The 208,217-nt window shown below is 42.3% G+C and overlaps 15 protein-coding genes and 1 pseudogene across 18 annotated transcripts; 8 read left to right on the plus strand and 8 right to left on the minus strand.

The window, feature by feature from the left end:
• Positions 1-4,356: 4,356 nt before the first annotated feature.
• eml5 (EMAP like 5) lies at positions 4,357-56,281 on the minus strand. Its single transcript, XM_085342493.1, has 42 exons — positions 55,787-56,281; positions 45,980-46,139; positions 43,326-43,424; positions 42,874-42,942; positions 38,302-38,487; positions 37,604-37,739; positions 35,953-36,154; positions 35,555-35,692; positions 35,179-35,435; positions 34,676-34,888; positions 34,423-34,590; positions 31,954-32,060; positions 31,751-31,869; positions 31,439-31,625; positions 31,181-31,286; positions 30,703-30,796; positions 27,833-27,933; positions 27,536-27,729; positions 26,886-26,997; positions 26,574-26,701; positions 23,475-23,616; positions 23,243-23,395; positions 20,466-20,597; positions 20,250-20,338; positions 17,999-18,175; positions 17,667-17,868; positions 17,452-17,578; positions 12,563-12,641; positions 11,379-11,508; positions 11,192-11,290; positions 9,709-9,729; positions 9,305-9,478; positions 9,020-9,228; positions 8,666-8,823; positions 8,320-8,434; positions 7,583-7,771; positions 7,307-7,479; positions 6,437-6,599; positions 6,250-6,353; positions 6,013-6,166; positions 4,486-4,586; positions 4,357-4,393 (listed from the first exon to the last, which is right to left on the minus strand). The coding sequence occupies exons 1-42, from the start codon at positions 55,981-55,983 to the stop codon at positions 4,357-4,359; spliced, it is 5,901 nt and encodes a 1,966-aa protein (XP_085198619.1). The 5' UTR covers positions 55,984-56,281.
• A 685-nt stretch (positions 56,282-56,966) lies between these two features.
• On the plus strand, positions 56,967-62,576 carry ttc8 (tetratricopeptide repeat domain 8). Of its 2 annotated transcripts, XM_085342720.1 has the most exons (15): positions 56,967-57,100; positions 57,390-57,413; positions 57,585-57,705; positions 57,808-57,871; positions 57,966-58,125; positions 58,311-58,400; positions 58,489-58,533; positions 58,625-58,710; positions 58,811-58,898; positions 58,995-59,105; positions 60,970-61,109; positions 61,212-61,386; positions 61,517-61,639; positions 62,194-62,277; positions 62,368-62,576. In XM_085342720.1, exons 1-15 carry the CDS (start codon positions 56,987-56,989, stop codon positions 62,482-62,484), a joined length of 1,542 nt encoding a protein of 513 aa, XP_085198846.1. In that variant the 5' UTR covers positions 56,967-56,986; the 3' UTR covers positions 62,485-62,576. The 2 variants fall into 2 exon arrangements, with proteins under 2 accessions (XP_085198846.1, XP_085198847.1); XM_085342721.1 differs by lacking the exon at positions 57,390-57,413.
• A 67-nt stretch (positions 62,577-62,643) lies between these two features.
• On the minus strand, positions 62,644-66,979 carry LOC146612551 (uncharacterized). Its single transcript, XM_085342722.1, has 6 exons — positions 66,805-66,979; positions 66,491-66,607; positions 64,974-65,225; positions 64,725-64,888; positions 64,455-64,591; positions 62,644-63,388 (listed from the first exon to the last, which is right to left on the minus strand). The coding sequence occupies exons 1-6, from the start codon at positions 66,920-66,922 to the stop codon at positions 63,223-63,225; spliced, it is 954 nt and encodes a 317-aa protein (XP_085198848.1). The 5' UTR covers positions 66,923-66,979; the 3' UTR covers positions 62,644-63,222.
• A 197-nt stretch (positions 66,980-67,176) lies between these two features.
• On the minus strand, positions 67,177-70,341 carry LOC146612552 (uncharacterized). Its single transcript, XM_085342723.1, has 6 exons — positions 70,178-70,341; positions 69,773-69,886; positions 68,560-68,817; positions 68,293-68,456; positions 67,638-67,774; positions 67,177-67,551 (listed from the first exon to the last, which is right to left on the minus strand). The coding sequence occupies exons 1-6, from the start codon at positions 70,251-70,253 to the stop codon at positions 67,380-67,382; spliced, it is 921 nt and encodes a 306-aa protein (XP_085198849.1). The 5' UTR covers positions 70,254-70,341; the 3' UTR covers positions 67,177-67,379.
• Positions 70,342-84,032: 13,691 nt separating this feature from the next.
• On the plus strand, positions 84,033-85,086 carry LOC146612553 (putative C-type lectin domain family 20 member A). The gene is made up of 3 exons (XM_085342494.1): positions 84,033-84,225; positions 84,526-84,806; positions 84,898-85,086. Exons 1-3 carry the CDS (start codon positions 84,033-84,035, stop codon positions 85,084-85,086), a joined length of 663 nt encoding a protein of 220 aa, XP_085198620.1.
• A 7,680-nt stretch (positions 85,087-92,766) lies between these two features.
• LOC146612554 (hepatic lectin-like) lies at positions 92,767-97,016 on the minus strand. Its single transcript, XM_085343335.1, has 6 exons — positions 96,950-97,016; positions 96,439-96,528; positions 95,905-96,171; positions 95,660-95,826; positions 94,405-94,541; positions 92,767-92,911 (listed from the first exon to the last, which is right to left on the minus strand). Exons 1-6 carry the CDS (start codon positions 97,014-97,016, stop codon positions 92,767-92,769), a joined length of 873 nt encoding a protein of 290 aa, XP_085199461.1.
• A 10,284-nt stretch (positions 97,017-107,300) lies between these two features.
• On the minus strand, positions 107,301-124,945 carry LOC146612555 (uncharacterized). The gene is made up of 6 exons (XM_085343265.1): positions 124,849-124,945; positions 124,425-124,532; positions 108,950-109,210; positions 108,689-108,849; positions 108,356-108,609; positions 107,301-107,451 (listed from the first exon to the last, which is right to left on the minus strand). Exons 1-6 carry the CDS (start codon positions 124,943-124,945, stop codon positions 107,301-107,303), a joined length of 1,032 nt encoding a protein of 343 aa, XP_085199391.1.
• Positions 124,946-133,371: 8,426 nt separating this feature from the next.
• On the minus strand, positions 133,372-135,653 carry LOC146612556 (uncharacterized). Its single transcript, XM_085343268.1, has 6 exons — positions 135,530-135,653; positions 134,636-134,743; positions 134,126-134,386; positions 133,878-134,038; positions 133,674-133,804; positions 133,372-133,522 (listed from the first exon to the last, which is right to left on the minus strand). Exons 1-6 carry the CDS (start codon positions 135,648-135,650, stop codon positions 133,372-133,374), a joined length of 933 nt encoding a protein of 310 aa, XP_085199394.1. The 5' UTR covers positions 135,651-135,653.
• Positions 135,654-141,435: 5,782 nt separating this feature from the next.
• LOC146612557 (C-type lectin domain family 4 member E-like) lies at positions 141,436-145,257 on the minus strand. Of its 2 annotated transcripts, XM_085343348.1 has the most exons (8): positions 145,192-145,257; positions 144,981-145,095; positions 144,020-144,142; positions 143,470-143,559; positions 143,006-143,272; positions 142,759-142,925; positions 141,657-141,793; positions 141,436-141,580 (listed from the first exon to the last, which is right to left on the minus strand). In XM_085343348.1, the coding sequence occupies exons 1-8, from the start codon at positions 145,255-145,257 to the stop codon at positions 141,436-141,438; spliced, it is 1,110 nt and encodes a 369-aa protein (XP_085199474.1). The 2 variants fall into 2 exon arrangements, with proteins under 2 accessions (XP_085199474.1, XP_085199475.1); XM_085343349.1 differs by lacking the exons at positions 144,020-144,142; positions 144,981-145,095; positions 145,192-145,257 and adding an exon at positions 144,231-144,243.
• A 4,877-nt stretch (positions 145,258-150,134) lies between these two features.
• On the plus strand, positions 150,135-157,760 carry nek9 (NIMA related kinase 9). Its single transcript, XM_085379181.1, has 23 exons — positions 150,135-150,918; positions 151,259-151,436; positions 151,533-151,588; positions 151,679-151,749; positions 151,840-151,945; positions 152,393-152,524; positions 152,614-152,724; positions 152,845-152,909; positions 152,988-153,038; positions 153,137-153,329; positions 153,411-153,555; positions 154,347-154,547; positions 154,716-154,762; positions 154,861-155,022; positions 155,139-155,247; positions 155,335-155,496; positions 155,619-155,786; positions 155,872-155,931; positions 156,014-156,204; positions 156,298-156,456; positions 156,552-156,656; positions 156,749-156,802; positions 156,902-157,760. Exons 1-23 carry the CDS (start codon positions 150,733-150,735, stop codon positions 157,079-157,081), a joined length of 2,892 nt encoding a protein of 963 aa, XP_085235307.1. The 5' UTR covers positions 150,135-150,732; the 3' UTR covers positions 157,082-157,760.
• On the minus strand, positions 157,348-161,213 carry LOC146612559 (uncharacterized; annotated as a pseudogene).
• Positions 161,214-162,819: 1,606 nt separating this feature from the next.
• Positions 162,820-163,639, plus strand: acyp1 (acylphosphatase 1, erythrocyte (common) type). The gene is made up of 3 exons (XM_085342791.1): positions 162,820-162,898; positions 163,055-163,142; positions 163,269-163,639. The coding sequence occupies exons 2-3, from the start codon at positions 163,062-163,064 to the stop codon at positions 163,482-163,484; spliced, it is 297 nt and encodes a 98-aa protein (XP_085198917.1). The 5' UTR covers positions 162,820-162,898; positions 163,055-163,061; the 3' UTR covers positions 163,485-163,639.
• A 1,143-nt stretch (positions 163,640-164,782) lies between these two features.
• On the plus strand, positions 164,783-172,424 carry mlh3 (mutL homolog 3 (E. coli)). Its single transcript, XM_085343704.1, has 13 exons — positions 164,783-167,474; positions 167,561-167,662; positions 167,767-167,846; positions 167,979-168,083; positions 168,179-168,263; positions 168,353-168,421; positions 168,537-168,645; positions 169,305-169,464; positions 169,554-169,577; positions 169,695-169,773; positions 169,877-170,028; positions 170,132-170,205; positions 172,363-172,424. The coding sequence occupies exons 1-12, from the start codon at positions 164,981-164,983 to the stop codon at positions 170,201-170,203; spliced, it is 3,531 nt and encodes a 1,176-aa protein (XP_085199830.1). The 5' UTR covers positions 164,783-164,980; the 3' UTR covers positions 170,204-170,205; positions 172,363-172,424.
• On the plus strand, positions 172,326-174,588 carry fosaa (Fos proto-oncogene, AP-1 transcription factor subunit a). Of its 2 annotated transcripts, none has more exons than XM_085343701.1 (4): positions 172,326-172,463; positions 173,136-173,363; positions 173,692-173,799; positions 173,920-174,588. In XM_085343701.1, the coding sequence occupies exons 1-4, from the start codon at positions 172,326-172,328 to the stop codon at positions 174,586-174,588; spliced, it is 1,143 nt and encodes a 380-aa protein (XP_085199827.1). The 2 variants fall into 2 exon arrangements, with proteins under 2 accessions (XP_085199827.1, XP_085199828.1); XM_085343702.1 differs by lacking the exon at positions 172,326-172,463 and adding an exon at positions 172,835-172,921.
• Positions 174,589-175,627: 1,039 nt separating this feature from the next.
• Positions 175,628-179,267, plus strand: LOC146612563 (jun dimerization protein 2-like). Its single transcript, XM_085343151.1, has 4 exons — positions 175,628-175,757; positions 177,611-177,828; positions 178,677-178,781; positions 178,894-179,267. The coding sequence occupies exons 1-4, from the start codon at positions 175,670-175,672 to the stop codon at positions 179,077-179,079; spliced, it is 597 nt and encodes a 198-aa protein (XP_085199277.1). The 5' UTR covers positions 175,628-175,669; the 3' UTR covers positions 179,080-179,267.
• Positions 179,268-196,032: 16,765 nt separating this feature from the next.
• Positions 196,033-207,070, plus strand: flvcr2a (FLVCR choline and putative heme transporter 2a). The gene is made up of 10 exons (XM_085342384.1): positions 196,033-196,662; positions 199,105-199,246; positions 201,050-201,190; positions 201,958-202,025; positions 202,297-202,400; positions 203,651-203,761; positions 204,803-204,908; positions 205,012-205,123; positions 206,044-206,108; positions 206,923-207,070. Exons 1-10 carry the CDS (start codon positions 196,033-196,035, stop codon positions 206,995-206,997), a joined length of 1,554 nt encoding a protein of 517 aa, XP_085198510.1. The 3' UTR covers positions 206,998-207,070.
• Positions 207,071-208,217: the final 1,147 nt, after the last annotated feature.

The raw sequence follows: 208,217 nt of genomic DNA on the forward strand, positions 1-208,217 counted from the left end.
GAGGTAGGAGCCAAAAAGGGTGTAGTTTGTGGGTGTGATCACCCGTGTGTACACCTGTGAGCATGGACGCGCTTGTTTTTTGTTTTTTTAAAAGGTTCCTTCATGTAATAATCTGCTAGAGGGTGTGGGGGGGCCACAGCCCCGTCCTCCAGGGCGTGAAGCAGGTGTGGAGGAGATCAAAACTCCAGACATCCAGAGGCCCCCAGAACACAAGAGACCAAGGAAGACCCACAGAGGGGCAGCTGCGCCACTGTCCCAGAAAGAGCTGAGGAGAGTCCCAGATGAGGGCTCACTCAGCAGCCGCGGAGCAGAAGTCAGGGGGAGTTGCAGTGACGCGCCCGTGAGCTCCGCCGGCAGCCAGCTGCGCCTGAGTGACCGAGCCCCAGGCCGAGAGGCCGGGGGCACCCCACCTCCGAAGTGGCCCGAGCGAGCCCCAGGCTCCAGGCCCCGATAAGCGACCCCCAAGGAGTGAGCCGGTGTGTACCTGGACGCCCATCCCCGGACACAAAGAACCACCAACGCACCGATGTCTGAGGGGGTCCGCCACTGGCAGGGGAAGTGGTGGTAGGGGGAGATAGGCCTCCAAACCTTGGAGGGCCTGAGATGTCCCCAGAGAGGTGGCGTCTGATACCCAACCTGACATATAGACACAGACATACAGGCACACACAGACACAAACATCCATTCCCACCCTCATGCTCTCATATGCACTCACTCCACACTCAACCAACGTGGAGACAGACATAAAGAGACGCTGTACACACAATCACACTCCCCAAGCGTACTCTACAAACCGGGTCTAGGTGCCCCCGCCCCTGGAGGGGGGAACTGCACCCAGACCCAGGTGGTGTTTCCCTTTTCCCTGCGGTGGGGGGAGGCAGACCGCCCCGACTCCGCAGCAGCAGGAAGGCTCCACACTCCAGACCGCAGTCGGACGGCCAACTCCTCCTCCTAGTCCTAGCCCCCCTGCTCCAGCAGGTCGCAGAGAACGGGGGTGAGAGAAGACTCCGAACCTCCCTCCACCCGCTCATTGTAATGTTGATGCATGTGTGTTCTAAGGTGCATTTAAAACCCAGGAGGGCATGGAGCTACCTGCCAGAGAGCAGCAGGTAAGCGCATGGTCCCTCCTGCTAGCCCTCAATGTCTACGTGTATTTAAAATTGAGAGGTGGGCAACGATGCCAGGGGTGGGGTGTACACCCTGATGGTACTTTGGACTCCGTGTATCGTGCCCACCCCCAAGATCCTATATGTATGTGTAATGAGAGTGTGAGTAATGTGAATGTCTAAGTTGTGGGATAAAATTGAGGCAGAGGCAGCCAGAAGGGGACAGAGGGGGGGGTTAGCCTCCTCTGCACCCTGGTGACATACCCCTACTCCAAGGCCCTGCATGTGTGGGTGGTTGTGGTGGAGCGGGAAGAGGGAGGCAGCTGGAGATGGGGAGGGAAGGAAGGGAGGGGCAGGTGACCCCTCCCTGGGGCCAGCTCCCCCGCTGACCCCAGTAGGCACCCCCATACTCCGCGACCCGCCAGGGAAAGGGGGCCCAGGCCCATCCAGACCGGGCCCAGTGCAGCAGCGCCGCAGTACTTTAAAAAAGGTTGACATGAAGTATGTGAGTATTCAGTTCTTGTAAAATATGTAAATAGGCGATAAATATAAAGTTCTAAAGTATATTTGTTTTATATGTAATAAATTAAGCACATTTAAGATTTTCACCTGTTCTGTTGTTTTTAATTTGTTACTTTCACAATCTCGTGAAACACAACAGCTCCATGAAAAGCCTCCTTTGCTTAGCAGAGGTGTTTCAAGTGTTTCAGTGATCCCAGGAAATCTGTTATGTTGGGCCACTCGTAGGTATCAACCATGGTAGGCTTAAGTACAAAGACGATGGCCCCCTTTCTTCTTTCTTTTGTCAATTTGTATATTCCAGTTAGGATTCACCTGGTTATCCTCCTTTAACCTCCTAAGACCCGAACTCTTTCATGGCATGCATTTTGAATTTTTCTTTGCTATTTGGGTTGATTGGGACCTAAAGAATGTAGAAACAAAGAATTACCAGATTATTTTTTTCAACCTAATTTTTGTTTTTGAGAAAAATGAGATCCACATATGAGGACATTTGTTTCAAATTTTGATAGAACTGTGGCAGTATAATGTCCTCGTAAGTGGCTATCAGGCCCTTGTAGAAAATAATTAAGTATTTTGGTCTAGACGTCCCAAAATGTGATGGCCACATATGTGGATGCCAGGTCCTAGGAGGTTAAAGTCTCCTTCTGTCTCCTCTTCTGCAGTCCCATATTATGAACTGAGATCTCATTTAACATGGTAAGCTAAATTGATTTCCAGGTCACAGGCAGTAGAATGAAGGACAACTGAGAGATACCCTTGTATATAGTACAATCACAACACAAATAAAGGAATCTTTAAGCTTCCTGCTAATCTAACTTTTTTTTACTGCCATGGTGTCAGTGCAGTCAGTTTTTCCTATTTGTCTTTTGGGAACCAACCTTCACATGGACAGGTTTGAGACCAAGAAAGTTCAGTAGAGTTTCACAGTGCAAATTCAACAAGACGCACTAATTCTCAAACCTGGTTCTCACAAAGTGCCAAGCACATTTTAAGTTCCTACATGATGCTGGTGTGGAGCCAGTTCTTGCTTTGGCTACTGTAAAACAACCTACTGTGCAACAAAACTAAACTTTATAACTCATAATGTGGCAAAAGCTGTGGTCCCGAATAAATCTGAGCAAACGTGTACCTGGGGAGGAGATCATGGGGCAGAATCTGCAAGCCGAGCTTCTTGTGGTCGCCCTTCTTAAATCGATGAACATTGTGGTTCAAATTTTTTGCTGTCACTAATTTTTTTGATGGCAACACGTGGAGCTGGATCACCGGCACTTGGGAGGTGATCTAGGATACTTCATCTTGGAAAGGAAAACCTGAACCAGGGATGGGTTTGTCAGAATTCACCCAACTGCAAAACAACTGTAGCAATATAATTTTTCTAAAAATAAGTGCATTAGGGAATATTTGAGCAATTCTCAAGCATCATCAGTCTCAATAAACACGGATGAGTCCAAGTTTCAAAGATCATGGTTGTGTTTTATTTTAATTATTTTTTAATAAAGTGGAATTTAAGAAACATCTCACAAAAATATACAAAAAGAATATCTACAAATGGTATATACACTGATGAAATGTAAATCAAAATATGCAGCAACTTTTTTTTAGTAGTTAGTCTTAATGCAAGGAGGAAATCTTTTGCACTTTTTTTAATATTCTCTGATAAACATTCCATTTAAGCAATATCTTATTTCACGAAACATCAACGCACTGTTGAAAAAACATCACACCGCTCATAATCATGAAAATGCAACAACAACATATCGTAGCAGCACACTAAAAAGTGACCACTGGAACTGCAACGAGTGCAACGAGATCTCAATTTACAGCTGTTCTTTTTGTTTTCTGAGGAATTTGGTTCAGACAGATTGTCTTCCCGTAAGCCATGCACACACCCTTTAATAAATCACAAACGAATCCTCAAACACGGACGTTAATATGACATGAGGGGAACACTGCAGAGGGCGGGTGGGGTAGGTTGGGTGGGGGTTGAGGTCAATCAGTCAACAGCACGACCACGTTATCACGTCTTAAATGAACCACCAGGGCGACACAGTGAGCAGGTCAGGTGTACAGTGCATAGTATGCTTTGGCATGCTGACATCCAGAACATAACAGTGGATGTTACATTCAGGAGGAAGGCCACAGGATTTGGAATTACCAGTTAAAAACAGAATAAATGGATGAAAAAAATAAATTAAAAAAAGGTAATAAATAAATAAAATGAAACAATACAAAAAGAATCCAAACCCTTCTAAACGCTCAGATTAAGGCTAATTCAGTTTGCTACATGTTTGTTTCCTTTTTTGAAAAATGGCATTGTCAGTAACACAATTTCAGAGGCCTGCCACATGGCAAAACTGCTATTTGGGACACGTACACAGATAAGCTTGTTTTTCAAAAAAAGAAATAATGCATCACTGAAATGATATGCACATATTAGGTGTTTTATTCTTTTCTTCCTCAGTGACGATGTGATGTTAGGAGAGCAGGGCTGTATGCCCTCTGCCTGTTTTCACAATCAAGGACTGTGATGAAGATGAGCCTTGCACATATGCATGCACCTAGTTTTGAGGCAGTAAGTCGAATCACCGGTTTATCTCATTTACAAGCTGCCAGGTCCCTCCTCCTCCTCCTCCTCCTCCTCCTCGTTGTTTAAATGTCTCCTTTAGTTTTCTTTTCTGTTTTTTTCTGACCCCTGACTTTCTGATGTTGGATGATCCCAGTGTGATCCTCAATGCGGGGCATGGACACACCTCCACACAAAGAGGCTGGAAGGGACATAAAAGAAAAGGCTTGCATCACTTAACACTGAGACTGAAACACTTGTAAGCGATGGTGTAATTTGGATTCTCGGTCATACCTTCTGTCGTCCCCGCCGGCGCTGACAACGAAGCGATCTCCGTTTGTGAAGCGTACGTTTGTCAGATGAGCAGAATGGCCCAGGAATCGTTTGTGTTTGGCCTGAAACAGAACACAGAAAGTATTTATATAAACTGCTACTGATAGTTTTTAAAGTGCAGTAACACATTTATATATTATCTACACGTGGATCACATGCATAAGCTTATAGCAAAGCAATGGGTGTGCCATTGTGTTTTACCGAAATCTGCATTTTTCTGTTATTTCTGCTCACTTGATAAACAAAATTGTCTATTAGGCTTGAATAAATTATATTATATATTACAATTATATAAAGTTAATTTTTCTAGGTGATCAATTTGTCAGTTAACTGACAAATGATTATAAAAAGAAATTCTATGGCCACTTTATTAGGTATACCTGTTCAGCTGCTTCATATTACAAATATGTCATAAAATCACATGTTGACAGGAGTATATATATATATATGTCTAGTTCTCTGGGATTTTTTCACAGATCCATCTCTAGGGATTACAGAATGGTCGGAAAAGAAGAAAATATCCAGTTCTCTGGGTGGAAATGTCTTGTTGATGTGAGAGGAGAATGGCCAGACTGCTTCAAACTGATTGAAAGCTAACAGTAACTCACTAACATGCATAAAAGCATCTCTGAAAACACACTGAACCTTCACACTGAACCAGCACATCAACAGAAAAACAAACTTGGTGGTAGCTTCTATCGCCAAAATAGGACAATGGGAGATTGTAAAACTGTTGCCTGGTCTGATGAGTCCTGATTTCTGCTCCAACAGTCAGATGGTAGGGTCAGAATTTAGTATAGACAACATAAAAGCATGGATCTGCCCTGCCTGTATCAACAGTTCAGGCTGCTGCTGCTGTAATGGTGTGGGGGATATTTTCTTGGCACGTTTTGGGCTGCTTAGCACCAAATGGGAATCTTTTAAACTCCACAGCCTGCCGCAGTATTGCTGCTGACCACGTCCATCCCTTTATGACCACAGTGTCTTTATCTTCTGATGGCTGTTTCCAGCAGGATAACACACGATGCCACAGAGCTCATATCATATCTGGTTTGTTTAACATTACAATTAGTTCACTGTACTCAAGTGACCTCCACAGGAACTGAGGCAGCTCTGAAGGCTACTAGCAAAGTGTCACTTTTACATGGATTTGTGGCATCAAATAAAAAGTTTTTATTGTTGAAAAATGTTCTGACAAGTTCTGACAAGTATTAGTAGAGTCTGTGCACTTCTTTCAGACCATTTATCTCACTGATCCCCTCAGACCTAAGGTTTGCATGTATTACTATTTTTTTGTTTGTTATTGGCACTAGGGGGCGGTGGAGACACAGACTGGAATTAAGATGAGCAGCACAGACCGCCAAAAAAATACCTAAAAATGTCCAAAGGGTTACTAAAACTGCCAGAAAAATGCCGGTAGTAGAAAACAGGTGCTGCCCTAATACATCAAACACAATCGCAATCATAAAATTATGCAATCATACTTACAAATTTCTCTGGACAGAGAAAGTCAAACAGCTTTACCATCCCAAAATCATCGCCCGTGACGATGTTAAGGCCCGAGTGGGACACGCAGGCACAGGTGACGTCTGCTTTGTCAGTGTTACGGGACCAGATCCCTACGACCTCGTCCCCAAGGACACTGGGTACACACACAGTGACATTTTCCTTAGTTTCCAAATAAATAAGGATGCCTTCTGTTACTCTTATTAGTGTGACCCTCACCTTGTCCAGGTGGCCCAGGTGATCCTGTCAATATAAGACTGTTCTGTGACCTGCTTCCCAGATGGCACCTCGTACACGAGTCGTTTATAAGCACCCGTGGATATCTGTTTAAAGACATGGCAGGTTAGAGAAGTATCAGCTCGCCAGCGTCTCACTCTCTCCTGCAACAAGTTAATGAGCCCTCCACCTGGACGTAGTTGCTGTCGGCAGAAAAGTCCATCTGCATCACGAAGCTGGGGATGTCCCTGCAGCTGTTGATTCGGTTCAGCTGCGGGCCGAGCGTCAGGTCGTAGAAGTCAACGGCGCACTCATTGGAGCCCACAGCCAGGTAGCGAGAATTCGGACTGAACCTGCGAAGGAGGAGATGAAATCACAATTCTCCTCAGATTTGTTTAACAGTACGCCAAGTACAGTTGGAGTATACTTCAGTTTAGATGGTTCATTAAACATATCACAGTGACAAATCACATCAAAAAAATATTAAATGTCAATAAATATAAAAAATAAAATAAAAATAGAATCTATTCACATAGTGTGGCGATTGTAGACATCCAGAGTCTCAATAAATGTGTCTTTCAGTGACTCATGAGGCAAGTTGTAAGAAAATATTTGACAGATACTAAAACTAAGGCTTATATTTGATTTTAGTTTTCTAATTCACAAGGTTTCAGTTTTTGGTTAACTAAAATGTCTTTTTTCACATCTAATTATAGTTTTTGGTTTAGTTTTAGTTAACTTTGCTCTGGACAGTGCAAATCATAATGTGTCCCAGACAAATGTCTTACTCTTAATCCATATCCAGCTGGCACTCGCTGACTTCAGCCCTAATCCTTTGAGATCCACACAAACATTTTGTCGGGAGCTTGAAACCAAAAATTGATTGTTTTTTGGCAGTGGCTGCTGAAGGGTGTAAATAATGACAAAACTGGCAAGACGGTCCACCTCACTAACGTCCTTCCTCATTACAAAAATGTTCTTTTATAAATAAGAAAAGACTTTTAGACACACCAGAAAGTTTTTACTGAAGGAAAGTTTGACTGTGCTTTGTGTGCATTACCTAATATCCTGAATAGGTGAACGCCGGTCCCTTTTCTTCCCCCAGATTTTGAGTGAGGCGACCAGCAGGATGATGAATTCTCCATTCTTCATGCCGATGGCCACCATGTCTCCCTCAGGACTGTAGCTGATGGTGTGCGCCGGGTGGCCCAGGTTCACCTTATTCAGCATCTTCTGTTCCCCCCACATAGCGATGAAAAACCAGCACAGAGTTTCTGTTAACTTCTTCACAAACTGATGTAAATCTGAGGCTGCTCTGTTCAACGTAAGACCTGACCTTTTCTGGGATGTCCCACAGACGAACAGTGCCATCCTCTGCGGCTGACAGAAACACGTCTCTAGAAGGATGCGTGCCCAAACCCCATATCGGTCCGTCCATGTGTCCGTTCACCAGGATGTTGCACGCTGCATTCTTCTCTCCTACTTCAATGATCTCTGCATTCCTGGTCCCCACCAGGATTTTACCCTGGCACATCAAAAGAGATAACACTGGTCAGCATTTTGCTCCTGGGATTCTTTCACCTGCACTTAGTAAAGTTTCACCTGCCGACTCCAAATCTGAAAACCGTTGTCATCTTTTTTTTAGTTATGATGTATCAGATAACTATTACCACGGTAACAGCGGTAACTTCAGCATTTATGAAACAAGTTCGGTCCTGAGAAAAGTGAAGGCATAATTAAGGAGGGTTTTATTTTTTTGGTCTTGAAAGCTGTGATTGTCTTGATGATGATTTAAAAAGAAAGTCATCTGAATCAGCAGCATGGGAAGTATTCTCTTGGCTATCACAGAGCAGAGAGTTATACTGAGCTTGTAGAGAACAGCTGAAAGCATATCAGCTAATGAGCACCAGAATATCTCAGACTCATATCTGAAATCCCTGTAATAGACTAGATTAAGAGCTGGCCTAAAGGTCCCAGTGGCAAACCACAAACATTATTTGTAGACTGGTCTAGCGTACTCTAAAAAAATTGGACAATTTTTTTAAATCAAGCACCGTGTGATTTGTGACCTACCTTTCCCCGGCATACAGAGCGAACACAGTCTATGATTTGTCCGGTTTCTAACCGAAAGGCTCTGCAGCGTTTCAGCTCCTGATCCCAGAGCTTCAGAGCACCGCCCTCCTTTGACCTGTGGAAAATAACCATGGGAATCTCTTTCATTCATATCTTAAATAAATACATGTATTTAATCCTGTTAATATGCATTTTTCAACATTAGGTTTAATATTATTTCCTGCAAGGTGTTTCCTCAAGCTATATTTTGCCTGGGCACAGTGTTTATACATGCCTATAATAAACTGACACCTGACATCTTACTAATATGGAATTTAACATATGAATGTAACAGAGAAGAACTTACGGTCTTTCTTTGCCTCCGGTGACGATGAGGCCGTCCCTCAGTGTGGTGTACATAGTGAACACGGGGCCCGTATGAGCTTTGGCCACTATTCTTACTAGAATGTGTTCCTTCCACACACACACATCCCCACTTATGGTACCTGTAAATGTCAAGTTATTCTGAAAAGAAAACAAATCTGCACTAATCTAGTGGCCTAAGAGAGCAGAGCAAGCAGCACAAAAACAGTTCACAGCACATTCAAGCATACAGTGTGGCATCTGTCGAGCTGTAAATATTATTAGACTTGATTCACGAGGTAAAAACAAACAGCGTGTTAAAATTGGAGGCAGAACAGGCATCACGGGATTGACTTACAGCTCCAAATGCTACAGAAAGCATGGTCTGCATCCGAGCGTCCTCCAGGGTACTGAGCACGCCTTTCTTGCTGAGCAAAGCTCGGCCAGCTAATGTCCAGAAACGCACGTGCTTGATGCCCACAGACACAAAGTGTGTGTCTGAGTCCGGCCGAAACTCGGCCACAAAGATCCTCTGGGTGTGACCTATCCGGCTGGCCACTTTGGCACCTGAAAGCAAGCGTGTTTGTTCTGTCAGTGAAAATCCCAGCAGCAAAATCAGGGAAGTGCTTTTTTGTTTTCCTACCTTCTTGCCACTTCCAGATGGTGACAGTGTGTTCGGGATCCAGGCCCACAGACAGCAGGAGTTTTCCTGTGGCACTGAAACTAACAGAACAAACTCCACCCGCGTGGAAACAGCGTAGCACCGACAGCGTCTGCTTGGTCATGGCATCCCACACATGGATAGATGGAGACGTGGCTAAGGGAAAGCAAACAGACATTTTATCACAGTTATTCTTAATTCTTAATTACGCCTTTAGATATGATTTTCTATTCCTCAAAGTTCTGTTTTATTTTATACACTGCTCTCTACAAATTTTATATTCTTATTTGGCAGCTTTTTGAAGGTAGATATTGCCACTAGATGGCAGTGACTTCACATACTTAGTGGTCAGATCCTTAACAGTTGTTGAATGTTTAAACTCTTACCTGACATGTCACCGATATCACCTGTAAACCAAAATAAAAAAACACTTTTATTGACAAAAACATGGCTTTTGAGCAGCAGTGGTAACCAAAACTTCAACAAAACCATTAGCCTTTAAACTAGCTAACAAAAGTGATCTGCAAATTAAAAAGAGATCAGTTGTCCTGTCACAACTCCTTTGTCACTTCTCTTTTACAATGTGAGAAAAATATACTTTTAATAAATTCCTACAGGTACAGATGAGGACAGAATTAGTAGCCTTACTTTGAAAATGTCATTTTTTTAAGCATTTCCCTAAGTGTTAAGTTTTTAACACAGCTTTTTCAAACTTACTTTTACAAAAGCTAAAAACTACAAGGGTCAGAATTATTACCCCTCTGATGCTAATATCAATTTGTGAATCATTTTTGCTGGATTTTGCTGCCTGCGGTCGTTTGCTGCAGTTTTCATCAAGTCTCACATGTCTCCTGAAATCGGAGCGCATTCTTCTTCTGGAAATCAGCTTATCTCGCTTTTATTATCCGCTGACGTCAACAGTAGTTTCCAGTTCACCCCACAGATTTTCAGTGGGATTCAAGTCAGGGCTTTGTGCAGGCCAGTAAATAACATCTTGTCCTTCCGGAGATAGTTCATCACCAGGAGTGATGGATGTTTTGGGTTGTTGTCGTATTGGAAGACAATGCAACGACCCAGACACGCTTTTGCTGTTTGCTTCCCAAATCTTTACTTTCCTTCTTTCGTCATGACTTTCTTCCACCTTGACCCGATTCCCAGTTCCTGACACACTGCAGCGTCCGCACAGCTTCGGTGGGGATGGCGTTCTTTGTGTTGTAGGCCTCTCCCTTCTTTCTCCAAACATAAGCAGCTTCTGTGTCCAAAGAGCTCCAGTTTCATCTCATATGCTCAAAGGACACACTTCCAGTATCCATAATCTTTCTGCAGGTTGTCCTTAGGATACTTCAGTTTGACTTGAAGGTGTCTCTTCTGCAGAAGTGCAGTTTTCTTGCTTTCCAACCTCGCAGTCCCTTCCTCTGCAGAGCTCTAGTGATTGTCCTCTGGAGAATGACTCGGCTACGTCAAGTCTTGGCAGTTGTTCTGGGGTCTTTAGGCACATCTCCCACGAGTCTTTGAAATCTGTCTCTTCCTTACTCTGCCAGGCTTGTTACGTACAACGTGGCTTCCTTTGAATTTCTTGATGACACTTCTCACTCCACTTCTTGACATGTTTTCTCAAGTCTAAACTGATTTCTTTTATATTTTGGCATCAAGTGGCATTGGAAAAACTTCAACAAAAATGTAAAATTTCATAGCAGTGCTAATAATGTTGTCCTCATCTGTATTCATGTTTTAAAAATGGTGATCTGGAGATTTGGTTGATTGTGCTGATAAGCCTATAAGAGGGAGATGTATGGTAATCCAACACAGGACAGAGACTAGAGAAAGAAGCAGCTGCTGACACAGGAGGGCGACTTTTCACAAACATACCTACTTGGCCAGTTGCCACCACGTTGGGGAATTTGGGGTGTTGATTGATGGTCAGGCACAAAATGTCATCACTGTGTTCCACATAGAAACTTTGGCAGGCTGTGTGAATACACACATACACACATTACATTAAATACGTGATTTTTTTTTTTGCTTTGATGGTTTAGTCGATCTTCTGCCGACTTACAAGTCGTCAAGTTGAGGACAATACCGACGGAGGCCGTGTGGTAGATTATGTCAGTCCCCTCATTCAGGTAGTGCACGTTGTTGCGGCAGTCGTTGCCACGGTAACCAAACACCAGCTCTAACACCAGGTCCTGTGGGAGAGTCAGGGGGAAAAAAAAGGCGATCTGAAAGTCAGAAAGGTTAACGCCATGACAACCAAGATCTTCAGGGCCAGCTTGCTCGCTGAAGATCGCCATCATTCGATTAGAGCATCATCATCATCCTCATCCACAGAGAGGCTATGTGGACTGAGGACGAGCATGCAGTGTCTTAGGCTAAAATGATCACATTAGAAAACAGCATTCTCAATCATCTGCTAATCTAAGACAGACAAGCCTTCTTGGGTCTACATAAATACATCATTTGTGTATCTGTATTAATGTGTTCAGGTGAGAATATGAGGCATGAGTGTAGATTTCAGCAGATGCAGGGGACATGTGTCCTTCAATATTTACAATGCATGCATTTGTCTCCTCTGATAAAACAGTTAAGAGTGGTTGTGGCACCTCTCTGAATCTGTGGGCACACAGACTGTTAACCACGAAGGTCACAGGAGATCATGTGACAATAAAGCCTTTTTTCTCAAAATATCTGAATTACGTTGTACTGTTTGCTTTAAAGCGTTTTCCAAGCTTTAAAGTGTTGCTGCCAGTTTGATGAAAATCTTAACGTATTGTTCCCTGACCTTGTTTTCAGCCTGCATGCTAGTTGAGGTGCACACATTTCCTAAAAACATCCCAGAACAGAGAGCACGAGCCGAAATCTCGCAGAAACACATAACGGCTGTGACATTTCATCAAAATAAACGTACTTATCAAAATCCCCAAGCAAAAGGAAAATATCTGGCACAACTGGAAACTCATTAATCTTTTACCCTCCAATCTAAAACCAGGCAAAAATAAAACACAAAAGAGTGCATCACACCTACACATGTGTTACATTACATAAGATTAATTGTATGAAAGTCCAGAAGGCTGGAGTGCCCATTTTTTAATTTAATAAATTCATTTTCACAATGAATCCATGCAGGAAAAGAACTGCAATACGAGAAAAGAAGTGACTGACACTCAAAATCTTCCACGTGACGATCACAGCACCCCTGCCAGGGTTCAAATGAAACCAGCACTCATGACATTAGGTCCTTACCTCGATGGGTCTCTTCTTTTTGCCGACATTGTTGGTCTGCAGCTTCTCTGGCTGTGGCAGCGCTCTGCTGACAGGAGGCCTGAAACAGACAGCTGTGATAAGAGAATTGGCGTAGAGCTGCTTTTCATGCTGACAGCAATAATGATGATGACGAACATAATAAGGATCATTGCACTACCGTTGTTACATGAATATAACACTGCTTACTCTTCACAGCACTCTGCGTCTCCTGTATTTGGCTGTGTGAGCTCTTCTTTATCACTTTCAGTTACTTCCTGTTTAATTTTCAGGGTAAGTTTCCTGCTTATGTTTCCAATCGTGCCTTCATTATTGTCTGATTTAATTTACTGCTGTCTTATTAGCCTCCTCCCTGGTGCGTACTCAGTCAGATCGACGAGTCATCTTCCTCAAGCATTTTTTTAAATTATTAACTTGTGTCAGCAACTGGTTCCACCTAAGAACTTCACTACACTTCTTATAGTATATTTTAGTAAGTAATTAGTGGTTAATATCAATAGCAAGCTGCCTCTCTACTGTTTTCGAGCTGAAACACAAAATAAACTGGAATATCAATGACGTAGTAGCTCAACTGGCTCAATATCCATCACAATTCAAAAGTTATTGTAGTGTGTGAAGAAGAAGAAGAGAATGAAAGCTATAAATTAAGTTAAAGAGGATCACGACAGGTTTAGTATCCAGGACAAATGAACGTCTTGAACACCACCAAATAAAGCAGAGACTTCAGGAGTAATAAACATGTGCGGTCAGTAGTAACTACTGCCATAAAAACCATGAATATATATGAACGCAGTGGCATGACATCAATTCAGTGCACTGGTCATATTACTGATGTTACTTTAACAGTCATAGGAATGCCACCACTATGCTTCCATAATGTGGGACTAAACCAACAGTTAGACCTGTTCATTTTCATTATTTTGTGCATACAAAAGTTAGCACAAGGAAGAATTGTTAAACCTTGCCTCGTTTGCCTCGAGCACACTTAGGTGACAGAATCATTTTTTAATGTAAGCGTTTGACAAAACAGAAATCGTTTCCTGGTTTAAATTTGGATGATTTCCCCTTCAGGATCATCTCTTCAGGCTTCTCTTGACAGCTTTCAGCTTGGCTGCTATTTTTAGATCTCTCTGAGGTCCTGTTCTGTCCCTCTTTTGTTCCCATGCGAAGTGTGCTGGATCTCCTCCAGTGTGCACAAAAGTTGCTTTGGAATCTGGGAAATGGGGCTGACGAGGCGAAAAGTTGTGTTGGCGTGACCAAAGCACAGTTCAGGTCAGGATGTCACCGCAACGATAGCCTCACCCTGGCAGACAAATTCATGTTGCACAACCCTGTGGGCGATGAAAACAACCAAACAAAACTCCAATAGAAAACTACTCATTTACAATTCAGCTCTTGTGTTTCTTTAAATCAGGGCTGTCAAACTCAATTCAGTCTCAATCTCAATGTCGCACCAAATTTTCTGTTTTTAATAAGTAACAGAATTCTAATAATGTTCACAGCAAAGAGTTTAAAAAAGCTGAAACACAAACCCAAATGAAAGACACAATTTACCCCACTCGGGCAAAATTTATAAATTTTTTTGCAAACTTTAACCCTGGAAAACCCATGGGATCAAATTTAACCCCATGGTTTCCCTAGTAAACCAATGGGGTCGGATCTGACCCCATGGGTTCTCCAGGGTTAAAGACTCCTGTTTAAACTAGATTAATGTCTGAAATGTGGCAATTAAAATAAAAGCTATTTTAAAAATTTATCTTAGAATAGTGCCCTTTTTGAGGTTTAGTGACTAAACAATAGCAGTATTTATTCACAGTTCAAACTATGGAAAAGTAAAGCTAGCATCCCACACAGGGAGCAGTGGTGTAATTAATGATGTTACTGCAGTTTTCACACTTTGCAAAGCCATCCAATAGGCTGAATTAGACTTGTTGGTGAGCCAATATTGAAATATTTGAAACCCCTGCTGTGTATTAAAAGTTAGGCTTCTCTTGAAATTCTGTGCAAGTTTGAGGTCAAGGGTAAGAGGCAAGAGGTCAGAGCAGGACCACCAACAATCCAAAAATAGCAGATTTCTACAAGCCAACTCCTGTAACTTTATATGAACAAACCGTAGTTAATGCAGGTCAGAAAAAGACCACAAAAGTGATAGCGAGGAGAAAATGAAGAGTAGAAAAACACAGTGAGGAACTTACCTCGATCCTCTTCATGGCAGCAATGACAAAGAAAAAACAAGAGTTAGAAAAAAAGGTTTCCCACAGCGCTCACTGCTGCCAGGCGGACACGTGCAAAGCAACACCTCAGCCACTGAGGATATAAAGTACAAGAGTCAGTGCCGCCGTGTAACCATGACAACCAAAGTCCATTTCTATGACAACCGCTACCCAGAAGATGCTGCGTGGTTGGTTGCGTCGATGTCAAAAAAATAAATGAATCAATCAATCTGTGAAAGAACAAATCTGAAGCACCGACAGTCGGTGATGTATTCGAGATGTTTTATAATTGTGGGAAAGTTCATAATGCATGATCTGGAACAATAAGAAACTGATCGTCTAAAAGACTTTTAAAGGGATGATCATGTTTAATGTTAATATTTCTTATCGCTTGATATCACTATAATCCTCCCATTTCTCCCCGAGTCGCTGACTGTTGAAAAGATTTAGTACTTGTTCAGATTCTGTTGCGATGACTACGAACGAGGACAGGACACTGCAGCAAAATAATTCAATGTCTTATTGAACTTTAAGCCCCATTTTTTCCTGGTAGTGAGAACGCCCAAAACAGGGATTTAATTTGTCCAGCTTTTTTCAAACATGAACTCCAGACAAGAACGAAAAATGAACACAATCATCCGTCGATGTGTTGTTTTTAATGTGATTCTTTCTAATTCTCGTGTTTCTCTGTCTTGCTCATGTCCCTTCTCTCGCACTCTTCTGTATTCCCTCATCTTTTTCTTTTTTTTACCATGTTTGGTGTTCATGTTTAAGGAGCTCTACAAGGGACACTGGAGAAGGAAAAATTGAAGATATATTTTTGCAAGATCGCGCAAAAGTTTTTCATTTAAGTCCATGCACTTTCAAATCAGTACTGAAACCTGTCACACACCTGCGAGAGAGATTCAGAGATTTTTCTTTGAGCTTGGCATCAACTACAAAGACATTAACTCAGTGCTTTGCAGTTTTTTTCTCCAATGTCCCCTGCAGGGCTCTGTACATGTTCATGTCTCAGCAATACTTATAGCTGTTTTTTTCACATGTCCTGCTTCAGTGTCCTTGGGAAAGATACCCAACCCAAGTTGGCTTCACTTCATCTGTATGAGTGTGCGTGTGTGTGTTAGTGCATAAATCCATAGAAGAAAGCGCTGTAAGTACTGTGGCTTGTACTTAAAAGTGCTCAAGTGTTCAATTAGAGTAAAAGAGCACTTTATAAGTCCAAGTCATTGATCATTTTTGCTTTTAATTCCTGTTTTTTCCCTCTTTTATGACTGTGTGCCACACCTTATCATCTTTACCTGTGTCTGTCAATCACCTGTGCATATAGTCCTACTTCATCCATCTTTGTCAAGCTTCTCTCTTTGTGCTTCTGATCCGTGTTTTGATCCCTGCTTGCATTAACATATTACCATATGAAGCCTGTTTCTTGTTCTTATCACCTTCTACTTTTGGGTCTTCTCACTAAGATTTTACAACTTCAGTTTCCAGCGGAAACTGGAAACTGTTACTGGAGTGTGTCAAAGACAAGACAGATCTGCACTTTTTTTCACATTAAAGCGTTGCACTCAATCTGTACTCAGGAGCTTGTAGGTAAGATTGTTTCACATCCTTTCCTACTGATTTTGTCATTTGTTTTCTTACATTAATTCTGACTTGGGGAAAGTTATTTATTTTGCACTTTATTTTCTTAAGGCTTCACTGTAGTGACTCCCTCCTCACTCACCTGCCTACAACCAGTTCAGAATCAGCATCAAATCAATCTTTTGACTAGTTTTAGCACATTACCCCTACTCTGGCTTCTTTCCATTTTTAACATTTGTACATTTAACACATGTCTGTGTCGTACCCCAGGCTGCACAGCAGAAATGTTGAGATTCTCAGATTCACAAGAGGAGCCACTCTAGATTCAAAGCTTAACTCTAAAGGTGATAATGCTTTGCTTGGATATAGCATGACCTGACTTGAAAGATAAGGTTTGCAGATTTTCCTCGAATCACTTCTTAAATCATATTTTTGTAGCACAGCTTTTATGTAATCCTATCTTTTCTTGTGTTTTTGTTTTTTAACTGTTGGTGTTTTTTATAATGAAAATTTGATTTGTGCATTTTGCCATCCCCTTTTCCTTATATTAACCTTTTAATTTGACCATTTTGTGGGCTTAACGATTGACTTCCTGTTTGAATGTGGTGTTCTGCTTTTTGCTTGTCTGTCAAAGTGAGTTTCAAAGAGTTTATAATCTTTATTTCAGAGCTGCTATATGAGCAAAGTTAATATTGTGCATCTCAGTTGGGTAATGTCTACAAAAACTAAGGGTTATGGTGCATGTGTGAAAACATGTAATGGGATCAAGGCCACACTTTCTTTCTTTTTTTTGCTGTTACATACAGTTTGCCTATGTGCCTATGCTTATTGCTTTAGCAGAATCGCTCTATATAATTACAAGAACTTACCTGACTACCCCTTGTCTTCAAGTGGAATAAAATAATGGAGCAGGATAGTGACAGATGGACAGCCATTAAAGGAAAGAAGAGCAGAAAAGGCAGAGTTATTTCAAAAGGAAAGGGACAGGACAGGGCTGTGTGAAGAAGTCAGGTTTGGCTTTAGCTTGACACAAAAGCCTCGTTATTATTATTGCGTCACTGCTTCAGTGAGGAATACCTTTCATCCACAGAGGGCTCTTTCAGCTGCAAGTGGGGTTTCACGCCTGTCATTGGTCGCATGTTGGTGGATAAGGCCTTGATGGTGTAGTTGATTTCGTTCTCCCTCGTCACATCGCTGTCATAACCTGGTGGGGCAAAAGGAAACTCGATTTTTCATTCGACAAGAGGATCACGTCTGACAAATAAAAATCTTAGAAGAACTCAATTTCTTGCCTCCATCGTCCTCGCTCTCAATATCCGACTCCTCGCTGTCACACTGTCTGATTTCGCGGTGGCCCTCGGGCTCGTGGGCCCAAATCATGAGGCACGTGTCACCCCCACCGACAGTCACCAAGAGGCTGTCGTCGTGGGTCCATCGCACATTAGTAACATGTGTGCTGTGGGCCACGTAGCGTTTGAACTTTGCATACTTCCCCTGGGGGAGAAGGACGCTATTTAACATTTGTGACATTAACACATAATTAACATAAAATTTGCACAACTTATAACTCGAGTCATGCGATGTTTAAACAAGATAATACAGAGAATTATGCACTGTGTCGAACCTTGACAGGATATCTGAAGAGCTTGATGTATCCTAGATCATCTCCTGTTGCTAGCACCTTCCTGTCATTACTAAGGCAGGCAGCGGTCACCTCAGTGACCTCGCTTATCACAGGCCAGATGCCCTCAACAAATGTTCCCAGGACACACGTCCATGTGCTCCAATCGATCTTCTCCAACTGAATAAAGCCAGGAAATAAGAAAACAAATGTCAAACTGGAAGGACATTAACATAGGTTAGAAATACAGTCTGAGGGTTTTACTCCAAGAAGCCTCACAGGTAAAACTAAAATATTATATTGAATTCTAAACCCTACAGAACCCCACACCATGCCTTTATTAGAAGATTCAACGTTTGGAACCATCTGTAATCTTCAGTGGCTGGAGGAAGATAATTTATAATACACCAGCTGCCAAAGGAAATGATTTAAAATATAAGAATATATCTTTTGGATGAATAATTATGTGCTGCTTGGAAAAGCTTTTGCACAAATTTCTTAATGTAAAAAGAAAAATCCAGAGTCAGATGTGACAGACTTTTAGTGCACAGCTTAAAGTGGACCTATTATGGTCATTTATAGCTTTATATTTTTATTCCAGGACTCAAGCAGAGAAGCTTTGTTGCAGCACATTAGTTTACCCATGTAAAAACTCAAGCTGTGATATACTGCCCGCTGCAAATAAAAGGTTTAAACAGCAGGCAGGTGGGGCTTCTTAAGCCTTATTAGGAAAATCAGCACTGACTGATGTCATAAATTGTTAATAGTGGAAAAAAGTGTCTGAAACTGAGCATTTAGGGCAGTCTGAAGGTTGAGTTTTAGACTCACAGTAAGTTTCACTTAGAGACACGATTACCTAATTATTTGAAACTAGGGTCATATTTAATACGAACATTCATCACTGCAGGATCGTCAAAGGATCACCATGTTGCCTTTAAACTACACATTGACATTGTCCTTTTTTTGCTAAAAGTTTTATCAGACGATGGGTTTCCTACCATCATCATTGTTTGGTCAGAGAGTATCGTATGGTTGGTGGAATTCACTCCCTATTATTTTGTGCTTCTGCCACTATGTAAATAACACTGGATGTCTGTTAAATGTCAGGCTACAGCTGTAAGATGGTCAGCTTGCCTTAAAGGAAGAACTGGAAAAGTGGAAAATAGTTTAACAGACCTGGCTCAACTAGTTAGCTGCTTACACATGCTCCCAGTATATTTGCTAAGCTAAGCTATGCTAACTTCTGCTGGCTCCAGTATGGAGGAGGTGGTTGGTGACAGAATGCTGGCAAGAGTCCTGGCAATCACGGACAATGACTCCCACCCCCTTCATAACACACTGGACACACTGACTGTTTCAGCAACACATTCCTTCAACCCGCTTTGTGAAGGAACAACACACGAGGTCGTTCCTTCCTGCTGCTATCAGACTCTTTAATTCTTCTAACTGGGTCAGACCTACCCATACTGAACAGGACTAAACACCCCTCACTGCACTCCATTACTTATTGTAAGCCACGATGTGTATTTACACACCTGTGCACCTATAATATCCCAGACACATTTAATATTTGTATTCTTTTATATTTATATTCATAGTTATAGTTGCCTGTTGTATGTATTTCCCGTTTATTACGTTTCTCTGATCTGATTTTGCACAAATTAATGTGATCATAACATCGGATTTTGGCATAAAGATGGCATGCTGTATTAAAATGACAAATTTAAATATTTAGTGAATAAACAGGAAATAAAATAGGACCACGAACAGAGCCTTGAGGCTCTCCACAGCACAAACTATCTCATCAATAGAAACAAAGAAAAAGGCAAAAAAAAACACCAAAACACAAGCCAGGCAAGAGCAGACCTAACCTTTCAATTACAATCCTATAACTACTGCGGACTAACACTAGGAATGTTAGGGAATAATAGACAAATGGATCACAATGAGGTAAAATGAGAAGGGAGGACGTCTAATGCTCCACTGAGACGTGACCTAGTGACATCTCTCATCTCTGACCTTTATTTTCTTAACGCTCCCTGTTTCTGTGTGCCTCACAAGCAGTGTGAATGTCACAATGTTTTAAAGTGACCCTAAACACTATCCCACTTCCACTGCCAAAATTAGAATGATACTGGTGAAAACTGGGCCGTCTTAATGCTTCACTGCCCTTCCCCAAGCCTCCTGTGATCCCGAGGGGAAAATGTGTGCCAACAGCACCTTAACCATGTTGTGCCTTTTCTTCACTGCTTACCTCTGTAGCTGGGATGGTCTGCCTTTTGCCTCGAGGAGCCTCGAAAAAAAACTGCTCCTTAGTACTCGTGTTGACTTGAAGTAGTTTTCCTGTTAATTAAAGAGCCCAGTGGGTATATTGGTTGATATTTTTTTTAACAGCGAGATTTTGAATCTATAACTGGTTCCTAAACAGTCATTTGTAGAGATTTAGTGAGCATTTTAAGAACCTGCTTACCCCTCCGATCCCAATCCAGATGGGTAATGTAGTTGAGGCATCCTTTGCACACTCCTACCCTTTTGCTGCTCATTACATTGTAAATATCCACAAAGCTGTCTCCTGATGCCACTGCAAGGTACTTCCCAGCTCCTGAGCCAATAAGAAAGGAGGATAAAAGGGCAAGTTCGTTTCAGTCCAGACTGAATTATCGCAAAAGTTGTCCCCTTGTGATCAAATCACTCTAACTTAGGTGATCACCTGACTTTTCATATAGCATCACAAGCAGGTGAATAATGTACATATGGCATATAAATAAACAATAACACGGCCCCTTAGTCTCCCTACCTTGTCTTCTCTTCTAGTCCCACAAAGAAAATATTGGATTACCTCAAAGTCTAGATTTCCATAATTCTTCTTTACTTGAGCAGAAGTACAGATACTTATGTTAAAAAATACTATCTAAAAGAAGTAGTGATTCAACTTCTTTAACTCAAGTAAAAGTGAAAAAGTACAGGCCCTGTAGTAGAAGTAAGAAAGTAAGACGTAGCTCTTTGGAGAACATTTCTACCAGTTATTTTTGTGCATTTCTAGATTCTAATTCTAAATTCTAATGAACCCTAAGATTGTTCGAAGTGACTCAGTGTGGGGAATTAAAATCACTCACAATCATTTCTATTGACAGCTCCAGCAGATTTTCTGTGTGCACAGGCTATGATCAGCTGACCTGCTGCAGCAGCTGCTACTGTGAGGTTTACTGCTCTTTGTGGATTTACACAACTGAATTTAACAAGAAGTAATCAGATGTTTCATTATTCATCTTGCTGTTTAGAAAGGTCTACATACTTGAAAAAATAATAGCATAATTAAGGACTACAAACTTTTGTTACGCCAATATTAAAAGGAGGCGACCCGGCCATTTTGACTAATTACAGGCCAATATCAAACTTGTGTGTTTTGGCAAAAGTCCTTGAGTCTCTCGTCAGTGAGCAATTAAAAGAGTTCTTGTACTCTAATGAAGTTCTTTCAAAACTACAATCTGGGTTCAGAAAACAGCATAGTGCTGTCACGGCTGCCACAAAAGTGATAAATGACATACTTGTTGCTCTTGATAAAAAACAGCACTGTGCTTCTCTCTTTATTGACCTGTCAAAAGCTTTCGACACTGTGGATCACGCCATTTTAAAGCATAGGCTTCTTTCTTTGGGGCTGTCTAGACATGTTGTCTCCTGGTTTACTAATTATTTGAGTGACAGGACTCAATGCATTAAATGTGAAAATCTGTGCTCAGAACTTTTGAATATTCACACTGGGGTGCCACAGGGTTCAATTTTAGGACCTCTGCTGTTCATCATGTATATAAATGATTTGGGACAAAATGTGTCCAATGCTAGTATGCATTTTTATGCTGATGACACAGTTATTTATTCCTTTGGCTCAAACTTTGAAAAGGCAATAGAATCGTTGCAGAAAGCTTTTGACGTGGTTCAGCACACACTTCTGGAGCTGAAATTGGTTCTCAATGCTGAAAAGACAAAGCTAATGTTGTTTTCAAACATGAAGAGATTTCCTCAAACTGTCCCCTTGGTGTCCACTCTTGAGGGAAACCTCATAGAAGTGGTGCATACGTATAAATATCTTGGCTTTTTAATTGATGATTCTCTGACCTTTAAACCTCACATAGACAATCTTGTGAAAAAACTCAAACTAAAATTGGGATTTTTCTTTCGAAACAAATTTTGCTTTTCTTTTGAGACAAAAAAGCGTCTTGTAAATGCTACATTTTTATCTGTTTTAGATTATGGTGATCTGCTGTACATGAATGCTTCCGCCCAGTGTCTTCATAAGATTGACTCAGTTTATCATGCCTCCTTACGGTTTATTACAAACTGTAGGGCCTTGACCCATTGTTGTGATCTGTACGCTCGAGTGGGATGGCCTTCGTTGTCCTCCAGGAGGTTTGCTCACTGGTGCATCTTTATTTATAAGGCCCTGCTTGGACAAATGCCCACCTACATTTGCGATCTGCTCACACGGAGAAGTACTGTTTCTTACAGCCTGCGTTCAAGCGATCTTTTATTGCTCAATGTTCCATTTGCCAGAACTGAACTGGGAAAGAGGGCTTTTACTTATGCTGCCCCTTTCACATGGAACATGATGCAAAAAGACTGGAAGATAGCAGATCTTATTTCATTAAATGCTTTTAAGTCCAGATTGAGAGAGCCAGAGAAAAATGTTTTTAAAATGTAATTGTTATTTATAATATGTATGTAACTTTGTAATTTCAACGTGTTGTCGCCTCTTGGCCAGGACTCCCTTGCAAAAGAGGTTTTTAATCTCAATGGGACTTTTCCTGGTTAAATAAAGGTTAATAATAATAATAATAAATATTACTACACAACTTTGTATAATGCCTTCTAATCTAAGGAAGGCACTCTCAGTAAAGAATGGGTGTTGGGTAGAGAAACAGGATCCCTTGCATTGTAGATTAAGGTTAAGTGTCCAAGAGAAAGAGAGTTTAGTTTCTTGCTCTCACTTTGTCCACCCCCACTGTTTCTCATTCCTCTCTTGCTGTTTCTCTGTCTGGCCTTATTACAGAAAGCCATTAATTTGGGTCATGCCTGCAGCAATATCTCTCCGACTCACAGCGGGAGGAAAATATATACACCAGCTGAAATACTGCACAGCATCCTACGTACTGTAAACTCAGATGCTTTGGAGGGCACATGGCTTTTAGAAGTCTATTTTATTCTCAGAGTTTTGTATCGGTGAGGAAATGCGGAGGTGAGCAGACAGACCTGGAGAGAATCTGATATCTGAGATGATGTCCTTGCGGTGGTGGAAGGACACCAGGTCCTCCAGGGTGTCTGCGTTCACAATAATGAAACTGCCGTCGTTCAGGCCCACTGCTAAAGCTTTGCCATCAGGGGAGAAGCAGCAGCAACGGCCGCCTGCGGCGGACAAGGTGTCTGTTAAATGCCTGGGACGATCCACTTCCTGTTATCAGTTAGCTTTTCAACAGTGACTCACCTTTCCTGAGTTTGCGTACAGCCAACATGCAGTGGCTCGGGGACAGGTCCCATATGCGCAGGGTTTTGTCATCGCTGACGGTAGCACAGAGAGGGAGATGGGGATGAGTGGCCAGGCCCCACACTTCACCCTCCATGTGACCCTGCCAATACACAAAAGCAGAAATATTTGATTTAAGTGATCAACACACTTTTACAACAGGTGATGGAGGAAAAAAAAGTTGAAAAATGATTCAACATGAATATATATGCATATTGTTTGTGTCTGATTTTGTGTTTTTTATTCCCTGTTTCTGTGTTGACTTAATTTATTTTTCTCTTTGCGTTTTCTTAATTCTGAAGGCTCACCTCATACATCTTTTTTGCCTTACCTCCCTCTTGCGTATTCCTTCTGAGCTCTTTAGCACTGATTTGATCAAACTTGATTTTTCTTAAGGGAGCACTTTTCCTTTATCGTATTCTGTGAATCAGTAAATATAATTTCACTTAATATTGGTCCACTCTGTCTCATTTTGTGTCTGCTTATGGGTACACTGGCTATACAATTAAACAAGGGGTCCTCATGAACTATTTTAGTCATTTATGACTAAATACTACACACAAAAAAACTTTTTATAATGGCTTTACAGTTTCCATTATGTGCGATAAATATTCTATTGTAATTCATCATATCCCTGTGGGAATCAATATCTACATTAGGACTTGATGTTGATATTCTAAGCCTGCACCATGCTTCACTACAAAACACTACAATGCAGTGATTAGAAGTGAAAAATCAAAGCCTATGATGTTAAAAGAGACACTTAAACATAGAGAAATAAAGAGACACTTTTTATTTAGAGCATCGAGTCAGTTAAACTGCTGGGATATTGATCTGGTCAGTTAAATAACAGAGTGGGTTATTGTTCACTATCAGCTGCTTTGGTGTTAATGAAATTAACAACCCTCCAAACAGGAATGGTTTTACAGGTGGAGGCCACGGATATTTTCCCCCTCCTCATCTTTTCTGTCTGTTTTTTTTTCTTACTAGTCTTGCATTTGGCCAAGGTCAGTGTCACTACTGGTAGCATGAGACAATACCTGGACTCTACAGAGGTCGCACAAGTAATCCAGCTCCTCCAGGATGGCACATCAATTCGTGCCCTTGCCCAAAGGTTTGCTGTGTCACCCAGCAGAGTCTCAAGTGTACTGAGTAGACTCCAGGAGACAGGCAGTCACTTTAGGAGAGCCGGGCAAGTATTTAACATACCTATTAGCAGGACCAGTATCTGCTCCTTTGAAGGTACATGATGAAAACTGCCAGAGCCCTGCTGACCACCAGCAGGCAACTGGTGTGAATGTCTCTGACCGAATAATCAGAAACAGACTTCATCAGGGTGGCCTAAGTGGGGCCTATGTCCACTGCACGGCACAATGGAGCCCGACTGGCATTTACCATAAAATACCAGAATAAGCAGGTCCACCACTGATACAGTATGCTTTTCACAGAAGAGAGCAGGTTCACGCTGAACACATTTGACAGACGTGAAAGAGCCTGGAGGAGCCATGGAGAATGTTATGCTGCCTGTAACATCATTCAACACGACCAGTTTGGTGGTGGGTCAGTCTGGAATGGTCTGCACCTCAGACTGTTCAGGGGCTCTGTGAGGGACTGGTCCATGCCCCAACATTGTCAGGCATGCATTAAAGCATGCGGCGGCCATACAAACAACTGATTATTTTGAGTTGCTGCAATTAAATTTTGATAAAATGGACTAGCCTGGTGCAACATTTTTTTGCTTTGATTTTCGGGGTATCTTTCCATTCAGCACTCTGTAGGTTTAAAATTGTCATTGCAGTAAATTGATGTGGCTTCCTTTAAATCCCAACATCCACACTATATCAGTATAGACATCCAGGATGATTTTTTTCCAGAGATCTGATGTGTTTTTGAAGTGTTCCTTTAATTTTTTTGAGCAGTGTTTATTTGATGTCAGCAATAAACAAGAATACCACTTGCACACACATAAATCGTTGTATTCTTTCTTTACTGCCTATACCAGGGGTGGGCAACTCCAGGCCACGAGGGCCGGTGTCCCTGCAGGTTTTAGATGTGTCCTTGAACCAACACAGCGGATTTAAATGGCTAAATTAGCTCCTCAACATGTCCTGAAGTTCTCCAGAGGCCTGGTAACGAACTAATCATGTGATTCAGGGTGAGATCTAAAACCTGCAGGACACCGGCCCTCGAGGCCTGGAATTGCCCACCCCTGGCCTATACATACCAGTATTCATGGAGTTTCTGCTCATCTAACACAGTTAACCTCATTAGCTTGTAGAATAAACCGTCCCCGTTCGTTCTCGTCAATTGATCGCTTCTTGTGCGATCTAAAGGGCAATCAATAGCATTTGCTCCATCTGCCTAAAATCAAGGCAGATGAGGAGAAATTGTAGGAGCACTTAACCAAATTAACAACCTCCCACTGAGTGCCAGTAATTCATCAGCATTTACAACTATTTCCTCTGTGAATCGGCATTGGTAAGTTTGCATGTTTTAGACTATTAACCATACTATAATATGCATCTATTACTGCAGACTAGTTTACAAAGTGTAACATATTGTGACGATCTTTATTTAGATTTTTGCACCCATAAAGAGGCACTTTCACATCAACCTTAATGCCTGTTAAGATAGAGTGAAACATGCCATCGGTTCTCACACACATTACCTTAGACTAATCCTTCCACCACCTTCCTAAAAGACCCTTCATTTTTGGTCCAGTAATTCAATTTAGGCGCCATGCTGAAAATTAACCTGCACAGATGAGTAATCTATGGCACCAGTATTATGTTGTTAAGAACGCTTCAACAATAAGGAAAATGTATTACATCACAATCCTCATCATGCATCCGCTTTCTATCTGTGAAATAAAGCACATATTCCACCTTTGAAATCTTTACTGGCTCAGAAGACGTTCGACTCCACTACTTGTGTCAAGTTAAAGACTTCCAGCTCATCATATTGCAGAGAAAATAGCATCCTCCTGAATATCTTGACTGGGCTGGTACAGGCTGAAGCTGATGACTGCGTATGTTATTCGCTATGTGATTTTTTTCTTACCTGGACGAGCAGAGTGATGGGACCACTCTTGTCCACCTCCAAGATCTCGCCGTTCTTGGTTCCCACTAGGATGTGGCCATGGCCAAGAGATATGGCACGTATGGAGGGATTGTCCTCCAAGAGCAACCCTGCAGAGTCAGTGAAATAAAGAATGAAGTCACAAAGACCTTAGCAGGGACCAGGCTACAGGATGCAATCTTCATTTCAGTTAAACGCACTGAATGTTTTAAATGGATTTGCATTACATAATGGCTAGACAAACATGATCCAAGGGCAGCAGCAGACAGTTGAGAACAGGGTGACCTTTTTTACCTTTGGAGCCTGGAGCTAGGACTGCTCTCTTGATGGCATAGGTTTTGAGGCATCTCTCGAAAGTGTCATCCCACAGCGCTACAATACCATCCTTTCCACCAGTCACAAATCCCTACGGGGCCAAAATATTGTAACATGTAAAGGTGCAATGATCTCTAAAATGAGATCTAAACAGATGTAACTGGGAACTCTAATATCATATTTCAAAGGGGATCTATTGTGCTTGCTTCCAACTGCATGATTTTATTCTTGGACACTGAGTAACTCCTAATTTACCTTGGTGTCTTGGCCCAGGCCTTAAATCCATTCAATTGTATGAAAGCATATCTTTTAACTCCCTCCCTCACCATTGAAGGCGACTTTCTTCTAATCTACAGCACATACTCAGAGCCAGAGCTGTGTGCCTGAGATGAGCATATTAAAAATATCTGCTCTCACTGACATCTCAACAAATATCAGCAGACTGAAGCTTGAGGTTTGAGCTGAGGGATTACTTTCACATAAAATGGACATTCACCATAAAATAAGAAAAAGCACAACAGGATCCCTTTAAAATGACGACAGAAGAACAATATCTAATGATCTGCAAGTTAAAGACAAAACTTCGCCTGATAAGGGGAAGAGCCTTTCCTCCTGGATTTGTGTTATACCTTTTCTAGAGCGTGCATACTGAAAACAGGTCCGTCGTGGGCTTTGACAGTCTTCATCAGGAACATGTCCCTCCAGATACAAATGTCCCCTGTGCATGTGCCTGAAAACACCATCTCCTCTGACCAGCCATACACAGCACACATCATAGTCTCCGTCTTCCCCATGTTTCCCTTGCGCCCAATTAGACCACCACCTGAAAGAGACCCAGACAGTCACGATGAGATGTGTCACGGCTGAGCCACAGTTCTACTTTTTAGAGGCTGTTCTGCTAGTCAACAGTGAAATGCAGGTCTTACCAGCTTTATGCCAAAACTTCATATGTTTCACACCAGCTGTGATGAGCTTGTCAGGAAGGTAGGGATTTATTTTGACAACAAATATCTTGTCCTTGCTTCCCCTGAAAAACAACATTTTAAAATGTCAACACAAACTTTTAATTTGCACGTTTTTTTTACACTGCTGCAAAATTAAAATGCTTATATCTAGATCACAAGATAAATAATATTTAATTTGTGTAGTTACGTGTAATGTGTGTTACATCATTATGCACTATGTGGACAAACATTTTAGGCTGCATACATATTCCACTTACAGGAGCTGCTCAGTCATTGAAAGCATGCCATGAAGCTCCTAACACACAGTTTCTGTGCTGATGTTAATACAACAGGAGATTTGGAGCTCTGTAGTTACTGACGTCGGCTACTTCTATGCAGTATGCCCCTCAGCACTCGGTGAACCCGCTCTGTAACTTTACAAGGTCTGCCAGTTAGTGGATGAGATGCTGTGGCTCTTAAACGCTTACACTTCTCAATAACACCACTTACAGTGGAAGAAACGAAAAACATTCACAAACTGACTCGTTGCAGTGAGCAGTGACATACATCAATGTCGGGCATGGATTCACTTCTTTAGAGCGATCCATTCTCTCACAAGTCAAGGCAGACTGCATGGCTAGGTGGTTTATTTTATTCACTTGAATTCAAAGATTAAAAGGTGGTTTTGTCTAGTGTAATTCAAGAGGCTCTGCAGGAGACTGGGGACCTATCCAGGGTGTATCCCACCTTTTGTCTTGTGACAGCTGAAGGAGGTTGCAGCCCCCCTATGATCCTAAATTTGGATAAGTGGTTAAAAAATTGGATGGATGCAGTATTCCTCTATTGGATCCATTAAAAAAATATGTTCTGAAAAAGATGTTATGATTTTTATGAGGAAACATCAACTACTTTAAAAATATGAGCAAAATAAGACACCATAATGTTACCGATCTAAGAAACAAAGCTCTCTTTATCTTTAATTAAAAGTAAAAATGAAAACCAAGAGTGACAAAATATGTTTAACAGAGATAATTTAGAAAAAAGAAAAACTAACTGAAAAGTGTTGTGTACTTACAAATCTCACTAAAACAAAAACACACAGAAAATGTATTTAATTTTAGTCTTGATCAAATTTAGTCAACACAGCTACCCTGAGGAAGCTGTGATGCATGTTTTTTGACAGAGATGATTACATAAGGGTGTGCCAACTGTTTCCATTGTTGCATCTTATTATTGTGCTGCTCTGAACTTCTTAAATCTCGCTGCTGACAAACATCGCCCATACAGTTACACTGTAATAAAGAAAAGCTAAATCCAACAGTGAAACTAATAAAAGCACCCTCTTTAGGCTCTCCATCCCATACCCCCTCTGCCAGCGGTGCTGTACAAGCCAGGCTCTGTCAAGCCCCATTTCTCTTTGTCCACCTCACTGTATTTCCCACCAGTGTCTATAAAAGAGATTAGGCTGCTCTAGCTGTCCCTAAGCTCCAGTGAGAGCCTGGCAAGCAGCACGCAGGAGAGCAACCCGCAATGCACCGCTCCCAAGTAGCCACAGGGTATTTCACTGGAGTAAATACTAAATACGAACATCAAGTAGGATGAGCAACAAAACAAAAGCAGAGATATTTCGGGATGCGGATGCTTTCCTGTTAGTTATTTCTGGTGCCTTCGGCTTTTTAGAACTGGAAATCTTGCCATATCTTTTTGGAGAAAGTGACACCTTTAATGCTCTAAATAAACCCATAATTCAGGTCTGGTAATCTAATTCATTTGTATCAAGCCTGGCGAGTGAATAATTATGTGTTGTTCACATACATCGTGGGCGACCGTGGCTCAGGGGGTTGGGAATCGCATCTGTAACCGGAAGGTCGCCGGTTCGATCCCTCTGTCCTGGTCGTTGTGTCCCTGGGCAAGACACTTTACCCTACTTGACTACTGGTGTTGGCCAGAGGGGCCGATGGCGCGATATGGCAGCCTCGCTTCTGTCAGTCTGCCCCAGGGCAGCTGTGGCTACAACTGTAGCTGCCTCCACCAGTGTATGAATGTGAGAGTGAATGAATAGTGGCATTGTAAAGCGCTTTGGGTGCCTTGAAAAGCGCTATATAAATGCAATCTATTATTATTATTATTATTATCATATATAGGGATTAGTTGTACCACGGTAATGATGAAAACCAGAGTATCATGCTTGTCTTGGATACTCAAGTCTTCAGTTATCGGATGCATTTTTAAAATGCAGACTTCAGTCTGTCGACTGTAGTCTTTATTGTTCAGTTTGTTTCAGGCATCGTAAGACATATGATTGTTTTCGCTGCTTGCTTGTTACCACTTTTCCTTTTCATTGCTTGATTGTTTTAGCAATCCATTTGCTTTTATGTACGTTTTGCACCTTGGGAAACAGGGTACATCTCAAAAGACTGTCTTCTAATTCATTTTCCAAACACGTTTCCTTGTGCAAATAGCGTCTGACATATCAAGCAGCTCAAACTCACCAGGATCTCATCTACGCAGCTCCTGGTATACGAGTTAAAAGTAATTCTCTTTGATTATGGATCTACAGCCAAGGCCCTGGGGCATACTCATGCTCTAGCCATTCAGAGTCAGGCAGGCTTTACGTCTACAGAGGAGCCGCCATGTAATCTAAAAGGTAATTCCCTTTTTCTCCTCTGTTCTATCAATCACATTGTCAGCCTTGCAAAGCAAAGTGGCTTCAATTTAGCTCTCATCTATAAATGTCCATATTTAAAGCAAAAGTGCTCAAACAATCTGTAGAATTAACAGGGAGGTTTGTCAAAGCTCTCCTGAAAGACCACCCTGCAGATGTGCAAATGCTGTAATAAAACTGTACTAACCGCATGGCAGAGAGCTTCTCCCCTTTTCTCCAGTCCCATAGCACAATGGTGTGATTGTCATCCAGGCCCACAGAGGCCAGCCGTTTGCCATCCGCTGTGGATGGAAAAGTCAGTCTGTGAGTGAAGTTTGGCTCTTATTAGCAACATGAAAGCACCATAGCGGGTTTGATCTACAGCAGGTGATTCACTGACTATGACATACAGATCACCACCATGCCTCTATCTGTGGCCAATTAGGGATAGTCAGATGCACAGTTCCCCCTTGATGCTGTCAGACTGCTGCGACTAAAAGACAGCAGAATAAGGTTCTTCACTGCTGCCTGAAAAACTGGTGACTTGCGAATTTACCTATTTCTTTTATGTGTGAAATTACTTTTTTGTTTCCCTGTTAAAACAGGATGTCTAAAATAATTTGTTAGTATTAAAAGCATGTCTAGGTTACATACGTGTAGTTTGACAAAGCAAGACTGTGTGTTACCTGAAAAGTCCAAAGCACACACTCCAAGCTGGTGGAACCCCTTCAAAACAGACATGGGTTTTAACATTTCTGTGTCCCATATGTGGATCGAGGAATCTCTGCCAACCTGGGTAAACAAAAAACATACAAATATCACAAATCTACCAAGTGAACCCCTTTGGATCAGATATAGCTCAACTGAAAGGTTTTTAAAGGCTTTGAAGGGGTCCATAAACCCCCAAAACCTTGAATATTTTATGTTAGGAGTCTAACGGCTACCTGGCCTGTAGCTACAAAATCCTTTAGGGGGTGCAGAGCCAGACAGAGGATGTCATCATCATGGCCCATGTAGAAACGCTGCGTATTCTGTTGTCTGTTGTACACAACCCCTACAGCAGCAACATGGTACACTATCTCCCCAGTCTGGGTATAGAACAGGTTGCTCCTGCAATCATACCCCCTGTAGCTGCAAACAAAAAAAGGGGTAGGGGGTGAGGGGGCTTTATTTAATCACTATGCATGAAGAGACTTCTCTAGCTGAAATTCTTCTAATGCTGGGATGGTGTGGGATTATGCAATTTCTGAGCCTACCCATGAATGAAGTGCAGCTTTACTCCACTCCCTGGTGCTCTTTCTCTCTTCTTCATAGCTGTTGCTCGATGTTTCTCCTTGCACTGCTCTTTGAGCTGAGGTAGATCTTCTTTATAAACCTGAATGCATGTGGAAAAGTGTTCACATACTGCTTGTTTCACAGTAATATTTTCCCAGGAGATGCTTTTGATTTTAACACAAACCTGTCGTCTATATGTGAGCTGCGTCTCCTGCTCAATTTCCGAGTCCATCTCAGGTACGTCTGACTGATCAGAGTCTGACTCTTCGCTGTTAGAGTCTGCCAGTATCTCTGTAGGTAGAAACAAGGTTACATTACAGCTTGCCAGAAAATTCCCCCCGCTTCTAAATCAGAAAAATATCCTACTACAAACCATCCTGTTTCAGTGGGAGTCAGGGTCAGTCATGTAATAACACTACGACATCTCCTATTTATTAGACTGTCCTGCTTCACAGTGACAACAGTGAAGAAAAATGTACAATAATGCTGATGCAGCACAGTAAAGCCGTGCCAAGACATGGCAATAAGCAGAACTGGCAGCTAAGGGCGGCTACTCACAAGATCCATTAGGAAAATTAAAAGGAAAGGCAGTTAGTATGTGGTTTAATTTCAGAGAGCACAAGGCAGTCTGTCTCTGGAAAAAATATGACTTGGGAACGACAATGCAATTATACTTTCCAAGGTTCATTCACTTTTATTGGATTTGTCTTAATTAATGTGATAGCCGTTCCTTTGCAGAGCTTTATAGAAATGACGGTTTGCTAAAAAAAAAAAAAGTTCAAGAAGAAAGAAATCTAGCACATTGCTCTCTCGTGGGTTAGCACAACAAGTTCATGAGGTTAGAGTGAGGAGTATATTAATTGTGTGACAAAAAACTACATTCATAAAACCCATTATTGGTAGGAATGACATATATGGTGATAAATCTCTGAATTTAGCAAAGGCAATGTTTAAGTCAGACAAACAGTCGTAGCTTCACACTTTTTTCCGAAGCATTTAGGAAAATCAGATGAGAAAATGGATACCACTTCCATGTACTGTATGTGCATATGGAGCCACAGCCAAGAGGGTCAATAGTTCACATAAAGACAACATAAAGACTGGAAGATCAAAGAAAGTTAACCTGGCTCTTGCGTAGGCACTAGACAAACTACGTGCCCAACGATGTCCACAACAACTCCAAAATCTAGTTCAGTTGATTAGTGTGAGCACTAGGTACTGTATCCTAGCATGATTAGGTGAACCTTAAGCCCAGTCGGCTTACAAAGGTGGCCCCAAGCATGGCTCAGTTAGACTTGCGCACTATCAGCACAGTCAACAACAGCTGGATCCCTAAATATCCCTATAATCAGTAATTAATGGCTCTATAACGCATTTGAGAGAACAAAATAACAATGCTTCCAAAATCTCCCCAATTAAGCCACAAAATGCATAAACTCATGGACCATGGTGCTTGTCAAGAGTGTTTTTCAAAAGCTTGTGTGAATAAAAGAGAGAGAGAGAGAGAACTGAAGATGCTAGGTCAAAATGAAGTGTGCTTAGCCCCGATTAATAAATCCAGTGTGAGTGAGGCTAGCCAGAGAGTAAAGGCAATTATGTTACAATTAAGTGTAGCATGACCACATTGTGAGACAAAAACTCCCCAACTAAGCTGTTTCCTTTTGCTGTCTGCAAGCAAAAAAAGATCCTGGACAAGCCCCCAATTTTTCCACAAACTGGCGAAAAGCAAATGACAAGTAGTCTACGCAATACATTCACTTAAATAAGATGGAAAATCAGAAAATTAAACAAATGTTGTTCGAAGCTAGTAATATCAGCACATGTGCCATGGAGTTGTTAGGCATAAACGCAAACGGAATCAAATGAATTCATTGGCCAGTTGTAATGGGTCGAAACACTCAGGTGAGCTGCATTAGCTGAACACCTTGGGAAGTTAACCTATTGACCTCCAAGACAGGCTAGGACCACAGGAAGACAGTGGGAGGAGTGTTACAGCAGTATTTTTTGACAGAGCCAAGCCAAATAATCTCTCTTTTCCCAGCGTTTTTTTGAAAGCAAAGTAATGACCTCCTGACTCCATTTTTTTAAATTATACCACAAAGACAAGAAAGTGGTATCACAGACCGTTATCACAGCAGACATTTGGAGTAGGACAAGCACAGGCAGAATTAATGATGGCACAGGTCCATTAAGTATCCTAGTAAGCCATTACTGTAAACCAGCATGTACAAGAGCAGGAACTCCCATAAGTGGAATTCAGCCATCAATAATATATTCGTGCTTTCCCTTCGATAACTTTTAAAAATGTCTGTCATGAGACTAAGGGCTTTTGTGTAACTCTCCGTAAAATGAAAATGAACAGTACGTAAGACAGAATTTGCTGTACACAGTATTCCTCCTGTTTGAAGAGGAGATTGAGTAGACATCCGGCTTCCACACTCAGACTAATTTGATGTCTTGTTGGCAGGAGCCACTGATTTTATGAAATAAGTAATAGCCGTAATGCAAGTCATCACCTACATTAAAATGTAACGCTGCAATATTCCTTAATGGATTGATCAGAAGTAAAACCTACAGTTCTGAAGGACATAAAGCGCCACATTACAGTAAGTACAGTGATGCAAATAAAGCCAGAGTGAGGGCAATACTGTACCTTGAGGTGCTATATGCAGAGCTTCTTTAGACTTTCTTTCGGGAACAAACTTCCACTGGAACACTGAGTGATCAGCACCCCCGATAGTTACTACCCACTGGTAGTCATGTGACCATCTAGCATTAGTTATGTGAGCCGAGTGGCCTAAATACTTTTTAAATTTTGCACCTGAAATCAAGAGACAATGCATTAGAAAAAGAGTATAAAGTTTTACCTAAATGCCATTTTTGTGATAAAATGAGATAGTCTTTACCTTTTTTTACACATGGATATCGCAAAAGTTTGACTAATCCATAGTCATCAGCAGTTACTAAGACTTGGTTGTTAAAGTTGGCGTCCACAGAGTTGATGTCATTGATGTCCGAGTATTTGGGCCATATTCCATTAACCTCAGGGCCCAAAACACATGTCCACGTAGCCCACTGTACCAACTTCAGCTCTTCCCTATTGGTGACCTCCTTCCCACCTCAACAAAAGAGAGCAACATTTTATCTCACAAAGCAGCATCTTTAATAAATAACCTGGTAGTTCTGTAGGATTTTTCTATATTTTGTTTGACCGATCAACATCATACAGAAATTTATTTAATGCACTTTATTCTTTGTGTTTTATTGATCACACACATGCACTCTCAATTTGAAATCTTGTTCAAGGATGCTTCAAAATGCCGATTGGAGACCAACTTGCCAGTAAGCAGACGAGCTACTCTATCTCCTAAGTCACAGTGTATACTGCAGTCTATATTCCTGTACTTACTTGGCATCCTGTAGAAGAGCCTCCTGCCGCTGCCATCATTTGTCTGCAGATACTTGCTATCTGTGGACCAGTCCATATGGGTGATGAAGCTGGTGGAGCCAATGCACTCACCCACTTTCTTGTACCTCTGCACCACACCATAGATATCCACCGAGTTATCATTTGAGCCTACAGCCAAGTGGGCCCCATCGGGGGAGTACTTCAGCTCATGGATGGCCTCCTTCCTGTCCTTGATGTGCACCACCTCAGTCATGTCTCTGGAGGGAAGCAGAGGAATGTATTAGCTAATGGACACCAAATAATGCAACCTCTTCATTTAGAGGAGATTTATAGCTAGATCTAAATTTTCCATCCAACTTTCGAATTGTATACCCACCTGACTCTTAGAACAGTGAATGAGCCATCCTTCATCCCCAGTGCCAGGTGAATACCATCAGTACTTACAGCCGCGCAGCGGATAGGCTCCTCCATGTTACAGCGAGCTATCAGCGCATGATCTATAAGGCTCCATATCCTGTACAGACATAACAGCAGGAAAAATGCAGAGGTAAAAACAACCGGAGAAGAATGAAAAAGTGCAAATTGAAGAGTCAATGATATTTGGCCTTTTTCCTGTGATACATTAACTTTACAACCGGACCCAGGCAGTTCCAATTACTCCAAAAGATCAACATCATTACAAATCTAACTTGTATTGGAGTGGAGGGGACTAACTTTTTACACACAAATTGCATGCACGAGTTAATACTGCACGAACGGAAGCTGAGGCTTTACCTGACTGAGCGGTCGTCACTTCCAGTCATAGCTAGAGGCTTCGTTGGGTGCACAGCCAGCGCCCAAAGCTCTCCCTCACAGTGACCCTGCATTATGAGGAAGGGCTTGTTGCGATCGTGGACCACAATCTCAAAGATCTCACTGTCCTGTGTGCCCACTAGGATGTGATCTCCTCGCCAGCACACACTACGCACTGACAGCCCTGTCAGAAACACAAATGGTAAACATAACCAAAAATGAAACGAAATAACACGCAAACATGAAAGCAGACAGACATTTGCCACTTATAAAAGGCAGCCGTTATTAAAGACGCAACAGGGATAATAAAAACAGGAGGTGATAATACCCATCTGCAAGCTAGGACGGATTTTTTAACAATACAAGGATGGCACATGTTTTCAAGCCGATTTGCAACTGACTTTTGGTAATACAGCAAGTATAGGATGGAGGATGCAAATGCTCTTTACATACAGTACTGTACAAAAGTTTCAGCCACTTTTGATGTTTGGTGTCTTAGTCATCAGAGAGGCAGTCCTTGAGTCATTTTGCAGCATCACAATGGCCTCAAACAAACAGGCAGAATCATCAAGAACTATCTTCAGCAACACAAAGGTGAGGCCCACACAGAGCCCTGACCTTAACATACTGAAGTCAGTCTGGGATTACATAACTAGACAGAAGACACTGAGACATGAATGAATGAATGAATGGAAAAAATGTGACGACTTCTCCACGATGCTCGGAACAGCTCACTGAAGATGACTTTAAGATAAAGATTGATCCTATTTAGTCTTTTATTTGTTTGCTTCATTTTGCATGAATTAATTGCTTTTTTCAAATAAACCTTCTGTGCTTTGTTAAACACATTAATTAAATCTTGCGCTTTCTTCTCAGTTCTGCTTTTTTTTATGACAGAACAGCTGATGTACTGCTGCATTATTAGCTGGTGATTGTGTTTCTGTATCATCAAGCAAGAGAAAAACATGAATTATAAATTATAACATATTCCTTTAAACGGCATTTCAGCCTAAATTTGGAAATAAATTCAGTTGAGTGAGAAAGTTTAATTGATGGCGTCTGAGTTTGTAAAACACATATTTAAAATCTGCAAAATCAGCAGGTTGAGAGCAGGTGTTGAGTTCTCCACATGGTGACATTTGAATGTTATTCAGTTGTTTTTGGACACTTTGGGAACTAAACTGAATAAAAACACTCACTAGGTTATTATTGGTAGCATCACCGATTTACTGTACGAGCTTAAAACGTTTGCACAGAACTGTAGAAGACGTCTGTATACAGAGCAAAAATTGCAACAGTGCTTGAACTTACTAACAACAAGAGGAACAGTAGAACAAATGTGGAGACTGCTACAAACAGACTGACATGGTTGTTAACTCCGCCCTCAGTGACATTACCCACCTCGGCTATTTTCACCTCTAGCTACTGTTAGGTCCAAGATTAAAAGTATAGGAAATGGGGAAAAATAGAGAGCAAGAAGAAAATGTTAGAAAATTAATTAAAAATATATAATATAAAGAATGCCTTTTAAAAAAATCCAGATGTATTTGTTCATTCACAATGTTGTTTAAATTTTAACCTGGATTATTTCTGTACCCAAATTAATGGGAAGAAAGAGCAAATTTGACATCACCTTTATATCCTTGGTCTGTTTCCCTGAGATCAATGACAGTAATTGGTTTGAAGTTGAGATCCCACAGCCGGACGCAGCCGTCTCGGCCCCCGGTGGCAAAGCCCTCTTCACAGGCATTCATGCTGAAAATCCCTGACTGGAGGAAATGACAGGCTGTCAGTGAGGATCTGCACAGTAAATGAGCAACGACAGAACCAGCCTCAGCTACAAACTCCATAGTGCTGCTCCTCAGCCAGGCATTTGTTGAACAAGGCTTTTGCAATTACAAACTGGCTACAGCGGCCTCGAGATAAAACCAAACTGAGAAAAGGAAGTTGTCATGTTTGCTTTTATTATAGCTTAAGTGGAAAGCTCTACTGATGCCCTTGTTTGTCTGGTCTGGCCCTGTTCAACCCCTAGTAAGATATTTGGTCATCCAAAAAGCAGGAATGGACATGTACTGTAGTTATTATCCCCTCCCCCATTCGCCTATCCCCCCTCACCCAGCTGTTGATCCCATAGATATCATTTAATCCTGTGGAGGAAAAGGCTGATCCTTTTCTACAGAGCAGAATCAAATAAATCCAGCGAGCATAGCTATGAACCCCGTTAAGTTTACTAGCTGCTTTTACTTTAGTTCTGCTCTGTATGTACCTGCAGGTGTGCAGGCAAAACCCGCCTGAGCGAAAGACCACACTGCACCCTGATTACACACTTACCCCATGAGCACCCTGCACCGTCCTCATCAGGTTAATCCCTTTCCACACGTAGATGTCACCGTTCAAGGCACCTGAATAGGTGACTTCGTCCTTAGCGCAAGCAAGGCAGAGGATTGTTTGGAGATCCCCCGTTTTGCCAAAAACACCACGTTTGGGCGTGAGAGCATTACCGCATAAGCTCCAGAACTGCAAACACAAACAGAAAGAGTGGAAGAGTATGGTGGCTAATAATCCCCTGTGTAATCCTGTCCTGAAACGGCAAAGGCACAATTACGCAGTATTTGGGACCAAATACGTGTGTTTTGGCACGCACGTACAACCACCATTAAAAAACACACACACGCACACAGACCTTGAAAGAAAAGTCAAACTCAAAATACCTAATCCCACACCTCACCCCAAGTCTCTGTATGCCATACTGGGTACTCTCGCTGGGGGGTGGGGGCTGTGTTGTAATCACCTGATCAGCATCCACAGACACACGCACATACACGCATGCTCATGATTTATGAACAAGGTCATTGGGATGCACAGGCATGGCCTCGTCTGAGGGCGAAATCCATCAAACGGAGGGGGAGAGAGTGAAAATGAGACGCTCTGTCTGCATGGAGATGAGATCACAGGGACAAAGCTCAGGAAAGGCGTCTCGAATACTGAGACACAGCCATCCTCACGTGAAACCGAGACACTCATCACCGGCAGGCGGCAGAAAAATGACACGCTGACAGCCCATTTTCTGCTTCACCTGATCATGTGTTTGACAGCTGCTTCGTATTCAAACCTATAGCTTGACTCAAAATGGATATTTGTGTTTCGGACAATGCACGAATGATTGCACAGCAGCTTGATAGGGACTAACAGGATAAACAAATGAGCTCTTTGAAAGTGACAGCTTGTCACACCCTCGCTAACACCCATTGCCCTGACTGATAGAGCTGTTGCGCTCTAAGAGGAGGGACTGATTATCATAGACAAGCATCGCAGATGCCATCAGTCATTTAAGGCTTGCACACACCGTACCAGAACAGGACTTTTCTGGTCTTGAGCTCTTCACTGAGATTTCAGGGAGCATTTGCGAGTTAGGGAGCTTTTGTGGTTTCGGTGAAGGTTAAATAGTGGAAATCATAAATGTGTGATGAATACTGGGACACACAGGTGAAAGTGTGTCAAGTGCTGGGTTTGGTAAGGGTTCGTGGGAGGGGGCTTTGTCGCACAGCCTGTTGCCGAAGCAGTGGGGATGGATGCGGCGTGACTGCACAGACCTCCCTGCCCGCAACTGATAAGGCTGCGAGACACAGGCGCTGGCTAATCCCTTCGCTGCAGAATTACTGAGAGAGCACTGGATGCTGGAGAGGTTTATGATGAGGCCATGAGCAGTAGAGGAAGGCACACAGGGGTAGGGACAACATGGAGGAAAGGTCCCTGAAAATGAGACTCTAACCCTAACCCTCTGAGTCAAAATCAAGTCTTGGCAATGACACTTTTGAGCGAGCTCGTCCTCTTAGCACAGGATTAGTAGTATGTCGTTAGCTCGGTTACCTCCACCATCACCCCAAGGGAAAGCTTTTAAGTGTAATTAACATAGAAAGGTCAGTCATTCATTATCTACTGCACTGCACGTCCCTGTACGCCCTGCATCCCACTCACAATTCCCCCTCTTGCCCAAATACAGTGACCCTAAATGTTGCTGCTGCACTAACAGAGGTCAACTATTTGGCAGCCTGCTGTAAGGACAGCTAACTGACCTGAACTCAAGCCGACCTCTGTGGCTTTGTGGCTTTCAGATGACCAAAACACAAAAACAACACCTCTCTCGCTAGCTGTTTTCATCATGTACCCATGACATTTTACTAACCGTGAGTTGTGGATATATTTTATGCTGTTCTAGGCACGTGAGTCTGCTTCTATTTATATCTGAGTGGTGTGATAATGTGTTGAGATTATTATATGCTATGAACACCATGTGAGTGAGATCACCATGTGGGTTTAAAATACACAAGTGAGTTGGTAGTTAACTCCAGACAAATAAAAACTTTGAAATTATGAAATTCTCATGTTATGTACACAGGTTTAAGGTTGGTGGCCAACCTGTGGTTCTGATTCCCAACCAGGGGCTTTTGTTATATGATTTGGTGGAAATGATCTGAAAAAATTAGGTAACTTTTTCTGAGTTTCTTTTAATTTTGGATCGTCTGGCTGAGTGGTGCGACAGAAACAACCTGCTGCTTAACACCGAGAAGACCAAGGAGCTCATCGTGGGACGGCTGTGGAGCGTGTGAGCAGCTTCAAGTTCCTGGCAGTCCACATCTCCGAGGATCTCACCTGGACGACCAACTGCTCCAAGCTGGTCAAGAAGGCTCACCAGCGCCTCTTCTTCTTGAGGACTCTGAGGAAGAACCACCTGTCCTCAGACATCCTGGTGAACTTCTATCGTTGCACCATCGAGAGCATCCTGACCAACTGTACAACAGTCTGGTACGGGAACTGCTCTGCCTCGGACCGGAAGGCGTTGCAGAGGGTCGTGAAAACTGCCCAGCGCATCGCCGGAGCACCACTTCCTGCCATAAAAGACATCTACAGGAAGCGGTGTCTGAAAAGGGCTGGGAAAATCATCAAAGACCCCAGTCACCCATCACATGGACTCTTCACCCTCCTGCCCTCTGGGAGGCGCCACAGGAGCCTCCGGACTAAGACCACCAGGTACCGGAACAGCTTCTTCCCCACAGCTGTCAGACTCCTGAACTCTGCCTGCTGACATCTGACCCACGTTAACTCACGGACTGAACATACACACACCCACAATGGACAACTGTACCCTCAAACACAATAATAACATGGACTGAACCACCACTCACAACCACTAGCACTTTATATAGCCTCTGTAGAAACTATCTACACCCTCACTTATCTTAACTGCACTACTGTATAGCTCTGTGTAAATAATCATTCTGCACATACGATAATTTTTAATCCTACAACTGTTTACAACTTGCATAGTTCCCATTTCTGTATAGCTGTATATCTCAGATTCTGTAAAGTTATTTATTTCATATTCTGTATAGTTTTTCATATTTATATCCTGTTCATAGCCTGTACATAGCTTGTACTCACTACAGCCTTTACATACTTATAGTTATAGAATATTCACAACATACTTCATACCGTGTACATTATAACATACCATAATAGACCCATTTCTGTAATATACTCACATATCTATATTATTGCTAATATATATTGTAATATATCTATATCACTAAAGCACTTCTGGATGGATGCAAACTGCATTTCGTTGCCCTGTACCTGTGCATGTGCAATGACAATAAAGTTGAATTCTAATTCTAATTCTAATTCTAAGATGTTTTTCCTCATAAATGACCCAGTCATTTGGCGTCACAGGAAGTTAATGCTTTGTTGTGAGAAGTCAAACAGCTGGGAGAAACTGGGTGACAACACACAAAACATAAATGTACAACAGTCTTCGAAAAAGCTGGATAAGTGGGGTATATGTTTGTGAATTCAAAACACAAAGTGATGAGTAGCTGCATGTGGAGGAAAGCGTCCCCACCACAGAGGTGGTGTTTTCCTCCTCCCTGCTAGTGAGTGGATTACTGGGGCTAAATCTCCTGTATGCTCTGAGTGCTATAATCACAGAGCGAAAACAGGCCAGGGGAGCAGATGTCACATGGTCTGCAGGGTGAAGGGCTGGGGAATTATGTGGGACAATTGCTGGATTGCCTTGGCATCAGACAACCCGAAGGGGTGAAAGGAGATGAGGAGGACGGAGAAGGACCAAAGGATTCTGCAAAGACTGGGGGGGTTGGGCGCAGCAGTTTCTGCATCGAGGCAGTTGAGAAAGAGTCCAGGGGGTAATTACTACGAGAGAACATTACACACCGAGAAAAACGTACAGTAGGTTAACCCCCCGACCTCACACCCCCTCTCGACTGCATTGCCCACTTAAGCGTGCCTCAATACTTAGCCTTGCAGAGCCAGAGGGTACATTTCCTATCTGAGCGTGATTCATTCTTTTCCCAATGTTTTGGAAATGAGCCTCCTCTGAACACTACAACTACACATCCCAAGGGACGGCTTGGCGAAGACAGACACCCTGCATCAACTCATTGAAGATTTATGAGCGCCACTCTTGAAAAGAGTGATAGAGATAGGCCTGAAAAGGGAAGTGAGCACAGCTGCAGTTTGTAGAGCAGAGTGCTTTTATAGAGTTGAATGGGGATTTTGAAAGGGGGAGCTGAGTAGCAGAGTCACGGTCTTCAACAAAAAAAAGAAAGAAAAAGAAACATTTTACTCTCTGCAGTGCAGATTACTACAAATTTGAGAGAAGAGAGAGAGTGAGTCTTTGCCTGTCCTACTTATGTTAAGTGCCTTATAGCCATGAAATAAAACGAATTTGCATAGATCTATTTTAAGGCTTTGATGTGGCCATGACGATAAAGCGGGGAGAACCGAGGCGCCATGAAAACTTCTAAAAATCATAATCTGTTTTCATATATTGTGCAAGCCTGAGCCATCTATAGTACACTGCATAAAACGACCAGGAAATGGCTGTACCTTGATATGTTTGACACCGCAGCTTACGAGCTTGCTCGGCTGGTACAAATCCCACGATATGTCAAATATCTGCAGGGAGAAAACACACAATGCATTAAATACCACAACATCCACCTTCAAGTCTGGACTTTTAATAATCACATTCGCTGCAGGAGGAGGAAATTAAAAGGGAAAAAAAAGTGTGTGGTGTGTCTGTGTGTGTTTACCCTGCCTGTGTTATAACGTGTGTGGGCTGAATTAGAAAACAACAGCTGCCTGTGTTTCATCTTTTTAAAATTCCTTTTCATTAGACGTATACTCCTCTCCGATGGGCTCTGGAAGGCTTACAATCAATCAGGCCTAACTTGTTTATGTCCCTGTTGGGCAGGTGCTCCATCCTGCATTTATAGCTAATTGAGGCGGTCAATACAGAGCTTGTGACAGAGGAGCAAGGGGAGGAGGAAAGTGTTTACCCTGTCTGTATGACCGGGAGCGGCTGCCAGAACCTTCCCTCTCCTCCAGTCCCACACACAGATTGTGTTTTTCGAGTCCAAACCCACAGACACCAAACACTGTAAAGAGAGCAAAGAAAAACAGAGACATCACAGACTCTCACTAATCACTGCAAAACAAACTTAGCTAGCTCCACTGCAGCATGGTAGGTCACAGTGAAAGGGCTAATAATGGCTACAGAGCAGAAGAGAACAGTTGTCCAGCCTCTGGCGCTTCCAGTGAGCACATTTGAGTGCTGTTGCTGGAGGAGCCACCTATAGCCGACTGAGTGAGTAGGCAGCGGCAGCAGTGGAGCAGAAGAGAAGAGAGCAACTCTCATGGAAATCCTTCACTACTCTGCTGCTTGGTTTACATCTTCGATGCAGTGCTGAATCAGTGTTTGGCTATGGACAGAAGTCTCTGGTGAGGCATTTGCACAGTTTTAACTGAATTTGAAAAGCCAGTGTTTTAATGATGAGGAAAGAGGCCCCGAGTGTTGAAACCCAGTGGAACCGTGCAGATGAAGGCGGCTGAGATGTGCATTCAAACTCAAGTAATGTTTTAGCAGCGGTAGTGGCGTAGCTCTAGGGATGTTCTGTCGACGGGTCTCGCTCAGCAGTTATTAGATGAATCTCTGTGAATAGTTGTACAGATATTCATTCATAACAATAAAAACCTAGAATGATTTTGGGTTTTTTTGATCATCAAAGCAAAGCAAAAGTTTTGGTGCTATTGGAGCCTTTTTGGCAAGGATCCCTTCACAACACTAACACAGATTTTGCTGGTTTGGGGTTAATGAGACTTAACAACATGGACTGAGGCAAACATTTTATCATTTTAAAATAGTTCTTATTGGTATGGACGGTAATTAAATTAGTTTTTTTTAAATACTGTAACTCAATCCCTTTTTTGGGACATAGTTCAAAATCCTTTATGCCCAAATATCTGGTATTAATGATATTTTAAAGAATCTGTAAGTTCATAAATGTTATAGCATGCTAGCATGCTAAGGTAAGACGGCTAAGATGATTAACATTATACCAGCTATATTTCCCCATATTGATACTGAAAGGATGTCAGCATACAAAGATTGCTGGTTGTTGCTAGGTAAAACTGGTAGCAAGGAGGTATACAGTGCTGTCCCAAACAACTTTATGGTTGCTGCAAGAACGCTGTGATCACACGTAGATTGCATAAAAAGACACAGACTTGTCTTGTGGAGAATTTTTAATCAAATAATTTGACACTCCTACTAATATTAATAATGATACTGTTATTCAGTGAGTGTCTTTGTGTTAGATTGTATGGCTCCAGCTTGCTAACTTGTTTGCTGAACTTTCTACTCCACCCTCTTCCTTAAATATAGTGATTTCTGGCTCCAAAAAACATTCCAACATGCCAAAATGCTAATAGTGTGACTGTGAGACAAAATCACTATTTTAGTTGAGCAACTAAAACTGGCTCACAGTTACATCTTAGTCTCTCAGGCATGTCAGATGTTATGACATAATCATAAAGTCTAGCAACCACTAACCCAGGCCTAAAATCTATAGCATTTATACATTTATGTATAAAACCTTAAAAACTAATTGTGTGATTTTTTTTTCATCAAAAAAGTATCTAATTTATATCCACAAAATGATGTGTTATATATTATGAAATCATCACATCCCCTGGCAACCACCTAAAATCTCAAATCACGGATGAAACCACATAATAATTGTTCGCAAAAACCCTTGATCACTGCATAATCTGGCATGCAGAAATTGTCTAAAACAGAATAAAAGAGTCAGTAATATCAGTAATGCTGTAATATCTCGGAGAGAAGGAAGTGTCAAATATCAGTGTACTTTTTTTATATTGCTATAATAGATGGACAGGGTAATGGCACCAGGGATTTATTCTAGATTGCTCTGAGTTCAGCTCTCACTTCCTCTGATCCAGGAAGGGGGAGCGATGGAGGGTAAATAGAGCTGCTAAACTAATAAGCGATGGATTTTTCTCTGACTTTAAAAACTGTCACCTTTCATCTAAGTCCCCAGCTCATGACCCGAGCAGGAAAGTAACACAGGGTCATATTCCTTCCCTGAAAAATATAGGATGTTAAAGTCCACTTTGAAAGGCGTGTAAATACAAAACCTGTTCTGTATTGATTTTCACAGTTCACATCAATATGATATCTGAAGGTTGCAGTGTGTAAACGTTAACTGGTGACAAGTCCGAGAAAGATTGAGACGATGACAAAAAAAAAGATAAAAAGGAGGTTGCTGGAAAGTTGGTTGTGTCAGAGAATAAAAACTAAATTGTCTGGATGCAAGCCTGTTACGTACGGAAAGTTTATCTCACTTTAACACTGCAAACTGACAAGTTCTGTGATGCAATACGACTGTAGCTCAGTAATCTCAGTTGGAGTAATAGGAAATATGGCATTCACAGCTGCAAAATGCTCATACAGTTCTGCAGATCTGCTATCTGGTGACACTTCCAGCTCTCTTTGGCTCCCTAGAAACATCCCCAAATTTTATGGCACTGGACAAAGACTGCAAAGATTAAAACTACAGCAGCGCTGTTCATCTTTTAATGTGACAGATTCTTACTGTCTTTTAACATTTGCATTATTCTGCAAGAACAGTACCTGTCCCTCGAGGTCAAAGGCCAGGCAAGCAATGCCATGTGTGTGCACATCCTTGAGGATGGACACGGTTTGCACAGTGTAGGAGTCCCACACACAGATGTAAGGCTCCTTGCCCACCTGTCCCGTGGCCACCAACACTCGTTCCGGATGGAGAGCTAAGCTGCGCAGAGAGAAAACGGGCAGAGAAAACACCTGGTTAGCATAGCTATTTTGCGTGATTGCATGTACATGTGTGAGTGTGTAGTTGTGTGTGCAGACAAGGGATTCACCCTCCCAGCAAATGAACACATTAAGTCTCCAATGGAAACAGAGTGGCAGCTTGATGAAGTGACATGGTTCAGTTAACTCAGTCATGCTCAGTGCACACACACACACACACACACTTAGCCTGGCTTCATGTGTGGTATCAAAGTATAAAAAGCAACACTGGCAAATCTGTGAATTTCATCTTTCTCAGCTTTTATTCATAACCTCCCTTGAATTATTTTTTGCCCTTTTCACCTTTTTTAATTCATATGGGGTTTCCTCGCATCACTGGGCATATGTTTGTAACACTGTTACATAATCCCCACCCCCTTCGCTCCACTCGTACCTCCCCCACCTACAAGCTATCCCACTCTACAGCTGAGCAACAGCCTGCTGTATAAAGCTGTCACTCTCTTCTCCCGCTCCACCCATCCTTTCACCAGACCCCAGTCACTAGGGTTGCCAACCGTCCCTTAAAAAACGGAATCGTCCCGTATTTCGAAACAAAAGTACACGTCCCGTATTGAGCTAATAAGGGACGCACTTTGTCCCGTAATACAGTGAGAATCAAAAGTAGTCTATAACTTTTAATGGAATTAACGCTTTGTTTGAAAACATAATTCCCAGCCCCTCTCCTGCTTTGTGACCAATGAGCTGACAGCACACTTATGACAATTCGAGTATGACAAGTCAGATTACCGCTCATCTCATTGGTTGAGGAAAGGTCGCTTACGGAGAAAATACCGGAAGACAACCGATGACCACAACAACAAGCATGGCCAACAGGGGAACAAACGCCGACACTGCGGTGCAAGTCTCGGACGGCACACTGTGCGTCCATAAAATGAAGGTTATAACAGAAAATCTGTCGCTCGCTCTCTCTGTCTTTCACTCACACAGACACACCACCACCATCAACTTTGCTAAATTGCTAATGAAAAACATGATCAGGCAGCTGTGATTGAGCAGCAGTGTAAATCCAACTATTTTCACGGTTGTTGTGGTCGTGATAATTTTGTGATGCCACATGGAAAAGGCTCGGATGAGCTTTCCAAAGTTCTACAAGTTGTGCCTCCATCGCTTGTGTCCAGATCACACGCTGCACAGCTGTGCTGCTCCGTCTTTTTCACCGACGTTTACGTGTTTGCGCGTGAGCAGCTGCGGTGACACCCTCACGAGCGATTGATGATCGGGAGCTGGTCGTGAGGTGTTAATCGCTTCTCGTTACCCCACGTATACTACACGACGCACGATGAAGGCCAAAATCGGGCTGATCACCAAATCGGTCGCACGACTCAAAAATCGGCTCAAAATGGGCCAAAAATCGCACAGTGTGAGCCCAGCATTAGAGCAGCAATGTTTGTTCGCTCAGAGAAAGAAAAAAAAAAGGCTGCAAAAGTACAGGGAGGAATGGGAAAAGGAAAACACCTGGCTGGAAAAGTGCACTATAAAGCGCACTGCACTGTGTGCCGGCGCACTTTTTCCATAGGCATGCTTCTATTGGTGGGCACATGAAGAACACGAGGGGCATGAAAGCTCGGGGAACCCTTAACCAATTTCTTGTCCACCAGGCCACGGCAGAAGCAGATATGGTATGTAAACACTGGTTTGTTTTTTTTAAACCCTCTGGTTAAGGTTAATATGGGCATGTGCGGTGAATATCAGGGCTATGTGGCCAGAAGTGTGATAATATAATTTATTTTGTGTAATAAACAACTGCAAGGATAGATGATTACAACAAATAGATCACTAATACATAAAAGTAATACATAGATGAATAATGATGATGAGTTATGATGCGTAATCATGGGAACAAGTGGGTTTACAAACAGGAGCAGCTGATTAGCATTAGAAAAGCTGAAATAATACCTCAACTGAAGCCAACTGTACTAAATGCACTAAATGTGCACAGTTACAAGAATGATTTTGTTCTATTGTTTTCTATTAATTTATATAATTTTAAGTTAAGCAGGACAGAGTTCTTTTAAAGAAAGATTTACTTATATTCTCAAAAGTTAAGCATGACAGGCTTCTGTTTAAGAAGGAGACCTGTTTTATTGTGTTAATGTTGTCATTGTGAGCTAAAAATAAACGGCTAAATGATCATTTGTTTCCCATATGGTCATATCACAAAGAATATGCATCTGCTTAAATCAAGTTCAAGTCAAATGGTTAAAAAATAATTTCACACACAAAAAAAGAGCTACCACACTGGGAAGGGTGAAGACAACTGGGTTGCCCGGCCCGGCCACGAGGTGTCCCTTATTTATTTTTCAGGGAGTTGGCAACCCTACCAGTCACGTTCCAGGCAGGCCTGAGTGATTTACTGGGCAAGGCTTCCTCTCACCTTGTCCTGGCCTATATAGTTCACGCTGCGATGGAGCTCCCTCCATTATAATCAGACTGCCTGTTTTGCCAACTGCTCTCCAGCATTTGTAATCCTGGCGTGTATTCAGACAGCAGGGCCAGCGAGGCTTCACGAACCGAGCAGCATCAACCTGCTGAGTGAAAGCGGCTCCCAACAAATAGCCCACTTTGACTCTCTAAACTACTTTGTCTCATCTTTCTCCTTCAAAGTTTTCAGTGTGGATCTTTCTGCCTGACTGCTGACACTTTATCTGCATCCGTAATGCGCTGTCATCACAGAGCAGATAAAGCTTGGTGGTGTAACGTCTCTGAAAGCTGAGGTGGGTCTGATGTGACAAGCCTGATCTTTGTCATCCTTCAGCCCTCTCTGCTTTTTCTCTCCCTTTGCCCCGGCTACGCCACCGACTTCGTTGAACCTCTTTCCAACTTGGCACAATTTCTCATCTTACTTTTTATGAATTATATAATCTGAGCAAAGCGGCTAAAAATAGCATTCAGAGGAAGAGAGAAATACTGAGATGCAGACAGACAGCAGAGAAAACTGCTTTGGCATGACCAGGTACTTTGCGGTAAATCTGTCTGGTGTGTTGACGTAAAACATGATTAATGAAGATGAAAACTTCCAACATCTTTGGAGTCACCAAAAAAAGGAAGTGCTGATACTTATAACTCCTATCCTGTAGTTAAAATGTGGTAGGTCCCCTTTACAGCGTGAAAATCAAATGCAGTCTTCGAACCAGCTACAACCAGACTGTTTCCCTTACATTCCTGTCAGCTGAAGAGCTTGTTAAATGCCATCACTAATGACTCTGCCTGCAGTGCATTTCCACGGTTCTCCTGTTTCATATAGGCTACGGCTGTTTGATGCATCTGTCCTCCATCTGCATAATGCTGTAGTACAAAACGAGCTATACGGCAAACAGAGCAGCGATTTAACTCCCTGTTTTTTTATAGATATAGCTGATTTCTGACAGTGAGGATGCAAAAATAGAGCACAGGAACGACACGCTTGGTTTGCAAGAAAGATAGGAAACCCCATGAACAGAGCTCATTAAAGTACAGGAGGCCACAATTGATCCTCATTTTAAAGTAAGCTCCCGAGACACATGCAACAGTAGTTTTCTTTGTCTGATTTTCCCTACACTGGATTAAAAAGAAGCAGCGGATTAGGACATTTCAGAAGGTCTATATAGTAGAGGATATTTCCCAGGATACTGCAAAGTGTTTTTAATCCATCAGCTTGCTCCAAAAACTAAAAATAGAAAAGATAAAGTAAGCAGCAGGTATGTAGAGTAGTGCTCTTCTTGATTAGATAGATGATGATCGGGGCAAAGATTCTCTTACAGAAATTTAGTGACGTTACAAAAATAGAACCAAAATTGTCATTTTATTTTTTTCCTCAAATGATTAGTTAAGGAACAGAAATTAATTGGTTTAATTATCAAGAAACCACTAATCATTTGTAAATGATATTTTTTTGAATGTGAGGATTCACAGAAGCAATATATGCTTCATATATCAATTAAACAATACTTAAAGTAGTATAATAGTCAAAAAGGCATCACTGACATCTAGGCTGTTTATGGTAAGGGTGAAGTATAATATAAGGGTATCTGAGCATGTGTAGCCGCTTCCACCTCATCAGTGTAAAACATTCATAATGCCACTTAAAACAGTCAGTTGTATATATTTTTAACCCCAGTGACAACACTGCTGAATCATACCATTGTGCTAAGTAACTGTATGAAACTCTGGAGGATCTTAATTGGGTACGACAGATGAGCTCTTTAGAGAACAAGCTTCCTTTTACAGAGTAGCCCTGGCAGCTACTAACAGTGAGTGCATTTGTGATTGTGCTGGGACTTTTTAAGAGTATCCTGGCTATGTGTTGCACACGCACCCATCTGGATAAAGTCTTTTCCTGGTTTTAAGAAACTTAGATATCCTACCTGGAATACTTCAATAGAATTAGGGACAAAAAATAAATATAAAAATACACTGTGACAACAATTATTGATACTCTGAAACCAAAGAAATATTTTTATTACTAAATGCAGAAACTTTTACCTGCTTCGTGACTCAGTGGGATGAACTGATAAATGATTCTGTATATATGTGTGAGGGAGACACATATATACAAAATAAATGCAACACTGGGACAACACAAGGACTGAAACAACACATGTATTTAAAACCTTGTTATTATTACCACCCCATGATAATAGCTATGTAAATGCAAGGTGCTTGCTGTGATAGTGAAAAATATAGACCATAACTGAACACAATTAACAAAATTAACCCAAAACCTGGGAAGAATAATAATACTTAGGCATGCAAATACACTCATTGGCAATATGGAAATGCATGTAAAGATATGAAGCAGGCAGTCTTATTGGTAACAGATTAGTCTAGTGTTCCAATAAGGCTTTTTCCTTGTGGATATGGTGGCTGAACATTTCCAGCATGCGATCTAGAAAAAGCAAAATGAACAATTACCATAGAGAATGATATTATACTGAGGCTGGCGCCTGCATATAAAATAAGCTAAAGATAACGTCTTAGGAAGTAGATCATCACAAACCATCCATATTAATCAACACTAAGACAATGGAAGATGGACGCAAAGATGGATATGTAAATCATATCAGCTCTCATAGCTGCTGTCAGCAGTAAAACTATCTGAAAGCACATTCTCACACACTGCTCTAGTGTATCACAGTGATTTGTTTCACATGCACAGCTCTAACTTGTTCAATAGTAGTCAAAATACTGTATTTATTATTTTTTAAAATGCTTTTTTTTGTTCATATCATTAGTTTGTGGACAGACAGACTCTTCTCTGCAAGCCAGACACGTTGTTATTGTACAAACCCTGCAGCAGTATTAATGGAAATGTATTCACAGCATCTCTCCAAGCTCACCGAGACAAGACCAGCCTCACTCTGGCATCTATAATCCATAATTCTGGCCGTGATCCATCATAGAGGTAACATGATATTCTGAGTAACAGGAGATGGCCTTTTATTTCTGTGTTCATGAAACCCTCTCGTTAACTCATTAACTCTCAGGATCAAAACAAGAAAACATGCAGAAAAGATCACAGTGCAGAAACAAAAAATGACTTATCAGCCTGTTATTGTCCAGCCAGAGAGTAATTGTGCTTTCTCTCATTGCTCGATTTACATTCAGTTTGAAACATGAGGTCACATGTACATATGTTCAGCATGAATACAGAGCTTGTGTAAGTTACAGGCCTATTTTATTGCTTGCATTTTAAGGCAGCTTCTTGTATTCTGTTTATTGCGTTTGCTGTTCATGTCACAGTGATGATGAAACTCGCGTTCAAGGCTAGACCATCAAATAATGACTACACGGAGAAGGCCGCCATGCCTCTATCTTCCCACGCTTTTGTGAATTTACATCCACAAATGAAATAAAATGTAACAAAAGAGGGATGTTTCTGCCTCAAATTGGCCATTGGAGTTGACTTTGCAAGCACGTCTGGTCTGCAAGAATCTGCGTAGATCTCTCTTATTTCTGGCCAACCCCACTTAAAAATTATTGATTTTAAATTATTTTATTAAAACCCTTGTGAATTTCCTTGGTAGAGGAGGCTAAAACCTCTTTGGTGGAGGCCAAGGTTTTTAAGTACAGGAAAAACCCTGCAAATACGTGCTTTCCTAGCAATCTCTTTATCCCTGAATTGAGTGTGCAGTTAGGTTTGGGTCATGGGTAACTCAACTGGAAAACCACTGTGAAATTCTAGAACAATACCAGCACACGTGCTTTAAAACTAGAAATTTAGCTTGTTTCAGTACCATTGTATTTTTTGTTTGTTTATTTTTTATTATTTATCTCCCCCCACCCCCTTCCCGGTCAGCTACTGACTGAACTACCATTGAACACGGCAGATAAAGATCAGCCTCTTTTTTCCCATAAGGCTGATGGAGTGAGTAAGACTCCTATGAGTTAAAAGTGTAGCCAGCTGTTCCTTTTGCTTTGAATGTATTCGTGTGAATCGGTCTTTGCGTGGACAGTATGTGCTCTGAGTGTCGGGGTTTAAGCTTTGTAGTATAGACCAGTGGGTCTCAAACTGTGGCTCAGACAACCAGGTGAAAAATATGAGGTGAGACTAAAGTCAAAAAGAGTTTCCACAAACTTTATTTTTCCGTTAATGGTGCTTTCAGCTGCTGCTTTATTTTCCTAAGGTTCACCACGGTGGATGGATCAGCATATTTGATTTGGCACCGATTTTATGCCGACTGGCTCTTCCTGATGCAACTCTCCTTTTTATCAGGGCTTGGCACCGACACTTGGAGTGCATTAGCTTGCGACCCTGAGGCAGGGTTTGTGATCTCCCAGGGATCTTTCACATGTAAGGTGAATGTGTTAACCATGTTAATGATTGGTAGGAAAAAACTAAGGGTTTTCTAAAGTGGTGCATTCCAGCAGTATAGCCAACCTTCCCAGGGTGTTTCCTCTCTTCAGGGTTTGCTTACCAATCTGACCAATCATGCCTCCTACACACATAAGCATGATTGGTCTGTATACAGTTAGCCAAACTTAACTGTATTAAGTTTCCTGATAGAATTCTGTTCATTTTTCTCATGTTTCTGGACATTTGATAAAGAAAAAAAGTATTTATGTGTAACTTCAACCCAGGTTATTAAAGATATTAAGAAGAGTGAAGAGTATTTTTAATCATAGTCCTAATGATTTTTCTTGAGTGGGAGCCAAGACTGTTTATATGCAGGAAAAACTCTGTTTCTGCTGAGGTTTAGCAGGAGCCTCGGGCTCTTAGAGTTTCTGACTTGAATAAAAGCCATTTGGAACAACGGCAGATATGAGGAAAGAATAGCAAAAAACAGTTTTAACAAGGCTACCGACTCTAATGATGTGCCTCACAGTACTCTGCTCTAACTGGAGGTCGTTAACTGTCTCCCAGGTCTATTCTGTTATCGCCCAGTAACATGTTTATTTACATTTCTAACAAAGCATTAAAACCGCCTAAAAGGCCAACCAAAAGAAGGCTAGACTACTGCATCATTGTCTGCTCAGTCTTTCATTCATGTGTAAACCTGCCAATTAGCTCTTCCACATTACTCAGAGACCAGTTAAAACAGACTTCAGGGTGAATAAAAAAGTGGGAGAAATGGGTAAAATCAGTTTAATCTGACAAATGTTCCCATGTGACCCCGTCAAAGTGAGCTGTGAAAAATTTAACCTGTGAAAATACTCAGAGTTATAAATGTCCTAGGTATATATGGATAGGTTGAAATTTTGCACTTTTTAATTCACATTATTATATTTTAGCATTTTGACACAACATACCTTCATGAATCCATTTTTGTCTGGATAAAACTTCTTGTATAATCTTTCAATGTCTGATTCCTGCTGTGCCAAAAATGTATTTGTAATACAGTAATTTTAAACAGTTGAGAAATATTAAATTAGAGATTCTATTTAAAATCATGAAATTAAAACCATGATGAAGTTGAGTGGGTGAGCACATGTATACAACATGTATACAAAGCTACTACAGGATTTTATTTAAATTCATATATATTTTTTTTTTACCTTGATATGAGCAGCACGCCCAGTCTTGATAATAATAATGCCATTAAATTTTCCATGGCGCCATGGTGGGTTTGATGGCGCCATTGTACAAAAAAATCAGGTGATGATGAGTGGGTCAGGTGAGAGGCATTCATTGACTTTTTACGGGATTACCCAAAACGAGTGCTGCAATGACCCTGTAAAGTACAAATTAATGTAAAAATTGCTTACGAATCTACAGCAACAGTGCATCAAGAAAATGAAGAGAAGCAGTATTTGAATTTTAAGTCCCTCTAAAGAAGCCACTTCTCTTCCACATGAGTTTGTGCAACGTGATAATTCAGATCTGAATGTGGCGAGCACTGCTCCTGGTTGTGCCGCAGAAGTCATATTCAAAGGCAGTATTTAAAAGAGCTTCATAAGCACTCCTTTGAGGCCTTTAAAATGGCTATTACTTGGCATTTAATAAATGACAGCTTAAGGGACCTATTTAGCTTGCACTGTAAGTACATAGAGCTAGTTCAAACCACCTGGCTGCACAAAAAGCACATGGTCACGCTATGAGAGGTTTCTGCATTTCACACTGAAATACTCTGATCAAATTTGCAGATTTTACACCAATTTACCACTTTTGTACTTTCAACAGTTTTGCAGATCATATATCAGATTATTGTTTAGTCTGTGACTCCTCCTGCTCACCATTTGAACTCAGGCACTTTACTCACAGGGCAGCGGAGGGTTAGTATCTCTACTGTCCGATTAATAATGGAGCAGGAGTCCAGCTGACGACCGACACAGTATAAAGCTAGTCATCTCCAGGCCAACCCACACACAGACGCACATATGTCAACACAAGCACTAAACCACTGGTCACAGGTCATTGTTGTGCAGCATGCTGAGAAAGATGAGTGATATAATGATTAATGATAACTTTTTATTAAAAAAAAGGTTTCAACATTTTCCCTGAGATGCAGAGGTCGAGCTACTAATTCCCTTATTACCTCAATTTTCCAATTCAAGGATTCCTTCAAGGACAGCTTTGTTCAAGTGCATTTTTCAGATACTGCACATTAGTATTGGACTGCACAAAGGTAAATATGCCCACTTTACTGTCTACACTGTCAACCTTTCTTTTAAAAATGACTAAATGTTGAGCATCAATGTCAAATATTTTACATTAAACCACATTTTATATTAAAGCAGCAACCCATTCGTCCTTTTTGTACGAATGGGTTGCTGCTTTTCCCAGGATGACATTGTTTAAAAGTAGATTGTCAGTGACAAATAATTTTAAAGCATAAACATGAACTCAACAAAATAATTTTTAAAATATTAGTTTCTGTTTAGTAATTAATGTTAGTGTAGTGGTTCCTTCCAACATGGGAGCAAGAGCAGTCTTCAAAGGACCCCTTGCTTTGCTGGAGTGCCCTTGAGCAAAATATTGAACCCACAGCAAACTAGGGATGCTGCTAAGTAGGGGTGCACTCCCCGTGGAGCTGAAAAATATCGCATTACATTGCACAAGGTGACACCAGCTCCAATAATGACAACTCTACACTTTCAGTACACGTTTCAAGTCTGGTGCTGTCCACGGTGCTGAAATGCATTTATATGTTTATATAAACATGTCATTACTACCTGATTATGTCATCGTTGTGCCCCAGGTAAAATTTCTGCTTGTGTTCCCGGGTGTTATACACAACTCCCACACCGGCGACGAAATAGACAATTTCCTTGGCGGCGGTGTAGTACAGGTTGTTGCGGCACTGATGTCCCCGGTATCCGTACACCCACTCCAGTCTCAGGTGGCAGTTGGGAGCAGTCCTGTCAGCCATGTCCGCACTTCCGTGTGTGTCTCTCTGTCGCTATCACGCAGGCTTTCGGATATAGTGTCATTCACCAAAAAGGATTTATTTGAAGCCCGCGTGTCCCATTAGGCTAGTTCCATTGGAAACAACCAGAGTCAAGAGCAAGCGTTGAAATCGGGCATCTTTGCGGGTTATGTGAATTAAAAGACTCGCTGCCTGGTAATATGAAAGCCCTCTGCCTCTGTTTAAGAAACTGATTTCTACGCTTGTGTTTTCATTCAGTCTACTTGTACTTCAGCCCCGGGCTCGCGGTCCTCTTCGAGTTGGGTCAAAGCTCCTGTCAAATCCTACAAAGATGGAGCTGTACTGTTATTCCACAAGCACCGCCTACAAAGATGACGGAGGAGTCCGTTACCCAATCAGATGCTTTGACTTACTCAGGAGGAAAAAGCAGGAGAGGACAACTCCGTCATGACCAAGAAGCAAGCAGTCCGGGTGCTAGACCCTATTTCTGAATATTTTTTATTTAATGTCAGCATTTGTGCTTTTAATGTGTTCTTTTCAACCATATAATTAAAAAAATACCAAAAGCAGGTAATTGAAATTTTAATTGTTTTAAAATTATGTATTACTTAGTCCATTCAAGTATTCAAAGTGTTTATTTAAGTGTGGCGTGTTTCATGACTTATATAAAGAGTTATGAGTAAGAAAGTTCTTTACTCACCTAAATTAACTGCTTCCACAGATTTATATTTTTATTTATTTTATTTGATCTATATTTCTTGTAAATCAAATTTGAATTAATGCATTCATTTTAAAAAGAACAGTGATGTCCCATGAATTTAATTTAATTTAACTTTATTTTATTTTATTCAGTTCTTTTGAGGAAATTGCGGCAGTGAAGGACCGCCCTCCTAGGCTGTTGCCGAGCGACAGAGGAAGCCTCGGTCTCGCCTTCAAGTCATCTTCTCTTAGCAGCTTGCTAACTGACTTTTAGATCTACGCTATTTCTCCCTGATTAGCAAAAGCAATGGAAGTGACGATGGACCCATTGTTTCTGGCGTGGAGCTATTTCAGGAGGCGGAAACTCCAACAATGTTCTGATATTTGTACGAAAATATTACAAGACAACCCATACGACCAGGTACTGTGGTGAAGTTAGCAGGGTTAGCCTAGCTTGCTAACGATGGACAGCTGGACAACCTGCTGCATAATCCCGATTAGTCGAGTCTGTGTTGTTTATATCTCACTAACGTAGCATTTCATCATACTTATTCAGTTTATTATAAACTTAGTAGCTGTTGCTATACGCTACTTTTCTTTTCAAGTCTCATTTCTATCGTGTCTTATGTTCGTTCTGCTTCCTTCCCATTTATTCACATTTTTCTTAAATCTCTTTACTCTCTCGCTAACTGTCTGCACTCTATCTTAAGGACTCATCTTTGCTAATCTCAGAGGTAACCATGACTGCACATGTCTCTGTTTTCCATCTCATTTTGTTCTTTTTTATGGATAATTTGTGTTGTAGCTCCAGACTGTTTTATGCCTTCTTCTACATAAATGTGAAATATTTCACATGACTAAAACTTGCTTGTGTGTGTGTGTGCGCGCGCGTACTTGCGTCATAGGCTGCATGGAGCTTGAAAACCCGTGCTCTTACAGAGATGGTTTACATAGATGAAATCGAGGTTGACCAGGAGGGGATTGCTGAGATGATGCTGGATGAAAACTCTATTGCTCAAGTTGCACGTAAGTTTAAGCATTTGCTCCAAATTCCACAATTCATTAAATTAATAATTTGAACATTTTCTTAATTAGTATTTTTTTTTTATAACACTTGATCTCTGCAAGGACCTGGTACATCACTAAGACTTCCTGGAACATGTCATGGTGGAGGTCCCACACCAGCTGTCAGGTAGGTTTTTCAAGACAACGAAAACAAAAAACCAAACTGATGAAGCTTTCGTGATTAATCTCTAATCAGATATATTTTATTTCCTGAAATCTAGGCCCATGACACAATCAGGACGCCCTATAACAGGATTTGTGAGACCCAGCACACAGTCCGGGCGCCCTGGGACAATGGAGCAGGCCATCAAAACCCCACGTACTGCAAGCACAGCTCGTCCTGTCACCGCTTCTTCTGGTAGATTCATTCGTCTGGGGACAGTGAGTATTCCTACTAAAGGCCATGTTTGACACATGCCTGTTTCTATTGCATTTTCTCAAGTTAATTTATGCAGCAGACAATATATTAATGTAAGACTGATAGCAACAGTCATTTTATTATTTATTATGTTACACTGAAAGCCTGAAATTCTTAGCATGACCTATTTCTTTTATTGTTTTTCTAGGCTTCAATGCTAACAAATCCCGAAGGACCATTTATAAACTTGTCTAGACTAAATCTGGCCAAGTATTCCCAAAAACCCAATTTATCCAGGGTAAGACTCAAACTGTGACTTCCAGACATTTATCAGTTGTTTTCTATTGTGTTTTTCCTGCATGTGAAGCAATCTTCTTTCTCCACAGACATTATTTGAGTACATCTTCCATCATGAAAATGATGTGAAAAATGTAAGCGATACACAAATCTGCAGTGTAAAGAAAACTACCACACATTAGATGACAGGACTGTATGTAAAGAAATATTATATTCCTTGTACAGGCTTTGGATTTAGCTGCTCAAGCTACTGAACATGCACAGTTCAAAGACTGGTGGTGGAAAGTTCAGCTGGGAAAATGCTACTACAGGCAAGTAACACACCATCCTTCATATTATTCAACTGCAATGTTTGATTAAATTAACATTTATGTATATGAAATTATGTAATGTCTGTTTCTCTCCTCTTAGGCTTGGTTTATATAGAGAAGCAGAAAAACAGTTTCGATCAGCTCTCAACCACCAAGAGATGGTAGATACGTATCTCTATCTCGCAAAGGTAGTGATTATTGCCAAGGGTTTGTACATTTTAAGGTTCTCTCTCTAAAGCAATGTTTTTCTTGAAATCACTATTCTTGTTTTCATTTTCCTTTAGGTTTATCAGCGTATGGATCAGCCAATAACGGCTCTCAGTCTTTTCAAGCAAGGCCTGGATCACTTCCCTGGAGAGGTTACCCTTCTAACAGGAATAGCTCGTATCCATGAGGTACAGTATGCCATCATCATCTCGAATATAGTCAGTTTTTTATTTAATTGCATTGTCGAATATCACATAACCACTCCTTATCAGGCACTTTAACACAATTCAGACAAGTTCTAGCTGCCTGTGGTTCATTTCAAAAGCTCTTTTCCAGTAGACAGAGTGTCTCTTAGAAGTGTTTTCGGGTTTCAGAGTGGCTCTTTAGCTTGTTTGGCACTCTCAGCTGGATCCAAAAGATGTAGTTTCTTCACAGTTATTTTCCTTTTAGATGGTTTTGTGTGGTTTTCCTTTCAGAAGAAATTGTTCAGTTTTACATCATCACAAATTTTATCCTCCTCAGTCAGGGACGCTGATGTGTTCTGGTATATTAAAATTAAATTAAATTTGTTGTTTTTTGTGCCGTTAAGTCAAGTGGAATGTTTTTATGATGTATCCCAAAGTGCTTAACAGCTAAAAGAATAAATGTCATAAAATAATAAGACAATAAAACTGCTTAAATAAAGAAAACAAAATGCCATCCATCCATCCATCTTCATCCGCTTTGTCCGGGGCCGGGTCGCGGGGGCAGCAGCCTAAGCAAAGAGGCCCAGACCTCCCTCTCCCCAGCCACCTCCTCCAGCTTATCCGGGGGAATACCAAGGCGTTCCCAGGCCAGCCGAGATATATAATCTCTCCAGCGTGTCCTGGGTCTGCCCCGGGGCCTCCTCCCGGTGGGACATGCCTGGAACACCTCGCCCAGGAGGCGCCCAGGGGGCATCCTTGTCAGATGCCCGAACCACCTCAGCTGGCTCCTTTCGATGTGGAGCAGCAGCTGCTCTACTCTGAGCCCCTCCCGGATGGCCGAACTTCTCACCCTATCTCTAAAGGAGAGGCCAGCCACCCTTCGGAGGAAGCTCATTTCTGCCGCTTGTATCTGCGATCTCATTCTTTCGGTCACTACCCACAGCTCGTGGCCATAGGTGAGGGTAGGGACGTAGATCGACCGGTAAATTGAGAGCTTCGCTTTTACACTCAGCTCCCTCTTCACCACGACGGACCGGTGCAGCGTCCGCATTACTGCAGCTGCAGCCCCAATCAAAACAAACAAAAAACAAAATGAAAAAACAAAAACAGTAAAAGCACAATTCAAAGTAATCAGGACTTAGTCTGGTGTAATAACCAAAGACCGTTTTCAAAAATGTCTAATGCCCCTGATGTAAATAGGCAGTTTGCTCCACAATGTAGGAGAAGGTACATTTAAGTTTCTGATTTCCTCTTTGTTTTAATCTGGACCACAGGACAGTCAAAAGCCTCTGCTCAGCAGACCTGCTCAATGAGAGAGCTAAGGAGGTGCCAACCCCTGCAATCACTTAAAATCAAAGAAAAAAAAAATTAAAACTTACTGACAACCAATAAAGGAAGCTAATATGAGTGATGTGTGGTCTTGCTTACACTTGCCAGTTAAGAGCTGGCCAGCTTTAGTTGGCCAAGCAGTGACAGGCTGACACCTGAAAGCAGACTGTTAATGGTCAAGTCTGGACGAAATTAAGGAATGAGTAACATTTTCAAAGTCACTGAAGTGGAGAAATGCAAGCAGTCATAGTTAAAGGAAGCCAGCTTTAACAACAGCTTCACTCCTAGCTTCTTTGCAATATTAACCTTAGTACTTGAATTGCTGAGGTTAAAGACAAAAGGGCTTTCAGTTACACTAATAGTGTTTGGTTGACACAAAATCTTAACGACTTGCCTCCAAGCTATTTGGGAACCACTGGACTAATGTAAACTTTCCACCATAGCTGCATGGAGTATAACCTTAACAGTTGCATGAATCATTAAAGATATCCATCCATCCGTCCATTCATTAATTGTCTCTAAAATGGTATTTTGACAGGAGATGAACAACATTTCATCAGCGACAGAGTACTATAAAGACGTCCTGAAGCAGGACAACACTCACGTGGAGGCCATAGCCTGCATAGGCAGCAATCACTTCTATACAGATCAGCCTGAGATTGCTCTGCGCTTCTATAGGTCAGACAAACTTTCTGTACAATTTGTGTAATGTGTTGTTACAATTTATCTGATGAGATTTTATTTACCATCTGTGATTTAATATGTTTCACCCATTGCTAGACGGCTGCTCCAGATGGGAGTGTATAATTGCCAACTGTACAACAACCTGGGCCTGTGCTGTTTCTACGCCCAGCAGTACGATATGACTCTGTCCTCGTTTGAGAGGGCTCTGGCCCTGGTGGCCAATGATGAAGAGCAGGCTGATGTCTGGTACAACATAGGACACGTGGCTGTTGTGAGTTAACAGAAAATTACTTAATATGTTTCACTTCCATATATGGTTCACAGTTAACATAATTTGACACTTAGTTAATTGAAATGACAACCTTACATTGTATAATTTAGAATATGCTCTGTGTTTACAGGGAATAGGGGACTTGACTCTGGCCTATCAGTGCTTTAAACTGACTTTGGCATTTAATAATGACCATGCTGAAGCTTATAACAACCTGGCTGTGCTGGAGCTGCGAAAAGGTCACATTGAACAGGTAAAGACATAGTTTTGAATCATTGTCTTTGTTAAGCTGCTAAAATATGAGTAATGAAATCATAATGGTGATCCTTTCGACCTCTAATGTGATATAACACAGCCCATTATAAGAAAATCACTAAAATGTAGTTATTAGCGTCATATAAACTGTAATCCAGCTCATATTATCAAAAGATATCTCTCAAATTATACTTGCGTAATATTAATCCAATATTCAGTAAGCCCCTGTTACTCCAACAAAGAGCTAGGCAATAAAGCAATTTAGCAATAATAGCTTGATATGAGACAAAGCGTCATGAGATATATGGGATTTTATTTTTCCAGTAGCAGGAGGAGCATGAGCAATCCACCTGCTTAACACTTCTGCTGCCAACATGATTTAAAAGGTTAAATTTTCAGGGTTTTCCAGCTTTTTTCATAGTGATAATGATGATGGCAACGTGATGTAAGGATTGCTCCAATTAAAGAAAATAAAACTTTAAATCTGTAAACACTGCATTTTCATATACATTTTCATGACAGGTGTTAATTGTTTCCCTGCCTTTAATCCAGTCTAAAGGCTTCCTTCAGACTGCTGCATCACTGGCCCCCCATATGTACGAGCCACACTTCAATCTCTCCATTCTCTCTGAAAAGGTAATTTATCGCTATCAAGGTCCAACCAAATCATGCAGTGCAATTAAAAGTGACAAAGTGTGATCTTTACATCTTCTTGCCTGTGTCCAGCTTGGGGACCTTCAGAGCAGCTACAGTGCAGCCCAAAAATCTGAGGACGCTTTCCCAGAACACGTCGACACTCAGCAGCTTCTCAAGCAACTTCGACAGCACTTTGCAGTGCTGTGAGGGACCACAGCACTGCAAACGACCGGGTTTTCTTTTAACCCAGTCTTTAAAAAAGTCATAATTTGGTAGGTTAGTCTTGGAAATGGACAAAGTGGGATTAGTTTTGGCTTGTGTTTATTTATTAACTGCCAGTTTATTAGATACATCTACAATTGAAGCTCTTTAGCAAAATGAGTGGTGACCCTTTGAAGTGTTAATTGTTAACTGTAATTCTACACTTCAGTGTTGAAAAGTGATGTGATTGTCCTTATTTGATTCCAGCTTGAGCTGTTGTAGACTTATTGTTGTGTACAGAATAAGCTCATTGGTTTCTTTGATTTTTTCACTGTTCTCTGTAAAACTCTATTTCAGTAGAGTTTCAAAAGGCTGTAGTTGATGCAACGCTAGGTCTAAAATGTCTAGGTCAAGTGTTTCAGTCATAGCCCATTAAATGGTAAATGTTTGGGCTCTAACTAACATGACCTTTAGAGGGCATGTAAAGGTTTTCCTGAAACACTGGCATGTTAGTGTACAAATGTGTACAGTGGTAAAATATGTGTACATAGTAAAGGTAAAGGTTTTATTTGTAACAGTTACAGAATTTGCATACATTTTGTAGATGCCTTTATAACTCAGATGTATTTTTCTTATTTTAATCTTCTTGGACATTTTGTAGTCTCTTGCAAAAGACATGACAATAAAGAAAAAAAAAAGTTCAGAAGACACGTCCATGCCTTAAAGCCAGACTTGACTCTCTGTTTAAACATTTAAGCTAGAGCTAAAAGGTCTTGGTGTCCTCTCACAAATCCATTTCAGGTTCCAGTTGCATGGAGCATCGTTCCATGAATGAAAGGGGTTTTCTCTGGGATACATAGCAGCACAGTCTTCATTGTTTTGGTTGTTAGGCTCTCCATTATCCCAGTACCTGAAACAAGAGATGGGTAACTTTGCTTAGTTTTTTTATGTGTGCTCTGACAGAGATATATGGGAAATTACCATATACTTAAATTAATAAACTGACATATACTTAAATTACGTTATCACAAGTGGATAATGGTTACAGGGCATTCAGAAAGAATTTATATCGCTTGTCTTGTTCCACATTTTGTCACATTACATTACTTTATTCCAAACTGGATTTGATTCATTTTTCACTTCAAAGTTTTACACAACAGCCTATAATTACAAAGTCAGAAAGATTTGCTTGAAATTCTTGCAAACGCATTAAAAGCAAAAAACAAAAATACAACATGTACATAAGTATTCGGAGCCCTTGCTCAGTACTCAATACTTTGTTGAAGCACCTTTTGCCACCTTTAGGGTTGTTGTCCTGTTGGAAGATGGACCCTCACCCCAGTCCCAGGTCCATAGTGCTCTGGAGCAAGTTATCATCAACTCGACCATGAGTAGTCTTGAGTAGTTCCTGCTGCTGAAAAACATCCCCACAGCATGATGCTGCTACCACCATGTTTCACTGTAGGAATAGAATTAGCTAGGTGCTGATCCTTGGCATTCAGCCCAAAGAGTTCAATCTTTGTTTCATCAGTCCAGAGCATTTTGCACATGACCTGAACAACTTTGAGAGTCGTTCTATTAGAGTGACCATCGAGTTCTCGCTGACTAAGGCACTTACACCCTGATTGCTCAGACTGGCTGGGCGTCCAGCTCCAGGAAAATTCCCGGTGATTTCAAACTTCTTACATCTACTGATGATGGAGCCATTATCGGGACTTTCAGGGGTGCAGAAATGTTTCTGTACCCTTTCCCAGATCTGTGCATTGATACAATCCTTACCACAATGAACTCCAATCAAAAACTAATAGAAACCTCTGACAAGTGATCAGTGGAAACACGATGCATCTGAGCTCAATTTTGAGTGCTATGGCAAAGGCTGTGAGTACTTATGTAAATGTTGATTTGGAAAAAAAAAATAGCAAGAAAACTTCTTTCACTTTGTCATTATGGATTAAGATTTTTAGGAGAATTTATACCCCTCTTCCACCCTTGTCCCATCCAACCATGTCCAACTTCCTTCCACATCTGCATCTCTCAGTCCAATCCAGAATCCACTGTGGGCAAGCGATCTCGAGGGGTCTCGAGACATTTTTACAATTTCAGCAAGGGCCATCTGACAATATAGGAAATACACATGTACGTGAAAACACACACAAACATTCATATATGCTAGTGCTGTTCATGAGAAGTGGAACTTGTAAGTTTGTCAGTAAGTTTCATTGTGTTGTTTAAATGTTGAGTCTTACATGTTCCTCTCTGCTGTTGATGACCAATAAGTCGCTTCCTTGCCTCTTGCAGAAATGTCTGGCATCCATCCACGATCTCCGTGAGAGTTCCTCAGATAAAGCGAAGAAGTAACACATGGAATTGATGACAGTCCAGCCTGGCAAACACTGTCTGCAGCCCTCTTCTGTCGACAAAAACCAAAAAAAAAGGAATGACATAACAATTATAGAGCATTTATTAACATGATAAATAAAGAAAAAGCCTCTCACTGAGCATTGGCATGTGGGATTCCAACATCGCTATTTCCGTTTCAGTTCTGTCTATTAGTTTTTCGGTATCTTTTTTCCTTCTGTTCAGATGATCAAGCTCCCACTTGGTAATTTGCTGTGACTTGATCTCTTTCGCCACCTCCTGTTTGGCTTCAGTCTTGCTTTGGAGTGCAGCGTTGTAAGTAGCCTGCAATTTGGCAATCTCAGTGCTGATGTCTGTTACTAAATGGTTCCCATAAGTAAGTCTGTAGTCTGAAAGTAGAGAAAAGGAAGACTTTAAAAACTGTACAATTTTTACGGTGTTGGTACAGCTGAAGAAAGAACTCTAACGGAAATAACAAAAGAGCAGTAGCAGACAAACCTCACTTAAAAATATTTATTTATTATCTAGAACACAGGCAGTTTTTAGGTCACAGCTAAGACAGTTTACACATTTTCCTTTTTTTAAATTGTCCCATAATTAAATAACATAGTGAATAGCTCTTTAGTATAGTTGTTAATACATTTGCCTAACAACTAAAAGATCCCAGTTCAAGATTGGAAACAAAAATCCTGGTTAAATATGCCACGTTTGCTGATCCACCTGCTCTGGTGACCCTTTCTAAACAAAGAAGTAACAGGTATTTACAACTGAGTCATCAGCTTGTTGGTCCTCTTATATGGATAAATTATGTAACAGAAATACTGCAATTAAATTAAAACTCAAATTAGTCTGGCATTTGGCATGAGTGATCTGTAGTAATCTAATATTAGCCAATAAAGTGGGCAAAACCTGATATAATAGTCACTGATGCAAAAGCATATAACCATTTTTATAAATTAACATATTTATTAATCAAATAATCAAGCGCTCCTCATATTTTGTAGCTTAAATCATGTATAGAAAGTTTTCTGTGTTTGCAACCAGGTGAAAAAAACGCGTCAACTAATATGTTTTTCTAAGGGAATACAAACTCTGAATTTCCCTGATGCTACTTTAGTGACCGTTATTTAAGGTACATTTGTAATGTTAGTAATTAAACCTGCATTTTCTGTTTTGTTCTTTTTTGATCACTTGGGGGCAGCAGAAACAAACGTTTTAGAAAGCTGACACAAAACAACCTTATACAGTTTATGAAAAAAAGACTGGGCTTTATTATTTTGGTTTCCATGAATTTGAGGGGATAACATCCGGTTTCATAGATGCTAATGTTTCTTCTGTATTCACCTGCTAACTTTAGCTACTCTTTAGTGGCAGGCAGGTAGTGAAACAGTATTTATTGGAGACTTTTCAGTAAAATTAGCGGCCTATTGAGGACACAAACACAGGTGAATAAGCAGTGAAGCTACAGGGTGGAAAACCAAACCAGGGAGTTAAAACTAGATAAAAAGAGTCAGGTGAGAATAAATCAAATCCCTTTTTGTTGACCTCGATTTTCCCACAAGAGATGATTATTTTCCCTCCTGTTGAACCTTTTTTTTAAGATTTAAAAAATTTCTCAATATAACAAAAACTGCAGCTTGCAGTAATCACTTACAATAGACTCCCAGGCCAATATCAACTGCCAGCAGAAAGGCAGCGAGCACTGCCAGGCTCACTGCAAGCACTTTGTAACGATTTAAACAGGATCCAGGCCCCATTGTGGACAGGGACACTACACAGATAAGTGGTGGATAAATATCAGAGCCATGCACAATACAGCAACATCAAAATAACACCCAAGTGGTGGGCGAAAATGTGGATGTGTAATCACAAGTTATAAAAAGTGCTGTGAAGAGCAAAGCTAGTTTCTGGCAGAGAAGAAACATTAAACATATTTCCTTAATCATCATTCATCTTCTTGTCATTTACCTTGTTGCCTCTCCTGGTTCAAGTTGAAAGATTGGTCATCTTCACTAATGTCCTCAGGATAAGTCAGTTTGTTATAAGTACTCTCAAAAAAGCCAGCATTATTTCCGTTGTCCTCCATTTTAATCGACGAGATGAGAAGAGTGCAGCAAGATCACCCGAGAAAGAGAGAGTATTTGTTAGGACATTGCCCTGCGGGTGTTTGCGCATGTGTGTGTGTGTAACATTGCAAACAGAAAATCAAGTTTACTTGTTAACCATTTACAGGAGGTAAAGGAACAGCAGAGTTTTCAGATCATCTAAACAAGATTAGGATCAGAAATATTCTTTAAGGATGAATTTTTATTTTATCAAGTTAAGCATTAAACATCTTAAAATCATTACAGACCAGATACTGCAGACATTTTTCCCCCATATACAACTGAATATGCTGAGTTTTGTCAAAATACTTTAAAAACAAAAAAACCGAAAACGTGTCACTTACAGTAGTGTATAACACGATTTTTCACATGTCAAGTTACAGCTAATTTATTTGAGAGATTTTATGACATTATTGCTATTATTATTTTGAAACATCATCATTGAGGTCCCCTTGTGGTTTGCTTTGGCTCCATCTCGCAGATCCAGTTCAGCTGTTTGCTGCTACATTCTACATTGTACCACGTCTTCACATTATCGGTAAAGAAAAGAAAAGCAGCACAGTTCTTCTTCTCCTCACCAGAGCTGTCGGGCTGCCCACTTCTCCAGTACCTTGAGTAAAGCACAATCGCTTAGAGAGGAACTTGTTTTCAGTACATTTGTCAGTAATGAATCATAGCGCTTCACGAGTCGCTTACATTGAATCCACCTCGGTCACATTGTTAACCCAGACCCACGTTCCCTCTGTCACCACATCAGTGAGGCCGACCCAGTATCCATTCTGCCACCATACGCCAGAGCTGCTCACTTTTTGAAAGTTGTCGGTTATGAGGAGCTATGAGAAAGCAGACATTCAATTTGATTTTTAAATGATGACTAATAAGTATGGTGTGATCAAACAGAATTTAAAAGCCCTTTCGTTTAGGCATAGCTGAGCAATGCTATCATGAATATAAAACATTTGCTCCCCGTGGTTAGCCTTTATCAAGATGTCACATATTTGCTCTAAGAAGTTAGACGAGTACTATTTTTCTTACTTTGCCAGTTTAAAGTAAGTTCAGTCTAATTAAATCCCACCCACACAGACCCACACACGAGCAGAGATGGTAAAGTTTTTGAGTGTAAAGCTCTTAATAACGTACAAGTTAATGAGTAATTGCCAAAATTAAACGTATATTATTGTGACTTTACTTTTTTATGCACCAAGATTATGAAATTGAAATGAATCTTAATCATTAACAGAAGATAACTTTCTCACACATGGTGGGCTCGAATTTCTTGGCATTTTAAAACCAGACACAGAGGCCTACAAAATAAACTATTTAAGCAGAAAAGACTTCGTTTCTGACCAACCTGCTCCTCCAAGTTATTGATGACAAGCAAGTCACCGCCCTGATTAATGCAGTATTGTCTGCTCTCCGTCCAGTTCTTTCTGGAGTTTATTTCATGGTGAGAAAAATAATAACAGGATGTTTTAAGAAGGAGCCATCCTGTTGGGCATCTGCCGCAGGTTTCCTCTGTTCCAAGAGAGATCGAACAACCATTTACTATCTCACAATAAGCCGTGCAGATTCACAGCATGCTGCATGTTCACAAAGACGGGTTGGAGGCTGAACTTACCTAAGAGAGTTTTATTTGTCTGGAGATTTGATTTCGCTGCATTTAGTGTCTCAATTTGTCGCTGAAGCAAATCATTTTCGACCTTCAACTGCTTCACCTGGAGCTTTAGCTGCACGTGGTTGGTGCGCTCTTTCACCAGTTTTGCCTGGGCCTCCAGCCTCTCTTTGATGATACCACTGTGGTTGCGGAGATGGTTCATTTCAATCAACAAGGGTGAAACAGATGAATCTGAAACCTGAAAGTCTTTGGCTTTGACACCTGAAAGATAAGAAACGAGAAAGGAAAAGAGGGTCAATATAAAAGATTGCTCTAATCACAGTGATGTCAGCCATTGGTTTGTGATCTTCAGTTTTCCAGATGTCATGTTGGCTCCACATATTTGTTTCAAAGTAGATTTGTTAGCGTATTGCATCTATAGACAGTATGAGTGCTTGTCACAGACACAGATACCAGCTAATATATACAAATAACTATACAAAGAACTACATTCACCGAAAGGTCCAGTGACTGGAATTGAGCTCAGGTTGTTGACTATGGCTGAGTGAAAAACCTTGCCAGCAGATTGCTTTGATTACCTCTAATTTGTATGAAAGACACTATTGTACACACAAACAGTAACCATTTACTCTTCTAGGTGCAGTGTGCCAAAACGCAGAAACAGACGACATTTGCTTTCAAAGTAAAAGTTGTGCGGCAACTAACACATTTCTCCAGGCAGAAGTTTTGATTTGAAGGCAAACGATTTTCATTTAGTTGCACTTTTCACAGTTTAATACTGCTCGGTAAGTAATTAGTGAGGGTTAGCAGACAAGTTAGCATCTTCCATGCATACTACTAGCAAAACTTGCAACCATCTAGCGACCAAAGCAACTGCAAAGCAACACATACCTGTTTCATGATAGTGAAAATGGCATATACCAACATAAACCGCAAATGCTGTGCTTGTAATGTGTCCAAAATGAAACATTACAAATACAGTATTATTCTTGAGTGTGGCTCTGTGTCATTTGGCACACTGAAAACATTAAGAAACTCTGGTCTAGAAATAAACTCTAATCAATCAGATATTCATATATGTAAAAGTAAATTATATGAATTTCTGCAGTTTCATACCATCGTTCGTACTTGGTTCTACTACTTTGTGCGATTAATATCATACAGAACAAGGATTATACTTCAGATTAAGGAGTTTCTTATTGACTCTCATACTTACAATAGATCCCAGTGACAACAGCAGCTATCAGCAGAACAGCATTCAGCAGGCTCAGACTCAGTATAACCAGTCGGTGGTGTGGAAACGCAGGTCTGCTTCCATCTGCAAACAGACCTTGAAAATGTTCCTCTCAGTTAAAAATCCTAATAAAATATTTTGTCTTCAGTAAATCAAATAAATTTATAATGGGGACTTTCCTAATAGGTGACAGAGCAATCTGCTATGTGGTTTAGTTTTAAACAATGTAACACACTTATTACAAATGTTTTACATGTATCTGAAACCAAAATGAGTAAACGAGTGAAAGCTCCACGAGGTCAGATTTCACAAGGAGGGAGTAAAGCGGTGGTATAAAAAAAAGCAGAAAAGAAACTGCTCGGAATTTGATTGTAAAGTGAGCTGTACCTTGTCGAAATCTTTGACGGTGAGAGACTGAATGGCCATCTGTGCTGAAATCTTGAGAAATCTTTTCAAATGTCATCTTCTCCTCAGGCACCGACGGTAATTGTGAGTTCTTGACTGGTGCAGGTAGCGCTTATTGATCTGTTTGTCTCTCCTGGTTGTACCAGCGATAAGGTGTGTGTGTCTATGTGTGTGTGCGTTTGAACCCTGGTCTGCATGTTGAGGTAATGCCTTTTACAAGAATGAGATAATATCGCTCTAACGTTTGAAAAACATTAGCATACTGTGTAATAATACTGTGACTGATGCTGCACATGTAAACTTGTTTTCAGACTGCTGGGTAATTGATTGATTGAATCTGTTGCAGCTTTAAGGCAGGGATGACTCCTGGAGTTGCTTTCTCACTGTATCTGCTTTATTTCACAATCCGATCATAACAAAAACATACAGCAGCTCCTCTCCGACTCCTAGCCCTTTGCTGCGGTGGAAAAAGAACCACTCCAAAACCCCTTCAAGGAACATATGTACAAAAGAGTTTTCCTAACACACCAATGGGGCGTTCAATGCCATCTGGTTAATATGAGTACTCTGGCAGAATAACAGTTCAAATGAAAAATATACCAGAACAAACAAGCAACCAAAAAAGAAGTGTGGGGTACCTTTGAACCAATGAACAAAGTATAACCATTTATACTTTTTAACATAACCCGGCCCCGTCGATATGTGTATCTCTCACACTCTCCCCCACTCGAGAAATGTCGTCCCGACATAAATGTACCTTATAATCGACAATCCATAGAGAACAATAGAATGGCATGGACTATGTACCAGGTTACATTACACCCTTTTTTTTTTTTTTAAGTTACCCAAACTACCGTGCACTGTAGTTGTGTATACTCCTGATATAATCAGTTCAGCTTTTTTTTTTTTTTGTCCACAATTCAATCTATCAAATTACCATGCTATTTGTACTCTCCTGTAAAGGCATTAACTTTGTCCACATCTCATCTGAACACTAAGCATCTTCCCTTTACTCATACACATGTTCGGCCTGCAATCCATGTGTCACAATATTTCAATCAACATAGGTACATTTGTTACAATCTGAAATAGTGGTACCAAGTGTAAACATTATATCTTCCCCTTTTACCAAGGTCGCCAGTAACCTTGAATATTCACACATTTGGTGGCCACTATTCTTTCTTCAAGACTTGGTTGTCCAAGTTTACTATAGGTCAAAGTCTGTGGTCTCCTCCTTTCTCTCTTTGGGTATGGACTTGGCTGGTCTGTTTCCAAAGCCTCTTCGACATCAGAGCTGCTGTCCACCTCCCCTGCCCCCACAATAGCCACATCCTCTGGTTCCCTATTGTCCATTTTCTCCTCATCAGCTTGGCTGGGGTCCCCCTGGCCATCTCCTGACATGTGAGGAAGCTCATCTGGCTCACCCCCGTCCCTTAGTGGCATAAACTCTGCCGCTGTGGGGTCCAATGTAGGTGAACACTGAGGCTCAGGATAAGGCCAGGTGAAAACCGCATCAGAAAACTCATCTGTGTCCTCCTCCTCCTCACTCCCCACTTGTGTCGGAGTCATGCATGTTTGTTTCCGTTTGTTATAATGTCTTTTCCTTGTTTTAGTACTAGTTACAGTTGCCTCCTTATCTGCTGGGAGCGGAAGAAAATCGCAAGGCAACAACATATTCCTGTGCAAAATCCTTGTCCTGCCTTTACCATTCTCTGGCTCTAACTCAAACACAGGACTGTCCTCTCCCTTTTGTCTTTTAATGATGTAGATGTTGTCTTCCCAATAGGAGCGGATTTTACCTGGCCCACCCCTCTCCACAACATTTCTAACAAGGACACGACTCCCTATTTGAAGTGGTGGACCATGCACACTTTTGTTGTACTGCCTTTTACCTCGGTCAGCTGACTTAGCTGCATTTTTGGAGGCGACAGTGTAAGCTTCAGCCATTCTCCTTCTCCATCTGTCCACATAGTCCTGGTAGGAGCCTGAACTGTCCTCCTGCTCAATGCCAAAGAGAAGGTCAACTGGTAACCGTGGTGACCTACCAAACATTAGGAGAAAAGGAGGGTAGCCAGTGGCCTCATTAACAGTACAATTGTAGGCATGTACAACTTTATGGAGGTGGCTTTTCCAGTCTCTTTTCTGTTCCTCTGTTAGTGTTCTTAACATCGAGAGCAAGGTCCTGTTGAATCTTTCGGTCTGCCCATTTCCTTGTGGGTGATAAGGAGTAGTGTGTGACCCTTTAACACCAGCCAGTTCTTTTAAATGGTGCAATAGTCTATTCTCAAACTCTCGCCCCAAATCGTGGTGTAGTTTTTCTGGAAAACCAAACCTGAGACAATAATCATTGAATAGTTTTTCTGCTACAGTCTTAGCTGTCTTATTTGTAGTTGCGTAGGCCTGAGCGAAGCGGGTGTAGTGGTCCATAACTACAAGTATGTATTCACACCCCCCCCTTGCATTGCTCCAGGTGCAAAAAGTCAACTGAAACCAACTGAAATGGATGAGTGGTCTCTATGCTCAACATAGGTGCCCGTGCCTGTCTGTTTGGCTTCCTCTGTTTGAGACACGCACAAACATTACTGACGAAGTGTTCAATGTCTCTTTGCATCTTAGGCCAGAAGAAACGATCCCTAATTAAATTTAGGGTCCTTTCTGATCCCAAGTGGCCCATCTGTTGGTGTAGTTCTTTGAGCACTAGTGGGTGGTAAACTGAGGGGAGAACTAGTTGTTTTTTGTGTCGAGTCTCTCTGAACATAGTTCCATCCTCTCTGATTTTCAGTTTGCTCCACTCTCTAGCCAATGCTTTAAACTCAGTGCTCTCAGTCTTAATTTCCTGTGTGGTGGGCCTTTTGTTTTGCACTACAGACTCGTACATTTTACCTATCACGGGGTCTTGCCGCTGTGCTGCACAGATTTCCTCTCTCGGTATTGGCTGAATCATGTCCAGCAGTTCCTCTGCTTGTGTTTGATGCTGAAGGGTGTGGAAGGAGACAGCGTTAAACATTAGAGCTTCTGTTTGCTGCACTAATATGCCCTGCTGTGAGGCTACAACCACGTCCTGGCTAACCGTCTGTGTACAGCAGTTCATATAGTCCTCAAAATCGAGGGGCATCCTGGATAAAAAATCTGCATCTGCATTTGTTTTTCCTGGCCTGTATTTTATCGTAAAGTTGAAATCTGCGAGCTCAGCCACCCAACGCTGACCTGATGCATTCAACTTTGCTGTCGTTAACACATAGGTGAGTGGATTATTATCTGTATAAACCACAAACGATGGCGCATGCAGCAAATAATCTCTGAAGCGCTCACAGACAGCCCATTTGAGAGCTAAAAACTCCAGTTTGCCAGCATGCATATGGTAATTTTTTTCTGGCGGCGTTAACGTTCTAGATCCATAAGCTATGACTCTTAACTTGCCATTACTGCGCTGGTAGAGCACTGCTCCTAACCCTGCTTGAGAAGCATCAGTATGAAGCACAAATGGTTGGTCTAGATCAGGGTAGCCTAGGATCGGAGGACTGGCCAGTTTATTGACTAAGTAAGACAAAACCTGATGGTGTGACTCTGTCCATTTCACAGGGGCTGATGAAGGCAACTGTCCTTTAGCCTGTTTGTTTTTCTCCTTCCTTCTCTTGTTCTGTGTTTTTAAGTCCTGTGGGCTACTTTTAGCATTTGTTTGGGCTGCTAGCAGTTCATACAAAGGTTTGGCGATACGTGAAAAGTCCTGTATATAGGCTCTATAATAAGATAGGAAGCCCAAAATCTGTCTCACTTCCCCCACTGTACTAGGGTGTTTCTCTTTAAGTGACATCACGGAGGCGACTTCTGCTGGATCCATACTATGGCCATCTTTTGACACCACTCTACCCAAAAACCTGACCTTAGGCTTGAACAGTTCACATTTCTTAGCAGTAAGTTTGACCCCATGTCTCTGATACCTTTGTAGCACGGCTCTTACATGCTCAACATGGTCCTCAAAAGATTTACTGTGGACCAAATTGTCATCAAGGTACGGTAGACAGATATCATCACGCAGACCCCAAAGACACTCCTCCATGCTCCTCTGGAACTCTGCTGGGGCGGAGCTGAGTCCAAATGGGATTCTAACCCACTGGTATAAACCCCAGGGGGTGATGAATGCAGTGAGTGGCTGACTGTCTTCGTCTAGGAATCCTTGATGATAAGCCTTTCCCTGGTCTAGTACTGTAAACCAGGAGCTACCAGTGAGGCTGTCCAACATGTCCTGTATCCTGGGAATAGGATGTCTGTCAGGCACCGATTTGCGATTAAGTTCTCGATAATCCACACAAAGTCTGAGGTCACCGGACTTTTTCCTAACACAGACTATCGGTGACGAATAAGGCGACTTGGATTTTGTAACCCACCCCCTATTGATCAAGTCTTGCAGGTAAGCTTTTACTTCCTGATGCAGAGGTTTAGGCACACTGTTGTAAGTCTTTTGAACTGGTGTTTGGTCGTTGAGGGTGATGTGCATCCGAAGGCTAGGAATGCAGCCTACATCATTTTCGTCTTTTGCAAAAGCTTTGCATTCCTCCCTAAGCATCATCCTCACCGCCGACTGTTGGCCACTCGTTAGATGGTCTAGAACTACAGGGGGATCCCAAACACCACTTGTCTCACCTGTGGGGGCTAATGGGACTTCGACACCTGCATCGTCTGCTGTTTTAGTTGTTGGAGTTTCTACAGGTTTTAGGGCAGCTGGGTATATTGCTTTTACGCCCTCAATGTGCCCCAGGACCACACGCGGATCTACAGTAATATTATGGCATGTGGTATTTGTGACAGATACTGGGACCATGGCTGAGTTGCCCCTTTTTACTTTAAACAATACTTCCTGCAAATGAAGCCCCTCAGGCAGGCTGGGGTTCAGAACAGGACAAAATAACATTACAGTGTCCTCGTCAGCCTGTATGCGTGTGCGACAGCGAATGGTAGTAGCTTCACTAGGGCCTAAAACAACTTTACTCCGCCCTGTCTTGACTTGGATCTCTTCCGCAGCTGTTCGATGTGTCTCTATCAACTGGATAAAAGTCTTAGCAGATCCGACGTCAATACCAAAAGCACTACTCACAATATTTGCAGCACAGTCACTGTTTTTAACACCCTGTTGTTTAAGTTGCTCGTTGATGATTTCTTCTATAACATTGTATCCAATAATGGGATCCTGAGCTACATTTGGGTCACTAGAGACCAATACGGGCACTAGGAGACTCGAGCTGGTCGTCTCCACCCCCGTCAGTCTAAACTCTACAGGGACCCACCCCATAAATGGTATCTCTGTCTGATTAGCTGCGAGCCCATTTAATGGTTCTGAACCTAAGAGTTCATCTATCCCCCTGATAGTGGTGTGAGGTAAGTGCTCGACTCTCCAGTTCTCATTTATTACGGTAGCCTGTGCACCCGTGTCCCACAATGCGGTGACTGGTACATTGTCAAAGGTGCATCTCACCATTTTTCGTCTACCAATCAGCTTCACTAATTTTTGTCCTTGCTTATCTGATAGAAGGTCAGAATATCCCATGTATGACAACCACCCCTTTTTCTCTCTTTCCCTCAAATGTTGTTCAACTAGCCTCACCGCTTTACATACATGTTTGTGATGGTGCCAGTGTTGTCCCTGACAGGCTTTAGAACAGTAACTGACAGATGAGCAGCCTGCACACCTCTGGAGTGGGGTGCTGACCGACTCTCTCTGGTGGCAGCAACCACAGCGGCGGGACTCCTGATGTGGCGGTGGGGTCACTGCTGGTCCCGTGGCAGTGGCCCTCTGGCGTTTCCCTGCAGCTGAAGTGGAGCTCGGCATCCTCTGGAGATGTGGCCAGGCTGGCCACACTTAAAGCAGTGGGTGCAGTTGTCTCCCTCTCCGTTGCTCTGGCAGGTCCTGCAGCCTTTCTTCCTCCAGGTACCCGCGGCAGCATCTGATGTCCTCTTTGTAGTCTGCGACTTGCCAGCGTTCAGGGAAGCAAGAACCATCTGCCTCACCTCTGCAACCTCGTTCCTCAGCTCTTTCACCAGGTCGTGCATTTCGGGTGGAGGATGATTTTTCTTGTCTTCCTTGGTGGCGGGGATCTGTGAGCTGCTGCGTGGTTCATCCCTAGTATGTAGCTCATTGATTCTTGGTGGTTTTGTATTGTTCCTCTTTAACTTGTTCAGTCTTTCTGTCTCGAGATTGGCAGCTTCATTTAGTTTCTCAATCAGCATTTCATCAGTCACATCTGGGTTGTCAAGAAGGGCTTTAATCTGGAACTTTATGTTGTCATTTTGCAGCCCAGTACCCACTGATCTCAAAAACTTCCTTTTTACCAGGTCCCGACTGTAGTGTTCTGCTTCTTTGTCCTTGGATGCGTACAGGAGGCGATCTTTAAGCTCAATGGCTCTGAATAAAAAGTCTTGAGCTGACTCTTTTGGATCTTGGGAAATATTTATCAGTTTTTGGTACAAATCAGATGTGTCATCTTCTCGGTAATGTCCTTTTAATATTGTCTTTAACTGTGTGAGTGTCAAATCAGTCTTTATTTCAAGCATATCACGCAGTTTGAGACCTGGATTGATGGCTCTTATCACTGCTTCAATAACTTCTGACTCACTGTGGCCTTTGCGGAGTCCATTTTCCATCTGATGCAGCAGGTTGGTATAGGACAGCCGATCGCGCTGCCCTCCCTCACCTATTTGGCCACAGATGCGAAACTCCCTGCGAATTGTCACCTCTGGTACTTTAGAAGACAGCAGGTTCGGGGCAGCGTCCGCCATCTTGAGTTTCTGCCCTATCGCTCTAATTTCTTCCTGCAGCTCGTCATACTTGTCTCTTGCGTCTGAAGGGCGGGAAAAATCACTCTCGGCCGTATTGTCTTTAGCTTTATATTCGCCCAAAAACGATAAAAGTTCTTTCACAAACTGTACAGCATCGTCTGGTGTATAACTGTTTTCCACCTCGTCCAGTTTATGTTCTATAACTTTCATCAGTTGGCGTCTGGAAGTGTCTTTTGTAGGCTCATTTAGCGGTGTAGCAAAGCCTTTCACCTTATAACCCACTTCTATGAGCTGATCACGACTTAGCTGGCAGAGTGTGGCGGTGATCTTATCTCGTCGGGCTTCTATCTCCATTGTGGGTACTCACAAGCTTGTCTTTAGTCCGTCAGATTTCAGGTCCGGTGCTTGGAGAAAGGTTTTTCTTCAGCCGTGCGGTAGCGCTAACGTTAGCCGCTAATGGCGCTAACCAGGCTTCTGCTTCACTCTCGTGCGGGAAGTTCTTCAAACCTTCCTCCTGGCTGGCTCGCCATGATATGTTGCAGCTTTAAGGCAGGGATGACTCCTGGAGTTGCTTTCTCACTGTATCTGCTTTATTTCACAATCCGATCATAACAAAAACATACAGCAGCTCCTCTCCGACTCCTAGCCCTTTGCTGCGGTGGAAAAAGAACCACTCCAAAACCCCTTCAAGGAACATATGTACAAAAGAGTTTTCCTAACACACCAATGGGGCGTTCAATGCCATCTGGTTAATATGAGTACTCTGGCAGAATAACAGTTCAAATGAAAAATATACCAGAACAAACAAGCAACCAAAAAAGAAGTGTGGGGTACCTTTGAACCAATGAACAAAGTATAACCATTTATACTTTTTAACATAACCCGGCCCCGTCGATATGTGTATCTCTCACAAATCTTTATTTTGAACATGTTGAAAAAGTATAAAAAAATAGAATTAAAAGAGACAAATGAACAAAGCAAACAAAAGGAAAACGAGCAACCACAACTCCAAATAACGTCCATGTTCAAAAAGGAGCAGGAAGAAGCATAAGCTGCTGGGTAATTACATTTTTGTTCAAAATCTTCCTAGATTATTAAATATACAATTAATTAAAATTTTGCTAATATTCTTTTGTTCTTTTGAGGAAGCACATTTATAATATTATATGTCACATTTATGGACAGCAGCTAGTTAGCCTAGCTTATCACAAAAACAGGAAACACCCAGCCTAGCTTTCTGTGACTAAACAAAATCCACTTAATGCTCATTCAGAAATGATTCATTAGCTCAGTCAGTTTCTTACAATCCCAATAATGCTGTGAGGAACATTTGGGAGGAACATCTGGTTATCAATCAATCCAAAATACTATATGATTCCTACATACTTTCTACAGCTAGAAATCACGACTAAAATATAATGAATGGCTTTGCTGTAATTTCCTTGGGCTTTTTATCATGCTCTGTAAATCCTCTCATTTCCCTCTAGACAGAGGCTGCTAAGCATTCAGATTATAAAATTTAGAAACAAAGCAATTTCTTTCAAAGTGCAGATTTTATAAAGCACTCATAAATCATTTTAACAATAGACAAACTTTTTAAAACACTGCAGATTTAATTGTAAGCAGATATTTGCCCAGGGCCATTAAGATCAAACCACAGCCAATTAAATCTTAAAACAAAGACGTAACTTTCGGCTGTGGAGCTTCAGAAGTGCCTCAAAGCACAGAAAGTAGAAATAGTCCACTCAACACTGCTAACACGTTGATTACACTTTACACACATAATGATGTTAACTGCATTAAAATTAAAGTTGGGCAGATAATAAGAGTATGTTTCTTGTGAACCAAACTCTAATTTTATTTAACTTTCCATTTTCCTGGTGGCTCAGGATGCTTTAACAATAAATAAGGGAAATAGACACTGTAGTGTTGTGTGATGGTAATAAAGTCTACTTACCAGTGCAACTAATTAACTCAATCATTAATCCAGTCCAGAGGAAGTCCATGTAATCCCAATAACATTATGACATTTTGCTACACTTTTGTATTTTTTGTGAGTTACAAAATGTGAAGAACAGCTTATTATCAGTCATTCCAAGATGTCTTCTACAGCTAGTAATACAAAGTAAAATTTGATGTGTTTGTTAGTATTTTCATCTTAACCTGTATAAACTAACCTTTCCATCTGTACCAGGGATGGTAAATAATCAGGTCATTAAAACCAAGAATTCCTTTGATACCGCTAATTATACGATTCTTAAAACATTAATAAATCATTTTTAACAAGTGGACTGTTCCAGATACACAGCAGTGTAGATGGTAAACAGATATAACTCCTCATTAGTGTATTTGTCAAAATATATTACTGAAGCTGGGGTATAAAAAACACAGTAAAACATTATGTTAATGTCAAACACTTTAAATTTGTGTATATGACATATCAAAAAACACACTACAGCATCGTCCTGTAGATGAACTGGGTTTAACTGTGTAACACAATATCTGTCAGGGTTGGTTGAAAGAGAACCCAAATGCAGGACTTCTAGATGAAGATGGTGCGTTTATTTACAGTGAAGAGAGCAGAAAGCAGTGCCAACGATCACAGTGTGTGTGTTCTTCCTGCGCCTGTGTTTGTGTTTGTCCTCCTCGGTGTCCTCCACATGTTTCCGCAATCCTCCTGGAAACAAGAGACGCAACAGTGAGTACATTTTAGACCAATATCTAAGCTGCCCTTTTTTATCTAAAGTCTTGGAAAAATTGTATATGACCAATTGATCACATACTTGAATGCACAAAATGTTCAGGAGATTTTTCAATCTGGTTTTAAAGCAATGCATAACACTGAATCAGCACTTTTAAGAATTTTTAATGATATATTTTTATCATGTGATTCTGGTGAAAGTGTCATTCTTATTTTACTCGATTTAACTGCTGCATTTGACACTGTAGACCATGAAATTTTAATCTCGCATTTGGAGCAGTGTGTCGGTATAACAGGTTCTGAAATGGTTCAGGTCTTACTTAACAAACCGAACCTTTTCAGTTCGCTTAGGAAATTGTGAGTCCTCCCGTGCTCCGTTGTCTCATGGAGTACCACAGGGTTCCATTCTGGGCCCTATCCTGTTTTCACTTTATTTACTTCCATTGGGCTCAATTTTTAGAAAGCACAGACTCTCGTTTCACTATTATGCAGATGACTGTCAGATTTATGTTCCTCTTAAAAAGAAAGATGGGTCGTCTGTAAATCGTTTACAAACATGTCTGGAGGACGTCAAGTCGTGGTTGGCGCTAAACTTTCTTTGTTTTAATGATTCTAAAACTGAAGTAATGGTGTTCAGACCTGCCTCCACTGCTGTTCCGTGTGTTGATTTGCAATCCCTGAAATCATTCTGTAAACCAGAGATTGTTAATCTGGGTTTTAAAATGGATCCTGAGTTTAAGCTTGAAAGCCAGATCGGGTTGGTTGTAAGGTCTAGTTTCTTTCATCTGAGGCAACTGGCAAAAATTAAGCACTTTCTTACGAGACAGCAATTTGAAACAGTAATCCACGCTTTTGTAACCGTTCGGCTGGATTACTGTAATTCTCTTTATTTTGGGGTGAGTCGATCTTCTGTTTTTCGACTGCAGTTAGTCCAGAATGCTGCTGCACGCCTTTTAACTGGCACTCGTAGATACGAGCATATCACCCCAGTTTTATATTCACTTCATTGGCTGCCCGTGCATTTTAGGATCCATTTTAAGCTGCTTTTATTTGTTTTTAAATGTTTGTCCAATGCTGCCCCTGTGTACCTCTCTGAGCTTCTTCATCCATACATACCTTCCCGGTCCCTCAGGTCGGCAGACCAGCTCCTCCTGAGCGTGCCCAGGACTAATCGTGAGCTCAGAGGGGATCGGGCGTTTGCTGTGGCAGCACCAAAACTGTGGAATGAGTTGCCTTTACATGTTAGACAGGCACCTTCCTTATCTGTTTTTAAATCACGTCTTAAAACATATTTATTTACCTTGGCTTTTAGCACAGCAGGACTTGTTGATGTCTCTTAATACGTTTCTTATTAATTATATTATTTTTAATTTTAAGATATTTTATATGTAATTTAAACTGTTTCCTCTCTGTTTTATATTTGTAGCACTTTGGTCAACATTGTTGGATGTAAAGTGCGTTATAAATAAAGATGCTATGCTATGCTATGCTACATTCCCATCCACCAGCCGACAAATATGCCTTCACCATTCAAACAGGAGAATAACTGAGAACGCAGTAACACAAGCATGAGCACTAACTGTGTTCCTAGTTTAACAATATCGCGCCACTACTCTCTTATGTAGGGCTTCTTGATTATTCAGATCGGCAACAGTTGAGTGATTAATCCCAGGTGTGGCTGGCTCAAAGACGGGAGACTCTCCAGGCCTGGTGTGGCAGCAAAACTAACACACCACAGCACACACACTCAAATGCGTACACAGGAAGACGAGGGACCGGGGGCATATCACATCAACAAACAACCATAAACGATCCACAACGACCAATAGAACTCATAATATTCATTAAACCCCAAAATAACACCCGATACTATAGACAAATTTATTCTCCACTAAGTAATATAATTTTATGTGAGATGAAGTTCACACAGGTTTTATTCATAGAATAAAAATTGTTGTTTATTTGATATATGAATACAAAAACTCTCCAAATTATGGTGTAACACATTTGCATTTCTTCTAATTCCAGTTTTTAAAGACTACATATTTAATGCTTTTTCAGTTTTTATGGCCAAAAAACGATAACAAAAAGTTAATACTTCCAGACAAGCATCACAGCACCCAGTCAGTTTTTTCAAAATGACCTAACCCCATTACCTATCATAAGCCATGGCAGTAATATGAAAACATTATTTTCTATTTAAATATTTATTTAACTACCAGCTTAAAAACGGAGCACAACAGAGGAACAGCACATTAAAAGGTTTGATCCCCCTGGAAACTCTTAGAATTGTCCCTGTAGGGTTGCATTGAATTAAGCAGTATTAACACTACTGCCCTTTCTGCAGAAGGGCAATTGGCTACGTTGCATGTTTTGCAAATCTGCCTTTTGAGTCAGGTGAAATACCACCAAGACAAAAGAACTAGTAGCTGACTTCAGAAGGAGGAAGTCTGAGCTGCAGCCTGTCAGCATCAACGGGGAGTGCGCGGAAAGGGTCTCCAGTTTCAAGTTTCTGGGTGTGCACATAGACACAGACCTCCAATGGAGACACCTCGGCGGTTTTAAAGAAGGCCCAACAGCGTCTGCACTTTCTGAGAATCCTCAGAAAAATGGACCTGAAGAAGGAGCTGCTGACCGTCTTCTACCGCTGCTCCATTGAAAGTGTGCTGACATATTGTATCGGTGTGTGGTTCTCCAGCTGCACCACAGCATACAGAAAGGCACTCCAGAGGGTCATCAATATGGCCCAAAAAATCATTGGACATCCTCTTCCCTCCCTGAAGGACCTGTACAGCACTCGCTGTCTCAAGAGGGCACACAGCATCCTACAGGACTGCACACACCCAGGACACCGGGTGTTTAAGCTGCTGCCGTCGGGCAGGAGGTTCAGGCTGCTGAGGTCCTGGACAAACAGACTCAATGACAGCTTTTACAACAGGGCAACAGCCCTGATCAATGCAAATAGCTGACCTGACTGGCTACCTCCCTGGACTTTTTTTTTGGGGGGGGAGTAACAATGTTTAAAACAATAACAATAATAATATTTATATTTATAACAAGGTGCAATAATAATTAATGTGCAATAATGACAGTGTGCAATACACTTATTCTTCTTCTTTTTATTACTAAGTTAATATACTGTGTTGTGTTGTTTGTGTTGCGTTGTGATGTGTCATATCATGTCGTGTTGTGTTACATGTAGTGCCGACATAGGACAGTTTTCCAATCTCATTGAACTATTGTACTATGTATGACTGTGCAATGACAATAAAGAGTTATCTATCTATCTATCTGAAATATGCAAAATGTAATAGACTGTAGTTAGCTGTGCCCAGTTAGGCCTGTTTGTATTGCTGTGTTAAAATGTTGTGCGTAATAGTGTCTCAGCTGTGTGGAACGGTTAACCGTTTCTTCTTGTCTGCTGTGTGCAGCCGCAGTCTGGTAGTTTCGAATATTACAAGACAAATAACAACACAAAAAGGCTGTATTTATAACGGTAAATGGACTGGTTCTTATCTAGTGCTTTTCTACTCAAAGTGCTTTATACAACATGCCTCATTCTAGACCAAAATACTAAATTTTGCTCTACAAGGGCCTGATATTACGAGGACATTATTCTGCCACTGTTCTATGGAAATTGAAAACGAATGTCCTCAGAAAAAAAATCAGGTAAAATTGTTTTTTTGGTTTTTTTAATCACGTAATTCTTTGTTTTTACATACATCAGGTCCCAATCAGCCACACATAAACACACAAGTTCATACATAGCATGCCTGGACACATAAACGTAAACATAAAAAACATCCACTTTGATAGTTTGCTGCTTGCAAGTGGTGAGAACTTGCAGAAAGTGGGAACTGAAGGCAATAAAAAGAAATGGAGTAAACGTGTGCGACACATTTGATTTATCATAAAGCATTTGAATGTTGCTGCTTTGCTTCCTGTTGAAAAGTAGTTAGACTTTTCAACAGGGACAATTTACTAGTAAAATGTCTTAGTAAAATGAGTAATTCCCAGACTTGACAAAGAAATGTCATCATCAGACTAAGTTTCAGAGCTTCCCTCCTAACACATGCAAGGTAAGTTCTCTTACTTTAAGTTAGGTAGAGTGCATGAATGCAGGTTTATAATCAGCTTTTCACATCATATGTATATATGAGTAAAACTACATAGTGAATAAAGCAGAGCTTCACTATAGATTTCTCTCAATTTCTTTCCTGTCTGTGGATGCTTTTCTTGCTCTAGTGTCATCCTCCTGTGGAAAACATGATGACAAAGACATGCATTTTCATTCAACTGCTGCTCTTCCTTTCTCCTGTTTGTGGGGAATTGAAAGTTGCATATGACTCCCCTTCTATCATCATGACATGGAGAGATGCACAGGCATACTGCAGGCACAAGTACACTGATTTGGTCACTGTCAGAAACGAGCAAGAAAATGAACGTTTTATTCAGCACGGCTGGATTGGATTATACCGAGAAGATGCAGCAAGTCCATGGAAATGGTCCCAAGATGATGAGATAGCCACCTTCACCATGTGGGAACATATAACTGGTAAGGAACATGTAACTGAATTATATTTGTATAACTGTATTACAGTATTTCTGTTAGGCTAACATTTATTTGTTTTAAAGTTCAAATCTATTATATCTATTGTATCTATTATATCTTGCCTATACTATTATCTACAGTACATTTATGAAACATGCTGAGGCCTTTTTGATGCAAACAATAAAAGATGAATATTTGAGCGCATACAGATGCAACATCTCAGATGCAATTTGGTCTTCAAACCTTCTCTGAAAACTTCTCAGTGCATTCTCACTACTTTACTTCTCCTTGTTCTTGCAGAAGCAAATGCACAGGGAAACTGTGTTTTTAAGAGAAATGGAAAATGGGTAGCCAGCGATTGTGGATTGGAGCGACATTTCACATGTTATACTGGCCCTTTGGTTCTGGTGAAGGAGAATAAGACGTGGGAGGAGGCATTGGATCACTGCAGGTCTCTGGATAGAGTCAACACAAATAATCCAACCTTTTCAGACTGGAACCACCGCTACGACCTGGTCACGCTGATCTCTCCATTTGAACATACTTATGCACGAGAGAGAGCACAAGAGGCTACCACTGATGAGGTTGGCCAGTTTCCTACATTGTATTTGTATTGAGAAACTCTTTATTTGTTACAAGTTTTTGTATGTGGACCTCTCTGTTTAATGTTGGCAGGTGTGGACAGGCCTGTGTAACCTGGCTGGTAAGTGGTTGTGGGTGAGTGGAGAGCAGATGCAATATGAAAATATTCCAAGCTGCCCATCTCACAGCTTTTGTGGCGTCCTTGAGAAGAACGGTACTGCATCCTTCAGCATGAGAAACTGCCAGCTGAGAAGGAACTTCTTCTGCTACAAGAAGCCCTAAATGCACTCAAGGCTACACTTACTTAAGTACTGTACTTCAGTATAAACGTGAAGCAATTTTATTTAAATTGCACTTATGTACATGAAAATACGCTATTGCTCAAAATATGAAATGTGGTCAAGAAGGTGAAACAATGTTTATAATAGTTTATAAGTAATAGTTTATAATACAAGAACCAGAATGTAAACTATGGTTTGAATAGATGTTTCATTGATTTAAGATATTCCAGGACTCTAGTCTACTGGGGATTAAGAAATTTGCAAACCGATGTATCCCAACCTTTCTAGTTAGTTTCATTTTACTTTAAATAAAAGCGTTTATTTCTTTAAAAAAAACAAAAAAAAACGCAGGGCTTTTTTTTTTTTTTAGCTCATTCACAATTTGGTCATGAAAACATACTTGTACAAAAACTTGTACAAAAAAACAATAGGGCGTTTTGTTGTTGTTTTCTTTAAGTACAGTCTCAACTTTATGGAAACCCATCCAACTAAAACTGGAAATCACACCAAAAGTATTCACTCATGTGATGCTGTGCAGAGTTTGCATTCTGTTATCTGCATATGGAAATGTTAAGGTCACTAAAGGAAAGAAACAGATGTTTACCAGATATAGTCTTGTGTCTGCCAGTAAGGCATAGCGATATTTGAATAAGGGGATTTACATTCAAAATGTGTTTGAATGTTTGTTCTATAGCAAACCATAAAGTGATCATGAAGTGTTATACCTGTGCTCAGCACTTTCCACACATTTATGTCAATGTGAACTCAAATTAAACAGAACTATTACTGAAACATGATTTCAAATGGTGTCACTATAGACATTAAGCTGATGGCAGCCTAAGGATTACTCACAATTTACCCCGAGTACAGTCACAGGGAAATTTTACTGGTATTTTGTGTTACCTACATTAGAACAGCTAACAACAGTCTGCTCTGCTGTCCCCTCACCGTCTGCCTTTTTTCTCCATTGGCTTATCTCTTCATGTTTTATTTGTTTGTCCTTTCTTAGCTTTCATGCCCCCACAGAGGATGATGAGTTAAGTTTTTGTGTGAGTGTTACTCGTTGTCAGTATTACTCTTTTCTTGATGCAACACACCTCAAATTCCGGCCCTGTGTATCTTGTCAGTATTGGCAGATCTCCTGTCCACCCAAAACAGAAGAGGTGGAAAAACTGGATAGCCAGTGAAAAGCTGAAATGATAAGTGAGTAATTGAATCTGCCCGTATTACAGTATAAATCCATATGTCAGTTTTAAGTGTAACTGAAAACCCATTTGTTTTGTTTCGATCCCAAGATATTGCTGCCCCTCACTGAGGAGCATCCAAAGATCCTGTCAGACAAGCAGGCAGAGACGATTTTTGTTTTTAATCTTGTTCCTTTTTCTCCTCTGTCTCCGGGATAGTTGATATATGGAGGGAGTTTCACCCCTCTAAAAAAGACTATACACACTATTCTCCCCCCCCCCCCCCCCCCCCCACAATAGTTATGCTAGAATCGATTACTTCTTCATGAATAATAATGATTTAAATAGGGTAAAAGAGTGTGAAATTCAACAAGCAGATGTATCTGACCACTGTGCAATCCACCTTATAGTTAATTTGAAAGGACAGGAGAAAAATACATTATGGAGGCTAAATGTGGGAATATTAAATAATAAAAACTGAAAAAGCATTAAATATGTAGTCTTTAAAAACTGGAATTAGAAGAAATGTAGAGTGGGATTTTCACGGCACATTCCGCACCACATCTCTGTGCGTTCATCATTTGTTTGAAGCCAGCTCACCTCCTGCAACCACTTTTCCGAGAATACGTGCTTCTTTTGTGGTTCGGACTCCTTCTGACATTTCTTTGGAGGTGGAGGAACACCAAAGTAATTGCTTAAAGGAGCTTCTTCGACATCTTTAAGAGTTCTAAACTTTAAGAGTCTGTCCTCCTCCAGAAAATCTTATGTATGCAAACACGCGTTGCAACTTCATATCTTGTGCGCGTTTTTTGTTTTTTTTTTGGACAGCGAATGCGCACCTGCGGACCACTTATGTGCAGCCCCGGTTATATAGCTCGTCATATTGCAGCCACAGAAATTCTTTTGTCCATGAAACCGTAAAGCTGCACTTTCTTTTTGCCTCATAGTCTGATTTCTCATAACTTTTCCGTTTTGTGGTAAGCTTTTCTTTGGCTGTCACTTCTTCACCCTGACCTGTCTTATTTGGCTCAGCAGAACTGAAATGCTTTTACACACACACACACATAACGGTCAGCGATTCTCTGCGCGATCAACCTCTCACATGTTTAAGCTGCGGGAGATTTCACTTGTCATGTTTGCATAGTAAGCTAACGATTAATAAGACGATGTCAGAGGAATTGGTGCACAAATTATCATCACTCACCAATCAGTGCTGTCGCTCTCTAGCGATTTTGCAAGCCCTGTATCTGATTGAGGAATCACTCATCTTTGGAAAAGAGAGTTTATTACAGAGAAATGGCTCTTTCCAAAATAAAAGCTATACTATATGCTTCTTCTGGGCTATATTCTCAGCAGCATATTGTAGCGGGTCAGGGCTGTTCGGGGTTCTGTTTGTACAGTTATGTTTTGTTTATGTTGCCATAGTGATGGGTGATGCCTTCTCGCTGAGACGGTGTGTCCTTCCGGGGTCAGAGGGCGCTCTGTGTGTTGTTGTTGTTGCTGTGCGGTTGGCGCGCTGAGCAGTTAGCTAGCGGCAGTGTTCTTCTGCAGATGTCAATAAACGGCTGTGCTCCCTGGCTAGCTCACGGGAAGCAAGACCAAACGACACCTCCGTCTCCTCCTTGTCTGAGCTCGCCACATTGGTGTCAGAAGTGGGATGATGGTGGCACCCCATGTTCTGACCCGAGTGACCCCGGCCGGTGCGCCAAAAGAAGGCACCTGGACATTTGCAGGACTTTGTGTGGGGTAATGGGGTCGTCGGGGACGACTGACCCCTTAGGTGGGGGCTATGTAGCGGGTCAAGGCTGTTCGGGGTTCTGTTTGTACAGTTATGTTTTGTTTATGTTGCCATAGTGACAGGTGACGCCTTCTCGCTGAGACGGTGTGTCCTTCCGGGGTCAGAGGGCGCTCTGTGTGTTGTTGTTGTTGCTGTGCGGTTGCCGCGCTGAGCAGTTAGCTAGCGGCAGTGTTCTTCTGCAGATGTCAATAAACGGCTGTGCTCCCTGGCTAGCTCACGGGAAGCAAGACCAAACGACACCTCCGTCTCCTCGTTGTCTGAGCTCGCCACATTGGTGTCAGAAGTGGGATGATGGTGGCACCCCATGTTCTGACCCGAGTGACTTTTCCCCCGCCGGTCGTGCCCGGCCGGTGCGCCAAAAGAAGGCACCTGGACATTTGCAAAGTGGAAGCAAAAAACAAGCGCAAATTCAAACGCGATTTCAATATGTCACATATTGACAGTGGCTCACCGATGCCAATGACATAATTACCCAGCTACATTTCTGAAAGAATGCAAAAGCATTGACATATATTTTTCCTTCCTACAATAGCCCGACGGGCAGGGCAGAGATAGATTTTGGTAGTACGACTGGAAAAATCGCTAGCCCCGGGACGTCGGGCTAGCGATTTTGCAAGCCCTGTGTTACAGGCATGGCCCTTTAAGGATGAAGCCTGATGGGAAATGTATTCGGGATGTGTGTAGCGGGACTGCCTGGTGTGTGTGTGAAGAGAGAGAGCGGAGAAGGGGAAAAAGTAACGGTTAGCTACAGAAGAGACGAAAAGAAAATAAATAAAAGGAATATAATAACTCCCTCGACAGCCAGAGTTGTGTCGGCGATGCTCGCTGTGAGTAAACTGTTTCAGCCCACTGTACGCGGTGTTCGTGCCTTAGAGAAGAAATAAAGTTCGGTGAAGCAGTTTCCTATGCCTCCTTCGATCTTTTTGCTAGCGGAGTTGACCTGTATAGTAAGCTGTTGCCGGCTACGAGTCAGTTACGGAACCTTCAAGTAACTGCCAGAGGTTTTCTTACTACGGTTCGGGCCCGCGGATCTGGCGCGGTAACACCTGTATCTGATTGAGGAATCACTCATCTTTGGAAAAGAGAGTTTATTACAGAGAAATGGCTCTTTCCAAAATAAAAGCTCTACTATACGCTTCTCCTGGGCTATATTCTCAGCAGCATATTGTAGCGGGTCAGGGCTGTTCGGGGTTCTGTTTGTACAGTTATGTTTTGTTTATGTTGCCATAGTGACGGGTGACGCCCTCTCGCTGCGACGGTGTGTCCTTCCGGGGTCAGAGGGCGCCTTGTGTGTTGTTGTTGTTGCTGTGCGGTTGGCGCGCTGAGCAGTTAGCTAGCGGCAGTGTTCTTCTGCAGATGTCAATAAACGGCTGTGCTCCCTGGCTAGCTCACGGGAAGCAAGACCAAATGACACCTCCGTCTCCTCCTTGTCTGAGCTCGCCACATTGGTGTCAGAAGTGGGATGATGGTGGCACCCCATGTTCTGACCCGAGTGACCCCGGCCGGTGCGCCAAAAGAAGGCACCTGGACATTTGCAGGACTTTGTGTGGGGTAATGGGGTCGTCGGGGACGACTGACCCCTTAGGTGGGGGCTATGTAGCGGGTCAAGGCTGTTCGGGGTTCTGTTTGTACAGTTATGTTTTGTTTATGTTGCCATAGTGACAGGTGACGCCTTCTCGCTGAGACGGTGTGTCCTTCCGGGGTCAGAGGGCGCTCTGTGTGTTGTTGTTGCTGTGCGGTTGCCGCGCTGAGCAGTTAGCTAGCGGCAGTGTTCTTCTGCAGATGTCAATAAACGGCTGTGCTCCCTGGCTAGCTCACGGGAAGCAAGACCAAACGATACCTCCGTCTCCTCCTTGTCTGAGCTCGCCACAATATTAAACATATCAGGTCCCCATAAGGAGAATCATGTGCTAACGGCTGTCTAAATGACTCGGGTAAAGTTTGTAGCATGCTTGTTGTTTTTGTCTGCTTCCACTTGTCTTTGCACTAGGATGATGTAGGTGTAAATGTGCAGTCATATTCGTTGTGTTCCCACTAGTGCTGTCAGCGTTAATCTCGTTGAAATGACGTTAACGCCACAACACGGCAAATGTCAATGTCAATACATTTTTCAAAAAATACCTCTCTGTGAAAAATGGGCTTAAAAACATAAACAACAACATAAACAACTGTGGGATACTGTTTGTCCGTGATTTCATTCCCCCCCTGCAATGGCTCTGCGCCCCACACTTTGGGAAGATCTGCATTAAAGCATCATAGTCAAGGGAACAGAGAAAAGAGGCACATAAACTCTGACTGTCTTGCACTGCCCTCTGCTGGGAACAAGTGAAAACACTTTTACTGACGGTTGGATCAACATCCTGAGTTTGGTGCCAAACGCATCATTAAATACAGAACAAGATCATCGAGTGAGGGCACACTGGCAACAACCACCTAGCATTACATTTTCTGCTTTCAATCGGTTGCACAGCACAGCTCTCTTCATGATGCTAATATGTATTCATATAGAGATAATAGCTTTATTTTATAGTATAAAAAATAAAATCATTACTGTTTAAGACAATATTAACATTTTATTGAGCAGAATGAAGTATAGGGTGAAGAAAAGCCAGAGTGTAATATCTCCATATAAAATGTTTAATTTGAAACAGGACAGAACAATTATATTAAAAATTAAAAATAACAGCTGCTGTTGTGAAGCAGAGGCTCCGCTGGTGGGCTTTGGAGGTGACGAGGATCTTTGACTTGTTCCTGACCAGGAGTGGGCATTCCACCCTTTTCCTGCTGAGGACCGCTCCGGGTTACACCTCAGACCGTCAAATATATGAATGTTATTAGATGGATTTTAATTGTGTTCTTATGTAACTGCCATAAATTTTTAACAATGGCTTTAAAAAGAGGTAAGGAGGATGGCACACACATCTTCTTGATAAAAGAGTGAATCAAATCCACCATTAAAATTACAACCAGTAGTTGATATCAGTCACATGCATATCTGGCAAGACACTTTGCTGTGTCGACACAACTCACTGCTGATTAATTCTTAATCACTGAATTCCAGTTCAAACTTTTATCAGTGACAAAAGTGAATCAAAAATAAAAGTAAAGTAATCTCTGGTGTAACCTTTAATTTGATGATACACAAGATCGTAATATGCTGACTTTCTATAAGAAATCAAGGAATGTGCTGAAAGTCTAGTCAATTCTATAGTGCTGCATAATCAATGATCAGTCATTTAAAATAATTATCATACATGATTAGATTTAAAGGCTATTTGTGTGCCTTGAAACTTCTTCTGTAAACTCAGTGCTCTGCGCTTTTTAAGATTTAACAGTCAGCTGCACTTGAAAGATTTTAAGTGTGACATACAGAAAATGGGATGAATCTTCATGGAAACAGGACGTTTATGGTGAGATAGTGCAAGAGTTCTAGTGACCTTGACAAAGTTCCCTGAGTTAAAATAAGGCACTACTGCTGAGCTGAATGATAAATTCCTTGTTAGTTAAATTTTAGTTAGAATTTTTTAAAGGAAGAAGTCAAAATATCTTTGCATAAACGAAATGTACTTTCTACAGATAAGATGTAGTAAGTCCAAAAGAAATGAAGCCCACGTTCAGCACTGGTTAGTACATTATGTTCATGTAAAAATGAATTGTTGGCATGTGCCATGAATTCAAACGTGCGCTAAGTTTTCTCTCCTCCCTGAGCAACATCTGCAGTTTGGTTGCTGTTTGGTTTGCTCTTGTGCACCTAACACTGCATCCACCAACTCTTCATGCACCACTGACAGTTACATTGTGAGTTTGAGTTTCTTCTTCATGTTTCTTTAATAAACTTTTTCTTAATTAGCATTTCTATCTGCACCTGTCTTGCTGCCATGGCTGGGTGGCCTAGTTTTGATAAAATCCTAGGCCATTTTCATGGTGCAAGGATCCTTCTTCTGTGCTGTATAATTATAATAAAATACAATGATCATACATAGTCCACTTTGGGTACAGCACAGTGCAGCGGTCCCTGTTCTGCAGGTACTCTGGTTTAGATCAGCAGAGTGTGAAGGGTTGTTTCTCTCTTTATGTCAGTTATGGACTGGAAACTTGTGAAGGGTGTACATTGATTGTATCAAATTCATTTAATAACAGTCTCTCTTTTTTGCCTTTGCCATGACTTCAGAGCAACTTTCCAAGTTTTTTAGCAAAATCAGATTTAGTTCACAGATGTTTTCTGTGCTGCCTACAAATTCCAATGAACCTAACCATCCATATTTATGTTTCCACATTTGTCCTTATTTATTTAGAAAAATAACAGAAATACACGATTAAAAGACACAAGAACAAGCATATCAAACAATTACCATAGCAAAAAAAGTAGATCCACATAAAAAACATATGGTATACGTGTTACAGTTTAATGTCAACTTGTCTATTGCATAGCATTTACTCTATATGCTTTAATTTCCAAAATAATGTTAATTATTATTATTATAATAGTTTTTTTCTTGATACTAACCAGGCTGGCTTTAGGTTTAGTGGAATTTCTTTTAATAACAAATAATTTTCACACAGACCTCTAAAGTAATTAGAATGTTAACTGCACTGTTGTAGACTCTGAATATGAAAAATAACCCAAAAACTGATAAAATATTTCTTGTTAAAAATGCTTTTTTAGCATCATATCAGGAGTGAAAAGAGTTTTTCTTATTTACATTTCACACATCCAGTGCAACTGCTTCAAGTCACAATTTCCATCATAGCGGGTCTTCCAGGGATTAAAGGCGGAGTGAATTGCAACCCCACAATGTTCTCCAAAAGCTCCGCCGTTGTTTGGTTCTCCATCCATCCAGTACCTAAGAAAATTGCATCATGTATTGTTAACTTCAAACCACACACTACCGGTCAAAAGTTTTAAAACACCCAATATTTTCAGTTATTTATTGCAATTCAAGTCATTCAAGTCCAATGAATAGCTTGGATTGGTACAAAGGTTCACATCAGGTGACCTGTCGGAGGTAAAAAAAAGAAAAAAAGGTTACCCAATGTACATTTTAGAATTATACAGAAAGGCCTTTATCAGGGAACCCAAAACAGAGGTTGATGAAGCCTTGGAAGCTGGTGCTACTAATTCCTACAGGTGTTCCAACTTTTCTGGATTACTTACAACCACCTCTGTCTGCATAAAAGCAGTGTTGGATCACATTGTGGTATCATTACCTCGTGAGCATCAGTTGAACAGTACTGTATTGGAGAAATTAGTGTGTTGCTCCAAAAATGGTGAGAAAAGGGCAATTAACAATGGAAGAGAAACAGATCATCATAACATTTAAAAATGTAGGTCTTTCCCAACGAGAAACTGCAAAGAAAGTCAAGGTGTCAGTGAGTACAGTTTGCTTCACCATCAAAAGGCAAGAAACTGAGGAAAACTCTGACAGGAAGAGGTCTGGCAGACTCAAAGCCACAACTGAATCAGAGGACATGTTTCTCAGAGTTAACAGCTTGTGTGATAGGCTTATTTATACTATGCTTTCATTTCAGAGTGCAATGACACATGAAACTGTATAATTTTCAATAAAAAAAATGGCTGCTACGGCAGTCATGTGGTGTTTGTGAAGGAAGGACCCAAAATGCAGGCAAAGGCTGTGATGCGAGTGATCGTTTATTTACAGTGATGGCAAAGTGACAAAAACAGGAAAAATGGAACGGGGGGCTCCAAAACCTAAACTGGGAAAACTAACCTCATACAAACCCAAACTGAAACACAAAACGTTAAACACTGGGATACCTGGAAGCATGAGGAGACAAAAGGCACGGGAACATGGGGCGAGACAGGCAGGGATGACAAGGAGAATGTTGAGCAGAGACATGCTGAGAAACAGCAACTAACGCAGACGGACCGACAACGAGCAAAGGCAACCTCACACTATAAGTACACACACAGAGGAACAACAAGGAATGGCAAACAGGAGGCACAGCTGATCCTAATTAACATGAGGAGACAAGAGACACAGACCCTAAAAGTAAAACTGGAACCCACAGGCTGGACTACAGACACAGACATAGGGACATGACACAGACTCAGGGAAATGAAACAGAGCACAGATGGAGCACACTGACAGATAACTAGGCACACAGCAAAGGAAGCACAGGAAGAAAACCTCTCAACTAGAATACATAAAAAACATCAAATCGTCAGATAATAACCACAACAAGAAGAATAACAACATGGTGCTGGGTCACCAACCCAGTACCATGACATGGTCTAAAGCTTTTGATTGATAATATATATAATATAATTAATTTATTTAACATAAAAGTATGAAGAAATGATTGGTGCTGTTCTCACCTTTGTTGCACCTCTGTGACATTATTAATCCATGTCCAGTTCCCCTCGTTCTCCATGTCAGTGAGTCCAATCCAGAATCCATTCTCCCACTTACTATTACTGGTTTTCATATTTTGGATTATGTGACTCACATATTTCTAAAGAAAAAAAAGAAAAAAAGAATCAGTTAACACCTAAAATAAAGTTTTCAAATGACCTAATTATAACAACCAATATAGAAATTAACTCATTTTCAGGGCACGACCTTGACTTGTACAGTGCCAGTTTGTGGCTACATTACATTCACCTGCTCTACTGTTTTTGAGCAGTTCGAGCCTGTGTGATTTGATCAGGTGGAAAAACTTTGTAATGACATAAAGACATCATCTTGTCCAAATGATGTTGTTCCAACACATTTCTTAAAAAAGATTCTCAAGGTGGTCAGTTTTAATAGCAGTCTTAACTCAGGTGTTGTGCAGCCTGTGATTAAAGAAACTAATCTCGATTCCTCTGTTCTTGCAAGCTTCAGGCCTCTTTCAAAGCTTCCCTTTCTGTCAATAATTTTAGAAAATAATGTATTTTTTCAGCTGCAATTTCTATACAGTCACCCTGTTCTCGGGAGGTTTCAGTGCCTAAATTGCCTAAATTTGCCTCTCCACATCAGACAGGCTCCTACCCTCAATCTTTTTAAATGCTATCTTAAAACACAGCTCTACTCATTGGCTTTTAATGCTGCATGAGAGTTATTTACTTATTTATTTGTTATTTGGCATTGATGTTAATTGATATTCATTATTTTATTGTGTAATTTGTATGTTTGTACAGCACTTTGGTCAACACCACTGTTGTAATTAAATGTGCTATATAAATAAATAAACTAAACTACATAACATTTTTTAATTTTTCCATCACCTGTACCTTATGTTTATTAACAGGAAGCAGATTATAGCATGTTGACATGACTGTTTGCTGTTTTTTGCTAATTGTTTACTTGATTTTTTAATAACATATATTTCTCTTTAAATTTATTTGTTGACTGCATGTAGTTTGAGTTTTGGATGTCTATTCTGTTAAAAGGTGACCCAGAAAGAACAGCTGGTTCTTGGGTAATAACATCTAAATGAAGATAAACATACTCGATATGAACTTTATAATCAGCTCTACGATTAGCAGAATTTAAATCCATGTTAATCACTCTCTGTGGTCTCTTAGGCATGTAGACTTTCTGTCTATCTCACCTATTTTTTACAGTCATCCTTGTTTGTTTTAAACCCACCTGCTCTTCCTGGTTATCGATCACAACCAGGTCAGAGCCACGACTAACACAGTCCTCTCTGCTCTCATGCCAGTTCTTTTTGACAGTAGAGGACTCGGTGTAGGAGAAGAAATAGCAGGACGAGTTGAAAAGAGCCCAACCAGGGAGGCATCCGCCACAAGATCCCTCTGAGAGAAACAAAGAGTTATCGTCTTTTCCAGTTAACACATTTCAGGAAAACATAAATAAGGATAAAAGTTTCTCACCTAAAGCTGATACATTGGACTTTAGGTTTGCCTTCTCCACTTGCAGTGCTTGCATCTGTTTCTGATAACCATCATTGACGGTCTTCAGCTGCTCAATTTTCACCTTTACTTCTTTGTGGTTGTTGATCGCGCTCTCTAACGCCTTCTTGGCCTCCTCTTCAGCTTCGATCACATCGCTGTGGTTGCTTCGGAGATAGTCGAGCTCATTGAAGAGCTGTGTTACAGCTGGGTTGGAAATGTGCAAGGAGCCCTCTTTGACTTTGGCACCTGAAAATGTTTGTGTCAAAATATCAATAGTTGAATCACATTTCAAAGTACTGGAAAATAATCTTGACACAGTTTTGTTTAGAAGGAACTAAAATAGTTTTTTAATCAACAAACTAGAACATTTTCTATTTAAAAGATGTGTTACTGCTTGTGTTAACATGATTACTCTAAAATCTTATAGTGAAAGTGTGTTATCAGCAGTTTATCAGTAAGTTTCCAAATTAAAAAAAGTGGGAAACGAAACTTAATGTGAATTTTCACACTCACAGTTAACTCCAATAACAACAGCCGTTATCAACAGCACAGCGTTCAGCAATCCAAGGAACGGTATAATCGGTGGGTACTTTGTTGATCCACCTTTAGTAAATAAACATAAAAATATTGTAATGTTTCAATGTTTGGCAGAAAACACAATTGACTTACATTTTCCTTCTTAGCTTCTTCTGCTTTGTAGGCATGCTTGAACAAGTGAACTGTATTTCCTCACAGCTGCAATGAGTTTGCGGTCAAGCCACAAACCAGCTACATTAGAAAACACATCTTATTTACTGTAGCTATATTTAGGTTTATCTGACCTCATACAAATACAACTTCATATGCAAGCATCCTACAAAAGCACACAGGTTTAGCAAATATTTAAGAATGATTTCAACTAATGTTCTTCCACTAAAATAGGCAACACTGACTTCAGGAAACTACCTGGAAAAAAAAGATGAAATGGAAAGAAAAGAGGAGAAAAAGTGATGGCTAAACGAGTCATTGTGGAAGAAACTCGTACCTTGCCTAAATATATCATTGGACGGTGTGTCATTGTTCTCGTTTGGCCTTCTCTGTGGATTATCCATGACTGCAGTGTTGGTTGTAATGCCTACTGATCTGTCTGACTTCTCTTTTATAGCCTCAAAAAACTGACTTTGAATACGTAATGCTTGCTGTGGGTGTATCAGTTCTGCCTTGAATTCTGGGCCATTGACATCTGTTCGTGTTTCTGTGAAAACCAGTAATTTGATTTAGGATGGAGGTCGGCAGCCACATGTGGCTCTTTCGTCCTCAGCTGTGGCTCCCTCAAGTTTTGGGCGGAAAAAATAAAAGTAAGAAAAATTTGCATGTTACAGGGATAGCCTGCTTTAAGAAAACAGTCTGATGGTAATGTATTCCGTGCCACAGGTTGAATGTTGTGGGGAAAACAGAGACGGCCTCTCTGTGCACAAGTGAGTGCGAGTTACATCTGCAGCACGAAGTTTAAAGAGTGAGAAAAGTATGTTTATAGTTGGAGCTACTGCAGCCAAAAGAGTCTAACCGGCCCAGTTGTGAGCGAAATGTTAGCAATAATCTGCAAACTGTGTTTAGCGCATCCAGGAATAAAGTTCTGCTGGTGCAACCCTCCGATGCCTCTCTCCATCTATCCACTTTGCAATAAGTTGACCCAGACCAGACAGCTAGTTACCACCTACGAGCCAAACTCAGAGCACATTTCCCAGAGTTCTCTGCACTAAATCTGCCATTACGATATGACCCACAAGCAAAGATTTGCACATACTTGTTTCATACTAGGACTTTTGTGGATCGGTGCGAAGCTGGCAGCCTTAAATGTGCATCGAAACATCACGTGGGCATGCAACGCAAGCTGTGTGTATCCGGTGATTCGTCCACATGTATTTAAGGTTTTGTGAGCTGGATTGTTACAGAATATTCTGGTGTTTTTCAATAACTATCTATGTATATTTTCCACCATCAGCTTTTGTATTTTTTTTACGCCCAGGGCTGGACGGTTGATTGCTGCCTGCGGCTTGATGAAAAACAGAAGATGACAGCACATTAAAATGAACTGAAGTGATAATTACAGACAAATAGTTATCACGATTATTCTTTTTACTTTAAAACTATTCGGCCACTGCTGCGTTTTATTTATTTGAAAGTGGACTATTTTCTATTTGATGAATTTTCCAATTTCCAATTTTTTTCCCTCCTCTTCATAGCATCTATAAAACAGTTCTTGAAAGTAAAAAGCTCTTCATCTTATTAAGAAATCTTATTATTCTTGTATTAGGTATAAACGGACTATTCACCCCCCCCGGCTGCACTACAGACACATAAGCACGAGTGCGCATGTGGCTGTTTTTGTCCCAGAATACGGTCGGAGGGGCTAAAATGTCCCTGTTGATGTTGAAGGTTGGTGAACCCTGGTCTAGGGACTTGCTTGAAATGACATTTTCTCATAAATCAGTTATCCTGATGCTTCTAAAAGTTTAAACCAGTGCCAGTTTTTTGTCATGACTATTGTACAGATGTAGTTAACCACATACTGTATATGTCTGTGAAGGTTCTCAGTCATCCAGGTCATCGTAGTCAAAGGAGCTTGCAAAGAAAAGCGTCTGGACTTCTTTAAGTTGCTTGAAGACGTTTCACCTCTCATCCGAGAAGCTTCTTCAGTTCTAAGGTCAAATGGTGGAGTTTCCCACCTTGGCTCAGGCGATTAGAGGATCATCAGGGGTCCTTTTGTCCCTCTGTGGGGGGTCACTCCCACTAGGTTTCTATCTGGGACTCTCCACCATTTGACCTTAGAACTGAAGAAGCTTCTCGGATGAGAGGTGAAACGTCTTCAAGCAACTTAAAGAAGTCCAGACGCTTTTCTTTGCAAGCTCCTTTGACCACATACTGTATAGATTGTAGATTACTGTAGACATACTGTATACTGTAGACTGTAGATTTCACTATATTTTTCAAATCGCACTGTTTTAGTAGAATAATAAAAATACAAGCTATTACACAAATTCAAATTTTCATTCCTTCTGCAAATGTGCTCTTATGTTTTTTTTGTTTTATTTTGTTTTTCTAGATCTGACTTCTGAAAACTTGTCTAAGAAACTACTAACAGATACTATGATGCAATTTTTTCGAAGAAACACATATCCTCTTTTTTTTGAAGAAGTAAATTGACAGCACATCTTACAATAAATTACTCTACCTTAGCTATAAAGCAGGAAACAGACAGTGCAGCTTTATATGATAACAACAAAATCCACTTATACATGCAATTAATTAACATCTAATTTATAAATTAACTATTAATCCACAATTATCACCCCTATAATCCCAGTTACATTATGACATGTTGTTTAGTACTTTGTTTTTATGAGTTGCAAAATTTTTTTTTTGCTAATTATGCATTTAATAAAACATCCATACATCGTTTTTACCTGTTTAACTGATAAAACTACAGTTCTGCAGTAATTGGCTGTAACTGTTGATTAATGTAATTGTCGAAAGCTATAACCAGAGGTAGAATGTAACAGACAATACGTAAAAAGTATTCATATAAGAGAAGAGCTTGAGAAAATGTGGAGAGTGAAGGTAACAGTGGTCTCAGTAGTAATTGGAGCACACGGTGTAGTGACTCCCAAGCTAGGCGAGTGGCTCCAGCAGATCCCAGGAATGACATCCGAGATCTCTGTCCAGAAGAGCGCAGAAGACCTGCTGATCAGGCACATTGATTGGTGCCTGATCAGCAGTACCTGTGAGCATAGACCCTGCTACAGTGGTCAGTTGAGGACTTCACATAGCACGCCATGGCTGACTGATCTGGGTTGGGACAATGTCATAGGGCAACTTCAAGGTGGTGTCCCAAAAAAACAAGTTGTAGCATTATTTGGAGTGAGCATTTGAAGTCATATATTGACTCCTGTGAAACTTTAGTTTCATATATGAAATATTTTTAGGATTCATTTTTTGAACACTGCCTCTATCCACCAATTTTAACCCCGAGGCAACAATGGGTGGCCAGAGACAATGTTTGAAAGTGAATGCAATGACTAAAACAGTGTCTGAGAATATTTAGTGAATCGTATATTTCACATTCAAAAAATAATTTCTGAGTGTGTTAGGGCAGCATAATTGTGACAAAGGTGAGGGATGTATGAAATATTCTCTTCACCAAAATAGATGTTAATAATTTAATAGTTCAAACTCATAGCTCCTGTAGTCTTCAGTAATGAGTTAATGTTATTTTATAGTTTCTTACTAGAAAATTTAAGTTCTTTAAATTTGTTACTTATAAGCCTGATGATAGTTTTAAAGTAAGATTTATGATAATTATCATATTTTAGCGTGTAAAAAGTGTAAATCAACGCTTTCCATTTATTTGATGAATGGTATTCTGCTGGTAGTCGTTGGAGTTCTTGGGATAACTGTGTCCATGACAGTCTACGTGACAAAAATACAACTTCAGTTTCCCTTTTCTGTAGAATTTCACAATGTCCGACCACCAAGAAAATGAACGCTGAGCAACTATATTAGGGGACAAGGGGATTTTACATGTTGGAAATTTATTTTGAGCCTTTCATGGAAACATGCTAATGTGGTGAGTTTTGATCAGAACTGCTGTTTGTTCCAAAGTTTAGTTTGATGTTGGATATTTTACATTAAAGACACAAACACACAGATGTGATGTGATCGAAGCTGAAGAGGAGGACAAGAAGTTACTAGAGCATGTGAACAAAAACCATGAACAATGAAAGGTGGATATTGAGCAGCTAAAGACCATCAGTGATGGAATATTACAATTCTTGCAGCATTCATTCACACAGTCAGCTTACTGATTGCATGATCACTGCAGCCTCCAGGCTTATGAATTTAAGGTCAGCATCTTGTATCAGACTACCTCTTGTGAAATGATCACTTTTTTATTACTCTTAATTGTTTTACTGTGTTTATTTTTGCATAGAAAACTTTTTGTCTGTAATTGTTGAGTTTGCATCTTAGTATCATGTTTACCTGAGTTATCAGACTGCTTCAGATTGAGTAGATCTCAAATCGGTTGGCAGAATAGGTTTTAAACCACAAAATACGGACATATTTAATTAAATATGTCCAAGGTAGTTCCCTCTGCAGATGTGCTCTCTCTTTATTTAGATTGTTTCTGACATTTACATTTGTCTTAGAAACTGTTTTTCAAAAGTTATGATTTTTAGAGGAACATATTCTAACTCTTTTAAAGAAGTAAACTGATAATATCATGCGCTGTACACGTGATGGACAGCAGCTACTCTGTCAGGCCTAAAATGAATAACAGGAAGCAGCCACAAAATTCACTTATTATCCCTTCAGATGCTCACCAACATGCTTGATCTCGTTTCTAAATTATCCAGTAACCCAGTTAAGTTGAAGTCTTATATAATTTAAATAAATATTCCAGAAATATGTTATTAGCCTTCCAAGAATATTTTCTACAGTTAAAAATACTGACTAAAGTATAAATAATGACTTTGACTCTCTATTTATCATCTTTCCTTTTGTACACAGGCTGCTAAAAGAAACAGGTTATTAAAGCTGCAGTTTTAATTGTTACCAGGCACAAGTGTTTCTTAATGTGTTCATCAGCAGATGAGGTGTAAACAGACATACTGGTATAATATTGTGTTAATAATGTAAAACACTGTAAGTCTGTATGCAATGTAAATTAACAATTTACTGTAGCATTGCTGTAGATAAATACAGCGTGCACACATGGGCAAAACTTGTTTTAAACAGCAGTTTATATAAATGTGCTGAATAATGCTTTTTCATGTTAGCTGGAAGATTTACTAATATGCTAAAAAAAATTCTTAAATGCTTACAGAGAATTTCTTCTGATAGCAACTTGTGTTCATGTAAGATTGTGATGCATTATTGCAGATATTTTAGCTCAGTGGTTTTGTTGCTATTTCGCATTTAATTTGGGTAACACACAGAACAACGTTCCAGGTCTTGTAGAAGTTTGCTTTGCGATACAACGCTGCACAGTCCCCAATATCCTAATCAAACAAATAAAATAAAAGTTATTAGGGTCATTCTATCTCCAATCAGCAACGTTTTTGAACATTCTCTTGTTGACCATCTCTGATTTGCATAAAATTATTATGGTCCAAAGTCTGAATATATATAATGATTGTTGCAGATTTCAGTTTTATATAAGAAATAGTTTTGAACATTGCCTCTTTCCACCCTGTTTTACTTGAGTGGACAGAGGCAAAGTCTGAACGTGAATGGAATGACTGATAACCGGATGAGGCAATTATTTTTAACATGAATATCTGAAAAACCAAGATCGATAAAGGCCTGGAATGATCACTACCTGGTCTTAGCATGAAAATGAATCTTTTCTGTAATTTGGGACATTTATATGAAAAACTGTCTGAGTTTTGGCTAATTAAAATATTTGTAAAAATTCAAGCTGTCCTGTAAAGTCTTATATTAAAAGTGATGATTTCACATAAGGTAAGATGCTGACCTTAAACCCATAATCCTAACACCTAACCAACCATAAGCGTAATGCCACGAATGCTGGAGGCTGCAGTGATCATGCAACTAGTATGCTGACTTTGTCAGTGAATGCTGCAAAAATTTTAATATTCCATCATTGATGGTCAATATCCACTTTTCATTGTTTATGGTTTTTGTTCACATGCAGTGGTTCTCAAACTGTGGTATGCATACCACTGGTGGTACTTGGGCTCCCTGTAGTGGTATGCGGGAAATCTCCCCCCCAAAATTTAAGATTAAATAATATACCATTGCGGAGGTATGCAAAGGTGCCAAAACGCTGATGGAAAAAACACAGCTTTTTCCCACCGTACCAAAATCTCAGGCACCATCGATGAGTTGGTGGTCCTCGGGAGTATCGGTGGGGATGAAGAAGATGCCGTCAGTGAGTCGTGAACTATTGCCTGGATGCCAAAGCTTCTGGTAGCCAGGTGAATGCGATCTGCTTCTTCTGCGAGTTAGCGGTAATCCTTCGCGGCCAGCAGCAACTGTCAGAGGAAGAGGTGAGTGAAGACAAATCCGCTGTCATCCGATCCTAGCAATCACAGCATGCTCTCCATGAGCTCGAGAGCGATACCATCACCCAGGCCTGAGAAAGAGGAGTTTCTCGGCCCACTCTGCATTGGAGAGGGAGTAGCGCCACAGCAGCAGTGCCTTGAGAACGGTGTATTTCCCTTGGGAGGGGGGATTTGGGAGGAGGGTCATCACACAGCGGGTGGACAGCGGATCCAGCGAGGCCACCACATGATGGTATTTCGACACGACGACACGTCGGCTGAAACACCACGAAGAACAAACTGGGCTTTGACATGCACAAACCACGAAGGAGGGTCGTGAAGCCAAAAATCCAGCAGCTTAATCGCCGCAGCAAAAATTAAAACGTACAGCTCTGTTAGCACTTCTGACATAAATGAAGAGAGAAAACTCAACAGCAGTGGTGTTTGTAGGGCTACTGAATTTGGGCTAGCTAGTATATAATAATGTGCTACACGGTGGCTAGCTACACAGCTATGGTTAGCACCCCTTTTTGGGGGGCTTGTTCAGATGAAATAGAACAAGATAGAAGCATCAAAGCATGTTGAAAACACAACAGCCCTGATAAACGCAGAGTAGTTTGTTCATATGTCATCACATAAGACCGGATGTTTTATTGCAGTACAGTTGTTATTATTATCACTTGTTCCATCCTGTTTATGACAGTTAAAATAAATAACATTCATATAATAAATAAAATTGTCTCGTGTAAACTGTATGTGGTGCTAAATAGGCCTATACTACTGTACTTTAATGCCGGTCACAAGGGTGGTGCTTCAAGAGCCATATATTCTATGAGGTGGTACTCATTGTGAAAAGTTTGAGAATCACATGCTCTAGTACCTTCTTGGCCTCCTCTTCATTTTCGATCACATCACATCTGTGTGTGTGTCTTTAATGTAAAATATCTAATATCAAACTAAACTTTGGAACAAACACCAATGCTGATCAAAAATCACCACATTTGTATGTTTCCATGAATACCCTCAAAATACATTTCCAACATGTAAAATCCCCTTGTCCCCTAATATAGTTGCTCAGCGTTCATTTTTTTGGTGATCGGACTGTGAAATTCTACAGAAAAGGGAAACTGAAGTTGTATTTTTGTCACGTAGACTGTCATAGTAACAGTTAATCCCAAGAACTCCAACGACTACCAGCAGAATACCATTCATAAAGTGTTGATTTACACTTTTTACATGCCAATATATGATAATTATCTTAAATCTTACTTTAAAACTATCATCATCAAGGCTTATAAGTAATAAAATGATTTAGAACACACCATTTTATAACCTCAAAATATTTTGCAGTTGTTGGAGATGACAGGAAAAACACTTTCAGTTTGAGTCCTTGTTCAGTCCTCTGTGGGATTTCCATTATAATATTGTTAGTTCTGCTAGAGCCACTCGCCGAGCTGGGGAACCACTGCATCTAGTGCTCCGATTACCACTGGGACCACTGTTACCTTCACCCTCCACATCCACTCAAGCTCTTCTCTGAGCCCTTGGTACTCCTCAAGCTTCTTGTGTTCCTTCTTCCTGATGTTGCTGTCTTTTGGTATCACTACGTGTATCACTATGGCCATGCTTGTGATACTACTCTGTCTGGTTGTTAGCTATCGCCATTCGGTCCATCTGTATCTGGAAGTCCCACAGGATCTTAGCTTTGTCATTCTCGACCACCATAGGGGGCGTCTAAAATTTTGACCTTGGGACTTCCAGGACGTACTGGGCACAGATGTTTCAGATTACTACGCCGGCCACCTTGATATGGCTTTCCATGTATGCCCTTCCTGCTAGCACCCTGCTGTTTGTGTGCTGGATTGTCTCAGGGGCATCTTTACTGGGGCTACTGCGGTCAGTTGGGTCTTCACCTAGCACGCCATGGCTGACTGATCTGGATAGGGACAGTGTCATAGGGCAACTCCAAGGTGGTGTCCCAAAAAAACAACTTGCAGCAGTATTGGGAGTGAGCTCTTTTGTACCATCTCCAAATTAAAGACCGAGTTAAATGACATGTGAGAGACAGCTTGAGAAGTTTCAGTCCACACATTAGTTTTTTCATAGCTGAATGAAATTATTTCAAGTGGATGTTTGTGTCGAGCATGATCATCCCCATAAAGAATTTAAATTGTCTAGTAAGAAACTGTAAAGTAACATTGACTCATCACTGAAGACTACAGGAGCTATGAATAGAAAAATATTATTTTAATTTCAAAGGTTTACAGTTGTATACAAGATGTTTCCTGTTGGGTCTGTGTTTCCACAAGCCCCGCTGGTTTAGAAACTTATTCTCGTTAACAACAAAAACAAGACGAACATCTTTTACTTGCTAAGCAAGGGAGACCCAGCCGGTGTCTCAGAAAGCACTCTGAATCCTACCGTAGACTGACCCCAACGACGGCCTCCGCTTGCTGCCTTTTATTGGGAAAACAGTTCACACAATACACATCACAGCAAAAGCACCTCCCACCGTGAACCCCCAAATGGTTCTAAGACAAGGCACTATGTGTGTGTATGTATAAACATCGGTATGCATGTGCAAGAACGTGTGTGTGTGTGTCATGTGAGAATATGTGTTTCTGTGTGCGTGACTTCCAACTGTTTCTAACAACATCCTTAGTCATAAAATGGTAATCTCCCCCACACCCAATATATGGTTCAATTCCTGTATTGGTTCACCATGCACAACACAGTGAAGCCACAAAAGGGCAGGAAGCTTACCACACAAGAAACAGAATCTTCACAAGGGATGTGTCTACAATAATCCTCCCCCAGCACAGAGTAGCTGGAGAGGTGGTCAGAGACAAAGGAATGTCTTGATCCTATAGACTGAACTAACACCTTACAGATTTAAGAAACACAATGACAACATTCAATAATTAGACTTAACATTTCCAACCAGCTCATTTAAGATTCTGAAAATCTGAACTGCAGTACGATCACATTAGCCACATCAAACTCCTCTTTTGTTGTGCTTTTTATCCTGTGACTCATTTGTTCAGTCGTAACCATCTTCTGGCTTTTTTATCTCAACCAAAGAGATGTAAATGCCACAAAAGTGCACATAACTTTTGTAAGCTGAAGCAGAATTTCATAATGATTTGTGCACATTATTGATTGGTACATGTGGGTGGTCTCCTCATTACCACCATTCATTTGCCCATTCATGTCTCACTGTGTCTTGTGCTAAACTTGTCGTGGACCTACCTAGAGATGGAAAGCTTAGCACCATAACTAGAAAGAATGTTCAAACGAGCCACTACTGGTGCTGAAAATTTGGTAAAAAGCATCCCTGTGATGACAGTTAATGACTGAAATGCAGACTTCATTCATGGAACTGAAGAAGTTTAAATAAACATGAGTTTGAACTATTTTGGTAAAGAGAATATTTCATACATCCCTCACCTTTGTCACAATTATGCTGCCTTAGCACACTCAGAAATTAGTTTTTGAATGTGAAATATACGATTCATTAAATATTCTCAGACACTGTTTTCCCTCTGCAGATGTGCTCTCTCTTTATTTAGATTGTTTCTGACATTTACATTTGTCTTAGAAACTGTTTTTCAAAAGTTATGATTTTTAGAGGAACATATTCTAACTCTTTTAAAGAAGTAAACTGATAATATCATGCGCTGTACACGTGATGGACAGCAGCTACTCTGTCAGGCCTAAAATGAATAACAGGAAGCAGCCACAAAATTCACTTATTATCCCTTCAGATGCTCACCAACATGCTTGATCTCGTTTCTAAATTATCCAGTAACCCAGTTAAGTTGAAGTCTTATATAATTCAAATATTCCAGAAATATGTTATTAGCCTTCCAAAATATTTTCTACAGTTAAAAATACTGACTAAAGTATAAATAATGACTTTGACTCTCTATTTATCATCTTTCCTTTTGTACACAGGCTGCTAAAAGAAACAGGTTATTAAAGCTGCAGTTTTAATTGTTACCAGGCACAAGTGTTTCTTAATGTGTTCATCAGCAGATGAGGTGTAAACAGACATACTGGTATAATATTGTGTTAATAATGTAAAACACTGTAAGTCTGTATATATTTTAGATGAACAATTTACTGTAGCATTGCTGTAGATAAATACAGGGTACACATATGGGCATAACAGTTTTAAACAGCAGTTTACTTTATATAAATGTGCTGAATAATGCTTTTTCATGTTAGCTGTAAGATTTGCTAATATGCTAAAAGGTTTATTAAATGCTTACAGAGATTTGTCTGATAGCAACTTGTGTTTATGTAAGATTGTGATGCATTATTGCAGATATTTTAGCTCAGTGGTTTTGGTGCTTTTTCACAAATCCATTTCATTTGGGCATCACATTTAACGTCGTTCCAGCTCTTGTAGAAGTTTGCTTTGGGATACAACGCTGCACAGTCCTCATTGTTGATATCATTTGGCTCTCCATCATTCCAGTACCTGAAGCAAACGACAAGTTACACTGCTGAGACAGGATTTCCTTTCACGCGATTCACATTAATTGTTATTCACCTTTTATCTTATTCGTGTAATTTATCCTTCAGGAGGACAAACACAACTGACCGCTGATTTACACAAGTTTCACCGTGTGTATACGTTTAATCAGGCCTCCTCCTGACATTCTTTTGTTATTTCAAAAAATGATTACCTTGATATTAATTGTGTTTTAACTTTTGTACAGTTCTTTGTTGCTTTTATGTCTTCAAAAAGAACTATATAAACTTTACTTTACGTACTTTTCATTCTTAATGTGAAATTTCCAGCAAATCTTACATTACATGCTACATTAAATGAAAAGATGCACAGTATTCAAAGACCAAGAAGAAGTTTTTGTATATCTGTATGTGGAGAATGGACTAAGTGTATAATTAAAACAAAATGAAAACATAAAAAAGTAGAAGTACGAATGTATATGTTCATCTGTTGTATTCTATTTAACCAATTTAGCGTAGCAGGGGGACTGGAGCCTATCCCAGCCACCGTAGGCGGAAAAGGCCGGGTACACCCTTTTGGCTGTAGTAATGTAGATTGTTGTTTTGCATTGTGCATTGCATATTGCATTACATATGTATGTGCATATAGAGATGTGTATTTGTATGTATGCATATATGTGCATATATGTCATTGCTGTACATATAGATGATATTGAGCTGATAATTTTAATTGCATCAAAGGGATTGGATTAAATAAGTTTATAATGCCTCCTAACTCATGCTAGCAGGTAAAATAAGCTGTGTAGTGTTGTTGGAGACAACTCAATGTACAGTACACTTTTGTTGTTTATGTTTATATTTCTTCATGTTTGAAATGAAAGCAGTCATTTTAAATGACACTGAACTCTTACCCTTCAGCAAGTAATGTTCCATCCCACCATTTCCAAGTCCCTTCCTCATGGACGTCTCTCAGTCCGATCCAGAAGCCCATTGGGGGATGAGGCGTATCTTGATGATTTATTCTTCTGCTTATCCAATCCAGAAACTCAGGGTCTCTGTGAGGCATCCAAGGTCTCACACGGCGAGGAACGTCAGACTCCCAGACCAGGTCATGAGTTTGTCTCGGGGCAGCTTGATGATTTCTCAAATAATTGACTGTTGAGTTCTAACGAAAAAAGAAACAAAACCAAAGATAAATTTTCAGAAATCTGCATGAACACCGCTCCACAGAAATACTAACAAACCTCTTCATCTTGGCTGTCTATGATTATAAGATCTCCTCCCTGCAGCTGACAGAAATCTCTGGATTCCTTCCATGTTTTGAATTCATTTGACTTCAAGGGGAAGTAGTAACATACAGAGTTCATTAAAATCCATCCTGCAGGACAGTGTTTGCAGCCATCGCCTGTTTCCAAAAGAAAATACCACCATTATAGAAAATTATGAAACAAATCATTATGCTTTTACAATTGTATCATATACAGAAACAATGAAACCGGTCTTACTAAGCATTGATAAGCGTGTTCTCATGGCTTCAATTTCCTTTGTAACTTTTTCCATCTGACTTTTATAGTCATTGCTTCGTTTTGTCTGGTGTTCAAGCTCCCAGTTGGTTTGTGTCTGACGGCTCATCTCACTGTCCAGCTGCTTCCTGGCATCCTTCATGGTTTCCACTGCAGTCTTGTAAGTATCCTGGAGGTTGATGAGCTCTTTGCTGATGCGTTTGGTATCATCGAGGGTGAGGTGAGTGTCTGTGAGTTTGTTATCTGCAATTGTTGAATACGGTTACTGTTAGATTTGTATTGTTGATTGTCATTTATGCTTAGAAATATTTACTTATATATGCTTAGAGTTTTGTAATTAGTTGTAGATTGGTAGAGGTTTTGATCCTTGATAGTCTGCAAACTTTGTGTGTATTAGACAGCACTTTGGGAGCATGAGAGGTCATACCGTGTCTTATTGTTTTATGGTAGGATTAACGTAGTTGCGTCTGTTCTAGTCTAAGTGCTCTTTGTTTAGATGAACTGCAGGACTTCCTCACCGTGTTATCTAGGATGAACCATCTAGGGTGAGGGGGAGGCTACCCTCTTCCTGACCAAGGATGTTTGACCCTTTGATCAGCAGGCCACACACACACACACACACACACACACACACACACACACACACACACACACACACACACACACAGGCAAGGTACTCTTTGTGTGTATGTAGACGTCATATGTTAATGAACTTATGCATATTCATGTAACCTCAATAAAAGAACAGTGGTACGGGAGAACGGACGAGAGCAACTGGGGTCAAGCGAAGGAACGGCGTCTGTCCGGTTCTCTCCCGTGCACGAGAAACATGAAGAAGCTTGCCTACTTGTGTCTTGCTTTGCAGTGTAATTATATTGTCTTCAACGTTCCAGCGGATGGGTTCAAGCTACAAACCTATCAGTTACTTTTCTTATTCTTAAGTAACAATATTATAAATCAGGTGGTTTGACAACATTGTACATCATCAGTTTTATTTAGAAATGTTATTGTAGATTTCCAAGATTTGTACAAATCATTGTAGCATCAGTACAATGAATCAATAAGCAGGCTGATAGCAAATTACTCACCTCAGTACATTTAGTCACAGACAGACACATTTTCCCTGTAACTGTGCCTTCGCTCTAACTTTTGTTGAAAATGTGATTTATGTGATGATTTTGCCTAATAGTAAACAGAAATATTTGTCTTTTTCAACATCCTTAGAAATGTTGTTCAACAGCTATCACCAAATGGAGCACTCTAAACTCTGCACTGGAAAAATATCCCTTACTTCACCTGTGATCACACATTTTGGTTTTCCAGTGCAAAGGCAGCTGGCAGAGGAATGGCCAAGGAAAGGAAAGACCTCACTGAGCGAAAAAGATGAGGACAAAAGCTTCAGTGCAGCTGGTCTCAGGGGATGAAGCAAAAAGCCTGATCAACTTAGCAAGGTGAGTTTAATGTTATGATTTATTTTACTTTTTGATGGTATGTTCAATGTATGTTACTTGAATTATACAATGCTCAAGTCATTTTCCACCTCAAGTTTCTCAATATTAAACCTTGTAGCTTTATTCATTTTATTTTTGGCTTAAAAGTAAACAAGAGCAACAAAAAAAACCTAACTTTTTAAAATTCTTTCTGTTCCTCTTTTTTCCTCTGAACACATCCTGACCAGGCTCAATGAGACGGGGGAAGTAAACAGCGATACATTCACCCAGACTGCTGATGTTCCTGTATGAACTGAAAAACTTTGAACATCCAAGAAAAAGCTGAGGTTATTTTCTTTACAGCTCATATGGATCTTGATTGACTGAACATTCAGACTTTATTCAGGACTTTGCTACGGGGAGAGAGGTACCAACATGTGTGAGCACATGTGTACACACACACACACAGCATCTCACTTCATGCTTGCCCTTCCCCTAGGCTCTTGTGTCACTCAGCAGTTTGTCGTATTAATGTCTTATTTGTTGAAATTTACAGTCCATGAGCACAAGCAGGGATTTTTGCTTGACCTCATTCTCAGAGGCCTCGCTAATATTTAATGGTCATGAAATATGTCAAACTTGCCCTCCAGTCAGGGGAGGTTTCCCCCTGTCTATGGGATATACGTGCCAGGGTCTGTTAGGACTGACCCCAACCTTGGAATCACATATTATTTTTGTTTTTTTGTCTTGTTTTGTTTTTTCTTTGTCCGATTCTGGACGATTGTGGTTGTTTATTATTTGGGTTGTTAAAGGGAGTTTACCAGTTGATAAATTAATTAAGTCTGGATATTTTATTTCGGATAAATGACTACTAGAGGAATTAAGGTTATATCTTTTAATGTGAATGGGCTCACGAATCCCATTAAACGAAGTCGAATCTTGAATAAAATGAAGAAAGATCGAGCGCAGATAGTATATTTACAAGAGACACACTTGAATAATAATGAACATGAAAAACTCAGGAGGATGGGTTTTACAAATATGTTCTCCTCAGCGTATGAATCAGGCCGCAGACGGGGCGTGGTAATCTTGATTTCCAGGGCACTGAACTTTGAAAAGTCATTTGAACTTAAAGATAAGGATGGGAGATTTATACTGGTACGGGGAACAGTTGATGGTAATCAGGTTACTCTAATGAATGTGTACGCCCCACCAGGAAGTGACCTAAGTTTTTTTAAGTACATTGTTAACATAATGGTGACAGAAACTCAAGGCCCTTTAATTTGCGGCGGTGATCTGAATATACGCCTACAACCGGACCTAGATAGCTCTAAAAGAAAGAAGCCGGGATCGAGTACATTATATAAAAGAATCTCAGCACTGTTCGATGAGGTGGGTTTAATTGATGTATGGAGAAATCGCTTTCCTACAAGGAGGGATTACTCTCATTTTTCAGCCCCACACTCACTTTACACGAGGATAGATTATTTTTTAATGTTTGGAAGAGATAGGGATAAAATCTTAACATGCGAGATGGGCTTGATAGATATAAGTGATCACGCACCGCTGTACCTAACGATTGATATGAATGTACACCCAAAAGTTTCAATTTGGAGATTGAATTCATCCCTGCTTAAAGATGTAGAATTTAGGAAAGTAATAAAGGCAGAGCTCAAAGATTACCTTGAAATTAATGATAATGGGGAGGTTTTACCCCCGATACTATGGGACGCATTAAAAGCTGTTATGAGGGGGAAGATTATAGCATTTGCCTCCTTCCAAAAAAAAGCAAGAGAGAAAAAAATGGAAGATTTACAAGCGATTCAAAAACAATTAGAAAGTGAGCACAAACATAAGCCTTCAGCGGGCACCTTGCAGAAACTAACAATGATTAGAAATGAAATAAATACGCAGAGTATACAGACGATAAAGAGAAAATTGTTATATTTGAAACAGAAACATTATGATGGAGGATCGCAATCAATGAAAATTTTAGCATGGAAACTTAAGAAGAAGATAGCGGAGAATACTGTAACTAAAATCAAACACCCAGAGACGGGGAATATAATGACTCATCCTTGCAAGATACAAAACGCCTTTGAGTCATTTTATAAAACATTATATGCGGGAGTCCCAGGGGGGGCTGAACACGAAATGGACAACTTCCTGAACTCTTTATGCCTACCAAGCTTTAACGAGGAACAAAATAAAACGATGATAGCGGAGGTGACGGAAGCTGAACTTATGAATGCCATCAATAGGCTGAAATCAAATAAGTCACCAGGCTCCGATGGTTACACCGCGGAGTGGTATCGGGAATTCAAACAGGACTTGATCCCTACACTACTTACTACTTTTAACTGTGTGTTAAAAACAGCGCAAATTCCACCGAGTTGGAAGGAGGCAATTATTTCGGCTATTCCGAAAGAAGGGAAAGACAAAATGGAGTGTGGCTCATATAGACCTATTTCTGTCCTTAACATAGATTATAGATTGTTTACTTCGATAATGGCCAGGAGAATGGAAGAATTTTTACCTGACTTAATTAGCAATGATCAAACGGGGTTTATAAGACGACGACAGACCCAGGATAATATACGTAGAACTCTTCATGTAATACATCAGATACAGACATCTAAGAGTACAGCCATGCTTATGAGTATTGATGCAGAAAAAGCCTTTGATTCTGTAAATTGGGACTTTCTATATAAAGTCCTGGATAAATTCGGCTTACATAAGGGAATTGTTGATACGGTGAGGGCACTATACACTAACCCCACCGCAAGAATTAAAGTTAATGGTTCTCTCTCAAATAGCTTCGTTCTGCAGAGAGGAAATAAACAAGGCTGTGCTTGGTCCCCGCTCCTGTTTGCATTGTACTTAGAACCCTTGGCACAATCAATTAGACGAAATAAAGACATTAAGGGGATCACTATTGCAGGACAGGAACACAAGCTCGCTTGTTATGCGGATGACATATTGATCTATTTAGATCAGCCCACTAACTCCTTGCCTTCGCTGATGAATCTGTGTCAAAAATTTGGGAAACTCTCTGGATATAAAATTAATATGTCTAAAACTCAAATTCTCAGCTATAACTACAACCCCCCAGCTCACATGGTTGTTCAATATCCAATGAATTGGCAAGCACAATCATTGAAATATCTAGGAGTTGTTATTCCCAAGGATTTAACTAAACTATCTGAGGAGAATTTTGGTTCTCTACAAAGGAGAATAGTGGGTGATATTAGGCGATGGAACATGATCCCCTTTCTTTCTTTACACTCACGAGTTGAATCTATTAAAATGAACATCTTGCCAAGAATATTATATTTATTCCAAACACTACCAATATCCATTGATCCAAGTCGTTTCAATGAATGGGATAAAATAATATCGCGGTTTATATGGGGGGGGGGGAAGCGGCCGAGGGTTTGTTTTAAAACTTTACAATTACATAAGAAGGTGGGAGGATGGGGGTTGCCATCACTAAAAAATTATTATCGGGCTGCTCAGTTGAAAACGGTGGTTAATTGGTGTGATACAAGCTACCAAGCACACTGGAAGACTATAGAGGAGAATATGTTTTCCTCCCCAATACAAGCTGTCCTGATGGACTCGAATATTCGAAAATATATTGACAAGATTCATAACCCCTGGGTGTCGTGCACACTTAATATATGGAGAAAAGTCGTGAAAGAATTCAAACTTGAACAGGATTTGGCTTTATTCAAATGGTATGCATATGATTCTGACTTTGCCCCGAATAAATTGGACTCACGTTTTAAAAGCTGGCCTGCTAAAGGGTTATCTACATATGATAGTTTGATAAAGGATGGGAACCTTATTAGTTTTGACACGCTGAAACAGAGACACAATCTAGAAAAACAGGATTTTTTTCGATACTTGCAAATAAGACACTATATAAAGACAACAATCGGTCAGATGTCAAATACTAACGTGGAATTGGTAACTTTATTTAGACAGGCGTACAGTGGGGATGTTGACACAAGACTCATTTTTTTTTGGTACAATTTTTTTATGAATAAGCTTCCACACTCAACTGATTATGTGAAGATGTTATGGGAAAAGGAGGGAGGGATGTGTATTTCTAGGGAAGAATGGACTCAGATGTGGGAATGGCAATGGAGGAGTACTTCCTCCAAAAGCTGGAGGGAGTTCGGATGGAAAACTCTGATAAGGTTCTTTATCACTCCATGTCAAAAGGCTCACTATGATGGGAATCCTCCCGTGTGCTGGCGAAACTGTGGATACCAAGGAGCCCATCACACCCATATTATGTGGGACTGTCCTGTGCTACGGACTTACTGGAAAGACATTCATGGTATATTACAAGGCATTTTTAACTGTACATTCCCTCAGGATATGAAGACAATTTTTTTTGGCTGTATACCGCAGAACTGGTCCAAAAATGACATATGTCTGTTAAGAGCTTTATTGGTTGCAAGTAAGAAATGTATAACAAAGAAATGGTCCTCGCAAGACATACCGACTTTGTCATTATGGTGGGAAATTACGTTAGAGATATATAGGATGGAGGAAGTAACAGCTCATGTTAATGACAGGATGGCCTGGTTCCATCTGTGCTGGGATAAGTGGGTCCAATACGTTAATACCTATAAACCGAATTTTCTCTTTAAAGCTTGAAACCACCAATTTAGTTAATTGTTTACTCCCGACAGAGCTTTCTCCTTTTATTTTATATATATATAATTTTTTTTCCTTTTTTTTTTCTTTCTCTTTCTCTTTATCTGTCTTACTGTCATGGTCCTGAGTCTGAGGACTCAGTGTTTTGTGTTCCTTATGCTTTTGTTCATTCAGAGTGTCATGGTCCTGAGTCTGAGGACTCAGTGTTTTGTGTTCCTTATGCTTTTGTTCATTCAGAGTGTGTATTCTGTTGTGATTTTGCCATTTGTTAGGTTTCTGTTCTTTGCCTGCCTGCTTCCACTTCTCTGTGTTCCCTCTGTCTGTCCATGGTGTTATTGTGTCTGCTCATGAGTCTGCCTGTCAAGTTCAGTGCCCGGTCTGGTTCTCTGTGTCTGTTAGTTTCCTGTTTTATTCTGAAAGTTCATGTCTCATGTCAGTGTGTTCAGTTTTACCTCTCCCCTGTCTCGTTAGCCTTATTTCTCCCAGCTGTGTTGCCCTCCTGTCTCGCATCCCCTGATTACTGGTGTGTGTATTTAAGCCCTGTGTGTTCTCCTGCCTGTTGCCGGTTCGTCTGTGTAACTCCGCATCAGTCTGTGTTCCTCGGTGTCCTGCGCGGCTCTCTGCCTCTCACCCCTTTCTGGTACCCTCTCAGGTTTGTCATTTAGCTTTCCCAGTTTAGGTCTTTTGTTTTGTCTTCTCTCTTGCCTGTTTTGCCCTCTCACTATTGTGTAAATAAACATCACCAGCATTATTATCTACTGCCTGCGTTTTGGGTCCTTTCTCCCTCCTTTCCCACACGGCTCGCCTCGGCAGCCGTGACAGTACGAACCGGCCACTATGGACCCAGCGGCAGTCAACCCGCCCAAGGAGCTCCGGGAGGACATTTTGTACTCAGTGGACAAATTAATTAACCTATGGCTGGAGCATGAGGGGAGAGAATTCCGCCAAAGCATAGCGGTTCGGCTTCAGCGTTTACTTTTTGGTCTCCCCTGGTTGCTCAGCTCACTTCACCCGCTCATACAGGATTTCGTTCTGAACGAGCTTCATCTTCTTCCCCCTGCTACCACCCACCCAGCAACACATGCTTCACTCCCCGACCCGACGGAGAGCGTCCTGCCCGGCCCGTCGGTCCAGCCTTCAAATGGGGATCAGCACTCACGCCGTCGACACCCCTCGCCACAGTCGGACCCCAGGATATCAGAGCAGCCGACTGTGGTGAGTAGGAAGGATAACAGTTCCAATTCGTACCTTGAGACTTTTTCTTCCGGGATTGTTCGGGGTGTGTCAGTGGGAGCTAATTCGCGAAGCCTACCTACCTTCGTGGTAACCGATCTCTCCCAGGTTGGCATTTTTAAGACTTCAGTAAAAGCAAAGGGCTGTTGTTCTTCTGAAACTGTTAAACCCGTGTCAGCCAACCCAGGGTCTGCTAAAACTGTGACATATAACCCAGAGACCATTAACACTAGCTCTGATAATACTAGGTCCGCTTATTCATTTGAACCGCGGCCTCAAGCTCAGTTAGCCGCACGGCCTCAGGCTCAGTTAGCCGCACGGCCTCAGGCTCAGGTAGCCGCACGGCCTCAAGCTCAGTCTCCAACTCCACCACCGTTGTCATCACAACCCCTATGTCAGTCACCCTCAGTTCTGCCTCCTGTTCAGCAGCCACCAGCCCTGCATCCTGTATCAGTTGTTCCACCTGTAAAACAATATAAGTCTATTCTACCCGAAAGACACAGCTCCTCGCCCATCCACTCCAAGCAGAGAGACACATTTAACAATACTGTTTTCGTTCCTCAAAAGCTGGCCCGATTAGAGACATTTACTACCTCCAGGGTCTCCCCAGAGTCCGAGTTACAACCCGCAGTTGACTCTGGACCCCTGGAGGCTAAGGAGTCAGCCGAGGACTGCACCCAACTGTTGCTTCCTGAGCCTAATCTATGTGTTGCTCAGCCCCAGTCAGCATCAATGCTGCCAGAGGCCCGTGTGCCTGCTGGTCCTGTTCTGTCCCTGCCAGAGGCCCGTGTGCCTGCTGGTCCTGTTGCGTTCCTGCCAGAGGCCCGTGTGCCTGCTGGTCCTGTTCTGTCCCTGCCAGAGGCCCGTGTGCCTGCTGGTCCTGTTCTGTCCCTGCCAGAGGCCCGTGTGCCTGCTGGTCCTGTAGTGTTCCTGCCAGAGGTCTCCGCACCTGCTGGTTCCATTCTGTGTGTGCCAGGGGCTCCAGTGCCCACTGGTTCTGAGACTGTTTTTGCTGGGGGGCCCGAGGAGCCCGTCCAGCCTCCTTCCTCGTCAGCTGGGGGGCCCGAGGAGCCCGTCCAGCCTCCTTCCTCGTCAGCTGGGGGGCCCGAGGAGCCCGTCCAGCCACCAGCTGCTCCAGCTGCAGCCTCTGTGTTTCCACCCACGCCAGCTGCAGCCTCTGTGTCATCCTCCACGCCGTTGCCTGGTCCGGATTCAGCATCCTCAGCGTCGCCTGGTCCAGCCTCCGTGTCTTCATCCTCACCTGGTCCAGCCACTGCTTCATCCTCGTCTGGTCCAGCCTCTGCTGCCTCGTCTGGTCCAGCCTCTGCTGCCTCGTCTGGTCCAGCCTCTGCTGCCTCGTCTGGTCCAGCCTCTGCTGCCTCGTCTGGTCCAGCCTCTGCTGCCTCGTCTGGTCCAGCCTCTGCTGCCTCGTCTGGTCCAGCCTCTGCTGCCTCGTCTGGTCCAGCCTCTGCTGCCTCGTCTGGTCCAGCCTCTGCTGCCTCGTCTGGTCCAGCCTCTGCTGCCTCGTCTGGTCCAGCCTCTGCTGCCTCGTCTGGTCCAGCCTCTGCTGCCTCGTCTGGTCCAGCCTCTGCTGCCTCGTCTGGTCCAGCCTCTGCTGCCTCGTCTGGTCCAGCCTCTGCTGCCTCGTCTGGTCCAGCCTCTGCTGCCTCGTCTGGTCCAGCCTCTGCTGCCTCGTCTGGTCCAGCCTCTGCTGCCTCGTCTGGTCCAGCCTCTGCTGCCTCGTCTGGTCCAGCCTCTGCTGCCTCGTCTGGTCCAGCCTCTGCTGCCTCGTCTGGTCCAGCCTCTGCTGCCTCGTCTGGTCCAGCCTCTGCTGCCTCGTCTGGTCCAGCCTCTGCTGCCTCGTCTGGTCCAGCCTCTGCTGCCTCGTCTGGTCCAGCCTCTGCTGCCTCGTCTGGTCCAGCCTCTGCTGCCTCGTCTGGTCCAGCCTCTGCTGCCTCGTCTGGTCCAGCCTCTGCTGCCTCGTCTGGTCCAGCCTCTGCTGCCTCGTCTGGTCCAGCCTCTGCTGCCTCGTCTGGTCCAGCCTCTGCTGCCTCGTCTGGTCCAGCCTCTGCTGCCTCGTCTGGTCCAGCCTCTGCTGCCTCGTCTGGTCCAGCCTCTGCTGCCTCGTCTGGTCCAGCCTCTGCTGCCTCGTCTGGTCCAGCCTCTGCTGCCTCGTCTGGTCCAGCCTCTGCTGCCTCGTCTGGTCCAGCCTCTGCTGCCTCGTCTGGTCCAGCCTCTGCTGCCTCGTCTGGTCCAGCCTCTGCTGCCTCGTCTGGTCCAGCCTCTGCTGCCTCGTCTGGTCCAGCCTCTGCTGCCTCGTCTGGTCCAGCCTCTGCTGCCTCGTCTGGTCCAGCCTCTGCTGCCTCGTCTGGTCCAGCCTCTGCTGCCTCGTCTGGTCCAGCCTCTGCTGCCTCGTCTGGTCCAGCCTCTGCTGCCTCGTCTGGTCCAGCCTCTGCTGCCTCGTCTGGTCCAGCCTCTGCTGCCTCGTCTGGTCCAGCCTCTGCTGCCTCGTCTGGTCCAGCCTCTGCTGCCTCGTCTGGTCCAGCCTCTGCTGCCTCGTCTGGTCCAGCCTCTGCTGCCTCGTCTGGTCCAGCCTCTGCTGCCTCGTCTGGTCCAGCCTCTGCTGCCTCGTCTGGTCCAGCCTCTGCTGCCTCGTCTGGTCCAGCCTCTGCTGCCTCGTCTGGTCCAGCCTCTGCTGCCTCGTCTGGTCCAGCCTCTGCTGCCTCGTCTGGTCCAGCCTCTGCTGCCTCGTCTGGTCCAGCCTCTGCTGCCTCGTCTGGTCCAGCCTCTGCTGCCTCGTCTGGTCCAGCCTCTGCTGCCTCGTCTGGTCCAGCCTCTGCTGCCTCGTCTGGTCCAGCCTCTGCTGCCTCGTCTGGTCCAGCCTCTGCTGCCTCGTCTGGTCCAGCCTCTGCTGCCTCGTCTGGTCCAGCCTCTGCTGCCTCGTCTGGTCCAGCCTCTGCTGCCTCGTCTGGTCCAGCCTCTGCTGCCTCGTCTGGTCCAGCCTCTGCTGCCTCGTCTGGTCCAGCCTCTGCTGCCTCGTCTGGTCCAGCCTCTGCTGCCTCGTCTGGTCCAGCCTCTGCTGCCTCGTCTGGTCCAGCCTCTGCTGCCTCGTCTGGTCCAGCCTCTGCTGCCTCGTCTGGTCCAGCCTCTGCTGCCTCGTCTGGTCCAGCCTCTGCTGCCTCGTCTGGTCCAGCCTCTGCTGCCTCGTCTGGTCCAGCCTCTGCTGCCTCGTCTGGTCCAGCCTCTGCTGCCTCGTCTGGTCCAGCCTCTGCTGCCTCGTCTGGTCCAGCCTCTGCTGCCTCGTCTGGTCCAGCCTCTGCTGCCTCGTCTGGTCCAGCCTCTGCTGCCTCGTCTGGTCCAGCCTCTGCTGCCTCGTCTGGTCCAGCCTCTGCTGCCTCGTCTGGTCCAGCCTCTGCTGCCTCGTCTGGTCCAGCCTCTGCTGCCTCGTCTGGTCCAGCCTCTGCTGCCTCGTCTGGTCCAGCCTCTGCTGCCTCGTCTGGTCCAGCCTCTGCTGCCTCGTCTGGTCCAGCCTCTGCTGCCTCGTCTGGTCCAGCCTCTGCTGCCTCGTCTGGTCCAGCCTCTGCTGCCTCGTCTGGTCCAGCCTCTGCTGCCTCGTCTGGTCCAGCCTCTGCTGCCTCGTCTGGTCCAGCCTCTGCTGCCTCGTCTGGTCCAGCCTCTGCTGCCTCGTCTGGTCCAGCCTCTGCTGCCTCGTCTGGTCCAGCCTCTGCTGCCTCGTCTGGTCCAGCCTCTGCTGCCTCGTCTGGTCCAGCCTCTGCTGCCTCGTCTGGTCCAGCCTCTGCTGCCTCGTCTGGTCCAGCCTCTGCTGCCTCGTCTGGTCCAGCCTCTGCTGCCTCGTCTGGTCCAGCCTCTGCTGCCTCGTCTGGTCCAGCCTCTGCTGCCTCGTCTGGTCCAGCCTCTGCTGCCTCGTCTGGTCCAGCCTCTGCTGCCTCGTCTGGTCCAGCCTCTGCTGCCTCGTCTGGTCCAGCCTCTGCTGCCTCGTCTGGTCCAGCCTCTGCTGCCTCGTCTGGTCCAGCCTCTGCTGCCTCGTCTGGTCCAGCCTCTGCTGCCTCGTCTGGTCCAGCCTCTGCTGCCTCGTCTGGTCCAGCCTCTGCTGCCTCGTCTGGTCCAGCCTCTGCTGCCTCGTCTGGTCCAGCCTCTGCTGCCTCGTCTGGTCCAGCCTCTGCTGCCTCGTCTGGTCCAGCCTCTGCTGCCTCGTCTGGTCCAGCCTCTGCTGCCTCGTCTGGTCCAGCCTCTGCTGCCTCGTCTGGTCCAGCCTCTGCTGCCTCGTCTGGTCCAGCCTCTGCTGCCTCGTCTGGTCCAGCCTCTGCTGCCTCGTCTGGTCCAGCCTCTGCTGCCTCGTCTGGTCCAGCCTCTGCTGCCTCGTCTGGTCCAGCCTCTGCTGCCTCGTCTGGTCCAGCCTCTGCTGCCTCGTCTGGTCCAGCCTCTGCTGCCTCGTCTGGTCCAGCCTCTGCTGCCTCGTCTGGTCCAGCCTCTGCTGCCTCGTCTGGTCCAGCCTCTGCTGCCTCGTCTGGTCCAGCCTCTGCTGCCTCGTCTGGTCCAGCCTCTGCTGCCTCGTCTGGTCCAGCCTCTGCTGCCTCGTCTGGTCCAGCCTCTGCTGCCTCGTCTGGTCCAGCCTCTGCTGCCTCGTCTGGTCCAGCCTCTGCTGCCTCGTCTGGTCCAGCCTCTGCTGCCTCGTCTGGTCCAGCCTCTGCTGCCTCGTCTGGTCCAGCCTCTGCTGCCTCGTCTGGTCCAGCCTCTGCTGCCTCGTCTGGTCCAGCCTCTGCTGCCTCGTCTGGTCCAGCCTCTGCTGCCTCGTCTGGTCCAGCCTCTGCTGCCTCGTCTGGTCCAGCCTCTGCTGCCTCGTCTGGTCCAGCCTCTGCTGCCTCGTCTGGTCCAGCCTCTGCTGCCTCGTCTGGTCCAGCCTCTGCTGCCTCGTCTGGTCCAGCCTCTGCTGCCTCGTCTGGTCCAGCCTCTGCTGCCTCGTCTGGTCCAGCCTCTGCTGCCTCGTCTGGTCCAGCCTCTGCTGCCTCGTCTGGTCCAGCCTCTGCTGCCTCGTCTGGTCCAGCCTCTGCTGCCTCGTCTGGTCCAGCCTCTGCTGCCTCGTCTGGTCCAGCCTCTGCTGCCTCGTCTGGTCCAGCCTCTGCTGCCTCGTCTGGTCCAGCCTCTGCTGCCTCGTCTGGTCCAGCCTCTGCTGCCTCGTCTGGTCCAGCCTCTGCTGCCTCGTCTGGTCCAGCCTCTGCTGCCTCGTCTGGTCCAGCCTCTGCTGCCTCGTCTGGTCCAGCCTCTGCTGCCTCGTCTGGTCCAGCCTCTGCTGCCTCGTCTGGTCCAGCCTCTGCTGCCTCGTCTGGTCCAGCCTCTGCTGCCTCGTCTGGTCCAGCCTCTGCTGCCTCGTCTGGTCCAGCCTCTGCTGCCTCGTCTGGTCCAGCCTCTGCTGCCTCGTCTGGTCCAGCCTCTGCTGCCTCGTCTGGTCCAGCCTCTGCTGCCTCGTCTGGTCCAGCCTCTGCTGCCTCGTCTGGTCCAGCCTCTGCTGCCTCGTCTGGTCCAGCCTCTGCTGCCTCGTCTGGTCCAGCCTCTGCTGCCTCGTCTGGTCCAGCCTCTGCTGCCTCGTCTGGTCCAGCCTCTGCTGCCTCGTCTGGTCCAGCCTCTGCTGCCTCGTCTGGTCCAGCCTCTGCTGCCTCGTCTGGTCCAGCCTCCGCTGCCTCGTCTGGTCCAGCCTCCGCTGCCTCGTCTGGTCCAGCCTCCGCTGCCTCGTCTGGTGCTGCAGGGGCCACGCAGCCCTCAGGTCCCCTACTACCACCTCCACATCGTCGGTCATCTGCCAGGCCGCTTGTTGGGCATCTCCGCCACTGTGGACGCCCTCCTGAACGCCGCCACTACCTTCCACGTGGCCGGCCTCCGGACTTGTTTCCACATCGCTGTTGCCGTCCGCACGGTCGGCCCCCAGAACTGTTTCCACACCACTGCCTACTGCGTGGCCGGCCTCCGGACCTGCCCCACTGCTGCTGCCTTTCACGCGGTCGGCCCCCGGAACTGAACTGTTTTGGCCTCCGGGTCGGCCCCCTGACCTTGTCCGTCTGGGCCTTTTCGGACTGTGTCCCTCCGTCCTGGACCCCCACCGCCCGCCCTGGTCGGGTCGTTTTCTGTTTTTTTTGGTTTCGTGGGGTTTTTTTTTTTTGGCTTTGGTCTGTTTTTGTATTTCTGTTGGGCTGTCTGGTGCCAGCCCTTGAGGGGGGGGTACTGTCATGGTCCTGAGTCTGAGGACTCAGTGTTTTGTGTTCCTTATGCTTTTGTTCATTCAGAGTGTCATGGTCCTGAGTCTGAGGACTCAGTGTTTTGTGTTCCTTATGCTTTTGTTCATTCAGAGTGTGTATTCTGTTGTGATTTTGCCATTTGTTAGGTTTCTGTTCTTTGCCTGCCTGCTTCCACTTCTCTGTGTTCCCTCTGTCTGTCCATGGTGTTGTGTCTGCTCATGAGTCTGCCTGTCAAGTTCAGTGTCCGGTCTGGTTCTCTGTGTCTGTTAGTTTCCTGTTTTATTCTGAAAGTTCATGTCTCATGTCAGTGTGTTCAGTTTTACCTCTCCCCTGTCTCGTTAGCCTTATTTCTCCCAGCTGTGTTGCCCTCCTGTCTCGCATCCCCTGATTACTGGTGTGTGTATTTAAGCCCTGTGTGTTCTCCTGCCTGTTGCCGGTTCGTCTGTGTAACTCCGCATCAGTCTGTGTTCCTCGGTGTCCTGCGCGGCTCTCTGCCTCTCACCCCTTTCTGGTACCCTCTCAGGTTTGTCATTTAGCTTTCCCAGTTTAGGTCTTTTGTTTTGTCTTCTCTCTTGCCTGTTTTGCCCTCTCACTATTGTGTAAATAAACATCACCAGCATTATTATCTACTGCCTGCGTTTTGGGTCCTTTCTCCCTCCTTTCCCACACGGCTCGCCTCGGCAGCCGTGACACTTTCTTTCTTCTCGTTTTGTTTCGTTTTTCTCTTGTAAACTGTGTTAATTAATGCCTGTAATCATCTTTATGAGGTAATATTGTAGAAATAAAGAATATATAAAAAAAAAAAAGAAATATGTCAAACTTTTCTCCATCCCTAAAGTTAAACAGCTGAGAGCATCTTTAGCGCAGCAGAGAAAAAGATGTGCACCTTGAACCAGAGTTTAAGTGATCCATTTAAGTGACCCTTATGCCTTTGCTGCTGATGAAAAGTTTTCATCAGAAGAAACACTTCTAATTGTACTTTGCTCCTCACTGTCTTTGAAAGGTAAGCGTAGACAAAACAAATCCAGTAGATGCAGTCTATCTGGAAGTTTAGTATAGTAATCTGTCTTTTTTGTTTTAATGTTTTATTTTGTGTTTTATTTATTATATGGGGGGGAAAGTCCTGTCAGCCTTGTGCTGAGAGGGCTGCAGTCATCGATCTTTTTTTTCTAATAAACCTAAATCACAGGATCACTGATCTGTTCAGTTTTATTCATGTAGCACCGCTTAGCTGTCAACAACTCTCATCTCAAGTCACTTCATATTGTAAGGTAGAGATCCTACAGTGTTAATCTAGGATAAAGTAGTCTCGGCTTCATTGATGAAGTAAATGCAATGATTCAACAGACAAGAATAGAAACCACAGCTTAACAATTTGGCTGATGCAAAGAACCACGAGGCAGTGATTCCAGCTTAAATGTATTCTGGATATTGTTAAATATTCTTACATTTTTTGTTAATGTTTGCCAGGTATCCTGTTTAAAGACAACACTTTGAAGTCACTTCCATGTCTTTACATGAGGACAAACTCATTTCAAGGAAAATAAAAATGCTCAAATTTTAAAGATTGTAAATTATTGTTTAGTCATTTTATGAGGAGATGGATGCCGGCATATTTTAGTACAGTTTTGGAATTGACGAGAATAAAAAGAAAAGAATAAAAACCAATTTTGTTGTGTACTAAAACAAACAAACAAACAAACAAAAAACAGAAGGTGTTCTGGCAGAAAAATTATCAGGACTTTTTTCAGTTTTTCTGAAGTTTTTTCTTTTTTTGGACTATTGGCAAAGTTTGATAACCATTTGCTAAATTGCAAAAAAGAAATTATTTAATAATGAAAACATTTCTGTGCACTATAACTCATAATGACTTACAGTGGATCCCCAGGCCAACATTCAGTATCAGAAGAACAGCAGCAAGAAGCGCCAGGCACGCTGCAGCCAGTCTGTGGCGTCTCCCAGGACTCATAGTGAACATGGACACTAGACAGGCAGAACATTATGAATTTTCAACTTAAACGCAGGTAACACACATATAACTTGGTTTAAGCTTTAAAAGAGTAAAATGTGATCATTTTAGGATTTAATATTACTGTTTACTAGTAGTTTATTTAACATCTGCTCTGTACTCTTTATTTATGATTAGAAAAATCCTGTTAGAGCATGTAAACCTTACACGTAGTTGTCTCAGATCATCAGGTCCTGTCATTATATCTTAACTCTGTAAAACCTACTTCAATCAAAAGAATCAGAAACCTGACTATGGGAGTGCAATGAATAAAAATTTGAATTATTATACCTTGTATCCTGTTAGACTGATGGTAAGGAGGATACTCTTCCTTGTGCAAATCGTCTTCATAGACAAGTGTCTGAAAACCACCATTTGTCTCCTCCATTCTCACTGTTCAGTCTAAATCAGTCATATGTCAGTGCATTTAAGCAACAATCTGTCACAGATTGTGACGCCTACTGCTGAGGTCATCAACAATCAGTTCCAGTGAAATCTGCTGTCTGTAAAAACAAAGAGGGAAGTGATAGATGTTATTAATGTGTGGGTTCCACAATTACTTTCCAGATACACGGGATGTGCATCTGCTGATCTCTTTGAGAGAATTCAAAGAATTTGTCCAAATCACAGCTGAAGGAACCCTCATCAGTGTTCAGTTGAATTTTATTTATATAATCAAATGTCACAAGAACAGTAGCTTCAAGGCACTTTATATTGTAAGCTATAGACCGCACAATAATAAGAGAAACTCCAACTATCATACAAGCCCCTGTGAGCAAGGGCTTTGGCGACAGTGGGAAGGGAAAACTCCCTTTTAACAGGAATAAACCTCCATCAGAACCAGGCTCAAGAGGGGCAGTCATCTGTTGGTGAGGAGAGGGAGACAGGACTGTGGAGCGAGTTGTTAATAATAAATCATTATTAAATGCAGAGAGGTGTATAAATACATGCTGAAGGAAAGGGAGTGAGAACTCAGTGCATCGTGGGAAGCTCCCAGCAGCCTGTTTCTACAGCAGCATAACTAAGGGAGGATTTAGAGTCACCTGATCCAGCCCAAACTATAAGCTTTGTCAAAACAAGTCTTAAGACTAATCTTCAAAGCAGAGAGGGTGTCTGCCTCCTGAATCAAAGCTGGGAGCTGGTTCCACAGAAGAGTGGCCTGAAAACTGAAGGCTCTGCCTCCCATTCCACACATTTAAATATCCTGGTAACATGAGAGCGAATTGCTGCAGTGGGGAGATATGGTACTATAAGATCTTTAAAATCATATAGAGCCTGATTATACATCAAAAATAATCAATTTCATTTATTAATGCTAAATCTTAGAAGACCCTCAGCTCACTCTTCAGTTAGCAGCTTTACATAATCTGTGAAGTGTTACGCCATGAACAAACCAAACAACTGGTATGGGATAAGCTAACAGTAATTTTATTGATGTCGCAAATTCCCGTTAAAGACTTGTGACACTGACCAATAATTTGCAGTACTGCTTGCTATTTTTTTCATGATTGCTGGTTTCTGATGTGTTAGGTTACAAATTACTTAGGAGCCAATTGAAGCTCAAACTTTTAATTTAAGCTGTCAAGTTAGCTCACTTATAAAAAACAACTTATTTAATATTTTCTGCTGAAAATCTAATGTGAATGCTGAAAGATTTTTGATATATGAGATGATATGTTTTTGTGAGAAAATATCAGCCAAAATATCAACTATAGTTTTTGGTTAAGCTTTTACCGTATATCATGATGTGGGACAGCAAACAAAATACATTAGAGCAAATAGCAGTACCAAACACTGAATATGATACTGATTTTTTTTTTTTTAAGAAAAAGAAAGAAAGCAAAAATTTGAGTTGACAGGCATCAAAATCAAGAAGGTTTTGGTCTCAAATGATGTTGTCAGCACTGAGCTGAATGCATCACTTGAAAAAAAAACAATGATCAAAATCATCTATAGGTAGATTTTTACGTTTGAAAGTGTTTAAAAGTTATTTTAAAACACACTGTGGGGGCTGTGTTTGAAGCAGATTTAGTCTGGCCCAGATATTTTTGGGGCACACAGATGTACCTAGTAAAATTGCATGTCAATATGAGAGTGAGGAGAGGGAGAGTGTTTTACTCTTTGATTTTTTTCAGTGTTACATTTAGATTGTTACTTTACTTTCTAGTATTTTTGAGCTCTCACAACTTCACAAGTACAGATGTTAGTCACATAGATTTTAAAGCCTTAAAAACACATTTAATCAATTAACAATTTAAAAGTGCAACCAAATCAAATTTTGATCAATTCACATTGTTCCAAATATATTATATTTTCAGTATCAAACCTTCACCAGTTTTAAGTCTCTGGCATAGATTAAGAGAAACAAGCACCAGTACTGGGTGTCATGTCTGTTTTGCACCAATTAACAGGAGAAAACTTCAATAAGTGCGTTTTGGTTAAATTAAAATTCACCAAATAAACGTACAATATTGGTTTTCAGATGATCTGAAACAAGAAGTTCCGTGTTTGAGCATTAAAAAAAAAAAAGTCTTCTGCGAACAATAAAAACCTGAGCACAAGTGTTAAAATCAGGGGCGATTTTAGCCCATTTTTGGGGGTGCTTCAGCACAAATGAATCAAAGCACCCCCAAAGATTTCTTACTTTTTTGACAATATTTGCTGTTTGTGTGACACACTACTAAAAATATAAAAAGCATACAGTACTTGGTTGGACGTAACACTTTAGCAATAAAATTATAGATTAAAAAAAAGGAGCCTCAGGTAAACGTGTAAAATCAAATGATCCGTTAATCAAGAATAATGTCGAATCAGTGTTTCAATATTTATATATTTTATTACATGTTCATGTGGTTTGGTTATTTGCCTTTTGGTTGAAAGTACACTGAGAGAGGACTTTTTGTTAGCGATCTTAATAGTATTTTTTTATATTAATTTAATTTTTCATCTAATTGAATACAATCTATTTGTGTATGATTGTCAGTCCGAAGAGGGAGAGAGGAAAGAGGGAACGTGAGGAGAAAGTACAAGGTCAGGAAGAACCAGGTAAGAAAACAGACAGGGAGCAGTGACAGGCACAACAGAAACTGAAAAAAACCTGATTTTACTCATATAACATTATAATTGATCAGGGAGATTAAAATTAATGATATATTTTTATGTGGTTCAGCCACAACTCTACTAAAACCTCAGCCAGTAATAGGTCGGCCAACCTTTGGACCGTCCAGTTGTCTGTATGACTGCCGCAGTACGTGCATCACATTTGCTCACTATCAGAAAGAGCCAAACAGCCCTGGTGGAGTGAGGAGCTGTAAAGAGAAGCAGATGCTCTGTTTCTAAAAATGTTTTAAGCTTGTTTCAAAGATTCTGTACTGCAGCTTTAAATGTTTTCCAAAAGCACACAGACACTTATCAGTGTTTCTCAAACTTTTTACAGTGTGGACCACCTGATAAAAATGTCAAGCTCTCCTAAGGACCACTATGAAAGCATGAAACTCATAAATCTTACAACACGAAATTAGTGTATCTTTTAATCAGCTCGGTGGCCCTTCTGACTTGGTCTCCTCTGACACAGAAGAGCTTAATTCCTGGTTTTATTCTTGCTGTCAAACCGTCTTGGACTCTGTGGCTCCTTTAAAAACCAGGCAGCCCAAGGCCAAACCTGAGCCTTGGTTTAATGAGAGCAGTCGTGCTGTTAAGAGGGAATGTCGTCGAGCAGAACGGAGGTGGAAAAAGGATAAACTGCATGTATCATTTCAAATTCTCAAAGACTGCTGGCATCGCTACCAGAACACTGTTAAAGAGGCAAAAAGGGAATATTTTGCAAATATTATTTCTTCCAACTGTCATAACCCACGTGTGTTATTTAGGACCATTGACACCGTTCTTTTTTTTTTTTTTTTTTTTTTTTTTTTTCTAAATGACATCAGAAACAGCAGTATGCGACATTACGTGATGGCAGAGCTTCAGTTCATCCTTTGTCATTTTTTTTTTTTTTTTTTTTTTTTTTAATAAATAGGACAGGGGGAATGAATGAGAGAAAGAGGGGGAGAGAAAGAAAGAAAACCAAAGGGGAGAAGAGACGGTGAGAAGGGGGGGGAAGAGAGAGAGAGAAAAAAAGAACTCCTGGGTCACCTGTATGGAGAAAAAAAAACAAACAAACAAAAAAAAACAAACAGAGGAGACAGCAAACAACAAAGAGCAACATAATAATAGAGAAAACAAAGCACCATCACAATAAACTAGCTAGCCATAGATATCAATATTTACTAAATAATAAACGATATTGTGCAGCACGCAACGATAGACAGCGCACAGTGTGCTTTGAGGCAGCAGCCAAGAAAGCTTTAGTCCGCGTCTGTGAATACCCATGTGTGCATACCTGTGTGGATCAGCATGCTTGCATTCCAAAGGTTTCTCCATGTAATGATCTGCTAGGGAGTGTGGGGGGGCCACAGCCCCGTCCTCCAGGGTGTGAAGCGGGTATGGAGGAGATCAAAACTCCAGACATCCAGAGGCCCCCAGAACACAAGAGACCATGGAAGACCAACAGAGGGGCAGCCGCGCCACTGTTCCAGTAAGAGCTGAGGAGAGTCCCAGATGAGGGCTCACTCAGCAGCCGCGGAGCAGAAGTCAGGGGGAGTTGCAGTGACGCGCCCGTGAGCTCCGCCGGCCCCCAGCTGCGCCTGAGTGACTGAGCCCCAGGCCGAGAGGCCGGGGGCACCCCACCTCCAAAGGGGCCCGAGCGAGCCCCAGGCCCCAGGCCCCGACAAGCGGCCGCCAAGGAGTGAGCCGGTGTGTACCCGGACGCCCACCCCCAGACACAAAGAACCACCAACACACCGACACCTGAGGGAGTCCGCCACCGGCAGGGGAAGTGGTGGTGGGTGGAGATAGGCCTCCAAACCTTGGAGGGCCTAAGGTGTCCCCAGAGAGGTGGCGTCTGATACCCAACCTGACATATAGACACAGACATACAGGCACACACAGACACAAACATCCATTCCCACCCTCATGCTCTCATATGCACTCACTCCACACTCAACCAACGTGGAGACAGACATAAAGAGACGCTGTACACACAATCACACTCCCCAAGCGTACTCTACAAACCGGGTCTAGGTACCCTTGCCCCTGGAGGGGGGAATTGCACCCAGACCCAGGTGGTGTTACCCTTTTCCCTGCGGTGGGGAGAGGCAGACCACCCCGACTCCGCAGCAGCAGGGAGGCCCCACACCCCAGACCGCAGTCGGACGGCCAACTCCTCCTACTAGCCCTCCCGCTCCAGCAGGCCGCAGAGAATGGGGGTGGGAGAAGACTCCAAACCTCCCTCCACCCACTCATTGTAGTGTTGATGCATATGTGTTCTAAGGTGCAATTAAAACCCAGGAGGGCATGGAGCTACCTGCCATGGAGCAGCAGGTAAGCGCATAGTCCCTCCTGCTAGCCCTCAATGACTAAGTGTATTTAAAATTGAGAGGTGGGCAACGACGTCAGGGGTGAGGTATACACCCTGATGGTAAATTGGACTCCGTGATTGTGCCCACCCCCAAGATCCTATATGTATGTGTAATGAGAGTGTGAATAATGTGAATGTCTAAGTTGTGGGATAAAATTGAGGCAGAGGCAGCCAGAAGGGGACAGGGGGGGGGGGGGGGGGGGGTAGCCTCCTCTGCACCCTGGTGACATACCCCCACTCCAAGGCCCTGCATGTGTGGGTGGTTGTGGAGGAGCGGGAAGAGGGAGGCAGCTGGAGATGGGGAGGGAAGGAAGGGAGGGGCAGGTAACCCCTCCCTGGGGCCAGCTCCCCCGCTGACCCCAGTAGGCACTCCCACCCTCCGCGACCCGCCGGGGAAGGGGGGCCCAGGCCCATCAGACCGGGGCCCAGTGCAGTAGCGCCCTCCGGCTCCACAGAGCCCTGGACAGTCCACCCAACCCCATCACAGAGAAAACTGCACCCACCCCACCATCCACACATCTTCCAGACTACATAAGACGGTAAACGCCCAGGCTGAGACACTGTTCTTAATACTCCATTGAATGTCTGTTTGGAAGTTTCTCCTGAGATTTGAACTGATTTTCTGAACTTTTTTATTTAAGGTCATCACCAGCAGGGCTCTTATCACAGCTCCTGACTCTGACCCCTCAGTCTCTGTCCCTTACGCTGTTGTTTTCACTCAGTTTGAGCTTGTGACGCTCTCCACTTTAGAGGATGTGGTTCGCCATATTAAGCCCACAGGTTCCACTCGGGATCCTGTCCCTCCACAATTCTTTAAAGAAATTTTTCCTAGTATAGGACAGTATGTCCTTGACATTATTAAAAGCAGTCTGTCTTCTGGTGTGGTTCCTGCAAATTTCAAACATGCAGTAGTGCAGCCACTGCTTAAGAAACCTGGCCTTGATCACACAGTTTTAGCGAACTATAGGCCTATTTCCAAGCTGCCTTTAGTCTCCAAGGTTTTAGAGAAAATTGTTTTTAGTCAACTGAAAGATTTTCTAGATGAAAATGGAATCTTTGAGGTTTTTCAGTCAGGTTTTAAAACCCTTCATAGCACAGAATCTGCATTATTAAGGGTTTTTAATAACATCCTTCTGGCATGTGATTCTGGTAACCATGTTGTTCTGGTCTTGCTTGACCTAACTGCTGCCACTGACACAGTAGACCACAATATTTTAATTTCTCAATTAAATGATGTAGTGGGTATTGGTGGCACTGGACTTAATTGGTTTAGGTCTTATCTGTCAGATTGGTGCAGGGATAGCTCAGTAGGTAGAGTGGTTGCCCCATGATCGGAAGGTCGGGGGTTCGACTCCACTGAACAGCTACCCTGAGGCACCCGAGCAAGGTACCGTCCCTACACACTGCTCCCCGGGCTCCCCCTGCATTGGTGGCTGCCCACTGCTTCACTGGGTGAATGGGTTAAATGCAGAGGAGTAATTTCCCTACGGGGACTAACACATACACATTATTATTATTATTATTGTGGCTCAAGAGTTGGAAGTTCGTCATGTAATTGGACGGTTGCCAGTTCGAGCCCCGGCTCGGGGCACTTCACCCAATGCCTACTGGTGGTGGTCAGAGGGCCCGGTGGCGCCAGTGTTCGGCAGCCTCGCCTCCGTCTGTGGCTACAATGTAGCTGCCATCACCAGTGTGTGAATGGGTGGATGACTGATTGTGTTCTCAGGGACTAGAAAAGCGCTATACAAATACAGGCGATTGTCAGATAGAACTTTCTCTGTCAGCCTTCTCGGTTCCGAATCATCTTCTGCTCCTCGTCCCACAGGGCTCAATTTAGGGCCACTGCTCTTTTTACTGTATCTATTGCCTCTGGGTTCTATCCTTAGAAGGCATGGGATCTCATTTCATTGTTATGCCGATGACTGACAAATTTATTTGCCACTAAAGCACAAGGATGGTATCTCCATAAAACCTCTCTTGACATGTCTAGATGACATTAAAGCTTGGTTGGCTCTAAACTTTGTAAATTTTAACAAAAAGAAAACAGAAGTGTTGGTGTTTGGACCCAGTGGTCCCTGTGAGTCCTCCTCTGTTGTTTTAGGATCCCTGGAAGTCTATTTTAAACCTGTTGTTACTGACCTTGGTTTTAAGTTGGACAGTGATTTTAAATTGGACAACCAAATCAGAGCAGTGAAATCCAGTTTTTATCATTTCAGGCGACTGGCAAGAGTAAAATCTTGTCTTTCGAGGCAGCACCTTGACACAGTGATCCATGCTTTTATTTCTTCCCGCCTGGACTGTAACTCACTTTATGTGGGGGTCAGTCAGTCGTTGCTCTCACGTCTGCAGTTGGTTCAAAATGCGGCTGCACGACTCCTAACAGGAACTCGAAAAAGAGAGCATATAACCCCCGTGCTAGCCTCTCTGCACTGGCTGCCTGTGTCTTTTAGAGTTCGTTTTAAAATTCTCATGTTTGTTTTTAAATGCCTTCACAGTCTTGCCCCGCCTTACCTCTCTGAGCTTCTTCATCCCCACATACCCTGTCGGTCTCTCAGGTCAGCTGACCAGCTGCTCCTGGAGGTACCGAGATCCAGGAGGAAGCTCAGAGGGGGCGGGGCCTTCTCTATCGTGGCTCCTAAATTATGGAATAATTTGCCCATGCACGTTAGAGAGGCCCTTTCACTGTCCACTTTTAAATCGCGTCTTAAAACCCACTTTTATTCCTTGGCTTTTAACCTCAGTGAGACTCAGTTTCTCTTTTAATTGAAGTAGTTATTTAATTAATGATTTCACTCTTCATTTATTTGGTTTTTATTTATATTTCATGTAATTTTATTTTACAGTTCCAATGTACAGCACTTTGTGTCAGCTGTGGTTGTTTTAAAGTGCTTTATAAATAAAGTTGATGATGATGATGAAACATGGTTTACTAGGGTTTGTAACTAATTGACTTTGCAGAGAGTTGAAGGCCAGCATCCCAATGCAAAACACATAGGATGCATCTTCTATAGTTATTACATGTTATTACAGGCAGCCAAGTTTCCTTTCGCAGTAAGTGATGGGACACAGTTACACTGTCAGCCAGTATACTCCTGTCATGATTATTTCTGTGGCTAATGATAATAGGAGTATTAGGAGCAGTAAAGAGTCGTCATATTACCAGTTATAGCTGCAACCACAGCCAGACAACAACTGTGCTCATGACATAAAGGGTGGACACGCTGAGAGAGAGCGATAGAGACAGTGAGAGGTACAGAAAACAAAGTGAAGACAAAGTGAAACCACCTTATGCATGTTATGATTTAAAGAATATGTGATAGTTTACATATCTAAGACTGTATGCCTTATTAGACATTTTAGCTCATGGATTCTGGTGCTTTTTCACAAATCCATTTCCTTCTGACTCCACATCTAACATCATTCCAAGCTTTGAAGAAGTTTACTCTGGGATACACGGCTGCACAGTCTTCATCATTGAGATTGTTCGGCTCTCCATCGTTCCAGTACCTGAAGTAAAAGACACTTTACTTTACAGAGCTAACATTTTCTTTCAATCCATCCACTTTTTCATCTTCCCTCTCAGCCACATATATTATTGAGGAGAAGTTCATTTTTTGTAAGTGGCAGTTTCACTGTGTGTAGCATACTGAACTCTTACCCTTGAACAAGAAATCTTCCATCCAACCATTTCCAAGTCCCTTCCTCCTTGGAATCACTCAGTCCGATCCAGAAGTCTGTCGAGAGCTGGGAGGCATCTTGATGATTTATTAGGAAATTTACTGTCGAGTTCTAACAAAAAAAAAAGATTAAAATTAATTTTAAAAAATCAATATGAATGGTCTCCACAGAAATACTAACAAACCTCTTTGTCTTGGCTGTCTATGATTATAAGATCTCCTCCCTGCAGCTGACAGAAATCTCTGGATTCCTTCCATGTTTTCATTTCATTTGATTTCAAGGAGAAGTAGTAACATACAGAGTTCATTAAAATCCATCCCACAGGACAGCGTTTGCAGCCATCGCCTGTTTCCAAAAGATAATGCCACTATTATAGAAAATTATGAAACAAATCATTTTTATTATATACAGAAATAATAAAACCGGTTTTACTATGCATTGACAAGCGTGATCTTGAAGTTTCAATTTCCTTTGTGATTTTTTCCATCTGACTTTTATAGTCATTGCTTCGTTTTGTCTGGTGTTCAAGCTCCCAGTTGGTTTGTGTCTGACGGCTCATCTCACTGTCCAGCTGCTTGCTGGCATCCTTCATGGTTTCCACTGCAGTCTTGTAAGTGTCCTGGAGGTTGATGAGCTCTTTGCTGATGCGTTCGGTATCATCGAGGGTGAGGTGAGAATCTGTGAGTTTGTTATCTGCAAGATAACAAGACAGTGTTACTACACAATAGGGTTAGTTCTTTTTACCGTTTTTCTTATTCGTAAATAACATTATTTACTGACACTGACAAACAACAATCATATTTTAGTACATAGTACAAATAATTTTAGCCATTTTTTATTTATTAACATTTTTTTGTTTTTGTTCTGGATTGTTAACAAAATTCAGTATCTGTTTGATAATAAGAATGATTCTGTGCATTGCACGTCCTCAGACTGACTTACAATGGACTCCCAGGCCAATATCAACTATCAGCAAAACAGCAGCGAGTAGGGCCAGGCTCACTGCAGCCAGTCTGTGACATCTCCCAGGACTCATAGTGAACATGGACACTATACAGAGAAGAAGAATTTTCAGCTTAATGACAATGACAAATCTTTCGTGACCAACACTTGCTTGAAGTACATGTTATAAAGGCAACTTAATGTATCTTTTTACTACTTGCTGAACTTAAATCATGTGTAGTGACAGGCCCAAAAGAAGCAGTCCAAAACAGTGAGTCTTTAATATTAATACAAAGCCCAATTTAAAAAAAGTGTTAAAAGTGCAGAAATGATAAATAAGAACACGAGAGCCAAGCAGCGCTGCACACAGGAAACAGACATGTTTCCAAATATGAAATATACTGCAACAACAAAGAAACGGAGAATCAGAACAAAACAGAACTCAATGAGGATGGGAAACAGGTGAGGCATGAGATGCAGGTGAAACTAATTAACAGTCTAGGAATGAAGGGAGGGAAGCAAAACGAACCTAAAATACAAAACAAGAAAGAATGACCAGAACAAGGAAACAAGGGCACATAAACACAGGACGAGACAAGGGGGAAGTAAGAGAGAAAGTAATAAAGGAACAAAACACAAATACTCCAAAATAGGAAAGTGAATTTAAATAAAGATCAAACATCAGACTAGAATAAACCACTCAAACTCTACAAATACTATACTATCAAGAACTGCTTGGTGCCTGAAAGTTTTGAATACTTAATTGTGAGAATTAAGTATTCAACTTATTTCAACTTATTTTAGCAGTGGTATGTTCAAACTTGGTCAAAATAACCAACAGACACCCGAATCAGACTACGGAAGCCCATTAAACACAAATTTAATTTATTATACCTTGGTGCCTGTTAGACTGATGATGATGAGGATGCTCTTCATCGTAGAAGTCTTCTTCACAAATGAATTCCTTAAATCCACCATTAAAATTACCACCCGTGGGTTCTCTCCTCTCCTCCATTCTCACTGTTCAGTCAACATCGGTCATATGTGCATTTGAATAACAACTGGCCTGAGATAACGCAACCTGAACTTGCTGATTTCATCAAAAATTATTGAACACAATCAATTCCAGTAAAATGTGGAATGTGTGGGGGGGAAAAGGAGAAGTGAAATAGTTGTTATTCATTTTGCTGCAGCATTCACTTTTCAAACACAGAGGATTTGAATGTGCTGACTCTTATAGCCGAATTAACCGTCTTAGATGCTGGACAGTAATAATGTTTTCTGCACTGTCCATGAGTAACCCCCCACCCGCAACATACACACACACACATTAATTTTTTAACAAGAATGCCAGGTTCTGAAATTATTTAAACACAACCTGAGACAAAGGACAACACAACATACACAGAGGTTCCCACCCCGTGTGTGTGTGTGTGTGTGTGTGTGTGTGTGTGTGTGTGTGTGTGTGTGTGTGTGTGTGTAGGGGAGGCTGAGGCAACTCTTGGTTATCCCTGTGTTTGGAGCAGGCGCTGGGCTCTCCAAATCACAGAACAAACACTTCCTTTAATGACTAACTACTCCGGAGATGTTAGTTCTAAAGTTACAGTGGGATCCAAATAATATCAGGCTGATCCTGCCACAATTTTTTCCTTCTGTTCAAATCACGGACAAATAGTATCCCACAGTTGTTTGTGTTTTTGAACCCATTTTGCACAAAAAAAAAACAAAACAAAAAAACAAAACTGAGTTTTTAAAAATCTCAATCGAAACAAAAAGGAGCACAAGAGTCCAAACACACAAGAAAACAGTCCAAGAACACAGGAAAACAGATCAAAAACAAAACCAAATCAGAACCCAACAAGAGTCCATGAAAAGTTCAGGGGGCCGACCGTGCACATGGCAATGGCGGCGACGGGCAAACAGTTCTGGAGGTCGACCGTGCACACGGCAACAGCGGCGGAGGCAAAACCAATCAGGCGGCCGACCACTTGGAAGGTAGTGGCAGCCACTGAGCAGGTCCGGAGGTCGGCCGCGATGCCAGCGGCGGCGCCGAAATCTTTCCGGAGGCCGTCCCCGAAGGCCATGATGCCAACTTAGAGGCCCGGAAAACAGCCAGCAGAGGCGAGGCGGAACGGGTCGAGCTGGCTCTGGCGGTGGTGTAGCAACCGCAGGACCAGACAAGGCCGGACCAGGCGAGGCCGGACCAGGCGTGGATGAAGACACGGAGGCCGGACCAGGCGTGGATGAAGGGACGGCTGCGGAACCTGACGGCAGCGGGACGGCTGCGGAACCTGACGGCATCATCACCTGCAGCATCATCACCTGCAGCCAAGTGGTCGGCTGCAGGTGATGATGCTGCAGGCGGTGATGTGAAAGTCGCGGGGGATGATTCAGCAGGTGACGGCTGAACCGATTTCCCCGGACCATCAGCAGATGTGAGGATGTGCTGGCTGGGTCCTCCGGGACCCTCAGTTAACGAGGAGTGATGCTGGACGGGCCCCTCGGACCCTCCAGCAGACGAGGCATGAGGCTGGACGGGCGACTCAGGCCCTCCAGCTGGTGAGAAAGGAGGCTGGACGGGCGACTCGGACCCTCCAGCAGACGTGGCATGAGGCTGGGCGGGCCCCTCGATCAGCTGACCGGGCTGAAGGTGGCTGCTGATCAGCTGACCGAGCTGAAGGTGGCTGCTGGGCAGCTGACCGAACTGAAGGTGGTTGCTGATCAGCTGACCGAGCTGAAGGTGGTTGCTGATCAGCTGACAGAGCTGAAGGTGGTTGCTGATCAGCTGACCGAACTGAAGGTGGTTGCTGATCAGCTGACCGAGCTGAAAGTGGTTGTTGGGTAGCTGACCGAGCTGAAGGTGGCTGCTGGGCAGCTAACTGAACTGAAGGCCGGGAAACACACTGTTCATTTTTAAACATGGGCACAGGAGTAGGCACAACAACTTCTGAATTAACTACTCCTGAGTTACCTGGCTGGGGCTTATGAATATCTGGGATGACACACATGTTGTTTGCGCTCACAGATGTGTTGAGTTGAGGACGAACAGCGGTCTCTACATGCTTGACAGGTTTTGAAGCATGACAATCATCCAGAACATTCCTAGCCGGCTGTTCAGACAAAATCCCAGACTCCTGCTGGGACTGAATGCTGGCGGCGCATCCGCCACTTGCCAGTTGAAATGGGATCAGGGCTGGCAAAAGGTGACATGGAGAAACACTGCTGCGGAGTGGAAATGAAAACTGCACCAGTCCGTACTACAGGAGAAAAGGGAAGTGTGGTTGGGTGGTGATGGCTAGGGTTGCATTTCTTCTTTAAGGATGGATCAAACGATTTGGCGACAAATCTTGGCAAAAACTGCCGCTGACGTCGAGAACACCACGTGGTGAGGGCCTCCAGGAGGGTAGCTGAATCGTCCATTCCTGGACCGCTCATGCCAAACAGTTCGAAGGCTAGCCTCGCTCTTAGAGCTGTTATTATTTGCTTAAGTCCATTTATGTTCAGAAAACTGACAGTGGAGGCAGTGGACGACAAAAAATTATCAAAAAACACTACCTCCAGCTGCCTCTTGTAGGGGCTCACAGCGTGGATTATCCTCCAACAGTAATCCCATAGGTGCGCGAGATTCTCTCCCTCAGAGGTGAAAAGTGAGTCCGCTGGATCCATACTGGTCGCGTCGTTCTGTCAGGGCTCTGTGTGCGGACAGGCAGAAATGTGGATCCAAATGCAGGACTCCGAGACGAAATGTAACTAAAACCACAGCTTTTATTGCTGGCATGAAACAAAAACAGAAACCAAGCAGGAACACACAGGCAGGGTCTGAGGGTACAACGCGACACCGAGCATGGGAAAACACAGGGCTTAAATACACAGGGTAGTAATGAGGGAATGGGCAACAGAAGGGAGACACAGCTGGGGGAGATCAGGGCTAACGAGACGGGGGAGCTAAGCTGCACACACTAACATAAGACAAAGACTTTCACAATAAGACAGGAAACAAGAATTACTAAACCAGATGCAGACATGACACTGAGAGACAGACTAGACACTGAACAGAAACTGCAACACACATGAGAACCCAAAACCTAAGAACTGATCCCTCACCAAGAATAACAGAAACAGATCTATAATGATAATAAACAAAGCACCAGAACATCAGAAAACAATCCATAATGCAAAAATAAACCAAAACATAATAAACTCAAAATACCGGGTCCAACGGACCCAGAACCGTGACAGAAACAGCTGCGTTCTCAAAAATACCCGTGTAGGTGTAGCGTAAAGGGGGGGTTCAAGGTTCTTTATTTGTCACATGCATAGTTATACAAGTATAACACACAGTGAAATGTAACCTGACACGCTCCTCGACATGTGAAAAAATTGGGGGGGGGGGGGGCGTAAGAGGAAGAACATATATATATATATATATATATATATATATATATATATATATATATATATATATATATATATAATGCTCAGTGAATACCTCAGGCAGCAGAAACCCAAGAAAGAGGAGGGAGACGAGGAACCATCATGGAAGGACAGGCCCCTGCACGGTATGTACCACCGGCAGATAGAGGAGGTGGCTGATATCCAGAAATCCTACCAGTGGCTGGACAAAGCTGGACTGAAAGACAGCACAGAGGCACTAATCATGGCAGCACAAGAACAAGCTCTGAGCACAAGATCCATAGAGGCTGGGGTCTATCACACCAGGCAAGACCCCAGGTGCAGGCTGTGTAAAGATGCCCCAGAGACAATCCAGCACATAACAGCAGGGTGCAAGATGCTAGCAGGCAGGGCATACATGGAACGCCATAACCAAGTGGCCGGCATAGTGTACAGGAACATCTGTGCCGAGTATAACCTGGAAGTCCCGAGGTCAAAATGGGAGATGCCCCCAAGGGTGGTGGAGAATGACCGAGCTAAGATCCTGTGGGACTTCCAGATACAGACGGACAAAATGGTGGTGGCTAACCAACCGGACATAGTGGTGGTAGACAAACAGAAGAAGACGGCCGTAGTGATCGATGTAGCGGTTCCGAATGACAGCAATATCAGGAAGAAGGAACACGAGAAGCTGGAGAAATACCAAGGGCTCAGAGAAGAGCTCGAGAGGATGTGGAGGGTGAAGGTAACGGTGGTCCCCGTGGTAATCGGAGCACTAGGTGCGGTGACTCCCAAGCTAGGCGAGTGGCTCCAGCAGATCCCGGGAATAACATCGGAGATCTCTGTCCAGAAGAGCGCAGTCCTGGGAACAGCTAAGATACTGCGCAGGACCCTCAAGCTCCCAGGCCTGTCAAGGTCAACAGCATTTCAAGTAGGTAACACCTTGATTATTTTCTTTATTTAGTCATTATGTTGTAGATCTGCTCCTGTGTTTGAGATCATTGTTATATCACAGGGGTGGCCAACTCCAGGCCTCGAGAGCCGGTCTCATGCAGGTTTTAGATAACATCCTGAGTCAACACACCTGAATCAAATGATTAGTTCCAGGCCTCTGGAGAACTTGAAATGTTGAGGAGGTAATTTAGCCATTTAAATCAGCTGTGATGGATCAAGCACACATCTAAAACCTGCAGGACACCGGCTCTTGAGGCCTGGATTTGGCCACTCCTGTTCTATCACGACTCAGTCTGGCACAAGCTTTAGCTGTCAGACCTCTCTTTTGACCCCAGAACGATTTGGTACACAGAGGAGTTTACAGTCAACTCGACAGTGATTGCAAGGTGTCCAGGTTCTGTCACTGTAAAAGAAGCCCAAATCATCACCTCTCCACCACTGTGCTTTACAGTTGGTATGAGGTGTTTGTGTTGGGTTGGTTTGCTGTATTTGGTTGTTACTAAACGTGGCGAGTACATTTTGGACAAACATCTACATTATCCTTTAGATAGATATGTGAAACCTATGCTGTGCTGCCTTTTTTACAATTGCACTGTCACTTTTGATGTGTAGTCTTTTTTCTGTTTTTTGTTTTGTTTTGTTTTTCACTGAATGTTGGAGACTTTGTCACTTCTTAGCATGTGATCTAAGAAATGAATCCCCCCCCCCCTCAATGCAATCAATGTTTGTAGGATTTTGGAACTTAAAGATGGAGATTCATTAATGTTTCTTGATTTTTCTATGAGTGCTTCCCATATGGAAAAGATATATATAAATCTTACAAAGTTTGTATCCGTCTTGTGTGAAACTTGTATGAAAAGCATACAAGAGTGAAAACAGATATAAAATCCCTTGAAAAATTATATAAATGAAACTTATGTTTTGGATACTTCCTAAAACAATATATGAAAGTAATGAGAAAGTGGCCACTTTCATGAGTAAATCATATAAGCCTTATATGATTCACTATATGAAGTAGGCCACATCTTATGCAAGTCTTTTATAAGTTTTTTCTTTTCCATATGGGTTTCTTTGTGTGTAAACCTAGTTAACTTTGTTCTGACATCACTCTGATCTCTCCACACAATATTTTGATCTCTCTACACTGCCAAACACAATGAAACTGGGGCTCCTGTGACTCCAGTACACTGATGCTAATGTGGTACTAATGATCATAATGATTTAACTTGGTAGATGTACGAACTCCAGCACAGCAAATCTTTCTATTGGATGTAAGCGGATTATAAAACTCATGTGTCCATGTAAGATATAGAAATTTCCAAAACATTTTAATATTGTTTACTGAACTGTAATACACTTTTCATTGACTTTAATACAGTTTGAATGATACAAGTTTAAAAATGCCCCAAACATAAAACATATGAATCATTCCAGGTTTCTGGAGTGAATCAAGACTATCTTGATGGTACTTCACATATCCAGTCTAAGTTATGCCCATTGCAGTTTCCATCATAGCGGGTCTTCCAGGGATTAGAGGAGGAGTACATGATAATCACACAATTTTTCTCCTCAACATTTGGTTCTCCATCCATCCAGTACCTGAGAAAAGGCGAGACAGATAATTAAGTGGAAATGATCTATAAAAATCTATAATTAATAATCTGTCTTTTCTTACCTTTGTTCCACCTCTGTGACATTATTAAGCCACACCCATGTCCCCACTGTCGCTATGTCAGTAAGACCAACCCAGAATCCGTTCACCCACTGATGAGGATTGTTTTTTAGAAGTTTGATGGTGTTACTCACGAATGCCTATGTGAGCAAAAAAAGAGAAAAACACATTTAAAATTTAGTCAATAAAAATTGTAAATTGCCTACTTACAAAACTGGCCACGATTGCCTGTGGGATGCAAATTATGCCAACACAGAAACTCCTAAACAGCCTTAAGGCTACATTTAAAAATCTTTGCTAATCACTTTCAGTGACTATTGTCAAAGGAGCTTGCAAAGAAAAGTGTCTGGACTTCTTTAAGTTGCTTGAAGACGTTTCACCTCTCATCCGAGAAGCTTCTTCAGTTAGCCACTTCACAAGCGCATGGCACAACACAGAAGAGCCACCTCCACAGGACAAGACTCAGCACTCCATCTGCATCTTAAGGATAAAGGACACTCTTTCGAGGATGCCAATGTTCACATTTTGGACAGAGAGGACAGATGGTTTGAAAGAGGAGTGAAAGAAGCATCTATGTCCACTGTGAGTGACCATCTTTGAACAGAGGCGGGGTTTACGACACCAACTCTCTGCCATCTTTAATCCAGTTTTGAGATCCTTCCCAGACGCCTTAACGCCCACTCACATGCTGGGCCATCTGACCTCAGGAAATCGCATGATAAGGTGGGGCCAGGTTTCACAATGAACACACCTGAAACTCTGGCTGATTGGGACCCACACCCAGTTTCCCACCTTGGCTCAGGCGATTAGAGGATCATCAGGGGGTCCTTTTGTCCCTCTGTGGGGGGTCACTCCCACTAGGTTTATATCTGGGACTCTCCACCATTTGACCTTAGAACTGAAGAAGCTTCTCGGATGAGAGGTGAAACGTCTTCAAGCAACTTAAAGAAGTCCAGACGCTTTTCTATGCAAGCTCCTTTGACTACGATGACCTGGATGACTGAGAACCTTCACAGACATATTCAGTGACTATTGTATGTCTGTGGACGATGTATGTAGATAACTTATCTGTTTTCAAGCTTCTTCTCTCTTATTTTCAACCCACCTGCTCCTGTTGGTTATCAATCACAACAAGGTCAGAGCCACGACTAACACAGTCCACTCTGCTCTCATGCCAGTTCCTTTTGACAGCAGAGGACTCGGTGGAAGAGAAGAAATAGCAGGACGAGTTGAAAAGAATCCATCCAGGAGCGCATTTATCACAAGAGTTCTCTGAGAGAAACAAAGGATTTCTTGTCATTTCAGGTACTTTAATGTATTCAGAGTTCACAGATTAAAACAAAACTTCTCACCTAAAACTGATATGTTGGACTTTAGGTTTGTCTTCTCTATTCGCAGGGCTCCCATCTGTTTCTCATAACCATCATTGACGGTCTTCAGCTGCTCAATTTTCACCTTTACTTCTTTGTGGTTGTTGATCGCGCTCTTTAACGCCTTCTTGGCCTCCTCTTCGGCTTCGATCACATCGCTGTGGTTGCTTCGGAGATAGTCAAGCTCACTGAAGAGCTGTGTTACAGCTGGGTTGGAAATGTGCAAGGAGCCCTCTTTGACTTTGGCACCTACACAGGTAAGAGAGACAGATATATTAATATAATTAGTTCATCATTATGAAATGATTAGTGTTTTGAAATATGGAAAATGTGCATTTCCCCTTGTGTGGTTGCTGAGAGTTCAACAATTATTGTATTGGCTAACCAATATTGTTACACAACCAAGCACAAGTAAACCGTATCATCACATGAGCTGTTACACTCACACTTAATCGCAAAAACAACAGCGACTATCAGCAGCACAGCATTCAAGAGTCCCAAGCACAGTAAAACCCATCGATTAAATCCATCTCCACCTACATGGTCAAACATACAAATTTTGAAAACAAAAAAAAGATTTTCAGATAAACACTTTTCATTTAAATCTGGTTGTTGACACTTGAAGATGATTCAGAAATGCAGCAAATAAGTAAAAAGCTAGAAATTAGACTGAAGTAACTCGGAAAAATATATTATAAAACTATCAAATTTAAACTATTAGACGTTTTATTCCCATCCTTTGGGCCATCTATTATTCTCCCTACGGCTTTACTAATGTGTAGGTAGCATAATGAATAATAATTATAATAAATATCACTTTAAAACTACAGTTATTTGGGCATAATACCACAAATTCTTCATTTGTTAAAAATTATACAACTACCAAAAAAATGTGAATACATAAAATCACAGGCTGATCTGCATTTATGAAGGAAAAGAGTGGGAAAACTGTAGAAATGCACAAAATAAAAATCAAATAGGAATTCAGTGCCATACCTTGTCCGGATATGTTGTAGCTTTTGAAGAAAACTGGAGGAAACGTTGGCCTAACTGATCTTGTCCTCTGTGAAGTCTCCATTGCAATGCTGCAGGTTCTGCCCACTGAGCTGCTTTCCCCTCCTTATATACAGACACAAGGCATGTCTCATGGACTCACATGCCTCATGAAGCCTTTATCATTTTGTCATAGACTAATTAATATGAAAACTCTCCCTAAACATTTTGGATTAATAGATAAAAAATAAATATATAAAGTCCCCATCAAATACACTGTGTGCACAATTATTAACCAAGTTGTATTTTTGAGGATTAATTTTCATTATGGATCAAGGACAGTGCTCTTGGTCAATCCAAAATGTTAATTAATCTAAACCCAAATGTTTAAGAATGTAAAAGTGAGGTTTTGTCTTTAAGAGAATATTTATATATATATGTGCAGAATTATTAGGCAACTAAATGAAAAAAATGAACATTTTCCCATCTCACTAGTTTATTTGCAAATGTTACAGTGAGAATAATAAAACAACTCAAAATGTACACTGTGTAATTTTGAAAATGTAAAATGTGTCAAAATAAATTTTTTTTTTAAAAAATCAGTGACTAATATAGCCATCCTTCTTTTCAATCACTGTCACAAGCCTTCTATTCATGGAGTCTGTCAGTTAACTTTTTGTGCAGCAGCAACCACAGCCTCCCAGACACTTTTCAGAGAGGTGTACTGTTTCTTTTCATCCTTAAGGCCTTTACTGGCTAGCCATGCAGTGGAGTACTTTGATGCATGTGATGGAGCATTGTCCTGCATAAAAATCATGGTCTTCTTAAAAGATGCAGACTTTTTCCTGTGCGACTGCTTCTAAAAACTAACAGTAGGTTTTGGAGTTGATTTTCAGGCCATCTTCAACCTGAAGAGGTCCAACCAGCTCATCTTTAATAATACCAGCCCATACCATTGCCCCACCTCCACCTTGCCGGCGTTTAAGTCGAAGTGGAGCTCTGTGTCTGTTACTGATCCAGCCACTGGCCCATCCATCTGGTCCATCAAGAGTCACTCTCATCTCATGAGTCCATAAAACCTTTGAAAAATGTCTGTTCAGATATTTCTTGGCCCAGTCTTGACGTTTCAACTTGTGTGTTTTGTTCAGTGGTGGTCGGGTTTCAGCCTTCCTTACCTTGGCCATGTCTCTAAGAACTGAACACCTTCTGGACACTCTGGGTAGGTTGCAGTTCAGGAGCATGGCAGCACTGGAGGATAATGGGTTCCTGGTAGCTTCACGTTTGATTGTTCTCAAATCTTTGGCAGTTAACTTGCATCTTTTATGCTCAATGCGTTTCTTGCAACCCTGTTGGCTATTTGCAACAAAACGTTTGATGGTTCTGTGGTCACGCCCCAATATCTTTGCAATTTCAAGAGTGCAGCATCCTTCTGAAAGACTTTTTACAATTTTTGACTTTTCAGAGTCCATTTAAATCACTTTTTTTTGCCCATTTTGCCTGAGGGAGAGAAGCTGCCTAATAATTATGCACACCTTTATATAGAGTGTTGATCTACTTAGGCCACACCCTCACTCATTATGCAAATACAGATCACCTGATACACTTAAATCCAATAAGCACTCAAGTTTATTCATCTTGAAGTTGGAAAATATGCGTAAAAAATATGATATGGCCAAAATACCCACTTGCCTAATAATTGTGCACACAGTGTATGACTGTTTACATAAAGAACTTAAATTACCTGTTAAGAACATAATTTCCAAATTGTCTCCAACTAACAACTTCAATCAAGAATGATAACCTGTTTTTAAAAGATGGTGTGCATAAGAACAAAAAATCAAACAATTACACTTACTAGACACTTTATTAGGTACACCTTGCTGGACTTTTGCCTTCAAAACTGATTGACGTCTTCATGACAGAGATTGAACAAGGTGCTGGAAACATTTCTCAGAGATTTTGGCCTGTGCTGACATGATAGCAGCTACTACAAATATGTTGGCTACACATCAGTGATGCAAATCTGTCATTTCACCACATCCCACGGGTGCTCTACTGGTTACTGTGGAGGCCATTTGAGTACAATGAACTCATTATGTTCAAGAAAACCAGTTTGAGATGATTTGAGCTTTGGGACATGGCGCGTTATCCTACCTCGTTCATGTCTGACTTCTGATATGAACAAGGCATTTCTAGAGTCAGAACTGGTTCATATCAGTTGTTCGTGGTTGTTCAAGTCAATATGTATGTTTACAACTATATACTCTATGTATAGTCCACTAATAGAAAAAAGCATCCACAGCTATAAAAGTGCAAAACCTTCTGCACCAGGCGACAAATAGGAGGCTTGTAAGTTGACCAGTGAACTCCCCACACACTACGACAGCTGAGTCTGATTGCACAACATCCATAACACATTTCCATTTCTGTTGCAATTTTCATGTAGGCTCATGCTTTCAAGCTAGCTTCAGAAGCTGAGGAATGAGCTCTTTTTTGGTCCCGAAGCCTGACGTGCCTGGGCCTGTCTTCTCAGCATCCCCCTCAGTCCCACTGGTTACCATAATTGCTGCAAAACCACTAAACTACTGTGAACTGCATAATTAATTTGAGCTTGTACTGCAATAACTTATTAGTGATGTGGTTTTGAACTTTTTCATTACCAAAATACACAAATCAGTGTAACTTATATGTCAAGCGCATGTGTAAAATTCAGAGTGGCTTTATTGGGTGTGCCTGGACCCCCACTCACTGGATATTTTCTCATTTTACACCACTCTCTGTAAATACAAGAGATGGTTGCGTGGAAAAATCACAGTAAATCAGCAGTTTCTAAGATACTCAGACCAGCCTGTCATGCACCAGCAACCATAACACATCCAAAGTCACTGAAATCTTCTCTTTTTTCCTATTTCATCATTTGATGCTTCAGCAGGTCATATTGAGCATGTCTGCTTGGCTAAATCTCTTGAGCTGCGGCCGTATGATTGGCTAATTAGGTATTTGCTTTAACAAGCAGTTGAACAGGTGTACCAGTGACCAGTGATAGAAAGTAACCAGTGAATGTGGATGCCTACTGCCAATTTGTGCAGTCATCGTAAATATTAGAATATGTTCAGGACAAACTTGGAAAGACATTTTTGAGCCATTGAATAACCAAACAAATATTGCAAATTATACTGTGCTCTTACATAATTTATTAAGACTAATTTCAATATGGATGTTTTTTTATGTTACACAAGTGAAAAGATTTTTTTATTACTAGCTGTGAAAAAGCTTAATACTGTGCATGTACGAAATGTACTCCTTTCTTTTTTATGCAGTGGTTCTGACAGATGTTGAAATAATCTTAATTCTCTAAGTGCATGTTCAGCAACTTATATAGTTAACATTTGACCCAAAAAGAGGGAAATGAAACTTCTGGTGTCAAACAATAACAAGTGCAGTAACAACAGGGGTTATTAGCATTCAGCACTCCTGATGATCAATCTGCAAAAAATGGACATAAAAATGTTCCAATTTCTCAGTTCTCATTTCTTCTCTGGCATTCCTGTTCATCACTAACGCTCTGTGTCTGTGCCAGTCCATTAAACGTAAACTGGAATCCCTGATAACAGAAAATCAATTCAGTTCAGTTTTATTTATATAGTGCCAAATCACAACAGCAGTCACTGTTGTCACAACCTCAAGTCACTTTGAATTTGCGGTCAAAATATTGAAAACTACACCGAACGTGTCTTGGTTGCTATGCACTTACAGGTTTGTATATCTGAAAGTATTGTGGCCCATCTGATCTGTGGATCATAAAAGTACAACTTCACACACAGACAGGAGTGACTCAGTCACTAAATTATTTAAACATTATTGAAGTCCTGTCATGCTTTCAAGATATTCCAATTCCCATATATTATTTCCACTTGGGTGTTTTATTGAAAATATGCTTTCGTTTAAATGTCATATGAATCTTCCCTTGCCTCCTGCAAAGAAGGAATGTGAAACTGACGCCCTTCAGCCACTTATTTGGCACACAGTGTTTTACACATTACTGACAGAGCTAGGTATATTATACCCAATATAACATGAGTATCTTCCTCTTTAACCCCCCTCCCCAAAGGAGTTGTTTTACGTCTTCACAAGCCACCCGGTGGCCTCATATAGGCATACGGATGAGTGATGAATGCTCTGAACTTATATTATAGATACCCGGGATGTACGAATTTAAAAATGGTGAGCTGAGAGACTTTAAAACTGATAAGTATTTGTTTTGTTTTGTTATATAATTATTATTATTATTATTAGTAGTAGTAGTATTATGGTTTATGCTATTTGTATATGCACAGCATATTGTGAACCCAGGTTTTATGTTGAAGTGCATTATGGTAAATGGCCTGTATTTGTATAGCGCTTTTACTAGCCACTAAGGACCCCAAAGCGCTTTACACAACCAGTCATCCAGTCATTCACACACACATTCACACACTGGTGATGGCAGCTACATTATAGCCACAGCCACCCTGGGGCGCACTGACATTATAAATAAAGGTGCTATGGTATTAATGAAGTTCCTTTTCCTTGTACAAAAGAGGGCTTATATAACGACACAAACAAAATTAATTAATTTTCAAATCATTAATGTAAATAATGATATTGGTCCAAAATTCTTCACACCCTTGTGCTTTTAGCTTAAATATTTGTAAACCCGATCCGTCCTACAGGGTGTCGTGGTCTTTTTTGGTTTATGTAAGTATTCGCCCCCAAAAAACCTAGTTAAACAGAATTAAAATTAAAACCAACTTAAAATTATCTACTTAGCCTTGTCAGAGCTGTTAAAAGAAGGCTATTACTTAAAGTCACATATTTCCATATCCTCCCAATGACAGGCTAATTTAATGTACTTTTCTCTTGCCATACTGACTCATGCTGACTCCCATACTTTGCTATTACAGTCTCTAAGTGACCCCTTATGGGGCAAGGAAGAATCACTTTTTTCTCTGTTGTATTGCACAGTGCATCTGGGACTGTGCAGTGACTTGTATGCTGCTCACTGATTAGCCACATAACATTAAAACCACAGAATGGACAGCTACAGTGAAAGAAGACGCTGATCATATCATAACACTGCAATGTTCTGCTGAGAAATACTGAGACCTGCAATTCACATGGATGTTATTTTGGCTCCCCCTGCAGGCCTTAAAAACAGCCAACGTGGAAGAGCTAAAAAGTGCAGTTCCACTAATGCCCACTTGAAGCTGACTCAAACAAAAAGAAAAGCCTCATAGACTCCCAGAACCAGAGGATGATTTAACAGATTGTTGTAATGCATGTGCTGCCTTAAAATACAGTGATAGTTGACAAAGCTATAAAATTATTAGTCTGTCAGAGTAATTTATTAATCTGATAGTCCAGCAACACATGCAATAATTAAAATCAGTCAATCACCTTTTATGGTATCACCTTTAATCAATATTAGAGACTCCTGGTGACCTTTTACTGCACTACAGTTGAGAGTGTGTTGACATATGTCATAACTGTGTGGTAGGCTGCCTATACAGTGGCTGACAAGAAAAGAGTGCAAAGGGTGCAGAAGCATCAAAAGCAGAGCAAATACCTCAGGAAACCACTTCTTTTCTTGGTTGGAAGGACATTAATGCAGGTTTCTAACACCGGCAATACTCAGTTTAATTGCCCAGTGCAATAACTTGATATATATGTGACTTTAGTATCTTGTCAATTTATTGCTGTTTATGGCCTCCCCATCTGAGCTGTTTTATTACGTTGTTGCTTCTATATTGTCTGTTTCATTGTGTTTTACATGTCTTAACATGTCTTCAGATGTAGCACTCTGAAATTTCGCCGTACAGTATCTGTGCTATGACAACAAAAATTAATCTTTTTAATTTTTCATAAAAAACAAAAACAAAACTAGTATACATGTCTTGCTTGTCCTGATGCATATTTTATGGTACGTGTGTTAGTGTATAGTAGCTACAACTGTAGGCATAGGGGTCAAAATGAATAAATAAAAATAGTAATACATATGCAAGACTCGAGAAGGCCGAGAAGTGTTGATGTTTCAACCAAGAGACAGACCGCGCTTGACAGTTTCCGGGTCTGAGCGCGAGGAAAGGATGGGCGAGTTGTCGGTGTTGTTGTTGTTTGTGTGTGCGAGGTCAGCTCATTTTAAACGCTCGTAACTTCTGTATTTCTTAAGAAGACCTCCCGAAACTATTTTATCAGAGTATCATGTACTCAGCAATTTAGTATTTGACTCTGTCGGCCGGGCTGTAATCTCGTTTTGCTAACTTATTAGCCAAGTCAAGCTAACTGACAAAACACACCAGTAATGTTCCCGGAAATAAGCGTCGTGACCTTCAATATAAAACGCACAGCGACACGACAGAAGTTAGATCGTTTATTTTGAAAATTCACAGAAAATTTGACTGAACGTTCTCATTTTTGTTGTGTCGTGCTTGACACTAGTGCAACTACTGTAGTTGCACGCGTTTAGCTACGTTGTCTATAACAGTCGTTATATTCTATAAGTAGCTTTGAGAAATCTGACTTCACCCGAAATTTGACGGGTTTTTTTTTCATTAGCCGACAGCTGTAGCATGTTAGACGCGTGTGCGGCTTTCTAGGAGTCTTCCAGAAAGAGTTGTCGTCGGGCCTGTTCAGGTTATTTCCATCACTGCCATTGGCTAACAAGTTTCTAAAGAGAAATGTCACTGGAGGGCTATGAGAGACATCTGGACTCGATAAGCTCGGATTTGAGCAGCGGGTCTGTGGTCAGTGAGCGATCAGCTTTAGCCCATTTTAATGGCGAAGAGGAGAAGTTGCATTACATTCCTATCCGGATCCTGGGGAGGGGGGCGTTTGGTGAAGCGACTCTGTACAGAAGGACAGAGGTAAGCAGGGTATCAGCATAGCCTGATTTTGTTCTCGTGATTTATTGGCATGGTTTTCTTCATACCTAATGCTATGTGAGGAAATGCCTTGCTAATATATTATGACCTGCAAGTGTCTTCTATTAAAATTGAATGCCTCACTGTTCTCCTCTGTGCACATCCTTGGTATTTCTCACTGTGGCTCTGAGAAATTCTTGGGTGAAAACAAGATGAATGACTCTCTCATGCATTGCCTGTTAGTCCCTTTGTAATATGTATCTGCAAGATTAGCTGCTATTCTAATAACATCTTGAGACCTCTCTAATTGAGGCTCTTATTTATTTGGTTTGTTTCCCTATAGGATAACTCTCTGGTGGTATGGAAGGAGGTCGACCTGAACTCACTTTCAGATAAGGAGCGCAGAGATGTCATGAATGAAATAAGCATCCTCTCCATCCTGGAGCACAAAAACATCATAGCCTACTTCAACCATTTCATGGATAAAAACACTCTGCTCATTGAGTTGGAGTATTGCAATGGTAAGCCAGTGCACTGCTAACCTCTGATGATCTGATTGAGGTTAGTTTGGGTGTTGCTCATCTGTGACCGGGTGATAAATTGTCCTGTCATTGCAGGCGGAAATCTGTATGATAAAATCGTCCAGCAAAAGGGGACACTGTTCAGCGAGAAGGTATGAATGGACTATGACAGGCTGTTTATTTTAAACAAAATTGTTATGTTCTTTGCTGTTCTATGTGAATCTTGAACATGTTTTCTTCAGGTGGTCATATGGTACCTGTACCAGATTACTTCAGCAGTGGCCCACATTCACAAGGCTGGGATCTTACACAGGTAGGATGTTCGTGCTCTGACTGAATGTATCCGGCAGATGATTTTCGCAGATGAAACAATATTTTTTTTCTCTCTTTTTGTAAATGGCAGAGATATCAAAACTCTCAACATTTTCCTGACAAAGACTGACCTTATTAAGCTGGGCGACTACGGCCTCGCAAAGAAGCTAGGCTCCGAATTTTCCATGGCGGAGAGTGTAAGTTGTGGCTCCCTCCCCGACATCTCTAAACTGGAGGCTACGATTAAGGAAATCTCAACAGTTGTTAATCATCCGTTCACTCTATTTACACTTGGTGTAGCGGGAGTGTGGTTCTTAGATTTGTGCCTGTTTTACATAGATTACTTAAACATAGATTCCAAAGATAAACTTGTTCTGTTGCTTTGTAGCTGAGGCATAGCTGAGTTTAGATTATCTTAGCAAAAATAGCACACATACTGTAAATGGAAGCGAGTAGGTGTATATGTTTAGCATTCATTAGCCACCTTGCTGCTGTTTACTAATGAGACTCTGCACTAAATGCAAGTGTTTACTGAGAGTTTGCTTTGCAGATACATGCCAGGGTGGTATAGTTTATGAATCAAGTTGAGATAACATGTTTCACTAATGATCTTAATGCACCATTTCCTTCCTTTGTATGTCCAGTGTGTGGGAACTCCATATTACATGTCACCTGAATTGTGCCAGGGAGCAAAGTACAACTTCAAATCCGACATTTGGGCCATGGGTTGTGTACTTTTTGAACTCCTAACACTTACAAGGACATTTGATGCTACGGTAGGTTTTCAGGCTTTCTGGTAGCGAGCGTAAATTCTGGATTTTTGACTCGAGAATGAGTTTATCATAATGTTTTTCTTTCTTTTCAGAACCCTCTGAATCTCTGTGTGAAAATTGTCCAGGGCAACTGGACTATGGAGTTGAACTCGGATATTTATTCATCTGCAATAGTGAAACTTGTGCATGAGTGTCTCGATCAAGTAAGTGAGAAGAACAATCAGAGTGTTGTTTCGAGTTTAAAAACAAACGTCTGACCCCAGAGATAACACTGTGGTTAAGTAAAGAGCTGATTGATATCACTAACCCTTGTGATCTTTCAGGATCCTGCAAAGAGGCCCACCGCTGAGCAGATTCTCGGCCAGCCATTAATTTCCTCCTGCCGACAGTAAGAACGCTTCGAATCCTCATATTGCCTCATTATAATAAAAATCTGCCACTCATTGACAGCTTCACTGTTTAACAGGGAGCTTGAAGAGCGAGTTTGCCTGCTAAATTCAGCCATGAAGAAACCAAAGTGAGTTCATGATTCCTCAGCTGTGTGTTCACCATCATAGAAGCAGGCTCGACATCTTTCCAACATGATTTAAATGATTTGTTGTGCTTGTGCAATAGGCTGAGCACAGTGAGCGAGAGTCCTGTCGCGGTGGTTACTCAACGCTCGAGGGATGTGTATTACTGGGGTGGAGGGAAGTTCACTCCTCAGAAACTAGACACGTTCAAAGCAGGCAGCAGTGCCCAGTATGTGTGTGCAGGAGAGAACCACTTTGCGGTTGTGTCAGTGGAAAAGGAGCTGTATACCTGGGCTGTAAGTATTAATCCATCGTTCTGTGGAAGACATATTTGATCTGGTTTTTGCTGCACTACAGGGAACTTTTTCCACCCTCAGAATGTACAAGGCGGGGCTAAGATGGTGGGCCAGCTAGGGCACGGAGACCAGGCCTCGTATCGGCAACCAAAGAAGGTGGAGAAGCTGATAGGGAAGGCTATCCGACAGGTGGCATGTGGGGCTGACTTCACTGCCTGTGTCACTGGTAAGTGAAGAGGATTCCTGCTAAGGCCTGATTTATAGTGCTGTGGTAAATGTTTGCAGTAGCTGTAGCATAGCCATATAACACTGCACCCTAACTGAAGCTGTATCCTGATATGCAGTTTAGCAAAACTACATGTCACAGTGATGTAGGTACCTTTAATGTCACTCACTGGTTTGTGAAGTCTGCAAACAAGCTGTCCTGCAGCTGGCAGTGTTGGGGTCATTACACAAGATAAATAATGTGTTACACGTTACTTGTTACTTTTATTTAAAAGTAATGCAGTACATTATTTAATTATGATTAATTTTGAGGACACAGAAACTCCTTCAGCATGCTGTCTGTGAAGATGCTTGCAAAGAGTCAAAGATGTTTCTGTCCTGCATGCAGTTTCCACTTTACCATCACACTCTTATCCCTTTGTGCAATAAAACGAAGAGTAATGTCCATATCTGGCTGTTTGAGAAACTGCACCTCCATGTTGGCCTGGTTTTTCAGCCTGCCACCCGGGTTGCCACTTGAGTAATGCAGACTGCAGTGTCTGTATATCAATTAGCACAAGGACAGTGCCTGGAGTATGTTGTGAAGTCTTTTGTTTTAATGCATTTCAGTAAAAGTTAGTGTTGTTAAACAGTTAAATGCAGACACATCAGCACATAGAGTATAAATGTAGCGTGTGGTGTTACCCACCACAATGTAGGCTCTGCAAAGGTTCAGCACAGCACTACAAATGAAGCTGAAAAAAGAAAACAGGGTCTGTAAAGCCATCGAAAATTCCTCTGCCTCTTTTGCAGATGAAGACCAGATGTACATGTTCGGGTCGGACTATTATGGCTGCATTGGAATCGAGGGCGAGCTGGGCGTGGAGATTCTGGAGCCAGTTCTTCTGGAGTTTTTTGAGGAGCGACCGGTGCGCCAGGTTTCCTGTGGAGACAACCACGTGGTGGTGCTGACTCAGAATGGCGACATCTACTCGTGGGGCGTAGGAGAGTATGGTACATAGAGTTGCTGTTTTTAGCTGATGTTTGTAAGCATCTACCAGATTTCCTTCTTTGACTTTCATAATTGTAGCCAGTAGGTGGAAAAAGTGTCACTTAAATGTACTGCATTTAATATTGCATCTCATCTTTAATCTCTTTTTATTTATTTTTTTCACATGGCAGGACGTCTTGGCCTGGAGTGTGAGGATGATTTTAATTCTCCTATGCAAGTAAGACTTACTTCAGTGTCTTGGCAGAGGCCTCTCAGGAGCTGGTTAAATACAAATGAATTTAATGTTACATCTGCTGTTTGTTTGTTTGTTTTCAGGTGGAGATTCCTAAAGGTGCAACTATCTCATCAGTGTCGTGTAGCAGTGATGGGACTTTCTTTTTGACCGAGATGGGCAAAGTCTTGGCATGTGGAAACAATGACTTCAACAAGCTGGGGCTGACTCAAGGATTCTCTGGAATCAAAAACCACCCCGGAGAGGTAGTTAGCTGTATTTAAAGTACTATAATAATAACAGTCTTGCGCACCGCTTTGTGCAGCTGTGCTTATAAATGCCTTTTTCTTTCTTTTTCTTTCTCTCATGTTTGGCAATCCAGAGTTACCAGGGGATCCCGTACATCACCACACTGACCTTGGTAAAGCAGCTGTCTCACTTCAAGATCCGGACCATAGCTCCAGGGAAGACACACACAGCTGCCATTGATGGTACAACAAAAAATAGTTATTATCATTTCTCTTCTAAAAAATAACTGTGTCAAAGAGGTTTCGTTCATATGATTTTTGTCTTTGCAGAACGTGGTCGTCTGATCACCTTTGGCTGCAACAAGTATGGGCAGTTAGGCGTGAAGGACTTTAAGAAACACCAATGTGTCCAGGTCCTTGTTGGCCCGTTTGGAGGGAAGATAGTGACCAAAGTGTCTTGTGGAGATGGATTCACCATTGCAGCCACAGAGGGTAAGAGCATGTGCACTACTGTGGTTCATGTATTGCTAACTATTATGATATTTATATCAAGTATTTGTTTGTTTGTTTTTTTTCCTCCTCAGAACAGTATGACATAATTTTTTTTCTTGCAGACAATCAGATCTTTGCCTGGGGAAACGCAGGAAATGGGAGACTCGGGATGCCTGCTGATAAAGGATTCGGCTCTGAGGTTTGCCCCGCCATGCCGAGGCCAATATTTGGTTCCCTCCACCACGTCCCAGACCTTTCTTGCCGTGGTTGGCACACCATCATCATAATGGGTCTGTCTAGAAAATCGCTGCACAGACACCAACAGAAGTTATTTCATAAAACAGCTAATTAATGCCCGTTTTTTCTAATTTGTAGAAAAAGTACTCAACTCAAAAACCATCCGCTCAAACAGCAGTGGACTGTCGACCGATAGGGGTAAATACGTTTGTTGACATTTGTGTTCTGATTAATTTTGTTTTCTTGAAAGTTAATTCGTGTGTGTGCGTGTGTGTGTCAGGGCTGGCCCATGAGGAATCTCCATCCACGTCCATGGATCTGGACATCGAACTTGGTGCCGAGACGGAGTGTCGCGACAGGGGTCTTGGGGGTACAATGGAGGTTAATACAGAGGATTGCTTCCTGGAAACTCCAATGATGTTGATGGCGAATCAGACCGGGGACAGCTCCTGCCCTCTGTGGCTGAGAAAGGTTTGTTACTGTGGAAGCACAAATAAATAAGGAAATCTTGATTTTTATTTATTTTTTTTTTTATCTTAATTTTGTGATGTTCTCTTCCAACAGGAGCTCGAAGATGCAGAGGTCATCCCGATACCAGACAACTCGGAGCCTCTCACTCCAGGCCAGCTCTCTTCCTTCTCTAAGAGTGTTACTTTACCGTATGAAGAACTGAAAGAGCTTAAAGCAGCTGCAGCAGCAGTCGGCAGCATGAAGGACCTACCGGTAAAGCAATCAGCTGCTGTTTATATACGATTTCCACTAAGCACTCTTAATAAAGTGGCTATATTCACTTTAAATTCTCTGTGTTGGCTTTACAGACAAAACGAATGAGCTGTGATAAGGTGAACGGACTGGAGGAGACTGATGGCTTGGCAAAAGGAGAGTCTTATGGGTGTTGCAATTCAAGTAGTGAGCTGACACAGGTAACATACTCAAGAATCCGAAGCGTGAGTAAATGCGGCATTCACCGCAGTGCTTCGATGACAGTAAACCCTTTTGTTGTGGTTTTTTGCAGCTGCGAGAGACAGTCGCCCGTCAAGAGATGAGAATCCAAATGCTTGAGAAACAGGTGATTGTTTTTGGTTTATGTTTCAAATCCAGTGACCTCTGAGCTCACTTTGATTGTTGTGTTTAAATAACACCAAGCACACATCTCTGCTGCCTGTAGATCAGTGAGCAGCGGCTGGAGAATGAGAGGCTCTGGGCGGCCATCAATCGTTCTGCGCTGCAGGGAGCAGTATGCGACAGTAATGGAAACCATCCCTCCGCTCGTACGCCCATGGATGGAGGAAGAAGAAGAGGCGGGCTCACAAATCACGGAGGCCGATCTGCTGGGGCCAGCGTGTGAGGCTTAACGCGCAGATGTCCTGGCCATGGGTGAAATGTCAAACCCTCCTAGCACATACTGAGTTGAGCAACGTGAGGTGGATGGGCAGCAGAGACGTCATCCTCATTTCCACTCAGAGGTTACATGACAGATGTTAGCACAGTGCTAAGTTTCACGATTACATTTTATTGCATAGGTGTAATAATGTAAAGATGCATCGCACACGCTCAGTGCAAGCCAGCCTGATCCTCCAGACAGGAAATGTTGGCTGGATTCAACAAGAAGCATCAGACCTTAACGCCTGGGAGAGACAATCTGGTCATAGTGTTACACTGCCACGTGCAGCAGACGGCAAGTCTGCACATTTGGTGGTGGTTTTGTTCCGTTTTGGTGACGCTTCAGTCCTTTAGTGCCTCAGAAGTTAGTATTTATCAAATACCAGGTAAGGCTAGCTTATGCAAATGTATCCAAAGTGTATGTATATGCAAAGGGTTGTCAGTCTGTATGCTGGCAGCTTCTTCCAAAGTAAAAACATAACATGTACATCATGTTTTGTTCCACTTTTTACATTTTCATTTCTTCTGATATTCCTAAAAGGTGAAAGCGCTAAACAGAACTCAGCCTCTAAACCTCTTTTGGTATTTATCGCACATTTTAGCGATTGCAAACTTATTCGAATTAATTCATGCAAACATATACATACAGCTTAAATTGCATGTTTTATTGTTGTATTAAGAGCACTTGTGTGAAGCAAAAAAACTACTGATTCTTTTTTTCTTTTTCTTTTTTTTAAATACGAGTTAGTTTTCCTGTTTTCTTTGTGACACTGAACACTTGAACAGTTTGCGTAAAAACAATTGTGGTCTTTCAAACATTTATTCTGTAGTTGAACATGAAGCTATAACATTTTTCTTTCTTTGTAACTGTTTTGTCTCTGATGCTTTTTGAAATTTCCTCATTTTTTGTTTGCAATTTTGTCATTTGTGAAAACAAAAAAGTTTATATTTCATTTTTCTTTTTTTGTAGCTCTGTTGAATCCATTTATTCTCATGTTATGAGCTGTGTGTGTGTGTGTGTGTGTGTGTGTGTGTGTGTGTGTGTGTGTGTGTGTGTGTGTGTGTGTGTGTGTGCGCGCTCACATGCTTCAAATATCAACTGTGTAACTCCAGAGTATTTTTTTTTTAATGTTGGGGGAAAAACATCATACATTACAGAGTGCCTTAAGCTATTAAATCTTGAATTTGTGCATATATGACTGCTGTGCCTTAAATTGTTTTGTTTTTTGTTGTTGTTGTGTGTTCAGTTTTTAAAAATACGGTTTACTTTTGTTTTTCTTTAAATAGTTTACTAAATACTGCTGGGATGCAACGGTTGTAAAAAAACAAACAAAAAAAACTGTCTATGCTTTGTGTACAAGCCATAAATAAAACTGTTATCTTTCATTCTGAGTGTACAGTCAGCAGTTACCACACTTTATTGTGTTACTATTTATTGATGTCAACATTTCTGCTTTAAGAACATGAATTATATTAGACAATAATGAGGGAAATATTGAAATGGCAGCAGATGAATAAATTCTCCAAAGTGGCCGATCTAATAAGTGACACCATCATCATAACAAGGTGACTTTTGATGTGCTGACGCTCACAGATCTCAGGCTCGCTGTCAGGGGAGGATTTCTTGATCCGTTTTGGCTGCGATGTGCCAGCTTGGAGACGAGCCTGAGGCAGACTGCTTAGGTTTCCCTGGCAGTTTTGTGATCTGTTCTTTTTATTTAAAACCTGGACAAAAACAAATACAGTTCAAAATAAAATCCAGTACTCATAACAAGTCATGAGTATATCGAGGGGGAGAGCTTAGGTTTAGTAGTTTGGAGACAAAGTTAGAGAAGAAAGACTGAGATGGTTTGGACATGTGCAGAAAGAAAATTGGATATACTGAAAAAAGGATGTTGAATAGAAGGGAAAAGAAGAACACCACAGAGGATGTTCATGTATAGAGTGAAGGAGGACATGCAGAGGGTTGGTGTGATAGAGGATGCTATAGATGCTAGAGATAGGGTGAAATGGAGACAGATAATCTGCTGTGGTGACCCCTAAAGGGAGCAGCTGAAAAAAGAAAACGACTTAAACTTCGTTATACCTTAGTTATACCTGACTACTACCATGTTGAACCCCCCTTTTTTGCCAACAGAACTGCCTTAAGTCTTCATTGCATGGATTTAACAAGGTGCTAGGAGCATATTTGGTCCATGTTAACATGATAGCATCACACAGAACATGGTGCATTATCCTGCTGCAAATAGCCATCAGAAAATGCGGGTACACTGTAGTCATAAAGGGATGGACACAGTTAGCAACAATATTCAGACAGGCTGTGGCATTTTAATGATAGTTGGTACAAAGAGGCCCAAAGTGTGCCAAGATTTTTTTTCCTTTTGTTGATGCAAAATCCTGACCCTACCAAGTGAATGTAACAATATAAATTGACTGATTTTGCATGTTTTCTTTTTTTTAGATAAATTATTGTCAAATTTCGGTGACTGTGCAATTTGTAGCCTCAGTTTCCTGTTCTTAGCAGACACGAGTGGCACAGGATGTGGTTTTCTTTAGCCCATCTGCCTCAAGGCTTATCGTTTTCAGAGGCTCTTCTGCATACCTTGGTGGTAACAAGCAGATTTTTGAGTCACTGTTACCTTCCTGTCAGCTTGAGGCAGTCTGGCTTGTTCCTTGAGCTTTAGCATCAACAACTGCCGCTCAGGTTTTATCACTATTCTCTGTAAACCTTAAAGATTGCATATCCCAGCAGACCAGCAGTTTCTAAAATACTCAGACCACCCACGTTCCCAAATCTGATGCTCAGTTTGAACATCTACAGGTTTTCCTGCCCATGAGCTGCTGCCATCATGACTGGCTGATCATATATTTGCATTAATGAGCAGCTGAGCAGTGTAGCTGACAAAGTGTTCGGTGAGTGATCATGTTAGTGTCTTACCTCTGGACTGTTGTTTCTAGTGTGTTTTCAGGAACTGCTCTATCTGGGATCCTTTGGTCCTGTTAGCGTACGAGTTGAAGACTTGCCGGCATGAAAAATTCACCTTCTCACATATTCGGACGTGCTTCTCTAATCTTTCACTCGCAAACTTTCTGTTGCAGACTTTGCAAGGAAAAAGCTGGAGGCTGACTTCTGTGCTCTCCATGAGCACGAGCTCTCCCTGTTGTGGTCCACTCCATTGTGAAGGTCTAGATGGAAGAGTCGAATCCCAGAGCTGATTTCCTCCTGCCCCTCTGTGGTTTCCTGTATAAGGAGTTTTCTGCAGATTCACCTGAGGCACATCACTGTACTTTATTTTTTCTATTTCTCCACCAGTACCACAATCTGTCCCATCTCCTCGTTTTCCTCTGGTATGCTCTTTCACATTGTGCCATCTTGATTTGTTCAGTTCTCCACTCACTTCTTGTTTGCTGGATATGACCTTATAAGTGCCTTTATTTCCTTTCCTGTTAGGCTGAATAGTTTCTGAATCGTCCTGCTGTTCTTCCTTTGTAGTCCTCATTCTGTCCTCAGTCCTCTGATCTTGTTTGAGCCTAACTTGCTTAAAATCATCATACCTTCTGTCCTCCATCACTTTATCTGTGCCTCGTGCTAGCTCTCTAAACTGGAGCTCAGACATTCTGGTATTAGTTTGAGCTTCTCGCACCTGAGCTCGTCCTCTGTTGTGTCCCTCCTCCCTACTCGTTTTCTCATTACCTCCAGCATAGTCAGCGCTGGCCCTCTGGAGCTTTTGTCTTATTTTTAATTCAACTTTCAAGAGCTTCTCCTGCAGCATGAGCTGTTTTGCATGGATTGCTTTGGTCATCTGCAGCTCTTCACTGGGCAGTCTGTCTGACAGTGAGGCTACGGTGGTCTCTGTGATGTCATGTGAATGATGCTCCTGGGGTAACAAAGGGGCTACTGGTTGAGTAGAAACTGTGATGTTTTCAAAATCATCCAAATCGAGTGAAACCTGAGGCCTGCTAGGTCTTCTATGGCTCACAGGCTTGTTTGGAAATGGATGATTTACTGCATCTGCTTTCCTATTAGGCACGCCACATCTTTCCCCTGCAAAGTTGTGGTGCCCCTGAGGAGTGTCTCTTCTTCTATGTGTGTTCATGACTTCATCTGTTGTTACAGATCATAAGCTGTTGTTCCACAGATTCAAAGATACCTGAATCCACTATATGGGGTCCTTTTATTGTATAATTTCTGTGCAAAAAGCAAGCAGAAAAGGGAAAGGGTAAGGCTTGTACAATATCACTGCCCCAATTCCAAAAAAGTTGATGTATAAAAGCTTATTTAAAAACAGGATGTAGTAATTATCTGAAAATCTCATAAACCCACATTTTAGTCACAACAGATCATAGAAAGCATATGACATGTTTGAACTGAGATAATGTTATCAAATAGCAGTTTTACTGTTTCATAAAAAAATATTTTCGCATTTCTGAAAAAGTTGGGATGAGGCAACAAAAAGTCGGAAAAGTAAGTAAAAAAGAAATTCTTGAAAAACATTTTTTAGTTCATTAGATTTATCTGCAAAAGCTCAGTAACACCACTGGGTATAAAAAGATTTTAGAGAGGCAGGCTTTCTCAGAAGTAGCGGTGGGCAGAGGTTCACCAATCTGGAAAGAAACTGTGTCTGCATTTGAAACCTTTCAATATCATATCATATACAGTACATATTATCATCAAAAGATGCAGAGAATTTGGGGGAAATCTGGGGAAAAAATAGAGGGACCATTACGCTTGTTATCAATTCCAAATTTTAAAAGCTTTCAGCTCTGAGGGCATGGGGGTACATTTATGCCTATGCAATTGGCAGCTTGCACATTTGAAAAGGCTCCATGCTCAACCCTGAAAGGTACATACAGGCTTTATAGCAATGTATGCTTCTCCATGTGGTTCTTTTGGAAGGAAGGCCTTGCATATTTCCAAAAGATGATGCTAAACCACATACTGCATCTAGTACAGCAGTACTGCATCCACGAGCTGCCAAACTGGTCTGCCTGCAGCTTGGACCTTTCACCAAATGAAATCTTAAACGAGTGAAGAATGGGATGACGGCCAGCCTCTCCCAAAATTTCAGCAGCTCTAAAGAAATGTTTCTGCCATCACCTTTATTAAATGTTTCTTTTAGTCTAGGACTAGGTTTAATCCATGCTTGTAAAACAGGCTATAAATGCAGGGGGCAAAAAACTCAAGTACAAAGGTAATTAACGCACTGCTTTAAAAATATCTGTGTTACAGTTCAGTTTATCAACAGATATTTAGGCTTAATTTGGCGCATGGTGAGATGGTCAAATGCTTCAGAAAGAGACAAGCATGTTTATTTATTTATTTTTATTAAAGTGTTTTTAACGGCACAAGATAGGTTTTGTTAACTTTTTAACAACAAAGACCATAAATGTGCGCTCGACTAATAATTCAAAAAATACCGATATGTTCATGTCTTTGTCTGCAATAACATTTATTAGATAAAAAATAGAATCCAGTTTCAGAAAACTCTCATAAATATAATCTGCTATCTACTTACCAGCATACCGATGTATATTTTCCTTAAAAATCCTGTCCTTCCAGCGTTTACATTTGTTGCCTAGATACAAAGCTTCTCGGTTGTTTTCTGATTGGTCCGGTAAACAAACACCACTTCCTGTAATCCTCTGTTCCAGCCCAGTAGGTGGCGATAATGCAATTAGGAACTCAAAGAAGAAGAGGAAGAAGAAGTGGCGTCTCGTATGTTTTGAATTTGCTGTAATTCGGAACTGGGTCGGTGTTTCACGGCTTCTGGATAAAATTCAGGTAAATTAAATGATAGCGAGTTTTTGCGCAGTACAGTAGCAGTAATACTAAGCTAGGTGCGCTATGTATTATTTATGTTGGCATAGCTTCAGTCACCTGTGATTACAAATCACCTTTAAGCATTAAAGGACTGCCTTTTTTTTCTTTTTTTTTAAGATCCGTTATGGCCGATGAAGACCTAATTTCAGTGGATTATGAGATTTTTGGCAGAGTGCAAGGTGTATTTTTTCGGAAATACACGCAGGTGAGTTTGACATTGTCCCTGTATTCCTATGATTACCATTTTCTTACTATTATGACATCTCTTTTGCCCTCCACGATCTCAATAATAATAATAATAATCCCTTTTGCTTTTTTTTTTCTCTTTCAGGCAGAAGGGAAGAAACTTGGCCTTGTTGGCTGGGTCCAAAACACACCAGCAGGAACAGTGCAAGGGCAGCTACAAGGCCCACGCAAAAAGGTGAAGGAAATGCAAGAATGGCTGAGATCCACTGGGAGCCCCAAGTCACAAATAACCAAGGCAGAGTTCAAGAATGAGAAAGAAGTTGACAGCCTAGAACATTCATCTTTCAACGTAGTAAAATAACTGTGCCTTTAATATTAACTTATGCAGATGTTTTATTTATTTAGTCTTTTTTGTTTTTACTGGTTGGAATTTAACATTTAAACTGAATGGGAGGAAGAGGTGTACTGCATTCGTTTGATCTCCTAAATGTTCACGGAATATGTAACAACATTAATAAATGGGAACTTCCTTCATTGGGACTCACATTGTCTGATTTTATTGCAATAACAGCAGTGAAGGAATATTCAACTCAGTCAGCTTTAACATGCCTGGTTGTGAAGGACCTATACTCTGCATTTAAAGTGGTTAGCGGAGGTGGCTACATTGTTCAAATTTTTTTTATTTTTTAGAAGCCTTTAACAAAATTATATTTGTTCTCATGGTCATGCAAACAGGCACATGTGTGTGCTTGCCTGTTTTCAAAAGAAAGCTGTAATAATAACACCTTTTCAGGGTTCATCAAAAGCTCTTAAAGACTATTTACGCATAAGGTAACATAAACTATTTTGCTAAATTATCAAGATACTGATACAAGCTCAGTTATTCCAAGGACAAACACCCTGATATTGTTGGGTCTTCTGGTTTAAGATAACAGGTAAACGCCACACATGCCAATAAAGTGGGTAGGTCAGCAAATAATTTGACTTCATGTTGGTATGAAAAACACAGGTGTATCTGATGTGTCTGTGCAGACTTACTGGCACACTTGTACACAAACGGGGCATTTAAAGTTATTAATAAAATGTCTTTTTCCACTGTAACTTGATGTATCGAGACATGTTAGGATGATGTTGCAGGCCTGGCCACTCTTGAGTTTGCTTGAGTTTTATCCATATCGAGGTATACAGTGGGCAAGCTAACTGAGGGAGATGTGACTGAAATTGTTTTGTTGACTTCTTAACTGCAGAAAGGAAAACTGACTGGGTGTATAAGCACATTGAACAGCACACTCCGTACAGGAGGTGGCGGTATGCAGTAAAAGCAGGCTAACTTACGAAAGAATATGTCTGGTAAACATGGCACATTCAAGTCAACGCGGTGATCGAAATTTTCCAGTAAAGCTCCGAATTCCCAGCTACAAAGACGCAAGTGTAAGCAATCGAAAGGGGTGACTATGACAAACTGTAGACATTAATATTAGCATTGTATATAGCTGAAGTCATTAAGTCATACGCATAGAAGTTTCCGAGTCGACGCGAACGCAGCAGTAAATTCAACCACACCAGAAGGTGGCAGTATTATAATATTAGCCAGTTTTAAGCGGTTTTGGCCTGTGTTTTTGTTTCACGTTGACTGTACACAACAGCTGAGGTATTTGAGGGCATGGTTTTATTATGCTAAATATTTTATCATATTTAATGAAATATGAAAGAGGTTTTACTTCAAAATGTCAAAAAGTCCCCTTTGGAATTAGCTAGCATTAACTACTTAGCAACGGTTAACTAACTTCTTACTTTGCGGTCGCCGGTACAGGTGATAGACCACAGATACAAAGAGAACTGAATTTAATTCCCATTATGATTAAGTGTTTACCCAAAGAGGTTCAGGGGAAGCTTCGCTCCGGTGTCGCTATCCCCTCGCTTCAGCAGTGTGTGGAGGAGCTGATTTTAAACAGCATCGATGCCGGGGCGACCTGTGTGGGAGTCCGAATGGACATGGAGGCATTTAAAATTCAGGTGATCGATAACGGTGCTGGGATGAGCGCCGAGGACATGGCCTGTGTTGGGAATAGATACCACACAAGTAAATGCACTTCTGTGGCGGACCTGGACAACCTCAGGTGGTATGGTTTCAGAGGGGAAGCCTTGGCGAGTTTAGTTTCTTTAGCCACACTTGTTGAAATCTCCTCCCGGACCAGATCATCTGTAAAAACACACGTTAAAATATTCAAGGAGGGGAAGGGCTTGGAGGTCTTTGAAGCAGAGGCTGCTCGACCCTCAGCGGGCACAACTGTCATCATTTGTAACTTCTTCCACAACATGCCTGTCCGAAGGAAGAGGGTTGATGCCGTCCTGGAGGGTGAGAGGATCAGGCACAGAGTGGAAGCTATTTCCCTGATGCACCCCTCTGTTTCCTTCACCCTGAAGAATGACTGCACAGGAGCCATGATGGTGCAGCTCCCGAAAGCAAGAAACACTTATCACAGGTTTGTTCAGATACATAATCTCGGGCGAGCAGAGAAGCTGGGAGAAATCAGCCACACATACAAACAGTTTGAAGTGATGGGTTACATTGGCAGAGAGGGCCACTACAACAACAGCTTACAGTTCCTGTATGTGAATGAAAGACTGCTGTTGAAAACACGTATTCACAAGCTGCTGAATGTTCTCCTGCGCCGACTGACCAGTTCGAACCAGAAGAATGACAGTCCGGATGGGCAGTCTGTCATCAGAAGTCCAAAGCACAAGCGAAGCCAAGATCTGTATGGAGTGTATATCATCAATATTAAATGCTCTTACTCGGAGTATGACATTTCCCTCGAGCCTGCCAAAACTCTAATAGAGTTCAAAGACTGGGATGGCATTTTGCTCTGTGTTGAAGAAGCAGTGAAAGCTTTCCTGAGGAGGGATAACTTGGTGGCTGTCATTACTCAAGACGACTTGGACTATGCATCTCCAAGAGTGTTTGGAACTGGCAAAACAGAACCAGAAGAGAACGGTGACAAAGGTGGCCAAACAGCTACCACTATTTCTACAATGGACTGTAGCGTTGGCACGAGACTGGCATCTGAATCTGTTCATCGTAATCACACAGGTGACAGTGTTTCTAAAGATGGTGTTTGCCTGGAGGCTAGATCGGATAAAAGTGAACAACCAGGCCAGCAAAAGATAAGTACAAATGAGTTGCAAAATGTACACAGTGAAAAATGTTTAAACAATGCATGTAGCGATGAGCTGATGTCTGATCTGGCTACAGTGGAACCTTTATCTTATAAAATTAATAAAGAAGTGGAGCCCGCATATAGTGAAGCTGGGGAAGGTTCTAATATTTTGCATATTTCAAGAGAGCTACTTTTAAAAGAAGGAGATGACAGCTTCATTCAACAAGCCCAGCCTGCTTTAAACTACACTGAGAGAATAGTACCTGACTGTCAGGATACAAGCTGCCATGCACAGACTTTAGTAAGTAAGAGAAAGATCAGATTGTCTGATCAATATATTCAAGAGCGTCTGCAGAGTTGGGACCTTTTGCAAAACAATAGGCCAGTATTTCAGGAGGAAAGTTTAACAGTAAAATCTGAAGAAAAAGCTTCTGTTGCGAAACGCAAAATCTCACTAGACACAAGCAGATCTTCTCAGAAACAATACAGAGACTCTTCCTCTGTTGTCCCCTCAAAGATTTCCAAGATAATTTCATGCCATAAATTGTCTGGATCTCTTGACAAGTTTCGACGAACGTGTGTTAAATCTGGTGAACTCGAATCACAGTTACCCAAGGCTCATTTGAAGAACGACACTCCTCAGACAGACCGCGTTGTTTTGAATACATCAATTTTCCAGGAAGTTCAACAAGAAGATGAGATGCAGGACAAAGATGAGGCAAAGAACAGCCTCCAAAGCCCGCCAACTCTCTCTATTTTCACTAAGATAAAACCAGAATCAGCACAGAACCAAGGTAAAAAATCTTTGGCAGCTAAACTCCGTCATTTGAAACAACATGGGACAGATGATTCAGAGGTATCATTGGATTTTTCCAGAAGCATCTCAAAGGATACTATCTGTGTCAGTACTGGAATTGACGGTAACCAAGATAGCAATGAGATTCCCTGTGACCCTGAGTTCAATATGAGGCCAGCCTCAGGTTGCATTTTAAACCCTGAACTTGCTATGAATGAAGAGGCTATCACATCGAGCGACTGGCTCCAGCAGTACGACGCATCTGTCGGAAAGACGGTTTATGTGAACAGAGTGACCGGGCTCAGCAAATATGAGGACCCAGCTATGGAGGAAACTCAAGTGCGCTGCACGTCTGATGTCACCAATATAGCAGTTAGTGTCATTTCTGAAATGGGTAAGTTAGCACACAAAATTGCACATATGCACATTAATACAGATAATTTGTTTACTGTTTTAATGCATGCCGTCATGTCCATGTAGGGATGGAATACAGGTGTTACCCATTTCAGGTGGATCTAGTGTTGCCATTCCTGCCTAAATCCAGACCAGAAAGGGTGATTAGATCAGGGCCTGATTGTAGAGGTACCTCACAGATTTATAAGCGTGTAGGCTGTAAGGTCATGACCTCAGATAATGTACAAAATGCAGTTGATAATTTGCAGCCTTTTATTATCTCGTCTTTACAGGTGATGTTGGTGAAAGCTCAAACTCGCTTTTTTCATTGTACTCGAAATGGAATAATCCCGTGTTTGTCCGCCCTCCAATGGTAATGAAAACACATTTTTACTTTGTATTAACTCGATTTAGTAATGACTCGAACTGATTGGCTCATAGCAAAACACAAAGTCAGATTTCACTTCGGTGGTTTTGTTTTTGATACTACATCATCCCTCCACAGGTCGGTGTGGATATTTCCAGTGGACAAGCTGACGGACTGGCCGTAAAGATCCACAACGTCCTTTTTCCATACCGCTTCTCTAAGTCCATGATTCACTCCATGAAGGCAAATTAATCTCTCAGCTGTTACCACTTTTTATTAGCAGTTTTACAAATTTCAGTAAAACGCTGTCATAAAGCTGTGATGCAATTCTCCTATAGGTTATTCATCAGGTGGATAAAAAGTTTCTTGCGTGCCTTATTAGTACTAAGGATGACGAGCTGGTGGAACACACTGAAACTAAAGGTGAAGTTAGAAACATTAAATCTTTGTCATTTATTGTTTTCTTGAGACATGTTTGTTTATTTATTTGTACATTTTCAATTACAAAACAGGAAACCTGTTGGTGCTGGTAGATCAACATGCTGCACATGAAAGAGTGCGACTTGAAAATTTAATTGCAGGTAAAAAAAAGAAGAAGAAGTGAACAGTAGTTTAGTTTTGTTATTGAAACACTGATAATGCTGTTAATAGGTGCTTATTGTAATTCTGCAGTCATAGCTGTTTGTGCTGTCACAGATTCATATGCAGATGACCCAGATGTCCCAGGAGAGAGATGCCTGTGTACTTCAACCATTTTGCCACCTCTTGGGATCAGTCTAACAGAAGAGGAGATAAGGCTGCTTAGGTATGGAAATCTATTGGGTGTATTGGGCAACAAGCAAAGAGGGAAAGCCTGCAAAGACAGAATACATATAGTAAATATCTTCCAACACCCCTCATTTCTTCATATTTTGTTAGGAAAATGGGAAATGGGTGCAGTTGTTTATTGAAAATGTTCATGGAAATGGAGTATATGAGGCAAAAACAGAGTTTGTAAAGTTGTGATAATATTTGGTGACCACTTTTATCCTTAAGAATGGCCTGAAGTCTTTTAAGCAAGCTTTTCTTTCTTTAAGTAGTCTTCAGGAAGGATTTTCCAGACTTATTGAAGGACGTTCTTTGGATGTTGGCTGCCTTTTGTTCTGTTCTCTGTCAAGATGGTCCCACACTGCTTCAGTAATGTTGTAGTCCTCTAGGGAGGCCGGTCCATGAATGATAGTGTTCCAGCATATATTTTTTTTCTATCCAGGCATGTTTTTACTGTATTGGCAGTGTGTTTGGAGTCATTGTCATTCTGAAAAACAAAGTGCCTAGAGATACAATTTAATAAATGGTCAAGTATACTACTTTATTGTATTTTTTGCACCACATGCTTAAGCTTTGTAGACTAGCAGTAGTACATAGAGTTTGTGTTCAGATGTTATTTAGTTAGTACTCATAGACTGTTCTTGTATTTTCCTACAGGTCCTGTCAGCCACATCTAAGGAGTTTGGGCCTGGAAGTTCATTTTTCACGGGCAGCAGATCTAAAAGTGTTTGTCGGGAAAGTGCCATTGTGTTTTATGGAAAAAGAGAGTAATGAGCTGAGGCGAGGAAGACCATCTGTTATAAAGCCAATTGCTGAGGTAAAACTGTTTACTGTTTCACTGTTTTTGCTAAGTGAGGCTTTTACAAAGCTGTTCTCTGATATGTACCGCTTAATTTTATCTGACAGGAGTATCTTCAAGAGCAGATTGAGGTAAGCTAGTTTTTTTTCTGTTTTCCTATGTACTAAAGTTCTGTGATGCACAATGGTATGTACTATTTGCTTTGGAGTAATATATTTGGTTTGGTTTGGTCTTTTTTCATTCCCCAGCTACTCCGCTCAACAGGTAGAGTGAGAGGAACTTTGCCTCTCACTGTTCTGAAAGTGCTCGCCTCACTGGCATGCCACGGTAAAGACAATCAGCTTCTCTCAGGCCTTGAATATATTTTTTCTGTGATTCTGAGCCTGAAATCTTTATGCTTGTTATTTTTATACATGCTTGCATTGAACAGGTGCCATCAAATTCAACGACACCCTAAGTAGAGATGAATGCCACAGCTTGGTGGCATCCTTGTCTGCCTGCCAGCTGCCCTTCCAGTGTGCTCATGGCCGTCCATCTATTGTTCCCCTCGTAGACGTCCTTCATTTGGACAAAGACCACACGGTACCAGAACACATTGCACATTTGAACTCTGGACTAAAAGTCAGATTCAAGGAAATGTCCAGTGCAATATTGTGATGATGACTAAGTATTGTTGTCCTTGCAGGAAGTCCAGAAACCCAATCTCCGAAAGTTGAGAAGAATGTATAAAGCATGGAAGCTATATGGGAATGCTTAAGGGTGTGTATTTTGTTTTTAAATGTGTTGTTTTGTTTCTAAGAAGAAAAAAAAAAAGATTCATAACTTATTAAATGGTTCAGATATTCCTGTTTCTTTGCCCAAATTCTATGGCTCAAGCTTTTTTCTTGTAATCTAAAGCAACAGAAAGTCATAGTAAGATATATACAGCACTGTGAAAGCCTGTTTGCCCTCTTACACACTACTTAGTTTTTTGCATATTTATCACACTTAATGTTTCAGATCATCAAACTAATTTTAATATTAGACAAAGACAATCCAACTAAATATAAAATGCTGTTTTCAATTAATTACTTTATATGTTGAGGGGGGGGGAAGCTATCCAAACCTCTCTGGCCACATATAAAAAGGACTGTAAGTATAACGTATGTAACATGATTTGAGTAACAGTAAGTTTTGTTAGCTGTAGTAGTTTGGATTTTATCGTGTGGCGCTCATGATGTTATAAATGTCAGTGCTATGAAAATCCTTCACATCTTTGCTTCCACATGCGCATCATGTTCAGTTTAACAACTTTATTCTGGGAGTTTTCAGTTCCCACAAACATTTTTTGCCTATTATGTTACTTCACAAAAAAATTGCTGATAGCTCATTGAGATATGATTTATTTAAAATAATAGATATTACTATAAGAAATTCTTATAATTAATTCTTTTTGGCAGACTCAACAAGGTGCTGGAAACATTCAAGATTGTTGACCATAGTGATATGATAGCATTACACAGGTCATTTGAGTATGGGGACACGAGTGTCATGTTCAAGAAACCAGTTTGATATGATTTAAGCTTTGTGACATGGTGCATTAACGTGCTTGAATCAGCCACCAGGAGATGGTGCACTGTGGTCATAAAGGGATGATCATAATCAGTAACCGTACTCTGGTAGGCTGTGCCATTTAAATAATTCCCAGTTGGAGCAAAGGGGTACAAAGTGAATTAATAATAATTGGAGAGCTATGTTTAATTGTCTTAAAATGTATAGCAGCTTTTGGGTGTCTTTGCAGGCCTCCGCGCCTTGCAGCAGCACATTCTTGCAGACATGTTCTAGAGTTGGGCGGCAGAGAGACTTGAAGCGAGAGCGCTGTCGGGTACAGTAGGCGCACAGCATCGACGCAGCGCTGCTCCTTTGTTGTGATTGGAGTATTGAGCAGCTGTGTTGCAGACCCCTTCTTCCCCCACAGTTCCGGGTCATGCCACGTGACTTGCCCGCCCCCACATGTCCCTCCCAAGTAAACAATTCAGCATCATTTCATTATGTCTGTGAACAATCCCTGATTCTTATCATCGGTGGGGAAAAAAGCCTGAGCTCGACAACAGATGCCTGTCACACAGCTAAAACCTCCCAGCATAGTCCGCATTTTATCAATGTGAAATGGCGAATGGAGATGAGATGGGTTTTTGGATTCGGATAAATTATGGAGCTAAATATAAATGCGAGCTGCAGTGTGTATTTTAAAATGGTCGAGCAAAACATGTCCACTTGACCTTGGAATCAAATGAGGTTTTATTGAAGAGGAGCCGTTTCCACCACGGCTCTATTTAACCTTTGACTAAATTGATACAGCACGGCGTTAAGTTTTTATCGCCCAGGAAATGGTTACATAGGCATATTTATAAATAGACTCGCGTTTTTCATCCCATATTGCATTAATAAGAGGCCGATAGCCATTTTTGTGAATGGGAGAGAGAGAGGGAGGGGAGGGGGGGTCTGGTCATCTTGCGGTGCCTAACTGGCGTAAATAAAAACAAACCAAAAGGGATAAAGTGTCAGATATCGCTCATGGAGTGCATATAATGGTGGATAAATGTCAACAGGATGGCCCTTTACTCCAAAATATGCCTATGTGGCTGTCAGTCTGACCCCCCTCCGCGGATGGTACAGTCTTGGTTCATTCATAAAATTCTAGCAGAGCATAAAAGGAGGGGCTTGCATTCTAGTCGTCCAGTTACCAGGTAGACTATACCTGGAGAAAAGACCCGAGCTGCTCTTCCCCAGCGGAAGGCCACAGTCATATTTGTCATTAATCAGGACTCGTGTGTGTGCGTGTGTGTGATTTTGCTTTTCTTTCTTTTTTTTTTCTTTTCTTTTTTTTTCTCCTCGTGATGTATCAAAACAACCTGACGCCTGACATGGATTCAGTCTCCCCCACCTGCCGGGCAGAGTCTCCTGTCGGGACACTCTGCCAGAAGACGCCAGAGGAGGCGAGCTCTCCAGCGTCCTCCACAGAGAGCAATGCAAAGGTATGAATGGCTTTGTTGATCATTTATTTAACACGCTACCCAGGAGGCACCCCGTTTAAAACAGATTAAAGATCACCATTCTCTCTCTCTCTCTCTCTCTCTCTCTCTCTCTCTCTCTCTTCTTTTTTTAAAGTGAGCCACAGACTGGATGCTCAAATGCTTTCATCTCTGTGGTGGGGGGGAGGGGGAACTGATTGATAAGATTTAAATTAACTGGATGCGGTTAATTTTAAAGCATCATATTTATATATACATATATGCCTATAAGACGTGAGACATCGGAAATCTGTGCATGTGGAAATGTGACAAAATAGCCCTGTAGGTCGGTTGTTATGATTCCGACGTCCTGGGACCAAAATGCAAGCGTGTCGATGCAGCGGTTCATTGAGAAAAATAAATCCATTCAGGAGACTCCACAGCATCTCTGCGTCAGTGTTGACGTCAGAAACAATGATAAAGTCAAATATTGATCTGGGAGAAGGCTATTTCTGGTCGGGTATATTTCAAGAAGAGACACCACATGCAGGGTGTCCTCTGTTTTAGACTATAAACAAATGATTAAGAGGCTTTTATTGATTTTCAGCATCACAATCAGAGCCACGTGAAACCTCTGGTATAAATGAATAAATGTAACTGTAGTCCTCATTGTCAGTACTATCTCTGCTTTTTCAGGAGGTCTGCCAAGACATGAGCACTGAAGACACTCCATTTGTTCCAACGGTTACAGCAATTTCCTCTACCCCAGATTTCCAGTGGATGGTCCAGCCTACGATTATTACATCTGTCTCCCCGTCTCTGGGTAGCAAGCAAGCCAATGAACCGCGAAGCTCTCACCAGGCAACACCCAAAGCGGGCGGGAGTAAGGGAAAAAATGCTGCCAGAAAGGGGAAAACAGAGCAGGTAGGTTAGCTCCGATGAAGTCTACCTGCTATTGGACAGAACAGTCAATAGTGTCAATTTGCATATGCCAATCTGAATTCCTTGTGTGCAGCCGAGCTATTGTGCATGCTCCTCTGGTGCCGTGTGCGGGCTGTGTGCCTTCCTTGGGCAGTCAATTTATATTCAGGTCACAGCAAGTCTGCAACAATAGTCTATTTTTAGACGCATTGCAGTGAAACATGCTTTTGCCACTCTTCAGAGGGCGAACTGGGAGCGGGTGTTGTGGATTAGGGGAAGAAATGGCTGGATTCTTCGTGGTAATGACTGAATTATTTCCCTTACATCCCAGCTGTCTCCTGAGGAGGAGGAGAAGAAGAGGATAAGAAGGGAGAGGAATAAAATGGCTGCAGCAAAGTGTCGCAACAGAAGGAGGGAGCTCACAGATACACTGCAAGCTGTAAGTAAACAGTGATTAATTTGCTCAGCTGTCATTTACACCTACTGTGGTGTGTTTTGCTTTTTGTTTGTTTGTTTGATTTTCCACATGGATGATTTTTTGGTGTCGATCTGTTTAAAGGAGACAGACAAGCTGGAGGAGGAAAAGGCTGCCCTGGAGACCGAAATAGCCAACCTAATCAAAGAGAAAGAACGGCTCGAATTTATTCTTGCTACACATAAGCCGGTGTGCCAGGTGTCAGAAGAGCTTGAATCCATTTTCCAAGAGTCCACAGGGTCTCCAGGCCTACCGCCCAGTCCAGACGAGGACAGGCTTCCAGAGGATGGCACGCAAGAAGCTCCATCACTCCAAGACATGGACGACCCCAGCGATCCGTCCACAGCCATCTCTGGGAACTCGAATATTTTGCTGTGTGCAAGTGCTGAAATCAACATCTGTGATCTCGAGCCCTCCCTGGACCTTAAGGAGGGGCTACTGGACAATATTTTACCCACGCTGGAGGAGAAGACTCCCATGGAGACAGCTCGATCCGTGCCAGACATAGATCTGAGTAGCTCTCTCGGGGTCTCGGACTGGGAGACTCTGTATAAGTCGGTTTCCAGCGACCTGGAGCCTCTCAGCACTCCCGTGGTCACCTCCACCCCTACCTGCAGCAGCTACCTGTCTGTGTTCACATTTGCGTGCCCTGAGCTGGACTCTCTCACAGAGGGACTAGACAGCCACAAAGGTGGAGGAAGCAAGGGTGATTCTGTCGACATCCTCAACTCTCCGACTCTCCTAGCCTTATAAAATGCAAAGAGGCGCTGATCTGTTTGATCTCTTTCTGGTCTCTCTGTTTGCAGGTTCCCGACGTTGAAATGATATGAACAACGTATGCTGTAATGCTTCAAGGAACACATTCATGAAAAGTCTTGTACATGACTAAGCAAACATATAAACTCTCTTCAGATACATAGTCAACAGAGTGATGTAGCTAAAAGCATGGCTTTTAATTTAACCGAAAGGACTGAAGTAAGTTTTGATTTTAAACGCATGCTGAAAAATTCCAAATAATTTTCAAAGCTCATATCTGATCTGTTACTAGATCTAAGCTGTAACGTGGAATTTAATGTAACAGTATGGTTTTGTGTTTTTTGGTGTCAGTAGTGTACTGATTGATGTAAATGTCTTTACATATCCATCTAAGTACCTGCGTACCTCATCAAGTGTGGTTTGACCTCATTGTTAAAATGTTGAAAGTTTTCCATGAAAACATTCAGTGCTATATACTATTATATATATATATATATAGATATATATATCTTATCAAGATGTAACTTATGATTTATTTTTTTACCTTTCAGACTTTGACTTATTTGTTTAAATTAAAAAACAAACAAACAAGTAAAATGGGCATATATTGCTTAACTATGCTGCTGAATAACTACAATAAATCTGCGTTCACAGTGGTGCTCGGTGCTGATCACTTTGTGGACTTTGAATTATGAGGGGGTTTTTCCTCCAAAGAAACTTTTGATTATTTTAACTTTTCCTTTAAAATATTTCAAATACAAATATTTTTATTTTATTTGTAGTACCCTTTAGATATTTGCTGTTGAAGAAGCGGAGGTGGGAGTTCACTGTAGATCAGTGGCCGTACTGTTTTTCCAGCGCAGGCCTGCATCTGAGTCGTATTATTGTGGTTGCAGCGGCAGCAGCAGTATGCAGCCTCCCTGTTTCTTTATGGGAGGAGCGGTGCGACTTCCCCACTTCTGCCCCCACTATGTAGGCTACTTTTTTTTCTAACATCCCTGCTTACGTTTGACTGGCATAGCCTAATTTCCGCATTCCCAAATCCTCCCAGATTGGGATCACGTTTAAAATCGGGCTGATGCAACGATTTCCACTTTTTAAAATATACTCTCGACCCTCGGCTGACCAGAAGAAAGGACATTTGTTGCACCTGGGATCAAAGTCAGGTCGGTATACAAAACTTCAGAAGTCGAGAGTTGCATATTTAATTAATTTATTTATTTATTTATTTTTGGTACATGCTGAATAGCTTATTGGCGCGCCACACATAGGTCATAACGAGCATAGTTTGCGAAGAGGCAGCGGGCAGGTCTGATGTTTTCGATTATACGGTGCGATCGATGCATTCTCTGAATTTCTCTGTTAAAGCAAACCTGACATCTTTAGTGATCGAGCTGCAGAAAGGTCATTTTCTTTTGTTTGCATGCTCCCTTTTCATGAATCACGGCGTGCACAATTCAGAACAAAATGTTCTTGTTTTGTCTAGTCCGCCGTTTACATTAGTGCCTCGCACTGATTCTCAAAATACGGGTTATCCGAGCGGCTGTGGACGGAAAGCTGTAACATTTTATCACTGCAGGTCTCTGATGGAAACACAAAGTTACGTAAGATGGGCTTAATGCCGCACTGTAGAAAAAAAAAACTTCCGCTTTCAAGTTGACCAATTCAGCTACACCACTATATAACTGGTCAAGCGATTACATTATTAAACGGCTCTAAATGTGCTTTCATGCATAGCCTGGGGGTTTCAGCATTGTAAACAAATAGTCTGGTGATAATACACCATGACCAAGCGAGTTGTTTCTATGGGACATTCAGGATTAGCCATTAATAAAGTGACTATTAGTAGAGAAAGTTTAAAACCACCTTCGGGGCCCCTGCATCAACATTCAGATGGCAGTCACTGGCTCATAATGTGTGTTTGGGGTTTTATTTTGAGGATAGAAAAAATGATAAGCAAAAGTTACATTTGGCTTTAAGTGTTTTTGCTTTCATTTCAAGCTAAACTGCTCACACATTATTTCTCCGTTTTATCATGGCTGTTATGCTTTAATTGCAAGCAGAGTTTTGTTTTTTTTATGGCCTCTCTACTTCCTCTTGGTCTTTATAACCTGAACTTTGAGGAAGTTGCAAAACTAAAAGTTATTCCCATGTGAGATTATTATGTAGCCTGTGAGTTCATGTTCTGAGGAGAGCCACTGCGATTTGACCCCCCTCTTTAATAAACATTAGTCTACACAAAGAACACAAAGCCAGATTGCTGTTTCTTGTGGTTATATATTTTAATTAGAATTTGCCTTGGTTGTTTTTGTGATGTGGGATAAAGGTACATCAGAAGTTTTTTGGGGGGATTTCATGTGACTTGGACATCCGCTGAGCTGCTGTAGTAACTTCCTGTATGTTGGGTGGCTCTCACCGTCTTTGTATATGCTGAAGTGTCCTTGTCTACATATTTGCCTGTGCAAAACTGTGGTAATGTGTTCACACAGTTAACTTTGTTTTTCAGCTAAAGAAAGCAAACTATTTTCTTAAACGTTACTGCATTATGCTATATTTTGGCTGCATAATTTCACGTCTTTATCCTCAATTTTGGCTCTCCCCCTCGATATGTCTCATATTCAGGAAATCACAGTCACCCTGTAACTATTTCTTGGCAACTGCTACCTTTAGCGCCCCTTGGAATAAAGTAGAATTTGTTTGAGTCTAGTCTTTGCAGTGTTGTTCACCTCTCTTTTTGGCCTTGTAGCATTAGATGATGTACTTTCTTGCCATGATCCCTGAAGTTTTAGAAATTGTTTTTTAGAAAATATTGCAAAATTGAATAAAAACAACATCAGTCCACCTTTTGCAAATGATTCATTGAAGCCCTCTAACAGATGGTACATAATGCACTTATATTTGTTATCAACTCATAAATGTAAAGCATTCCTGTAATGTATTCAGTTTTTTATGTGTTTTCCTTAATCTGACTTGGTTTGTTGTCTGAGTATATCTCCCGTTTTCTCCCTCTCCCGCCTAGCTGTGGTCACGACCGAGTCTGACACGATGCCAGGACAAATCCCAGATCCCTCTGTCACAGCAGGCTCCCTGCCCAGCCTGGGCCCACTGGCTGGGATCACAGCCACCACGCTGACTGACAAGCTCAAATTTGGCGACCTCCAGGAGTTTGGGACAATGCTATCACCTCTGCATTTCCTGGATAGTCTGGGGAAGAGGCCTCTAATAATCAAAACTGAGGTATAGGACACACTAAGCAGTTGATAACCGTTATCCTTTAAACTAAGGCCACGTTTTAAGTTTTTACTCAGCTTACATGTTCTTTTTAAACGTTCATTTCTAAAAAGTGGCTCCAAGGTGTGCTTTTAATGTATCTGCTGTTAAAAAAAAGGCATGGAAATTGTCTGCTAACTGTGTTTAAAATCTCGCTTCTGTATCCTAAAGAAATATGTTTGCTGTTTATATTTTATTCAACAGGACCATCTAGTGGACACAAAGGGACATGTAGTTTATAGAGCAGGTAGATTAGTAATAGTGGCAGAAGTACAGGTAGTTTTTTTAATGCTGTCCCAAAGTAGTGTTTACAAATAGAGTTAAAAACAACAACACCCTACATATATAAAACAATGAGAAGAAATGGCTTTTTATATGAACTTTCCCGCTGTGTCAGATGTCCGTGAGAAATCACGTCCTCCATACACTTGCACAGGTTTTCTTGGGGAGATTTGACTTCTCCTGCCTTAAAAAAAACACGTCGGGTTCATCAATTACCTGGCGTTCAAGGATGCTTAGGCATGCCAGACTGTGCCAGGTTAAAAAATGCTTTTTTTCTATTTTTATGCATACCATGACTGAAACAGAAGGACTTGCACGCTAATGTAGAGGGAAAAACAAACCAAAAGGTCTTTAGTTTGGGGAAATGTCACTTTGACTTGTTTACAGTGATAGCAAAGAAGAACCCAGTAGGTTAAATACTAATATTAACACATACACATTCCCATCCTTACTCTGTTCATGGACTGCCTGCTATTGTATGGCAGATTAATTGTGCCTGAAGGTGTGTTTAAAACTCTTGTGCCTGTCTCTAGAGAGACGAGGAGGAAGAGAGGAGAAAACGAAGGCGGGAGAAAAACAAAGTGGCTGCAGCTCGCTGTCGAAACAAAAAGAAGGAGAGGACAGATTATCTACAAAAGGTGAGGCACATCTAAGGAGCCTCCTTTGCATGATTGCACACTCTCACATACTCAACTTGTGTCTCACTCTTTCCACAATTATTACTTTGTCTTCCTTCCAATCCCATGGCAGGAGTCGGAAAGGCTAGAGATGTTAAATTCCGACCTTAAAGCCCAGATCGAGGAGCTGAAGCTTGAACGACAGCAGCTGATCCTCATGCTCAACCGCCACCGCCCCACGTGTATTGTCAGGACAGACAGTGTCAAAACTCCGGAGGGTGAGGTGAGCCCCCTGCTGCAGCAGCTGGAGGCCAAGTGAAGGTTGTAGTGCGAGTTCCTACAGTTTACGATTGGGAAGAAGCAACAAACTAGCAGCACTTACGTTTGGGGCCTCGGTCGTGGAGGAGAACCAGCCACTGAGCGCTACACCACAAAATGTGGATCCACTGTGCTTAGACACTGTTTTGGCAGTTAAATCAATCTTCTTTCATAGTCTTTTTTTGTTTTGTTTTTGTTTTTTATTGTTCCTTCTTGCTTTTTCATTTATTCTTCATTTTCGTCTTCACAGGTCCAGCCACAATTAGTGTGAAAGTAAAGAAAAAAACACAGCACAACTTTTGGTAGAATTACAAGCCACACACGAGGCATTACTTTGATATATTTCCAGTAATTACACCTGTGTTTTAATGCTTTTTGTTTTGTTTTTTTGTAGTTAACCCTAAAACAGAACTGCATTCGATCAGTCAGCTGCACAGATGATTATTTGTTGCTGTGTGGGATGAAACTAAGTCACTGTTTCCATGCAGGGCAAAGGCGATACCCCAAAGAGACAGTGTTTGTAAGTTATCAGGCTACAAATAGACATCTTTGCAGCATGATGTGACCTTGACTGTCCTTCAATTGTTAAAATACATGCAGGGAATTGTAGAAATATCATTGAAATCTGTGGGGAAATAGTTATATATGTATAAAAAAATAACTACTGGAATACATTAACCATCACATGCAGATGATTTTTTTATTTCTGTATAAACCCACAGTCAAAGAAGCCTTTGTATCGCATAAATAACCTCAAGCATTTTTCATTTGTTGGCACAGCAGCTGAACATTTTTTCTTTATTCCATTGTTTTTTGGCGCAGGCGTCATGTATGCACATACATATATATATATACAAGTGTTTACATTGTACTTTATTTTCTGTTACCATATTGTTACTAGCAATTATGTTTATGTTTTTATTCTTTTGTATATGGTGTTATATAAGCATATAAGCTATCACAAAATCCCATTTTGTATTTCCTTAAGAAATAAATGTCTAGTTTCTTTTTTTAAAATTATTGAATAATATTTTTTTGAGTCTTGCAAAATGGAAGACGTTTTATAATAATATTTTGTGCACAAAAAAAAAAGTTTCAGGAGCAAAGTTTCTGGTAAACCCTGACATCTTGTGGTGAGCTGCAGCACAGCTCATTAACCTTCCTGCTTTATTAAGTGTGCCTATGCCAAGAGGCACACTTAAATATCTTTAAACTACTTAAAATGTATTAACTATAATATATTTCTCCATACCTCTCCACCTTTTTTAGTCATGATGGATTCTTTGTAGGTCCAGTAGTAACTAATGTGCAATAATAATAAAATACTACTTTAGATTAAATGTGGACCATCGTTTGGTTTAGACATGTAAATCATTTTTTAAATTATTGAAATAAGAAAAACACCAAATTCTCAGCATGCACGAACAAATAAGCACAAAGACGCCCGTTGTTGTTATCAGAGGGGATTTAACACGCAGATTAAAACCGCAGTGGCTGAGGCAAAAGGAACTAAAGCTTCAGGAGAGAAGTAGGCTGACAGCAACGTTACTGTAAGTTAGCTGAGCTCCGAGTGGGTATTTTTTGCGGCATAGTGATAATTTGCTGTGTTGCAACAGGGGATGAAGTCGAAACATGCAACAGTACTGACATGAGCAGCTCAGACAGACTGCACTGTGTCGTCTTCAGAGGTTATCTCTGCTCTGTCATGTTGAGGGTTTCTCTCAGAGCTCCCGAGGAACAGCCACTGTCATTTCTTATCTCAACAGCTGGGTGGAGTAAAAGTCGGTGTCAACACGTTCTTCAAAGGGAATTTCTCAGAAAGCTCAAGTGTATATACTCAGGAGCCGGTTAGACATCTCAATTAAAGGCTGATCAGTCTAAAGGGGTTCGAGGCACAGAGGAAGTCCGACAGCTGAATGGTTTTTGGCAGTGTCACGTGGAACGAAAGTGATACTTGGGTTTTTTCCCTCCTATTTTCGTTTTTTTTCTTTTCTTTTTTCTTTATTAAAGGACATCTTAAGTAGGTTAGTGTCGCGGTGGCTGTGCTTCAGTTCAGTTCAGTTCATTTCTGGAGCAGATAATGGGGGACAGGTGCGCTCCGGATACGACGGAGAATGGTCCACACATGGGAGTAATAGGTCCAGCTGCCGCGGACCCCATTGAACACAGCGGGATCATAAACAGGGAGAGCGACTTGGGGGTCACTACGCGTCTATACAGGAGGCGATGGATGATAGTGTTCCTCTTCAGCTCTTACTCTCTGATCAACGCTTACCAATGGATCCAATACGCGATCATCAGCAACATAATTATGAAGTTCTACAAGGTGGAAGCCTTCGCGGTGGACTGGCTGTCTATGGTCTACATGCTCACATACATCCCCTTCATTTTCCCAGTCACCTGGCTCCTGGATATTAAGGGACTGCGGGTCACAGCGCTGATTGCGAATGCGCTCAACTGCGCCGGGACGTGGATAAAGGTGGCCAGTGCCAAACCGAGCCTATTCTGGGTCACCATGCTTGGACAGTTTATGAGTTCCTTTGCCCAGGTTTTCATCCTCGGGATGCCCTCCCGCCTGGCGTCGGTGTGGTTCGGAGCGAATGAGGTTTCCACCGCCTGCTCCATTGGAGTTTTTGGCAACCAGGTGAGTTAACACAGGGAGTCGGTTAAACAGACCTCAATTTCTGTTTGTTGCGTAAAACCCATGAAAAATAATGCCTAATATCTGGTACATTTATAGACATTAGTAACTTGGAGTAGACTGGCTCAATGAACATCTTAGAGTGGAATCAATTTAAATATTTCCATTTGGGCCCAGCTGACTTAATCTTATCCTTCCAACTTTATAGAACAATAAGTTATGGATTTAATCAAATGCAAATGTTAGGCTGTATAAAACTAGACGTTTTGATAAAGCTTGTAAATAATGATAGAAATGTGCCAATAATGATATTCTGCTTCTTTGGCTATGTTTTTCCTGGTGCCTGGTTCCTGTTGTTTTTTTGTTTTTGTTTTGTTGTTGTTGTTGTTGTTTTTTTTTTGGGGGGGGGGGGGGGGCATTAATTTGCGCTGTGATAAATATCAGGTGTGTTTTCTTCACTTTCTGCAGGCAGTGAACTGTGGGTTTTGGGGGGTCCCTCTGTGCCACCTGGTATACTTCTTTGTCCACCAGGCAAAGAGGCCCTGACTAAATCTGATCTGTAAAAACTGAAGGAATTTGTTTTTGATTGTTCGAAAACAGTGTGAGTGATGGATGCACCCACTACACCAGTTATATTTAAACTGCACCGTCAATATCAATGAATTGCCATTGCAGTGGTTATTTCTATTTGGGCGTGTTGTCCTTAATTGGCAAACCAAATGGGGGAGACTGGGTATATTTGTAAAATTAAGAGAGTTGTAGCACCGCTACATGGCAGGAAACAACTGCGTGTAGATTTTTATTGGGGGGGGGGGGGAGAGTACAAAAGTAATTGTTTTGACCAGCACTAAACTTTGTTTATTATCCAAATCCCAAAACCAAATTCAGTGTATTTATGTAGCACATTTAAAAACAGAAAGTTTGCCCAAAGTGCTGTACAGAAACAAAAGGATAAAACACAAGATAAAACTACTGCACTCACATAAAAACATAATAATACACATGATAAACATATCAACTCACACCAGTCTGAACGCTATTGAAAAAAGGTGTGTTTTCAAAATGAAGATCCCTGTCTAATATTTAAAGGCAGCGTATTCCAAAGTTTGGGGGCCATAATTGAAAAGGCTCGTTCTCCTCTACATTTTAGCCTAGATTGATTTTGGGACAACCAACAGCAGCTGGTCAGCTGATCTGAGGGTCCGCGAAGGAATCTAAGGCTGAAGTAACTCAGAAAGGTATGGGGGAGCAAGACCATTAAGGCATTTATAAATCAGCGCTTTGAAATCAATTCTGTCATGAACAGGAAGCCAATGAAGAGAAGACAGGATTGGTGCCTGTGGGTACCAGTCAAGAGGCGGGCAGCAGCATTTTGAACGAGCTGAAGACGTGCAACAGATCCTTGGCTGACTCCAACATAAAGTGCATTACAGTAGTCAAGCCGAGTTGAAATATAGGCATGTATTACCTTCTCCATGTCACGTCTTGACAAAACTGGCTTCAGCTTTGCTATTTGCCTCAACTGGAAAAAGCTTTTTTGCAACACAGAACTAATATGTTTGTCCAATTTAAAATCTGCGTCCATAATGACTCCCAAATTTGTCACATGCTATTTGATATAATACCCTAGCCAACCACAATTCCCAAGCGGGTTGCATGAAATATTATTAGGTCTAAATACAATCACCTCCGTTTTACTCTCATTGAAACTCAAAAAGTTCAGAGCCATCCAAGCTTTGACATCTTCAAGGTAGTTCAAAAAAATTGGATGGAGCCTGGGCCATTTGGTGCTAAAGGCAAATACATTTGGCAGTCGTCTGCGTAGCAGTGAAAGGATATTTTGTGTTTTCTGAAAATAGACCCCAAAGGGAGCAGAAAACAAATGTCGGCATTTTATGTAAAAGTCTGAAAACTAGTGCAAAAATTAATTGAGTTACAGATGCTAAAGCAAACAGCCAGTCTCCCCTACATGTGTTTGCAAACATGTGAAATGACACTGTGCACACAGGATGTTTAACCGGTTCTTTTAAGATGATCTGCCCGCTCTGTGGCTACATCTCCACTGAATTTTATTCTTGTTTACTTTGCACAAGCTGATGATCACTTCACATCCTTACAAGTCACTTAATACAAGTCCTGTACCCAGAATCCTTGCAAGCTACAGAGAACTAGTTTACTTACTGATATACAGGATAGTGTTTTCATATGTGACAGTAACACAGACCCACCAATGTTTAAGTACCTTTTTACAGTGTAGTTTGAGGGATTTGTGAAGAAAAATTATCAATTCTATTCAATTCAGTTTTATTTATATAGCGCCAAATCACAACAGAAGTCGCCTCAAGTCGCCTTCTGAAGAGTATAATATAAAAAAAGAATTCTAAACTTAAATAGTAAACTTTTCACTGCACTCGATGCAGCCTTGTCAAAATCGGAGTACACTCGATGATTAAATAGTTTATAGAACCACCTTTAGCAGTGATAGGTTGATGTAATCAGTTGCTATGGAATTTTATCAGTCTCGTATCACTCTGAAGGAATTTCCACTCTTTTTTACAGCATTGCTTCAGTTCATTGGGGTTTGAGGACATTCATTTCTGCAAGGTCCCACGATCAGACTGAGGTCTGGACTTTAACCGGGTCATTGCAACACCTCGATTCTTAAATTTTTCTGCTATTTTGTTGTGAATTTGCTGCTGTGCTTATTTTGGGATGATTGTCTTGTTTCATAAATCAATTTTGGCCAAGCTTTCAGTCAGACAAATGGTCTCATGTTTGCATACTTTAGCATAGAGAGTGGTTCATAGTTGAGTCATTGACTGCAAGTGCAAAGTCCTGTGCCAGCAAAACAAGCCCGAATCAACAACCTGCCACCACTGAACTTGACAGTTGCTATAAGGTGTTTGTGCTGTTGTGCTATGTTTGGTTTACACTGCGCATCACAGTCAAATAGCTCCAATTTTGGCTTGTCTGTCCAAAAGATATTATTCCAGTAATTTTGTGGTTTGTTCAAATGCAACATTTGGAAAAGTACATGTTGTCTGTTAGGAGTCCTCCCTTAAATGTTGCGTCATTAGAAAGCCTTGCTTGTGCTCTTGACAGTAGGATTCATATAGATTGCATAAATTGTACTTAACGTAGAGATTATGCTCGCCTCAGAGGACAAGGATGAATTGCTGGGAGGATAGAAATATATTTTTTAAAAAATCCCCCCGAGCGTGAGATTTGACAGGTGGGGCAACTGTAAAGTCAGGTTTCCAATTAGAGGTAACGAGATAAGAGATAACTCTTTATTGTCATTCCTCAGTCTAGTACAATAGTACAACAAAATTGGAAACTGTCCCACTCGGCATTACGCACAACACAACACAACAAAAACAAGACAACACAGTAACTTAACTTAATAAATAAAAAGAAATAAAAAGAATGACTGTATGAATAAAAAGAATGAGTCTATGTTTTTATTTCACATTGTTATTATTATTATTATGTTATGGGCCCCCCAAAAAGTCCAGGGAGGTAGCCAATCAGGTCAACTGTTAGCACTGATTAGGGCTATTGCCCTGTTGTAAAAGCTGTCCTTGAGTCTGTTTGTCCGCGACCTCAGCAGCCTGAATCTCCTGCCCGACGGCAGCAGCTTAAACACCCTGCGGATGCTGCGTGCCCTCTTGAGACAGCAAATGCTGTGCAGGTCCTTCAGATAAGGGTGAGGATGTCCAGTGATTTTTGGGCCATATTAATGACCCTCTGAAGTGCCTTTTTGTGTGCCATGGTGCAGCTGAAGAACCATACACAGATGCAGTATGTCAACAGACTTTCAGTGGAGCAACGGTAGAAGACGATTAGCAGCTCCTTCTTCAGGTCCATTTTTCTGACGGTTCTCAGAAAGTGGAGACACTGTTGGGCCTTCTTTAAAACCGCCGAGGTGTTTGAGCTCCATTGGAGGTCTGTCTATGTGCACACCCAGGAACTTAAAACTGGAGACCCTTTCCACACGCTCCCTGTTGATGCTGACAGGCTGCAGCTCAGACTTCCTCCTTCTGAAGTCGACTACCAGCTCTTTTGTCTTGGTGGTATTGAGGTCCAGGTTGTTGTCTGCACACCAATCCGACAGCCTCTGAACCTCAGACAATGGTGTCTTCAGTTGATCTAATAGCTCTGTATGTGAACTGGAGCGGGACATTAGTTAGCGATCGTGGCTCAAGAGTTGGGCGTTCGCCTTGTAATCGGAAGGTTGCCGGTTCGAGCCCCGGCTTGGACAGTCTTGGTCGTTGTGTCCTTGGGCAAGACACTTCACCCGTTGCCTACTGGTGGTGGTCAGAGGGCCCGGTGGCGCCAGTGTCCGGCAGCCTCGCCTCTGTCAGTGCGCCCCAGGGTGGCTGTGGCTACAATGTAGCTGCCATCACCAGTGTGTGGATGACTGGATGTGTAAAGCGCTTTGGGGTCCTTAGGGACTAGTAAAGCGCTATATAAATACAGGCCATTTACCATTTATTTTTATTTCACTTAGACTTTTGTTTCAGTTTAGTTTCTGTTAGTTTCCAGAGTGGACTTCCTCATTTCAGTTTAGGTTTGTTTTTTTAATGATTAATATTCGTTTGCATTCGTTTCAGTGTTGGTTTTTCTGTTTTGTTTTTTGTAGTAATTTCTGTATGGAAAGCATATGCAAGTAAAAGTCAGTAAAGGGATTACAATAAAAAAACAGATATTGTTGAAATGAGATGACTCCCAGTGTTGTAGACATCAAAGCTACATCAGGAAAGTTGTAATAAAACATTTACCTAACGTAAAAACGATTTTGTTAGATTTAGCCAATTAAAAAAATGTGTCAGGTTTAGAAAAATATCACAGCTTGCGCTGAAATCCAACCCTTTGCTGTTTTCTTGGTTGCCCCGCTTGCCTGGACAAATGTATACTTCCTGTTGAAATACGTAAGTCACAAAGTTGTGCTGCTTGTCACGAAAAACACTTGAAGCTCCCTACCCACGAACACAAACGCCAACTATTTCATGTTTGTTTGCTGGGAGACCGGGCTGGTTTTGAACGAGGCATCCAAATGGGAAATGACGTGACCACTGTCGCCATCTTTTGCTGGGTCAGTGTATTTACTTCCACGCAGTCTTTCCCAGGTATCATAATCTCCCAGTTTTGTTTTTTGAGTGATTTGTTTACACTCTAATGTGCAAAACTTACATTAAATTAACTAAATGTTTTCGTATATCTATTTTTACACAGCTCATAACGCATCATATTGTTCCAGGAAGTACAATAAAGTCTTATTGTGATTAGGGTTGCCAACCGTCCCTTAAAATACGGAATCGTCCCGTATTGAGCTGAAAAGGGACGCACTTTGTCCCGTAATACAGTGAGAATCAAAAGTAGTCTATAAATGTTAATGGAATTAACGCTTTGTTTGAAAACATAATTCCCAGCCCCTCTCCTGCTTTGTGACCAATGAGCTGACAGCACACTTATGACAATTCGAGTATGACAATTCAGATTACCGCTCATCTCATTGGTCGAGGAAAGGTCGCTTACAGAGAAAATACCGGAAGACAACAGATGACCACAACAAGAAGCATGGCCAACAGGGAAACAAACGCCGACACTGCGGTGCAAGTCTCGGATGACAGTACACCTAAAGCTGGGCAGACACTGTGCTAGGGCTGCACGATTTTGCATAAAATGAGAATCACGATTTTTTGGCTTAGAATTGAGATCACGATTCTCTCACGATTTTCTTTTCCAGTATAAATATTTATTGCACTTATTAACTGCACATCAACTTCACAGTTAAGACTGAACATAAAAACAATAAATAAACATAAAAACAACAAATGTCTCACGTTTTGTTGTTGCCGCAAAATGTTGTACTGCTTGAAATTCCGTCTCCACCGTTGCTCGACGCTGCGTGTACAGAGCAGGTAGTGCAACAATAGAAAAATAGTTGCGGACGGCACTGTGTAGCGTTTGTCTAGGGTGTTGATCATTTTCCTAAATCCCTCGTTTTGCACAGTGTTGATGGAGCCATATCTTTGGTCAGGTGATAAGTGATAGCCTCCGTAATGTCTTTGTGCCTGCGGGAGTTCGACGTGTATAGGGAATGGTAAATGACCTGTATTTGTATAGCGCTTTACTCAACCAGTCATCCACCCATTCACACACTGTAGCGCTGTATAAGGTTCCCGTTATTGATGTTTGGGTGGTTGACCGGGACGGATTTTCTCCTGTCACTTTCTCGTCATCCCTGAAGTGCTCGCCGTTGTTTTTTCCCTGCTAATTTTAGCATCACACGGCACAGCAGAGTACGTCCCGGATCAAAATGCGGTAAAATCGTCGTCTTTTTTTTTTTTTTAAATCGTTGTCATTTGGAAATGAGATCGCACATAAGCATGAATTGAGATCGCGATTTTCTAACGATTAATCGTGCAGCCCTACACTGTGCGATTTTCAAACTGCACGATTGACTCGCAGGGGTTAGAAGTTGGTAGGTCACGATGCAGGGTCTCACCCGATGCTCTGATGCGACCTGAGTGCTCACACTGTGCCTCCTTAAAATGAAGGTTATAACAGAAAATCTGTCGCTCCCCCTCTCTGTCTTTCACTCACACAGACACACCACCACCATCAACTTTGCTAAATTGCTAATGAAAAACATGATCAGGCAGCTGTGATTGAGCAGCAGTGTAAATCCAACTATTTTCACGGTTGTTGTGGTCGTGATCATTTTGTGATGCCACATCGAAAAGGCTTTCCAAAGTTCTACAAGTTGTGCCTCCATCGCTTGTGTCCAGATCACACGCTGCACTGCCGTGCTGCGCAGTCTTTTTCACCGACGTTTACGTGTTTGCGCGTGAGCAGTGTGCTTCTCGTTACCCCACGTATACTAAACGATGCACGATGAAGGCCAAAATCGGGCCGATCACCAAATCGGTCGCACGACTCAAAAATCGTCTCAAAATGGGCCAAAAATCGCACAGTATAAGCCCAGCATTAGAGCAGCAATGTTTGTTCGCTCAGAGAAAGAAAAAAAAGGCTGCAAAAGTACAGGGAGGAATGGGAAAAGGAAAACACCTGGCTGGGAAAATGCACGATAACACCTTTAAAGCGCACTGCACTGTGTGCTGGCGCACTTTTTCCATAGGCATGCTTCTAGTGGTGGCACATGAAGAACATGAGGGGCGTGAAAGCTCGGGGAACCCTTAACCAATTTCTTGTCCACCAGGCCACGGCAGAAGCAGATATGGTATGTAAACACTGGTTTGTTTTTTTAAACCCTCTGGTTAAGGTTAATATGTGTCACGGTTCTGGGTCCGTTGGACCCAGTATTTTGAGTTTATTATGTTTTGGTTTATTTCTGCTTCATGGATTGTTTTCTTCTCGTAGTGATGATGATGATTATTATTTCTTGTTTCTGTTTATCCGTGCTTAAGGATTTGTTCTCAGTTATATCTCACATTTAGTTTAGTTCAGATTCCATGTGTCATTCTGTCTGTCTCTCAGTGTAAAGTCTGCATGCTTGTTTTGTAATTCATGTTTCCTGTTTTATTGTGAAAGTCTTTGTCTTATGTTAGTGTGTGCAGCTTAGCTCCCCCGTCTCGTTAGCCCTGATCTCTCCCAGCTGTGTCTCCCTCCTGTTGCCGATTCCCCCGTTACTACCCTGTGTATATAAGCCCTGTGTTTTCCCATGCTCAGTGTCGCGTCGTACCCTCAGAATTATGCCTGTGTGTCCTTGGTCTCAGTGTTCCATCCTCACTCCATGTTTGTTTTTCTGCCAGCAATAAAGCTGAGGTTTTTTGAGTTTCAATTCTGTGTTTGAGTCCTGCATTTGGATCCTCATCTCTGCCTGCCCGCACACAGAGCCCTGACAGAACGACGCGACCAGTAATGGATCCAGCGGACTCACCGTGGAAGCGCAGCTCCCGTTTTGACGGGACTCGGCTAGCGCTTGGAGGGCCTCCGTGCTGCCGTTCCTCGCTGGCAGCCTACCCTTCGGCCCACTCGTCTGCTTCCTCCCCGCGGACGCCCAGGTCTCGCAGAAAACGCTCCAGCCGGTCCCGGGAGAATTACTACGAGCCTGCAAGCAATCAGCTCACGCCTGCACAAGCCTTTTACAAGATGTTAGGGATTATTATCGTGCCGCCTGACTCACCCAGCATTTCCACATCACAGCAGGAGCAGCCACAGCAGAGTCCTCCCTCGTCACATTCCGCCAGCGCCGCTCCCTCTTCAACAGGGAGGCAGCGAACACGCAGCCAGCACTCACAGCTCCAGCAGGAGCCTGGGATTCAGCTCAAACAACCGCCTAGGGTGAGTGACAGAGTCTCCCTTCATTCGCCTTTTTTGTCAAGGGATAGACAGACTGTTTCCCCCAAAGCTGCGAACGCCAGCTACATGAACACTACAGCTCGTGTTTCTCCGGTTCGGGAAAATAAGAGTTTTCGTTTTAAGAATGACTATTTTCCCATTGGTTCAGAAGACTGTGCGCCTGATGTTTTTTCAGATCCAGGAGTTAAGACTGTTCCGTCTGGATCTGTTTATTCTGGAGCTATGTTTATTCAGTCAGCTGCCCGTCCGCTTTCAGCTCAGTCCCCTGCTCAGCAGCCGTCTGTAGCTCAGTCTCCAGTGTCACCTGCTCAGCAGCCACCTGTAGCTCAGTCTCCAGTGTCACCTGCTCAGCAGCCACCTGTAGCTCAGTGTCCTGTGTTTCCTGCTCAGAAGCCGCCTGTAGCCCAGACACCAACTCCACCACCACCATTTTCGCCTCAAGCTCAGTTAGCCGCCCGGCCTCAAGCTCAGTTAGCCGCCCGGCCTCAAGCTCAGTTAGCCGCCCGGCCTCAAGCTCAGTTAGCCGCCCGGCCTCAAGCTCAGTTAGCCGCCCGGCCTCAAGCTCAGTTAGCCGCCCGGCCTCAAGCTCAGTTAGCCGCCCGGCCTCAAGCTCAGTTAGCCGCCCGGCCTCAAGCTCAGTCTCCAATTCCACCACTGTCGTCATCCCAACCATTGTTTCAGTCACCCTCAGTTCAGCCTCCTGTTCAGCAGCCACTAGCCCTGCACCCTGTGTCACTTGCTACCCCGGTACAACAAGCTCAGTCAAATCAATCTAAAAGGAACTGTGTTTCATCAGTTTGTTCTAAGCAGAGCAACAAACCTCATGATAATGTAATCATTCCTAAAAAGCTGGCCAGTTCAGAGACTGTGACGCGCTCCAGGGCCTCCCCAGAGGCTGAGTTTCAGCCCTCAGCCTACTCTGGACCCCTGGAGGCTAGGAACCCAGCTGAGGACTGCACCCGGCTGTCACTGCCTGAGCAGAGTCAATGCTCTGGGCGGCTGAAGTCTGCTATGTGTTTGCCAGAGGCCCGTGCGCCTGCTGGTTCTGTTCTGTCCCTGCCAGAGGCCCGTGCGCCTGCTGGTTCTGTTCTGTCCCTGCCAGAGGCCCGTGCGCCTGCTGGTTTTGTCCTGTGTGTTCCAGGGGCCCCTGTGCCCACTGGTCCTGAGACTGTTCTCGCTGGGGGGCCCGAGGAGCCCGTCCAGCCTTCTGCCTCGTCAGCTGGGGGGCCCGAGGAGCCCGTCCAGCCTTCAGCTGCGGTCTCATCATCCTCGCCCGCTGCGGTCTCATCATCAGCATCATCATCAGCATCATCTTCGTCTGGTCCAGCCTCCGTGTCAGCATCCTCATCACCTGCTTCGCCTGGCCCAGCTTCCGTGTCAGCATCCTCATCACCTGCTTCGCCTGGCCCAGCTTCCGTGTCAGCATCCTCATCACCTGCTTCGCCTGGCCCAGCTTCCGTGTCAGCATCCTCATCAGCTGCTTCGCCTGGCCCAGCTTCCGTGTCAGCATCCTCATCAGCTGCTTCGCCTGGCCCAGCTTCCGTGTCAGCATCCTCATCAGCTGCTTCGCCTGGCCCAGCTTCCGTGTCAGCATCCTCATCAGCTGCTTCGCCTGGCCCAGCTTCCGTGTCAGCATCCTCATCAGCTGCTTCGCCTGGCCCAGCTTCCGTGTCAGCATCCTCATCAGCTGCTTCGCCTGGCCCAGCTTCAGCATCCTCATCAGCTGCTTCGCCTGGCCCAGCTTCAGCATCCTCATCAGCTGCTTCGCCTGGCCCAGCTTCAGCATCCTCATCAGCTGCTTCGCCTGGCCCAGCTTCAGCATCCTCATCAGCTGCTTTGTCTGGCCCAGCCTCCGCTTCATCCTCGTCTGCTTCGTCTGGTCCAGCCTCCGTGTCTCCACCCACGCCAGCTGCAGCCTCCGTGTCTCCACCCACGCCAGCTGCAGCCTCCGTGTCTCCACCCACGCCAGCTGCAGCCTCCGTGTCTCCACCCACGCCGTCGCCTGGTCCGGCTCCGGCTTCAGCATCACCCACGCCTGGTCCGGCTTCGCCTTCAGCTTCGCCGGGTCCAGCCTCCGCATCCGCTTCATCCTCGTCTGCTTCGTCTGGTCCAGCCTCCGTGTCTCCACCCTCGTCTGGTCCAGCCTCCGTGTCTCCACCCACGCCAGCTGCAGCCTCCGTGTCTCCACCCACGCCAGCTGCAGCCTCCGTGTCTCCACCCACGCCGTCGCCTGGTCCGGCTCCGGCTTCAGCTTCGCCTCCGGCTTCGCCTTCAGCTTCGCCTTCAGCGTCGCCGGGTCCAGCCTCCGCATCCGCTTCAGCGTCGTCTGGTCCAGCCTCCGCATCCGCTTCAGCGTCGTCTGGTCCAGCCTCCGCATCCGCTTCAGCGTCGTCTGGCCCAGCTCCCGCATCACCAGCTTCGTTTGGCCCAGCTCCCGCATCACCAGCTTCGTTTGGCCCAGCTCCCGCATCACCAGCTTCGTTTGGCCCAGCTCCCGCATCACCAGCTTCGTTTGGCCCAGCTCCCGCATCACCAGCTTCGTTTGGCCCAGCTCCCGCATCACCAGCTTCGTTTGGCCCAGCTCCCGCATCACCAGCTTCGTTTGGCCCAGCTCCCGCATCACCAGCTTCGTTTGGCCCAGCTCCCGCATCACCAGCTTCGTTTGGCCCAGCTCCCGCATCACCAGCTTCGTTTGGCCCAGCTCCCGCATCACCAGCTTCGTTTGGCCCAGCTCCCGCATCAGCCTCACCTGGTTCGGCCCCGCCTCTGCATCAGCCTCACCTGGTTCGGCCCCGCCTCTGCATCAGCCTCACCTGGTTCGGCCCCGCCTCTGCATCAGCCTCACCTGGTTCGGCCCCGCCTCTGCATCAGCCTCACCTGGTTCAGCTTCGGCTTCAGCCTCTGCCTCATCTGATCCAACCTCCGCTTCGCCTGGGGCTGCAGGGGCCACGCAGCCTTCGGGTCCCCTCCTACCACCTCCACATTGTCGGTCATCTGCCAGGCCGCTTGTTGGGCATCATCACCACCGTGGCCGCCCTCCGGACTTCTGTTGCCGCCACTGCCTTCCGCGTGGCCGGCCTCCAGGCTTGCATTCCCGCCGCCGTTGCCGTCCGCACGGTCGGCCCCCAGAACTGCTTCCTCGCCGCCGTTGCCGTCCGCACGGTCGGCCCCCAGAACTGCTTCCTCGCCGCCGTTGCCGTCCGCACGGTCGGCCTCCAGAACTGTTCGCACGTCGCCACCGTTGCCGTGTGCACGGTCGGCCCCCTGGACTTTTTTGTAGACTCTTGGTGAGCTCTGGTTTCGTTTTGTTTTTGATATGCTTTCCTGCGTTTTTTGGACTCTGGTGCTCCTTGTTTTTTGTTTTTTTTTTTTGGCTTGACAGGCTTCTGTTTAAGAAAGAGACCTGTTTTACTGTGTTAATGTTGTCATTTTGAGCTAAAAATAAATGGCTAAATGATCATTTGTTTCCCATGTGGTCATATCACAAAGAATATCTGCTTAAAGAGCTTGTACATACTGGTGGATTAACCATTACAGAAAGATAGCAGAACAAGCAAGCTTCCAAACTGTAACCTGTATAGAGATAAAATTAAACGCTTACATTTAGATTTGATATTCTGGTTTTATTTTGGTGAAGTGTATCTTAAATGTGTAGTTAGCCGAGATGGTAAGTCAAATTTTCAGGTATCTGTACTTTAGTCGAATATGTATTTTTGTGACAACTTTTTACTTTTATTCCCTACATTTTTAGACAAGTATCTGTACTTTCTGCACCTTACATTTACAAAAATGGCTCGTTACTTTTGGTAACGAGCCATTTTTGGCTAAATGGATAAATGGAGGAAACAGTTACACACAATAGAAATTACTGTGAACCATGATCATTTTTGCCCACACTTGAGACACTCAGACTCTTAGAGAACCCCACCTACTGAATGCCACTTTAATGTAAAGCCAAGTGTCTCATACTTCATAGATGAGTTTTTCATGAGTTTTTTTCTGACTGTACTCACGTGGATGCACGACAAGGTGACACTAATGACCTTCCAGTGTGTGCAATGAGTCCTTGAATCTATATAAGCGCTATATAAAAACTACTGCTCTTTGTCTTTGTCAACAATAGAGCACAAAAACAACTGATCAAAGCCAGCGATCATATTGTTTTTAAGTTCTTCGATCCTTGTCACAAATTTTTTTTACCCTGCATTCAGACACAAGGACAGTAGTTCAGTCAGCCGTGATTAATTCTGATCATATTAGTCTTATTTTCAACATAAGGCATAATATACTGTTTGCTAAGCAAATCAAACACTAATACTTGCATTAATCAAAGTAATCAAATATTAAAATGTACTATATTATTAAAAAGTGTTGCTGAACGGAATGTAATTCGTAACAACAAAGTAATAACAATACAGTAGTGAAATCCAGTCCTCATACTGATGGATGCTCTGTGTTAATGAGTAATATAGTCCAACATCCAGCTCTAAGCCTGGCTTTTCTTACAGTGCGTCTTTAAACACGCTGGAAATTTCCAGGCTCTTTCTACACCACCTCTCTGTGAAATCCACGGAAGGATCGAAGGGAAGTAAAGAACAGTCAAAAACTCATTCAGGATATTGAAACTACAACCACAAACGCGCGCCACCGTGGCTGCCAACAAGCGTCTTTTGGGAAAACACTGTCATGTGAAATTGTAAACTGACAATGTCTGAATGAAAGACGAAACAGTAGTTGCGGAAATACCAGGTTTGCTTTGTTGGCAGTGCTATAGTCTTATTTTCATACAATCAGAGCAATAAAACGGTAAAACACTACTGATAAGCCGATTGTAAAATAATTTCAGGAATATCCTGCTCCATAACGGAAAGATTTTTTTTTTTTTTGGCATTTATGGATCACGATTAGGGTTGCCAACTCCCTGAAAAATAAATAAGGGACACCTCGTGGCCAGGGCCGGGCAACCCAGTTGTCTTCATCCTTCCCAGTGTGGTAGCTCTTTTGTGTGTGAAATTATTTTTTAACCATTTGACTTGAATTTGATTTAATTGAAACGACTTTTTTATTTTTTCAAATTTTCTGTGTAATAAAGAAACAGGAAAAATAATAGTAGCCTATGCTCAAAGAAATGTGGATATAAACATCTTCAAATTAAAGCTGAATCTCATACCAGCAGTGCACTGGCATGTGACTTAACACAACATAAATGTGCCACTGTGCTAATCCCTCCTGACTGCACTGTGTAAACTGACCATCCTCAGGTCTGCCAGTATTGTAATGCCAGAGACAGATGACATAATACAAAGTGATTGCACATTGGTAAATCCAATTTAGGAACCAGAAACACTCAACCTTAATAACTGGTCAACAAGCAGTGTGTTACCGTCACTTCATGTTTCAGTGCTCAGGGACACTTCCCCTCTGTGTCACAGCATGGCAGCTGTGCACATTCAGTATTCCTCTCAATGAACTTTAACTTGTCTGACGCATTTATGTATGTGTGAGTGTCATGTGCCTATACTTAGCAATAAAACCAAGTTGCTCTTGTAGTTCGTCCTTACATTTACATGCTATGCTTTTATGCGATCTCACATGGAAGTAGGAGTTTTAAATGAAAAGTAAAACGCATCCTTGGTGTTAAAACCACTAGAGAAGAAGGCCGAACCCCGACATTTGCAGCTGGGTATGTAATTGTTGACTGAAATCAGAGCCTACTCATATACTGCTCATTATATTTAAACTGCACCCCAGATTCACCTCTGGTAAATCAGCCAGCAGTAATAGGAAGTAATCTCCAGTTTAGGATCAGCGGGCGAGCTTGGTTATGATCACCATTTAGGAAGTTCCTGCTGGGTGGGAGGGCCTAGTCAGGTAAGCTGCCATGGTGTTAAGAGAGTGCACACACAAGAATTGTTTGCTCTTCCCTTCAGCTGTTGAGAGCCACACAAGCCTGAAGGAAGAGGGAAGAGTTTCACTGGGAGCAACATGAATTCTCAGGATGAACTTTCTCATGAGTGGGCGGACAGCCTCGACAAGGCCAGGGTCAATGATTGCACCCCAACGGGGAAAGAAAGAAACAGCTTGCGAGAATACGCGCACTGCCTGCCTCTGGGAGATGGTGATGACACCTTGGAGCCATCAGCCATCGACACCGCGCGGCTCTTTCCGCTCATGGAGACCAGGCTGTACAAACGGCGGTGGGTGATGCTCTTCATCTTCAGCGCCTACTCCATGAGCAACGCCTTCATGTGGCTGCAGTACGGCATCATCAGCAACATCTTCATGCGCTTCTACAGCATCGGCACCCTGGCCATTGACTGGCTCTCCATGATCTACTTTCTCACCTACATCCCTCTCATCCTACCCGTCATGTGGCTCCTCGACAATCGAGGCATCAGAGATGTTGTGGTGGTGGGGGCCGCCTACAACTGCATCGGGGCCTGGATCAAGACGGGCTCGGCGGACCCCAGCATGTTTGCTTTGACCTTCTTTGGACAGTTCGTGTGCTCGGTGGCCACGGTTTATATCCTGGGCATCCCTTCCAGACTTGCATCTCTGTGGTTCGGGCAGCAGGAAGTGTCCACCGCCTGTTCCATTGGGGTTCTGGGAAACCAGGTGTGTCTTTGTTTACCTGCTGGGTTAAAAAAAATGTGTGTATGGTGTTATTCACTTTTCTTCTTTAAAGTGGGCGAGAGTGAATGAGAGCTCTGTCATCTTTAACTCTTTGTGCAGTATATTAAAAAAATAGCATGTTTCTGTTAGGTCAAGCTATCTTGATTTGTGATTGAGTGTCTCTCCTCCTGTGGATTCTTCTTTCCAACCTTCTTCCAGAGTCCGCAGGTTTAACAAAGCCAGTCACCTTCTTTGCCACTGGTGAAAACTAATGGCTAGTAATCCCTTCAGAGTAAAAGTTCTTAAAGAAACGATGAACCCAGCATGCAGTACATGTTAGCATGCTGGATGCTGAACCATTTTAGTTCTATTAAAGTACTTCACATACCAGGCAAGCAGTATATGGGAAGTAGAAGGGCATGGTTTACATTACACTGAGCATTTTTACTGTTTAAACATTACTTGGATTACCAGTATCAAAATATGAAGTCATAAATTCTTCATTTTTAAATCTGCCGATAGAAACTAGAAGAAAATATATGATAGGGAACCATTGTCTGACAGAGACTTCCAAACTGTGAGGAGGGTAGAGGGAGAGAAGTGAACAGAGTATAGATCTTTCCAGTAAAAACAGGGATACCGGTATTGTCTAAGTGGTCAAAGTGACTTCCTCTGTGTCTGTATGTGTGTTTGGTTTGTTCTTTCTAGCCAGGGGAAAATTGCTGGGGATGGCGGGTGACTTCCACCGCTTGAGCTGCCTGCTTCTGTGCAAGTTTCCTCACCTTGGGTAAATTAACTATACAGTGAGATTGCACTAAGAATGCTGTGTGCATGGCAAGGTAGTCAGGTCTGCTGGGGCGGGTGTGTTTCACTGCTTTTGCTTTCCTTTTAAAAATCCTGAGAACGGCATTAGACAGACAAAATCATCTGAAAATTCCAAAAAAGGTCACAGGAAATGTCAACACGCATCAACTGAAATCTAATTTACCTTAAATTTACCCACGAAACATGGAGAGTGATAGTTTTATGCAATTTTAAGTCATATCTAAAGTAAAGAGAAAATAAACAGAGCAAATGTGGTGTACTTGGCTACATATCAGTGCTTTGTGATCTCTCCACAGTCTCTAACACTTTTCTCATCTTATTGACCGCTCTGAGCACGCTGTGGTGCCCTTTAACCTCCAAAGCTGAACCATGTCCTCTCCCTCCATCATTAGACCAAACACCGGCGCTTGTCATGAATGTTCTTGTTTTGTGCTTTAAACCCGCTCCCTGCCGATGAAGATGAAAAGGACGCGCTGCTGTTGATGTTTACTTGCTCACCATGGCTTAATTGCTTTGGCTGCGGTCCCTAACACTGGATGCTTCCAAGTTTTCAGGCTGAAGTCGTTTTATGTAATACCTTGGACATTTAGAAACAGTTCACATTAGCAAAAAATTAGGTAAGGGTTCCAGAAAAGCCTGTGACGCTTTGAAGATCAAACAGACATCAAACTTCAAGCGAGGTCACTGTAATTTGGAGCCAATGAACAATGAGCCTGTTTTGCATAGTTTTGACGAGGTTATAAAAAGTCTTTAGTTTGGTTCAAATGTGTGACTGTCTGCTGTGAATGTTTTCTAGAGCTTTTTCTAGTACACTGGCAACAAGGTAAACATTATAGCGAAGGTTCTAATCTGTCTGAAGGCTGTAGAAGGCAACAAGTGTAACAGTGGGTGTAACATTCTCAGACGACTGAAGGGATCGTACATATTTCTGTGTTTCCACTCGTCAAACACTTCACAGGTTTGTTACTCACAATCGGGAATGTGTCGCGTCACCTTTCCTTCTCTCACCTTTCCCCTAGAGTGGAGGGACCACCACCGGTGTCCCTTCTGGAATGTTCTTGTGACAGTAGGAAGCCGAGGATGTTGGCACTGCTGCTGTGGTATTCAAATTTGGAACGTTTACCCCCACTCCCTTCCCATTTACCCAAGATCCACTAGAAGTGTTGCTTTTCACTGAGGTTGGCTGGGGTTTTAAAAGTTAAATTTAGTGACATGTAATCTTCATGTCAGGCAGTTTACAAAAGAATGGTGACTTACGGTGTTACCTGTCTCTGTTAAACAAAAAACTACAGACGGGTTTATTTTGCCACAAATGGCAAATATGCATATATTTTATGTTTTATAATAAGAGGTGTACCATCACTCACACTGATTGCAGCAGTCAGTCAGATGCCAAACAGGCATTGACATTTTCTGCATCAATTACTTATTTCATTTTTTGTTTATGTTTTTGGGGTGTTTCTTGCTTTTTACAGGGCATCATATCAAAGTGCAAACTTTACCCTTCTTTATGTCTTCAGTGACGTGTTTTGCGTTATAGCTTTTTTAAAATTTGGACATATGTGTCTGTGCGCAGGCATCACATCAGTCCATAGTTAATTATGTGTCTCTCGCTTACAGTTGGGTATTGCCATTGGGTTCCTGGTTCCACCCATCCTCGTGCCTAACGTGGATGACATGGACGAGCTGGCACATCATATCAGTATCATGTTCTACATTAGCGCAGGCATGGCCACCGCCATCTTGGTCCTTGTGGTCATCGGTAAGTGTTTAAAGGGAAGATGAGTGTTTATACATGTCAGTTATGGCTGGAGCCTTTGTAGAACCATTTTGACCATTTCTGTTTGAAACCTAAAATCGTGTTGAAGAACCTGGAGAATTTTCAGGGGAAGAAAATCAGGAAAAGAACAGAAAATCTGTGAGCACAGAATCATCAGTGAATTTTATGCATTGGTCTCCTGTAGACACTGACGCCACTGTTTGCAGCTTCCAGCCAGCATTGATGTGATCTTGTACTGCCCTTTCTGGCCTTGGAGACGCATGGATCCAAGTCTTGATTGAGCCTCACGTTTGTGTAAAAGAGCTAATGGGTTAGAGTCCTTGTCAGAGCTCTTTACTCACTCATGCAGCAATCGCCCACTGCAAGTCACCTTAAGTGTCACTCAGCGCCCACAGCTATTGGTGTGAAAATATATGAAGCAAAGCATCATCTTGACAATTTGTAGTTTCCAGTGTTACCTCACCTTGACTCCTTTGTCCACTAGAAGAATTACACTGCTGTTTTAAATGAGAACACAAAAGAGTCTTTGAAATCATCTTTGCTGCAAAGTTCTCGATATGAACATCCAGACTTGTGTATGGCAGAGCTTTACACAGAGATGTCTGCTCCTCAGCCAGCTCCGCTGGGAAACTGAGCCTGCCCGAGGTGTGCTTTCTAGCGAAAAACTCAACATCCCTTCAACTCCACCAGATGAGCAGCTGCGGTAATTGGTGTAATTGTCCACATTTTGATGAGATGAGTTTTGACACGACGTGAAATACAAGCAGGGGCTCAGGGAGTCATAGCAGAGTTTTATAAAATCACCCCCCCACCTCAGCCCCCAGCTCTGTTAAATTCTCTCTTCACCTCCACCAAGGACTAAAAGTCAGAGAAAGTCAGAGAAACAGTGGTGGAGAACCAGTCCCTTGATTACTTGGATATGCTGACTAAATAACTCAAAGCAAATCCTTGGGACACAATCACCTGTGACTGTGACCTTTGAGGTCAAAGGTTTGTGATTCCAGCTTTTGCTGATTGTCGTGTCACGTGCGGAGAACATCTGTGTTTCACTTTACATACTGCGCAGATATATCTGCTTGTCCCATCAAGCAGGTTTTACTTATTTAAAAAAATATATAATCACATGTGAAGCACACACTGCCAATTCTAACTACACATAATGTATATTTATGCTGTCAGGAACATGCATCATATTTGGTAACTCACTAAACTCAATAGTGAAAGATTAAATGCAATAACAATACAGAAAGTGTTACGGAATCAATAAATAGAAGAAATACTGAAAATGTCAACCTGTTATTCAATAAAACCTGTTAATCTACGACTTATGATAGGAGGAGAAAAGTAATAACAATAGCCACCTATATTTGGTTAAATTTGGTGGCTGACTTGATGTCCAGGGGGCAGGTCAGATGTCACCCGCTGTGTTAGACACTTACCTGCATTTTCTTAGAAAGGCTCAGTCGAGCATCACATGGACCTTGTACTGGAGAGCTGGCAGGTTAAAGATTATTCCAAATTCTCACATGTAACTCTGTTGGACAATGTCTAAAGATGTTCAGGGCTGCTGTACGTGTGTTAAAACCTGCTTCGGAGACTGATATCTTATCTTTATAAGCATGTTTACTCATGTTTGGAGTCCACTTTTGCTCTTACCTCAGCATCACACTGAACTTTGCTCTTTGCCCCAGTCCGGTGTTTTTCCGGTGCTGTCCTACTAAATCTTATATCTTAAAAACTAAAGTAACCTCCAGAAATGCTGCGTTTGTTTGTGTTGCTTTTCAGTGTTTCAGGAGAAACCTGAGATCCCACCCAGCCAGGCCCAGGCACAGGCCAGGAACATGCAGCCTGATGAGTACTCCTACACAGCCTCCATCTTGAGTCTGCTGCGCAACAAGCCCTTCATGCTCCTGGTGGTCAGCTATGGTGGGTTCCTCCCTCTTACCCGTACTAAACATGCAAACTGTAGCAGTCAGCCCCACCATTTCTAGGACTAAACTTTTACCCTGGCAAGAGTTAAGGATACTGTGCATTATGGTCTATGTAACTCTCGTTCACAGTCCTTATTGGCCTCTGAGCACATATATGAGCGAGTCATTAAAACGAATAGAGTTTGTGTAGCACTGATCTGATTGTTTTTGGTGATAGCGTTTTTTGGCTCAAAGGTCACTAATTAGTGACAACATAGGAAAGACAGACCAAAGTTGTTCATGTTAAAGGGCTGTTTGAGTGTGTTAGCAGCTGTTTCTCAGACTATAGACTTCTTGCTTTCTTTCTAATCCTTTTAAAATCCATTTCCTCTCCTCCATCTTTAGTTTTTGCCAATTGTCTACCTTCAGTTATTATAAGAAGAATCCTGTGCTGAGTTTCACAAGGCAGTTGTTTTACTAATACCCACACACACACATTTATTGATTCACGTGTAGTCAGTTGGAATGCTAACATGATAAGCTGCTGGGAAACAGAAATGTTCATCTTTCAGTTTAAAGCTTTCAAAAAAGGAGAAAGTTTTTGAGTAGGGGGAGTATACACCCTAAAAATGCCCAAATAATCTGATTATAATGTCTCTTATATTGTGTGAAGCTCTCAAGAGTTTTTAGGTAGAAGCACCAGGACCCATCTGGTCCCCACATGAGACCACCTTTCTGTGCAGATTGTCCCAGAATAAACTGTTTTCTGTTTGTGGTCTACAGGCTTGAATGTTGGCTGCTTCTATGCTATTTCCACACTGTTGAACCGGATGATCATTGAGCACTATCCTGTAAGTCCCTATTATAGCCTTTTTTTTTCCATGTTTGTCAACTTTATATTTTCTGTCTTACCTTCTCTAGTCTTCCTTGTGGCTTATGCTCAGATTGAATAGGCCCAGCAGGTAGACACTGTCTGACCGCATTTAACACTGAGCTATAAAGCATCCAAAGATATGGTCCTGACACAGATAACAGGAGTATGATTGTTACGGCTCAGTGCTTCTAGGAAATGACTGCATATTGTGACTTCACAGGTGCAAATGCCAACATTTTCTCTTTCAGGGTGAAGAGGTGAATGCTGGGAGAATCGGTCTGACCATTGTCATTGCTGGCATGGCGGGCTCTCTCATATGTGGCATATGGCTGGACAAGACCAAAACCTACAAGTAGTGTATTTCTTTTAAACCCCGTTTTTCAGTGATGTGGACTAAGATCAAACACAGAGCTGTGTTTTCTAACAAGAACCTACATTTGAGTCAAATCCTAAATATACACCATGTCCATCAGAACATGGCTACACTGTGATCATAAAAGGCTGAGTATAAAATGAACTTCACACCATTGCACCATCAACAGCTTAAACCATTGATACAAGGCAAGATGAATACATGATTTCATGTTATTTATTTTAACTTTTGACCCTACCATCCGAATGTCACAGCAGAGATTGAGAGTCATCTGACCAGGCGACACTTTTACAGTCTTCTATTGTCCAATGGTGGTGAGCCCATGTAGTTTAAGATTCCTGCCGTTAGCTGAAGGGAGTGGTAAACCATGGCATTTAAATAAACTAATGTCATTGTTTTCTACAGTCAGATTCTGATGGAGCTTCATGTGCACATGTAAAAAGATGCTCTTCTGAAAGGCAATGTAATTTTCAGTCCTCAGGATCAGCATTCTCACTTCTTCTCTGCAATGTTAGCTGTACTTTAAAACATCGACTCCTTGCATGAATGTCCTTTAAGTCACTCATCCATTCACAGAGAGATGTCCAAGTGAATTAGACCATTTGATTAAAAGAGGCACGTATTAGGATACAACATAGCCGAGTTTTCTGTGTGGTGTTGCTCTCTGCTTATCTGAACTGGCAGGCTGTACTTTACTGGTACTTCAAAGTAGCTTCTCAAGCCTTTTGCCACTGCATATGATGGAAAAACAGTAATCATACATTACTTCTTTCTACAAAATGACCACTTGCTTTATTCTGCAAGTTAGTGATTTAGTGTTGATAAACTGCCTTCATTAATGTGGCATAAAAATGTTTATGATTAGAGGAAGATCCTCAGTCCACAGATTCCTCACATGCCATTAGGATGGTTATCTGTCAGAGCAGTTAAGCCCAGATTTAGAATGTGGATCCAGAGTGAGCCAGAGGACTGTGCAATATTAACAAAAATGTTTTGCTGCTTGTTTTACGCGTGGTTGTACAAGAAGCAGCTTCAACAGAGTGAATTTGTTTTTGCAGATTGGCGTTGTTGTGACAAGTCGTTGGTGACACAAAATAATGGCATTCATTTTTTTTGGGGGGGGGTTGAACATTATCGCTTGCGTTAGTCCTTATTGTGCCCGTCATAACATGTGCTATGATACATGGCTTAATGTCTTAAACTTTATTGTTATGCTCCTGTCTCCACAGACAGACCACCTTGGCCGTGTATATCCTTTCTCTAACTGGGATGCTGGCCTACACCTTCACCCTCAACTTGGGTCACCTGTGGGTGGTGTTCGTTACAGCTGGAGTTTTAGGGTAGGTAACCATTAAAGAATATGGTAAATGGCCTGTATTTATATAGCGCTTACTAGGACCCCAAAGCGCTTTACACATCCAGTCATCCACCCATTCACACACTGGTGATGGCAGCTATATTGTAGCCACAGCCACCCTGGGGCGCACTGACAGAGGCGAGGCTGCCGGACACTGGCGCCACCGGGCCCTCTGACCACCACCAGTAGGCAACGGGTGAAGTGTCTTGCCCAAGGACACAACGACCGAGACCGTCCGAGCCGGGGCTCAAACCGGCAACCTTCCGATTACAAGGCGAACTCCCAACTCTTGAGCCACGATCGCCCCGATGGTGTTTATGGCCACCATGGCCATAAACATCACAGTAGGCTCTAGCAGCCAACAGGTAACAGAGCTGTGAATGATCTCTTATATTCTGTCATGCAAATGTGATGGAGGAAAAAAAAGATGTTTCTCATACTTTTATTTATTTAAAGAAAACATTTCGGCAAGCGTCAGCAAAGTGAGAAATGCTGAGGGGCTGCCAGCTGTTTCTGAAGCTAAAGGGTTTCCGTGGAGCTGGAAATCCATTTATTGGAAGTGTTTAGAAAACTGCTTAGCTAAACAGAAGCTTTATTGGCCCATGCGGGTTGGCATAGCATTGACACTAGTTTTAACCTCGGGGTAATGTTGAATCATATTGGTCACGTTTAGAGTCCCGCTCGAAACTGATGAAGCTCTGTGTTGTTCAGTTTCTTTGTAGCAGGAATGCTGCTTTTTGAGCAAAACTTAGTGTTCCACAGTCCACAGGCTTTGTCAATAATTGCTATTTATGGTAAGCTGATTATGCCCATATCTGGTTTCCATAGCAATTCCTTTGTCTGCTTTTCACCCAGAGAGGATGTATTAAACCTCAATATACTTGTCCTACTTTTACATTTGTGGAGCATTTTTTCTGCTGGTTTTTGGACAGTTAAAAATAGTTGAGTCACAAAATTCTACGCTGAACAGATCAGACACTTGGTTTTATATTTTAGTTCACCTATATTTTCTGTCTTTCTCCAGTTTCTTTATGACAGGATACCTGCCTCTGGGTTTCGAGTATGCAGTAGAGCTCACCTACCCAGAATCGGAGGGGACCTCGTCCGGACTGCTTAACTGTTCAGCTCAGGTCGGTAACGTTCAGCACGTATGACTGCAGAGAACAAACAAATAACATATCATAACATGTCATGTTGTTTGGGCCTTTAAAGAGCTTCTCACTCTCATTTCAGATCTTTGGAATCATTTTCACCATAGCTCAGGGAAAGATCATGGATTACTGGGGAACTTTAGCTGGCAACATATTCTTGTGCATCTTTCTGCTAATAGGAACAGTGGTGACAGGTGAGATGTTAACCTCATCTCTGTAGATATGGGCTGTTTTCTTTCCCATGTCTGTGTGTGATACTCAGACCAACTTATGTGAAACCATTTTGTGTAATACTTGGACTTGCAAAGACTCGTCTCTTTCATAGGCGTATGCTGCCTCCTAGTGGCTAAATTACTTTTCACACTATATTAAAGTTGTAGTTAAAGAGGACCAAAAATACCTATTTTTTAGCGCTACATTTTTATCGTTGCTCTCTACTAGAGTAGCTTTGCATGATTCACAGCTAAAAATAACTCGTATGCCTCATTGTAAGCCTTGGTGCGGCCTACTCCGAGTCTGAAACAATCTGACCCTTCCTTTTAAGTCAGCTTTTTTCTGTTTATGTGCTCTGCATGCCTAAAGTGACAAAGGTAAGGATATACACTGTCACTGACATCATACAGAGCTAAGAGCAGAAACCACATGTTTAGAGGCGTCTGCAGCAGGAGGTTTTGTCTTGTTGGAAATGCCTCTAAATGCACTGAACTTATTTGAATAGTAGGTCTTTTTTCCTTAAGACCTTTTTGTTATGTTCTGACATGTAAAACCTTAATGGCAGGAGTACCTTCTTTTTACCACAACCATGCTTGTTAAGGTCTTACTGTCTAACTGTGCATATCCTTCGATATCCTTCCTCCATCCTCTCTGAGTTGTCACAGGAAGGGGGATATCTTTGATTCAATAATCTCTGAGCACCAAAGGATATTCTGCATGCTGACCCAGAAAATTAGTTTTGAAGAAAACATGTTATATAAAATACAAGAAGATAACATGGGAGTAGCAATTTTAAAACTTCCACACCAGTATGCTGTTCTATTTAAATGTAACTTTATTTTGCACAAAATTAATCATCAGTAATTTAATGTGTTTCATAATATTATTATTATTATTGCAGGATTTATCAAATCCGACCTCCGACGGCAGAAGGCCAACCAACAGGTTGAGGTGCAGACAGTGAGTGTAAGTACGACTGTGTGTGTTACATGAAGTTAGAGGTGGGATGTGTGTTAGAGCCCACCCTGGCTCTGGATTGAATGCGCTCTGAGTGGTTTTCTGCTGGTGGCTTCTCTGCAGTCACTTACATTGCAGTCTGCTGCGGCAGGCTTGGATGCAAAGCGAATGCAGGCGGTCGTCCCGCTGCCCTGGTTGCAGCTTTCTCCGCAAGCTGCTAAAAATGTCGTTTTCTCTCAGCTATGCTTCGTCTAACAGCTCTCTGGCTCGCTCTCATTAAAAACACGTTTGCTTATTCTTTGCTTTGAAAAGCGTTGCTTTGGTTTAATGCTTACAACGGGTGCAGTTGAGAGCTGTCAAATAAATATTTTCAGCTAAAAAAACTTATATTAAAACCAAGTATTAAAACTAAATATGTGGTGACTTTTGTAACTTCGGAGATGTTCATGCTCACCTGTCGCCTTGCTTTACGTCAGGCTCGGGACCTCTTGCTTTCTTTCTTTGGCCTTTTTGTCCTTCTGATATTCCAGTTTTAACACTACAAACGCAGCTTAAACACCAGTAATCCTGCACACCAGTGGAAGTCAAAGTGATAGTAGTGCAGTAGATTTAAAAAAGAAAAGAAAAAAGAACAAGAGATGTATCTAAATAATAAACAAAGCAGAACTAACGATACATGCAGTTTCCTGATCAAAGGCTGTGGTATAGCTGGGTGTGCAGGTGTCTCTGGATGCACTGGTGGTGTGTTATGAATGAGAAGGTGGAAGATGAGGGGGACCCCTTAGGGCCCCTCAGAGGTGTGACCCCAAAGCTATCATTCCAGCCTGCAGGCTCCCTGTCATCGGTGCAGGACTACGGGGCCACGTCGTGCGGCAGCCCCTGGCAACGGCAGTCTTGACATTAACCCACAAGCTCACAAACACCAAAACACACACCTGCCAAGGTAGGGTGAAAAAAGGGTTTTAACGATTGTGCACACAATCATGTTTGCATTTACTTGAAGGTGTTACCGGTTAAACTGCAGCGTATTGTACTCGACTGCACAATCAGCCCTTTAAATCGCACAAACAGACTCGGTGTCATTGTGGAATTAAACGTTTATCCGGTGATTGCAACTCATCTGAAGTTCATTGTGAAAAGACACGTGATGAGGTGTACTGAATGTGAAGAGATGTTTGTTGCTGATATAATATTGATGTTGAACTCTGCTGCCACTTCACTCATTTTACTGCATCACGTCTGTCCTTTGCAGACAATTACTGCTGATCTGGAAAGAGGAATCTCTCCACCTGAAATCTTGAAAGAGGTGAGGTTGTGAGGAAGACAGATATTTCTCTGTCCAAGATCTCAGAATATCACCGTGTACAGATTAAAAACAAATAAGACACATTAAAAAACAACAACAAAAACTGACATATCGAGACGCACAATCATGCACAAACGACTGAGGAGCTGAAAGCTGTGAACTGTAAGAACATGGAGGCTGAATCACAGAGAACAGTGTTGCTTTACGGAGTTCTGTTTGGACTCTGTGATGCAGAAATCCACATTGGTATTACACCCCAAACCACCATGGGGGAATGCACTTTCAAGGTTTTTACATCATGGGATGATGGCATTTTACATGTCTTGTTAGGTGTAATGTATCTGCCACTTTAGTGACTCCAACCTTCAATCTAACTGAATGCCTTTCCTAGTTTTCTTCTGACCGGTGTTAATGTAGTGTTTTATGCATTTGACTGGCAATATTGAAAGTTTTCTAATATATGACCAACATTGTGTGTAATTGAACTCTCTCTTTACATTGATGAAGGTGTCTCATGTTAGTGTTCTGTGTTTAGAATATGTGTATTCAATGCAGATTAAGGACTACGACGTGTTTACCTGTCAGGCAGCCAAGTCACCTTTCGCCTAACTGAGGCTTTCGTATCTGTCGTCTGCCGTTCAGGATGACAGTATTACTTGTGAATACTGCTGATGCAATGTATCTGAGTTCGCTTTGGGGGGGGGCGGTCAATATTGGCCCCATTTTACTGTGATTGACTTCTTTAAAAAGACACAAGAGGCGAGAATGTCCGGAACGTAAAGGATGTCAGCACAGCGGAAAATAAGAACAAC

This window comes from Diplotaxodon limnothrissa, linkage group LG19 (assembly GCF_057381915.1).
Source record: "Diplotaxodon limnothrissa isolate DT_005_m linkage group LG19, D_limnothrissa_male_GT1.1, whole genome shotgun sequence".
NCBI classification, from domain to species: Eukaryota; Metazoa; Chordata; class Actinopteri; order Cichliformes; family Cichlidae; genus Diplotaxodon; species Diplotaxodon limnothrissa.

Excerpts from the sequence above, each read along its gene's own strand:
- eml5 (XM_085342493.1), bottom strand. The coding sequence starts at position 55,983 with ATGGCTGACAGGACTGCTCCCAACTGCCACCTGAGACTGGAGTGGGTG. Across the intron at positions 34,889-35,178 it reads GCTCTTCTACAGGATGCCAA|GTGGGAAGGAGGTCACCAAT; the intron begins GTAAGTACAGGA and ends TCTTTTGTTGAG. Across the intron at positions 18,176-20,249 it reads AGACCATCCCAGCTACAGAG|TTGGAGAAGATCGATTGGAG; the intron begins GTAAGCAGTGAA and ends GGCTTTATTCAG.
- ttc8 (XM_085342720.1), top strand. The coding sequence starts at position 56,987 with ATGGAAGTGACGATGGACCCATTGTTTCTGGCGTGGAGCTATTTCAGG. Across the intron at positions 61,387-61,516 it reads ACATAGGACACGTGGCTGTT|GGAATAGGGGACTTGACTCT; the intron begins GTGAGTTAACAG and ends CTGTGTTTACAG. Across the intron at positions 62,278-62,367 it reads TCTCCATTCTCTCTGAAAAG|CTTGGGGACCTTCAGAGCAG; the intron begins GTAATTTATCGC and ends GCCTGTGTCCAG.
- LOC146612551 (XM_085342722.1), bottom strand. The coding sequence starts at position 66,922 with ATGGAGGACAACGGAAATAATGCTGGCTTTTTTGAGAGTACTTATAAC. Across the intron at positions 66,608-66,804 it reads GAACCAGGAGAGGCAACAAG|TGTCCCTGTCCACAATGGGG; the intron begins GTAAATGACAAG and ends TTATCTGTGTAG. Across the intron at positions 65,226-66,490 it reads TATTGGCCTGGGAGTCTATT|ACTACAGACTTACTTATGGG; the intron begins GTAAGTGATTAC and ends CTCTACTTTCAG.
- LOC146612552 (XM_085342723.1), bottom strand. The coding sequence starts at position 70,253 with ATGACATTTGAAAAGATTTCTCAAGATTTCAGCACAGATGGCCATTCA. Across the intron at positions 69,887-70,177 it reads CCGTCAAAGATTTCGACAAG|GTCTGTTTGCAGATGGAAGC; the intron begins GTACAGCTCACT and ends AACATTTTCAAG. Across the intron at positions 67,552-67,637 it reads GTGACCGAGGTGGATTCAAT|GTACTGGAGAAGTGGGCAGC; the intron begins GTAAGCGACTCG and ends GCTTTACTCAAG.
- LOC146612553 (XM_085342494.1), top strand. The coding sequence starts at position 84,033 with ATGACATGGAGAGATGCACAGGCATACTGCAGGCACAAGTACACTGAT. Across the intron at positions 84,226-84,525 it reads CATGTGGGAACATATAACTG|CAAATGCACAGGGAAACTGT; the intron begins GTAAGGAACATG and ends TTCTTGCAGAAG. Across the intron at positions 84,807-84,897 it reads AAGAGGCTACCACTGATGAG|GTGTGGACAGGCCTGTGTAA; the intron begins GTTGGCCAGTTT and ends TAATGTTGGCAG.
- LOC146612554 (XM_085343335.1), bottom strand. The coding sequence starts at position 97,016 with ATGGATAATCCACAGAGAAGGCCAAACGAGAACAATGACACACCGTCC. Across the intron at positions 96,172-96,438 it reads TGTTGTTATTGGAGTTAACT|GTGCCAAAGTCAAAGAGGGC; the intron begins GTGAGTGTGAAA and ends AAACATTTTCAG. Across the intron at positions 95,827-95,904 it reads GTCCAATGTATCAGCTTTAG|AGGGATCTTGTGGCGGATGC; the intron begins GTGAGAAACTTT and ends TGTTTCTCTCAG.
- LOC146612555 (XM_085343265.1), bottom strand. The coding sequence starts at position 124,945 with ATGGAGGAGACAAATGGTGGTTTTCAGACACTTGTCTATGAAGACGAT. Across the intron at positions 124,533-124,848 it reads TCAGTCTAACAGGATACAAG|TGTCCATGTTCACTATGAGT; the intron begins GTATAATAATTC and ends CTGCCTGTCTAG. Across the intron at positions 109,211-124,424 it reads TGTTGGCCTGGGGATCCACT|ATAACAAACTCACAGACACT; the intron begins GTAAGTCATTAT and ends CAACAATTGCAG.
- LOC146612556 (XM_085343268.1), bottom strand. The coding sequence starts at position 135,650 with ATGGAGGAGAGGAGAGAACCCACGGGTGGTAATTTTAATGGTGGATTT. Across the intron at positions 134,387-134,635 it reads TATTGGCCTGGGAGTCCATT|ATAACAAACTCACAGATTCT; the intron begins GTAAGTCAGTCT and ends GTTATCTTGCAG. Across the intron at positions 133,523-133,673 it reads GGAAGATTTCTTGTTCAAGG|GTACTGGAACGATGGAGAGC; the intron begins GTAAGAGTTCAG and ends CTTTTACTTCAG.
- LOC146612557 (XM_085343348.1), bottom strand. The coding sequence starts at position 145,257 with ATGCTCCTGAACTGCAACCTACCCAGAGTGTCCAGAAGGTGTTCAGTT. Across the intron at positions 145,096-145,191 it reads TTCTTAGAGACATGGCCAAG|GTTTTATGGACTCATGAGAT; the intron begins GTAAGGAAGGCT and ends CATTTTTCAAAG. Across the intron at positions 142,926-143,005 it reads GTCCAACATATCAGTTTTAG|AGAACTCTTGTGATAAATGC; the intron begins GTGAGAAGTTTT and ends TGTTTCTCTCAG.
- nek9 (XM_085379181.1), top strand. The coding sequence starts at position 150,733 with ATGTCACTGGAGGGCTATGAGAGACATCTGGACTCGATAAGCTCGGAT. Across the intron at positions 151,437-151,532 it reads TGAGTTGGAGTATTGCAATG|GCGGAAATCTGTATGATAAA; the intron begins GTAAGCCAGTGC and ends CTGTCATTGCAG. Across the intron at positions 153,039-153,136 it reads TCAGCCATGAAGAAACCAAA|GCTGAGCACAGTGAGCGAGA; the intron begins GTGAGTTCATGA and ends CTTGTGCAATAG.
- acyp1 (XM_085342791.1), top strand. The coding sequence starts at position 163,062 with ATGGCCGATGAAGACCTAATTTCAGTGGATTATGAGATTTTTGGCAGA. Across the intron at positions 163,143-163,268 it reads TTTTTCGGAAATACACGCAG|GCAGAAGGGAAGAAACTTGG; the intron begins GTGAGTTTGACA and ends TTTCTCTTTCAG.
- mlh3 (XM_085343704.1), top strand. The coding sequence starts at position 164,981 with ATGATTAAGTGTTTACCCAAAGAGGTTCAGGGGAAGCTTCGCTCCGGT. Across the intron at positions 167,475-167,560 it reads TAGTGTCATTTCTGAAATGG|GGATGGAATACAGGTGTTAC; the intron begins GTAAGTTAGCAC and ends ATGTCCATGTAG. Across the intron at positions 169,578-169,694 it reads ATCTTCAAGAGCAGATTGAG|CTACTCCGCTCAACAGGTAG; the intron begins GTAAGCTAGTTT and ends TTCATTCCCCAG.
- fosaa (XM_085343701.1), top strand. The coding sequence starts at position 172,326 with ATGTATCAAAACAACCTGACGCCTGACATGGATTCAGTCTCCCCCACC. Across the intron at positions 172,464-173,135 it reads CCACAGAGAGCAATGCAAAG|GAGGTCTGCCAAGACATGAG; the intron begins GTATGAATGGCT and ends CTGCTTTTTCAG. Across the intron at positions 173,800-173,919 it reads TCACAGATACACTGCAAGCT|GAGACAGACAAGCTGGAGGA; the intron begins GTAAGTAAACAG and ends ATCTGTTTAAAG.
- LOC146612563 (XM_085343151.1), top strand. The coding sequence starts at position 175,670 with ATGCAACGATTTCCACTTTTTAAAATATACTCTCGACCCTCGGCTGAC. Across the intron at positions 175,758-177,610 it reads GCACCTGGGATCAAAGTCAG|CTGTGGTCACGACCGAGTCT; the intron begins GTCGGTATACAA and ends TCTCCCGCCTAG. Across the intron at positions 178,782-178,893 it reads GGACAGATTATCTACAAAAG|GAGTCGGAAAGGCTAGAGAT; the intron begins GTGAGGCACATC and ends ATCCCATGGCAG.
- flvcr2a (XM_085342384.1), top strand. The coding sequence starts at position 196,033 with ATGAATTCTCAGGATGAACTTTCTCATGAGTGGGCGGACAGCCTCGAC. Across the intron at positions 202,401-203,650 it reads GACAAGACCAAAACCTACAA|ACAGACCACCTTGGCCGTGT; the intron begins GTAGTGTATTTC and ends CTGTCTCCACAG. Across the intron at positions 203,762-204,802 it reads GTTACAGCTGGAGTTTTAGG|TTTCTTTATGACAGGATACC; the intron begins GTAGGTAACCAT and ends GTCTTTCTCCAG.